Source organism: Dreissena polymorpha, chromosome 16, assembly GCF_020536995.1.
Source record: "Dreissena polymorpha isolate Duluth1 chromosome 16, UMN_Dpol_1.0, whole genome shotgun sequence".
Classification (NCBI taxonomy): Eukaryota; Metazoa; Mollusca; class Bivalvia; order Myida; family Dreissenidae; genus Dreissena; species Dreissena polymorpha.
The window spans coordinates 21,998,655-22,242,096 of NC_068370.1; the positions used below are offsets into that span (position 1 = coordinate 21,998,655).

The 243,442-nt window shown below is 36.2% G+C and overlaps 6 protein-coding genes and 3 long non-coding RNA genes across 30 annotated transcripts; 3 read left to right on the forward strand and 6 right to left on the reverse strand.

The window, feature by feature from the left end:
• Window positions 1-11,988: 11,988 nt before the first annotated feature.
• Window positions 11,989-40,486, reverse strand: LOC127862335 (uncharacterized). The gene is made up of 4 exons (XR_008040550.1): window positions 40,369-40,486; window positions 25,652-26,076; window positions 24,906-25,202; window positions 11,989-24,553 (listed from the first exon to the last, which is right to left on the reverse strand). It is a non-coding gene; the product is annotated as an uncharacterized LOC127862335 (long non-coding RNA).
• Window positions 40,487-43,821: 3,335 nt separating this feature from the next.
• On the reverse strand, window positions 43,822-101,124 carry LOC127862219 (uncharacterized). 13 transcript variants are annotated; one of them, XR_008040500.1, is made up of 5 exons: window positions 58,997-59,121; window positions 57,146-57,569; window positions 56,183-56,344; window positions 53,218-53,506; window positions 43,822-48,621 (listed from the first exon to the last, which is right to left on the reverse strand). XR_008040500.1 is itself a non-coding variant. In XM_052401240.1 (5 exons), exon 5 carries the CDS (start codon window positions 53,287-53,289, stop codon window positions 52,291-52,293), a length of 999 nt encoding a protein of 332 aa, XP_052257200.1. In that variant the 5' UTR covers window positions 53,290-53,506; window positions 55,794-55,929; window positions 56,183-56,344; window positions 57,146-57,569; window positions 58,997-59,312; the 3' UTR covers window positions 49,835-52,290. The 13 variants fall into 13 exon arrangements, 10 of the variants coding, with proteins under 10 accessions (XP_052257203.1, XP_052257200.1, XP_052257198.1 ...); XM_052401240.1 differs by lacking the exon at window positions 43,822-48,621 and adding an exon at window positions 55,794-55,929 and having other exon boundaries at window positions 49,835-53,506; window positions 58,997-59,312; XM_052401238.1 differs by lacking the exon at window positions 43,822-48,621 and adding an exon at window positions 58,507-58,624 and having other exon boundaries at window positions 49,835-53,506; window positions 58,997-59,112.
• LOC127862217 (uncharacterized) lies at window positions 78,757-97,065 on the reverse strand. Of its 4 annotated transcripts, none has more exons than XM_052401231.1 (14): window positions 96,746-97,065; window positions 87,872-88,165; window positions 87,359-87,565; window positions 86,986-87,099; window positions 86,164-86,261; window positions 84,718-84,829; window positions 83,936-84,169; window positions 82,931-83,194; window positions 82,525-82,749; window positions 81,732-81,823; window positions 81,072-81,285; window positions 80,584-80,781; window positions 79,840-79,922; window positions 78,757-79,321 (listed from the first exon to the last, which is right to left on the reverse strand). In XM_052401231.1, the coding sequence occupies exons 1-14, from the start codon at window positions 96,762-96,764 to the stop codon at window positions 79,292-79,294; spliced, it is 2,184 nt and encodes a 727-aa protein (XP_052257191.1). In that variant the 5' UTR covers window positions 96,765-97,065; the 3' UTR covers window positions 78,757-79,291. The 4 variants fall into 4 exon arrangements, with proteins under 4 accessions (XP_052257191.1, XP_052257190.1, XP_052257192.1 ...); XM_052401230.1 differs by having other exon boundaries at window positions 96,658-97,065; XM_052401232.1 differs by having other exon boundaries at window positions 96,625-97,064.
• A 22-nt stretch (window positions 101,125-101,146) lies between the features above and the next one.
• Window positions 101,147-152,775, reverse strand: LOC127862221 (jouberin-like). 4 transcript variants are annotated; one of them, XM_052401247.1, is made up of 34 exons: window positions 152,757-152,775; window positions 151,108-151,176; window positions 150,826-150,892; window positions 149,111-149,162; window positions 148,252-148,378; window positions 147,740-147,839; window positions 146,274-146,399; window positions 144,872-145,092; window positions 143,744-144,102; window positions 142,302-142,371; window positions 140,466-140,661; window positions 138,928-139,023; window positions 137,678-137,771; window positions 136,620-136,743; window positions 134,724-134,923; window positions 131,867-131,925; window positions 130,658-130,847; window positions 130,113-130,228; window positions 128,713-128,881; window positions 126,440-126,581; window positions 125,447-125,499; window positions 124,988-125,082; window positions 123,433-123,566; window positions 122,291-122,431; window positions 119,078-119,147; window positions 117,837-117,951; window positions 116,419-116,448; window positions 111,577-111,699; window positions 110,178-110,307; window positions 107,477-107,544; window positions 107,152-107,217; window positions 106,681-106,849; window positions 105,316-105,466; window positions 101,147-102,899 (listed from the first exon to the last, which is right to left on the reverse strand). In XM_052401247.1, exons 1-34 carry the CDS (start codon window positions 152,767-152,769, stop codon window positions 102,752-102,754), a joined length of 4,083 nt encoding a protein of 1,360 aa, XP_052257207.1. In that variant the 5' UTR covers window positions 152,770-152,775; the 3' UTR covers window positions 101,147-102,751. The 4 variants fall into 4 exon arrangements, with proteins under 4 accessions (XP_052257207.1, XP_052257208.1, XP_052257210.1 ...); XM_052401248.1 differs by having other exon boundaries at window positions 151,108-151,173; window positions 152,757-152,773; XM_052401250.1 differs by having other exon boundaries at window positions 151,108-151,170; window positions 152,757-152,768.
• A 6,127-nt stretch (window positions 152,776-158,902) lies between these two features.
• LOC127862223 (uncharacterized) lies at window positions 158,903-220,302 on the reverse strand. Its single transcript, XM_052401252.1, has 12 exons — window positions 220,191-220,302; window positions 216,052-217,526; window positions 195,821-195,926; window positions 181,182-181,351; window positions 178,383-178,434; window positions 177,301-177,385; window positions 176,818-176,886; window positions 168,792-168,851; window positions 168,177-168,344; window positions 165,904-166,005; window positions 164,976-165,088; window positions 158,903-163,103 (listed from the first exon to the last, which is right to left on the reverse strand). The coding sequence occupies exons 2-12, from the start codon at window positions 217,508-217,510 to the stop codon at window positions 162,899-162,901; spliced, it is 2,589 nt and encodes an 862-aa protein (XP_052257212.1). The 5' UTR covers window positions 217,511-217,526; window positions 220,191-220,302; the 3' UTR covers window positions 158,903-162,898.
• LOC127862227 (uncharacterized) lies at window positions 169,577-184,188 on the forward strand. The gene is made up of 3 exons (XR_008040506.1): window positions 169,577-170,289; window positions 171,315-171,615; window positions 183,433-184,188. It is a non-coding gene; the product is annotated as an uncharacterized LOC127862227 (long non-coding RNA).
• On the forward strand, window positions 176,815-179,775 carry LOC127862229 (uncharacterized). Its single transcript, XR_008040509.1, has 3 exons — window positions 176,815-176,900; window positions 178,407-178,464; window positions 179,445-179,775. It is a non-coding gene; the product is annotated as an uncharacterized LOC127862229 (long non-coding RNA).
• On the reverse strand, window positions 197,829-201,927 carry LOC127862225 (uncharacterized). 3 transcript variants are annotated; one of them, XR_008040505.1, is made up of 5 exons: window positions 201,888-201,927; window positions 199,854-201,225; window positions 199,428-199,575; window positions 199,127-199,273; window positions 197,829-198,832 (listed from the first exon to the last, which is right to left on the reverse strand). XR_008040505.1 is itself a non-coding variant. In XM_052401256.1 (4 exons), the coding sequence occupies exons 2-4, from the start codon at window positions 199,526-199,528 to the stop codon at window positions 198,583-198,585; spliced, it is 498 nt and encodes a 165-aa protein (XP_052257216.1). In that variant the 5' UTR covers window positions 199,529-199,575; window positions 199,854-201,393; the 3' UTR covers window positions 197,829-198,582. The 3 variants fall into 3 exon arrangements, 1 of the variants encoding a protein (XP_052257216.1); XR_008040504.1 differs by lacking the exon at window positions 201,888-201,927 and having other exon boundaries at window positions 199,854-201,411; XM_052401256.1 differs by lacking the exon at window positions 201,888-201,927 and having other exon boundaries at window positions 199,854-201,393.
• A 5,234-nt stretch (window positions 220,303-225,536) lies between the features above and the next one.
• Window positions 225,537-241,353, forward strand: LOC127862224 (uncharacterized). 2 transcript variants are annotated; one of them, XM_052401254.1, is made up of 5 exons: window positions 225,537-227,308; window positions 234,576-234,593; window positions 236,271-236,505; window positions 238,249-238,419; window positions 239,041-241,353. In XM_052401254.1, the coding sequence occupies exons 1-5, from the start codon at window positions 225,935-225,937 to the stop codon at window positions 239,547-239,549; spliced, it is 2,307 nt and encodes a 768-aa protein (XP_052257214.1). In that variant the 5' UTR covers window positions 225,537-225,934; the 3' UTR covers window positions 239,550-241,353. The 2 variants fall into 2 exon arrangements, with proteins under 2 accessions (XP_052257214.1, XP_052257215.1); XM_052401255.1 differs by lacking the exon at window positions 234,576-234,593 and having other exon boundaries at window positions 225,539-227,308.
• Window positions 241,354-243,442: the final 2,089 nt, after the last annotated feature.

A 243,442-nucleotide genomic window follows, 5' to 3' on the forward strand; every position in this document is an offset into this window, starting at 1 on the left:
CAATTATTCATTTACACTTTATAAGGTGGTATCGACTTTGAAACCCTGATCTATTGCATAACTACTCATTACAACAAGCTTGATTCCTAATTCATAATATGATTGATTGATCTTGTCTTCAACATTCACAATAAATCTTCCACAAAAGACTGTCTTTAGGTGCATATCAGTTACCCTGTATATATTCCACAATAACTATATGCTAAGGCCATAAACATTTGTTTTATGTTATTTAATGTTTAGTGTCCCCGGGCAGGTAAGTTTTTCAGGAGCAACAACAAAGAAACATTTTATGACAAAAAATCGATTTCAAAATTGTAGAAAACAAGTTGTTCAGAACGAATCGATTTTTTTTATTTACAAGGGCTGTTTGTAAACACGCATGCCCCCAAAATGGGCTGTCAGTTGTAGTGGCAGCCATTGTGTGAATATGTCAAAATCCATTTTACTGCTTCACCGTGACCATGACCTTTGATCTAGTGACCTGAAAATCAATATGGGTCATCTGCCAGTCATGATCAATGTACCTATGAAGTTTCATGATCCTAGGCCTAAGCATTCTTTAGTACTCATCCGGAAACCATTTTACTGTTTAGAGTCACTGTGACCTTGACCTTTGATCTAGTGACCTGAAAATCAATAGGGGTCATCTGCCAGTCATGATCAATATACCTATGAAGTTTCATAATCCTAGGCCTAAGCGTTCTTGTGCTATCATCCGGAAACCATTTGGTGGACAGACCGCCCGACCGACCAACATATGCAAAACAATATACCCCCTCATCTTCGAAGGGGGGGGGGGGGCATAAATATGTATTTTATAATGTTGCTGTTATTTGATATGCCAATTAGTCATACTTTATCATCAAAATACGTCGAGGACGTTATATATTCGGAAAGTGGATATATGTCTAAGTACATACAAACCTTCGTAAAAATTAACAATAAAACATTGTTTACAATAAAAATGGTATATTTTATTGTTATGCCATCCTTTTGAATAATATAATAAACAATTTAGTTATGTAATTTTATTTGTAAAGATAGGTAAGTGGTATATGTTCAGTTACGGAGTATCTATAATTTTAGACTGAGAACTTTCCAATTGACAACATATACTTGTCCTTATTGACAACGACAAACAACAACTGATATCACTCAGATTCGACCCCCAAATTACTGATTATGATCACACAACCATTTCCATTTCCATAGTTTGATTGGAATGTGATGCATGTAGCTTTATTTTATGTCTTCCGATGGTTTATAGAGAAATATCAGTGAATGAAAACTGATACAAGTATTTCTCTATTTCAAACAGTGGCTGCGCCACTCGTGAATATATCATTTTCTATGATCACTTGTGAATTCAAATCGATATTCCACCAAATTCAACATATATCCTCTATATATATTCCTTAAACAGATATGTTAATATTATTTTCTATTATTTTGTACTTTTTTATTTATTGAATTTATACATTGCACTGAATTGTATTTATTATTTCTGTTTGCATCTATATTTAAAATAATAATTGTTCACTATCCGTCAGTTGTTATGTTTATTGTTATAGGTATTTTATAAGACATTCGATATTTGGAATAAGGAACATTTCTTTATTAATATGTCATATCTGTTAAATATTTCAGGCAATCATTACTAGTCTGTGTCATGTATATCACGGAAGACGGTGTCCTACATCCGTATTAATTTCTCGTCTGCTAAAATGTCGTCTGCTTAATTTCTAAAATAAGCATTTTCTTCGATTTTTTTCCAAGAATACTATCAGAATAGCAAACAGTTTGGATCCTGATGAGGCGCCATGTTCTGTGGCGTCTCATCCGGATCCAAACTGTTTGCAATATTCGGTTCCATCACTGAAAGAGTTTATAACCAATTAAAATAGACAACACAAACATTTAATGGACAAATAGGATGATAATAGGCATGCATCTTTGCCGCACAACCCTTGCCAGTTTATTATTACACTCAAGACATAAATGCATGCGATATGAGGTATAATAATACAAATAAAAATACAAGAAAGGCTGCGGATATACACAATTATTTTTATGTGTGTGTATATTTATCATATACACATTCTAACATACACAATGATATGAGCATATTAAGACGATTCTAGTGCGATCATACGACTAACAAAAAAAAAAAAAAAACACAGGCAATAACTTGTTGTTATTGCATTCAATAACTTGCCTAGATTCAAGTGTACATGTTTATTATTTTCGTTCAGTAAGTCGTCAAAACGTAATCAATTGCTGTTTCTGTATATTTTTTAGGTATAGTTTTTCGTAATTCGTTAAATACAGTACATTAAAAAAGATAATGATATCAGTCACCAATTTCGCGAGCGTTACATACCACGAATACTTTATAACAACGTTCTGTGTTGGACCCTCTAAGTTTTCCCATTTGAAGTTGGTTGTTTCATATTCTAAAACAAACAATGGTTTTTAAAAGGCGTGGGGGTCTGTTATTAAGGGGATACTAGTACTTATTTTAGTTTTTATATATGCGATAATTCAGACATTTGATTGATTCAAAGGTACTTCTATGCCAATTTAGCATATACTGGTCTCTAAGGCATGTTTATATCTTAAGTAAACGTGATTCTCTAGAGTACAAATATTCCTGGTTAAGCCACAAATGATTCATCAAGGATAATGTTCACATGGCGCAACCAGTTATATTCTCTCCCGTTTTTGGAAAAGTCAACATACATAGTTTATACATCATAGTTGATATATTGGATTGGATATTTACCTGCAACAAAAAACAATCATTTTCTTTTTAAAAGCTATACATATTGGGTATCTACCAAGGTCTCCGTAAAGCATAATAAGTGGGGTACGACGTTTGAACTTTAGTGTGTGTTTTATAAAATCAGTATGAACTTTTTCTAGAACATTAACACCTGAATAGCAACAACTTCACACCCGTATGTTAAAATTGACAAAATTGTAGAATAAAAAAGTTTCAGTTGATATTCAATTGACAAGTCCAAATATCTAACATGTTTATATTGGCAAAATAATCCTTTTCTAGCTTGTTCTACAATAGGCTTTTTAGCTGTTGCAATGTGTCTGGGTTAAACACATTTTTTAATGTATCAACAACTTCAATCTGGTGATGGTGAACTACGATATTTCGATTTCTACGGAATCGATCACGAAATTCCATGACCTTAGTTTTATCAAAATGTATGTCTATATGTCTAATTTCCACAATTAGCAACAAACGTTTGTAATACAGATATGAGATCTTCCTCTGAGTTTGAAAATACAACAGGACCATATGCGTACAATATGACAATTAATTTTAAATACATATCTAAGTGTTTTCACAACCCTTCCCTATGTTCCAATCGTAAAGCTTTAGTTTTTACTTTTAAAAATCACACTACATTAAATTGGCATCCACCTCTAATACGGAAGTAACACTCAGAAATTCAAAAGAAGTGATGCGATGCAATGTTCGGAAAAAAATGCTTGTTCTTATCTCACAGCAGGAAGATTGTATTGATATTTCGTAGGTGTAATGTATTTACGGATAAAGAAAGAACTAAACGGCGATAGGCGCGTCTAAATCGAAGCTTGAAGAAAGAAGAAAACTCTGTATTAAGGCGTTTCTTACAAGTTCAATAACTTGTAAACGAAAATCTTCCATGGCTTCTCTCAAACCATGTTTCAACACTCGAGAACATAACGAATTATTAATCGAATCAATGAAATTTCGAATTGCAAAATACATAATTTGAAATTTAATCTTACAATGTAAGCACAAGAATTTTGAGAGTGTTGATATTAAGTAAACCATCAATTTGAAAATTCACAAAATCTGAATATTTATCAGTTTACTTAAGATCTTAGTTGTTTAAATATAAATCAGTTAGCAAAATGAATTCTAGTCCACATAAATATATTAAATGTTAACCAACACTATGAACAAAAAATATCTTATTATAGTTTTCGATATCAGTTTAAATATTTAAAAAATCAAAAGAAAAATCATAATACAATTCAGTTAGAATAAATGCTTAAATATTGAATAAAGGTACAGCATGTAAAATGAAATCCAAACCAGTTTGAAATTTGGTAAAAATCAAGTGATATTTTTTTGAACAAATTTCTTAGAATATGTTTTCTTTTATACATTATTCATTATATGAAGCACTTATCATCAGCAAACATTGGTGTCAAACATTTACACAGCCTCTATTTTGGTAAGTTATTAATTGTTCAAACCTTGTAATTGTTCAACACAACATATATAACCTCACGACACAAGTCGACACTTAATTTCATTGATTGTGATAGTAGATATTTTCGGAGAAAAAACTATATTGATTGCCTGTCATTCATAACCATATTATATATACGCTAATAAATGTTTCGTTCTATTTTATCGCTTACTTACAATCAATATACAAGATATTCTATTTTTGTTTCTTTTATTTAGATTACCGTCGTTCGACAATATCCGTCAATTTACCGAGTGAAAACGACACGTTAGCAACAAAGTCTGTACACTCCGACATTAGTCTGCTGCTGCCTACAGACACTAAAAGGGATACATTCAACATATAATAAACAATATGGCACGAATAAAAAATGATACAATGATGAGAAAAGCTGCTTTTTCCTGATAAAACGTTTGAAAAAAACGGCAATGGTCTTATAATTATTTTGATAATTTGAATCGTGTATTTCTTTAAAAAAAATTTTTACAACTAATTTTAAGATAAGAATTTTGAAGGCAATACAGATTTACACAATAAAGTTATTAATTGATTAAAACTAATTCTCAACGTAATTACAAAATACCCTCGAATAGGGTCAAACGATACAAACATTCAAAGAATAAAATTACCAGAAAATACGGTAAAATTATAACCTTCAACATACTAAACTCAAAGGCAGAGTTTTTATGTTTAAAGTAAACAATATGAATACGGTTGTTAGAAAATACCAAAATGTCATACAGTCATGTATTTAAGTGAAATATAACATATTTTGCCTAATCTACGCGTTTAATTTATTATGGTGGTAATTTATGATCGTGTTGAACTTCGAAAACAACATCATCCAGATAATCAACCAGTTAAAGTTAAAAACATACCCTTAACCCATTTATGCCTAACGTCTAGAAAAAAGGCCTTGACAAACAGCGTAGACCCAGATGAGACGCCGCATGATGCGGCGTCTCATCAGGGTCTGCGCTGTTTGCTTAAAGGAATTTCTGTAAGAAATATTCTAAATATAGAAATAAATATACTAGACATCCTTAATTTTGGAAATAAATTATTCCAATTTAGAAGGATGGGAGAGTCCACTAGGCATAAATGGGTTAAATGATTAGTATAATTACTATTTAGGCATTCGTTCAATACAACACAACATCAAACGCGCGTGAAAAATACTATGCAAAAGAAAAGCACATGATATGTTCAAGGACAGACGCGCGCGAAACATTGTAGTGAAGTAATGAGAACATAGAGTTAGTATCAACTATACAAGTAAACTGTTCAAGAGACTAGGTGAAGAGAATGTGCATTCATGTGAAAATTATTCGCCAATACGTATACACATAGGTGGATTGATTTTTCATAAACTAACGATTACGGTAGTTTATCCCTTTTCATAATTTAATGATCAATTTTGCGATTTAAAAAATTCAAGAACATACATTAATAAACATTTGGATGGTGCCCATATATTGTTTAAATGAATATTATTTAATCATATCTTCCCAAAACAATAAAACATAAAGTAAAGTTTGGTAATAAACTATGACTTAACGATTGCATAAATGATGACGTATAACGATTGCTTTCACTCGACAAAAATAGTAAATGATGATGTTAACTTTGTGATTATATATCAGTCACACAAATTAACATATTTAAATTTTAATTTGTTATATAACGAAGAACGCACTTCACATGTTTATTTGAAATACAAGTAAGTAAATCATAGTGTTTGTCACCTCTGTTTCACCGTTATTAACATTGTGCGCACATACTCAATATAACACGAAACGGGTTTTTATACATGTTCAATGTTTTTATTGATGTCCTTTATCTCCTTTTCAACAATATCAAACACAAGAGTGTTCCTTTGCAGAAAACCCTGTATTGCCGCCCATGCCTCGACGAACCCGAGAACAGGTACGATCAAGTGAGAAAGGAGACAGATTGCTAACTTCTGGTACATCGGCATCCGTCTGCTTCTCATAGACATATAGTTGCCGAAAGCGGTCAGGAAAAGCACGTTTGCAGAAAGCAGAACGAAGAGGAGAAAATTAGCTTTACTGAGAGGAACCGGAAACAAGATCGAACAGATGAAGTTAAGAACATTGACCCAGAGAAACAATGTCCCGACATGCATCTGCAGATAGGCGAACTTCACATAAAGCGGAAGAGTGTTTCCCCAGACGATGTGAAAATTTCCCATCAGCCACCGTTTCCGTTGTTTGATCAAATCAGACACTGAGAATGGACTTTTCTCCATCATGCAGCCATCGATGAAACCGAATTTGTATCCTTTATTCCACGCCGTGAGAGCGAAACGTGTGTCTTCCGTGATGCTTTCCTTTGGTCCATAGTCGAACCCTATGTCTTCCTCGACGGTTGTCTTGACGACAATAAAGGACCCTTTCAGACCAAATAAAGGGCGATTGAATAGTTGGTAAGCCAGTCTATGCAAACCGTAGTCCTTAGCTGTCCTGATGCCATCCATTAACGTCGTGACCCAGTTTTCGACTTCATGTCCGGCATATGTTATGACCCCTTGGCCAATGTCAGCTTTTGCATTTGTGATAAATTTAACCATACCGTGAATAGCGTCCTCTGTCATTTTGGTTTCTTCGTCTAAATGAACAATCCAGTCATCGGCCGAAAGTGTATTTAAGTGTGGGATTAGGCAATAATTCAGCGCACGTGCTTTGAAAAGCGAACCATGTTTTGTTTTATATTCAGCTGGTACGACAGTCTGTTGGATTTTTGGATGAATGTCCAAATGAAGCGAACGATCGGTTACTATTTGGAAAATAAAATTTTCTAGTCCTGCTTTGGTACACAATTTAACATTATCAGCGGTGACACTTTGAACAAGTTTTGGGAAAAGTCCCCGTGTCACAACGCGAAAACAGAGAAACGGTGTCGATCTTGAGATTGGCACCACTTTTTTCACACGATACAGTGGGTTGAACAATGTTAATCCAATAACATTTAATAAGTTAAACGGAACGGCGAGATAAATTCCAAATTTAATTGCGTACAGAAACAAAGTAAACGGCGTTCCGTATTTGATGATAGCGTCTTCGAAACGGTCGCCATTTTCATCATAGCTACCATTAGCCACGAGAAATCCAAGGTAAATGTAAGTTACCATTACCACAAGGAAAGCAAGATGTTTGATCGCGTCTACCATGTTAACGTTCATGATCACGTCTACAGAATGAAAGAGGTGCGCACCATACTAAATTTTCATTAATGATATATGTCTTATCTTTATACATGTGTAGATTAAAGGGGCATTTTCACGTTTCGGTAAATTGACAAGATTAAAAAACAATGTTTTACATTCGCAAATTTTCGTTGTAATTATGATATTTGTAAAGAAATAGTAATACTGAACATTTACCATGCTATAAAATATCCATTATATTCATTTTTGACGATTTAAAAACCTAAAAATAATCAAGCGTTGCAACGCGAAACGATCGAATAAGAGAGTTATGTTGTTGTAGTTATTTGTTGTGATACTACGAAAATTGCTTATATATAGTAGTAAATTCATCACTTATTGTATGAGCGCGGATGGCCGAGTGGTCTAAGCGATAAACTTTTACTCCAGGGGCAGTGGTTCGAGCCCAGTTGAGGGTTACTTTTTTCGTTCTTTAATTGTACGCTTGTTTTTTTACTGGGGCTTTTAGATCCAATGTTTACATTTATCAATATAAAGCATATGATGACAAACTTCAATACATGCCAAAATCTGTGAAAAGGCCCTTTTAAGAATCCTGTCGAGAACCATTATTCTAATGAGGAAACTGGATTGCATCGCATGAGCTACTTTGTTATTCTGCAGGCTAGGAATAAATAATAATTAATTACTTAAACCAAGCGCTTTATCTTGGGCTATATTTATTTGCCTGTAATGTTCCGCCAATTAATAAGCGTCTATATTAAAGCTTTTCTACGCTGATTAAACACAGCGTGTACTGACTTCTGATGACAAATCTAAAACACACATGGAATTACGTTAGACCCGTCAAAGCAAGTAAGAGAAAAAAACTCCGTCTAAACATCGTTATTGATCATAACTTCCATAAATAAATATACCATGAGTCTTAATCTCAAAACAGGTGTCCATGGAAGACTTTAACATTTAATACCAATATTTGTAAAGGTTGGTACGTAAAGGTAATGATTTTATGTTTATCTTAGATGGTCTGTTTAATTTTGAAGTGGCTTCTTTAAGATGTGGAGAAATTGAAGAATAAATATTCTCGTTTTCAATTTCCGAATGATTTATTTGCATAGTATAAGGGCCTGACCAAGATTTAAAAATTGTTCCTCTTAAAACATTTCAGGCGAGTTTATTCACTATTTGACAATTTACAATAATATTGATTTGTTTGATGTATGATTTGGCTTTGAAAGAACAATGTTTATATTAGTTGTGATTTTTTTTAATCTGGATATCACTTAACGCCGATGATTGGTGAAACACTTTTGGTAGCACATTCCCAATATGTCATGATAGCATATATCTTACCAAAATATTACCATAATAAAAATTCATGGTATACTAATATGTTGTTATTGCATAATAACAATACAAATGTATTAAATTTTGTTCTATTTTAGTTTCGGTGATATAAATTGTGACCTCTCTTTAACACGAAAGGTCTTACACAATCCCCATGTGACACTAAGTACGTATACATATTTTGTAATATCAACATAAGTATTTTGTGATGCTTTTACCATTATTTCAGTGTTAAGGATGGGACAAACAAACGGAGCAATTGGAAAAGTGACAGACAGACACATGGGAAAGCTATAGCAGCATTTGTATTCCAGGTTTCACAATGATCTCTTAGCTTGTGCTGTTTGAGTAATAACATTCGTAAAAATTGTAAGAGTTTTAGTTACATTGACCTTTTCTTTGACCTGTGGAAAAAAGGGGTCGTGTATATCCCCGATATTGCCTTTTATAGTTGTACCAAGTTTATCATTATCATCCAATTAATTTTAATACTTTTTCAAAAATCACAACCAAATGAAGAAAGTTCGGGCGTTTCCTTCATTAATCGAATCACAAACACCTTCAAATCAAGGTTATGCACTAAAAACATATCAATTGTTGAGCATACAGGTACTCCCACTCTGTATTTAAATGTTATTCACTATCAATAGTAATTGAGGCTTTGACCTTATTTTGGAAACAAATATTCGTAGTTAGAAACAGTGCTGCCAATTTCAAGACGGGAAGCAATTCGTTTGCATACGTGGAAAGCACAGAGAAAATCGGATGCATCCGAAAACCCGTTGCATTGTTGTAGTTTCCTTCTATACCTACGACTGCACGTTTAGTTTAAGTATATAAGTTCAGGAACGATCATTGTCATTAGTAATGCTGACATGACAATATGACTTTATTCGTTAATAATAAGTTCTGATCTGTTTTGTCACCATGGGCTGGTGAGACAGATCACGCTGGGTCACATTGTAATATTAAAAAAGAGTTTGTGAATATTCTTAAGTCCACATTTATTTCGTTTCTTGAAACGTTGTAGAACATCTTTTTAAATCATATTTCTGAAACATTCGAAACTGGGTATGGTGGGGTCAAAAACTAGGTCACTCGGTAAAATTAAAGAAAATGCTTGTGAACAATATAGAAGTCAAATCTTGTTTTAAATCATCATGCTACTTGGTTGGAACATTTGCTCTTGTGACTTCTCCGTCAAGTGGTTCCGGTCCATCGGAAAACATGGCTACCATGAGGTGTGGCAATTTTTCTTACGTGGCTGAAGTCAAACAATTTGAACAGTTCTGACGTCTAATTCTACCTAATCATCAGAATACTCGAACAGAAGATTATTGTTAAGATATATAGACTGATTTTGAAAATGATTTTTTTTTCAAAAACATGTTTTCCATGTATTGGGGAAGTTTTCCTTTAAGTCTTTAGGGGACCTTTCGAACTTTTCCTTCGAAGAACTGTTAAGAACATTTTTGTCTCTGATTAGAACATTATGCCGCGTGGTCATTCTGTTTCGATATGTAAGGAATTTTGAAAGAAAGTTGAAATTTAGGGACATCCGTGTACACATAGCATGCTACATATATTTGTTATTTAGGCTGGTGCTCTGTATAGGTGTGTTATGCTGTTTATTTGTTGTTTTGACTGGTGCTCTGCACGGGTTTATCATGCTGTATATTTGTTCTTTTGAATGGTGCTCCGTATAGGTTTATCATGCTGTATATTTGTTATTTAGACTTGTGCTCCGTACAGGTTTATCATGCTTTATATTTGTTATTTAGACTGGTGCTCCGTACAGGTTTATCATGCTGTATATTTGTTATTTAGACTGGTGCTCCGTACAGGTTTATCATGCTTTATATTTGTTATTTAGACTTGTGCTTTGTACAGGTTTATCATGCTGCATTTTTGTTATTTAGACTGATGCTTCGTACAGGTTTATCATGCTGTATATTTGTTATTTAAACTGGTGTTCTGTACAGGTTTATCATGCTGTATATTTGTTATTTAGACTGGTGCTCCGTACAGGTCAGGTTATCATGCTGTATATTTGTTATTTAGAATGGAGCTCCGTACAGGTTTATCATGCTGTATATTTGTCATTTAGACTGGTGCTACGTACAGGTTTATCATGCTATATATTTGTCATTTAGACTGCTGCTCCGTACAGGTTTATCATGCTGAATATTTGTTATTTAGACTGGTGTTCCGTACAGGTTTATCATGCTGTACATTTTTTATTTAGACTGATGCTCCGTACAGGTTTATCATGCTGTATATTTGTTATTTAGACTGGTGCTCCGTACAGGTTAATCATGCTTTATATTTGTTATTTAGACTTGTGCTACGTACAGGTTTATCATGCTGTATATTTGTTATTTAGAATGGTGATCCGTACAAGTTTATCATGCTGTGTATTTGTTATTTAGACTGGTGTTTCGTACAGGTTTATCATCCTGTATATTTGTTATTTAGAATGGTGCTCCGTACAGGTTTATTATGCTGTATATTTGTTCTTTAGAATGGGGCTCCGTATAGGTTTATCATGCTGTATATTTGTTATTTAAACTGGTGCTCCGTACAGGTTTATCATGCTGTATATTTGTTATTTAGACTGGTGCTCCGTACAGGTTTATCATGCTGTATATTTGTTATTTAGAATGGATGGCGCTCCGTACAGGTTTTTTATGCTGTATATTTGTTCTTTTGAATGGTGCTCCGTATAGGTTTATCATGCTGTATATTTGTTATTTAGACTAGTGCTCCGTATAGGTTTATCATGCTGCATATTTGTTATTTAGACTGGTGCTCCGTACAGGTTTATCATGCTGTATATTTGTTATTTAGACTGGTGCTCCGTACAGGTTTATCATGCTGCATATTTGTTATTTAGACTGGTGCTCCGTACAGGTTTATCGTGCTGTATATTTGTCATTTAGACTTATGCTCCCGTACAGGGTTTTTTTCTGGGGCAAAGCAGTGATGTGAGTCTGCTTAAGTTTGCCTGTAATACATGTTATATGCTTATTGACTGCGGTTATTAAAATCGGAGGAATTAATAAGCAAAAGCATCGTTCTTAAATAACAAAACCGATTTATTGAACTAAAAGAAATAAAAACATGCATCAAACATACTATTTATGATCTAATTTATTTCAGTCTTACAAAGTAATTATGACTAAACACATAATGAGCATAACAACACATACAAGTTAATTATCTGACTTATTCAAAGCTTAATCAAAGTTACCAGCAAACTAATAACTAGTTAACGTATCCTCTTAACTAACTTCTTATAAAACAGTAACCATGAAAACCTTAAATGCACGTGGATAATAAGAAATGGATAACTTCTTCATGCACAATCAAGATAAGTATTTGACATTTGTTTATATGGTTAAGATGTGATTCGTGTGCGTGGCAATTATACTCTGTATGCATATAGAAGGCATTGCGTGGACAAGATTATGGACAGAACGACGACCAAATTTATTTGAATATAATCAACTGTCTAATAAAGGATTTCGAATTAACTACGCAATTATAAGATAAAGATAATATTCAAATTGTCTACTGATTTCTAAAGATATTGACTGAAAGGCACAGGTAAGTCGGACGTACCGGTATTCACGAACTTCAATAAAACAATCTTACATTAATAAATTTTGAAATCAAAGTACTGAAAGTACTGGTTTGACGATGCTTTTGAAGAGGATGGATATATAGAGGATATTTGTTGATTCGGTGGAATATCGATTTTCCCAGAAAAACAGCGAAAAATATCGGTATTTTCACCGTTATTTTTCACTGTTTAAAACAGTGAAATACCAGTTTATTTCACTGATATTTCTGTATAAATCACCGGAAAGCATAAAATAAATAAGCATCCATTTAAGTTAATCTACATCACCGCAATTGTGTAATTTTTATTGCTTGTCATTTATCCGCAGGTCAATAGTTAATGGTTGTTGTGCAATCGTTTTCGTTCTTGGACACTGCAATCTCTTCCATGATATTTATTTACCTAAATATCTCATATTTGAACTTACAATTCTTTTGGGAGTAAAGGGCCAGGCAACTGGATAAAACAGCAACAATATGCTAACCCATTATTTTTCGAGGAACATAATTGAGAATTCCTGTGCTAGCCCCCAATCACAGTATGTTGGGGTATAATAATAGTCAAATTTTGTTTTTCTCTCAAAAGATTGTCGTAGATTATAAGTTGAGGAATATATCATCAAAGACTATAACTTTTAGAAAGCCATTTTTTTCATTTATTTTTATTGATAAACAAGGTTTTGTAACAATCTATACTATACATAGATAGCTTTAACAGCACAATGTGGCTCACCTGAAATTGATTGTTTCCTAGTGGTGTTAACTAATTTTTCATGAAGATCTAGAAAAAAGGCATTGTGAGTATGAATAAACTATTTGCGTCTATCCGATCTAGTTGGGCCTTGTTACCGAGGTTCTACTTTTATTTATTTGAACATTCTGATCAACTGCCATGACGATTAGGTAAACAATGTAAATGTTAACATAGATTTTAATGATTTTAGTTATTGATCAAATGCTTGGAAGCACATGACCCACTTTGGAACGTGACCTGTTAATCACTGAGACTAGACCTTGTGACCTAAATGTTGAATACTTGTATGCTACTTTCAAGCTTGACTTTGAAATCATTTAAAATAATGTTCTAACCAATTTACAAGTGGATCAGTGAGAGAGAATGTGACCACTAAAGTATTAACAGACCTTTTCTTATATTTGACATAGTGCCCTAATTTTTGATAGAATATGAAACCCAAAATGACATAGAGGTGACTAGTTTCATAAGAATCTGGCAAAGAGGTGACACCCAAATTTAAACATTGTAAAATGATATCTTATGTGTCCACAATAAACTGTGGATAAAATACAACAATAATAACAAAATGATAACAAAAGCTCACATTGTCACATCATAACAAGTGAGCAAAATAACCAAAACTATGACATCATATAATTGCTCAGGTACTTCCAATAACAATAAAATGTTACTTTTGCAACAAATACAATACCTTCCCTGTCTTACTACAGGCTGTTCTAAAACAAGATAGCCCTGTATCACTCACCCAAAACTCCTTTTATTGTGTCAAAAACTTGTGTATGATTTGAGTAAGTTGTAACCTAGCTTAAGCCTGCACATGACCAACTTGCAAATTCCGCTTTTGATTTGATTAAGATGGATATTGTAAGCTATTTTTATGAAAATCAGGAAGATAATGTGACCTGTAGAAAGGTAAAGGAATTTTTCTATATTTTGACCTAATGACCTAGTTTTTGACAAACTACCAACTTTCAAAATGAAACTTTATTTCATCGAGATAATATTCTGTCCAATTTCATGAAGATCTGGAAGAAAATGTGACCTCTGGAGTGTTCACTAACCTTTTCTGTGATTTGGTTTGTTGACCTAGTTTGGACCACATATGACCTACTTTCAAACTTAACCTAGAATTGACCGAGATGAACATTTACCAACATAAGACAAACAAGGGCTGTTTGTAAAACATGCATGCCCTCCATATGGGCTGTCAGTTGTAGTGGTAGCCATTGTGTGAATACATTTTTTGTCACTGTGACCTTGACCTTTCACCTAGTGACCTGAAAATCAATAGGGATCACCTGCCAGTCATGATCAATTAACCTATGAAGTTTCATGATCCTAGGCCTTACTATTCTTGAGTTATCATCAGGAAACCTTTTTACTGTTATGAGTCACTGTGACATTGACCTTTGACCAAGTGACCTGAAAATCAATAAGGGTTATATACCAGTCATGATCAATGTACCTATGAAGTTTAATTGTCCTATGCGTAAGCATTTTTGAGTTATCATCCGGATACTAGTTTACTGTTTTGAGTCACTTTGACCTTGACCTTTGACCTAGTGACCTTAACATCAATAGGAGTAATCTGCAAGTCATGATCAATGTACCTATGAAGTTTCATGATCCTAGACGTAAGCATTCTTGAGTTATCATCCGGAAATCATTAAACTGTTTTGACTCACTGTGACCTTGACCTTTGACCTAATGACCTGAACATCAATAGGGGTCATATGCCAGTCATGATCAATGTACCTATGTAGTTTCATGATCCTAGGCCTAAGCATTCTAGTCACTGTGACCTTACCCTTTTATCTAGTGACCTGAAAATCAATAGGGTTCATCTGGCAGTCTTGATCAATGTACCTATGAAGTTTCATGATCCTAGGCCTAATATCATACGAAAACCATCTGGTGGACGGACCGACTGACGGACTGACCGACATGTGCTAAACAATATACCCCCGAACAAGCCACACAATTAATACAGCACAACACATTCTAAAAGTAAAAGACATCTGTGCAATGATATCTTTTATTTAAATGGTAAGATGAACAAACAAGAGGGCCTGAAAGGCCCAAAGTCGTTCACCTGAGATAACAAGATAGTATTGGGACAAATATTGTGACCAAAATTCATGAAGATCGGAAAATAAACGTGACCTCTTGAGTGTTAACAATGTTTTACTATAGCAATATAAGGAAAAATGCCCCACCCCAAGGGCCTGGCAGCCATGTTTTTCAACCAATTGTAACCATTTTCGAACTGATCAAAGATATCATTGAGACTTATATTCTGGCCAAATTTTATGAAGATTGGAATATAAACATGGCATCCACAGAGTTAACAAGGCAAATGTTGACGGCTCACGACGGCCATAAAGCGATCACAAAAGCTCACCATGAGCAGGTTGTGTGATTACATTCAATGCGTTCAAATTTTTCTCACAGGCTTTGCCATTGACCTTTATAGTATGGATGGCTTTGTTATTATTTATTGCTATCATGTACCTGCAATATTGTGTGTATGTTTACAATACACAAAGCATATGACATAACTAGACTAATTGAGCTTATAATAATCTGATTACTATAGCCAGATCAATTTAGAACTTAAAAAAACATTTTTGTTGTCCTGATTTCATGAAGACTTGAGATATTTATGCACATAGAGTTTCAAGATATGGGATTATCCACAAATAAAAAGTATTTTTGATCTGTGTTGTGCAGGCTCTTTTTCCATGACTGTCAAAGTGAAATTTCCATGTGAAAATGATGTCAATTTTTTCATTCAACCATTGTGTATAAAGAACGATTCAGCATATAATTTGCCATTTGATAGGGGATGACCAGGTTGACAGAGAAAAGGATTATGCATTTGAGATCTGGTCAGGACTCCATATAAAAGTGGTTATATTTAAAAATGTTTAATTACCACATGACCACGGACTCTAGATCTCCGTGACATGACTAAGGTTCTAAATTAATCTAGTATGAATATTTTAACTATATCTTTTTAAAACAATTAAAAAATAATATTTGATGTACAAATTTAATCTACCAATGTGTACAGATACTACTTAACATATATTTGACTGTATTGAATGTAGGAACTAGTTAAAATATCCATTAGAAAAAGAGATCAGGATATGAAATATTCAATGCCTGAAGCAAAGACCCTGGAGCTATGTTTATATATCTTTAAAAACACTGATTAAAGAAGTAAAACAAAACATTGATACAACAGAGGTAAAATCATCTCCTCTGAACAATATAATACATAACTAGAAATGGCGCGGCAGAGGCCGACGCATATCCCCACGCCGCATGTTTGACCAAGGATCGCCCCATGGTTGGAAATGGCGCCATGCATAGTTGAGATTGACCGTATTGTCATAAGAGAAGTTCAGTATCAATTAGAAGTGAATCGGTGTAGAAATGAAGAAATTAAAGTAAAAGACAATTTTGGGTGGGTGTGGCCTATTATGGGCGGGGCGCCCCAGGGTTGGTAAAGGGACCATACATAGTTGAGATTGACCTTATTGTCATAAGAGATGTTCAGTATCAATTTGAAGTAAATCGGTGTAGAAATGAAGAAATTATAGTAAAAGGCAATTTTGGATTGGCATGGCCTATGAGGGCGGGGCGCCCCAGGGTTGGTAATGGCGCCATGCATAGTTGAGATTGACTGTATTGTCATAAAAGAGGTTCAGTATCAATTTGAAGTGAATCGGTGTAGAAATGAAGAAATTATAGTAAAAGACAATTTTGGGTGGGTGTAGCCTATTATGGGCGGGGCGCCCCAGGGTTGGTTATGGGGCCTTACATAGTTGAGATTGACTGTATTGTCATAAGAGATGTTCAGTATCAATTTGAAGTAAATCGGTGTAAAAATGAAGAAAGTATAGTAAAAGGCAATTTTTGGTGGGCGTGGCCTATGTGGGCGGGGCACCCCAGGGTTGGTAATGGCGCCATGCACAGTTGAGACTGACCGTATTGTTATAAAAGAGGTTCAGTATCAATTTGAAGTGAATCGGTGTAGAAATAAAGAAATTATAGTAAAAGGCAATTTTGGATTGGCATGGCCTATGAGGGCGGGGCGCCCCAGGGTTGGTAATGGCGCCATGCATAGTTGAGATTGACTGTATTGTCATAAAAGAGGTTCAGTATCAATTTGAAGTGAATCGGTGTAGAAATGAAGAAATTATAGTAAAAGACAATTTTGGGTGGGTGTAGCCTATTATGGGCGGGGCGCCCCAGGGTTGGTTATGGGGCCTTACATAGTTGAGATTGACTGTATTGTCATAAGAGATGTTCAGTATCAATTTGAAGTAAATCGGTGTAAAAATGAAGAAAGTATAGTAAAAGGCAATTTTTGGTGGGCGTGGCCTATGTGGGCGGGGCACCCCAGGGTTGGTAATGGCGCCATGCACAGTTGAGACTGACCGTATTGTTATAAAAGAGGTTCAGTATCAATTTGAAGTGAATCGGTGTAGAAATAAAGAAATTATAGTAAAAGGCAATTTTGGTTGGGCGTGGCCTATGTGGGCGGGGCGCCCCAGGGTTGGTCATGGGCCATGCATAGTTGAGATTAACTGTATTGTCATAAGAGAGGTCCAGTATCAATTTGAAGTGAATCAGTGTAGAAATGAAGAAATTATAGTAAAAGGCAATTTTGGGTGGGCGTGGCCTATGTGGGCGGCGGGGCGCCCAAGGGTTGGTAATGGGGCCTTGCATAGCTGAGATTGACCGTATTGTCATAAGAGAGGTTCAGTATCAATTTGAAGTGAATCGGTGCAGAAATTAAGAAATTATAGTAAAAGGTAATTTTGGGTGGGCGTGGCCTATGTGGCCGGGGCGCCCCAGGGTTGGTTATGGGGCCATGCATAGTTGAGATTGACCTTAGTGTCATAAGAGAGGCTCAGTATCAATTTGAAGTAAATCGGTGAAGAAATGAAGAAGTTAATGAAAATAACATTAAAAAAATGAGTGAAAATCTCTGACCCGGCCCCGCCCCAACCCCCATAACTTTTGAGCCAGGGGTCAGATCAAAATTCCGTAACTGTCACCGTCGCACATATGCTCAAAGCTACCATGTATGTAAGTTTCAAAGTTCTAGTGCTAATAGTGTAGGAGGAGCAGGTGGCCAGGACGGACGGACGGACAGACCCACATCAATACAATATCCCCACTTTTTCATTGAAAAACGTGGGGATAATTATGTATCATATCTTTTTATCTGGATCTGGATAGGTACACAGCAGGATGTTTAGGTGTGCGCGCTGCGGGAGAAATATAGGAGTTACTTATATTTTGGATTTAATTTAGTTAACTGAAATTCATCACTGAAGTTACAGTATGATCTCATTTGATATAGATGTACATGATTGTATCAAGCAAAATATATTAAATAATAATCAGTATTAATTCACTGTCATGATTTCAGTATCATTAAAATGATTTCAGTAAAGTCTATCATTCATATGCATCAATTTTGTAAATATCAATATAAGTATACTACATGAAAATATTTTTGAAACAAGGGCTGTTTGTAAAACATGCATGCCCCCAATTGGGCTGTCATTTGTAGTGGCAGCCATTGTGTGAATACTTTTTTTGGCACTGAGACCTTGACCTTTGACTAAGTGATCTGAAAATCAATAGGGGTCATCTGCGAGTCATGATCAATGTAGCTATGAAGTTTCATGATCATAGGCGTAAGCGTTCTTGAGTTATCAGCCGGAAACCATTTTACTATTGCATGTCACCGTGACCTTGACCTTTGACCTAGTGACCTGAAATTCAATAGGGATCATCTGCGAGTCATGATCAATGTACCTATGAAGTTTCATGATCCTAGGCATAAACGTTGTTGAGTTATCATCCGGAAACTATTTTACTATTTCAGGTCACCGTGACCTTGACCTTTGACCTAGTGACCTGAAATTCAATAGGGATCATCTGCGAGTCATGATCAATGTATCTATGAAGTTTCATGATCCTAGGCATAAGCGTTCTTGAGTTATCATCCGGAAACCATTTATTTATTTCGGGTCACCGTGACCTTGATCTTTGACCTAGTGACCTCAAAAGGGGTCATCTGTGAGTCATGATCAATCTACACATGAAGTTTCATGATCCTAGGCATAAGCGTTCTTGAGTTATCATCAGGAAACCATTTTACTATTTCGGGTCACCGTGACCTTGACCTCTGACCTAGTGACCTGAAAATCAATAGGGTTCATCTGCGAGTCATGTTCAATGAACCTATGAAGTTTCATGATCCTAGGCATAAGCGTTCTTGAGTTATCATCCGGAAACCTTTTTTCTATTTCGGGTCACCGTTGCCTTGACCTTTGACCTAGTGACCTCAAAATCAATAGGGTTCATCTGCAAGTCATGATCAATGAAACTATGAAGTTTTATGAACCTAGGCATAAGCGTTCTTGAGTTATCATCCGGAAACCTTTTTACTATTTCGGGTCACCATAACCTTGACCTTTGACCTAGTGACCTCAAAATCAATAGTGTTCATCTGTGAGTCATGATCAATCTACACATGAAGTTTATGATCCTAGGCATAAGCGTTCTTGAGTTATCATCAGGAAACCATTTTACTATTTCGGGTCACCATAACCTTGACCTTTGACCTAGTGACCTCAAAATCAATAGTGTTCATCTGTGAGTCATGATCAATCTACACATGAAGTTTATGATCCTAGGCATAAGCGTTCTTGAGTTATCATAAGGAAACCATTTTACTATTTCGGGTCACCGTGACCTTGCTCTTTGACCTAGTGACCTCAAAATCAATATGGGTCATCTGCGAGTCATGATCAATGTACCTATGAAGTTTCATGATCCTAGGCATAAGCGTTCTTGAGTTATCATCCGGAAACCGTTTTACTATTTCGGGTCACCATAACCTTGACCTTTGACCTAGTGACCTCAAAATCAACAGTGGTCATCTGTGAGTCATGATCAATCTACACATGAAGTTTCATGATCCTAGGCATAAGCGTTCTTGAGTTATCATCAGGAAACCATTTTACTATTTCGGGTCACCGTGACCTTGCTCTTTGACCTAGTGACCTCAAAATCAATATGGGTCATCTGCGAGTCATGATCAATGTACCTATGAAGTTTCATGAACCTAGGCATAAGCATTCTTGAGTTATCATCCGGAAACCATCTGGTGGACGGACATACGGACCGACATGTGCAAAACAGTATACCCTCTCTTCTTCGAAAGGGGGGGGGCATAATAATACAGTAGCATGAACCAACAAGGGAGGCAACTTGTTATGTCACAATTTGGCAGTGTATAAAATGTGGTACTTAATTATCTCGCTAAACATGGGTCTAAATAACGTTTCAAAGCTATTTTCTGATTGGATGAAACAGTCCGAAATCATCCAATAAATAAAGTCGAGATATTTATCTTGCGGAACATGCAATGCCATGCCGCATGCAAGCTATTTATAAAGTAAATATCGTAAATCAAAAAGTTTGTTATGTTTTTTTTCGTGGTCATTGACAGTGTTCCTGGCTGAAAACGATGCAATATTACTTTTAAATCATTCATGCATTAGTTTTTAGCAAGAAAGAGGTAGAATATTAGTGTAAAACATAATTTTTTTAATTTAAACTTGTGTCTGCTACAATTTAACGAATGGTTTCGGAAATTACCGATTGTACAGATGTATCGACAGACATATGCAAAACGAAAGAATAGCTTGCATATTTCAATTTCAGTCTTGAAATTACCTATTAATCAAATGAGAATCGAAATTATTAAAATATAAACCAATAATGTTCATTACCCCAAAATCCTTGGGCAAAACCATCATATTTTTGGAAACCGTGACGTATTGTTTTTTGGAAACCGACGATCGGTAATTCCATAACCATATGGAAAATTTCATCACTGACAAGTTTTGATTCTAATGTTTTTCTCAAATATTCTACCACACAATTATTGTATACCATTACACAAATGAACGACAAGTAATAATTCCTTGATTTTGGGGAGGGACACTGTCTTTAAATGCTTATAAAAACGCATTAAGGCTAAACTTAAGTGCATAAAATATTGAAAAATAAATCATAATTCAAGTGTAGACAAGTGTTCGTTTTATCTGATATATTCATTCATCCACATTGCTCAGACACTCAATTATATTGGAAATTATTACGAATATCTGATAAAACTTGCATTATTTAATTTTATCTTTAAACTTCCATTTCATGAAGGTTTTTTTTTATAAACGTCGTCAATTTTTAACTGTATATAGATTTTTCTATAGTTTCATTAGTTTGAAATCATTTAGGCAAATATTTCTCATGTAAGATAAAATGCAAATAATTAATAAAATATTCCCTTTTAATCAGTATGTTGGTTTATCGGTCAATAACAATATCACTTTGAACATTGAATTATTTAAAAGTTATAAAAAACATTAAAGGTTCTCAGAACAAATGATTCATAACACATATAACAGATTGATAGGAAGATAGGAACAAATCAAGGTTGCTAGGTTGCCCGCCCAGAATGGTCCTGTTAGTATGGAAGTACTTGATATATACATTTATTAGCCTGTCGGTGTCGTAAAGACATAAAATAATTTATGAATGTCTCAAAGTATAGAATTATTTTGCATTTAGTATAAGAAAGGCAACATATAACCCTGAAGTGGCTGACAAGAACGTGTGGCTAAATACAACTAAAAAGAGGCATTATGCTTCTTGAAAATAAAAGTAAACATCATTATATATGAATTTTCTGATCAAAAGTGTTATTTTTAGTGAATAGGGGAAATACATTTTCAAGAATAAACAATATAATTATAAATGTTTTGGCGAAGTGCATCATAGTATTATCATAGTACCAGTTTTGGTCTAAAAATCAAGTAACATTTTTTTTTTTCATAACCCCTGGTTGCAAAAAAAAATCATGAAAAATAGAATTTTCAGAGAAACGTATTAAAATAAAATAAAAAATGCTTTATTAGACCCTAGATATTATTTTTGCAATCATTTTTTATCAATTACAAATGTTTAAAAAAATTATTGTTTCATGCTACTCATGGTACCAGTTTTTTGTCAGAAAATTTATTACCTTTTTTAAAAATGCGTTACCCCTTGTTGCCAAAAAATTCATAAAAATATAATTTTCAAAGATATCCTTTAAAACAAAAAGAAAATTCCTTTTTAAACCTTAAATATTATTCCTTCAAGCATTTTACATCAATTATTTATGTTTGAAAAAATCAACCGAAACACCTGGTGTGCCAAGGCACAAGCCGAAGTCAAATGCCTTCTGACTTAGTGCAGTTTACTATTTATATTTGTATGCATTTGTATGTGTTTGAAAAAATGTATTATCTTAAATGACATCTTCTGACCATGCATGTCCTAGATTTCAAAATCCAGGCCCTGGTCTGACACATTGGTAACATTAACGTTAAACTGTTACCAGCAGGCTTCTGAATTTAATTAGCCAGGTCACAGGAAAAGGGCAATCTAATCAGTATCCAATTAAACTATGTGTCATTGTACCGCTCTTAAGCAAACAGCTTTCAAGCAGCTGCAGGCTGAACTAGATCTAAAATGGCCACAATCGCCTTAATGTCTCTTTGACTGGGATACAGTTAATTTAACTTTAAAGGGATCTTTTCACGTTTTGGTAAATTGACAAAAAATTAAAAAAGTTGTATAGGATTCGCAAATTTTCGTTTTAGTTATGTTATTTTTAGGAAACAGTATTACTGAACATTTACCATGGTCCAATATAGCCATTATATGCATCTTTTAACGATTTAAAAATTATAAAGCGTTGCAACGTGAAACGATTGAATAATTTGGAGAGTTATGTTGTTGTTGTTTAATTGTGTGAAACTACGAAGATTGCTTATATAAGGTATAAAATACGTCAACCATTTATACTTGGCAAAATAGTCGAGCAGGCTAATGTGTTTTTACTCCAGGACTAAGGGGGTCACTGGTTCGAGCCCTGCTGCGGACTACTTGTTAAAAGAATTTTATTCTGGATTTTCAACTGGAGCTTTTAAGATCCAATGTTTACATTTATCAATATAAAGCATTTAATGACTAACTTCAAAACATGTCAAAATCTGTGAAAAGGCCCCTTTAACATAATATCTACTCCTATAAATATGAGGTCGATATACATGGACTAAACGGTATATTACGTCTAATTATTTGGACTATAATGATATCAACTATGTGTACTTAAATAGAAAGAAGAAAGCATTCATACAAACCAGTAATTTGAGTAAAGAGTTTGTAATCAATGTTGTATTTCAGGACAGCTTGGTGATATGCAAATCCCATATGACATGTTGATATCGGGTATCATAGCAATGCAATAAGTCGCAAAATGCTCGAACAAAATTTATAAAGCACCAATTTGACTTAAATTGATAACTTAAAATACCAATATCATCAGTATGCCAGTTTTGCCTTGTCAAGCTGTCGAGATCAAGAAAGTGCTTCATTCACATTGAATATATCCTTTGAATTCCATTTATTGTTGCATTACTAAATAGCGAAACAAGCCGATTTAAGCTGTAAGAAAGTTTTGACACGAGTGTTATCAAGTCTCTCATGGGCGAAGCCATTGTTGTAGAAAGTGATCCATTCACATCGTATCCTTCGAATTCCGTCCATTGTTGCCATTAGCGGAAATTTAGTGAATAAATAATTCATATATAATAAATGACAGCTTCTAAATAGCGAAACAAGCCAATTTAAGCAGTAAGAAAGTTTTGACTCGAGACTCTCATGGGGGCGGCCATTGTTGAATGTTGAAACACGAACGACAACTCTGCTAGGAGAATGTTATCTATGAAAATGAACGAGGTCGAGGTATTTCGATTAGAAAAATCGAGTTATCTCAATCGGACTGGCTCGGTCTTTTACATAGGTCGCCATTGTGAAGAATTTGTTTATGCTTATCATACCTTAGACGATGCTGTTCCAGCATCGTCAAAAAGTCTCTGCTCAAAGACTAATCGTACCTTTTCATTTTTTTTATAACTGATTATTTACTTATTATAATATCATTTTGGTTTATTTTCTCAAATATTATAATATATCGAAGTCGGAATGAGAGTCGTGAATACCGAATGATGCCGACAGATGCAGTGCGCATTCGCCGCCCTCTAAGGGTCCGGCCTCCTCCACGTGTAACACGTGGCGGGCCTGACAGGGGTCTGATCCTCTTTCTATCGCCACATGTAGGGGTCCCGGCCCAAAGTGGTTGACCTCCTCTGTTCACACCTGTAGTCCTCTCTCTCTGCCAAACGTAGGGGTTAGACCTCCAGTGAAAGGGGTCAATCTGAATGCCGCGGACACGAGCTGAAATTTACGACAGTTTGACATATTTAACGTTTTAATACTAACATTAATCATGATATATATACACACCATTCATCTAATTCTTTTTTACAAGCATATTGTATTTTTAAAGACGATTTTACAGACACTTTTTGATTGAATTAAAATATGAAACTCGTTTAATTGTATGTTATGATTATAACGCATACACAAGAAAATTAAGTACACGTATAACATAATAAAAAAAATAATTATCTAACTCAGAATAAAAATCAGAATTAAAAACATTTTTTATAACAGAACCGTTTTTTTAACATGTGTACTTAATGCAAAGCAGCTTTTTTCTTGATTTTATGTTACAGAATAATTGTACCTAAAAAGTGACCTCATTATCCATTGCACGGTAATTGTTACGTTTCAAGAAAATTCACGGTCTGTAATCTCTTGCACCATCTAAAGAAAGTGGAGCCAGAGATAATCCAGGTCTAACGTATGGAAGATTCCACCTGAAAAAAACGAGAACACTCCTGGAGGCGGGCCCGCTTGGCAGGAGGTTCGTCTGCGGTGTTTACAACTACTTCAGGTGCTCCGTCGTCAGAGAAAACGCTGCTGCAGCGCTTCCGCCAAATCCTCCTCGGAGCGAGAACAGGTTCCTCCTTCAACGCTTCTTCTGTGAGGTGCACATTAAACAAAGTTGGAAATCGTGGACAATAAATCAGGGAAATTGTGTACATTTAGAGATATTGAAATATACTTTCAGCAAAATAATCGAACGCGACCTAGTCATTAAAACAAAAAAACATTAGTTGCAAGCTTTATTACAAATGTTTTTAAGATAAAATTATTCGTTTTGGTAAAATGACATGAAAACGACGTATAGTGTGTGATAAAAATATTTATTACACATCTTTATTTAGAACAAGGAACATAAAAATAAAACAAAAATATGTATGTATTGCTTAATTATCACAAAATATATTTCATGCACACATTCACATTACGAAAGTGTTTCAATTAAGACTGTGTATTAAAAGTAACACAACAGTACAACGTTCAGCACTTAAAAGAAGCAAAATAAACAGTAACATGATGTGAAAGGTTAAGCAAAGAGGTAAGCACCTGAGAAACGCGTGGGAGCAGTTGGTGCCATGACGTCACGAGACAGATCGGAAGCAGGCACCAGAGATGGCAGATAGGACAGAATGGAGGAGCCATTTTCTAACCCCACACCGCCCAGCTGCAGGCTCAGCTGGTAATATGAGGCTAGTTGCAAAAACCTGATGATGTTTGACTGAGACTTTGGCTGCGTGCGCATCGCGTTTAGACCCTGGCGCAGATCTCCAGTCTTATCAACGCAACAGCCAGTCGTGGAGCTAAGAGTCGCCTCTCCAAGGGAGCTTCCGGTCCGCGCGCGCCTCTTATTGAGGACGTCGCGGAGGTCTCCGCTGGGCTTTGTGCGGACCACCCTGGTGTCGCCACCCGCTTGTGACGTCTGCACCACTTTCCGACTACAGTCGTCAGAGACTGAGATCTGGAGAGTCAGACTGCAGGGAAAAGAAAGGATATAGCAGGTAGGAGATAAAGAAAAATATAGGTATACATAGGTAATGAGATATGAGGGTCAGTTTTGAGTGAAGAAATACGATTGAGAATCAAGAAGATTTATAACTGCAAATTAGATATATTTTTAAATAAACACTGGTTTATATATGTAAAAAACTATGCGTTTCATAATAAAGTTCAGTATATAGTGAACGATTGGTTATGTCGCAAATTGGAAATGTGTACGCATATTAAAATGGTTATACAACATAATTGGACAGACAGGTAAAATACAGACAGGAAATACTGACACGCGGCCAGAAGGCTTAACGGACGGCCATACAGGAAGACATACGTAAACGTGTATATGAGGATAAGACTTCTTAAAGACATAACAAGATATATGGCACTGCTGTGTATTTGTTAACATTATTTTGTTAATATGTTTATTGTTATTTGAGTTGCTTTCCGATTAGGCTTAGTTCAAATAATTGTCGGTAAGTTTGATAAATAATGCCACTCGCATCCAAACAATATTCGAACATCTAGGCAAGTCATTGGAGAAATTTAATGCGAATTATGTCGTTATTAAGTTACACGTATTGCAATTTTATAAGATATGGGGATTTTCATTCGTTCAAAATCGGATATTATATATAAATGTATTTGCAAAACATGTTTTTTCTAATAATTGTTATTTAAGATGAATTTAGTACGCGTTTGTTGTTTGTTTCTTAGCGTCTTTGTGTTTGTTATTTTCGGCGTACGGTGTCTGGTTTCTGTTATTTATGTCTCTCTATCCGTCAAACTGCAAGACCGCACGCTCGCCCGCCGTCCGTAAGTTCTACCGTTAGTCCGTCTGACTGTCTCGATAATTGTTTTCAACAATATGTTGGTAAATTCAAGGCGGGCATTTACCTGCATAAACTTCTCTTGGGGAAAACAAAGTTCACTACCGAAGGTACGCTTCTTTAACATTTGATTTTAAAGATGTTCTCATTTATAATAAAACGAGACCTTTATTATTATTTTTATTATTATTAATATACCGGATTTATATAGCGCCCTTTTCATGCAAGAGTGCACGTTCAAAGACGCTTTACATAAGAACATTTGTCGTATCGCAGATACGAATACATTTTGCAACACTGTTTCAAAAGAAAACGATCAAAACTACTCAATTATACTATAAAACTACTCTATTATACTATTAGTACTACGTAAAAACATGAACAGTAACCATAGATTAGAAAGATCAACAAGACACTATAAAACTACCCTATGTGTATAGCTATAAGACAATTAATGAAACAATAAAATCTTAAACTAAAACAATAAGTACTACTTAAAAAAACAAAAACATGCACAGTAACCATAGATTTGAAAGATCGGCAAGACAAACCAGAGACAAAACAGAGATACCATTACCACGAGTCCACAAACCCCCAAAGGAATAATAATGCTTCCTTTAAAAGGGTAAATTCAAGTTCATGCAGATTGAGTTCTTTAAGTTCTAAAAGCAAAATGCCACGAAAAACAACATGTAAATGCGATTCACACATATTTCACATTTTCAGAATATTGTTTAACTAGCTTTTTCAAAGTAGTTTGTACGGTATAACTAAAGAAACATTCCCGCTTAAGATGTTGTATAATTTAAGAAGTTCTGGGTACCGCTTTAACGAAAACTTATCACACAAAACGACAAAAATGAACAATGACATCCCGTCGTCAAGGAAAACTTCACCCCACCCACAAATGCAAATAGCTAAGATTTAAAAATAGACAACACAAACGCATTTGTCCTGCAATTTTTGCGCTAAATGTTAAGTAAAATATGTAACGTTCTTTTGTATATCTTTCTTGAGCCATAGGGGATACAATTCGCGTTATTTTCTGTATTTTTTCACGGAGCTCAAAACTGGTCGTTTGTTAACTTTAGCAATAAACATATGACATTAAAGACGTCGTCTGAACGTTACGTCATAAGTTCGTGACATCCGGGTACGTTTTGGCGCGTATAAAACGCCATATACTATAACCCAATAGTAGCTACTTAACAGTGGAATATTGGAGTTGAGCATGTTCGCACACTGCTTTTTAGTATCACGTCAGGGTCTCATGCGTTTATCAAACGGCGTATGTGGGACTTTAAATTGTCGTGTTCACGGCGATGGTATGGAATACCATCACGGCGTTCCAAATGAAGAACTATCCCGCTTTAATAGACTTTGGTTGAAATTCATACCGGAACAAACAGCAACTACATCCGTTTATATGTAAATGCAAAATCAATTTACTCATAAGTTTAGGATTTAAACACATATTCTCAATTGTATAGTATTTCCCAAAGTATTCAAGTGGATTTGATTTTCCCATTCGGGACGACCCCATTCTCAAAATGATGAAAACAATGCAAATACTTTTATTTCTTCATTTCCTGGACACGAAAAGATTAACCATGCACCAAGACTCGAGTTTTCTAAGCCTTGCTTACCCTTTTTATCTGTATTAAAAAGATAAAGAATAAACAACAGATACACGTTATAGAGGAGAGTAGATTAGTGTTTATCTTATTTTTGTTTCCTATAGGGGGATATGGTTGCTGGTTGACACCCATAACCATTCGTATTCGTTCTCACGTGCTCTGTCTTCCGCTGGTGCTGCTCATTATCTGTAGTATATTGAGACCATCATCCGCAGTGAGTACCATCCTAATATACCGACATTATGAGATATCATGATCCTAGATAATATCATCATAAGAAGATGCAATGATTCATAAATACTACCATCTGTACATAAGATTATCCGTATAAACCAATACCCATAGATAACAACCTCCGTAGATATAATCATCCCCATATGTCACCATCCTTAAATAACAACATCAGTCGAAACAATCATCCGTGGATAGCATCTTCGGTAGGTATCATCATTCGTAGATAACATCATCCGCAGATAACATCATCCGTAGATAAGATCTACCATAGACAAAATCATCCGCATATACTATCTTCCGTTGCTAACATCTTCCGTCAATATCATCGTCGGTAGATACTTTTATCAGTAGACAACATCATCCGTAGATATCATCATCCGTAGATACCATTAACCTTAGATGCCGTCATCCGTAGATAACATCATCCAGAGATGCAATCATCCGTATAAGCCATCATCCGTATAAGCCATCATCCGTATATACCATCATCCGTAGATACCATAACACGTAAACACCATCATCCGTATATGACATGATCCTTAGATACTATAATCCGTACGTACCGTCATCCTTACAAACTATCTTCAGTAGATATCAAAACCCGTAGATGACATCGTCCTTAGATACAATAGTGCATACCATCGTTCTACCACGAACAATGGATGCAATAGTCCGTAAACCCTATGATTCGCACATACCATCATCCGTATATATTTTCATCCATACATACCATCCACCTTACTTACCATCATCCGTACTGACCATCATCCGTAGGTATAATCATCCGTAGATACCATCATCCGTTGATACCATCATCCGTTGATAATATCATCCGTAAATACCACGATCCGTAGATACCATGATCCGTAAATACCATGATTCCGTACATACCATCATCCGTAGTTGATCCGTAATCAGTAGATACCATCATCTTTGAGATACCATCAACATTATATACAAAGATTGGTAGATACCATCCGTTGATACCATAATCCTTATATATCATTATTCTAAGATAACATCATCTGAAGGCACCATCGACCGTAAAAACCATGATCAATTGATACCATGATCCGTGAAATACCGTTATTCGTTGAAACCATCTTCCGTAGATTAGATACTCTGTAGATGTCATCCTCCGTGCATACCTCCATCCGTGCATACCGCCATCCGTACATACCGCCATCCGTACATACCATCTTCCGAAGATACCATCATCCGTAGAAACCATGTTCCGTATATTCCATCATCCGTAAATACCACTGTCCGTACAAACAATCATCCGTAGATACCATCATCTGTATATGCCATCATCCGCGGATACCATGATCCCTACATACTATGATCCGTAGATGAACAAAAATATAATGTATTGTGTGCATTGCTGTATGTGTATATGTATTTCCAGAAAAATCAATGTGCTATTTGTTATCATATTTTAAAGGCATGTGATCTGAATTTAGTATTATTAAGCTTAACTTTACAAAATGACTAGTGTTCTGAAAATTGTCTCTTTAAATCATAACTTTATGGTACCTTGATATTAAGTGTTATACTAATAATACATAACAATATACTATCTGATATACAATGCCATAGACACATAGTGTAGTGAGTTAGTTCCTTTTTAACGAGGTAACTAAGAACTTTTACAGATATGGAAAATTATTGTTTGTGTGTTTGATTTTTTTCCCTAAATCTCTGGATTGTAATACTGAGAGGTTAAATATAACTTACACCGGCTTTGTGTTCTCAAACTCTACCCAGAAATTTGCATACTAAATGACATACTTATTAACAACTTATTGATTAAATACAGGAGTATCATTCGTAAGCATATTGGCTTGTGCTTTTTATTCACATGTTATGTTGTATGATTATATACATGTGTTTTATGCATAACCTCATTGGCTTTTGCTTCTCTCCAAATGGTATGTTGTACAGTTATATACATGAGTATTATTTATAAACTCATTGACTAGTGCTTTTTTGTTCACATGTTATGTTGTATAGTTATATACATGAGAATCATTCATAAGCTCATAAGCTCATTGGCTTGTGTTTTTTGGTGTGCACAATTTGTGTTGTATAATTATATACATGAGTATTATGCATAAACACATTGGCTTGTATTTTTGTTCACATGTTGCTTTTTATGGTTGTTCATATGTTTTATTTTATTTTATTTTTTTCTATGTCTCTACTAGGGACACGTCTTTTATTGTGTTTTTCTCTTACTTGTGTGATTATCTCTTTTTACTTCTTCAAGTCTATGGAATATTTATCTTTTTGTATTCTTAATTTTTGTTTTCTATTTTTGTTTGTATGTATGGACATCTTATGTCCTATAAGAGAAACCAACTGGACACATTTTAAAATAAAAATTTACTGGACAAGCACATACAAATTACGATTCACACCACCCTCCACCTACTTAAATGATTAAATTATGTACTTTAAATGTTAAAGGATTAAACAATAAAGACAAACGCATAAAAATCTTCAAATGGTTAGACGAAAAAAAAAATAGTATATGCCTTTTACAAGAATGTCATTTGACACCTACTTTAGCACAAACCTTAAAAGATGAATGGGACGGAGAAATCTATCTCAGTGGAGAACATACTAATAAACAAGGCATTGCCTTTCTGATAAAAAATAATATAGGTGTCACAGTCGATAATTTTAAGGAAATAATAATTGGCAGACAAGCAAGTATAGATATCAAAATACACGAAACACAAATAACATTAATCAACGTCTACGGCCCTAACATAGACGATTCCACATTTTACGAAACATTACAATCCTTTATAATAAATAACCAAGATAAAAACATTATAATCGGTGGTGTTTTCAATACGGTCCTGAACCCATTAATAGATAAAAAGAATGGAAACCTTTATACTCATACTAAAAATAGAAACATTTTAAACAACATAATTGAAAACTACAATATGATAGATATCTGGCGTACAGTATACCCAAACGAGAGCAAATTCACCTGGCATTCAAACACAAAACCAACAATATTTTGTAGATAAGACTATTTTTTAATATCTGAATCTCTTTGCAACATTATTGACACATGTAAAATAAAACCAGGATTTATGACTGACCACTCTCTAGTTGAACTTAAACTGCACAATATACAACCTGAAAGAGGCCCAGGATACTTTAAAATTAACAACAGCATCTTATTAGATACACAATATCAAACACAAATAAAACAGGAAATATTAAATACACTTCAAAATAATAAAGATGCAAACCCAAACACCTTATGGGAAGTAATTAAAGGAAATATACGTAACACAACAATTAGATACACATCATTTAAACAAAAAGAAACACACAAACTTGAAACTGAAACCATCAAAACCAGTGAAACACTTGAAAAACTATTGCATCAAACAAACACAAATGACACCACCGACATTGAAAATGAAATAACATTAAAAAAACAAATATTAGATGGAATCTATCATACACATCTCAATGGAATAATACTAAGAGCGCGGGCACAGCATGTTGAACACAATGAAAAGAATACAAAATATTTCGCAAACATTGAAAAACGTAGAAGTGAACAAAAAACTGTACACAAATTAGTAGTCAATGGCAAAGATATAACAAACAGAACTCAAATACTAGAAGAACAACGTTTGTTTTTCGAAACCCTCTATAAACGAAAAAATGTTGAAAATAACACTCTTTTTAAAAATACACATCATGCTTTAAACCAGGAAGAAAAAGAACTGTGCGACGGATTGCTTAATGAATATGAATGTGGATTAGCCCTAAAAGAAATGCAAAATAACAAAAGCCCAGGATCTGATGGCATCACAATCGAATTTTATAAAATATTCTGGAATGATATAAAAACACATCTAATTAATTCACTTAACTATTCATTTAACAACGAAAACTTAACTACGCTACAAAAACAAGGTATTATTTCACTTATTCCAAAACCTGGAAAAAACTTATAATCCTTATCAAACTGGCGCCCGCTTAGTTTACTAAACAATGATTACAAAATTGCAACTAAAAGTATAGCAAACAGATTTAAAAAAAAATTTACCATCAATCATTTCAAAATCTCAATCTGGTTTCATAAAAGGACGTTACATTAGTGAAAACGTTCGTCTTATCCAAGAATGCATAAACTATTTCAACAATTCAAATAATCCTGGTCTAATATTCTTTGCAGACTTTGAAAAGGCATTCGATTCGCTTGATCATTCTCTTGCTTAGAAAATATAAACTTTGGTGAAAGTCTCATTCAATAGGTCAAACTATTCTATACCGATATTAACAGTATAATCATCAACAATGGCTTCTTTTCAAACAGTTTTAACATCGAACGAGGGGTTCGACAAGGATGTCCACTCTCATCATCGCTTTTTATTATTTGCATAGAGTATCTATCACATCACATCCAATCAAATGAACACATAAAAGGCATATCACTAGAACCTGACGAAGAAATCAAACAATCCCTATTTGCTGATGATGCAACTTATTTTTAAATAACAATTACGATTCTTTCCATAACCTTATAGAGTCGCTAACCCTTTACGGAATGACATCGGGTCTTAAACTAAACAAAAGTAAATGTACTGTGCTACGAGTAGGTAAATTAAAACAAAGTAATGTTCAATATAAAAAAGAAATGAAATTTAATTGGACATCCGATGAAGCCACAACGTTAGGAATTCCATTCACAAATAATGAAAAGGATACAGTTCTTAAAAACATAATACCTAAATTACAGAATTTTAAAAACTGCTTAAAATCATGGCATCATCGTAAACTTACACTAATCGGAAAAAACACAGTATTGAAAACGTTTGCACTACCTAAATTAATATATGTATAAACAGTTCTCCCAAATCCACCAAGTGATGTTATTAACGATATAAAATCAGCAATATTCAATTTCATATGGGACGGTAAGCCTGATAAAATAAAAAGAACTCAGTTAATTCAATCTGTAGAAAATGGAGGTATCCAATTAACGAACATTGAATCATTCTTGAATGCAATCAAATGCAGCTGGGTTAAACGATACCTAGATAATACCAATACGAGTAAATGGAAATTATTCTACCAGAAAATCCTAAAAAAATATGGTGACTCCTTACTCTTTGAATGTAACATCAGCAATAATATCTTACATGAAATTGCAAACGAAAACATATTTCTGTCTGATGTTCTATCAGCGTGGAGTGATGTCACTCATAACTTAGAGACCCAAACCAGCAGTAAAACAATTTTATGGAACAATAAAGACATAACTTCAAACAATAAGACGTTTTTCTATAAAGACTGGTTTGAACGAAGCATTAAATATGTCGACCAATTATATGACTACAGAATTAAGGATTTCTACTCTTTTGATAATATATGCTACATATACGGAATACCTTCAAATAATTTTTTGAAGTACTACACACTAATCAAAAGCATACCCATACATATTAAATCGGAAACCAATACAAATAATACACCATGTACTCAAACAACATTTGTAGAAAACATACTTGGACGAAAAAACAAAACAAATAAAATATTTTACACACAAATTAAAAACCCTGCAGAAAACTCCAAAATCCAAAATAAATGGCAAGTTCTTTTTGGAGAAAATGAACTTAATTGAAAACACATATTTACCATGCCATATAAAGCAACTATTGAAAGCACACTGAGAAATTTTCAATATAAATACATCCATAGAATTATAGCTACAAATAAATATCTCTTTAAATGTAAATTATCTAACTCAAATCTGTGTGACTTCTGCAGTGAAAACATTGAAACTATAGAACATCTTTTTTGGGAGTGCAAACACATCCAGCCTATTTGGAATCAATTAATATCTTTTCTTGAACAACATCAACTAAACGTTAAACTATCTCTTTAAAATGTAAGTTTCGGAATTAACTCATTGAAATCAATAGACTGTAATAATATTGTGAATTTTATGGTTATATTAATGAAATATTTTATCTTAAACATGAAGTACAAAAAACAAGTACCAAATTTTAATTGTTTTGTCCATAGTCTTAAACTTAAAATTCAAATTGAGAAAGAAATAGCCCTCAGTAATGACACATTACACATCTTTGAACAAAAATGGAATCGGATTAAATTCTCATAATGTTTTGTCCACTTATATACATTTCACTCTAATGTTAGTCTATCTCTCTAAAATAGTTTTGTTTATTTTTTTATTCTTATTTTTTCAATCAGACAAGATCATTGTGAATATACAACAAAACACACAAGTCCAGTATCTTTTCTTTCAACTTTATACAATTCATCATATTTCATAACTATTCCTCTGTTGTTCTTTTCTTTTCTCTCAAAAAAAAATAAATATATATTAGCATATCTTGTATAACATGTCTGAACTACATTGCTTTGTACAATCACTATGTTGTATGATCATATACATGTTTACATTGTATGTATGATATTGAATTAAAAAAAAATGATCCGTAGATGCCTTGATCTATAGATACTATGATCAGTATATACAATGGTTCATAGATACCGTGATCCGCAGATACCATGATCCGTAGTTACAATCATCTGTTGATACAATCATCCATAGACAACACCATCCTTAGTTATCATCCTCCATATATAACATAATCCTAACATTCCAGCATACGTAGGTACGATGATCCGTAGATGCCATGATCTGTAAATACTGTTATCCGCACATACCATCATCCGTAGATACCATCATCCGTATATACCATTGTTTTAAATATCATCATCCGTTGATATCATCATCGGTAGATAACATCCTCCGCATATACCTTCAACTGCAAATACCACAATTTGAATTACCATGGTCTATCAATAACATCATCTGTAGATATCATAATCCGGAGATGCCATGAGCAATATATATCATCATCCGTAGATAACATCAGCTGAGATACCTTCATACGTAGAGACCATTTTCCGTTGACACCATCATGCGTTGATACCGTAATAAGTAGATACCTTCATCCTCTAGAAACCATAGACATTATATACCATGATAAATAGATTCCCTTTTCCATAGGTAGGTACCATCAATCGTAGAAACCATGATTCATATATACCATGATCCGTAGATACTAGGATCAGTTCATACCATGATCCATAGAAGCCATCATTCGTTTAAGCCATTAGTCGTGAAACCATCATCCTTACATAACCCCTTCCGTACATGTCATCATCCGTAAAAAATGTCATCATCCGTACATACTATGATCCGTTGATACCATGATCCGTAGATACCATGATCCGTAGATACCATGATCCGTAGATACCATGATCCGTAGATGCCATCATCTGTATATACTATCATCCGTAGATACCATCATCCGTAGATTTCATCATCCGTAGATATCCGTAGATATCTTGATCCGTATATTCCATGATCAGTTGATATCATCACACGTAAACACCATCATCCGTAGATACCATGATCCGTTCATAACATGATCCGTAGATACCATGATCCGTAAATTCCATGATCCGTAGATACCATGATCCGTAGATTCCATGATCCGTAAATTCCATGATCCGTAGATGCCATCATCCGTATATACCATCATCCGTAGATATCATCATCCGTAGATGTCATAATCCGTAGATGCAATCATTTGTAGATACCATGATCCGTAAATCAGTAGATATCATCACACGTAAACACCATTATCCATAGATTTCATGATTCGTAGATATCATAATCCGTACGTAACATCATCGTTATACACCATCATCAGTAAATATCAACACCCGTAGATAACATCGTCCTTAGATACCATGGTTAGGACATATCATCATTCTACCACGATCAATGGATACTATAGTCCGTATACCCTTTGATTCGCACATACGATCATCCGTATATACCATCATACAAACATACCATCATCCTTACTTACCATCATCCATAGATATTACAATCCGTAAATAAAATCATCCGTAGATACCATGATCCGTAAATGCCATGATGCCGTACATACAATCATCCGTAGATACCGTAATTAGTAGATACCATCATCCTCGGGATACCATCAAAGGTAGATATCATGATCCGTAGATACCACGATCAATAGATACAATAGTCCGTATACCCTATGATTCGCACATACGAGCCAACCTATATACCATCATCCATACATACCATCATCCTAACATACCATCATCCGTACTTACCATCATCCGTAGATACAATCATCCGTTATTACAATCATCCGTATATACCATGATCCATAAACGCCATGATTCCGTACATACCGTAGATACCGTAATTAGTAGATACCACCATCCTCGAGATACCATCAACATCATATACCATGATAGGTAGATATTATTATCCGTAGATACCATTTTCCATAGATATGATTATTCGTAGATACATGTAACATCATCTGTAAATACCATCAACCGTAGAAACCATTACACCATGATCCGTAGATACCATCATCTGTTAAAACCATTATTCGTAGAAACCATCTTTCGTAAAACAGATCTTCTGTAGATGTCATCCTCCGTAAATACCGTCATCCGTATATACCACCATTCGTAGTTACCATCATCCGTAGAAGCCATGCTCCGTAGATTCCACAATCCGTATATACCACCATCCGTACATACCATCATACGTAGATACCATTATCTATAGATGCAATCATCCGTGAATACCATGGCCTGTACATCTCATGATCCATGGAAACTATGATCCGTAGATGTCATCATGCATCGATGCCATACTACCATGATCCGCGAATATCAAGATCGGTAGATGCCATCATCCATTGATACCATGATGCGTAGATACCATGATATATAGATACCGTGATCCGCAGATTCATTGATCCGTAAGTACCATCATCCTAAGATACAATCATCCGTAGACAACATCATCCTTAATTATCATGCTTCATATATAGCATTAACCTAACATACCATCATCCACACATTCCGTCATCCGTAGATACAATCATCCCTAGATAGCATCGATTGTAGATGACATCATGCGTTGATATTATCATCCGTAAATACGATCATCCGTAGATAGCATCGTTCTTAAATAACATTATTCGTAAATATCATCATCCGTAGATAACCATCATGAGTTTATACCATCCTCCGCATATACCTTCATCTGGAATACCATCATTGGAAGGTATGATCTATAAATATCATCATCCGTAGATACCATGATCCGGACACCATGATCCATAGATACCATCAGCCGTAGATAACATCATCTGAGATACCTTCATACGTAGATACCATGAGATACCTTCATACGTAGATACCATGATCCTTAGATAACATTATCTGAGATACCTTCATGCGTAGATACCATGTTCCGTACATAACATTATCTGAGATACCTTCATGCGTAAAAACCATGATCCGTAGATAACATTATATGAGATACATGCATGCGTCAGCACCATGATCCGTAGACACCATCATGCGTTGACATGTAATTACTAGATACCTTCATCCTCTTGATTCTATCAACATTATGTACCATGATCAGTAGATACATTAATTCATAGATATAACTATTCATAGATAAAATCATATGTAGATACCATCAATCGTAGAAACCGTGATCCGTAGATACCCTGGTCCGCAGATACCATCATCCGTACATACCATCCGTTTAAACCATTATTCGTGCAGCCATTATTCGTGCAGCCATCATCCATAGATAACATCTTCCGTAGATACCATGATCCGTACATACCATCATTCATAGATACCATGATTAGTAGATACCATCATCCGTAGATGCCATCATCCCGTTATACCATCATGGATACATTCATCCACATACAACATCATCCGTAGTTATCATCCTCCACACATAACATAATCCTTACAAACCATGATCCGTAAATACCATGATCTGTAGATACTATCATCCGTAGATGACATCATCTGAGATACCTTCATCCGTAGATACCATCATCCATTAAAACGATTATTTGTAGACACCATCTTCCGTAGATAACAACATCCTCTGTAGATACCACCATCCGTACATATCACCCTACGTAGATACCAACATACGTAGATACCATCCTCCGTACATACCACCATTCGTAGATACCACCATACGTAGATACCATCCTCCGTACATACCATCATACGTAGATACCATCCTCCGCACATACCACCATACGTAGATACCGTCCTCCGTACATACCATCATCCGTAGACACCATTCTCCGTACATACCATTATACGTAGATACCATCCTCCGTACATACCATCATCTGTAGATACCATCCTCCGTAGAAAGCATCACCCGTAGAAACCATGGTCTTTAGATTCTTTCCTCCGTATGTATACCACCATCAGTATATACCATCATCCTAGGATACCATGACCCGTAAATAATATTATCCGTAGATGCCATCATGCATGGATGCCATCATACTATGGTTCTTGAATATTAAGATCTTTACCTGCAATCATCCATACCGTACCATGATCCTTAGATACCATAATATATAGATAGTTTTTAGATAGATACCATAGTCCGCAGAAACCATCATCCATAGATACCATCATCCATAGATACAATCATCCGTAGACAACATCAATCGTTGTTATAATCCTCCATAGATAGCATGCTTTTCTAACATACCATCCACCATAGATATCATGATTCGTAATGTCATCCTCCATACATGCCATCATCCGTAGATACCATGATCCATAGGTACAATCATCCGTAGATACCATCATCCTTAGATGCCATGATCTATAGATACCATCATCTGAGATTCCGCACTTGTCATGTTTCCCATTGAGCTACATGGAGCAATGTCATTTGACCACATTGTCGTCATTTTAACAATTAATGCAGTTGGCAGGATATAACGCACAAATGATGCCACATATCTTTAACTCGCAATTTAAAGTATGATCGAATCTAGGACATCTTGCTATCAGACGATCGTTTTTAAAGCTATCACATATAGCATGGCATAATGACTGTACACATGTACATGATACTTCATATAAACAATACTCAGGCGCGATGATTACGTATTTTTACAAATACTCATTATTTGAGCACAACAGGCAGAGTTTTTGCAATGTTTTTAAGATGACACAGAGCAAATGACATTTATTAAGGCTTTTCCGAGAATTCGATTATTTTTAATTTGCAGTTTACAAAGCACTATCACTACAACTGATATAATAGTAATAAAATGTCGGCTGTTTCCGACTTTTCGGGATTACCGGTATTTAACAACTTGACTTCCAAGGCTATTGTTGCTTTTCTGTTTAAAAGCGGCGAAACATGTTAACGCATATACCAACATTTGTTATACTTACTGTCCGCCTTTAATCCCATAGTTAGATTTGCGTTAACAGCTTCAAACAGAAGGACTTGTGTAACATGCCACATTGTAATCAAGCAAAATAAAATACCCCGCCCACCAATGCAACTTTAAAAATAAAACTCAGACGAATTGTATTCTCTTTTGTTCAAAAATTTTTAACATTATTTGGTAAATTAACTAATTACCTGCTAGTTTTGTAGCTTTCCGACGCTATATGTTTTAATAATCTCATTCTTTCCGTTGATTTTAACAGAGCTTGTAACTGTTGCTATTATCGCTAAGAATGGCGCTTTTGTTTGTGACGTCACGTACGTTACCACGACGTCGCGTCATAATTTACTTCTTTCCGGTCATGGTTTGATGCGCAAGAATATTTTTGCGTACTGTATGCTTTAGTCAGAGCAATAAAGAAGTTATAGTTATATTTTATAAAGATTTTTTGATTTTTTTATAAAAATATAGTGTCTAAAGGTTGTTTTAGTCTTAGAAATGTGTGTAGGCTTTGTGTTACTTTGCCTTTACACGTTACTTGTATTCGGTGTACCTTATTATACAATATCAACTACTTTAAACGAGTTTATTTTCTGAAAAAAAATCTTCGGAAAACACAATACTTGCAAACAAGAAGGTGTACAATTATAAAACACGAAAAACAAAATGTTCGAACTCAATACCAGTGCACAAGTCTATGTGTACTAGTAATCGTTGCTGGTACCAGACATATGCCTGACCCCTTTTGACAGACATGATGATTTCCGACAGATGATTATTGTACTCATTTACAAGGGTGCGTCTGACCATTCACAATCCTGAAAATACACATTTAGACAGTAAAACTATACAACTTTTTTGTGAATGATGAACAATTTTGGCCTTTTTTTATCGATTCTGATATTTTCGAATTTTGTATTGATTTTGACATGTTAGGTACGTTTATATCGATTCTGGCATGTTATGTACGTTTTTTATCGATTCTGACAATTCGATTCTTTTTTCATCGATTTTGACATGTTAGGTACTTTTTTTATCGATTCTGACATGTTAGTTACTTTTTTTATCGATTCTGACATATTCGATTATTTTTTCATCGATTTTTACATGTATGGTACTTTTTTATTGATTCTGACATGTTAGGTACTTTTTATCGATTCTTACATATTCGATCATTTTTCATCGATTCTGACATGTTAGGTACTTTTTTTTATCGATTCTGACAAATTCGTTCCTCTTTTTTTTATCGATTTGACAAGTTCGGGACACTCGGAATTTATCATCGACAACGATTTACTACATATGTATCTTTGATGCGCAATCAGTTGATGTGAGTGTTGTTTGTTTGTTTTGACTTTCTTATTCTTCGTGCAAACCGTTTGCGGATGTGCTTATGTTCTTGGCTTTTAGTCGTTAAGTGGTATAAGCAAAATTACACTCTTGATAGTCATGAAATTGACATTTCTCGTCTAGCGATGCCTCCACTGTTCTCGTTCCTCTCGTCTAGCGATACCTCCATTGCTCTCGTTCCTCTCGTCTAGCGATACCTCCACTGCTCTCGTTCCTCTCGTCTAGCGATACCTCCACTGCTCTCGTTCCTCTCGTCTAGCGATACCTCCACTGCTCTCGTTCCTCTCGTCTAGCGATACCTCCACTGCTCTCGTTCCTCTCGTCTAGCGATACCTCCACTGCTCTCGTTCCTCTCGTCTAGCGATACCTCCACTGCTCTAGTCTAGCGATACCTCCACTGCTCTCGTCTAGCGATACCTCCACTGCTCTCGTTCCTCTCGTCTAGCGATACCTCCACTGCTCTCGTTCCTCTCGTCTAGCGATACCTCCACTGCTCTCGTTCCTCTCGTCTAGCGATACCTCCACTGCTCTCGTTCCTCATGTCTAGCGATACCTCCACTGCTCTCGTCTAGCGATACCTCCACTGCTCTCGTCTAGCGATACCTCCACTGCTCTCGTTCCTCTCGTCTAGCGATACCTCCACTGCTCTCGTCTAGCGATACCTACACTGCTCTCGTTCCTCTGTCTCGTCTAGCGATACCTCCACTGCTCTCGTTCCTCTGGTTAGCATGCTGTGTGCTATGTTTACTTTATCACGCGTTGTTTAGTATGGCATTTCAAAAACTTTTTTTGATATATTATTTATTTAAAAGAAACGATCAAGATTATAATTTGTAATTAATTTGTAATGATTCCTGAGCTTTGACCCAACAAAATGTCACATGCCCTTGGGTCGTTATATCGGAAGCAAATGTCCGGCCCAGCTCTTCCGTTTGTCATTTTCTAAATACATTATTGGTCGAATTTACTTTTCTACATCTGTTGATATTATTCATTTATGTGTATTTCATATTAATGAACAATTAACCATTACATTAAAACACGATTTTGTTTGTTTTAACTCTCAAGTGAAACTGGAATATAGGTGTCATCAATTGGAGTACTTTTTCGTAAGCAGACTACCTTACCTTACACCTAACAGTGTAAGCAGACTACCTTACCTTACATCAAACAGTGTAAGCATACTACCTTACCTTACACTAAACAGCACCGTGAACGCTATCGAGATACGGGTCGTCTTGTTTATTTAAAAGATCGCGTGACTTCAAATCTATGGTGTACAGATAGGTCCAAAAGTCTAAACCGTTTGATACGATCGTATCAGACGGTTTTGACTTTTGGACCGATTGTACGCTTAACTGTTTGATGCGAAACCGCAAAACCGTATTATAATCATTCGTAAAAGATCGCAAAAATGCACTAGTTCGTACGTGCACATAGACTATTAATTTATGGTCTGTTTCGTTGCAGCAACCAAGTAGCTACCAACCCTTCTGATGAAAAGGTTCCGGGTCGAAGACTGAAGTCTCTTATCTGTGGAAGTTGTCAGGGTTGACCATGTCCTTGACCATCTGGGACCGGGCAACGGGCTTTGCTGTACCCACGCCACGGTCAGACACATGTTACTCGAACACGAGAACCAGGGCATTGTTCGGATTAAACGTTTTGTGTGAGAATAGAAAATGATTTAGATTTAATTACTGATTATTTACTTTAAATACCTACACTGAACTAATATAAGTATAAGATAATCGTCAAAATTGAGTTGGCAGTTTAACTCAGCAAATAGTCGTTTCAATTTTGAAATCTGTGGTTTATTTACCGTTGTTTGAGTATTTTGCTTTGGAATATATATATATATATATATATATATATATATATATATATATATATATATATATATATATATATATATATATATATATATATATATATATATATATATTGTGGCAAGTTAGATTAAGGCATATTCGGTCTAACGTCGATCCTACGTATCTACGTTTGGTTCATATCATACATTGGAGCGTAAATTAAAACTCTGTAGTGTGTAATGCAGACGCAATTGACCAGTCGCCAACTCCGCCCACATTTTGTCGATCAGCCAATCAGATATCGACTTTTCACACACCCCTCAGCAACGCTTATCTGGCCGCCATTTTGTCCGACAAACAAAGCGTGTTGTACATATGGAATGGACGCAATTTTTAAGAGTTTACACAGATTTTATATCAAATGCACGATCATTACTGTTCGATCATTATTAAAAATTGTAGGTGCTATACATACTTTATAAAAGGTTATTATTTTATCTTTATTTCTTGAACATATGAACGAGTAATGAGAAAACAAACACAATAAGTAGTTTAACCACACCAGGTGTGTGTTCTATAAAACGTGTTATACCGTTTGATGCACAATATTATTAAGCAGTTTGGGCAACATAATAATTGCCACACGTGCTTATTAATCTCAGCGTAATTGTCGATGATTAATAAATAACAGTATGTTGCGTGGATCTCAGAATGAAGGAACATTAAGGCATTGTTAGGTACTGTACACAAGAAAAGAAAACTATTTAATTACTTAAATGATTTCCAATTATATATTTATTTTCTGTGGATCATAAACAAGGGAAATCATTATAAATTGTTAACTTAAATATTGGTTTAACTAAAGTAAAAACAACAAAAAGGTGATTTCAACGCGGCTTAGCCAGCTTAAAGCGACTTCAAGTGTAAAATGTATGGCTTATATTACAACAACAACATTTCTAATACAACATATATTGATACGGGGAGAAATGTGAAAATTGCAATTAACATATAAGGGCCATCTTGTTATAAATAAGCAAATGCAAATGTAACAGGTTCGCATTAAACATAAATGTAATAAAATGCATATTAGACTATCTGTTAATGAAACCACGAAATCAGGACTGTATTAAATTATGGTTACAATAAAAATTTAATTTATATCTAAATGAAAAAATCGGTGTCTTTTTAAAAATAACACAATAAAACAAAGATCTAAACATTTTTAATCAACAAAAAACCCATCATGATATGGATATGTCATTTGAATTTAATAAAAATATTTTCAAAATTATATATGAATAGCCACCGGGTTTACTGTCAGACGGTTGAATACAAGTTCAAAATCAATATGAAATAAATGCTCATTTTTACAACGGATTTTTCACCACCTCCCTATATAATATGTATAAGAAACGTTTCTGATAGTCTGTCTGCCGTTAACTCATTTATTTTGATTACGCCATTTCTCTCTAAAGTTTTTATGATTGTATTAACGTTTTACAAAGCAGTTTAGTTTAGTGTGCGGCTTTAATAATTTATTTTATAGAAAAGAGCATAATACATCATTACAAATATAGAATTTCCCTCACGTAATCCACTATAATTGCGATCTGCTTGTCGGCGTTTTCTAATCACTAGACCACGTGGCTATGTGGGCGGAGCGATCGATAATTTGGCGACTGGTCAATTTAGCAAATCAATATGAGCTTAGCTTCGATAGGAACCGTAACCCGTGACTGCCAGTGTGGATAACTGCAGTAAAATAAAGCAGACGACTGCTAAAAGCGTCTGCTCTAACCACCGCATCTGCCTGTTCTCACGGGTACGGTACTTTCGAAATGATTGTTCGTCGTATAAAAATTGCATTTCTAAGCATTAAGGAACTTATTGTGGCGAATGCACATTAATCGTTAATTACAAGTAGTAGACTTAATCTGACAGGTGTCCCCGCCTGGTACAAAATGTATTTCGCCATGCTGTTTTATGTTAGGTGACATTACCTGCATACTAGAGCAACCAATACTGTTCGCTGTTCTTTCCGTTCAAGGCGGTACATACTGGCACACCTAATTTACAACACGGACATACGTCGACATCATTGATCATAACGTGAATTAATGTTTTGATTCTTAAAAAGTTTAATGATATTTCTGGCAAATAAATAGATATCAAAGCACGGAAAGAGTTACTAGATGGCGTATGCAATAACGATGGACATTTTGTTTTCAAGTTTCAAAGTAAATTAAGTGTATCTATTAAACTCGATGCATTCTTCGTTGTGGGTAGAGCTTAGTCTCGGGACAACGGATGCGCTCTTGAATGTGTCACTTCTGGCGGAAACGCCTGCTGTGGCTTAGCAGACCTATGCGGGAATGGCAGTCACACACACAAAGGGGCTTGCAGTCGAAGAAAGGCGGCACGCGCTTTTCCTAGGCTTCTATATCTAGTTGCACGCTCGGATCTGCTTGCCTCAGCTTTTGTTATGCCTCTTTGCATTGAATGTCACAAGGCGGTGCAATCTTCGGCCAGAATCCCCCAGGTGTCTGTAACGATGCCGCACTGTGCCACTTGATCTTCACACTGCGCTTTAGGCACCGTATTCGAAAGGTTTTGAGGCGGCCTTCACGAAGGTCGTCCAGGATTCACTACCATACAGCAGGGTTTTGGGGATACAGACCTGATATACCCGGATTACGGTCCTCTGTTACAACCTCATTCTTCGAGACTCTCTTTGCCAATCTGACAATGGTAGCTGAAGCCTTTCCGATGATATTGATTTGGAAATGTGAAATAATGTATTATTTTAATTTAAACGCTGCATATAAAAATAAGGTTATGTCGACAAACACATATTATACCTGTTACTAGTCTACCACAATAAACATGACACGCACTTGAAGAATTGTTATAAAATCAAAGATGGTAACGCTCAGCGATATTTTATGATGTATTTACACACGAGTACGTTTACTTTATAAGAACACATGGAATCAACAACGCTCTGTTTAGAATAATGTGACGATTCTGACGTTTTTCTACAATGTCGCAAATCTATAAAGTATCATATAATCATATAATAATGTCAACTGTCGTTAGGTATAATTTTGCATGAAGACTTACCTTTGTCTTTATTACTTAATTGTGCGATGTATCTAGTGTATTAGAGGTTTAGGAAATTTGTAACCCAAGAATGAGAAAGTGCACAATTGACATGTGTTAAGACACATCTGCGTTATAACAAACATATTGAAAAATAATTTACTTTAAATGAATGTTTTCGCCTGCAAATATCAGTGAATATCATATTCAGATACGTGAAGTATTAGAATTGACGTTCCCAAATGGACAATAAACGATATTTGAAAACCTGTATATATGCCAAACCTATAAATGTTAAAATGTTCGTACTGGAATTGATGATGTATATCCAATAAAGGGTCATAAATATCAGTAATTAATTACATAAAAAGCATCTTATATGTTTATAAGAAAGATGCCCTAATATTGTTCTGAACGTTAGCCTATTGTCGACGAACTATGCATACTTCGGGTGATGCGCCTTTCTACGCACTGTCTAATTAACATGTTGACTGACTATGCATACTTCGGGTGATGCGCCTTTCTACGCACTGTCTAATTAACATGTTGACTGACTATGCATACTTCGGGTGATGCGCCTTTCTACGCGCTGTCTAATTAACATGTTGACTGACTATCCATACTTCGGGTGATGCGCCTTTCTACGCACTGTCTAATTAACATTCTGCTTATGGAGACGTCTCTCAAACGATAAACAATTGTCTCTGATGAAAAATTTCTTAATAAAATTAACAATTGAACAAGTTAATGTGTGGCTTTTGCGCATTCTGTAGCTTTATTCATTTCGCGAACGTAATGAAAAACATTATCAAAGAGTTTGGCGTTTTAATCTAGTATAGATCCTGTTGTCATCCAGTATTTAAACAGCGCGGTATGTTATTTTTTAACCATTGCAAAGACACGATTATTGGGAAAATGTAAGTTTATTTTGTAAATATTCTTTGATAATTGTTTATATCTGCGTTATTCTAAAGCAGAGGTGGTTAGCGAATGGCTATGATATTAATTAGTGAAAATATCATTTTGAATGATAAATAATCATATAATGACGAAAAATCAACTTTTCTGGAAAAACAATTCACTATAAAATATATATATATATATAAATAACAAGGTATGCAACTCAAAATCACCCCAAAACGGTCTGCATCGCTTTGAACTGCCATATCTTCATCAATTGTGCAGCGATTTTCGCGATCTCGGTCTTATTCAACGCAGAAATGAATTTCCTTTCTGGAAATGTATATGTCTTGCAATATTTTTACACGTGATGGGTCAACTTTTAAGAAATAACACAATACACAACTCGTATGACACTGATCAGACAGTATTTATGAATGAAATCTCCAGTTGTAAAAACACACCTCCGCATTTGACCAATGAAATCACTCGTGTGTTTAAAATGTCAGTTAGTTGAAATGTATGTAAACAAAGGTTTCAAACGGCGCTGGACAGTTAGTTTTGATGTAAAATGTAACGGCAAGCACGGTAATAATGATTTTTCATACGTTTTATTGAATTATGGTATCGAGGTTCATGAACTTTGCAGGGAAAATGCCCTTTACTCCGTGAAGATTTCAGTCATGAACATTCCTAGAGGGTACGTTATCGACTTTCGAAGCAAGGTCTGGCCTGGGATATTCATCAAACCATCATTACACTTAAGAATACAGGATGGATTTAGAATAGTAAAATGCTTTAATTGCTATATACTTGCTATTAATGTTTCTTATGCCATAAATAATTTGTTCTAAATGAAGAACTCTATATTAAGTTTTCTTGTACATTTTTTTCAACATCCATGTCTACAAAACTAACGAATATGTGCATCTGACATTTATTAAAAGTGTTCATTACTGAAGGGGGTATCTGATTAAACAAAGCTAATGAACATAGGATTTGAATATTTAGACTTGTCTTCCACTAATTCTTTTGGTTAAAACATAAATAATATATTACGACATGGTGATCTGGTCGGCGAAAAACCCGTGTCTGGTGATGGTTGAACTCACTGTTCCTTGGGAGTCGCGCTGTGATGAGGCGATGGAGAGTAAAACGGCGAAATATGCTGAGCTGCAGAGGGAAAGCAGGGAGAAGGGGTGGCACACGTGGCTATTCCCAGTTGAGGTCGGCGACCGAGGCTTTCCGGCAAAGTCTCTCTGGAGACACTTCACTGCACTTGGCCTGACGGGAAGAGACAGAAAGCGAGCGGTCAACAGACTTGGGGATGCAGCAGAGTGAGCATCCAGATGGCTTTGGCTAAGGAGAGAAGAGAGGAGCTACTGACACGTAGGGGATTGATCAACCCCTGTGGACCCACCACCAGGAGAATGGTTCGTGATTAAAGGGTCGAAACATTCAGTGACCGGTGGCTCTCGACTGAGGATGTCAGTAGTCCAGCTGTTTAACGACTGTTTACATCTCATTACAGTAACTTACTAGAGAACCATTTAAAATGATCTGATAGTGTCTATAGGAAGGCCTTTGGGCAGAGGAGCAACCACTACATGTACATACTAAGCATACTGCTACCCGGGGGGGGGGGGGGTAGACATGTTTCTAAATTGCGCTACCATCCATAACGGTTCACATATTAGGTCACAAAGTACGATTAAAAAATGAGAATGCGAACACGATGCAGTCCACATTTATTTCTTGAAATTTGTCAGAACATTTGCCCTGACGATATCTCTGCAACATTCAAAACGGGGTCAATGGGGATTAACAAGAAGGTTACTGTGACAATTTAAATAAAAAAAGCTTGTAGACACTCTAGAAGTTACATTTGTTGGCGCAATTTTTATAAAACTTTATTAGAGCACTTGTTCTCATTATTTTTCCGTCGAGGCGGGTCATCTTTTTTATGTGGCCATGGTAAAACCAATGAACACAAGTGACGTCACACGCATCCAAAATCTTTGAACAGATCCTGACAAGATGGTGTTGTTATGATATCTCAGCTTTTATCGGATATAATTATGGTTTGTTCTAAAAGTGCAGCCAGGTACGCGGACAGTTTAACCTATAGGTCTGTAATGTAACCTTTCCTACAGTTCTTTCCAATAGCGGTTTAGTTTCTGTGGTTCTCAGATAAGCGCCTTCTTTCCTATTGTTTCGATTTAAAAGGGGTTTTTTTTTAAGTGCAATTTTTTAGCAACCGTTACCTATATACACATGTCTTTTTGCATAAGTTTTTTTAACGAGTGCTCCGAACATGTGTGTTTTTTTCTTGGCCACAATGAGTGCAATAGATCTGCTGAAGTTTGCATATAAAACAAGTTTTATGCTTATTAACTGTGGTTTTTAAAATCGGCAGAGGAAAGGAGCAAAATCATCGTTTTGAAATAACAAAACCGATTTATTGAAATAGAATAAATAAAAACATGGATACGGCATACTAGTTATCGAACCAATTTATTGCAATCATAATAAGTATTCACTACTCAATTTAAGAACTAACAAAATAATTTACATACACTATAAATACGAGCTAACTTATGTGTCTTCTTAAGGTTAGTCAGACTTTCTAGCCAACTAACAACTACTTAATTATCATTCTAACTTATTTTAAAGTTAACCTAACTAAAAATATCATGACAATTGACTTTTACCCCCACACACTGCTTTTAAACTAAAGTTTACCATGGCCTTTCCCTAATGTTTACCAATTAATTAGAAAATATATTCAGGAAAAAGTTAATCCCATAAATTTATTTGCTTTTATACTGTTTGACTTTATAGTGTGACATTAAACTTGAACGAGCAAGCGTAGGCCATGTACTTGACCTTTGACGTTTACTTAGGGGATAATCGCGTGACAAACAAGATGGCGATGTACATGCAGCAGTTTTTGCCGTTTTAAATAAATTGTTACTTTTATTAATTGTTTAAATGCGGCTTACTTTCCAGCAATATCAGCAAGAAAGTAATAAGCGCATATTTCGTATCAACATTCGCCCTATCGCTGGGCTTTACTCGCTATGAATTTTCTTAGCGTTATTGTGTAACCCGCTATGAAAATAAGCCGGCTTTAAAAAATATATATAACAGTAATAAAGGGTATAAAACGGTGAACAATACCTGTCTCGACACGGACGTCGCCATCTTTATGTCAATGATTGCCCCCTCTGATTTAGCAGTGACCATGTATTGATGAATTGTCTAGTTATAAAAATACTTATCAGAAGTCAAAATAAAACCGTTCTATGTATCTTGAAACGACACTTTCTTTCTGAATTGAATTTTGACCTTCACCTTTGACAGACAAGCATGGGTCGTGTATGCAAACCATCGACTCTTTAAGGAAAATAATAATCTGCAGATATTTAATTATTAATTTTACAATTTGAATTTTCACATTTGACCTTAAAACGTAACATAGAGCTTTGACAGACAAGCATCAGACACCTAAACGCCCATATCAACAAGTCATAGGGGATGACAATCTAATGTAGCAAACAAATTATTCCAGAAAATAGCTTTGTGCTGCATACAAAATACAAGTATTTGACATTCGACCATGAAGTATGACACTCTTGATGCGAAAATACAACTCGTATACACGACCACTCTCTATGCACGGGAAATAATAATTTGGATCAAGTGATGTTTAAGTTCTTGAATTTAATAAACATAATACGGCAACCAAAATACTTCACAGACGTAGGGACGAACAGGCGCGATCCGAATATTGAATTCACTCTAGGACATGCGTGTGCTTGCCAACAAATATATATGAACGACTTAGCCATAAACGGATAAACGAGCGACTCTATTAATGTTAAATACTCTTTCATACCGCCTTGATTTAGACAGAGAATAATAAGGTGATTTAATATAACCTTTGACCTAAAACATGACATAAACCCTGGTAATACAGCCACCTAGTGCACGCAAAACACTGCCTCATATAAGTGTACATATATGCCATCGTGATACAAGTGCAGAAATGCGTGTTCACACAATTTAGTGGTGTAGTTTGACCTCGAGTGAAGACTTTGACTTTAAAGTTACTCTTGGGACTCTTGCGCACAGTTCAACTTCCTCAATTGGTCCGCCGATACTGTGAACTCGTTCCCTACTTTGGTGTTAAAAGTAAATAAACATGCGCGTTGCCATTGCGGTAGTTATTTTTCATTAACTCATAGTTGTTTCTTAACAAATGAGGTAGTCATAAAGCGGACGTGCATTATTTGGACAAGTTTTAGGTTTGAATTTCTTCTATTGCGGGACAACCTTGACCAAGAAGGTTGCCGTTTATTTCTTGTACATGGGCATATGCTTGAACACTTGGTGATAAAGTACCGACCAATCTGGAAATCTTTAAATGCGCGTTGATGTTAAAGAGAACGGACAAACCAATTATTCTCAATCACATTTTATAGGTGACCTTATGATCGAGATGTGATTATTGTACGTGACTCTTGTTATATGTATGCAGTTAAATGTTACAAGTGGACAAGAGTATGGACACAACGACGGACAAAGTGGTCCCTATAAAGCCTACCCACTATCTACGGATATACAATTTACTACACATTATTGATAAATAAAATACAATATTTTCTACAGATTTCTAAAGGTATTTACTGACATGAAAAAAGTACATCGGATGTATCGGTATTCCCGAATCTCAATTACACAATCTTACATAAATTAAATTCTAACAAATGTTTTGTCCAAAAGACTAATCGTTCCTTATCGCTCTTAGATAATTGATCATTTACTGATATATAATTTGTAAATTAACCTATCAATTTAATTATTTTGCTTCGTTCTGGGAGATCGGGGCTTAATGCATGTGCATAAAGTGCATTTCCGCGTGTATGGTATTTGTTTGTGTAAAGAAGTGTCTCAACCGAATGATGCCGACATGTGCAGTGCGGTGAGATTCGTGAGTACCGAATGATGCCGACATGTGCAGTGCGGTGAGATTCGTGAGTACCGAATGATGCCGACATGTGCAGTGCGGTGAGATTCGTGAGTACCGAATGATGCCGACATGTGCAGTGCGGTGAGATTCGTGAGTACCGAATGATGCCGACATGTGCAGTGCGGTGAGATTCGTGAGTACCGAATGATGACGACATGTGCAGTGCGGTGAGATTCGTGAGTACCGAATGATGCCGACATGTGCAGTGCGGTGAGATTCGTGAGTACCGAATGATGCCGACATGTGCAGTGCGGTGAGATTCGTGAGTACCGAATGATGCCGACATGTGCAGCGCGGTGAGATTCGTGAGTACCGAATGATGCCGACATGTGCAGTGCGGTGAGATTCGTGAGTACCGAATGATGCCGACATGTGCAGTGCGGTGAGATTCGTGAGTACCGAATGATGCCGACATGTGCAGTGCGGTGAGATTCGTGAGTACCGAATGATGCCGACATGTGCAGTGCGGTGAGATTCGTGAGTACCGAATGATGCCGACATGTGCAGTGCGGTGAGATTCGTGAGTACCGAATGATGCCGACATGTGCAGTGCGATGAGATTCGTGAGTACCGAATGATGCCGACATGTGCAGTGCGTTGAGGTGAGATTCGTTAGTACCGAATGATGCCGACATGTGCAGTGCGGTGAGATTCGTGAGTACCGAATGATGCCGACATGTGCAGTGCGGTGAGATTCTCGAGTACCGAATGATGCCGACATGTGCAGTGCGGTGAGATTCGTGAGTACCGAATGATGCCGACATGTGCAGTGCGGTGAGATTCGTGAATACCGAATGATGCCGAAATGTGCAGTGCGGTGAGATTCGTGAGTACCGAATGATGCCTACATGTGCAGTGCGGCGAATGATGCCGACATGTGCAGTGCGGTGAGATTCGTGAGTACCGAATGATGCCGACATGTACAGTGCGCATTCGCCGCCCTCTACGGGGCCGGCCTCTTCCACGTGTAACACGAGGCGGGCCTGATAGTGGTCTGATCCTCTTCCTTCCGCCACGTTTAGGGGTCCCGGCCCCACGTGGTTGACTTCCTCTGTTCACACCTGTAGACCTCTCTCTGCCAAACGTAGGGGTTAGACCTCCAGTTAAAGGGGTCAATCTGAATGCCGCGGGCAACATCTGAAATGTACGACAATTTGACATTCGTTAGCGGTTTAATACTAATTGTAGTATTTCTCGTGTAATAAGAAACATACATCGACAGCTAAGTTTATAAGCCTATTGGTATATTTACAGAGGTTTTTTCTTGCTTGATTTTAAATACTGCACTGGTTCAATTGTATGTAGGTAACTCGCACTTAAGTCGATTTTGCCCTTGAGTCGGACATCTTTATTTGTGTAGTTTTCAAAGATCAGTTTTGTTTAGCATGATTTGTGACATAATAACGAACAATGTACCCTTCATACTCAAATAAATGCAATTTTGAAATGAAATGTTATCAAATATTATCTGACGATGAATTTGAATTCGTTAAGTTTAAATTACTTCTGGTGACGGAAAATTCAGAATTTGCATTTACTGATTATCTTTATACCATCGGCATTTTGGTCACATACGTTTGACAGCATTCAAAAATGACTTTATATTGATAACATAAGCTTATTCTATAATAATGAAAGGTAATTTTCAGTGGTTTGCTCTATTGTATAGGTATTATTGTAAAAAATCAATTACAACTCAATTAACCCTTGAGGCGAACGCAATTCGCCCTTATGGCGAACATGAGTTTATTTAATGGCAGAGGCATACGGATGAGAATTAACCAAATATTCATTCCAATTAACATTACTCCAATCTATAAAGAATCCCATAGCTCACACATAACAAGAATCACACAATGTTTTATATGTGTATGTCTGTAATTTTCTTTGTCACCCTCAGTGCTACAAATGGTTCCGCTGTTGTAAAGGTCGGATAGACACTACAAGTGGTCATGTCATTTTTCCTCTTTTTATAACTTATTTTCGTCAACATGTTGACAAAAGGATAAACTTATCAAATCAACACATGGCTGTTACTGTGCAATTTGCATTTTTATAAATATAAGGAATAGATAACCAAATTAATGCTAAATACAAATCTGTGTCCGTGTTAAGGGCGAATGTGTCCGACTCATAGGCGAATTCAGTGGGTATTGTTATCCAACTATTTTTTAACGAACATAAGCTGAGGATCAAATAATTATTTGTAAAATATATCCATATGATATGATAGTTAAAGGCCTGCACAAGCTTAATCCCGGCATTGATCACAAAGCTTTTTATGATAGACTTATACCGCTAACCCGTCCGCCTCAAGGGCGAGTTACCCTTAACGTTATTATTCATGAGAAGAAAATTGAGTTCTTTTATAACACAATTAAGAAATAAATCGGTAATGTTGCACAAGGGCGACTAGGCTTCGGATGCGTCACCCGTTCGCAGTGGAGCAAAGCCAGTGCAAAAGACCGACGCACCCAAGTGCAGGAAGAGATTCGCCAAATGGAGGAAGAATCTAGGCTCACCAGAGCTGTTACCCTACGGAAACAGGGAAAATGGCTGAACTGGAAGGGAGTACCCCAGAGAAAGCTTACATGGAATGCGATCTGGACCATGGAAAGCGACAGACTTAGTTTCTTGCTCAAGTATGTCTACGACGTGCTGCCAAGTCCAACAAACCTGGTGACTTGGGGTCTTGCCGAAAAGCCAGATTGCAAGCTCTGTGGAAGACCAGCGAATCTGTAACATGTCCTGAGCTCATTCAGGACAGCCCTGTCTGATGGTCGATACAGATGGCGTCACGACAGGGTTCTTGCTTCAATCGCCGATCATCTAGATCAAGCGCGAAAAGCGAAGAAGACGACCAACAAAGGCCCCTCATTCATTTCCTTTGTCAGAGCCGGAGAAGAAGGGGCAAAGGCCAAACGCGCATGTGGGATTCTTGGAACGGCAACAGATTGGAGAATGGAAGCAGACTTGAAGAAACAGCTCAAGTTTCCACAAGAGATCACCGTGACAAACCAGAGACCCGACATAGTACTGTGGTCAGCTGCATCTAAACAGGTTGTGATGGTGGAGCTCACAGTACCATGGGAGGAGCGGATTGAAGAGAGCTTCGAACGGAAGCGCGAAAAGTACCAGGCCCTCACAGATACCTGCACAGAGAAAGGCTGGAAGGCGTGGTGTTTTCCAGTGGAGGTGGGCTGCAGAGGTTTCCCAGCGCAATCACTGTGGCGCACTTTCAGCAGACTGGGGGTTACAGGACAGGTCCGGAAACGGGCCATATCGGTTGTTGCACGTGAAACGTAGTCTGCTTCCGTGTGGCTATGGCGGAAGAGAGAGGAGAAGTGAATAGGGTGACACAGGGCTATCGACTAGAGACTGGCCACTGAGACCTGGCAGATGAGGAAGTGTAGCGGAGGCTTACTATCTCCTGGCCGGAAATTGATCACTTCCTGTCGGCACACCATAGGAGGACGTAGTGGGACAGTGCCGAAACGTCCGATGAATATGGACCCACCTGATGAAGGAGATAGTAGCAGCATCACGGCTGTATCTGACAACTAAATATAAAACTCATGTAAACATAATACATTGTATTTATAACAGAATAGTTTTAACCAAGTAATTTACTTGATTTTATGTTACATGCAAATTTTACCATAAAAAAGACGTAATTTTGTGTTACACGAAAAGGAAGCCAGTTTCAAGCAAATTCACGATATGTAATCTCTTGCTACACATCAAAGATATGGAGCCGTAGATAACCTGTCGTAAACAAAACTAGTGCAGGGTCTTTCTATGAAAGAGTCCCACCTGAAATGTGTGGCCGCTCCCGGAGGCGGGCTTGCTTGGCAGGAGGTTCGTCTGCGGTGTCTACCACTACTTCAGCTGCTCCGTCGTCAGAGAGGGCCATGCTTCGGCGTTTCCGCCAAACCCGACTGTGAGCGACAGCAGGCTTCTCCTTCGACACGTCTCCTGTTAGGTGAACAAAAATAAGCGTTTAGCATATTGGAAAGTAACTATCATACATGTAATGAATTAAGGGTGCCTTAAAACGTTATATTTTATTGCATCCGAATAATTCTTGATTAAAATATTTTGATTTATTTGTATTTGGGAAAATTAAGACCTTAAGGACAAAATACGAATGTTGCTTTATGATTACAGGGACTAATACATTTAAAATCCGTGGATTAATATAAATTTAAGATTTGACAGGAGTTCTTGTTTCATAATACAAATCATTATATTAATAAGCGAGTTCACTAACTAATTCTAAGAGAAGTTTGACAAAAATAAGGTATGAAATGATCTGTTATACTTTATTAAATTAGCGAACAAAATCAATCAATATTCAAGAAACAGTTCTGGTAAATTCTGAAAGTTGTGTGGATTGAGTAACGTCAATTAACGCTGTCACTTCATTTCAGCAAAAAAAAAAAGAACTAACGCGGCTTGGTCAGTCAAACACAAAGTAGCCAAATGACAGCATATTTCAAATCATGCAAATGATAACAATACAATTTTCCTTATGATAAAATAACATGGAAAACGCATTAGAAAAACAAAACGTGAAAAGGGAAAGATACGAATGGTTTTCTACAAAACTGTTTAAACATCGTGACATATGTTAATACTTCAGTACTCTTTAGACTTACACATTTTTTTTTGTAAAGATTATGTATGAAGAGTAACACAAAAGTAAAAAGTTCAGCACACAAAGGAAGAAAGATCAAAAGTAACATGATATGGAAGTTTAAGCAGAAAGGTAAGCACCTGAGAAACACGTGGAAGCAGTGGTTGTCCTGACGTCACGTGACAGAGCGGAAGCTCGCACCAGAGAAGGCAGATAGGACAGAATTGATGAGCCATTTCCTAACCCCACACCGCCCAGCTGCAGTCTCAGCTGGTAATATGAGGCAAGTTGCAAAAACCGGATGTTGGTTGACTGAGGCTTTGACTGCGCGCGCATCGTATTAAGACTCTGGCGCAGATTCCCACTCTGACCAACGCAACATCCAGTCTTAGAGCAAATAGTGGCTTCTCCCAGAGAGCTTGCGGTCCGCGCGCGCCTCTCATTGAGGACGTGGCGGAGGTCTCCACTGTGTTTGTGCGCACCACCCTGGTGTCGCCACCCGCTTGTGACGTCTTCACCACTCGCCGACAACAGTCGTCAGAGACTGAGATCTGGAGAGTCAGACTGGAGGGAAAAGAAAGACTATAGCAGATAGATTATATAGAAATATATAGGTGTACATAGGTACTAAGATTGGCGAGGTAATCTTGAAAGAAGAAATAGCGTTTAGAAAATAGAGGATATAGAACTACATAATATGTTTTATGTATTCGTGTGTATCAAAACTGAAATCTGGAGATTAGGGCTGCTAAGAAAGTAAATGATATAGAAGATAGAAGATATAGAACTACCGGTATAAATTAATATGGAGAGAGAAAGTAGTGTATTAATGAGCATGGTACAGCGTAGCTTTTATGTAAATAAAAACTTATATATGTATAAAAACAACGTGTCGTGTTAACTAATGAATATAATTATGTAGTTGATGATTGGTAAACTAAAATAAGTTGAACATGTACACGCATATTAAAACGGTTATAAAACATACTGGACAGACAAGTAAACATACAGACAATACAGACTGGACAGACTGACACACGACCAGAAGGTGTGACGGACGGTAATACAGACAGTCATATACGTCGACGGAGACGTGTTAGAAGATAATAACAACATATATGACATTCTTGTGTATTTGTAAACATTGATTTTGTTTGATGGCGTATTATTATCGTTGTTGTTGTTGTTATATGTTTTGCTTCCCGATTAGGTTTAGTTCAATTAATTGCGTATGCGTTTTATCTATGATACTCCCAAAATATTCGCACATTCAGCGAGTCATTTGCTTTTGGGAAAATAATTCGTATTAATCCCGTATAAATTTACAATTTATTATAAAACAGATTGCATTTTGATTAGGGATGAGCAATTTCATTAGTTGCCAATCGCATATTATATCGAAATGTATTCGCAAGATATTTATTGTTAGAATTGTTGCTATTGTTTCATATAAATTTATTGTTTATTTGTATAATTGATTTGTCTGTCTGTCTGCGCCTACCGGTCCTTACGTCCCTCCGTCTCTCTGTCTGGATTTGTTCGTTGTTTACAACAGTATTTCAGTCAAGGCAGCCAGTTGACTCAAATTCTCCTGGGGAAGTTCACTATCGTGTGCTACGCTACTTAAATATTACATGCAAAATATTTGTATTTGAATTCTAAAAGCAAAATGCCACGGTAAATTGATCAATACAATTCACACATAATTCACAATAACAGCATATGGTATTTTGCAGTGTTACTAGCTCTATCAAGTATTTAAACTGTACAAAAAATACGAAACAATCCCGCTTTAGCGCGTAATTATATTAAGAATTTTTGGGTACCGCTTTAATGTAAACTTTCCAAAAAACGACAAGACTGATATCCCGTCGTCAAAGAAAACTTCACCTCACCCACCAATGCAAATAGCTAAGATAAATATATATATAAATATACATGAACTATTTTTTCTTGCAATTTTTGGGCTAAATGGCAATTAAAATATGTACCGTTCGGTTTTATATCCTTCTATATTCATACTCGATACGCTTTCGCTTTGAATTCTGTATTTTTTCATTGAGCTCAAAGCTGTGCTGTTTTCTGTTAGCGTTAGCTATAAACATGTGACGTCACAGACGTCGTCTAGACGTTACGTCATAGGCTCATGACATCCGGGTACGTTTTGGCGCGTTGAAAACGTTACATACAGAATAATAATAAAAGCGAAATATTGATTGGATTATGTTTGCATACATCTATCAGGATTGAAGCATGTTTGCATACTTCTATCAGGATTCATTAAATACGGGGTTTATGCGCTCATAACTCTGGCGTATACGGGACTAGAGCCGTGTATATCGCGTTCCAAATTAAGCTCTGTACCGATGTAATAGACTTTGGTTGACTTGTGCATGCCGGTACTAACCGTAACCACATCCGTTTGCTTTAAATGAATATGCACAATAGATTTAATATGTTAGAAAAAATATAACATTAAGAACATTTATTCTCAATTTAAATATATTTGCCGATGTAGTCAAGGAATGACATTTTCTCCAATCAAATGCTTGGGAAATCCTTTCCAAAATGATGAAAAACCACTGCAAATAATATAGTTTTTTTTCATTTCCTGGATACAAAACATCAACTATGCAATAATGCTCAGGTTTCCAAGCCATTCATATTTATAGTTTGTTGTTTTCTTTTTTCTTTTAATCTTATAGTTTATTATATTTTTTGATGGGGCAAGGGGTTGGTAGCCGGTTGAAATCCATACTAAAATTGCATTCATTTTCACTTTCTCTGTCTTTTGCTGGTACTGCTAAGTATCTCGATAATATCATCATCCGTAATTATCAACATCCGTATAAACTATGCTCCACAGATATCATATGTCGTAGATATCATCATACGTATATACCATCACCCGTAGAAAACGACATCTGTAGATACTATCATCCATGGATACCGCCATCCGTAGATACCATATTCCGTAGATATCATCACTCATAGATACTGTCAACCGTAGATACCGTCACACGTGGATTTCCTCACCCGCAGATACCATCATCCGGATATACCATGATCCGTACATGCCATGATTCGTAGATGAAACGATCCATATATTCCATCATCCGTAGATAGCATCATACGTAGAAACCATCATCCTTAGATATCATGATCCGTATGTACCATGATCAGTATATACCATCATCCGTAGATATCACGACACCGTCTATGCCGTGATTCTTAGATTAAATTATCACATTATTAAATTGTATCAACGGATGATTTAATTCATGTATGGTGGTATAAACGGATTAGGATATCTACGTGTTACGTCATCTACGGATGATGGTATCTACGTGTGACGGTATCTACGGATGACGGAATCTACTAATGATGATCATCCATAATCGATTGAAAAGTAAGGGCAAGAAACTGCTGGCCTAAGAGCAGGCTGGATTCAAAGCTGGGCGGTGGACATTGGAACAGACCTTCAACTGCAGAAAAACTATTGATAAACACCTGCAACACAAACGCGAGCTCTTCCATAACTTTATTGACTTAAAGAAAGCTTTCGACCGCGTGTGGCGTGATGGCCTATAGCATGTTTTGAGAGGATTCAACATTGACCAACGACTGGTGCAAGTCATTTAAGAACTATACGGAAACGCCAGCACCAGAAGCGCAGAACGTCTCAACAGACAGCAAAGGGGCCGCTTCAGGGCATCAGTGGGCGTCAGTCAGGTATGCTCTCTCCTGTAATGTTCAATCTTTTCCTTGAGAAGATAATGTAGGAGACTCTCCATGATCGCCTCATCTCTATTTGCAACGGTGGAAGACCCCTCTCCAACTTGATTCGCTGATGACATTGACTGCATGGGTGGCACCAGCAGTGAACTTCAAGATCTCACCAACAGACCAGTAGCAAACGGGATGGAGTTCAGCACGGAGAAGTCAAAGATCATGGTGAACAGCACGACCAACACCAGTGCAGTCATCACTATGAATGGAAAGAAGGTATTAGGGCGCAACCCTGTCCAAGAATGGTACAAGTACCGCTGGGGTCCAAATAAGAATTACCATGTCAGCGATTACTGAGCAGGTTGTGGACAAGCATTCCACCAGATTCCCCACCAATTACAGGCTCTACAAGTCCCTCGTAATCTCCATCCTACTTTACGGCTGCGAGACCTGGGCGCTTTACTCGGGCACAGAACGCAGGATATACGCAATTGTACTTCTACGCATCTCCTACACGGAGAACAAGACTAACGAGTACGTCCGGAACATGACTGCAACACTTGTTGGTCCACAAGAGCCCCTACTGGTGACCGTCAAACGATGAAAGCTGGCTTGGTTTGGAAACGTCACCAGGCACGACTCTCTGTGTAAGTCTGTTCTCCAGGGCACGCTAGAGGAAGGCCGAAGCCAAGGTCGTCAGACGAAAACCTGAATGGACAATGTAAAAGAGTGTTCATCCTTCCCCATGGATGAATTACTCTAAGCACACAACATACCTGACTGGAGGAGGATTTCTCTATCGTCGTCCCTCATTCCCCCTCAAAGCAGTCAAGGGATTGATGATGATGATGATGATGATGATGATGATGATGATGATGATGATGATGATCATCATCATCATCATCATCATCATCATCATCATCATCATCATGATCATCATGAGGATGATAATGATGACGACGACGACGATGATGATGCTCATGATGATATACCATCATCCGTAGATACCATCATCCGTAGATACCATCATCCGTAGATACCATCATCCGTGCATACAATTATCCGTAAATACAATCATCCGTAAATACCATAATCCGTAGATAACATCTTCTGGAGATACCATTTATTGTAAATACCATGACCCGTACATATCATGATCCGTAAATACCATGATCCGTAGATACTATGATCTGTAGAAACAATCATCCGGAGATATCCTGATCCTTAAGCATCATCCGTAGAAATCATGATCATTAGATAAAAAATTCTTAGATACGATGAGCCGTAGATACCATCATCTGTAGATATCATCATCGATACATACCGTCATCCTTCGATACCATCATTCGAAGATTACATCATCATTATGATCCTTAGATGACATCATCATACGCATTATTATATGGCACATACCATGATCCGTAGATACTATCCTCCGAAGATACCATCATACGTAGATACCCTCATCAGTGCATAACATCATACGTAGATACAATCACCCGTGCATAACACCATATCTAGTTATTATCATACGAATATATAATGAACATTAGATACCATGATCCGTAGAAACCATGTTTCGTAAACCTCATCCATACATACCATGATCCGTATATACCATGGTCCGTATATACCATGATCCGCATATAATATGATTCGCAGATACCATGATCCGTTAACCTCATCCGCAGAAACCATGATCCTTAGATAAAATGATTCTTAGTCTACATCATCCGAAGATATTTACATCGTAGAAACTGAGATCTCTTTACATTATAATCTTTAGATAACATCAATACACACCATTTTTACGCATATACCATGATGCGTAGATACCATCATCCGTAAATACCATCATACATAGATACCATGAGTCGTAGATACTGTGACCTGTAAAAACAATTTTCCGTAGATACCATCATCCTTAAACTGCATTAGTAGGAAACATGATCCTTGGATAAAAATATCATTATCATTTGATACCATCATATTTAAAACATCGATACATGCCATCATCCTTAGATACCATTATCAGAAGACAACACAATTCATGAACTCCATCATCCGTAGATATATCACCGTAGAAACCGAAATCCCTATATATTATAATCCTTAGATAACATCAATGCACACCATTATCCGTACATACCCTAATCCGTAGATACCATCATCCGTAGATACCATCATACGTCGATACTATCATCCGTAAACGTTATATGTCGTAGATACCACGATCCTTAGGAAAATTGACTTTTAGATACTATGATCCGTACATGCCATCATCTGAAGATATCATCATCCGTTTATAACATAGTCTGTATAGATCATGATCCGTATATACATGTATCATGATCCGCATATATCATGATTCGCAGATACCGTGATCCATAAACCTCATCCGCAAAAAAAAACATGATCCTTAGATACAATTAATCTTAGATACCATAGTCCGTGGATACCATCATCTGTAGATATAATCGTACGAAGATACCATCATCCGTATATACTATGGCATGTATACGTCGAAATAATCATCCGTAGATGTCATTATCCGTAATTTCCATGATGCATAGATGCCATGACCCGAAGATACAAGGATCCGTACACCTCATCCATAGATACCATGATCCGTAGATTCATATATATATATATATATATATATATAACGATCCGTTGAAAAAAATGATCCATAGATACCGTGATCCGTACAAACCATGATCCGTAAAAATCATCTTCCGTGTATGCATTCATCCATAGATAACATCATCCGTTCGCACATCATCTGTGAGTACCATCATCCGTAGATACCATCATCCGTAGATACCATCATCCGTAGATACCATCATCCGTGCATACAATTATCCGTAAATACAATCATCCGTAAATACCATAATCCGTAGATAACATCTTCTGGAGATACCATTTATTGTAAATACCATGACCCGTACATATCATGATCCGTAAATACCATGATCCGTAGATACTATGATCTGTAGAAACAATCATCCGGAGATATCCTGATCCTTAAGCATCATCCGTAGAAATCATGATCATTAGATAAAAAATTCTTAGATACGATGAGCCGTAGATACCATCATCTGTAGATATCATCATCGATACATACCGTCATCCTTCGATACCATCATTCGAAGATTACATCATCATTATGATCCTTAGATGACATCATCATACGCATTATTATATGGCACATACCATGATCCGTAGATACTATCCTCCGAAGATACCATCATACGTAGATACCCTCATCAGTGCATAACATCATACGTAGATACAATCACCCGTGCATAACACCATATCTAGTTATTATCATACGAATATATAATGAACATTAGATACCATGATCCGTAGAAACCATGTTTCGTAAACCTCATCCATACATACCATGATCCGTATATACCATGGTCCGTATATACCATGATCCGCATATAATATGATTCGCAGATACCATGATCCGTTAACCTCATCCGCAGAAACCATGATCCTTAGATAAAATGATTCTTAGGTACGATGGTTCGTGGACACCATCATTTGTAAACATCATCGTACCACGTTCCGTAAACCTCATCCGTAGATACCAAGATCCTTTGATAAAATTATTCTTAGATATCATGATCCGTAAATACCATCATGTGTAGATACCATCATCCGTAGATACCATCATTCGTGCATATAATCATCCGTATTTTCCATGATCCGATGATAATGGGATCTGTACTGCTCATCCATATATGGATTGATCCGTAGATACCATGTTCCGAAGATTCCATCGTCGATAATATCATCCGTTGACACCATGATCCGTAGATACCATCCTCCATAGAAACCATCATCCGTTCACTCCATCATACGTACATACCACCATCACTGGATACATTCATATGTATGTATCATGATCCTTAGATACCACGATCCCTAGCTTCCATCAGACGTAGATACCGTCATCTGTATATACTATTATCCGTAAATACCACGTTCCGTAAACCTCATCCGTAGATACCAAGATCCTTTGATAAAATTATTCTTAGATATCATGATCCGTAAATACCATCATGTGTAGATATCATCATCCGTATTTACCATAGTCCGTAGATATCATGATCGGTATATACCACCATCCGAATTATAATTCATAGATACCATGATCCGTAAACGTCATCCGCAGATACCATGATCCTTGGATAAAATTATTCTTAGATACCATCATCTGTAGATATCATCATACGTAGATACCATCATACGTAGATAGATTATACCTAAAACAATACTCGTAGATATCATCATCCGTAGATTCCATGATCCATATATACAATGAGCAGGAGATACCAGGATCCGTACACCATATCCGTAGATATTCCATGATCCATATATACAATGAGCAGGAGATACCAGGATCCGTACACCATATCCGTAGATACCATGATCCACAAATGCCATAATCAGTCAATGATCCACAGACACCATGGTCCGTAGATACCGTGATCCATATATACCATCATCCGTAGTTATTATCTATCTTAAAAACCATGTTCCGTGGATAATATCATCCGTTGACACCATGATCATTTGATACCATGATCTATAGTTAACATGGTCCTTTGATACCATGATCCGTCATTAACACGACCCTTAGATGCCATGATCCGTAGATAGTATGATTAGTAGATATCCTGATCCAAAGATATCACGATCCGTTGATACAATGATCCGCAGATACCGTGATCAGTACATACCATGATCGTAGATCTCATCATCCGTATATGCTATCCTCAGTATATAACAACATCCGTTCACTCAATATCTATAAATACCATTATCCTTTGATACTATGATTCGTACATAAAACCAACCGTAGATTCAACCATCCGCAGATACCATAATCAGAAGATATCATCATACGTAGGTACCATCATCAGTGCTTATCATCATATGTACAAACCATCCTCCGTACTTACAATAATCCAAATATATCATCATCCGTAGATGCCACTAAACTTAGATATCATCATCCGTATATACCATTATCCATAAAAAATACAATCCATACCATGATATCATGATACGTAGACACTGTGATATTTATAAACAATGATCCGTAGATATCATGATCCTAAAACATCATCCGTAAAAACCATAATCCGTAGAAACCATAATATGTAGATACCATCATACGTAAATACCATGATCCGCAGATACCATTATTCGTAGACACTATGATGCGTAGACACTATGATCCGTAGACATTATGATTTGTAGAAACAATGATCCGCAGATGTCATGATCCTTAAACATCATCAGTAAAATCTATAACCCATAGAAACCTTAATCTATAGATACCATCATATGTAGATACCATGATCCGTAGATACCATGATCAGTAGACACTATGATCCGTATACAATATGATATGTAGAAACAATGATCCGAAGATATCTTGATCCTTGAACATTATCCGTAGAAACCATAACCCGTATAAATCATAATCCGTGGATACCATCATACGTATATACCATGAGTCGTAGATACTATTATTTGTATAAACAATTTTCCGTAGATACCATGATCCTTAAACAGCATCGGTTGAAAACATCATCCTTAGATAAAAAGATATTTAAATACTTTTATCATTTGATACTATCATCTTTAAATAGCATCATCGATAATACCATCATCCTTAGATACCACCATCAGAAGACAACATAAACAGTAGTCTACATCATCCGAAGATATTTACATCGTAGAAACTGAGATCTCTTTACATTATAATCTTTAGATAACATCAATACACACCATTTTTACGCATATACCATGATGCGTAGATACCATCATCCGTAAATACCATCATACATAGATACCATGAGTCGTAGATACTGTGACCTGTAAAAACAACTTTCCGTAGATACCATCATCCTTAAACTGCATTAGTAGGAAACATGATCCTTGGATAAAAATATCATTATCATTTGATACCATCATATTAAAAACATCGATACATGCCATCATCCTTAGATACCATTATCAGAAGACAACACAATTCATGAACTCCATCATCCGTAGATATATCACCGTAGAAACCGAAATCCCTATATATTATAATCCTTAGATAACATCAATGCACACCATTATCCGTACATACCCTAATCCGTAGATACCATCATCCGTAGATACCATCATACGTCGATACTATCATCCGTAAACGTTATATGTCGTAGATACCACGATCCTTAGGAAAATTGACTTTTAGATACTATGATCCGTACATGCCATCATCTGAAGATATCATCATCCGTTTATAACATAGTCTGTATAGATCATGATCCGTATATACATGTATCATGATCCGCATATATTATGATTCGCAGATACCGTGATCCATAAACCTCATCCGCAAAAAAAACATGATCCTTAGATACAATTAATCTTAGATACCATAGTCCGTGGATACCATCATCTGTAGATATAATCGTACGAAGATACCATCATCCGTAGATACTATGACATGTATACGTCGAAATAATCATCCGTAGATGCCATTATCCGTAATTTCCGTGATGCATAGATGCCATGACCCGAAGATACAAGGATCCGTACACCTCATCCATAGATACCATGATCCGTAGATTCATATATATATATATATATATATATATATATATATATAACGATCCGTTGAAAAAAATGATCCATAGATACCGTGATCCGTACAAACCATGATCCGTAAAAATCATCTTCCGTGTAAGCATTCATCCATAGATAACATCATCCGTTCGCACATCATCTGTGAGTACCATTATCCGTTGATACCATGATCCGTACATAAAACCAAAGATTTCGCCGTCCGTAGATACTATAGTAATTAGATACCATCATTCGTAGATTCCATCATCTGTTCATATCAACGTCTTTACAAACCATCATCCGTACTTACAATTATCAAATATATCATTATCCGTAGATGCCCCCATACAGGGCTTGACACTTACTTTTTTACCTACTGACCCAAAGGACCACAAGCTTTCAGAAATTACTGGTCCTCCAAGATTTTAAGTGGTCCGACAATATCTATGTTATTTTACCTAAATTTCAATTAACTTTCCGGACTATCCACAATGTATTGTGCATTTATAAAAAGAAAACTATACTATCTACTGAACTATCACTCATCCTTTTCATATTTGCTGTACTTCAAGCTTCTCTTCATTAGTTTTAGGGTTTTTAGGCGGAGGTAACAGGTTAAACCACCCCCGCAATGAAATTCCACATCGTGAAAACTTGTTATTTTGAAATACGCACGTTTATTCTCCGGAAATCTCAAAACATTATTCGGCGCTCTCCAGTGTAAATTCGCACGGTAAACAAAGTATATTCTGATGGTACTAAGATCGATAAAATGCTGATTATTGCTGCTTTTTCAAAATAATAAATACCATTTTGTTAATTTCTCAATCCAAACGCTTCGAATTTTATGTAAATTTGTGTATCGATCACGGCGAAGTCCAGAGACATTTGCGGAATGCAAATCGATTTTTTGATCCGACAACAGGTTTTTGTCATCCGGGCATCTAGAAAAATTGGAATTTCCAATATGTTGCTATTTTTCATCCCGGTCTCGAGTCGGCCCATAAAATAATGATGAAATTATCGGTTTATTATGAACATATAAAGTTGTTTTATTGATGAAAACGGCTTTCCACCAGTATTTCACAATAAGCAGGCCAGGATTTTTAACTGGTCCGACGGATCAACCAATTTTCTAGTTTCACTGGTTCTCCCTATTTTTTACCGACCCCGGGTCAACGGACCACCGTAAGTGTCGAGTCCTGCCATATGTAGATATCATCATCCGTATATACCATAATCCATAGAGGATAAAATCCATACATAACATCATCCATAGATTCCAGCATTCGTAGTTATCATCATCCGTATATACCATTATCCATAGTGAAAATAGTCAATAACTTAATTTATTTAATGCTTTCCGGTGGTTTATAGAGAAATATTAGTGAATTAAAACTGATAATTTCACTGTTTCAAACAGTGAAAATTATCAGTGAGAATTATCGATAATTTTCATTGTTTACTGTGAAGTGACGTCATTTTTTTAACGAAATGACGTCATTATCCCAGCAAAAGTCTTTAGTTAAACTCTTAAACAATGTATATAAACTGTAAAAAATGCGTTTAATAAAAAGAAAATTTGTTGGATTCGGTGGATTATCGATTTTAATTCACTCGTGATCATAGAAAATATATTTTTTCACTCGTGGCTACGCCACGCCACTCGTGAAAATATATATTTTCTATGATCACTCGTGAATTAAAATCGATAATCCACCGGATCCAACAAATATCCTCTATATCATCCGTAAAAACTACCATACGTAGATCTCATCACATGTAAAACCATAATCCGCCGATAACATTATCTGTAGAAACCATGATCCTTAAAAACCATGATCCGAAGATACTATGATATGTAGAAACAATGATCCTAAGATATCATGATCCTAAAACATCATCCGTAGAAACCATGATCATTAGATACCATGATCCGTGGATAATTTGATCTGTAGAAACAATGATCCGTAGATGTAAGATCCTTAAACATCATCCATAGAAACCATGATCCTCAGATACGATAAACCGTAGATACTTTGATCTGTCGAACAATGATCCATACATATCATTATCCTCAAACATCATCCGTAGAAACTCTGATCCTTAGATACAATTATCCATAGAAAATATGAGCCGTAGATACCATTATCTGTAGATATCATCATCAATACATACCGTCATCCTAAAATACCAACATTCGAAGATTCCATCATCCGTACAGACGATAATACTTAGAAACTATCATCCGTAGATATTATCCTTGTGTTCCACATACATAATGATCCTTAGATAACATCAACATATCCATTATTAGCCGTGCATACGATGATCCGTAGATACCATCATACGTAGATACCATCATATGCACATACCATCATACGTAGGTATCACCATACGTGCATAACACCATCTCTAGATAAAATTGTAAGTATGTTATGAGTCTATGATCCGTAAAATCCACCATCCGTAAAACTCATCCGTATATACCAAGATCCTTTGATAAAATCCTTCTTAGATACCATGATGCGTAAATACCGTCATGTGTATATATCATCGCCCGTATATAATATAATCCGTAGATACCATGATCCGTATATACGAGCATCCGTATATATTATATTAACGTCATCCGCAGATATCATGATCCTTAGATAAAATGATTCTTAGATACCATGATCCGTAGATGCCATCACCTGTAGATATCATCGTACGTACATACCATCATCCGTAGATAAAATTATCCGAAGAAACAATACTCCGTAGATATATCATCCATAGATTCCATGATCCATAGATACCATGACCTGGAGTTACCAGGATCCGTACACTTAAACCGTAGATACCATGATCCGCAAATACCATGTTCCGTCAATGATCCAAAGATACCATGATCCGTAAATACCGTGATCCATATATACCCTCATCCGTATACTACCTTCCGTAAATACCATCTTTCGAACATTATATCATCCGCTGACACTATGATCGGTAGATGCCATGATCCGTAGTTAACAAACCATCATCCTTACTTACAATAATCCAAAGGCCGCCGTGGTGTAATGGATATGGTGTCCGCCTAGCGACCGGGAGGTCACGGGTTCGATCCCCACAGTGGGAGCGTTTTTTAGATCTCCCCCAAAGACACCAAAAACTGGTTCTAGGCCCAGGAAACGGACTCGAAAGCATTTATATAAGCCTTAACACGGTGCCTATACCACGTGACTTTTTAAGATCTGTGTGGGGAGTTAAATGTCAACAAAAGCACGACAAAGGTAACATTTCTAAGGATAACTTTTTCGGCGTAAGCTGCATAAGCCAGCTTTTCACCCTGACTTGACCTTTGTAAGTGTCCAATAAAATTCAAATAAAATTTCCCGCGGCTAGGTACGAATGAATACACTTCATTTATTCCATTGGCTGATTTGAGTATACCACCAGAACATTGGAAACATATCCGCGTCTTTGAACCACTGTTTTACTGTTTGAAACAATTTTATCTCTAATGAAAAGGGTTAATAGATAGAACAGTTTTACACTCAATTCTCGACATCAATACAGTTTGTGCGTACACCTTTTATTTTCAGAGTATTACCAGCGCAAAAGCGTTTATACTTAAAAGGCTGTGTTCTCATATTTAGTACTTACTTCCATATTCCTGTCAACATGTTAACATGTAAAAGTATAAAGAGCAGTGGAAGCGTGGCCTCACTTTAAAGAATTGCATTTCAACCCGCGAGGTTTCGGGTCAAGTCGCGGACATTCAGAGTTTATATACAGGTAAACCGGAGTTCGCGGTCAGTAAAATAATCGTTATATAATAAAGACGCTATCCGTGAACTAGGTTACCTGGAATTTTCTTTAGACCAGAAATATGTTAAAAGAAGATATTCAGCAATATAATTATGGTATGTCAATAATAGATTCTTAATGTGTTTTCAACAATACAATGATAAATATTATTTTTAATAAATTTAACAATAATTATTCCACCATATTGCCTAATGTACTAAAGTGATATTATGAGCATGTAACAGTTTATAGGTGTCTATCGCAACCGTTGATTATTTTTGATGTTTCTACTTCATATACACTTATAGTAATTAATGCAGCATCAACATACTAAAACAATATACCAGAAAGAGAAAAATAATGCATTTGAATATTAACCGTACTTTCGTTTGACAACTGATCATGCGTTTACGAGTTGAACCTAAATTTAGTTTTAGTGCAGATTTGTTCATACGACACAAAGACACAATATTGTTTTACGGATCATTTCGGCTTACAGGACTGGGTGGGTCACGTAAGAATATCGAATATAAAATATATTTTTATAAACAACTGGTAGCAAGGTGAGTTGCAGATAATTGATCAGTAACCACATTTTAACTTAACTATTTTGACCTGTTAATTCTTTTCAGCTCAATTCAACAGTGCAAAATGCCCATAATATCACTTTAAGCATGAGCACGATGATTCTCGATACTGTTAATCATCGAATCAAATAGCAATGCCCGACAGACCACTAAAACAGGTTTGTTCTCGTGTGGCCGGTTGACTCATATGTTTAAATTTCACTTCCATTCTTCTTTTGGTTTTCTGTTTTGCATCTATAGGTTTATGACCAGCAATATGTTATAATGTAAAATAAGCCGCGAAAACTCCCCTTAACATCCCGTACTGCGTGTGATGCAGCTAAGAACTGCACAGAAAAAGACATTCGCTATCCTTGATCTCATTCATTAAACTATTTACGCCGTATATCTTTTTTAAAGATATTTCTTGTTTAATATGTCATCATTTTCAATGGGATAAAGTGGAGAGCCCGCTCATTCATGAGAGTTTTCTATATGTATCATGATTTTGTAAAACAAATCAATATTTTTTCAGTAAAGTGCAACCGCGCGTTTGAACGGTTAGAAAAAGGTAGGATCAGTGTGGGGATATTATTTTATTATGACACAGAAACATCACCTCTCGTGAAATGAAGCAATAAACTTTATGGGCGGAGCTTACACTATGTCATTTTGCATTCATTTTTCAGGTTTCTTTCATATATTCATGAAAACAAAATCAAGAAAAATATGCTAACAGAAATATGATCTGTGTGGTATACGTGTTTAGAAGGATCTGTGTGGTATCCGTGTTTCTACAATTTACGGATAAATTGAGATAATAACGACAATATATATATTTTTTTTAATTAATTTCAATTATTCCAATACAACAATTACTACTACTACTACTACTACTACTATTACTACTACAAGTAGTAGTAGTAGTAATAGTAGTAGTAGTATATCTATTATTATTATTTAAAAATTCATTCATTTCAGTAATCACCTATTTGGCACTAGTGAGCGGACAAGGGTTAAGGGAAGAAAAAATAGAGAAAACAGTTTCACGAGACAGGAATGCTATACAGAAGGGGACACTAGGAGTAAGGTGGGAGCGGGCGAGACGAAACGATAGCAAACTGTTGCCAACAATAAGAATGCGGATAGACGAACACAATGGACATTTTAATTCTGACACAAATTCTGCAATAGAAATTGTGTCAAATATTACACAGGTTGACAAAAAGCAAAGGCATGTTCTTTCCTGAGTAATACGTATGTTTTAAAATCAAATTTGGAATACAAACTTATAAAACAGAATCCACCAGACGTATTGGCTTGTCTGTTTGTTGTTATTTAAAGTTTAAGGTAAACGGTATGTTTATTAAAAACAAAATACTGGTCATAGTAGAAACATATATATATATATGTGTGTATTTGTGTGTTTTATTTCATATATGGAATTTATATTATTGCATTAGTTTATTACATAGTATAGATATTGACAATCATTTGCCATGTGTTGGTGATAATGTCATGTTATAAATTATGTCGTTGTATTCAGTGTAACAAGTGTATGCTTATCTTTAGCGTTAATTATTTTGAAGAGAATATAAAAAGTAAATGAATAAATATTATATTATATATGTACGATTCTCCTCTTGTGTTGTGGATGGATGCAGCTCTGAAGAATGTCAAGACGTATTTCGAATTAAGGAGTATTGTATTGTAAAAACAACCACATTGCATACATTGTTTACTGTCAATTACCACGGCCTAGAGTAATTATAAGCAGGCAGTTAATTATGTAAAGCAATCGTGAAAATCCCTAGTATTAGAAACCCTGGCTGCTTATGATTATCGAACTATCTCGTGACAGCGGTATTTAAAATTGAAACCAACGAAAAAACATCGCACAACTTTAATCAAGTTATAATTAAAAAAGTTTCACAGATTCGATAATACAAATCACAGATGCGATATATTAATGAATAACGTAAATCCAAATTATTGCACAATTATTTGAGAATGATTTCAAACACACAAACGAATTAAACGAAACCTAAAAATTAATCAAATTCGGATATCTTTAGAATCAGTTTGAAAAGTAAAGGAAAAGTAAAACAACGAATAAAATAACGTAAAACGATAATGAAGTTACACAGACAAACTGTAAACTATAATGATTTTTAATCAGTATTCACGGATTTATGTGAAGTCCTCACGTATCGAGAAAGGTTTGTTCTGCGTTTGTACGTTTTGAAACACTCCTCACTACTGTAACACTTGTCATGCATGTGGGTATTGACGTGCTCTCTGAGGTCATTCTCACTCCTAACTTCCAACCCACACTGGTAACATTTCACCAATCCCTCTTTTTTTGCACTTTTCTCTCTAGCCACGAGTAGGTACTTGTCCGCAAAGCTCCTGCCGCACTGTACACACTCGTGACTTTGGGGTCCTTTGTTCGTTGAAGCCTTCTAAGATTGTAGGCATCCTGAGAAAAAAACAACACATTTTATTCACGTGACATTTCAATGCGTAAACACGCTATTTCAAAAATGTTAGTATCTGAGGACACGCGTTCGTTAGTTTTAAATTACAAACGATTTGACGATTATTGAGTTATTTCAAAATATATGATAACCTGAGAAATGAGATATATTGTATATTTGTGTTGTTTCAAGAAAATCCGTTCATCTGATTGTTAGCATAACTGTATAAAAAATGTAACTATTTTTAAGGTATTTAATCTTACCTGAAATGCTTTCCCACAGCAGTTATAGTTTCCAGAGTTAGCGTGTCCCCTAATGTGGCGCAATAATCCAGCTCTGGTCTTCGACATTTTTCCGCATTTGGAGCATTGAGCCATACCTTAAAGCAAATATAATATCAAAAATAATATACGATACATTACTTCACCTGACAGTAGTGTTTGGCGCCAAAATAAAAATGGAATTTGATACAATAACATAAAGTGTACACTTATTTAAGGTAAGCATGGACTTGTCATCGATTTAAGATGCTCCAGTGTAAGATTTTAATATTATAATAGGGATTGTACAGCATGCCTGTAAATCATAATTATGTATTAGTTCAACAAGCGGTGAAGCGTAGTGTATAGCCATTATGTGTTTTACATGCTAGCGCATTTAAAAATCCCGTTTCAAATACATTGTTGACAAGCATTTTCTAAAACCACTAAATAGAACTGAAAAACTTAAAAACAGTATACCACACAGATCCGTTGAAAAACGTATACCACACAGATCATATTACTGTAAGTATAGTTTTCTTGAATTTTGTTTCGTAAATAAATAACAGAAACCTGAAAATGGATGCAAAATGATATAGTGTAAGCTCCGCCCATAAAATTTATTTCTTAATTGCACCAGAGGTGATGTTTTTGTGTAAACAAAAAATAATGTCCCCACACTGATCCTACCCTTTTCTTACCGTTCAAACGCGCGGTTGCACTTTACTGAAAAAATACTTATTTGTTTTATAAAATCATGATACCTATAGAAAACTCTCACGAATGAGCGGGCTCTCCACTTTATCCCATTAAAAATGGTGACATATTAAAAAAGTTATCCTTAAAAATCTTACGTTCGTCGCGCTTTTGTTGATATTTTACTCCCCACACAGATCTTAAAAAGTCACGTGGTATAGGCACCGTGTTAAGCTTTCGATGCAATCGAGCAAAAATAAATAGGTTTAAACTTATAATCCAAAGGTATCAGCATCCGTATATGCCACTATACGTAGATATCATCATCCGTATATACCATTATTCATAGATAAAACAAGCCATGCATAACATCATCCATAGATAACATGATCCGTGATTACCATCAACGTATATACACTCATACGTATATACAATTTATTCGTAGATGCCATTTACCGTAGATATCATCATAATTAGGTTTCATCATCATCCGCAGATACCATCATTAGAAGATCCCATCATCAGTAGAAACCATCATCAGAAGGTACCAACATCCATAAATAACATCATCCATATATACCAGCATCAGACGATACATGTATCATCATTCGTAGATACCATCATCCGCAGATACTACCATACGCAGATACCATCATCCGTAGAAACCATAATCCGAAGATACTATTATCCGTAGATACCATCATACATAGATACAATGACCCGTAGATACCATGATTCGAAGATACTATGATCCGTAGATACCATCATACATAGAAACAATGATCTGTAGATACCATGATCCTCAAACATCGTCGTACAAACCATAATCCTTAGATAAAATGACCTTTGGATACCATAATCCGTTGATACCATCATTTGAAGATATCATCATCGATACATACCATTATCCTTAGATACCATCATTCCCAGATATCATCATCAGTAGACTCCATAATTCGTAGACACCATCATCGGTAGATATTACCTTCGTAGAAACCGAGATCCCTATATATTAGAATCCATTGATGACATAATCATACACCAATATCCGTACATACCATGATCTGTAGATACCAACCTCCGAAAATACCATCATACGTAGATACCATCATCCGTAAATATATATTCGTAGATACCACGATCCTTAGGTAAAATGACTCTTATATACAATGATCCGTAAATACCATCATCCGAAGATATCATCATCCGTGTATAACATAGTCTGTAGATATCATGATCCGTATATACCATCATCCGCATATATTATGATTCGTAGATACCTTGATCCGTAAACATTATCCGCAGATGCCACGATCCTTAGATAAAATTGTTCTTAGATACCATCATCTGTAGATATCATCGTACGAAGATGCAATCATCCGTAGATACCATCATCCGTAGATTCCGTCATGCATAGACGCCATTATCCGAAGATACCAGGATCCGTTCAACTCATCCATAAATACCATGATCCGTAGATACCATGTTACGTAGATATCATGATCCGTAGATATCATGATCTGTAGATATCATGATCCGTAGATATCATGATCCGTAGATTCCATGATACAATTGTACGTAGACACCGTATTCCATATCTGTATTATCATCCGTAGATACCATCTTCTGTAGAAAGTATCATCCATAGAAACCATGGTCCGTATAAATCATGATCCGTGAATACTATGATAAGTAGAAATCCTGAGACATATACTACGATCCGTTGAAAAATGGTCCGCAGATACCGTGGTCCGTATTTACCATGATCCGTAGATCTCATCATCCGTACGACTATCCGTTGATACCATGATCCGTACATAAATCGTCCATAGATTGTACCGTCCTTAGATACCATAGTCATTAGATTCCATCATCCGTAGATATCTTACATATCATCATCTGTACATACCATCATCCGTATTTACAATAATCAAAATATATTATTGTCCGTAGAAGCCTCTATACGTGGATAATATGATCCGTGTATACCATCACCCGTATATACAATCATCTGCTATTAAAAAGCTTAAAGAAAAATGTTTTTGTTTCGTTGTTTCAAGTTATTTGTTGTTGTTTTTTGCGTGTTCGGTAGGTTTGGAAAATAAGGTAGACTGTAGACATAATCTTTTTTTTTTTTTAGGCTTTTTATACAATGTTATTGGTCTGTTATAGTTGCAATTTTTAGCCTTTATATATTTGAAAAAAGAGCTTCAATTTTGGTTGGTCTTTTCCTGAGGTGGGAAGGCGGATTTCCAAGAGTTAACCCCACATGTCCGGTATGGTAACCACCAACAAAACTCAAGTGTTCCGGGCGCGGGATTTGAACCCGGGTCGCAGTGGGTAAAAGCGCGTGTACCATGCAATCATTGCACTTACTGCACTTGCTATTGTATGCAATTATGTTTATTAGCAATATTTATGACAGATATATATTTTCTTTATCTCATTCATAATATTATAATTGGTTACTTACTTACACAAACATAATATTCCCACAAACAGGCAAAGGGTAAAAAATAAATTTTCATATGTTTTTCTTGTTAACATGTCCAAACAAATCAAGTAAAGAAGGTTGGCTTAGCATTTTTTTTACATGACGTGCATATATCTGCACATTCTCCATTCAACAGTACTAATTTAGTTGTTTTAATTTAGTTTTGGGTTAATTCCGCAAGTATTGATGAATTTGACAATAATACTATAATCCTACACTAAATAGTTTAAAAGTAGTGTAGAATTAAGCGACGTTGATTTAAATATCAACCTCGAACAAACTAAAGCTTAGGGTCGGATCGGTCGGGTTAATATTGGAAACTTACTATTTGTATAAGCGTTGCGAAAATTGACGGTATCAGCAAAGGTTTCTGAACTTGAATTACCTCTAATCACCAGTAAGATTTTTATTCAAAATCTTACAAGTAAGAACCACTAGCAAAAGTTTTGATTAAAGTCCAAGTAAACTATATTTCTTTTAAAGGAGGTGCTCATTTATCAAAGAGCTTTAAGATTCAAACAGAATTTTTTTTGTTTAACGCCACATTGTAACCAAGCAAAAAAAAAATACCCCGCCCACCAATGCAAATTTAAAAAATAAAAAATAGATTTATTCTATGTAATTTTCTTTAAAGATTTTAATTTGTATTGATCAATAAATTAATTACCTGCTATTTGTATAGCCATACGAGGTTTGACTCTTCAATAGACTCATGATTTCCGCTAATTTTAGCAGAGCTTGTAAGTGTTGATGTTATCGCTAACAATGGCGCGTTTGTTTATGACGTCATAACCACGACGTCACGTCATTATATTCTTCCTTCCGGTAATGGTTTGGCGCGCAAGATTTTTTTGAGTACAGTATGCTTAAAGTCAGACCAAAATAGAGAAGTTTAACATTTTTTAATTTTAATTTTATGAAGAATGTATTTAATAAACAATGCGCCTACATGTTTATCTAAGCTAAATAATGTTTATGGGCTTTGTGTAAGCGCAAAAGTATTTGCCTTTACCCGTTACTTTTATTCAACCATGTATAAGTTTTGCCTTATGACAAACTATCACATGTTTTTATATGAGAAACTAGATCTAGTCTATCACATGTTTTTTAGGAGTTTATTTATATAAGAAAAAAATGTAAGTCAATACAACATACCGGTAGATCTACTTGCAATAAAGAATGTACATAATTATTAGAAAAAAGAAATATGATTCGATACCATATAAAGTGCTTAAATACTAATACAAAGTTGATATAAACCGAACATAATTACAGCGTGATTGTATTAATTAGTATCAGAATTGATATCAAAATAGTGATATATACGGATATATATACTTCAAAACAAAATGTATAAATACACATCAACAAATTATGGAAATATGTAATTGGCGTTGTCTCAAACGTTAACAACAATGCCCACGAATAACTTCAGTTGTTATTTTTACATTTGCTCAGCAATATTTAACAGTTATTCTTCTTGAACTCAATACCAGTATACACGTCTATTTGTTCTAGCGAACAATAATCCGTGCGATGTCTCTTCTGTGGCTTTCCGGTCTACACCGCTACCATGCATATTTCAGACCATTTTTACACACGTGATCATTTCCGACACAATGATACTGGTACTCATTTACAGATGTGCCTCTGCCCATTCGAAATCCTGAAAAAAAATATTTTGACAGAAAATTCAAACAACATTTTTTTATGAACTATCAACAATTCAGGTAATTTTGTCGATTATGTCATGCGCTTAGCAAACGCAGAAGTCATCCTCGCGACCTATTTACTATATCGTTTATGCCACAGGTGGTTAGCGTGTGGCTATGATATTAATTAGTGAAAGCATCATTATGAATGAAAAATAATCATATTATAACGAAAAATCAACTTTTCTAAAAAAATCACTTTCAAATATATATATTTCGTTATAATATGATTATTTATCATTCAAAATGATTATTTCTATAATTATTATCATAGCCACACATTAACCACCTGTGGTTTATGCACAATCAGTTGCTGTGGTTGTTTTATGTTTTTATTGTCTTATTCTTTTTTCAAAAGCATTTGCTGATGTGCTCATTTTCTTCGTTATTATACGCAAAATGGTTTCGGTAAATTACACTTTTGATGACCTTTGATAAACTTACATCAATTCGTCCCAATATGGTTTCGTACCTGATCATTTTCGAAGAGAAGGGACACCACGTTAGTGACTTCGCCGTCCAACGTGTACAGGAAGAAGCGAACGAGGCCACAAGCTGGAGAATAAAGAAACATTGAACATGAATAACACAAGTTCATAGACTAGAGAATAGCGGAACGATTAACATGTATAGCGTTCTTTCAATTTATAGAAACGATTTAGTCATATATATGCGTTCACTCGATCAGCATACTTAATAGCAAAGAGTCTCCAGCAGCAGTTACAAAAACGATTCTCCCTTAAAGCTAATAATTATAAAGCGTGCATTCTTCAACACAGAATTACTAGTAATAGCGGTTCATTGCGTTAACTTCTTGACTAGAGATAACAAATCTCGAGATTCATTACTTCATCATAGGTATCTAATAGCAGAGATTCATTGCTTCATCACAAGTAATATTGTTAATCTAGGTCCATCACTACTCATATTTGAGATCAATAGCTTTATCACAATTTAGAACAGAGATCCACTAATATATTTGAGGAAGTGACAGAGATTCGGTTCTAAATCTCAATTAATCACTGATATTCCTTACTTTATATCTGATAGTTGCAAACATTCTTCCAAACACAAGTACATAACTATTACAACTGCAAATTTCGCTAATTACAGAAAAAAAGAAAAATACCTAAAAGGGCTACTTTCGTGTCAACTGAAGAAAATACTTATTACTGATTTGCATATTGCTTGACGTAAATGTTGATAAGTTACCTACCCTTATGAGGACAAGGTTCCTCATCATAGACAGAAGTCTCCACCCTGTGGAAGCTGTCCGGGTTGAGCATGTTCTTGACCTTCGAGGACCGGGCCACGGGTTTGAACCCACGGGGTATGCTGTACCCGCCCCAAGGATCAGAACCGCGTGACTCGAACACGTGACCCAGGGCATCGTTCAGATTGAGCGTGGTGCGTACTTATGGGAGAATACAGAATAAATAGTGTTATGATGTTGTTATTGATGACGTTTAATTAGAATTCCATTAAAAAATGCTGTTTCGCAAAAGAAACGTAAATGACATAAATGACGTATACACATAGAAACGCCGCCGCATTAGTACATGATCCAAAGTTCCTATACGAAGCTTAAAATATAGCTTTTCTTGTTAAACGCGGCTTCATTTCATATAACCAAAATGATAACAACGGATTTTGTTGTCGCCGGTAGAAAAACAAACACAATTCTATAATAACCATAATACTGACCTTTGTTATCGAGCGAGACCTCCGCGGCCCTGGTTACCATCATCTTAACATCCGGAGCCCGGCCGAGCGTTCCATTCACGGTCACCAACATCCGCTTGCCCAGCTCGTAGTCCCTAACGTGGTACATGTAAGAGCGCACCTGACCTGCCGCTAGAGCCTTGGTGTAACTGTTACGGCCGTCCATCACAGTGACGTAGACCGTCATGTTGGAGCCCTGCATAATGTTTATAAACCATAAAATTGTCAGTAAATAGAATTGTATTGCGGATTTTTTCCCATATAAAATATCAGAATCTACTCAAAATGACAATTTTTTTATAAGCGCCTCTCAGAAATGTGAACGAGGTTCAAATACTAGTTCAAGGTAAAGGCGCATGCTTGTTTGGTTGTTGACTCTGTAATTGGATTGTGGATTTACTTTGAATGTTCTGACTGACTACTCCACCGCTACCCCATAGAAATCAAAGAAAAAACCGCAACTAAAATTGTAAAACAGAAAAATGGCAATGTATGACCTAAATATAAAGTCAGCCAGTAATTGAATGGTTCATTAAACACACAGCTATTTAAGGCTGCATCTCTTTAGACCAAGTCACGTTGCCTCAGCATGGAAGTATGTGACTACACAAATACTGACACTGGCAAAGTTATTCTACTCACGCGCTCAATTAGTCCCTCCGACCCTTCCGGTACCTTCCACTGGACAAGGATGGCACCCGGTCCCACCTGACGCACGTATAGGACTCCAAGAACTGAAGCAGGGCAATTGCCATTATAGCAATCAATATCATTGTTATTATGTTTTACTGTAATTATCATACAAGTTAGTATTGTATTTTTTCTATGTTTTCATGGAAAGTAAAGATTTACATTTTTTATTCTATTTTTATTTCCTTAATTATCAATTTAAAATGACCGCATGGTATAATAAAGTTGCTTAAACGGGCAGCAAAAGGTTCACTGTGTGTAGATTTGAAGATTCATCAACTTAATAAGTCATTCTGAATATATTCCTACCATACATTTACCTTTAAGCATATATAGCTTTTAAATGGATGCTGTCAAACGAAGAATTTATTAAAGCAATAAACAAAAACATATCGAATTATAAATTTATAGAAATAAAAAAAATAATATTAGCAAAATGAAATGTCTTACGGTCGAGGTCGTTAACCCATTTATGCCTAGCGTCTAGAAAAAAGGCCTTGGCAAACAGCGTAGACCCAGATGAGATTGAGACTCCGCATGATGCGGCGTCTCATCAGGGTCTGCGCTGTTTGCTTAAAGGAATTTATGTAAGAAATATTGTAAATATAGAAATCAATATACTAGACATCCCTATTTTTGGAAATAAATTGATCCAATTTAGAAGGATATGAGAGTCCACTAGGCTTAAATGGGTTAAAGAGCATGGAGAGATAAAAGAACCTTAATGCATGTTGAATTCCTTTACCGATAGCAATCTCCTCACTCATAAGAGTATCGAGGCACTCATACTGGCAACACTTTCCGGGTACGCGCGTCTGGTTTTGGCACTGCATGTTTGATGGCGCGCAGGCGATACTGCGACAGAAAGCCGCTCGACCGTCCTCGCAGATGCACGTGAGGCACGGGTCCGCCCCAGGCTGATAGTTGTCGCCTTCTCGTACCTTCTGTCCCCCGAAACCCACGCATAGGTCTGTAAAAAATGGCGTGTGATTATTAACAGGCAGTTGTTGCTTGGGTTTTTTATTAGACACTACGACATTTAAGATGGTGGATGAAGATAATGATTATGATGAAAGTAAAATATGGCCAGATATAAACCAGTAGTCTCTTTGAAAATGGATTCAAATACATAAGATATGGTCAAAACCTACCATCCAAATCATCGACATCGACCGTCTTCACCCGACCGATGTCGTCGTTATCATCAGTTTTATCATCGTCTAGACACTCATATCCACAGCATGTTTCCGGTAGGCGTCGGTAACGGGCACATGGCGGCTCATCGCAGACGGCCTCGGTGCACCTTTCCGCTACACCGCCGCGGCACACGCACGCCTCACATGGCCGCTTCCCGTCCGGCTGGAAGATGTCGCCTTCTCGAACTGTGAACCGGCCATCCTTGTCTTTGCAGAGTCCTGCGAATACGAACGACATCACATGATTAACAAAAAGTGATTTATTTTGGGACTTTTGTTTCTAAAAGACATATTTCCGTCCGGAATAATAATCAACACACCTGTGTAAATGTTGTTTTTGTGCAGATCATGCATTTGCAGGTTTTGAGAAATGTCAATATTGATTATTTAACGAAATCGTTCCACATAGATTATTTTATTTATTGCACTATACTTTGCACGGTAATTTGGATTACTGAGCAGTCTGGTTAAGTGTACAATAGTCATATCTTATTTCCGAAAATATAAAGGTTGTAATCAAAGGTTAAGAAGGCAAATTGTGAAACGACTTCCGTGAATATAAAGCCCAAATGGGCGGGGGAGGAAAGAATTGAGATCGATTGAAGGGGCAAACAGGGACAGCCGGAGACAAAAACAGGGTCAAACAGTAGCACTCTAGAAGCATGTTATTTGATTGCGTTACGCTTGATCTTTACTAACTGTAATGACCTGTGACTGCCGCTCTAATAGTTTGTATTGTTAAACGACAGCCAACGTGGATGGAGTTCAAAGGTATAGCGATTGCTTTGCTGGTGAGAGGCCCGCAAAGTTCTTGCCCAAGCATCCCCATTTTATTTGGCTGATTTACAAACATTCTGACAAATTTAACGACATATATATTATCAAGACAGATATTAGGGAAAAATATACCGTACCACCTATTCAAAAGTAACGCTTTAAAACATTTCTCATTCTACTAACCTTCCGGAACGCAATCCCCGTCGCAGCACTTTCCTTCCAACTTCCGGAACACCTGACCTAACGGGCACCTCTTTGGAACGCAGCCCACGGCGCGGCACTGAAGACCGGAAGTGCGGAAACACGTACACGAGACGCAAGGGTCAGCAGACGGCAAGGTGACTCCGTAGGGGATCAAACTTCCGTTTTCCGCTCTGCAACCTTCCTCTTGTCTCGAGATGGTTGGCTTGGGGATAACTGAACGAAAAATAACAATGTGAAATATCGAGTTGAAAAGCTTACCTATGATATTCAAAGTTAAAAAAAGAAAAAGAAAGAAGACGTTTCCGGCTGATACATGTATTTGTTATATAGATGCGAAACGCGTCAATGATTTTTCTTCGATACACGTTTGGTTAAAAACAAACAAATATGGGGACGCTTAATATTAAATTTTAAAAAAGAGAGAGAAAACACCTTTACCTTCAGGCGAGCATAAATCATGAAGACGTTAAACGTATACATGTAATCAAATCTGAGCAGCCTTAACAATTGTATGCCATCATCGGCACAAATCATCGGGGAAATATACATTGTAAAAAGAATTTTAAAAATTGGACTGAAATGCAAAATACGGTTTAGCATGGGGACACTCACATTTTTGAGACACAAAACATGTCATTAAATGTTGCCACAAATCATTAGGATACTAAATAAAAATGTGCTTTGCCTAAACACTAATTTTCCTTCAAGGCCTAAAGCATTGGGATATTAAACCTCAAATCAAATGGTCTTAATGCGTGTACCCTTGGGTCGACACTCTCCATCGCAGCACGTAACATTTGACGGATGGAACTCTTGCCCCTCGGGACACCGTTGGGGCCGACAGCCGACGGACCGGCAGCGAAGCACCGCCCCCTGAAGGGTAGAAACCAAGGTCCTGTCTTTTCATAGATGTTAATACTATTTTTTTTACAAACAGAATGTTCCGAAAAAGGTAAATGTGGTTAAAATATGGGAGTAAAATAATTTGATGACCCACAAAAGTTGTTTGTAGACATGTTTTGATCCGAGAAAGGATATATTTGCAATAAAAATTCTCAATTTGTAAAAGAAAACGTAAAACGTTATCATGCACGTTACTTTCCAATCTGAACACTTCGGACAGTGGGCTACACCACACCGTCTAGACGATCGCCCATATGGCGGAATTGTCCGAGGATTCCCGATTGGTTACTTTCATAAAATTGAAATCCGTGCCACCAAGTATCAAAACCTGCACGTGCGATTTTCTAATTACGTATTTAACCAAAGACACTATAACAGAGCTGCCAGTAGACACCCCTCCACTTATATGTGTAAAAAGAAACCGTCGGAGATGGGTGATGCTCCCCAAAGTTTTTTTTGGTCACAATATTGCACTATATATTCAGATAAAAGGAAACGTCTTAAGGGGCATAACTTTAGACAAAATAATACGATGGATGGTTTAGCAACTTAAAAATTTCAAAGGGCCATAACTCTCTAACTAAATCATCTAACCAGAACCCACAAATAACATGCGCATCTCCTCAAGGTAGTTAAGCTTCCCATAAAGCTTCATTGAATTCCAGTCAGCAGTTTGGGAGAAATAGCCCGGGCAAGAATTGCACTATATGTACAGTTAATAGAAAATGTCAAAGGGCCATAGCTCTGTGAAAAATCATCCGACCATAACCGGCTGATAATATGCACATCTCCTGTTGGTAGTGAAGCTTCCCATAAAGTTTCATTGAATTCCCGTAATAAGTTGCTGAGAAATAGCTCGGACAAGAATTGAACTATATGTAAAATGGGTAATTTCAAAGGGCCATAACTCTGTGAAAAATCATCCGACGAGAACCGACTGATCATATGCACATCTCCTCTTGGTAGTGAAGCTTCCCATAAAGTTTCATTGAATTCCAGTCAATAGTTGCTGAGAAATAGCCCGGACAAGAATTGCACTATATGTAAAGTTAATGGAAAATTTCAAAGGGCCATAACTCTGTCAAAAATCATCCGACCAGAACCGGCTGATAATATGCACATTTCCTCTTGGTAGTGAAGCTTCCCATAAAGTTTCATTGAATTCCGGTCATTAGTTGCTGAGAAATAGCCCGGACAAAAATTGTGCACGGACGGACGGACACACGCACGGACAGACGAAGCGGCGATTATATGCTCCCCCCAAAAAATTTGGGGGACCATAAAAAAATATACTTCTGTCTAACCTCTAGGCACATGCACGTCATGCACGGGTCACCGGCGCTCTGTCGCGTCTCTCCGATTTGGTAAGTCTCGCCATCAAGTTTGCATTGTTGGGGTTTTTCTGCAGTTTGAATAATTTTACGTTATTAAGATGATCAGCTAATTAGAACGCGTTCATCTCATAAGAATTTATTTCTAAGTTGCCGTATATCTATGCCCCCCTCCTTGGTTCTCTAAACTGAAGTCATAGTATATAAGGGAAATATTTTAAACATTATTATTGTAGTTTTAATGTGTGCACATATTTAACTAAAAAAAATAATTAATCATTGTTATTCATGTTATGGAAAAATAAAAGGATATGTTATTGAAAAATAAAGAGATATGTTATGGAAAAATAAAAAGAATTTCGATGTTATGGAAAAATAAAAAGATATGTTATGGAAAAATAAAATAATTTCGCTTTACTACCTCAAACACTGTCTTTAGTAAAACAACAAACAAGCAATAAACTCGCTGTATTGAGGTTGAACTCTTAAAACGGCCATAATTAATTTCACGCTTTTGATATGTGAATTATAAACGCATATCGTTTTGTTTTTTTCGTCGACGCGTGCCCTCGTGTCAAAAGTGCGTAAAGACGTGTATAATTGCGAAAATACTATTCGAGATCGCGAGATTAATCTCTGTTCAGATTTGAACTTTTCCGACCTTTGGATAAACAAGGGGAACGGAGTGAACACAGAATGCGAGGGCGCGCAATTTCGATGCTATATCGCAATATTATTTTCACGATCTCGCAACACTCGAAACTGCGAATTAACGAGTGACCTACCAATACTTACCTATCTGTATGTTGATGGTAGCCGAGGGACCATAGGCGTTCCCTCGGCTGTTGTCTGCGACGCACACGTATGTTCCGCTGTCACCGGTCTCCGCGGGACTGATCCGCAAAATACCTTAAAACGTAAGTGTATATAGGTGAAATGTTCAGCACAAACTTCCAAATACGTCGATTCAAATATCTGTACAGGTTTTTCTCCGATTCTGAATAAGCATTTTGTTTTCACAATTTCAAACCATTTAAACAGAGTTTAAAAATCAATAATAATGTATCATATAAAAGTGCATATACAAGAACACGTCAAAATTAGTAAAACTAAACATTCGGAATGTTCATCCGACTTCTGAAAGCGTGCATGCGTGACAATCACGTACCATCATCCTCGTCAATACGTTCCGAATCATCATCTAGAACTGTAGTCACGTTGTCACTTCCTGTCTTAATCCAGCGCCAATCCACACCCTCTTCCGGGGTTTCGAGCGCACATCGAAGCTCCACTGTTGCCGGTCCCTCTTGTGGTACGCCGCTCAAGCCGGAATTCCCCATTTGAGGTCTCACAAGCGGGAACCCCGATGGGAGCCCTAAAAACGAATGAATATTATTTCATCGGACTTTATAACAAAGTGTGTTTTAATAGTAAAAAAGTTTCTAAAGTAATACAGTAATCCATGTCAAAATTGGTGTAGACAAAGAAGTCAGATGAAACATGATAACACGTCTATAATATTCAGTTATTTTAGAAAGTAATAATAATCAGTTTGAGAATTTCCAACTGCCCTGACAAATATGTATCCATTTTAAACCCAGCGCATAATAAATTATTGTCAGTAAGACCGGTGTGTACACAATTCCGCGCCACCTCAACTTAAAACGATTTCAATACGTACTGTTCGGATTGACAAAGTCCAGTTTCGTTCTCTTCTCCTCCCGTTTCCCATTGCCGTACTGCACGACGCACGAGAACGCACCTTTGTGGCGCCTCGCGTCTGCTCGTGCGATCACGAGCACCGACTCATCGGCGCTGACCTGTCGCGCCTGAATCCCGTCCACCGCCGGTACGAGCGCCTTCCCTTGTCGGAGCCACGAGTGTGTGCCCGGTGCATCTGATTCGCAGGAGAAGACCACCGTGCTGCCCGCCACAACAATCTGGCTGCTCGGTTCGATCTCCACCTTGCATATCGCTGTTGCGAAAAAAAAATGTGTATGTAGTACTTTAATTAGAGGGTTAGAACCACACAATTACTAGCGCAGGTCTACTAAACAGCATCATCCTCGATAAAGTAACAGACTGAAATGCTAACTGTGCTATTGCGAATCTTCACACACACACAAACATCAGTTTTATATAATTATTTCGCGCAGTCAAAATCGGTGACACAGCCACTATAATAATTATTTGCTTTTCAGTAATGTAGGTGAGTTTACTTGTTATATTGAAAACAACATTAGTGATAAGGTAGCATATGTTGAAAGTCTTACTAATTTTGCATTGGTAATAATGATACCATTTTTTACGTAAAGCAACAATTAAAAAAATACGTACAAATAAAATTCGTTATGGAATAACGAACAAGTTAACCTAAAATATTGAATAACAATTACCTCCACGTAAAACGAAAAACACACAAACGAGAGGAGTCCATGCTTTTATTGCTAGCGCCATCTTTCCTTTGAAATATCTCTGATTTAAAATGTATATGCACAATGGCTTTGTTTACAGCAGAAACTAACGCAGCGTAAATACGAACATAAATGGTACCGCTGTAAACACCTTTGACGCTGCTTGAACCCTAAATGCTCTCTTATCAAGTGTAAACACTTAAGCTGTGGTCAAACAGAGCCGGATGGCGCACTCGAAGCTTGTCAAAAACACGCAAACAAGTCAATGTTGAACAATCGCAAGCGATTCTCTGGGTCTCTGTAGGGGTCAGACGTTGTTTGCAAAGCTCTCCGCGGGAGTGTTTATTTATGAAAGGGACAAACACACCGAAGAGGATTAAAAGGGGCAGCCGTATATTTATAGATAAGGTCATTTACGAGTCCACAGGGTTTTTGCCACTTCTTTAAAAGAATAATCACTGTGTATGTTAACAGCCCCGTATAAAGCTTCGGCAAATGTGCACATGTGGTGTATAGCTCTGACACGGCAACTTGCTGTGTGACATGAATACGAGGAAAAAATGAGGTTCGCATGCAAAAGTTATACACATTTGACCTTCAACTGTGACCTTGATCTTTGCCATTTAAGTAATTGGCATTCATGTCAAATGTATGCTTGTAAAGTTTAAAAAATAAGTATTGTTACCCCCCCCCCCCATGCTTTTCTATATTATGAAGTGGAACAAAATACAAAAATCTGACGTTTGTAGACATAGATATTATCGGCCGTTCTCGAGTATGTTTGTTTGAACTCAATATTTGTTCACAGCTAAAAACAAATAAAAAGCGCAATTAAGTAACGTCGAACTATATTGGTGAAGAAATGTTCATGTTAAAAGTTTAATAGCCGGTCGTGACATTCACTAAGCGACGAAGGGACCTTAGCCCGTTAGATGTCGGCAGACATTGCCATTGCCATATCAAAGCGCTGAAGGCACTAAAGATGTTCGCTATTGCATAATTTAACACGCAATTCATTTTTGAAAATCAATCGCAAGTTTGAAATGAACACACGCCTTTCAAATTTATAAAGTGTGTGTCATAGCGCACGGGTCGAGTTTTGTGTGCACTTTTTATCATCCTTATTATTTCATAGAAATAACTAAGACAAAATAAAAACAACATGCTTTTTGGAAGTTCTGAAAGCATATAAAGTATGATGAAAATGGTAATGATAACTTAATATAAAGAAAATGTGCAGTCACCATCATATTAACAAGTTTGCTATTTTTAATTCAATTTTGTATCAAAAAGCATTGTTTTTAAATGTGGCATTTTCAATTCGCAATGAGATTTGTAATGACCCTCGTCATGCGAAAATGGGTCTTATTCCATATGCGCCCATCATATAAATAGCCCACTCAGCTATCCTACCTTCTGGTAAGGAGAAACATAACATATTGAGTGATTTTAAAGCGAACAGCATCGCCTATGGCCTGACTGCGCAAAAGCACATGTTGGGTTTAACAAACGCTTGCCGAAACGCATAAGACCCATTTTCGCATGACGGCGCTATTGACGTGTGATTTAAATGTGTCGAAAGAAAACTGCGTTTAAATCAAATATAAACATACGATATATTTCGATAGTGAAGAAAGATACTCATAACAAGGCATATGAGGACACATATGAAGTGCTCTCCCGTAGTATATTTTTTATTTACTCACACTAATGTGTGGTTTGACAATGCTAACACACATTTCATGCGGTGATATGCATCTTACAAGTGAAAAACACAACACAATAGTTTAACTTTTGTTTAATTGTATTTAATTATTTAGATAAGTAAATTGCTAACTTTATTTCAAAGTCAGCGTATACGCCGACTACATTTTTAAAAGACATTTATTGTTATAAATATATTTAATATAATATATTAAGTTGTTTTCGGTTTTAGCGATTAAAAAGCATTTTCGATGTTGCCTATAGTATGCCTGTAGTAATTGATGAACTCATATCCAACTGTCTATGTATTGAGAACTGTGAATATAAACAAGCTTAACCTTCTACTAACCTTCTACTATTGCATTCGTATTATTATTATAAATTGTTTGTTATATTCGGGTTTAGCAATTATGAAACTTTTTTTGTCTATCGTATCGCTGAAGTTATTGTTGAACTTATGTTCAACGTTTTATAAATTGAGAATATAAATAAGCGTCAACTCTTCCCCGAATCTCTCAATTTACGACCTGTACTACGTCATTGACACTCTGGATCAGCAGACGATTTATTTCATAAATCAATCTCTGGGTTAATGGTCGCCATTTTTCGAACTACTTTCAAAAGAACAACAACAACAATAACAGTAGAAGACAAGTTTAATTGCGAAAAGTTGAAAAATTTAGTACATGTGTCACGGTTGTTGAGTGAAATAGTGTTATTTTCAACTGTGTATGAAGCATGTGAACTGGTAGTGGAATAACCGAATTGTTGGTGGGAATGGAATTTAGAAATATATCTAATAATTCATCATCGTGTAGAATTATCATCAGCATCATTTCTGTGGAACATTGCACTATTCAAAATACAAGTGTTTCATAGATATGGTGCTTTTGACATAGTTCACTAACTATCAAGACTGAAATGATTCATGCATACAGGTAAAGTACATAATTGAATTTGTGCAGAATGTTTATTTTTTACAAATTATTATTTAATTTGACCAATTTATTTAAGATTGAGTGCACTGAAACTCAAAGTCTAAAGCTTAGTAAGACACTTAAGCCAGTTTTCTGAGAAGAAACAATACTTGTTCAGAGTATAGCAGGCTCATGCGGCCTCTGGTTTATTTATTTTGCCTCGGCCTTTAACCTGGGTCGCTTTGATTTCAGTTGTTTAGCCCCCATATCAACAAGGCTCTTGACCCTATATGTAGTTATTCATATTGTTTAAAGATTTTGAGAACCCTCACTCGGTGCCAGTGGGGATAAAACAGGGACCTTCTTATAGCTAGATGAATGCATCAAATATGCCAGCAACACTTTATAATCAATAACTTTATAATTGATGATTCTGCTCATTTAACTACATTACTAATTTACCAAAACAATGTGAAACACATTTTTATGCCCCCAAAGGAGGGCATATAGTGATCGCACTGTCCGTATGCATGTGTATATGGACAAGGCCTTCCCATACACACACAAATTTTGACCCCTTTGACCTTGAACTTAGGGTCGGCGTTTAGGTTTTGAAAAATGCTCATAACTTCTATTAAAGCGTTTATCGGGGGCGTATGTCATCCTACGGAGACAGCTCTTGTTTTTGCTACTGTCCTCTGCACAAACCATGATATATCTGCATATATGCATCCAACCAAATCAGTAAAACTATTTGTCACTTAATTACAGTAAACTTATTGCATGTTAACTTTTCAACAATATATATATACATGTATATATTATTATATATAACAGATCTTGAAAAAAACACACATCAAACTTCAAATTGATTAAGTAAATTATAGGCTTTACTTGGTATTGTGACATTGACACCACTCATGCATGCGACTATACAATTATACAACTATGGAACACATTATTTATGAGAAATTCCAATACATCAACATATCGTCTCAGATTTAAGGCAGATAATCTAGTGCTTTTTTGCTGCCATTTTTACTATTACACATATTTTCATTTTATGTTATGATGCATTGATCTTGTTTCTAAATTAACCAAGCAATCATGTTAAACTTTTGAAGAAAGATGTTGTCTGATAAATATAGAAAATATAATCACTACAAAGTGAACAAAATTCAGTTGACTACTGTGACCAACAAAGATTTGCCAAAGAGCAATTCAGATCATGATTTAAATTAAATACAAGTAATATGAAAGTCTGCCTATTGGATCCCAGTTAAGACTTATTTGTCAAATCTGAACATTAATTTTCCCTTAGCCATGTAGAATTGGGGACTAAATACCATTAAGTCATGTAAAAAGGAGCAGGGTATAGCACGCTGCTATTGATCTCTTGAGCTTTCACATGAATTTTACGGGCAATTTTCATACAACAAATGATATTATATAGTGTAATGATAAAGCATTATGAGCACAAATTATATCTCTTACTAGTGGTGCAAAAATCTATTAAGTGTCATATTTCAAAAGAAAATTTATATAAAAAGGTATTATTAATTGTTAAAACGTTATAAAAGGTTAGTTCAATTCACTAAAGCATTTAATTACAAGAACAAGTGCATTTTATGTCCATTACAATACATGTAACAGTATTGGCATTGTATTTATCTGCATTTGATGTATTTAATACACTTAAAAATGCAGACAAGACACACTTCTAACAGAAACAAATGTATTTTTTTCTGCATTTTTCCAGCATTAATACTCTTCAAGTGTATTTTTTATCATCCCAAATACACTTTACCAGGAAAAAGGTATGTTAAAATGCATTTTTAGTTTGTTTTAAGTATATTTTCAAATGCATTAAGACACTCTTTTCTTTTGCAAAAAATGTTGAACAAAAACTTGAAAATATTTAATATACTAAAGTGTTGTAATAATTAAAGTTTTGTATGAGCATCAAAAACAATGTCAAATTCATACCAGTGCCTATTTAGTAGCAGTAGGCCTTATATGGTCTACTTGTGGTAGAAATAATGCATTTTGTATAATACAACATACATAAATTAAAAAATATAGCTGCCCATACAGTTCAATACAATGTTCAATTAACTACACTATGCAAAGTTGAAATATGACATCAAGCTTGGAATAATCTTTTCAATAATGAATAATATGCTGTTTTAATTTATAAGTGAAATAGACACTTGCATATAAAAACTGATTTTACATCAAAACTAAATGTTTAATTTGATTTTTAGCTCCACTGGCCAAAGGTCATGTGTCCTTCGTGCATCCATGCATAAACTTTTCCTTTAAACATCTTCTCCTAAACTACTGGTCCAATTCTGATGAAATTTCTTAGGAATGTTCCTGGGGTGAACCTCTTTCAAATTTGTTCAAATTATGCCCCTGGGGTCAAATTTGACTCTGCCCTGGGGGTCACAAAATTGAAAATTTGCTTACATAAGGCCTATTTTGTGAAAACTTTCAAAATCTCCCGTCCATAACCATTGGGCCTAGGGCTATCAAATTTGGTATGTAGAGACATCTAATAGTCCTCTACCAAATTTGTTCAAATTATACCCCTGGGGTCAAATTTGACCCTGCCCCGGGGGTCACAAAATTGAACATATGCTTATATAGGGTATATTTTGTGAAAACTTTACAAATCTTCTCGTCCATAACCATTGGGCCTAGGGCTACCAAATTTGGTATGTAGTGGCATCTTATAATCCTCTACCAAGTTTGTTCTAATTATGCCCCTGGGGTCAAGTTTGACCCTGCCCCGAGGGTCACAAAATTGAACATATGCTTATATAAGGCCTATTTTGTGAAAACTTCAAAAAAATTCTTGTCCATAACAATCCGGCCTAGGGCTATCAAATTTGGTATATAGTGACATCTAATAGTCCTCTACCAAATTTGTTCAAAATTAATCCCTAGGGTCAAATTTTACCCTGCCCCGGGGGTCACAAAATTGAACATATGCTTATATAATACCTATTTTGTGATAACTTAAAAAAAATCTTGTCCATAACCATTAGGCCTAGGGCTACACAATTTGGTATGTAGAGACATTGTATAGTCCTCTACTTAGTTTGTTCAAATTATGCCCCAGGGGTCAAATTTGACCCTGCCCCGGGGGCCACAAAATCAATTATATGCTTATATAGTGCCTATTTTGTGAACATTTTAAAACTCTTCTTGTCCTTAAAGGGGCCTTTTCACAGATTTTGGCATATTTTGAAGTTTGTCATTAAATGCTTTATATTGATAAATGTAAACATTGGATCTTAAAAGCTTCAGTAAAAAATTAAGAATAAAATTAAAAAAAGGGAAAAAGTAGCCAGTACCAGGGCTCGAACCCGTGACCCCCGGAGTCCTGGAGTAAGTCTGAAGTAAAAACGCATTAGCCTCTCGGCTATTCCGCCGAGAATACACAGTTGAAGTATTTTATACCTTATATAAGCAATCTTCATAGTTTCGTAAATTCAAACGACAACAACAGAACTCTCCAAATTATTCAATCGTTTCGCGTTGCAACGCTTTATAATTTTTAGGTTTTCAAATCGTCAAAAGATACATATAATGGCTATATTGGACTATGTTAAATGTTCAGTAATACTGTTTCCTCACAAATATCATAGCTAAAACGAAAATTTGCGAATCTGAAACAACTTTTTTCAATTTTGTCAATTTACCAAACCGTGAAAAGATCCCTTTAACCATAAGGCATAGGGCTACCAAATTTGGTATGTAGTGACATGTTATAGTTCTCTACCAAGTTTGTTCAAATTATGCCCCTTGGGTCAAATTTGACCCTGCCCGGGGTCACAAAACTGAACATACACTTATATGGGGCCTATTTTGTGAAAACTTTAAAAATCTTGTTGTCCATAACCATTGGGCCTAGGGCTACCAAATTTGGTATGTAGTGACATCTAATAAACCTCTACCAAATTTGTTCAAATAATGCCTCTGGGGTCAACTTTGACCCTGCCCCGGGGGTGGGGGGGGGGTCACAAAATTGAATAAACGCTTTTAAAGTGCCTATTTTGTGAAATCTTTAAAATCTTCTTGTCGAAAACCATTTGGACTATGGCTACCAAATTTGGTATGCAGTAACATCTTATAGTCCTCTACCAAGTTTGTTCAAATTATGCCTTTTGAGTCAAATTTGATCATGAACCGCATGTCACAAAATTGAACATTATATACGCTTATATCTTGCTTATTTTGTGAAAACTTAAAAAATATTCTTGTCCTTAACTCTAGGACCTAGGGCTACCACATTTTGTATGTAGTGAGATATAGTAGTCCTCTACAAAGTTTTCTCAAATTATGCCCCTGGGGTTAAATTTGACCCAGCCCAGAAGGTCACAAAAGTGTACATGTGCTTAAATAGGGCCTATATTTAAGTATTTGCACATGCAGAGAAATTTGTTTCAACCTTTTTTCAGCAGTGGAGCGATACAGGGCCATCATGGCCCTCTTGTTTAAATACTCAAAAAATGAAACCAGTTTCATGCTTGCATGAACACAGTTTATAAATGCTGTCAGAATTATAAAATATGTAAGTACTATAAATACAAATGCCAGGGAAAAGTGCTTTTTGTACTAAAAAATTTGAATGAATATTACAATAATACATTCTGAATACTTTAGAATGTAATAAACAGTTTTGTCTGAGAAAATCACTAAATTTTATATATTTATTCAAATTCACATTAATTATTTTTCAAAAAAACATAATTACTTCAAATCCTTTCACACAATACTGAAAAAAATGCACAGTTTCTGATTGTTATTGATTCTTTATTAATTTATACATGTACCTTTTTTTTAATCTTGATGCATCCTCAATTGCATAATGCTCTGGAGGTCACTGGTGTGATCCCCAGTGTGGGAGCATTCTTAAGAAATCTCCAAGAGACACCTAAGTACTGGTTCTAGGCCCAGGAAACGAACACAAGAGCATTTTACATACATGTACATAGTTAGTACTTTAAATTTAATCGAACTAAAAATGGGTTAAAACTAACAACTGAAACTCTTATTAATACATTTTATTTTGAATCAAGCAAATGTGCAAATTCATTAAAAATAATGAGTAAAATTTAAAAATTCTACTTTAAAGTAATCATGATATTTAATGATGATAATGATACAATTATATATTCCCTAAATGATAAAAATAAAACATGTAATGTTAATTTATGAAAAAAACGTTTTAATTTTATCAATATCATGGTAATTACAACTAGATACAGGCAATTAGATCAGAAACGTGCTTTAATTATATTAATGAACAACCCAGATATTTGTAGTGATTTATGGTCACTATTTGATTAACGTTCTATACATGACCTGTCATAAAACGTTCTATACATGACCTGTCATAAAAGGTATTTTTTAGCCAGTATTACAATCGGCAATGATAGTCTGTATTGCATACATATTCCAACGTCTATTATCGATTCGCTTCCTCAAACTGAACAAATATTTAATGTTTACATCGCGAAACGTAATGCATCCAGTTTCACTTTCGGTTTGGTTGGTTTTGTAAACACCGTAATTTCATCTTAAAAATTGGATGATAGGGTGATTAAATAATAATGGAAAAGTAAATCGCTTGGATAATAGGTCAAAATGCAACACAAATGAACGTTAATAGTGCTTTTAATATCAAAGTTTCGGTAAAAAGTTTGGCGCTAGTTCAACGCGCATCGTATATAGCCTCATAACAATAGACTGACAACCTTTTGGGTAGTAAAGTAGTAATACAAGGCAATATGGCGACCGTTAGCCACGAGGCCTATCTTACGGAGGAATCCGAGATAGCCGATGTATCACGATTGCGTCATTGAGTTGTATGCGAGAGCGTAACCTATTGCGTTGTTATAACCAGTAAACTTTCCTTTGTTTATCGACAGGCGCATCTATTAATAGCCTCATATCATGAATGCCAAAACACCCGCGAAAAAGAACTACGTGACCAAATAGGACGCAAAACGCAAATACCATGCGACTACGACTTTTATTATGTAAGAACGCTCCGCAATTTCTTTGAAGCCGGAGCCTTGTGATTGCTATTACGTAAATAATTGACCTCTAACTGAAGTAAGCAAAGGAAACGCAGCACCTAATTGACCCATTCCTTCTATGTGCGAAGGCAGATTGAATTTTACTAATGTATGGTTTGCCTATTATAACACACATTATAATGCGGTAAAAATGCGACTAACAAGTAAAAAACACTAAAATTAAACTTTTGTTTTGAATTAAGTTATTTAGAAAACAAAATTCCAAACCTTATTTCAAAACAGCAAGACTACATTTTTTAGAGAATATTATTGTTATATTTAAATGTTTTTTAAACAGTTTCAGCGATAATGAAACATTTTTTTTATGTTGTCTATCGTATCCCTGTAATAATTGTTGAACTCGTGGTCAACGTATTATTAATTGAGACCTGTGAATATAAACAAGCGTAACCTTATACTATTGCGTTATTCTCACACGGACTCCCCTTTGTTTATCGCCAGCCTCAGATTTATGAATGAGCTGAGCGAAAATACTACGTCACGCACACGCAGCAGAAAGTGGACTATTTTAATCATTCATAAACAATCTCCTCCGCGACACGTACAATACGATCATTGTTTATTGATTCTTTTCTATAAAACACCGTTCGAAAATATTGAATGTAACACGATATAAATATAATGTTTCCATTTGTGAATACACATAATTGGAGTACTCAAACCTCTTGCATAAATTATACAACTCTTTCTTGCGCGGATACGCAAGCGGGTATTGGGTTAATCATACCTAGGCCGTATCGACCTGAATTTCACACTAAGCACTTTAGACGGTCGCTAAAGCGACCATCTAAAAACCAGTTCAGTCGTCAACACAATCGTAATTGGCACATAACATTACATTCATTGAAAATTGTTTGTACATCGAGGGCATGCATTTTGAAAACTATTTTCGAATAATCGCATGATTGATAATAACTTCTTTGTAACTTATAGTTTTACAATATACTGATTTTTTTTGTATTTAGTACTTTAGTCGTCAGGGTATTGAACTGTTTGCAGCTTATAGAACTATATCAGCAGTGTATTGATATAAGTCACCAAGGCTCTTAACAAAATGTGAAAGGCAGTCCAAGAGACAGCTATATATTCATTGGTAGATTTTAACCTTGAAGTGATGACCTTGATTTTTACCCAGTTTTTCTGACATATGCCTTCTGCATATTGTCTCAATGACTTAAATAGAATGGGCAAGTGTAATGATAATGCTTAAATGACTTAAGAACATATGGTTGGAAAAAAAGCTAAAACTTCTGACTTTGACCTTGAGCCACAATGACCGACTCATACCTTCTGCATGGACTCAACGACCTAAAGATTGAAGCAAAGTGTCTTAAAAACCGTTCAATAAATAAACAAGATATGGACCAAACACAAAAATAGACTAAAACCTTTGACCTTGATGTACAACATTGAACTTGAGCTGGCATTACTGACCTATGCCTTCTGCACATTGTCTCAATGACCATATACTTTGATGAAACTTTCATAAAAAATCCTTTAAAAAGTCCAAGAGATAGGGAGCGAACACAAAAATTGAGGCTCAAACCTTCTTATTGAGGTATGACCTTGCGCTTGCGCCAGCAAGACTGACTCATGCCTTTTGCACATCGTCTGCATCTTTACATTTGAGCCAAATTTCAAAGAATATCCTTTGAAGGGTAAAAGCAATCTGGAGCTTACATAAATATGGAGGCTCAAACCTTTTACCTTTAATACAACCTTAACCTTCAGCCGGCTAGACTGACTTGCCCTTTGCATTATGTTTCATTGCCCAAAAGATTTCAGGCACGTTTCATGTAAATGGGTATGAAGTAGACTTAAGTGTGCCCTACTACTGATGGGCTAATTGACTGTTGGAGGAAGGGCATTCTTTTAATCTCTTAACCGCTTTGCTGTGGCGGGTTAAAAGAAGATAGCATAGTACATTAATGTAAAGATGGCAAGGCAAGCAACATGTACCATTCACCCATTTATGCCTAGTGGACTCTCTCATTCTTCTAAATTGGATCAATTCATTTCCAAAATTAGGGATATCTAGTATATTTATTTCTATATTTAGAATATTTCTTACAGATATTATTTTAGCAAACAGCACAGACCCTGATGAGACACCGCATGCGGCGTCTCATCTGGGTCTAAGCTGTTTGCCAAGGCCTTTTTTCTAGACGCTTGGCATAAATGGGTTAAATACTTGACCAAGAGACACAAGTAATTAATGGTAAGCAATTAAAAAACAGAGATATTGCACTAGGAAACCAGGAAATACAACACTGTACAACACAACATATACACATATATATTTTAATATAAATTCATTTATATTTACAAAGTCAATAAATAATAATTTTTTACATCGGTTTTTATATACATAAATTGTATGCGTAAATTTCTGCACATCTATATCAAGGAATTATTTCTCAATTTTTCAATGCTAACATATATTTTGTTGGAAACATCAATTATTACCTTTTTAATAATGCCAAAATCTGCTTAAACAAGAATTTAAACGGTCCAGCCTTAACCACAATGTGCATACTTTGCTGTAAACAAATGATATAAAGCGATAACATTGGACGGATTTTCTATTGCATTAAAGCTGCTGGTCACAGATGATGAAAACTACAACCATTTTGGGTTGAATTGAATGAAAACATATTACTACTGAGTACATCTGACTTAAAGAGCATCACTTACAGAAAATCCAAAGTTCCAAACTCCATTGTTTAGTACATTCTGTGCATTCTTTAATGTAAATTTAAAGACTCTTTAGAAGCTCTCCAGTAATTCATACTGAATCTGTTGCTGTTGTAAAACTATCACGTATACAAAACTTACCAGCTCATGCTTACAACTGATTGGTTCAAAATTAAAAGCTATTGAAGCTGTGAATGTTTTTTTCGCACTATCAAAGATACTCCTCAGACATTTGTCAATGATAATCAATTATTGTCAATATATATACATACAAAATGAAAATAAAGTAGTTCCAACATTAAAAATTAAACACTGATTTGAATAAGTTACAGAAATTAAACATGGCATAGATCCAAAAAAATATACATAAACACAACACAAATTTGCAAAACTTTTTCCATGAGGGCTGTCCAAAAAACGCCATTTAGTCCACATTTATAGGTATTTTTATGAAACTACTAAATAATTGTTTAATTGACTGAATTTTATGAGTATCATAATTCAGAGATTGCCCACAGGATTTTGGGCATCTATTATGTTTGCCTCACCATCTGTGATGAAGCAGCTTTAATGCTCAAAATACTACCTGATAACCATTATATCTGAAATGCCTGAACATGTGTTTACATGTAAATGTTTGATAATAGAGATTCTCTACAATTCACGACCAATAATCAAATTTGCTAAATAAAAATAATTGGAAATAGCAGAAAAATCAATTATTTCAATACAACCACAAATCTCCCTGAATCAACATACATTGGGTGCCTGTGCAGACACAAGATGATCAGAAATTCAAATAGAAAGATATCTTTGGCACATCACCATACAAGTGCATGTATTTACATGTACCAGCAAAATTTATTTACTCAAACCACTAAAATCACAAACGACTTTAAAGCTTCAAAGTTAAGCTTTATGTACTAGCCTCATTGACAAACATTGACAGATCCATAAATTAATGTAAACAAATGTCATGATGTACATATTCTAAAATCACAGGCAAATTCCATATTGAAATTGTTAACAGGGAACCTAAAAATGGCATGCCAAAACAGCAATTTTTTTTGCATATTAATGATTGCCCGGGGAAGGGGGGGGGGGGGGGGGTGGGGGGGGTGGGGAGGGGCAAATCACAATCATCATTGTTTATATGTAAATAAACAACATATTTTTGTTCTGATGACGTCTCATGGTTAACTTTGTCAGAATTTAAATTTGCTGATAATTAACAAATGAATGATGATTAGGCAAAATATTTGAGTCTGGCTCTGGGAAAATTGGACTCAATGCATGTGTGTAAAGTGTAGTCACGGCTCAGCCTGTGCAGTCCACACAGGCTAGTAAGGGACAACACTTTCTGCCTTAACTGGATTTTCTCTCTGAAGCAACTTCTTTTAAACAAAAAATACCATAAAAGCAGAATGTGTTGTCCCTGACAATAATGTGTTGTCCATTGTTGACTGGCATATCAATTTACGTGCATGCATACCCCCCTTTGTTTCTACCGAAAGCGGCTCATTTGTCTAAATCAGCTAGTCAATCCTGTCAAGATAAATACATGTCATACCCAATAGTCATACAACTTTAATTACTTAACCATGGAAACAAAACACACATGACAGACAATTAAAAATATGAAACAATATCACAGAATTGCTTAAAATCTTGGTAAGATAATCAGAGAATAAAAAATAAGTTTAAGCTGGACAGATTCAAACTCCCTACTTCAAATTACCCATGTCTAAACATACAAGCGCATTTTTAACTTCAGCCCTATCAAAAATAATAATTGAATTTTATTGTTAAGGAATCTTTAAAGGGCTTATCCTCAAATTTCCATATTAAACACTTTACATAGATACATAAACATGTTTTTTAAATAGATTTTAAAAAATCATATTACTAAAAAATGGGTAAGATCTTATGGTTAAACAGTTGATATCTGTTGTAAACTAGCATGCCTAAGCCTATTTGTTTTATAATAAAACTACAAACAAACTTACTAATATCATTCTACAAACTTCCAAGAGGTCCTAAGAGAATTTATTTCCCAAACAAAAATTGTAAATTGTAATTTTCTGAGAAAATTATCTACCGCATGAAGAAATTTATAAGCCTTAGAAAAACATTTTCATCTGATAGTTTTAAAGTCTCTATAACGCTCAAAATCAACAAAATTTTGTAAAGTATTTCGTAAAAAAAAGTTTACACCTAAACAATCAGTGTGTCATATAGCTATAGCCACAATTTCAACACTAGATGTGGTATGATTACATAGATTTTTGTAGATACAAAATGCTCATTTTTATTTATTTGTGACCACAATTAATTTCATTTGAATTTCCTGCGAATATATCTATTCAAACGACACACAAACACCATGTTAGTGTTCATGTGTCTAATGACTAGATATCGTTGCGGAAAATTAAAATGGAAAAACAACGAGCATTTTGTATCTGCAAACATCTATTTGACCAGACCACATCTGGCTTGAAATTTCGGCAATTGCCATAAGGAACACTGGTTTTTAATTGGTTATGTTTATTTTAAGAAATATTGTACGAAATTGTCGTTGATTTTGAGTAGTAATGTTACTTAAAATAATTAAGCTTGAATGCATCATGTTCTCATCTCCTCTCAACACATTTTACTGTGCTTTAGAATAAAACATTTCCTCTTTTAAAAATCTTCAGTTTTTCTCTTTGTCCAACACTGTTTACTAGGCTTTAGATTCAGTATTTTCATCTTCGTTGATTCGAACCTTCTGTGCCGCTTTTCGTGGAGGTTTCTTGGTTGTTCCTGTGGTGCCACTCAAACTTGCCCCAGACGCGGCACTATCCTGGGAATTACGCTTTTTCCGTCTTCGACTGAAAAGTAAATGTTGTTCCATGTGGAATTTAATGCAATATGGAAGTTATTCGTAACTTTGGGTTATATTTGTTAAACTACCAAATACTTACCTTTTCATCCTTAGAGAACACATTAAATGTTGTGTTTGATATTTGTCTGCTATTTATTTCCCCAATGTCAAAGAGAATTTTTACATATGATTTTCATCAAAATTTGGTTCCAGCACTGAAAGAGTTAAATGTTGTGTTTGATATATGTCTGCTATTTATTTCCCCAATGTCAAAGAGAATTTTTACATATGATTTTCATCCTCCTTAACTCATTTATGCCTAGTGGACTCTCCCATCCTTTTAAATTGGATCAATTTATTTCCAAAATTAGGGATGTCTAGTATATTTATTTCTATACTTAGAATATTTCTACAGAAATTCCTTTAAGCAAACAGCGCAGACCTTGATGAGATGCCGCATCATGCAGTGTCTCATCTGGGTCTACGCTGTTTGCCACAGCCTTTTTTCTAGACGCTTGGCATAAATGGGTTAAATTTAGCTTTGGTTTTATAAGCAAATTATACGTATATATAATATCCTATGCAAGTAATAAACTTAGCTTATGAATATGCAAATTAAAAAAATGTTCAATTTGGGCAATAACATAACATTTTACTTAAAAAGTTAAATAAATGTAAAGTAGGGAAAAATGTCAGTAACATTATTTTAAAAATCGTTATAAAACCGTCTTTAGGGCACAGTAGTTGGGGGGACAATAATTTTTTTATAGAAAATTTCAAAGGGCCATAACTCTGTGAAAAATCATCCAACCAGAACCCGCTGATAATATGCAAATCTCCTCTTGGTAGTGAAGCTTCCCATAAAGTTTCATTAAATTCTGGTCATTAGTTGCTGTGAAATAGCCCGGACAAAAATTGTGCACGGACGGACACACGGACAGACGAAGTGGAGACTATATGCTCCCCCCAAAATAAATTTTGGGGGAGCATAATAAACTGACTATCAGCATTCTACCCTGCTCATTTCCCAAGCCCCTTCCCCCTGGTATAATTAATATTAAAATATCAACTAATTAATATAGAAATTAACAAGATGCGTTTGTGAAACACAATGTCCCCCTATATGACGTTTGACCTTGAAGGATGGCCTTGACCTTGACCCTTCACCACTCAAAATGTGCAGCTCCATGAGATACACCTGCATTTCAAATATAAAATTGCTAGCTTCAATATTGAAGAAGTGAAATTACATGAGCAATTTTGACCCATATATTTGACCTTGAAGGATGACCTTGACCTTTCACCACTCAAAATGTGCAGCTCCATGAGATACACATGCATGCCAAATATCAAGTTGCTATCTTCAATATTGCAAAAGTATTCATAAAATAAGCGATTTGGGCCACATATATTTGACCTCTGACCTTGAAGGATGACCTTTACCTTGACCTTTCACCAATAAAAATGTGCAGCTCCATGAGATACACATGCATGCCAAATATCAAGTTGCTATCTTCAATATTATAAAAGTATTCATAAAATAAGCGATTTGGGTCACATATATTTGACCTCTGACCTTGAAGGATGACCTTGACCTTGGCCTTTCACCACTCAAAATGTGCAGCTCCATGAGATACACATGCATGCCAAATATCAAGTATCTATCTTCAATATTGCAAAAGTATTCATAAAATGAGCGATTTTGGCCACATATATTTGACCTCTGACCTTGAAGGATGACCTTGACCTTTCACCACTCAAAATGTGCAGCTCCATGAGATACACATGCATGCCAAATATCAAGTTGCTATATTCAATATAGCAAAAGTTATTGCAAAATGTTAAAGTTGGCGCAAACAGACCAACCAACAGACCAACCAACAGACCAACCAACCAACCAACAGACAGGGCAAAAACAATATGTCCCCCACTACTATAGTGGGGGACATAAAAAATGTTTTTAAACATTAAGTAGCAAATGAAAAGAATATGCTTAAAAACCTAATAATAACTGTTAACCGTTCACAATTCCCATTTTAGCAGCACGTTGTACAATTTTGTTATTCTTGATAATTTTCTCAGCTCTGTGAAAAAGGGGTTTAATGCATAACGCAGTCTGCACAGGCTCAGCAGGGACGACACTTTCCGCCTAAACTTGATTTTTGCTAAACAGAGACTTTCTGAAAATGAACAATACCATTAAAGTGGAAAGTGTCGTCCCTGATTAACCTGTGCAGACTACACAGGCTTATCTGGGACAACACTTTATGCACATGAATTAAACCGCTTTTTCACAGAGCAAGGCTCATATAATCATGATTTTCTTTACTGCACAACCCCTTTAAAGCAGAACCCTATTAGTTTTCTTGTACTTCTATATCTCTCCCTAGACCACACATGTCCCCAGATTTCTGCTGACTCACCTTCTGCTGGACTCCAGCAAGTCGTCCTCCGATTCCTCGTTCCCGGACACAAACTTGAGCTCCCCGGACTTGGTGCGGACTGCAGTCAACTGCTTGGTGTCCGTATCAGAATCATCCGGAGTCATCTGTCTCCTGCCAACCTCCTGCAGCTCTGCAGTCAAAACAAAATCCCTGATGCAAACATTTTGTTTATGAACATTTACATATCAACATAGTAAATCTCCTCATATAATCTGTTTTATGGGGTTTTATGGTGAAAATGTTGTTGCCAAATAAAGTTTAAACAGCCAAATGAACTCATTGGTAGCCATTTGCTTACTTGTTGAATGGCAGAGTAAGGCCTGATAGTAACAATCTGAACTCATAGTTACTGGTCATGTTGGTCTCAAAATGTAGTACTAATATGTATTTTAACCCTTTATCACTTAGATACGTATTTTGCTACACTTGTAGTCCCTTAGAAAGTTATATTTAATTTAAAACCTTTTTTACTAGATTAAAGTTTTTAAGGCTTCATTTCCAACTCTTAGATACTGATGAGCAGCAAACAGCATAAAACCTGAACAGACAGTGTGTTACTCGCAGGCTGTTCTGGTTTATGCTGTTTGCACATAGCCATTTTCACTTTGCATCTACATGGGAAAGGGTTAAAACATATTTTACAACTTCATTACAAGTGTAGCAAGAGTGATTTTGTATGTCTGCTTTACTATTGACTTTTTTTATTTGATTTCAGGTTGTTTCAGATTTTTTTTTTCTATCACAGTTTGTTGTTGACAGTAAGGGTCAGGAGTAACGATGCATAGGAATAAAATTGCAAGTTCGAAGCACAATTGATTTAATAACATACAAACTTTTTTTTCAAAAATCCAGTTCAGGCAAAAACTGATTAGCCTGGTCAGAATTCACAGGCTAATCTGGGATGACACTTTAGGCACACCAAATAAGCCCAGTTTCCCAAGAACAAGGATCATAAGGTTATCAAATTTCAGAGAAAACAAGAAATGTGTTTGTCAGAAACACTATGTCCCCTTCTGCGCCGCTTTGATTTATTTTTATTATTTTGTTACCATTTGGCAGGTTCAGATAATTATCTCACTTTAAAGCTTATTACTTCCCTTATATTTGTTTTTTGACCTTTGAATTTGAAGGATTACCTTGACCTTTCACCACTAAAAATGAGCAGCTGCATGAGATACATCTGCATGCCAATTATGAAGTTGCTATCTTCAATATTGCAAAAGTTATGGCAAAATGTTACAGTTTTGGCAAACAAACCAACCAACCAACCAACCAACAGACAGGGCAAAAACAATATGTCCCCCACTATAGTGGTTGGGACATAAAAACAACTCTGCAGCTTACCCTCTCCCTCTGGTATGACATAGTTTGCTGGGAAGTATCCCTGGTCGCCATTGGCCAGCTCCCCCATCCACCAGTGCTCCGTGTCCTTGTGGAGGATCGTGACCTCATCTCCAGCAAACAGGTCCAGCTCGTCAGAACGCTGAGCCTTGTAGTCGTAGATGACCACGTACTGCAGAGAGAAATTATGGGTTAATATTGTATGAAGGGCTCATCTTAAGTGACTAGAGGATGTTTGTTGGCTTGGGTATTTTATCAATGTGAATGTATATCAGAGGCATCAATTTTAATTTGTAATTCATGAAGAACATTGAAAATTATCAAAGAAGGTAACTGGCTTTTTCAGTGTTTGAAAGTAGGAATTACTAGTTAAGAAGTTACCCTGCATGTCTATGCTAACAATGATATATTTTAAACTGCTACAAGCATGTTTTGGACTTTTAAACGTAAGAATTGAATCTAAAACAATGGTACCTTTTCTTTGAGCTGTCCTGATTTACCTGGAGCTGCTTCAAAATTGAACTGTGCTTTCCCTTGGGCCTGCAAACAAGCAGTTATCAGTATAAGTAACATCAATCATCATCATCATCATCATCATCATCATCATCATCATCATCATCATCATCATCATCAACATAATATTTTTTCATAAAATAACTGTTGTGAAAATCATAGTTAAAAATATGGTGCTCAAGTAAATCATAGTTATAAATCTCAAATATTGTATTGAAAACTTTGCTACAGAATAAATTGAAAATCGTGACAAATAATGCTAATGGATGGATCAATTTGTACATACGGAGCCCGTGAGATTCATCTGTGGACCTCTACCAAACACAGGACTGGTGCTACGTCCATGACGTCCCACTGTAAACAAAAACATAGAAACATGTTAGTTTGGCTTTACTTCATGAAGAACAAGCATAAACAAAGTGTAACCAACATTATGTGAGAACTCGCTTAGAACAATGTTCTAAGTAATTCTCTTTTCTATGGCTACCCCATGTGTAGTGCAGTGTGTATTTTTTCTAGATAAGATTGCCAAAATATGAATCTGATCCATTTGATTTTACTATTTGGGTGATACAGCCAAACTCTTGGAATGGTCAGAAACACTTAAATGGCTTTTAAATATTTAAGTTTCTAAATACAGAGCTTTCAGTTTGAAATATTTAAGTTTCTAAATAAAGAGCTTTTAGAAGCAATAAGGCCAAATGTTCATTATTTTGAACAAGAACTATAATATTGAACCAAAGACAAACATGTTGGAATATGTGTTTTGATGTTTGCAATAAGTGACATTCTCAGTCATGACTCTATATACATGTATACCACAGGTATCAAAACGTCAATACAAACAGATCAAAATTAGTATGAACATTGTCTTGGGACAGAAAACCATTTCAAAATACATGGAAATTCAAGTTAAACACTTAAACAACCGTATTAGTTTACTTTAGAGACTGTTAAGAATCTTAACCTTGGACTTCAACAAGTTCAAGATAACAATATAATAATATAAAATAATAATTAATAAGTTACGCTGTAGGCAATTAACTACAACTGAATGCAACTGATATTCAACTTCCATTTTGATTGCATCATATTTATAAAAACAAGGGACAAAATTGTCACAAAACCAGGTTGTCAGTTGAAAAAAGTCTGATAAAGGGAGACAATTCAAAATGTGTATCGTCAACCCCCTTGTGTAAAATTGACCTTGATTTCAATCAGAAAACAAGGGCTGTTTATAAAACATGCATGCCCTCCATATGGGCAGTCAGTTTTAGTGGAATCCATTGTGTGGATACATTTTTTGTCACTGTGACCTTGACCTTTGACCTAGTGACCTGAAAATCAATAGGGGTCATCTGCCACTCATGATCAAAGTTCCTATTAAGTTTCATGATCCTAGCTGTAAGCATTCTTGAGTTATTATCTGGAAACCATTTTACTGTTTTGAGTCACTGTGACCTTGATCTTTAACCTAGTGACCTGAAAATCAATAGGGGTCATCTGCCAGTCATGATTAATGTACCTATGAAGTTTCATGATCCTAGGCGTAAGCATTCTTGAGTTATCATCCGGAAACCATTTTACTATTTCAAGTCACTGTGACCTTGACCTTTGACCTAGTGACCTGAAAATACATTGGGGGTCATCTGCCAGTCATGATCAATGTACCTATGAAGTTTCATGATCCTAGGCCTAAGCGTTCTTGAGTTATCATTTGGAAACCATTTTACTATTTCAAGTCACTGTGACCTTGACCTTTGACCTAGTGACCTGAAAATCAATAGGGGTCATCTGCCAGTCATGATCAATGTACCTATGAAGTTGCATGATCCTAAGCTTTAGCGTTCTTGAGTTATCATCCGGAAACCATCTGGTGGACGGACCGACCGACATGTGCAAAACAATATACCCCCTCTACTTTGAAGGGGGGCATAAAAAAAGTCTGATAAAGAAAGACAACTCAAAATCAAAATGTGCATTGTTACTGATTGTTCATAATTACATAGTTGTTTCAAAATCAATCTATTTTTAGTTGTGGCGACCTTGACCTTGGAGATATTGACGTAATTCTTTCGTGCGACACACCGTCCAATAATGGTGAACAAATGTGCCAAATGATTTTAAAATGTCACAATGCATGACATAATTATGGCCCAGACAAGCTCATTTATGGCCATTTTTGACCTTCAAACTCAAATTGTGACCTTGACCTTGGAGATATCGATGTGATTCTTTCACGCGACACAACGTCTAATGATGATGAACAAATGTGCCAAATGATTTTAAAATCTCACAATGAATCACAAAGTAATGGCCCGGACAAGCTCATTTATGGCCATTTTTGACCTTCAAACTCAAATTGTGACCTTGACCTTGGAGATATCGACGTAATTTTTTAGCACGACACACCGCCTAATGATGGTGAACAAATGTGCCAAATGATTTTAAAATCTGACGATGATCAACAAAGTTATGGCCCGGACAAGCTCATTTATTGCCATTTTTGACCTTCAAACTCAAATTGTGACCTTGACCTTGGAGATATCGACGTAATTCTTTCGCGCAACACACCTTCTAATGATGGTGAACAAATGTGCCAAATGATTTAAAAATCTGACAATGAACGACAAAGTTATGGCGCGGACAAGCTCATTTATGGCCATTTTTGACCTTCAAACTCAAATTGTGACCTTGGAGATATCGACGTAATTCTTTCGCGCGACACACGATCTAATGATGGTGAACAAATGTGCCAAATGATTTAAAAATCTGACAATAAACGACAAAGTTATGGCCCGGACAAGCTTGTTCCGCCCGCCAGCCCACCAGCCCGCCCGCCAGCCGACATTCGCCAATCTAATAACCAGTTTTTTCTTCGAAAAACCTGGTTAAAAATCATATAAACAATTACATTTCTCACTATCAATATTTTATTTTAAAAATGTCCATCATGAATTTTCCAAGTAAGGCCCCTGATAACAGACCTTCGCTGAACTTGGGTCTCCAGGAGTCAGCCCCCTTCATGTACATGTTCTGTGCTGCAAAATGTTGGTGTCTCTTTGTGGCCTCCATGGACCGACTGGCGTGAGGACTAAACATCGTTGGGCTGCCAGTCTGAGTAATAACACAGCAAATATCTGTCTTGTTGTTTTGTTTGAAAGGAAATTTCTACCATATTTATATAAAATAATAACTATTATTTCAGTTATATAGTTTGGCTGACTTTTTTAATATAAATAATGCTTTAAGTTTTAAATTACCCTAAATGACCTTCATTGGACATAGAACATAATCATAACCATTAAAATATCCAAAAAACAATCTAAAATAAAAGCCAATAGGCAATTTCAACAAATCCTCATAAATAAGTTATGGTTGTGACCGTTTATATTGCAGTTTCAATAATTTATTGAAACACAAAATACTACGCTGCGAGCATCCTACCTGGCTTATGAGTGACAACTCACAAGAGCTTATTGAAAGAATGACTTGATCGAGAGTACATAAAAGTTAAATAAGCTTTTGTTTCTATTACATTAATATTTCTCCAATACTGTTAAACTCAAAATATTGTTCACATAATCGTTTTTATCTACCAATAAGCAACTGGTTGTTCTGCAGGGATTAAATTCCCACGCATCAGAACTCCTCATCATTGTTTATTGGCCTATACACATCTAGACAGCATGACAATGAAATATTTGAAGTTTTAATATTATCCCAAAAAATGTTGAAATAGTTTGCTTCCGAAACTTTTATGACAGAGTAACTTCAATATTTTCCTTCCTTGCTGGAAAGGCATGGGATAAATGAGGGAGATCTTTAATCTCTAGCAAAAAGTGTTTTCTATTTCAGAGGTCTAGTGACAAGGATATGTTCAATCAGGACTCAGATTACCAAACATTTAACAGAAAGATATAACAACAATAAATAGTTAACAAGACTATTGCCAATAAGCAATAAAAGTCCCAAACTCCAGCATTTTCAGATTATTTTTTTATATATATATTTGTTGCCATAGCAACCAGAATTCTTGACGTAGGAACAAAATGAAATGACGTGCATAATCTCCATATTGCCATCTGTTTCAAGTTTCATGAAAAGATATGAAGAACTTTTAAAGTTATCACAGGATCCAGAAAAGTGTGACAGACTGACAGACAGACTAACACACAGAGTGCAAACTATAAGTCCCCTCCGGTTTCACAGGAAGGTGACTAACAAGCACATTTGTTGAATTGATGTCCCCCACCAAATTAAAAAAAGTTTGTGACAGATTGACGGACATGTGGAAGGACAGACTGATTAACACTTCCAAAATTTTAGCCCTCCACCTTTGGCGGGGGATTAAAAACAAAAAAACAACAACTTTTATATTCCTACCATTGATCTGGGTGTAGTTCCGTACATATCATATCCATGGGAGCCCAGGGTCATCATGGTGCTGCGTGGGCTCATGACTGCAGTTCCAGGTAGGTCCAGGGTGGGGGTCATGGTCATCTGAGCCTGTGTGGGAATCAGCAAGTGTGAGCTTACAAAGTGGGGAAAATGTGGGCAAAACAACGTGGGACAAATGTTGGTGAAATGTTGGTGAAATGTTGGTGAAATGTGGGAGATCAAAAATCTGTGTCAAAGTTCAAGAAGAGTTTTCTTATTTCAAGGTCTGATGAAAAGAATTTGTTCAATCAGGTACCTGTTGGTAAAAATTTAAACTGTTTTTTTAATCCCATTTGATAAAATTTTACCAAAAAGTTCTCTTTCTAAACCTGCATAAACTGTGGCATGAAGGCTCAAACCTGTTGAAATGATTACCCGGTAATACTTTACAGTAACAAAATAAACAAGATAATATTATCTATGTTTGCTCGAAAATTGTCGATTTATATTTTTAATTATAACTTCATGAACAAAATTGGCTTTTACTAAAAAATTCCTTTTTAGCTTCCGTAGACCAAATATAATTCTCTCAAATGACAGCATTAAATGTTGAGTACTGCTAGATCAAAAACATCCTTTATAATTCTCTTCTCAAGTCCAACGAATCAATGTGGAAATAGTGTACTCTTATGAATAGGCCTGCCTTTTTCACATGGTTCATGCCAAGCAAAGAAACTTATGTTAATGTAAACACTTTGTAGATTCATTAAATACTCTTTAAGTCATTCAATGATGTGATGGCTTAGTTTAAATGACCAACAAAACTATGATTCTTACAAAATCCAATTGAGATCACAAAGAGTTACAAGATATTTAATACTCTGAAACCAATATTATTTGTTAAACACATATTTTCATGGATTGTCTTGGATAAACTCAACCAGGAATTTTCAAATGTTCAACAAACATTTATGTCTATAGTCTTTTGTAAGACAAGAAAATTTAATAATTTAAGATCCAACTCATAATGCCAATTGTACATATCCAGAAAATATCATTTCAATGAAATAAAACGAATGAACAGTTCGACATGTTTATTCACACAGCATGGAATATGGTTAAGTTGGTGCCCCTGAATGTTATTTCAACAGTGTCTGTATGACGTTGGTATATAAAAAATCAAAACAAACAAAACACAAATCACATATATGTGATTTACATGTGACACACATGTTATTATATATCCCATTATATTAGACACAATTTGAATATCTATTTCACAAAGCTCCTTGAGGACAAGATTATACAATTCATAAAATAAAACACCTACATGTATAAAGTCTCTGGCTATTATACCTTTTTACCGATTTAGAAAATGTAATTAAACTAAAAACAATTCATGTTTGAAAGAGGTAAGAAGAAGGCACAAAGACATTTGTATTGGCTATTCCAACTGAATACCAGATTTCCTGTAGGAGCTTTCAAAATACTGACCCAAGGCCATAACTTGGTAAAGGAGCTTTGAGAATACTGACCCAAGGCCATTACTTGGTATCGGAGCTTTGAGAATACTGACCCAGGCCATTACTTGGAATAGGGGCTTTGAGAATACTGACACAAGGCCATTACTTGGTATAGGAGCTTTGAGAATACTGACCCAAGGCCAATACTTGGTATAGGAGCTTTGAGAATACTGACCCAAGGTCATTATTTGGTATAGAAGCTCTGAGAATACTGACCCAAGGCCATTTCTTGGCATAGGAGCTTTGAGAATACAGACCCAAGGCCATGTCTTGGTATAAAAGCTCTGAGAATACTGACCCAATGCCATTACTTGGTATAGAAGCTTTCAGAATACTGACCTAAGGCCATTACTTGGTATAGGAGCTTTGAGAATACTTACCCAAGGCCATTACTTGGTATAGGAGCTTTGAGAATACTGACCCAAGGCAATTACTTGGTATAGGAGCTTTGAGAATACTGACCCTAGGTCATTACTTGGTATAGGAGCTTTCAGAATACTGACCCAAGGCCGTTACTTGGTATAGGAGCTTTGAGAATACTGACCCAAGGCCATTACTTGATATAGAAGCTTTGAGAATACTGACCCAGGCCATTACTTGGTATAGAAGCTTTGAGAATACTGACCCAAGGCCATTACTTGGTATAGGAGCTTTGAGAATACTGACCCTAGGTCATTTCTTGGTATAGGAGCTATGAAAATACTGACCCAAGGCCATTACTTGGTAAAGAAGCTTTGAGAATACTGACCCAGGCAATTACTTGGTAACAGAGCTTTGAGAATACAGACCCAAGGCCACTACTTGGTAACAGAGCTTTGAGAATACTTACCCAAGGCCATTACTTGGTATAGTGGCTTTGAGAATACTGACCCAAGGAAGTTACTTGGTATAGGAGTGTTTTAGAATACTGACCCAAGGCCATTACTTGGTATAGGAGCTTTCAGAATACTGACCCAAGGCCTCTACTTAGTAAAGGAGCTTTCAGAATACTGACCCGAGGCCATTACTTGGTACAGGAGCTTTCAGAATACTGACCCAAGGCCTCTACTTGGTAAAGGATTTTCAGAATACTGACCCAAAGCCATTACTTTGTATAGGAGCTTTAAGAATACTGACTCAAGGCCATTACTTGGTATAGAAGCTTTGTGAATACTAACACAAAGCCATAACTTGGTATAGGAGCTTTCAGAATACTGACCCATGACCATTACTTGGTATAGGAGCTTTGAGAATACTGACCCAAGGACTTTACTTGGTAATGGAGCTTTCAGAATACTGACCCAAGGCCATAACTTGGTAAAGGAGCTTTGAGAATACTGACCCAAGGCCATTACTTGGTATCGGAGCTTTGAGAATACTGACCCAAGGCCATTACTTGGTATAGGAGCTTTGAGAATACTGACCCAAGGACGTAACTTGGTATTGGAGCTTTGAGAATACTGACCAAAGAACATTACTTGATATAGGAGCTTTGAGAATACTGACCCAATGCCATTACTTGGTATAGGAGCTTTGAGAACACTGACCCAAGGCCATAACTTGGTATAGGAGCTTTGAGAATACTGACCCAAGGCCATTACTTGGTATAGAAGCTTTAAGAATACTGACCCAATGACGTTACTTGGTATAGGAGCTTTGAGAATACTGACCCAAGGCCATGTCTTGGTATTGGAGCTTTCAGAATAATGACCCAAGGACGTTACTTGGCATTGGAGCTTTGAGAATACTGACCCAAGGCTATTACTTGGTATAGGAGCTTTCAGAATACTGACCCAAGGCCATTACTTGGTATAGGAGCTTTCAGAATACTGACCCAAGGCCATTACTTGGTATAGGAGCTTTGAGAATACTGACCCAAGGATGTTACTTGGTATCAGAGCTTTGAGAATACTGACCCAAGGCCATTACTTGGTATAGGAGCTTTCAGAAGACTGACCCAAGGCCATTACTTGGTATAGGAGCTTTGAGAATAGTGACCCAAGGCATTACTTGGTATAGGAGCTTTGAGAATACTGACCTTAGGCCATTACTTGGTATAGGAGCTTTGAGAATACTGACTCAAGGCCATTACTTCGTATAGGAGCTTTGAGAATACTGACCCAAGGACGTTACTTGGTATAAGAGCTTTCAGAATACTGACCCAAGGCCATTACTTGGTATAGGAGCTTTGAGAATACTGACCCAAGGATGTTACTTGGTATAGAAGCTTTGAGAATATTGACCCAAGGATGTTCTTGGTATAAGAGCTTTGAGAATACTGACCCAAGGCCATTACTTGGTATCGGAGCTTTGAAAATACTGACCCAAGGACGTTACTTGGTATAGGAGCTTTCAGAATACTGACCCAAGGCCATTTCTTGGTATCGGAGCTTTAAGAATACTGACCCAAGGCAATTACTTGGTATAGGAGCTTTCAGAATACTGACCCTAGGTCATTACACAATGCCATTACTTGGTATAGGAGCTTTGAGAATACTGACCCAAGGCCATTACTAGGTAAAGGAGCTTTGAGAATACTTACCCAAGGACATTACTTGGTATAGGAGCTTTAAGAATACTGACCCAAGGCCATTACTTAGTATTTGAATGTTAACAACTTTCCAAAATTAAATAAATAACAAAAATACCGGTACTGTTAAAACAAGTGAGAAAACAAGTACTGACCCAATGCCATTACTTAGTAAAGAAGCTTTGTGAATACTGACACAAGGCCATTACTTGGTATAGGAGCTTTCAGAATACTGACTCAAGGCCATTACTTGGTATAGGAGCTTTGAGAATACTGACCCAAGGACGTTACTTGGTATAGGAGCTTTCAGAATACTGACCCAAGGCCATTTCTTGGTATCGGAGCTTTAAGAATACTGACCCAAGGCCATTACTTGGTATAGGAGCTTTGAGAATACTGACCCAAGGATGTTACTTGGTAAAGAAGCTTTGAGAATACTGACCCAAGGCCATTACTTGGTATAGGAGCTTTGAGAATACTGACCCAAGGCCATTACTTGGTATGGGAGCTTTCAGAATACAAACCCTAGGTCATTACACAATGCCATTACTTGGTATAGGACCTTTGAGAATACTGACCCAAGGCCATTACTTGGTATAGGATTTTGAGAATACTGACCCAAGGACGTTACTTGGTATAGGAGCTTTGAGAATACTGACCCAAGGCCATTACTTAGTATTTGAATGTTAACAACTTTCCAAAATTAAATAAATAACAAAAATACCGGTACTGTTAAAATAAGTGAGAGAAACAAGTAACAACAAAACAACAACAACTTTGTGAGCAAAGACACATTAATATCGTTAACATAATTACCATGGTCATATGATGTTGCATATGCATCATCTGAAGTTGTATCCATATATATATATATAAATATTGCTGATTTTGATATCAAACACAAGCATAAATGCAATTGTAACAAGCAAATGTTTTGAATTGATACCCCTCGCAATTTTTTTAATGGATGGGTGCAGTACTTAAAGAAACAAAGGGCAATAATTCTTATATAAGTAAGTGTAGGGTTATGGTTCTTGTGCATGGCACTTCTCCTCATTGATATCTATACATGTATTAAGTTTCATGTTGAAATCTTCTGTAGTATCTCAGGTAAAGCCCTGAAAAAATGCATCATTCAAAAACAACAAACGGCAATAACTCTTATATAAGAAAGTGTAGGGTTATGGATCTTGTGCATGGAATTTCTTCTCATTGATATCAATACATCCATGAAATTTCAAATTTTTAAAATCCTGTATTGTATCCGAGATATAGCCCTGAAAAGTTACATCTTTCAAAAACAACAATGGGCAATAACTCTTATTTCAGAAAGTGTAGCATAATAGTTTTGTGCATGGCTCTGCTCCTCATTAATATCTATACACCCTTAAAGTTTCATGATGATATCTTATATATTTACTGAGATATAGCCCTGAAAAGATTTTTGACAGACTGACTGACAAACTGACGGACAATGCCAATTCTATATTCATCCCTCTTTGGTTAAAAGGATAAAAATTATTGTATTCAAGATGACGTAAACCTTGTATATATATATTTACTTTATAAATGATAATTTTATTGTGTGTTGGAGATGAATTTTTGAAAGTTAGGTATTCAATTCAAAATTTGAAAATGAAGGCATAAAAGCATTTGGTTCCTGACCATACAAGCAAACGTTTTCAATTATCTACCATGCAAATACACAAGTCCTCAAGTAGATATAAAGACATGGAAAACTAACAGTGATAAGGCAATGTCAAGTAGCCAAAATCACATTGCCAAGTTAAATGACCAACTGAACTTCACATGACTTTGAACTTCACATATCAAAAGTCAAAGTCACTGGACCAAGTAGCATTGTAAAGTCAAAAGGCCCAATCAGCTGGCAAATACACATGATCAAGTCAAGTTGAAAAGTCACATATTTATGGTAAAAGTAAATGTCCCACAGCTAAATCACAAAGCAAATGCAAATGGTCAAATCACCAAGCCAAGTCACATAGCCCATTCACCTGGCTATGATTGCCTGGTTGAAACTCCTGCGTAACACCACAATTTGCTATAACCAACAAACTTAGATCACCTTTCTTATATTCATGGCTCAGACATGTTTGAAATAAGGAAAATCACATGGCTATGACAACCTGGCTTAAACAACCTCAATTATATCCCATGGCTAAGACAATATGTTTGAGATAAGTCTAAATCACTTCATCCCACTGAGTACTTACCGTGACCTTGTTGAGCGTCTTCATGACCTTGTCAAAGCGCTGCGCAGTGTGGATGTCAAACTCCTCCTTGGACAAGACACCCTTGCTGGCTAACTCTTCAGCTAGCTTGGGTGTGCTGAATAGAAAGTATTTGGTGTCACAATATACCTTACAATTGTGTTTGTCTGTTTTATATTTATTTATATGCTAACGCAGTGTAATTGTTAACAGGGATTCACTTAAATTTTTTCCCGTTATCAGAAAGTCCAGGGAAAGCATGTTTTTTACATGCTGCGTTTGACGCAATAAAACATTTCTGTGTACATGTATCGTATTGCATTCAATCTAAATTTAAATTCGCTCGTCCAATGAAAGCTGTGTCCCATTATGCACTGTACTATTTTTCTGAAAAATGGCGTAGGCATATGGATTTGTTTATGAAATTCGGAAACATATTTCTCGTCATAATGTTTAAGGTTATTTTTTCGTAAGTGATGTTGTAATTATATTGGATTATCGGATAAATGTGCACATAAGAAAAGCGGTATGTACTGTATACTGTTATAGTTCGATTCGGTTTATATGCATGTATTTGCGGATGACAACACAGCATGACAATACACAGAACCTATTTTATAGGCTATACTATACCTGTATTTATAGCCCCCTTAAATAAATAAGCTCAAAACTTATAACGCTGTCCGTTTATAACGCTGTTGCGTGGCTTGGATCCCGTCATCCGCGTTATATTGGAGTTACAGTGTATTTCTGTAAATTTATAGTGGTCAGCTTACCAACTCACACGTTTCAGTACTAAGAGCACATTCTCATTCCGATAACTGACAAGTGCTTTTCTTAAATTAGAGGTGAGGAGAGAATGGTCATAGAATTAATCAAATTACAAATCCTCACACAAAGTAAGTATCTGGTAAGGCTAAGAATTAAGCAAGCTGTCCTTGGATTTGTTGTCAAGTGCTATACCTACCGATCTACCTAGCATGGTTAAAAAACAAATTTCCTTGAATTTCTCAACTTCAGGTTGTGCATGTATTTGTTTTTTCTTAATTTTCTATTTAATAAATCCAGAATCATACTACAATAATCTATGTGAATTTCATGAAGTTGCTTTCATAATTTTGTAACTTTTCTTAATCGTATAAAATATGAAACATCAAATAGTTTAACAAAGAAATAAACAACACATTTATCACTGTCGCAAACTTTTGGAAGCATAATGCTTCAACCGTACAAATGGTGCTTACCCCAGTGTTGCCTCTTCCGCTGGGGAAGGGGAGATAACTCTTGGGGACAATCCCGCCTCATACTGGGCAACTGAAATATACAGAGGGGGAAAATAAGCAGCACTCTGAGAAAGAGGACTTAATACATGTGTGTAAAGTGTTGTCCTTGATTAGTCTGTGCAGTCCACTCAGGCTAATCAGGGACGACACTTTCCACTATAAAGAAAAATTGATTTAAAGGAAGCCTTTTGTAAACAAATTTAAAGTCTCGGCGGAAAGTGTTGTCTCAGATTAGCCTGTTCGTAATGCAAAGGCTAATCTGGGATGACACTTTAGGCACATGCATTAAGCCAGGCTAATCTGGGATGACACTTTAGGCACATGCATTAAGCCAGGCTAATCTGGGATGACACTTTAGGCACATGCATTAAGCCAGGCTAATCTAGGATGACACTTTAGGCCCATGCATTAAGCCAGGCTAATCTGGGATGACACTTAAGGCACATGCATTAAGCCAGGCTAATCTAGGATGACACTTTAGGCACATGCATTAAGCCAGGCTAATCTGGGATGACACTTTAGGCACATGCATTAAGCCAGGCTAATCTGGGATGACACTTTAGGCACATGCATTAAGCCAGGCTAATCTGGGATGACACTTTAGGCACATGCATTAAGCCAGGCTAATCTAGGATGACACTTTAGGCACATGCATTAAGCCAGGCTAATCTGGGATGACACTTAAGGCACATGCATTAAGCCAGGCTAATCTAGGATGACACTTTAGGCACATGCATTAAGCCAGGCTAATCTGGGATGACACTTTAGGCACATGCATTAAGCCAGGCTAATCTGGGATGACACTTTAGGCACATGCATTAAGCCAGGCTAATCTGGGATGACACTTTAGGCACATGCATTAAGCCAGGCTAATCTGGGATGACACTTTAGGCACATGCATTAAGCCCCATTTTCCCATTATACAGGTCATACAAATGTTGGAAATGCTTTTCCTAAATTTTGATTTTGAACCAAAGATTGCTTAAATTGTCACGTTTTAGCATTTTTAACAATATATATATATATATATATATATATATATATATATATATATATATATATATATATATATATATATATATATAGAGGATATTTGTTGGATTCGGTGGAATATCGAATTTATTTCACGAGTGATCATAGAAAACAATATTTTCACGAGTGGCGAAGCCACGAGTGAAAATATATATTTTCTATGATTACGAGTGAAATAAAATCGATATTCCATCGAATCCAACAAATTTTCTTTTTATTTTATGCTTTTTTGACCGTTTATTTACATTGTAAATGAGTTTAACTGGATAATTTCGCTGGATTAATGACGTCATTTCGTCGAAAAAATGACGTCATTTCACAGTAAAACAGTGAAAAATATCGATATTTGTCACTGTTATTTTTCACTGTTTAAAACAGTGGAATACCAATTTTATTTCACTGATATTTCTCTATAAACCACCGGAAAGCATTAAATAATATATATATATATATATATATATATATATATATATATATATATATATATATATATATATATATATATATATATATATATATATATATACATATATATATATATATATATATATTAGCAAAAGGATATTTGGACTACATCGATTATCAATTTTAATGTAATGGTTCTTAAAGAAGTTAAAATGTATATGATCTGTTACATTTACAGTAATCATTCAGGAACCACATACAAGCTGTTACACTGAGAATCATACAGTTATCAATATTTTTCAATGTTTGTTGAAACAGCTTAAATCACTGGAAACCATTGGAAAGTATATATTAAGAACATAAAAGCTGTGTCATGCAAAAATGGGGATTATGCTACACTTCAACACCGTTATTTTGAACGCCGATAATCCAAAGTCACCGTTATTTCAAAGTATTTTTCGGGTCCCAATTTTGGTCCTTCTTTGATTAATGTACAAATTCATTAACCCGAAGAAATAGTTAATTCGAAGTGATTCTGTCGGTCCCAACACTATAATTCACACCTTATTATCATTCTTTTAACCGAAACTTCAAAACACTGAGCGCAAGTTCACACCTTTGTCGTCTGCGCGTGGCCGGTCAAAAGCCGATAATTACATATTTGTCGTCTGCGCGTAACGTGTTAATTTTGTAATGTCGTCAAAACGACGACGACGAGGCTAACAACACAAGAACGAACATGATATTCAATCAACGTGTGACCACATGCATCAACGACGTCAGGCAGTTCTGCGAGCAAAACACAGGCGGAAGCGAGTTCTTCAATGTCCATGACAAATGGGAGAAATATGTTACACGCGTCCAGTTTAGTGCTGCTAACGCCGGTGTTCAGAGAGACATCGCGTCTTGTTTAAAAAATGTTAATTCATTTCCGAAAATGTATTCATATGAATTTACATGTATGTTTATTTGTGCTATTCGTTATATTTTATATGTTCTGATAATTTGTGCTATTCATTATATTGTATATGTTCTGTAATAAGAGAAAAATAAAAAGAAGAAAAAGAATCGTTTTATTCCTCCATTTGTTACAAGTAGAAATCTATTGCTATCTGACTGGTTTACGTGTTTAAGTAAAACAATTATTAATAGTAGCATGTAACCGAACAATGCGGATTCAACGTTTTATTTTACAAAATCAAAGAAGTCTTTTGTCAAATGTTTATTTCGAATTATCGTTAATCCGAAGCTTTTTTAATGGTCCCGACGACTTCGAAATAACAGTGTTGAAGTATATGTAGCTACAGAACATGGCCGAACATGACAAAAAGACCCATTTTTGCATGATGCTGATAATTTATCACCTAAAATATACTTCTAAGAGAAACTTTGAAACCTTCCAAATAATACTGATGAGCTTAACCCTTTCCCCAATTAGAAGAAAATTAAAAATGGCTTTGCAAACAGCATAAAACCAGAACAGCCTGTGAATAACTCACAGTCTGTTCAGGTTTTATGCTGTTTGCTGCTAATCAGTATCTAAGGTTTGGAGATGAAGCCTTAACAACTTGAATCTAGTAAAAAAGGTCTTAAATTAAATATAACTTTCTAAGGGACTACAAAAGGTGTAAAAATACGTTTCTAAGTGGTATAGGGTTAATAACTAAATACATTTTATAAACGCCACATGTTTTATAATATTTGCCCAGACATTGACACTGCATACAAAACACATACCGCCCACATCGTAGCTGTATACGAGTACAGGGTGGTTTTCTCCCAGGGAGCAGAAGGCCACCATGTGATCTCTCGGGTGATAATGCACGTCCGTGACAGGGTTCTGGAAGTTAAGCTCTGAATACATGATCACCTGATCACCTGCAGAAAGAAATCAAACAGATTGAGAGCAAATCATAGGGTATTTTGTTGCAGATTCTAGGTTACCGAATACATCATTAAATGCAAGAGTACAAATAGGCCTAGCTAACAAATTCTTTATTTAAAACAAGATGCTGTGTTCAATAAACCCTGATGCCATTGGTGGAAGCCTATTCAGTATGGATTCACTCTCCCATTTTAATAAGTCTTAGTCCAAATTTCAGTAAATATAAAGGCAACAATGAGGTCAGATGAAGTGAGAGTGCTGAGTGCTGGATGAAAGTATCAATCAATGGTTTTTAGTAAGTATTAGTGATGCTAATCAAATGGTCAATTTGGGTGTACCAAGACCTTCTAAATTAGTGTAAGCACAGGACATGGTCAAAGTCTGGGTCAAATGAGGTCAGGGGATGTGGATGCATTAACAATGTTCAAAGATCTCATCCATGCAAGTATTAAAGCTTTGCTGGAGGCATAAATGAAGTAAGACATGTTGTATCATTTTGATGAAGAGGGAAATATCAAAGACAAAATGAGGTCAGGAATACATGAATGTGTTAATAGTGTTCATAGATAACATCAATTTATGTATCAAAGCTTTGTAGCATGCAGCATTTAGGTTCTACAACACACTAGATTTAGGGATAACGTTGTACGGAGACGAAAGAACTGACAGGCAATCACTATAATCTCCTTGGCAACAGTAGATGTATGGGTCATAAAAAAAAGCTGATAATATTAGAGACTTTATAGCCGCCCAATACACATAGGGCAAGGTCTGACAGTCATTTAACTAGGCTCAATACAACATAAAAGCAGTTTTCAAATAAAATGTTTCAATCTACTAGCCAGACCTAAAATGCGATCATAAAAATCTGATGAAGGTTCTACAAATCAGACATTGTTTTACTGAATGTATATAAGTCCACCTTCATTTATATAGCCTGCCCTCTCCATCCAGCTGTAAGCAATAAGACAAAACAAGGGGGACTACTCTGTACCTGTGTCTGTGTTCCAGGCATAGGCGAAGTTATCCTCGCTGCCTGAGAAAACGAAGGATCCGCATGGAGAAACTGTACTGCGTATCTGCTCTCGAAAGTTCAATGCACCTATGTATTTCTGCATCACTCGCTCACTGAAGTTAGGAACAAAAATGCTTGCATTTACTTTTGCAAAGTCTGAATTACCTGATTTGTGAAGTTTTGCTTATAATATCTGAAAGTTGAATACATCAGTGCATAACATCCTTGGCGTTACCAAATTGTACCGTTTATAGCCGAGGTTTAACTTCAGTAGTTTTTCAATAAGAGTTTAAATGCCAGAAACATATTAAGGAAAAAATCAAATTCATTCAATTTATTTCCCCTCCAAATAATTACTGGGTGCAAAACTAAAAGAAAAGGTTATTTAATGGTTTTGATTTTTCTCACTTATATGTACCTGTGATATTTTGCAGCAGACAACAAAATGAAGATAAAATGAAAGTAGAATCTGCTGAATGAAGAATGAATCAATTAACATAAAGAATGACATAGAAAAACAAAGAGCAATAAAGTGTACGGTTATGAATCTTGTGCATGGCACTGCCACTCATAAATATCCATACACCCATGAAGTTTCCTGATAAAATCTTTATAGTATCTATGATGATGCTCTGAAAAGTTACAGCATACAAAAAGGAAAAAAGAGCAATTACTCTTTATAAGGGAGGCGTAGTGTTTTGGATCTTGTGCTTAGCAGTTCTTCAAATTAATATATATACACCCATGAAGTTTCATGTTGAAATCTTTCTTTACAAATGGACAGAGGGACAGACAGACAGAAGGACAGACAGGACAGAAAATGACTGACAACTCCAAAACTATATCCCTTAACTTTGGTGGGGAATATAAATTAGATAGATCTTTATTATGCAAGGTACAAACATGTCAGCGCTAGACAAGCCTTGCACTCGTCTGTTCCAATGCCTCCCACAATAAAACTTCTTTATCCAACAACCATATCCAGGATATTTGTTGGATCTGGTTGAATATCGATTTTATTCACGAGTGATCATAGAAAATATATTTTAATTCACAAGTGAATTAAAATCAATATTCCACCAAATCCAACATATTTTCTTGTTATTTAATGCTTACAAATGATTATTTTTGTATTTTGCCATCCCGGACAATATAATTCCATGTTGGGCACCCCCATGTAATTTAAAAGAAAGCTAATCGGTATATTTCTATCAATGCGGAGTAGTCTCCCTTGGTAAAAATTGCCTTTAATTGGGGGTCACAATGGGAAAACCAAAGATGTCTAAATATAGTTCCGTTTAAACAATGAAAATTATGGATAATTTTCACTGTTATTTTTCACTGTTTGAAACAGTAAAATATCAGTTTTAATTCACTGATATTTCTCTATAAACCATCGGAAAGCATAAAATAAATAATATTATATATAAAATAAGAAGCAACAACCAATGAATCACGCAGAATATCAACCTCTCATCTCACCAATATTTCAGTTCTCAAAAAGTAATTAAGTTTCCTTGAATAGACAGCTTACATTCTTAGGTCAAACATTCTGATGACATTGTCTCGACAGTGCACCAGCAACCTTCGCTCGCGTGGGTGAAGCGTTATGAAGTTTATCACTGTACCCTGAAAACAATTTGTACATGATCTGAATCATTTAATAATTACATGAACTTAATTTAAAGAAAAAGGTTCAACAATTTACCTTTAATTGAATCTCTGTCACAAAGGTGACTAATTGTACAGCTTTGTAAGTTATGATCAAAGGCAAATAATTCAGGAATGTGTGCATCATTAGGCACATGCACACTTCATGTTAACAAAAAGTTTTAAGTTTGAATTCAATTGGTTGAGAAATGTGGAAGTGAATCATTCCACGAACTTAAGATTATATGCAGAATGACCTACCAGCCAATTAACAGAGTGACTCCAAAATACACACTCTAAAAATTTGTTTTCAAGGCAATAAAGTAAAAGCAGATTTTCTTACCTTGATATCAGGATCCTCAATTGTCTTAAACTTGGTCCAATCTCTAGCTACACCTGAACATAAAAAGATGATTATTCAATCCACTACCTGTCCAAAAATTTAATATCTCGGCTTTAATCTTACTTTTTTTAATCATAACATCATTTGATTCTGTGAAAAAAAGTGGATACGAGCCTATCTGAAAATACACTTTTGCATGAAGTGTTTTTCCACAATGAAATGAGTCATGAATGAGCTTAACAGTTCATGAGAAAATGTTTCATAGATATATATAAACAAATAATTGATGACAGTGAGCACTAAATGCTCATACTGAAAACAGTGGAAAAAACATGTGAAACAATATTTTGAAAGTGTATTACTTATATAAAAAATACACTTGCATTTGTATGATGTCTAGCAAATAAATGCCTCTGGAAAAATGCTATACCTCTTATTAGGTTCACTAAAACTGTTTTAAATAGAACTTTTACATTCAAGCGGATGAAATCATCTGAAACGAGATTAAATTACAGCCATGATAACATTATTATTATAATACAGTAAACACTCTTGCACACCACATTGAAGAGTGATTTTTAAGAGACTCGGTCTAACCAATGTTTCAAAAGACTATGATTAAAACAGCCAAAATATGATCAAGACAAACCAACTAAGATTAAGACAAACCAACTATGATTCGGACAAATCAGCTATGATTAGGACAAACCAACTATGATTAACACATACCAACTATGATTAGGACTAACCAACTATGATAAGGACTAACCAACTATGATAATGACTAACCAACTATGATTAAGACTAACCAACTATAATTAAGACAAACCAACTATGAATAAGACAAACCAACTATGATTAAGACAAACCATTTATGATTAAGACAAACCAACTATGATTAAGACAAAACTACAATGATTAAGACAAACCAACTTTGATCAATTCAAACCAGCTATGAGTAAGACAGCCCAACTATGATCAAGACAGACTTACCTTTTTTTGTTGGCTGTTCTGTGAAGAAAGAGTTCCAAATGATGATCACTCCCGTGCTGTCAGCACTGTACATCTTCTGTCCGTCCTCAGAGAAACAGATCGAGTTCACCAGGCCTGGATGATCATCCAGCTCCTGCCGCAACTGAAGGTTAAACCGGTCACGATAGTTAATGTGAGTCTCACTCTCGGAAAACACGGCTTTATGCATGAGCCTAAAGTGATGTCCCAGATTAGCCTGTGCAGTCTGCAGGGCTTTATGCATGAGCCTAAAGTGATGTCCCAGATTAGCCTGTGCAGTCTGCAGGGCTTTATGCATGAGCCTAAAGTGATGTCCCAGATTAGCCTGTGCAGTCTGCAGGGCTTTATGCATGAGCCTAAAGTGATGTCCCAGATTAGCCTGTGCAGTCTGCAGGGCTTTATGCATGAGCCTAAAGTGATATCCCAGATTAGCCTGTGCAGTCTGCAGGGCTTTATGCATGAGCCTAAAGTGATGTCCCAGATTAGCCTGTGCAGTCTGCAGGGCTTTATGCATGAGCCTAAAGTGATGTCCCAGATTAGCCTGTGCAGTCTGCAGGGCTTTATGCATGAGCCTAAAGTGATGTCCCAGATTAGCCTGTGCAGTCTGCAGGGCTTTATGCATGAGCCTAAAGTGATGTCCCAGATTAGCCTGTGCAGTCTGCAGGGCTTTATGCATGAGCCTAAAGTGATGTCCCAGATTAGCCTGTGCAGTCTGCAGGGCTTTATGCATGAGCCTAAAGTGATGTCCCAGATTAGCCTGTGCAGTCTGCAGGGCTTTATGCATGAGCCTAAAGTGATGTCCCAGATTAGCCTGTGCAGTCTGCAGGGCTTTATGCATGAGCCTAAAGTGATGTCCCAGATTAGCCTGTGCAGTCTGCAGGGCTTTATGCATGAGCCTAAAGTGATGTCCCAGATTAGCCTGTGCAGTCTGCAGGGCTTTATGCATGCGCAGAAAGTGATGTCACAGATTAGCCTGTGCAGTCTGCACAGGGGGCTTTATGCATGAGCCTAAAGTGATGTCCCAGATTAGCCTGTGCAGTCTGCACAGGCTATTAAGGGATGAAGCTTTCAACTTTTATGGGGTATTTTTTGTTAAAAGAAAGTTTCTTCGCAGCGTTAGAAAAAATGCAGTTTGGGCTGAAAGTGTCATCCCTGATTATTTTTTGCAGACTGCACAGGCTAACCTTGGAGGACACTTTACAAACATGCATTAGACATTGTTTTCACAGAACAAGTCTTATGTATCAAACGTGTCATGATAATTACAGATTTAAACTGCTCAATATAATTATTCAGTAAAAGCACTCAAGATAAGAAACCAGTCACAGTAATGAATTTGCAGTTATTTTTACTACTTATATTGGCTTTCATTACATAAAACGGGTTGGATGATGCAGACAAAAAAGTGGGCTAAAAGAAGAAAATTTAGAGCACATAGTGAAGAAAATAAAAAAGGAGCATAAGGGACTTTCTCAAAAGTATTAAGATGGATTGAATAAAAGAAACAATTAAAACATTTTACACAAGAAAATTAAAAAAATATCTCACAGGCAAAAGGGAGAGCTACAAACATATTTTAACTATTTGCTCTTTACAAAAAGTTACTACAAATCCTTGCTTAAATCTGGTCTGTAAAGGAAATCTCATAATAACAACCCACAAAAAGAACACTAAACAAGGGCTGTTTGTAAAACATGCATGCCCCCCATATGGGCTGTCCGTTGTAGTGGCAGCCATTGTGTGAATACGTTTTTTGTCACTGTGACCTTGACCTTTGACCTAGTGACCTGAAAATCAATAGGGGTCATCTGCCAGTCATGATCAATGTACCTACGAAGTTTCATGATCCTAGGCCTAATAATTATTGATTTATCATCAGGAAACCATTTTACTATTTAGAGTCACTGTGACCTTGACCTTTGACCTATTGACCTGAAAATCAATATGGGTCATCTGCCAGTCATGATCAATGTACCTATTAAGTTTCATGATCCTAGGCGTAAGCATTCTTGAGTTATCATCCGGAAACCATTTTACTATTTTGAGTCACTGTGACCTTGACCTTTGACCTAGTGACCTGAAAATCAATAGGGGTCATCTGCCAGTCATGATCAATGTACCTATGAAGTTTCATGATCCTAGGCCTAAGCGTTCTTGAGTTATCATTCGGAAACCATCTGGTGGACGGACGGACCGACGTGCAAAACAATATACCCCCTCTTCATCCAAGGGGGGGGCATAAAAAGCAAACTTACACGAAACGTATCGCCCTCCTCCTCAACATCCCATACTCTGATGACCTGATCAAAACACCCGGTGACAGCGATATTGTCGACCCTGGGGTGAAACTGGGAGCAGTAGACGAACGATGGGTGGGGTAATAACTTCTGCTGCTGCTCACCAAACTCTTCCACGTTCCATATCCTGCAGTGACATTGCAAGTATCATTAGTATGTACAACAGCAAAAGCATCTTTGGCCATTGTATTTTATATAATATTAATTTGCCCTGCACAGGTAAAAAATCAGAAAATGTATACAGCTGAAGAATTGCTTTTCATTAAAGTTTTGTGATTGTATACTAAAGAAATAATATTTTTCTATCATGGTTTGTTGTCGAATAACCCACAGAAACGAGTATAGATGCGAAGGAATTAAATCACGAGTGCGAAGCACGAGTGCTTTGATAACACGAATCTATAGTCCTTACTGTTGGTTATTCGACAACAAACCATCATAGAAAAATATTATTTCGATTCTAACACGATTCTGATTGATTTGGTTCAAGCTTTTGGACGTGAACTATATTTTTAAATACTCCGCCCTTCTTAGTATAAAGTTCACTATTGAGTGACGTCATTGAATTGTACAAACATATGACGTCGCTTTCATTCATAAATATTTTGCAAATGACGTCACTTTTATTGAGAACAACAATCGTAGAAACTAAATAATGTCACGTCTATTGCTGCTACTGAAAAGCTGAGATGCTATAAATATTTTCTACATGACGTATTTGAACAAATAACATTTTTTGCAGGCGTGGTTATGCCACTTATCACCAAATATACAATTTGTTGTTTCATTACATTCATATGCATGCTACATTTATTACATTTCTTTTAAATCGGGTTTTAGCACGTTCATTTTACTGCAATATTTTCTTTATTTATTCGGAACTATTTTTCGAAACATTAAGCTCCGCCCATAATTTATTGCAGAATAACCCACACTTGATTTTCTTCTTTGTCTATAGAAAACAAGTCGCGTGCCGTGTTAGAATGTTGATTTATAAATAGAAGTATATGTTTATTCCTTTATTTTCTAAAACAAACCGGTGTGTAAATTTTAGGGTTATTACGTTTCTTGCAATATTTTGATGAAAATATAAACAATAGAACAATATTTCTTTAAGTATTATATTTTGAAAGGAGTGATTGAATATGACAAAACTAAACATGTGAATTTTTATTAATAGCACTTGTTTTTGAATCTCGGGTCACGTATTTCAATAGCACTAATAAACACCTAATGTCTCACAATAATAATACATGAGGGCAGAAACAATACTTAATTCAATATTCCAAAAATAGTTCTCCAAAACTCACTATTTCCAAGCAGTAACAACCATAACTATACAATATCCTTATAAATACCTCGCAGTTCCATCTGACGAAGCTGTGAGCAACTGCTTGTCTGTCTTTGACCAGCTCATGTCATACACAATACCGAAATGTCCACTGAACTTCCCTCTTAGGCGCCCAGAGGGCATCTGTGAATTTATCCAAAAGAAACAGATTAATTGATTGTGGCAACCATTGAAATATGGAGGTGATTAAACAGGAAATACCTCATAAATAAACAAGGAGATCATAAATTTAAAGAGATAGTCTTTGCGTTGTGGATATGGTTTCAACCTAGAAATCCTAAGGTACTGATTCAATACCCAATCTGGGAGCCGTCTCTTAAGACAACAACTACTGGTTCTACCCAGGTATCCATATCAATAAGCCTTAAGTTAACAATAAAATCAAGCTAAAGTCAATAGGTTAAAATGAAATATTTATGTGCTTAGTAAAACAGGACCTCACACCATTTTGAGTCAGTCATGAGTTTATCACAGACAACCATGATACATAATATCTAGCAACAATAAACCCAACAAAACTTTGTGTAAGGTTAATCAGGTGTGTACACGTACCTCATAGACGAGAATGGGAAATCCTTCAGTTCCCTGGCAAGCACAGGCTAGACTCCGCCCGTCGTGTGAGAAGCGTACAATGTAGCAGCCTTTCTTGGCCGTAGGCAGTGAGTGGGACAGCTGATTGGGGATACGGCACAGCTGACCGGCCAAACGCGACCAGGAGGTCAGGTTCTTCTTTGGTACTTGTCTGGTGAGAAATTGGTTATTTTAAGCAACTATTACTATGGATTCATTTGATTTGTTGGCATGGATTGGTAAAACGGGGCTTATAAGTTGGTTGTTTAATACATGGATTTTTGTTTAGTCTGTATAAAACTTGGGACGAAAGAATGTTCTGATGTTGAAAAATTCATTTTGTGATTCAGCCTACCGAGGTTGATCAAAACAAATATAATGAATAATATTGGTTTCTAAAAATAACTTAGTCATGGTGAGCACTGTATAAGTAAAGTTTTTGTCTCTAACAGTGCAATCATTTGCCTCTCCAGTGTTAGCCAGTTTTGACTGAGACAGGCTCACTGCTGAACATTATAGCACAAAAGCATTAGAATATTAATGGTTCAATTATATTTTGCACTTGCCTGGCATCAAACTGATTTTTGTCAGCAAATGAGCAAAGTTGTTTTCTTAGCAACAGAGATATTTATTTACTGGCATATTAGGGAGAAAACAAGGAAATGAGAATTATATATCCTTTTTTTCATACATGCATACAAGACCCATTATATTCTATTAGCACTTGTATTTCGACACAAAAGTATACACAAGCAATCGATGTAGTTTATTCTTATAGCACATAAACGCATTATTACTTCATGATCCTTATCTTTAGAGATATTTTGTGTTTTAGTTGTGATCATCCCTTGACAACTAATTTTTTTAGCCCTAACAAATATTGATCTTTTTGTATTGATATAAAATTTAAAGATCATATTATAAATTTGTTTTGATACAGACCTCAACTTGACAGGTTTTAAACTGAACAAGAGCTGTCCCTAGACATTTCACTCAACTATTCTTCAGCTTTGACTGAGTAGAATAATGTACATTTGCTGTCAAACTCCTGATATATGACTATGAAGGCAAATGTTTGTGCAATGCCTGAAAACAACATCAAGTTATAACTCTTGTTTCTAAAATAAGGAGGTGGCTTAATCTATAGAAATGGATAAAACTATAGGAAAAAAGGAATGAAAACATGCATACTTTCTCCCAGTCCAGTTCACAGTCTTCTTAAGATCTTCATATGTCATTCTGCCGCGTTCCTGCAAAGAACAGTAGTACACTTGTGTTTGTAGACATTATATTGTCCAAAAAGCAAGAAGGTCCTATCAGCTGTTATTGCACAAAATTATGACTAACCTTACAATGGATTACAAATTAACATAATTTGTGACATTACACTTTTTACATTTTTTGAAAAAGCATAGTTTTTTTTTGCTCCAATATACATTAGTACATTAGGTCACAGCAAATTTATAAGATAATCTTCCTTTTTTCTGCACACAAAATTGCAAAATTAATCATTTGCAAAATTATTCAAAATTATTAACTTTTTTATTACATCTACATGGTCTTAATTATCCCACATACAAATTTTTTTTCTATTCATGTTGTTTAATTGACATGCTTTACGACTAAATTGTTAATAAGGAGTCCCAACCTGCAGCATTCAATAAACTGAATGAGCTTGGCAGAAATGTTCAACAAATATGTGCACAATAACTTGTATTATTTTGTTCCTTGCCTTTGTCTCTTAACTATATCGAAAATAGAAAAAAAATAATTTAATTTTTATTGCAAAGCCTCAGTCGAAAAGTTTTGAGGCTATTGTTAACTTATTCAATTCATTATTTTTGGTATCTTTCACATTCCCACCTTTAACTGATCATCTATTTTTGTAGCCACAAACTTTAGTGTTAAGTTAAACATATAATATATTTAGATCTTTTAAATGACAAAGCCCTGACTTTCAAATCAATTTAATGATGTTTTTCGATAGCTTGAGAAAACTACATAAGGTCAATTACCACAATTAAGATTTTCAAGTACAAAGTTTTCACGTACATATCTACGAAATAAGATTTTCTTGTAAATATGTATATTCTGGTCAGTATTGGATTAGTAGATAATACATGAGACATAAATACATATTTGTAATGGCATTTTACTAAAATCAATTAAATGAAAACTTGCTAAACAAGGAAATTCGTTGAATCGATATCCCCCGCCTTCTCGTCATTAATATTTATACACCTATGAAGTTTTATCTTGACATCTTATATAGTTTCTGAGATATAGCCCTCAAAATTTTGTGACAGACAGACGGACAGACTGATGAACTGACAAACGGACACACTAAAACTTTATCCCTCCACATTTTATTTGCAATTTTCAATCAGACATATAAAGATAGCACATCTTACATAAAAAGCATTCAATAACTTTGGAAATGTTTCACTTATGCCTCCAAAATACAAGTTTGTACACAGTCAAAACCACGATATTTTACGCTGAAAAAAAAGACAAACACAGCCATAATTCAGCCAAAACTGGTCAGAGTCAAAACTCCTTTCTTAACAAATATCTACACATTCCACAATCATTCCAAGGTGAAAGTTTAAGTGATTCTCCTAGTACTTAAAAATGAGTTAAAAACACAACAATTTTGGCACCATGATCTAAAGCACAAACACATACAAAAGGAATAATTTTTTACAAAACTTATCACAGCCTTAATTCCTTACAATCTTTACAATCATCTTCGCACTTATATAATTCAACTTTGAAAGTAACAAGGAATCAAAAACATAACCTTAAGGAAGTGAACAACCGACCAACAGCCAAAATTCTACCATAACTCAATAATACCCTGCATCTAGCAAAACATATGAAACTGTCAACAAATAAGTCTCTCCTTCTGGGCTGTTCTTTTTAACATAAACACTTTAATCACATACACAATACCATAACAACTTTAATTTGTTTATTCATGCAACATGTATATTGCATGGTTAATTGATGTCTAATGCAATATTAATTTAGGGCACAAATATTCAGAACCTTTCACCATGACAAGAACCCTGGTAAAGATAAACCAAGGAGCGTTGTAGCTCCTATATCTTTCCCTAGCCTCTTACCTCCTGCGTAGTGAACAGTTAAACCATAAAGCGTTGTAGCTCCCAGATCTTTCCCTAGCCTCTTACCTCCTGCGTAGCGAACAGATAAACCATGGAGCGTTGTAGCTCCTATATCTTTCCCTAGCCTCTTACCTCCCGCGTAGCGAACAGTTAAACCATAAAGCATTGTAGCTCCTATATCTTTCCCTAGCCCTTACCTCCTGCGTAGCGAACAGATAAACCATGGAGCGTTGTAGCTCCTATATCTTTCCCTAGCCTCTTACCTCCTGCGTAGCGAACAGTTAAACCATAAAGCGTTGTAGCTCCTATATCTTTCCCTAGCCTCTCACCTCCTGCTTAGCGAACAGATAAACCATGGAGCGTTGTAGCTCCTATATCTTTCCCTAGCCTCTTACCCTCTGCGTAGCGAACAGTTAAACCATGGAGCGTTGTAGCTCCTATATCTTTCCCTAGCCTTTTACCTCCTGGGTAGCGAACAGATAAACCATGGAGCGTTGTAGCTCCTATATCTTTCCCTAGCCTCTTACCTCCTGCGTAGCGAACAGATAAACCATGGAGCGTTGTAGCTCCTATATCTTTCCCTAGCCTCTTACCTCCTGGGTAGCGAACAGATAAACCATGGAGCCTTATAGCTCCCAGATCTTTCCCTAGCCTCTTACCTCCTGCGTAGCGAACAGATAAACCATGGAGCGTTGTAGCTCCCAGATCTTTCCCTAGCCACTTACCTCCTGCGTAGCGAACAGATAAACCATGGAGCGTTGTAGCTCCCAGATCTTTCCCTAGCCTCTTACCTCCTGCGTAGCGAACAGATAAACCATGGAGCGTTGTAGCTCCCAGATCTTTCCCTAGCCTCTTACCTCCTGCGTAGCGAACAGATAAACCATGGAGCGTTGTAGCTCCTATATCTTTCCCTAGCCTCTTACCTCCTGGGTAGCGAACAGTGACCTCTCTGCTGGCTCCACCTGGCTGGGTGGAGTGATGCCCTTGAGGGTGAGGTAGAGGGTGGAGGGGTAGGGCTTGCGTGGGCAGTTCTTCCACCACAGGAAGTGCTCCTCCTCGGTCTCGCCACGCCGACGCACGCTGCCCTCTGGCGGCTCAAACAGCTGCAGCCGAACCTTGGAGCCTGGAGGAGATAGAGTGGAACACATGTATATGAGCCTGGAGGAGATAGAGCAGAATACATGTATATGAGCCATGCCCTGGGAAAACAGGCTTAATGTGTTGTCCCAGATTAGCCCTTGCAGTGTGCACAGGCTATTCAGGGACTAATCTTTCGACTAAAATACATTTTCTTCACAAGGAAACTTCCTTAAACATACAATCATTGAAAGCAGAAAGTGTTGTCCCAGATTAACATGTTCAGTCTGCACATACATTAAGCCTGGTGTTTCAAGACTAAGACTCAAAAACGTTAATTGTTTGACATTTTAATAATAAATCATGCAAGGGGATAAATTAAAGGGAGACCACTAGCCCATGACCCCTGAAAATCTATGGTGGGCCCCTGGATTTATATTGATGACAAAATGCTTGATGTATTATGAGAAGTAATCAAAGACCAAAAGGTGGGCTACAGTGAGCAAATAGTTAGTTTAATATCCCTTATCAATAAAAGTTGTATTTTATGTTGATTTCAATATCTAAAAAGATCAAAAACCTATAAAATAATCGCTTGTGGTTTTGAATAAATATAAACTTGTTGACACTCTCAATTTTTATCAAGTCATGTACAATTATAAAGAAGCATTCATCTTAAAAACTAGAACTCTTCAAGTTATAAGTGTTGCTTGATTGGTCATTGTCGGCTTGGGTACTGTTTACATGTACCACGGGTACTCTTAAGTATATACTTACATGTACCCCTAGTACGGTAAATATACTTAATCATACCTGGTCGATATTAGACTGTACCCAAGTAGTATTCCTGTCCAATATCTGATGTCGTTAAACTCCCTACCCATTATCTTAAACAAACTTCTCTTTTAAAAAAACTGCATCAACATGCTTTTTGAGTACAAGTTCCGATAATATAGAGGCCATTTTACAGAAAATTAGGGAACAATGAAGGGGGCATTCTTGCGACTGCTGCAAAAAGTAACATCTGTATTATTTAACCTGATAATCCAACATACTTAAACATACATCCCAGAAAAACTAAACTAAACAAGAAACCGTCGGAGACAGGTGATGCTCCCCGAAGTTTTTTTTTGTCACAATATTGCACTATATATTCAGATAATAGGAAACGTCTTGAGGGCACAGTAGTTGGGGGGACAAGAATTTTTTTATATAAAATTTCAAAGGGTCATAACTCTGTGAAAAATCATCCGACCAAAACCCGCTGATAATATGCACATTTCCTCTTGGTAGTGAAGCTTCCCATAAAGTTTCATTGAATTCTGGTCATTAGTTGCTGAGAAATAGCCCGGACAAGAATTGCACTATATGTACAGTTAATGGAAAATTTCAAAGGGCCATAACTCTGTGAAAAATCATCCGACCAGAACCCGCTGATAATATGCACATCTCCTCTTGGTAGTGAAGCTTCCCATAAAGTTTCATTGAATTCCGGTCATTAGTTGCTGAGAAATAGCCCGGACAAGAATTGTGCACGGACGGACACAAGGACGGACGGAAAGACGAAGCGGCGACTTATTTTTTGGAGGAGCATAAAAAGAACAAAGCTCATAATTTTAGCAGAAAAATTCCAAGCAAAGTTAACTTTATTTGTTCATCTGGTTATAATAACAAACATACACATGTTTATGGGTTTAGGGAACTGGGAAAATAAAAAATTAAATAAAGATGAGATCCAATACCAGTGTTAATCTTTTTGTTGTTGCCCACAATTTTCAGGAAGGCCCAGGCAATCCTATGCAGCCCCTTGTCAACTCTGTCGTTCGACTGCTGGTTGGTGCGGTTCATACTCACAAAATCAACCAACTGAAAAAACAATTGTATCTATAACACTTCCAATGCTGGTTAAAATTTCAAATTAAAAAAAAAAAAAATTCTCAAGAAAATAAGATTTTCAATACACTTAAGTGTGTATGATAGTAACGCAGAAGCAATATATTGAGCAAAAAAACTGCTGAATCAATCAAAAACTACTTTCTTAAATAAATCAAAGCTTTCACACTAGACTTAGATATAAGCTTCACTTCAGAAAATATTTTACAAATCAACAAGGAATTACTATATTAAATAGTGTAGTAAATGAAGATTTTTATATCATTATTAAGTAGAATTGAAACTTTAAATTTGTGAAATCTGACATTATCTTGGATCAATACCGGTATGCTTTTAAACATAATCATGCTTTCTTATAAGAAGATATATTGGAATTTGGATGAATAGACTTCAACCTTAAGGCTGTTAGCTCTTTAGTTTTAAGAGCGATACATCAAAACTCAATGGAACTGTTTATTGACCATCAAATTATGAAACTGCATAAATTCTTAAATTATCAAAAATAACTCACTTAATTCGTTTAAACATATTTTATTTCCAAATTGACAATTACAAATGAATTACAATTCACACACAAAATCACTTAATTGATATGAAAATTGTATAGTACTATGGTGTGGTTAAGATCAGCACTTTTAATTGGTTGGTATGTTGGATGGTTTAAACATCAATGTCAAGGTGTTACACCAGATTAAAAAAAAGTCCAAGATTTAAAGATCAAACAAAAACAGTTTATAAATCCACAGAATTTCATGTATTCACAAACAAGCTGAGCCTTGTTCTGAGAAAACTGGGCATATTGAATGTGCGTAAAGTGTCGTCCCAGATTAGCCTGTGCAGTCCACACACACGCATTAAGCCCAGTTTTCTCAGAACGTGACTTAATTTATTACTAGTATATCCATACCTCAAACAGGAGCATCACTTTGGGTTTGTCCTGTATGAAATAGTTGTAGTTCTCATTGAACACCAGTAATTCCTCCCATACCGGAAGCACCGACCTGTGAACACAGGACGGAACATGAAATTAAACAAGAGCTTACTTAAAACCTATTTTTATTTTAGCTTAAGTGGGTTTCCTGGGTAGATTTTAAGAAAGTGCAGGAGTGGGAAAACCCAAAAATATCCTGAATGCTATGTGGACAACATATCTACAACTCCAGCAGAATCGCTTACAATTAGAGCTTTTCATCAAAGTGATGAATGCCTGATGCAGAAAGTTGTGAAAATAAAATACAGGTCATCATTTGTTTTTAAGGGTAATAACTTGTGTTATCTTTTATGCTTGATGACATTTCAAACATACACAACTTCATGTCATAAGGAACCATGCATGCAACTTTGAATGATATATGTTGGAAAGTGAAAAATAACTACATGTACTTCTGAAAAGTGTGTGTGTATACAGACAGACAGATGGACAGATGGACGGGACATACAGGCCTCCATGGTTATTCCAGTATACCATCTTATTTTGTTTCAAGGAAGGAATTAAATATTGTTAACATCTCCCTAAAGGCAGGAAGTTAAAAAAAATATTGCATCTGCATTAATGTGATTTTGTGGTAATTTTTAATTGTGTTCCGAAGTTACTTTTTTTCATCAAATGATTTACAAACTTTCTGTTTGTTACTACTGAAAGTGGATGGTTAAGAGTCCTTTTAGATAAAAGAATGCATCCAAACACACCTAATAACACAAAATTTTGGTGTATTTTTAATGTTTCCTACACCCAATTGACAAATTCAAAACGTTTTTCCTTGTCTACAAATTTCTTGGTTCACAGCGATTTTGTTGGATATGTTTCTGCAGTTTTTACTGATGCATTTAAAGAGGAGGGCAGCTGGCCAAACATATGCGCAGCTGGAGACACTCGCCCAGAACCGAGACGCATGGAGAAAGCTGGTTGGCGGCCTATGTCCCAGATGGGACCACAGGCGAAGATGAGATGAGATGATTTAAAGATGAGATGAAACATTTCTTGAAAAAAGTATAGGCTTTTCAATTCAGAAACTTGAGAGTTTACAACATTTGGGTATATTTATTAGAAAAAAATAATGTGAACACAACCAATCAAGACTTTGAGGGTATAGTACAAATGGCAAAATATGAGTGTATTTGGAACAACAAAACTAAATACAAAATACTAGTACATACTTGTTAAGCTTGAAATCAAAAGGTTTGGTCATGATAGGAAGTATGTGTGTGACTTTGTCATTCTTTGTCTCATAATAGGCTGTCACTGCTCTGTCCCTAAAAACAGAAACAACACATGCATACATTCAGATGCAACACAATTCTTCTATACCTAAAGTCATGCTAGATTTAGAGTTAAAAATACATGTATACATGGGTAAGAAAACGTACAAAGTGGTGCTCAAAAAGGTAGGGGGAGGTTAACTTTATCAATTTTGATTTTTTTTTTCAATTTAATCTTCCAGTGATTTTAGGGCGAATTTGAGGTCAGAAAACCTCATCTCAAAAGGTTAATATATTTTCTATAAAGAGCTAAAAATTCCACTCTTAATGTACTCTTCATTTTCAAATAAAAAGATAACTAAATCTGACAAAAAATAACTGTGTTAGAGTCATTTTTGTCAATAATCCCAGCTATTCCCATCAAACCAAGTAGAATCATAATCTAATGAAGCATTTGTGGCAAACATAACAAAGTAGAACATAAATACAAAATGTATGTCATCATACTAGTCTCAAAAAATAATTCCACTTTTGTCATAAAATGGTAAAACCAAGGGCCAGGCCACCTTTCCAACAAATGTGAAAACCCGCACTGTTTCTCATTATGGAAAAGAACCATAAGGGAGTGGAACTAATCTTAAAAAGTATTATTGATCATCATGAGTAAATGTTTAGATTCCTAATGTACCATTCTTGATTGAATTTTAAGCAAAAACGGTTCACATTAATATATAAATTGTGCTATTGTTAACACAAAGAGAAGGTAAAGTGTTAACTGCTTGACTTAACTAATTTGTTAAGTTTAGTTTAACATATTTATTTAAGCATGTTTGCATTGAAAAACATAAGTTTATTGAGACACTTAAACATTTCTTACTTGTTTGTATTAGAATTTTTTTAATCATTTCTCAAGTGTATTATATGTGTAGACTACATGTATATACCGGTACATGTGTATGCATAATGATTTTTTGTATTGATATTAAATAAAAAACATTATGAAAATGAACAAACTTCTTTGGGGTGGAACCAACACTTGGTGCCTTTGAAAAGATCTTAAGAATGCTCCTAGAGACCTGGGACCCTCTGATTACTAGGCAGACACCATATCCACCTCGTGGCCACCATCTCTGTTTTGTGTATGGAATTAGATTATGACATCGTTTACTGTCATTTATACAGGACCTTAACATCCAATATTTGAGTCTCGTATGTGGAAATGGGGCCTAATGCATGTGCGTTTAGTGTCATCCAAGATTAGCAAGTGCAGTCCAAACGGGCTAATCAGGGACGACACTTTCCACCTCAACTGGATTATGCTATAAAAGAGACTTCCTATAAACAAAAAATACAATAAAAGGGGAAAGTGGCATAATTGATTAGCCTGTGCAAACTGCACAGGCTTATCTGGCATTACATTTTATGCACATGCATTAAGCCCCATTTTCCTACAGTGAGGATCATTCATAATGTTAGCATGGCTAAGTCTAACTCACTTGTGCTGTTTCGGTAGGTAATGTCCCGTGAGCTCATCAAAGACATGCACCCGGACCATGGGATGCATGATGTAGAAGTCGTTCTTCAGTTTGTCCGTGCGGTGGACCGTGACCGCCAGTATACGCCCATCGTCTTCTGCATCCATCCCATCTGGAGGCACCTCTTCGTCCTCTGTTGCTGTGGCTTCTTCATCAGCTTCAGATATGAGTTGTGTTCTGAGAAAACTGGGCATAATGCATGTGCGTAAAGTGTCGTCCCAGATTAGCCTGTGCAAACTGCACAGGCTAATCTGGGATGACACTTTACGCACATGCATTAAGCCCAGTTTTCTCAGAACACGGCTTATATAGAATACTAAACTAGCATGGTGTTCCAAGAACTTTCATCTTACAAGTTGGTTATTTAAAGTAGCACAATTCAACTTAATTCAACAGATAAGACTGATACAAAGTTTCAGAAACCATACTATCGTCAAGTTCCACTTGTTCTATTTTTTTTTTGATACATCATTTTTAAAACTTAAACAATCTTTTTTTTGTCAAGCAATTGATTTTTGTGTAATGGTGATAAGTGCCCATGCTGTTCCAGTGTTTGTGTTGAAATAAAAAGTAGCTGGGCTTCTATTGTTAAATGGAAACAGAAGAAGCTAAAAGGGAATATGGTCTGGTATTGTATTGTTTAATACAATGTGTAATGTTTGTAGAAAAACATCAATATATTAAAAATGTGTATATATAATGTACCATGATATCATTATTCAGTTTTCGCATTTCAAAAAAGGTCACAGATTCCTTGGGATTCAGTGCATCCAAAAATGTAGGGTCCCAAATGTAGGGTCCCAAATGTAGGGTCCCAAATGTAGGGTCCCAAATGTAGGGTCCCAAATGTAGGGTCCCAAATGTAGGGTCCCAAATGTAGGGTCCCAAATGTAGGGTCCCAAACATAAATGGGTGAGTCTTAGTATTTACATCCAGTTGAAAACATCAATTTTTGTTATTTAGTAGTATAGGAACTTTCTTACTAACTTTATATTATTCCTATTGTTATTAGTAATTGTGAAAAAAAATAATGCTGAAGTCTACATGTAACACTTGTTCTTTGAAATGCATCTGCCTTTTTTTACATAATAGACTATTTTGCAATTATTTTGCATGAATTAATCTTTGATTGATAAATTTACAAAAGCAATCTAAATGTAATAATTTGTATGCCAGCTTAAAATAGTGATAAATCATCAGAAGCCATTATGCATGTAGCAATTATATAGGCTACCTTTCACATATGAATGTAATCAGAAAATCTCAGAAAATTATTATAGCAAATCCAGTAACGTACTTCATGTTATAAAAATGTGTCTTCGTGTTACAAATAACCATGCTTAATCACTTGATATTGGAAAAAACAATGCTAAATCACACGGTATTGGAAATAACAATGCTAAATCACACGGTATTGGTAATAATAATGCCAAATCACACGGCATTGAAATAACAATGCTAAATCACAAATTTTTTAAGGTATTGGGCTTACAGTAAGTTACGGCTATGAAGGCTATAGTATACATGGATATTGTTCAGTTACTTTTGGTTTTGATATTTCCACTGGTGCCAATGGACGCAACAGTCTATTGCATACTCAAATAAGATTACACCATAAACACAAACACTGCAGACAGCAGTATGTTTACAGTCTGCAATCATAAGTTGTTAAAGTCTAAACTTACTAACAGAAATACTAGAAAAAATTGAAAGACAAAAGTGTGGTGAGCATTAAAGTTAAGGTTACAAGGGCATAACTCTGTTGATATGTATTGATTAAAAAAAAAAATCTCTTACCTTTCTTTGTTTTCTTTTTTCTTTCTTTGGGTTTTGGAGCCTCCGTCTCTTCCTCATCTTTCTCCTCAGTCTTAAATAGAATAACATAGTAAACTGAGTGACTGAATGTTCCAAGTCTTACCATGAGAACATTTTGGAAAGGTTGAAACTCCTCTTTTTTATTTCACTCTGATGGGTATTACATCAAACAACTTGGGCAAATGTGGTTAAAGCCACACAGCTTATTTGGCATAGTTAATTTAAGTAAAAACAATAAACATATTTTATCTGTGCCAATTAGAATACATCTGGAGGTTACAAGGTAGAAATCCATATTTTTTGCGCTTTAAAACTTAAAAATAATCGTGTTTGTCAAAATGGACGTATACGTCTAGAAATCCTACTTTCGGTTTTAAAAGCGGTACTGTTTGAAAAATAATAAATAAATTACTTGCTAACTAGGCTATAGATTTAATGACAATTTTGCACACTTTCAAATCTATATGTATTGATTAACATGTATTTCATTTCAAGGTGTGTGGCTTTAATCTAGAACTATTATTGATGTGCCTGAAATACCCCCGCATGCAGAATTGTCAGAGGTCTTTGGAAGTTCAGTTTAAGAACTGGTCTGCAAAAAATGCGAGCATCCAACATATAAAGTTTTATCATGAAAATTCATGACGGCAATTCATGCAATATTGTGAAAGCAAGAGTAATGTTCTTCACATTCCTTCGTTGAGATCTAACTACCTACGATATTTTAAGTTGATACCTCATTAACTTTGCTATATGTGCCTCCATATAAATTAAAATGTGCAAAATTAACAAAGGGAAATAACCATCAAAATATGGCAGCATTAGTCATTACTCTTGTGTTCTATACATCCCCTTAATGAGACTTATCAACATAATACCGGTAAGTTTCTAGTTGATACTTATTATAGTTTTCAAGTTGTGCTCTGGACAAAGTTTTAGTATATTAAAAGGTAACAAAGGGCAATAACTGCACACACATAAAAGCAAAAGTTATGACTCTTGAGCACTGCATATAACCCACATGAGATCATTCTGCCTAAGAATTTTCAAGTTGATATCACCTATTATATTATTTCTATCCAAAAAATCTACATTATAAGACCATTTAAAAATTGCCTAAAGAAACATACATGTAAAACACAGAATCAAGCAATCTTTTCAATGCAAATGAACTACCTCATATCTTCAGAATCAAGGTGTTGAAATGATGGTTCTATAAACATCACGACTCCACAAGCTCAATTTTTTTATAGCCATAATTATCACATAAAATACACATTTTCAAGTTGGCTGTTTTTATAGACTTTTACAAAGACAAAAGTGTAGCCAAATTCAACCTTGCTAGTAGGTTAATTGGGACAAAACAGCAGAGTAAGCACTAAACATGTTTGAAGTTTGTTTTTTTGGCATTATGCATAAAATACCTCCTCATCCTTTACGGTTTTCTTCTTTTTCTTCTTCGTCTTTTTCTCTCCACCAGGGGCCTCCTCAGAAGGCGACAAACCTTCCTCATCTGTCAACGCCTGACCTTTCTTGACCTTTGCCCCTTTCTTAACAACCTGAGTGCCCTCCCCCGATGAACCTGCTTCCTCTGTTTCCCCTTCTGCTCCCTTCTTCTTCTTCCCTTTCTTCCCTTTAGGGGACATAGGTTCTTCTGATGGTGACAATGCTGATTCATCTTCCGTCTCACCTTCCGTTTTCTTTTTCTTCCCCTTTTTGCCTTTTGGTGACTTTACTGGCTCCTCCTCGGGTGAAAGAACACCTTCATCTTCTGTTGCACCACCTATCGAACAATGATTAATTGTTTGTTTGGTGATTTTGCTACTTTTAGTCACCTGACCACAGTTAGTTTACCTGCTCAAACTTTTCCTAAGGAATCAAAATAATTAACCAGTACTCAGTGCAAGTTATAGAAAAGGGGAGTGTGACCACACAAATTATTTTGCAATCAATCACCAAACAAGATATGCTGCCAGTCCAGGATTCAAACACCTTTAAACCAGACTTACACAGCACAATAATACGTTATTTATCAAGGTCCAAAATCCCATGCTTTTTTTTGTCAGGATATAAACCATTAAATGCAAAATGTGTATCTTAACAGTAAACTATACTAATTTACACACTTAATCAGTCACCACATTATGCTATATAAAATACGGGGGACCCACACAAAGCTGTGCTTTAAGAAGTCTGCATGACAAAGGGCTGAAAAAGGACTTTGTCCTTACATACGAACCCAAAACCATCCTAAAGGTATCCTACATGTATTTGTATTAAAATAATCAGTTAAGCCTACATGTATGCTCAGAATTTAAATAATTAGTAATTCAAATTTCCATCATTTAAAAAAAAAGGTTTAATATTGCAAATAATCACTTATGGATACAGACCTCTTCGAGAAATGAAATTATCACTTCAAAAATAAACATATAATGTTAGGTAACAAATAATATTGGATTATTTATGAAAACACAATATGAGAACATTCTTTGTAATGACATGGTTTGCGATAAACCAAAAGCAATATTGAAAAAAAAACCAAAAAAAACCTTTGGCCTTCTTTTTCTTTGATTTTGTAGGCGTGGCAGTTTCATCTTCAATCTGTACAGTGGAGGTATCAGGGGATTTGGCCTTCTTCTTCTTTGTAGGGGTAAGCACCCTTTCTGGGGTCAGCGCCCCATCAGGGGTTCTAGCCCCATCTTCCCTGGGGGTCGGCTTCTTACGGGGCTTCTTTTTAGGGGATGTCACACTGCTAGGCTCCTCTTCTGACCTGTGACATGTGAGGGCCACCAAAACATGTTAATTAAAAGCTATGAACTATTTGTTACATGGCTTCTTAGAGACCCCATATGTGTGATACAAGTCTGGCATTAACGTTATACCCCATATGGTGTGATACAAGTCTGGCATTAACGTTATACCCCATATGTGTGATACAAGTCTGGCATTAACGTTATACCCCATATGGTGTGATACAAGTCTGGCATTAACGTTATACCCCATATGTGTGATACAAGTCTGGCATTAACGTTATACCCCATATGTGTGATACAAGTCTGGCATTAACGTTATACCCCATATGGTGTGATACAAGTCTGGTATTAACGTTATACCCCATATGGTGTGATACAAGTCCGGTATTAATATTGGGTGAGCATAGCTCTTGCATAATATCAATTTACAACCATGTATGTCAGCGAGGTCAGTAAGAAATCCTGTAATGTTTTTATCTGAGTACCATTCATTCTCAAGCATCACCTAAGAACATTAATTTTTTTTAGTATTCTTATATACTGCATGCTGTCATTTACCTTTACAAACATAATATGAAAAGCTACTGACATACTATGGAAAAATATGTGGTAGATATGGAAAATACAGTCAGTCTGTGGCCTGGCTTAGCAAATCAAACAGCTATTATTCTGTACATGGTAAGATAAATGTCTGTGTATTTGAACAGTCATCTGCATAACCATGACTGCATGACCACAAGCTTGTTAGCCATGCACTGTCAATGTTTTAATACATGGTCCCTGGCCCCACAACTACAAACATTTATGAGTTCAATCTAAGATTTACTCTCATATATTTAACCAACACAAAATAAATACTGAGAATCAACAAGCATGGTCATTGGGCAATATTTTGAGTTCATAATTTGTTTAAGAGTCAGTTATAAGTAATAAAAGTTATAAAGCCAGAACCAATTGTTGTTGTTGGTTTTTTACACCGATGCCAGGGCGTCCTCTTTTCTTTAGCTTCAGCTTAATAAAGGCTACAACCGATCAGAAATTTCCTTTACAAGTCATAGTATTTCCCTTAAATGAAATTTAAGCGTGAAAATGTAATTCCCCTATCAGTAGCATCAAGTGAAAGAAATTGCAAAACATTGTTTTCACACTCTATTTTTTCTCCTATTTGAAGGCTATGGCCCCTTCCAGGGGAGCTCACCTTGCACTTGTCACTGGCTGAGCCTCCTCCTGTGCCTCCTTTTTCTTCTTCTTCTTCTTCCCTGTGGCCACAGAGGCATCCAACTCAGCCATGGTCATCGTCTTGTCTTGCACATGGGACTCCTCCCTGATAAATCACAATTTATAAGTATATATGAGTTGACCTGTGCGAAAACAGGGTTAATGCATGAAAGTAAAGTGTAGCCCCAGATAAGCCAGTGCAGAGAATAATCAGGGACTCCACTTTGCCCCTAAACTGAATTTTCATGTTGAAGAGACTATTTTTAAACAAAAAATGCTACGTAAGCAGAAAGTGTCATCCAAGATTAGCCTGTGCAGACTGCACAGGCTAGTCTAGAATGATACTTTACCCAATGGCATCTGTTTTCACAGAACTAGGCTCAATTTCAAATTATATTGCATTATATGATTGTGTCCCAGTCACATAACATTCTGACTAATAAACATACTTCAGGCTTGAACGTTTGGACAAATTTGGAATCATAGCTGCAATTTGAAGCTTTTAAAGGATATTCAATTCTGATGCGGTCTTGTTTTGTGGGGAGAAACAAGAGTACTGTGAGGAACATCCCTGTCTGAAATGGAAACCACCAAACAAATTCACCTGTGGCAGGTTTGGGAATTGAACTCTGGTTGAATAGGTGAGAAGTGTGTGTATTAACCACTGCAATAACCGGAAACACAGCTCCAATAGGAGTTTCAGTTTAATGCTGGTGATTATGAAAGAAATTCATCGCATTTGGCATCTTAATTTCCAGTGAAAGGAATGCTTATCCAATGAAACATATTTTTCATGAAGAAATGTCATTTTTGCAGTCAGGACAGTGTTTCCATTTCGAGATCATATTAAACCAACCATTATAAAGAATTGGATAATGACAATAGTACAGACAATTAAGAAATCAAATGTCAATTAATTGAAATAAAGCAATATGTTTTGTCCATGCAAATTTACTTACTAAAAAACTTTTCATGACTGGTGATAATTTGTAAATTGTTGTGTCTTTTTTTATTAAAGGAATGATGATTTGGATTTTCATCTAAATAAGACATTATTAAAGTCGTACAAAGAAATGATATGTCAACTTTCTTTCACTGTTAGAAATACAGTCCTAACTAAAAGATGAACAAATCAACATGGTGTTATTATTAACAGAGTAACATTTGTCTCTTTTATCAATGTTTGAAATGATGTAAGTTGAAGCTTTGTTTAGATTCTAAAATGTATTTAGTTCCTTTTCTTTGCAATTTTTCAGAAATTAAATCTTGTAGTTTAAGTGTTATCTACATTAAATATTGCTTACATGTAGCTTCTTTTTTTACATTTGTGTTATAGAATGAATGGGTAAACAAAATTGTATCTAAAATTGCAGTTTTGTGAATAACAGTTCTCTGGATGGCTAGTTTATTTTCAAATAGATTTTTTTTATCATAGCGAGCACTTACACATTTTCTATTAGTTCATCCTGTCCTTTCCCTTTCTTTTTCTTTTTTGTTTTTCCTTTTGTTTCATCCACAATGTTGAGTTCATTTTGTCTATTTTTATCTGAAACATTTAAAATATACAAGTATGAAGTAGGCAAATATTTATAAGTCACATATGTTACCTCTGCCTTTTATCACCTACAAACAAACATTTACTAACATATGTTGTCCTTGCATTATCTTTAAAAGAAATTACCCATCACCAAGAAATTGTTTTATAAAAAAAAACATTACAAAAATAAAAAATTTGTGTTTAAAAAACATGTTCACAGTCACAAATACTATAACATGACTTCGAGAAACTCCTGTTAAATATAGAATCTTAGCACATGTAACATTGAAACAATTAAAATATATAAAGGAAGCATTTGAAGCTTTTCTAAATGTAAAATATGTAAAGAGAGTATAAGGGCAAAGTATTTGAAATGGGTCTTATTGCAAAATATTTTAAATTGATAATAATTGCAACTTACCATCTAAAATCTTTTGTTTCCGTTTATTGCTTTTTTCGAACTTTGTATCATCTGGATCATACATGTTTGCCAGCTGGGTTTCATCCACATCTTTCTGCAACCCTTCACCCTTTCGCAAGGATTCCAACTAAAATGCAAGTCAGTGAAATAACTCCCCAGCAACAAACTTTTTACCCTATATTGCTTTCATTCCCATGATATAATTTTTTCCAGCAATGCCTTTTTTCCAAAGAATTATGCAAAACAGGCCAAAAAGGTGAAAACACCTGCCTGAGTTTAAAATCTTGGCAATGCAACCTTAAACTTAAGCAAGCAACAGGCCTTAAATTTAAGTTACGATTTGAGTGATTAATTACTGAAATTTAATGATTAATATTTATTACACTTAGTTTTTGTTCTTAAAGAAGGTTGGATATCAATACCATATCTACCTTGTCATCTGAAAATCATGATTGTATAAGGAGCAATGATATTCCCCAAACAAGAGATGTGTTTGTCAGAAACACAATGCCCCCTACTGCGCCGCTTTGAAGCCATATATTTGACATTTGACCTTGAAGGATGACCTTGACCTTTCATCACTCAAAATGTGCAGCTCCATGAGATACACATGCATGCCAAATAACAAGTTGCTATCTTCAATATTGCAAAAGTTACGACCAAGGTTAAAGTTTTTGGACAGACACACACAATGACAGACAAGCCAAAAACAATATACCCCCGATCATTCCATCCGGGGGCATAAAAACATGAATATGCTGGTGGTGGCAAATTAGCTAATGGACATATTTAAATCACGTAAACTGAAATATGGTTAAGCTTTTAGATGGAGCTTGATACAAACAAAGGTAGTATTTACCACAGACGTGTCTCCTTTGTTTTTCTTCTTTTTCTTTTCCTTTCTTGCCTCACTAGAAGAACAAATAAGACCATTGTGTGTACATACAGGCTGTAAACACTTGATCAGTGTTTGAACAGTGAAGATTTATTGTATCTTGATCGGTTAATTACATTATTTATTTACCTTATGAGGTTAGTCTATTTTAATTGGTAACATCCTTAGATAGATGAATTTACACAATGACATTCAAAATATACATGTACATGTTAAAGATAAGATGCTGTATATTCTTTCACATTTATTTATATTCATTGATAAAATATTCTTAACGTACAGCTTAAAAGTAATTTATGACTAGATCATATGTTTCCAAAATAAATTTATATGAGAACAATAATTAAAATTATATATACAATAATCAAAATAATAAAGAACAATTCTGTGAACATTTAATCAGTGTTATTTTAATAACTTTAGAATTGGGCATCATACCCATAAGACAATGTTCATGGTGAAAATCATTGTATTGTTAAAATACACTGAAAATTTAGTTCACTAATCAACTGATTTTAAAAATATGATAAATGAAAAACTCTATATTTAAGTTTCTGTAAAACATATAAGCTGTGTTATGTTTAATGTTCCATATAAGAATATTTTTAATGATCTTAAATAACAACACACCTTGATTTAAAAAAATAAATCATCATTAAAAAAACAAATTGATTTCTATGACTATATAAGCATTGGCATTTGCAATTGTGTTGTTTAATGAGAGTAATAATCCATCATTTATAATAATAAGCTGTCAAACTTGACTGTCCTGACTAGTCTGAATCCAAATTCTAAATGTCTTCATTCATTGTTCAACATTATTACGTAGTGTTTTGTGCTAAGACAAGACCCATTACATTTTGTTTTCTTTTCTTTTATCTATTTTGGTGGGGGGGAATGGGTTGGGTGGTGGATTGGGGTGGTCTCAAAAGGAGTTAAAGAATTTTTAGAGCAAAAATGAAAAGCATGTAATAAATAATTTATTTCACGGTTCTCATTTTTAAAGAATTATCAATTATCAAATCAGGTAATTGTGAATAGTATATTCTATAATAACTTCATATATTAATTTAAATAAACGAATTAAAGCCAGCATCTGAAAATGAACAACTAAAAAATGTTTATAAAATTTTCTTTTCTTTCATTTTAATATGAATAAATTTGATTTGAAAAATTGAAAGTGAAAAAATGTCATATAAATTTACAATTACATTTTACAAATGTTGAGTATTCTTAAGTATTCGTTTTACTAGTTTGTCATAGAAAGAAAGGAAACCAGCTGCTCAAAGTAAGACAAAACTCACCCCAAATACATGTTATTGGGACTCGTTTTGATATCCAGTTTTGGAAAAATACATTCTGGGGCAAAGTTCATTTTTTTAGCATCAATATAAACATCCTGTCAGTTGCTTCAAATTTGTAAATGAGTCTTGCTCTGGGAAAAGGGGTTTAATGCATTTGAATCTAATGGTTCCGAAGATAAGTCTGAGAACTGGCTAATCAGGGACAACGCTTTTGGATTTGATGGACGTTTTTCATTTAAAGCAAGTCTCTTTTTAGCATTTAGCAAGAATTGTTGTTTGTGCCAACTAGACAGGCTTATCATGGACGATACTTTATACACATGCATTAAGCCCTGATTTCCCAGAAATGGGCTCAAATCTAAGATATATCCCTACCTCAAACTCTGGTCCACTGCCTGCTGCAACAACATCTCAAACTTGCTACCAGACTTGTCAAATGTAGCTGTAATTAATGAACACAAACGTGCAACCAGGACAGCAAAACAGAAACTTGTATAGATTTCTGAACATATTCCAAACTTCTAGGACAAGTAAGATAATTGTATAAATAATGTAAATACGATATTTAACATACATGTGGTTTACAGGTAAGTGCAACATCAAAATGTTGGTTAATGAAGTATATAAATATTGAAATTGACTTAAAATATATCTTACACATTGGTATGTCTTCCATGGCTTTTTTTGGAGTCCGTTTTGTCTTCTTTGGCTTTTCTGTAACTGCTCCTTACAAAAAATATACATAGTGGATTAACATTTGATATTGCGTGTTATGGGTCGCTGCTGTGACTGATATGATGCCTAACTTAGTAAGGAAATGCCTGTTCAATAGACTGAATCTTTTGAATCTGACCAATTGAATCAAGGCACATCTCTAAACATACTCACTGTTAGGTAGTGTCCGATAAAAGGTTTAATTCTAACAGTCTATCAAGACTTTAACTGCACACACTGTTGGTTTGAGTTGTCAATGCAAACAAAAACATGTTATTTTTAAACATTTACAAACCATTAAATAACATTATAGTATGCACATTTTAACAAAACCTATCAGTGCTACACAAGTTTACTGGGCGCTTGAAAGCAGTACGTAAATCTTGATCACTGCAATATGAGTAATGGCAGGGCCCTCAATCTATCAAATCTGCAGCCGAATTTCGGATTTTTTTTTATATTAAGATGTGTCTCATGATTATTTTATCTCAATTCTATTTCAATTTAATCTTGTCAAACATACTAAATAATGAAGAAAGAAATGAATATAGTGCAAACATGTACACATGTTATAATGAGAGAGTAAGTAAAAAAATCCCCCCAAAAGGGAAACGCCGCGAAAATTACCCCTCATGAGGGTAGCGACCTGCTTCCCCTAAAATGGATTGAGGGCCCTGAATGGAAGAAAATTATTCCACCATCGATTTGATTATTTGGCTCTTGAGACATATAAGTCAATAATAGAGTCTACCAGAGCCCTTCTTGATCTGCCAGTCTGTTAACTAACTCAAACTTTTCCTGAGTTGGCTGGTTAACCAGAACCAATTGCACATACATATGCCAGTAGCTACAAAGTGCTCTACTTTAATGAGAGAAAAAATTATTTCATTACCTTTTCCCCCAAAAGTAATGTACAAAATCCTGAGCATTAACAGGGCATTCAAAAGCGACGTGTGGTAGGTGTACACTCTAACCATGTCGCTAAAGAATTCCAAAGAGCAATCCACTACACAAGTGGGATCAACATGGATCTCCTCAAAACCATTACTTTATAGACCCATTCACAGTTCGTATTTACCTCATAAACATTAAAGTGAAAAATCCTGAGAATTATTGAGGATTGAACATGCAACCTCCAGAGTGGTGGTAAGACACACTAACAACTTCTCTAAAGAGCTAGTCAAACAGCAGGGCTGTTGGAAGTGACCTTATTTCACTACAAAAGTTACCGGGATCAAACCAAAAATCCTCGGATTTGTAGTTGTGTGCCCTGTCAACTGATTTAGCCAGCTATTGTAAAATTTCGGGCCATACTTAAAAGTTATCAGATGACATATTAGTTAAGCCACGTCTTCTCTAGGTTGACAAACTCATAACTGCCAAACTGTTTGGCAAAAATTCTGTCAGGTCAGGTTTAATCATGTTCTGAGATATAAATGTACAATTTTAAAGAAAACGGCTGTAATGGAGTCAAGGCACTATCACTGTATTTAATATGATATAATTTTACAGCATTGTGCCAAAATACAAGTACCAAATCGTTGTTACTGTTCTGAATATTCCTTTTGAACTAAATTACATTTTTCACATACCTTCGTCCGCCATGATTGTTTACAGTTAGCACCGGGCAAAATAAAACGGACTCTCTGATTGGTCGATATTGGGTTACAATACACTTAATCTTTTTGACGTTGTCACGCTCAGTTATGTGTCCACAATCATATTGCGTTGCGGGTGCTTGAACAAATGTGAGTTTGGTTACGTGGTCGCAGTAGGTGGTAAATAAACTGTACTGATGGCTTGAGTTTTCACTGGACTCGTATGTTAACAACACAAACACCTTTCCCACAACACGATAAAACACTAACAAAACAAATAAACTGGTAAACTTAATCGAAATTACAGCTAAAATTCAAATACAATGCCCAAACATTTCATACATCTGACGGAAAATTGCAAAAGGGTCGTTATGTACATTAATTAATATGGCTAAATAAAACTTACGAGAAGTGGGGCCGCATAAACATTGAAACGTATCTATTGGGGGGGGGATGTTTCTGACACCAGTACGACCTGCTCACCGTTACTCGTATCAAACATTCTCAACGCCAATGAAAGCGGAATTCTCAATATCTCAGATTTTATTTTACCAAATTCTGTAAAACATTATTGAAAAAGAAAACACCATTATCCTGAGTGGAATGCATCACACAATGGGATCGTGTGAAAGCGTGTAACAAATGCCCTGCGTTTGAACTGGAACCTTTGGACATCAAAGACACAATGACTATGTATCAGGCTTCATTTGCACTTAACCAATGATTGATTGATTTTATTTGGTAAACATATGAACATTACATAGTTACTACATAATGCAGACAATATAAAATATACTATCACAACAATATACATAGCAAACCATGGAATGCACACACAATACCAAGGATAACACAAAAAAGAGAAAAATGATTTTCACTTATTTCCATTGTGGTCCTTGTTATTGGTGGCAGTAACCATGAAACAGTCATGTATTAGATTATAATAATGTATATGTATCAAATATGTACTGTTTAATAAAGTATATTACTGATTAAGAATGAATAAATATAATCACATGTTCATTATTATCACAGAAGTTGCATAAGAAAGTTACACACTGCATAGGTAGTTAATAAACACACTTTGTAGCATACTATAAGTTAAAGAATAATTATGAGATCCTTGCATCTTATTGATCATAAGACTTAAAAATGTATCACAGGATTTTAACAGAACATAAAATTCATAATAAAAATTATACTATAAAAAGCTATAAAGACTCTAAAAACTGTTTCTTGATGGCACCCTTGAAATTGTTAGGTTTAGGTACATCCCTGATGTTTTGAGGAAGATTGTTCCATAAACAGATACCATTATATGTAAATGTTTTAGAACCAAAACTTCCTACTCTTGGTTTGGAAAAACGACCAGAGTCTTCAAATGTAAAATTTTCAGCAAAATGATCAGATTCTGGCTGAGCTACCATATTAGACCTAGTACAACGATTATGTACGCCAGACACTGGCTTAAAATTCTCACCCATATACCCATCAGTATTTAAAGCGTGTCATGTCCATGTGACTCACTTTCGAACTTGGCAGATGTACTGTAGTGAGAAGAGTGCTGACCAAGTTTCATACAGATTGCACAATAAATGCGTTTTTTTGAGTGTTCAAACGTTTTATCTGTAATTTCAAATGTTTTCACTCGATATGGCCGAGATGTCATTTGTAAAACAGCTGACCTAGTTTTAATTAATGCGACCTCTAGTGTTTGCAAGCTTTTCATTTATATGATGGCGTGGTTTAGATTTTGACCACATACAAACATGATGAAATTAGCAGAACTAACATGGGGGCAAACTTTCTGAGCAAATTAAATGAATATTTGGCGATTAATGTGACCTACAGTATTTACTGAAGATTTTACTATAGTCATGAAAGGAATACCTCCCCACCCTCTGATAATCATATTTTGCAATGGACCAAAACATTGTCCTAAAATCGGCAGAGGTATCATAAGAACGAATATTCCGATCAAGTTTCATGATATTAAAAAAAAAAGTGAAATAAGGGTGTAAAAAGGTGTCACTATAATAGTTGAATACAATCGTACACCCACCATATGCATTGGCGAGGTCGAGCCAGACAACTGTTACTGACTCTTACTTGCATTTGCTTCTCGTATCAGTTGAGCGATCGCACTGGTGTGGTCTACACAGCCTGAAAAACCGGGAACGCCTCCCTTTTGTACAGAGGTGTTGATATACTTGTAGGCTGTGAGGTAGGTGGTAAGTCTCCTGACTTGTAAAGTCTTCCCTTCCACGTTTAAAGGTGAAATGGTCCGGCACTGGTCGATATTCTTGGAGTTCTTTTCCTTGGGTGTGAAAATTCTTTCTGCTTCCTACCAGGCTGCTGGTACTTCGCTTTTCCTCCATAGCACATTCAGGAGTCTTCATAACCTTTTTTTACATACGAGGGCACATCCTGTACATTTTTGATGGAGGTCCAGGAGCAGAACCAAATCTTGCCTTCTTGATGACGTCCTTTACTACCCCCAGTGATGGCTCTGGTATAATGAGTTCAGCCTCCGGTACTGCTGCTGGTACAATGCGATCACAGCTTCCTAAAGTGTCGTTTCTATTGGAGTCGGAATGCGTCTTGTGGAGGTATCTTTTTACCTTTTCCACAGGCGTTTCGATTACTCCTGACTGCTACTTGGCTAGAAACTTAAGAGCACACTTGAACGGGTAAGCTGTGAATGCCAACCTCTTCTTGGTCAGCTCCCTTGCCTTCCACCTCGTATTTTTCGCTCTCCACAGATATTTCAGCTGAGTGTGTACTGTGTCCCTTAGTTGAGATATGCCGCGACGTTCCTGCGATGAACTCTCTGTATGGTAGCTTTAACTGAGAGTTCTCGTCTCAGTTTGTCAATGCGGGTTTGCCCTCTGGAGGGTGTCGGAAGCTTATTGCGTGCCTTTGCTTCCTCTAGCCGTTCCTTTGCTACCCAGTAGACTATGGTGGTAAGGGTTTGAAGCTTCTGGTCCGCTGGTCCTTGCATTGATGCTTCTAGGATATGTTCCAGGTCCTCGTCTAGCAGCTGTCATAATTTGTTTCTGATGAATTGGGCCACTTGATCCTTGCATTCTTGTGTCTAGAAGCCAGGTCTAGGCGTGGTCTATCCTGAACAGCTTCCTGTATTGTTTCCTGACTGGTCGAGCTCAAGTAGCTCTAGAAGGGGGTCCACTTCATCCACCTCTGGTTTCCGGAAGACATCATGTGTTGTCTCAAAGAGGGAGAGTTCCTCAGTACTCTGGGTTGCCTCCTGACTGGGGTACTCCTGCGTCTCACTAATCAAAGCAACTAAGTGCTGCCTTTGCGGCTTCACGCGTTGACATCCCGGTCTTCCTTGGTGTATTCACAGACCGTGTATTTTCTTGCAGACCTTTCCACATGATCAGGTCACTGTTCCTGATTTTGCATTTGTAGTCTATTGGGCAGTCCTTGTCGATTCCATAAAGTCCGTCCAAATGATGGTAGACGGTAGACTCTGGGGGTATCTTTCTGTGCCATATTCTGTAGCTGGGTGGTGGATGTCCTATCACCAGGACTGCATGTCGGGCTGCTGACCCTAATTCCCCGATGCCAGTCTGTACCTGGTGGTGATCTGTCTCTTCAGCGTCACCAATCTATTCTTGGTTGTCATCCAGTTTTTACCTAGAAGTCACTGGTAATTCAGTCGTCAAAATAGTTTAATACAATCGCACACACAAGAGAATCTCCTGTAGACTCCACTATGATTGTTATGGATTTCAGACTGATATTCACCATCAGCATGGAGTCCCTCCGTCAGTCAATGTTTCGCCACTGAATCATGGACATCTCGGGAGGGTGTGGCCACCGTAGCTGCAGGTTTAAATGCCAATAGCTCTACTTTTTCCACATTTTCTTTTCTTGCCTCAGCCAGAACCAGCTGGAAGGACCGCTCGGCAGCTTGCTGAAGTTTCTGGATAGTTCGCCGTTTATCCCTGTCAGTAGACCAGACTGCTGACATCTGGCTGATTGTGCGTAAAACCCTCTAGCGCCTACTTCTATGGGGAACAACCAAGTACGCCAGCCTTTTTGGTTGCACGCTTCTAGCAGCTCTGTTTACTTGGCTTTAAAATATCTTGTCGGCCTCCTCACATCTAGTTTTCCAAGGTACGTTCAACTCAATCACGTTTAGTTGTTTCCTGTCTGTGACCACATCACGATGTCGGGCCTGGATTTGTTTGTACTACATGTATACTTGGGAAGACCAGCAGTTTGTCAAGGTCAACATTCATGCTCGATCCAGTTGCGCTGTTGAGTATTGAGGTTATCTGTGTCGGCTGACTCTGTGCAGTTTCACCTGGCTTCAAGAAGTTGATTAAACGTTGTCGCTGGGTACTACTGCGTTCCCCTTTTCCTTTCTGTTTCAAGCCAGTCAGCCACCTCTCAGAGGATGTTGTCGTGACGCCATCTGTATCTTCCTTGTGACAGAGCTTTTAAAGGAAAACTTCCACCCCTGGTGGCCATATTTTTTGTTAAATGTTTCAGTTTTAGCAAGTTTCATGAATTTTCATGGGCAAAAATGTTAAATCTAGAGTGCTTACAAGGGTTGCCGTATCTGGAAAAGTGCCCTATCCTCTAGGGGCCATGTTTTTCAAAAGACCTTAACTATATTTGAACTCAGCAGATGTATAATTTGAATGAATGTTCTGAGTAAGTTTCATTATAATTGGGCATGATATGCAACTTCTAGTGTTCACAAGCTTTTTCTGTAAGTTAACATAGTGACCCAATTATTAACCTCAGGTGACCCCGTTGCAAAGTTGACAGAAATATCACTGGGAAAAAAAAGCAGATTGGGCAATAAATGTGCCTTCAAGAGCGTTCACAAGGTTAATGCTGACAATGAAAGAATGACAAAAAAGGTTGGGCTCAGGTGAGCTAAAAAGCCAGTCGGTAATAAATGATAAAAATAATTACCCGTCCAGGATTTGCAACTGGTAAATACAATTTATACTTAAAAAGCCCCTCCTCACTAATATCTATGTTTTTGAGGAATCTAAATGCTATGTAGAAATTAGGTAAAGACAAAATTATCATGTTTAAATCCTTTAAAATTATTAATACATGGCACAAGAAGGGGTGTCTGAGAAAACTGCTTGTATAATATTGTCTTTTTGTTGCGAGGACTACCTGTGTGTTGTTATTACTTACAGACTGTGGTAATTGGTTTGGATCATTTGCCAACTTCTATGGGATTTATTGTAACAACTGCGCAAGTTAATCGATGAAACAGAAGATAAAGCATGGTAAAACAGAGTGTAGTTACTAGATTCAAGGTTAACTTAGTATCCATGAACTCCATGAACTAGCTTAGGATCATGTTTCTTCGCACGACACTTGGGGGCGCAATACTCATCAATAATGCCACTTTTTCATTAATGCTGGACAAAAAAGTTATGCTTAGTACAACGTGTAACGAACAATTATACAGTAAATAGTAGGATAATAGATCACTAGTGTTACAGGTTGATTTAAATATGTTGGACCTTGAACTGTCATCTTGTACCAGGCTCTTTGCACTTCAAACGCAATCTTGTGATGTTCTTACAAGTTTTTATAAAATCCCTCTATGCTCGACAAATATACCCTGAACAAAGTCTCCAATGTCCAGTTTTTTTTAAATGCAAGAAGTCCAATCTGAAACACTCTTCACCATTCCTAAAGCATCATTCAAGATGACATAATACGTGTTGAAACTTTTATTTGATATATATGCAAAACATCTACATTATGCCAAACATTAGCAACACGATAATAATGACAACAGCAACTTTACTGAATGAACAATACATCCATGACACCTTTTTCTAGAAATAATGAATGTTTGTAAAACAATGTAACCCAAAACCATTGCTAAAATTTAATACAAGGGCTGTTTGTAAAACATGCATGCCCCCCATATGGGCTGTCAGTTGTAGTGGCAGTCATTGTGTGAATACGTTTTTTGTCACTGTGACCTTGACCTTTGACCTAGTGACCTGAAAATCAATAGGGGTCATCTGCAAGTCATGATAAATGTACCTATGAAGTTTCATGAACCTAGGCCTAAGTATTCTTGAGTTATCACCCGGAAACCATTTTACTGTTTCGAGTCACTGTGACCTTGACCTATGAAGTTCCATGATCCGAGGCAGGTTTTTTTTTTGGCTCGCAAAAAGTATCGTTTTTCTTAACCAAATTTTCAATTTTCTAAGTATAAAAAGGGCACATAACTCTGTGAAAACGCACGCCAGAGTTATCTTACTTTGCCTGCCCATTTCCCTCATGATAGTAAGTGTACCAAGTTTGAATGCAATAGCTTTGATACTTTATGAGAAAAGTGGACCTAAACACAAAACTTAACCGGACACCGACGCCAAGGTGATGACAATAGCTCATAACTTTTTTTTCAAATGACCTTGACCTTTGACCTAGTGGCCTGAAAATCAATAGGGGTCATCTGCTAGTCATGATCAATGTACCTATGAAATTTCATGATCCTATGCATAAGCGTTCTTGAGTTATCATCCGGCAACCATTAAATATTTCGGGTCACCCTGACCTTGACCTTTAACCTAGTGACCTGAAAATCAATAGAGGTCACCTGAGAGTCACAATCAATATACCTATGAAGTTTCATGATCCTAGGCATAAGCGTTCTTGAGTTATCATCCGGAAACCATTTTACTATTTCGGGTCACCGTGACCTTGACCTTTGACCTAGTGACCTGAAAATCAATAGGGGTCAACTGCGAGTCATGATCAATGTACCTATGAAGTTTCATGATCCTAGGCATAAGCGTTCTTAAATTATCATCCGGAAACCATTTTACTATTTCGGGTCACCATGACATTGACCTATGACCTTGTGACCTCAAAATCAATAGGGGTCATCTGCGAGTCATGATCAATGTACCTATGAAGTTTCATGATCCTAGGCCTAAGCGTTCTTGAGTTATCATCCGGAAACCATCTGATGGACGGACCGACTGACAGACCGACATGTGCAAAACAATATGCCCCCTCTTCTTCGAAGAGGGGCATAATAAAGATGACAGCTTGTTAATGATGGACTAAGTTGGCTTATGTACTTTTGAATAACCTTGTCATGTTCAATAATGTCATGTAACGTCTATACCTACTACATGTATGAATAAGAATTTTCCCTCGCATAACCAGTAATCTGAATCTTTACACAACTATCAAATATACCAATGAAAGAATAAAAAGTTGTAAGGGCGTCAGCATTAAAACAACCTGCATAACTTAATCAAACAAATAGTGACTACTTGAAGCTCCCAAAATAACTTTTGCGTCATTTCCAGGAAATATCTCAATGTTTTCATTGAGTCATCATTTTTGGAACAATTTATTATTATTTGTATTGATACACAAACACAAACATTTGTTCACTGACAATATATAGCACATTTAAAGCAAAAATACAACAACAAAAAGTTTTACTACAGAAGAAAAGTATGTTCAACATATTCATGTAGGGACTGTAAGAAATATCTTTGCTTTCTAAGGCAAAAAAAATCAAAATCGAAGATATGTTCAGTGTATTTTCTATTAAGACTATTTAATAGTACAGAGTATAATAACTGTTCTTAGAACAACATTAAAACTGTAGAAGCATAAGTTTACCCTTAAATTATAATCACTATTTAGTTGGTGAATGTTTTTAAACACTTGCCATACGAATGTTTTATGAAAATGTAATTTTTCATGAATTCAAATAAGGGTCATGTCAAATGACTTACTCCTGAATATTGTTTTGAATATTTTATTTAAAAAAACCTCATGTAGGTACAAACAAAGTGGACACATTTAAGACTTTCAAAATAACATACTTATTCATCTGTAAGAATCTGCATACCACTGGCCTTGGTGGATAAAAGAGTGAGTGTTGTTTGTACCTACAGATACGACGGTTTTTACCCAGTTGTCACTATCTGTTAAACACCTATTTGACAAAAGCAACATATTAATTGCCAGAAATGGTTTCAAAGAAACACACACACACAAATTTGCACATTATCAGACGAACATTTAAGTGGGAAACAATAAATGGCAAACATAGCCAAAGTCTGATCTAACATCGATAAATCGAAAGCGAATACAATGGTAGTTTATACTAAAGCTAGTCAAATTAATAATAAGCAAGTACGACTACAGTGAAAGATGAACTGTATGGATTAGTGTCTATAATGACAAAAGTAAAGTAGACAGACGTTGACCATTTACCATTCAACTGCATACATTCCTAAATGTCAGGCTTATATATAGAAAAATATCCAGTCTATTTATGCATTTTATATCAAGATTATTTAGATAATTGGGACATCAAAACGACACAACATTATGATTACTCCAGTGATAAAAAACATATTGAAATACAGTATTGCATTGATTACAACAACTCTTCATCACGAGCCAAAATTCTTGAGTGATTGATTTAGTATATTAACATGTAATGAATATAACAATCTGCCCATATGAAAGTTTTTTTTGCCATAACCAAAATAATATTTGAGAAAATATGACACAACCATGAATAAGAATACACAAAAGAATTAACAGACCAATAATATTGGCTAATTACATCTGAACAAGCAATGTCCATTAATTATTTGGCTAATCAGAATAATACATATTGTATAATGATGATTATGATGAAGTCAATCATTTCATGATTGTAAGCAGTCATAAATTTTGTTATTTCAGAGAGCCAGATTAACTCAAGCGTAAATAATATCGGTACAATGCCATGCCAGTTAATTTAACAAATAGGCCCAAGGGCCTCACATGAAACATATAGGAACTGTTGTTTTGTTAATGTTCTTTGTTTTTGATGTTGTGTTGTTGTGGTGTTTTTTTTATTTGGAAGGGGTATTGTTTTCAATTGTATTTAGTCATATCAAAGCAGTCAGTTTACCAACTCACATCTTTCCAGTACTAAGTGCAAATACATATGAGCCATGTTCTGAGAAAACTGGGCTTAAAACATGTGCGTAAAGTGTCGTCCCAGATAAGCCTGCGCAGTCTGCACAGGCTAATCAGGGACGACACTTTCCACTTTTATGGTATTTTTAGTTTCAAGGATACAGAATTCTTTAGTAAGAATGAGCAGAAAACTGAGACTCTAACCTCTCAATTATAACAATGATATTAAAAATACTCACGCTGTGCAAACTGCACAGGCTAATCTGGGATGACACTTTACGCACATGCATTATGCCCAGTTTTCTCAGAACAAGGCCCATATGTCAGTAACTGACAACTGCCCTTCTTGAATCATGTGAATCTCAAATACGTGGTCATTGTTAACCCATTTGGCATTGATTTGCACAAACTTACTAGAGGACCGCTAGAAGAAGTTACATACAAAATAAGAAACTCCTGACCCTTGTGGTTTCAGAGAAGAAATTTTGATATGTTTTAATTTTGTAAATCTATTTTTGCTCTATTTTTACTTACATATGCAACAGACCTGAAACATTTGAACAACTTTAAAAGAGGGTCAACAAATGTTCATTCCTAATGAGTTTTGTTAAAATTGGGCTAAGGCATTCAGGAGGGGAAGTTGTTTGAAGACAAAGTTTATGCATGCACTAACAACAGTTACTGACTGACCAAGAGCATAACGATATCCTTAAAGCTCCCTATGAGCACTTTGTGCTCAGATGAGCTAAAAAGTAGGTATTTACATCCAGTATCAGTATTTCTTTAGCAATGGCCAATATCAGAATGAATTGCCATTATGCTATAGGGACTGACCATCAAACTGAGCCTACACCAATTACACTGAGCCCAAAATACGTATCACCTCATTCGTGATATTTATACAGAATTCTTTAGTAAGAATGAGCAGAAAACTGAGACTCTAACCTCTAAATTATAACAATGATATTAAAAAAACTCATATTAAATTAGACTCCAAAACATTATTACTTTCATTTCTTAAAGAGTAAATAAGTAAAATCAGTTCTTACAGTTATCCACATCAAATTAGCTTTTTGAAAAATTTAACGTCACATAAAATGATCAGCAAGTGGTAATTTACACAAAGCGCTCATTTCTAGGTCCAGAAGTAAAAAGAGGGCAGCTAATATCATGGAGAATCAGTGCTTTCGTTTTTTCTTGCGCCGTTTCCCAGCAGTGTCAGAGGTTTGAGTCTGTGAGGGCCAGGGTCGGGAACTGTTAGGCTGCGAGGGCTGCCAGGACTGGGTACCAGGGGCTGCCCCAGGGCCACTTCCTGCCCCGCCCCCCTCGTTCATGGCCTGGTGGAACAAGTGACTGATGAAGTCCTCTAGATCTGCCTCCGAGCTAAACAAGAAGAAACATCTCAATATCAGGGAACATAGCACCATTTTTCAAGAAGGAAATTAATGTTTCTTTATGCTTTTCTGTGTTTTTTCTGTGATTTAAAACTCTTAACCCTTTACCACTTAGTTATGTATTTTGACTTATTTGTAGTCCCTTAGAAGGTTACATTTAATGAGAGGCCTTTTTCTTACTAGATTCAAATATAAAGGTTTCAGTTCCAACCCTTAGATACTGATGAGCAGCAAACAGCATAAAACCTGAACAGACTGCAAGTTTCTCGAAGCCTGTTCTGGTTTTGTGCTGTTTGCACATAGCCATTTTCACTTTTCTTCTAAGTGGGAAAGGGTCAATTCACTTTTTCAAACATCACTGAAATGACCTCCACTTGTGATCCAAGACAAATATAAAAGCTGCCAATGAAAATAGTAATTTCTCTGATCACTATGAATTTAAATTAGGGATGCAACAGGTTACTAAAAACATTGAGTTAACCATTTACTGTAACCGGTTATTAACCAGTTAACCTTAAAAAATGAAAATGTTCAAGTGTACATTAAAAAATGGCATACATGTATTGCTTGAACATGTTATCTCTATAGAAAAAAGTATTTAAAGTTCATTTGCATAGATTACATAAGCAGCCATATCAGTTTCTTAATAATAAAAATGTATTATTACGTTTATTTTAACATGAGTAAAATGTTATAAGACAAACTAATATTTTCTGTAGCATTTTGATTAAATTGAATCTTTTATCTATTAACTATATAAGGAAATCGGACAGGACTGGCAACCTTTAAGTTTCTTGTATTATCCCAATTTGTTGATCCACCGAAATTAGTTTTATTGGGTTTCGACTGTATGCCTGAATAGATTTTTACTGAACAAGATATGTGTTCGTCAGAAACAATGCCCCCTACTGCGCCGCTTTGAAATAAAATTTCCCTTTAAAGCTTATTACTTCCCTTGGATTTTGTCAGATCCAACGGGGGGGGGGGGGGGGGGGCAAGCAGGGCCTGTGGTTTATCAAAGAGATCATAGCCAGAGTTCATCATGTATCTATGGACATAATTCCACAGGTATGTAATGAACCCTACCATTCACAAATTAGAACAGGAAAGAAATGATAATTATATCATTTAAAAAAAAACTTTGACAAATCAATCATTTGAGTTATAAATAATCAAAATAAAAAAAATCCGTACAGTAAATGTGAAAAGAACTTAAATTCTTGATAAGGAAATATATAATCCGAGATTTATAATTATATACATTACTTCCCTTGAAAATAATTGTCTCTAACAAATCTCTATTTTCAGTAGCAAATAATTAAAAGCCACTACCGTGACTGTAGATTCATCACTCACAATTTGCAGCTCCATGAGATACAAATGCATGCCACACATATTGCTATGTTCAATATTGAATAATTATCTCCCTTTAAAGCTTATTACTTCCCTTGGATTTGTATTTTTGGCCTATGACCTTGAAGGATGACCTTGACCTTTTACCAAAATGTGTTTGTCAGAAACACAATGCCGCCTTCTGCGCTGCTTTGATTTATTTAACAAAAATATATCATTTGGCAGGTCAGATAATTATGTCCATTTAAAGCTTATTACTTCCCATGGATTAGTTTTTTCGACCCCGTGACCCAGTTTTTGACCCGGCATGACCCATATTCGAACTTGACCTAGATATTGTCTAGATACAACTTCTGACCAAGTTTCGTAAAGATCGGATGAAAACTATTTGAATGAGAGAGCGGACACGAAAAGTGTGACAGACAGACTTACAAACGGACAGCGCGACAACTATATACCCCCTTTTCTTCGAAAGGGGGCATAAAAAAAAGACACAGTAGGTACATACTTTGCATTGTTGCCACTATTTCTGTTGGTATGGTGACCACCGCGGTTTCCCTCAGTAGCGATTCGGTAAAATACGTGATGAGCATTGGCCTGCATGTGCTTAAAGAAGTCCCTCTACAGAAAAAACAACAGAAAAACACATAACATTCAGATTTTCCAACTTCCGATGTTTCATGCAAGCTTAATATTGAGTTATTGAACAATAATCAAAGACTAAAAATATCCAATCTTAACAAAAGCCAAAAGCTGATGTGATGTCACACATTCAAATCATTTGACAGTGATATCCCAATTGGGATAAACACTCCTCATTGAGCCATCCTCTGATACTGAATTCCACAAAGGCAGGTAGGCAAAAATGTCTGAAACTTCGACAACCTATTTCTATTTTGATGACAAAAGAAAACAAGTTGGCCAAAGGCCCTAGGTTGCTCATCTGAGATCCAAAGCTACTCTACTGTTCTGAGACGCTTTTGTCATGTTTAGAGTACTATTTTAAGATTCTGCTGAGATATTACATGTAAGGACAATTTCCCCAAACACCTGACGACCATGCCATTTAATGGACAGAAAACATTTTAAAACTTAGCTGAAAAATGATAAGAACAAACATTCTGAGCAGGTTTCATGATCAAATAAGGAAATCTTAAATGCCCCCTTGCAGCCATGTTTTTTAATGGACCAGAACATTTTTCACACTTATACAATAATATTTTGACCCAAACATGACGAAGTTTCTAACTTGGCAGAGATTAAATTGGGAAAAATTTTCTGACGATATTTCATGAAGATTAGGCAATAACTGTGGCCTGTAAAGTGTTCAAAAGATAAATGTTGACAACTGACGCCACAGTAAAGGGACATACAATAGAACAAAGATGAACACAAAAGCTCTTATGTGAGCTTTCAACATCGCTACACCAGCTTACCTTACAGGCGACCCACTCTGTGATATCGTATACTTTTCCTTCCATGCAGGCGTAATAATGCCAAAGAAAGCCCAGCATAGAGGTTTCAGCCCACACATCACCCTGTCAATATACATCGTAACATGTATCACTTTTATAAATGCAATATAGTGTGATTAAATACAACAGAACGGCCATGATGGCCCTCGATTGCTGACCTGAATTAACATTGTGATACTAGAGTGATCTTAACTGGGTTTCGAAAAAGTAAAAATTATGTACGATGGCAAACAAGTTTCAGCAGGGTGGTGCAAATTTTGATCGATCAAGATTTGAATAAATTTGGTTGAAATCCCATGATATGATATTACTGACGAAATACCAAACCTTTGTGTTTTCACTAACATGAATTTAAAGCCATTTTTCTATACATCTATATGAACCCATCGCGGGTTGACAGTTATGAACCCAGGGGAATGATTTGAACAAACTTAGTAGGCTGTACAACCATATGATACTTAATATAACAAGAGATGTGTTCATCAGAAACACAATGCCCCCTATTGCGCTGCTTTGAAATAAAATTTCAATATATCATTTGGCAGGTTTAGAAATTATCTCCCTTTTAAAGCTTATTACTTCCCCTGGATTGTATTTTTTTTAAACTTTTGACCTTGAAGGATGACCTTCACCTTTCACCACTCAAAACGTGCAGCTCCATGAGATACACATGCATGCCAAATATCAAGTTGCCATCTTCAATATTGCAAAAGTTGTGGCCAATGCAGACCTGTTTACCCTACCGATTGCGTCTCAGTAGTATGGAGGGCATCTCTCAGTAGTTTGGGGCTATTGTCAGTAGTTTTGAACTTTTCAATCATTTTGAGCATTAAAACACCATGACTGGGTCACATATCAGTTTAACGGTACATAAAGCATTAGATGAATTAACTTGCTATAATAAAATCTGTTAAGTGATTTTTTTTTGCTTTGCTTTGTTACAGCCTGTGCCATTTGGATTGGGAAAATTAGCGCGATAAACCATGAAATAGGAAAAAATAGCGCGATAAACCATGAAATTGGGAGACATTAAGCATTATACATATGATTATAAGTAACAGAATTAGAATTGTTTTTAAGTGCATGTTTGACAGCATTTTATATTATAAAGTGCTGCTTTAATGTCTTCTTACAATTGACAATATTTAGTTAATATCCATCCACATGCATATTAAACTTGCAATAATCTATAGATTCTTAAATACACCATTTGATCATAAGCTCTTTAAGAGTAGCTATTAATTTAATTCAGTACTTTTTTAAATTAAATATCATAAGGGGAAAACATAAACAAATATTTACAAACATTCTTTAGTGTTCTTGTTGTGTTAATGATGTATTAAATGGAGTTAAAATAAGATCCACTAACACATAAATCAAATCATGTTTGTCCCTTTCCATTTTCGAACGATACTCATCTTATTATAATAAATGCTTTAACTGTGTGAGTAGACTAAACTCCAGTTTTCCAACACTCGTTTCCGTGACGCACATTCACTGAGCAGATTTCTGATAAATATTTGTTTTTTTGTTTTTTTTATCTCAAACGTAGTATGTTGCGTTAATTGACACACGCATTACATTATTCCCTAATGACCAAATGATATCCGTTGTTAATGTGAATGGTATTTATTATTTTCGCCGTTAATCGCAATTTCTCGTCTGCTTGCCGCCATCTTGGACATGTGTAAAAACAGGCTGCTCAATCCCGATACATTGACTATCGTCGGTATTCTCCGCAATAGAGAGATGTGTATACTGGATAGCAACGTAAAATCGTATATATTCGGCTAAATTTGCAAACCAATACGCAAGTCAGTTGTCGTTCGGTGACGACACGACAAGCTCGATCAGCACTCGTTCCCCGGGAGGCTTGAATTTCAACGTTTTTTACTGCACAAGTGCCAAAATGATTATGATTGATGAATTACCCGTTAAGACCGAAAATAAGCGAAAGTAAGATTAAAAACTGAAATTTGACCATTTTGATCGATGGATCCGTAGTTTTTCAGAACAAATCTGTAGTGTGTAGTTTATCCAGATACGTAAGAACTACGGCGAATCCGTGGAAGTAAACAGGTCTGCCAATGTTAAAGTTTTTGGAAGGACTGACGGACGGACAGACAGTTCAAATGCTATATACCACCCTACCGGGGGCATAAAAATACCAAATTTTAAACAGGGTTCATACAGAAATTTCCTTGCAAAATGTAAGCACTTATTAAGCACCTTACCTCTTTAGCAGAATGCCTGATGGAACAGCGGTTGCAGTAGCGGGCGCTGTACCACGGCCTCTCCACAGGAACCCTCTTGTGCTTGCCACCACAGTTGTCACACCGCATCATGTTACTGGCCTGGAACAGCTTCTCCTGCAGCTTTGTCAGTAGGTCGTTAAACTCGTGCTGGAAAGGGAGGCAAATCAGGGCTAAGTCTGCTATTTGTAAAATTAGCAGATGACTGAACATTTGAAGATATGGCTTAGAGAACTCTATTTGGCGTCAAGGTTACTCTATAAAACCCTATAAAGAAGTAGTTATTTGGCTTAAACAAGATGTTGCATTCAATAAAAGGATATGCTCCCTGTGGAGGCCTTAACTGTATTGATTCATTAGCCCAATAAGTTTAAGTCTTAAAACTAATTCAACAAGAAATACACTTGAAACAAATAAAGCTTAAGATAATTTAGTTAAAACGGAATGCCATATGTACATTAAATCAGGTTTTGTAATGTATTGTGACTGCATGATGTGATTTGAGAAAGTATTGGAACAAATAATCACACTATTTATGAAGACACTTTACAACCATTTTGCTCACTTAAAGGTAAAGGTTATTAATCAAAGAGTTACCATGGCAGCCTCAGCTTCTTTGGCCTCCTGTAGTTGTCTGTTATATGCCTGGCGTTTACTCTGAAATAACAAAATGAAAAGATTAAAATAATAGATGTGTTGACGTGAGAATGAATACCCCCCTGACAATGCTTGACGTAAAATATAGCATGATGTAATATATTTAAAAAAAATTATGTTATCAAATAAACAATTAAAAAGGGTAATGACTTTTGTTAATTTTACCAAAAAATGATACAAGGGGTGTCAGCGGATGTCAGCATTGAGTAAGGTATTAGGTAACAAGAGTTCCGCGGTCGGAGATGACCGCATTGAAGCCGGATTTTTGATTTAAATGACAGGAAAGTACCTTTCGTGTTTTTGTCAATGCAATACTTAAACAAGAGTTCCGCGGTCGGAGATGACCGCATTGAAGCCGGATTTTTGATTTAAATGACAGGAAAGTACCTTTCGTGTTTTTGTCAATGCAATACTTAAATTACTGAAATATTGTTCAAAGGTCAAAATGAAATGTAAGTACTTTTCAAGGCATGAGCAAAGTTTGAGATTCTAGGTCCAAGCATACCAAAGTTACAACAATTTTAACATTTTAACATTTAAGTTCACAGTGACCTTGACCTTCAAATGAATGACATTGAAATGAATGACCTTGAAATGACCAGTGGTCATCTAAGTGTGCTTGCAAACCTTTACGTCAAGTTTGAGATTCTAGGTCCAAGCATACCAAAGTTATAACAATTTTAACATTGAAGGTCACAGTGACCTTGACCTTCAAGTGAATGACATTGAAATGACCAGTGGTCATCTTCTAGTACTGGCCAATCTTTATTTCAAGTTTGAAGACTCTAGGTACAAGCATACCAAAGTTATAACATGAAATAAGAACTTTAACATTTTTACATTCAAGGTCACAGTGACCTTGACCTTCAAATGAATGACCTTGAAATGTCCAGTGGTTACTTACTAGTTCTGGCCAACCTTCATGTCAAGTTTCAAGACTCTAGGTCCAAGCATACCAAAGTTATAACAACTTTAACATTTTTACATTCAAGGTCACAGTGACCTTGACCTTCAAATGAATGACCTTGAAATGTCCAGTGGTTACTTACTAGTTCTGGCCAACCTTCATGTCAAGTTTCAAGACTCTAGGTCCAAGCATACCAAAGTTATAACAACTTTAACATTTTTATATTGAAGGTCACAGTGACCTTCACCTTCAAATGAATGACCTTGAAATGACCAGTGGTCATCTGTTAATCCTGGCCAACCTTCATGTCAAGTTTGAAGACTCTAGGTCCAAGCATACCAAAGTTATACCATGAAATAAGAACTTTAACATTTTTACATTCAAGGTCACAGTGACCTTGACCTTCAAATGAATGACCTTGAAATGACCAGTGGTTACTAACTAGTTATGGCCAACCTTCATGTCAAGTTTCAAGACTCTAGGTCCAAGCATACCAAAGTTATAAGAACTTTAACATTTTTTATATTGAAGGTCACAGTGACCTTGACCTTCAAATGAATGACCTTGAAATGACCAGTGGTCATCTGTTAATCCTGGCCAACCTTCATGTCAAGTTTGAAGACTCTAGGTCCAAGCATACCAAAGTTATACCATGAAATAAGAACTTTAACATTTTCGAGCACGCCGCCACCCCGCCCGCCCGCCCGCCCGCCCGCCCCCCCGCCCGCCCGACAACATCAATCTATAAGCCGAGATTTTTTCGAAAAAAATCCGGCTAATTACTGAAATATTGTTCAAAGGTCAAAATGAAATGTAAGTACTTTTCAAGGCATGAGCAAACCTTGTGTTATGTTTTGAATGCATGCATATACATGAACAACAATAACATTTAAGGTCACAAATATGAACTTGAATTGACATTTAACATTTTTACCTACCAAAATTATAAGAACTTTAACATTTTTACATTCAAGGTCACAGTGACCTTGACCTTAGAATGAATGACCTTGAAATGACCAGTGGTCATCTAAGTGTGCTTGCAAACCTTCATGTCAAGTTTGAAGACTCTATGTCCAAGCATACCAAAGTTATAACAATTTTAACATTTAAGGTCACAGTGACCTTGACCTTCAAATTAATGACATTGAAATGACCAGTGGTCATCTTCTAGTACTGGCCAATCTTTATTTCAAGTTTGAAGACTCTAGGTACAAGCATACCAAAGTTATAACATGAAATAAGAACTTTGACATTTTTACATTCAAGGTCACAGTGACCTTGACCTTCAAATGAACGACCTTGAAATGTCCAGTGGTTACTTACTAGTTCTGGCCAACCTTCATGTCAAGTTTCAAGACTCTAGGTCCAAGCATACCAAAGTTATAACAACTTTAACATTTTTACATTCAAGGTCACAGTGACCTTGACCTTCAAATGAATGACCTTGAAATGTCCAGTGGTTACTTACTAGTTCTGGCCAACCTTCATGTCAAGTTTCAAGACTCTAGGTCCAAGCATACCAAAGTTAAAACAACTTTAACATTTTTATATTGAAGGTCACAGTGACCTTCACCTTCAAATGAATGACCTTGAAATGACCAGTGGTCATCTGTTAATCCTGGCCAACCTTCATGTCAAGTTTGAAGACTCTAGGTCCAAGCATACCAAAGTTATACCATGAAATAAGAACTTTAACATTTTTACATTCAAGGTCACAGTGACCTTGACCTTCAAATGAATGACCTTGAAATGACCAGTGGTTACTAACTAGTTATGGCCAACCTTCATGTCAAGTTTCAAGACTCTAGGTCCAAGCATACCAAAGTTATAAGAACTTTAACATTTTTTATATTGAAGGTCACAGTGACCTTGACCTTCAAATGAATGACCTTGAAATGACCAGTGGTCATCTGTTAATCCTGGCCAACCTTCATGTCAAGTTTGAAGACTCTAGGTCCAAGCATACCAAAGTTATACCATGAAATAAGAACTTTAACATTTTCGAGCACGCCGCCACCCCGCCCGCCCGCCCCCCCCCGCCCGCCCGACAACATCAATCTATAAGCCGAGATTTTTTCGAAAAAAATCCGGCTAATAAGGTATTATAACTGTATATGCAAAATCAGCATATGCATATAAACGAGCAAATTCGTTGAATTGATATCCCCCGCCAATATGCTTCTGGACACAAAAGTGTTATATTTGACACTCAGCTCAAAAATATTTTTTAAGATACAAAGGGCCATAACTCCATTATTAACAGATGGTGTACAATGCCATTTTGCGTGCATCATCCTCTTATCCATATATATACTCATACCAAGTTTCAATGAAATCCGCCAAAGCATTTCCAAGACATGGCTCTGGACACAAAAGTGCCAGACGGACGGACAACGCCAAAACAATATCCCTCCGCCTATGGCGAAGGATAACAACACAGCATGTATTGTGTTTGTATCAGTTGTAATTAAATTCCTAAAAGCAGAAATAGTGTATAAAAAATAATAAAGCAATTAATAATTGTGTATGCATAAAATGCCATTAAGCATGTCAATTAAATTACTTTCAATTACCCATGTAACAAGGGACAAAATTGTCACAAAACCAGGTTTTCATTGTGAAAAAAAATCTGATAAAGGGAGAAAACTCAAACTGAACTTTTGAAATGAACAAACAAAATTAACCCCCTTAGTAAGTTTTTTTTTCTATTTTTAGTCGTGGCAACCTTGACATTGGAGATATTGACGTGATTCTTTCGTGCGACACACCATCCCATGATGGTGAACAAATGTGCCAAATGATTTTAAAATCTCACAATGAATGACATAGTTATGGCCAGGACAAGCTCCTTTATGGCCATTTTTGACCTTTGAACTCAAAGTGTGACCTTGACCTTGGAGATATCGACGTAATTATTTCGCGCGACACACCGTCCAATGATGGTGAACAAATGTGCCAAATGATTTTAAAATCTGACAATGAACGACATAGTTATGGCCCGGACAAGCTTGTTCCGCCCGCCCGCCAGCCAGCCAGCCAGCCAGCATTCGCCAATCTAATAACCAGTTTTTTCCTTCGGAAAACCTGGTTAAAAACCTGGTTAATAAGTTGTGTGTGCCTCATGTACTCTGTGGGAAACCCGTACACTGCATCAGTTACATAAAGGTATAAACAAAGACAAGGACATCATGTACTCTGTCACAGTCTCTATGGGAAACCCGTACACTGCATCAGTTACATAAAGGTATAAACAAAGACAAGGACATCATGTACTCTGTCACAGTCTCTGTGGGAAACCCGTACACTGCATCATTTACATAAAGGTATAAACAAAGACAAGGACATCATGTACTCTGTCAGTCTCTATGGGAAACCCGTACACTGCATCAGTTACATAAAGGTATAAACAAAGACAAGGACATCATGTACTCTGTCACAGTCTCTGTGGGAAACCCGTACACTGCATCAGTTACATAAAGGTATAAACAAAGACAAGGACATCATGTACTCTGTCAGTCTCTATGAGAAACCCGTACACTGCATCAGTTACATAAAGGTATAAACAAAGACAAGGACATCATGTACTCTGTCACAGTCTCTGTGGGAAACCCGTACACTGCATCAGTTACATAAAGGTATAAACAAAGACAAGGTTATCATGTACTCTGTCACAGTCTCTATAGGAAACCCGTACACTGCATCAGTTACATAAAGGTATAAACAATGACAATGACATCATGTACTCTGTCACAGTCTCTGTGGGAAACCTGTACACTGCATCAGTTACATAAAGGTATAAACAAAGACAAGGACATCATGTACTCTGTCACAGTCTCTATGGGAAACCCATACACTGCATCAGTTACATAAAGGTATAAACAAAGACAAGGACATCATGTACTTTGTCACAGTCTCTGTGGGAAACCCGTACACTACATCAGTTACATAAAGGTATAAACAAAGACAAAGACATCATATATTTAATTTGTGTGTAATATGTGTATGGTAAAAGTTTTTTTCTAATAATAATATGTTCAACATTCAAACATGGTAAATAATTTATTTGTCTTGGAACATCAATAATAGACATTGTAAATTGCTAGAGAACCAAAAATTATATATAAGAATGCATCTTAATTTTAATTGTGACATATTGCTTTGTTTTATAGATCTATCAAGAAAACTTAGGTGTGACAGCACCATTTATTACCTGATGTCTTATATAAATGATAATTAATTATTTTTTGCTATTTCCTCGTCGAAAAAGAAATTTGCAATGTTTTAAACTGTTACCGGTGAATATCGAACTGTTGACCGGTCAACAGTTTGAACTGTTGCCCGCTGGAATAATGACGTCATTTCGTCGAAAAAATGACGTCATTTTACAGTTAAACAGTCAAAATTATTCATTTTATCTATTACTGTTGTGTGTAAATAAAAATTTAGTTTGCTGTTATTTCTATGTTGGAAATTTGATCAGGTAATAAAACACTTATTTCATGGATGCTTGGTGAACAGTCAAAACTGTTGTCCCTCGGTATCAGGGCTGACATTTGGAACTGTTGCCCCAGGCCTACAGTACCAAAGTCATCCCTGATACCTTGGGAAACAGTTTTGACTGTTCACCGCGCATCCATGAAATAAGTGTATACTGTTGTTAATCTGTTAATCGCATATAAATTGAGCATATTTAATTGAATGGAGACTGCCTGAATGGCTTATAGCCTGTTCGAATTTCAGATAATCAATTACTATCATAATGCTATCACATTATCCAGTCATCAGGATGTACAAATACGTGATGACCTCACCAGATGATACAAATAGAACATGCACAACTGCATATGATAAAAAACAATATGAGAAAGTTTAAATGTTCTATGCTGAAAAGTGCAGAAGAACCCCTGCTGACAATGTTGTGTCTACATATGGACTGACAAACTAACAGATACTAGACATTCATGTTGATTCCAGTATAGCCTTCTTTACTTTGCTATGGGGATATAAATATAACATAACACTGCCTCCATATTTTACATTACCATAGTAACTTTATGGAGATGAAAAAATGGTGAAATCTTTTACTGCCATGCTATGATTTATTTGCACTTCTTCTCTATATGAACACAGAGTTTGCAAATGGTTTAATATACTCTAGTATTTACACCAGATGGCATAATTCACTTGAGGAAATATTTACATTCCAGATTAACAAGAAGGGAATAAGGGTCGATTCAGAAATATAAGGGAATATGAGTTGAGAAAGAAAGATAAGGCTACAAACCCAGAATAGTTCTTTGATAGAATGAAAGTTACATGAAACAGATATATCATTCTTCTTGTTGTTGAAGCAACAACACCCCAATAAACACAAGAGCACCTCATAATGGGTGCCAACGCTCGGATGAGGGTGCAGTTTTGAATAACTGAAAGCTTATAAAAACAAGAGATGTGTTCGTCAGAAACACAATGCCCCCTATTGGGCCACTTTGAAATAATTTTTATTTATTTATTTTTACCTTTGACCTTGAAGGATGACCTTGACCGTGAACGTCCACCACTCAAAATGTGCAGCTTCATGAGAACACCGCTTTGAATTTTATTTATTTTTTTATCTTTGACCTTGAAGGATGACCTTGGCCTTGAAGGATGACCTTGACCTTCCACCACTAAAAATGTGCAGCTTCATGAGAACGCTGCATTGAATTTTTTTATTTTATTTTTTACCTTGAAGGATGACCTTGACCTTAAATGTCCACCACTCAAAATGTGCAGCTTCACGAGATACACATGCATGCCAAATATCAAGTTGCTATCTTCAATATTGAAAAAGTAATGGCCAATGTTAAAGTTTTTGGATGGACAGACACCATATATTTGACATTTGACCTTGAAGGATGACCTTGACCTTCACCTTTGACCACTCAAAATGTTAAGCTCCATGAGATACACATGCATGCCAAATATCAAGTTGCTTTCTTCAATAGTGAAAAAGTTATGGCCAATGTTAAAGTTAAAGGACGGACAGACTGACACACACATACTGACATACACACATATTGACATACTGACTGATGGACAGTTCAACTGCTATATGCCACCCTACCAGGGGCATAAAAAAAATAATTTAAGGTCACAGTGACTTTGACCTTTGACCTAGTTACCCAAAAATGGGTGTGGCATGTAGAACTCATCAAGGTGCATCTACATATGAAGTTTCAAAGTTGAAGGTGGAAGCACTTTGATTTTAGAGCCAATGTTAAGGTTTTAGCACGACTCCTTCGGCAGACAGCAGACGACAATCTGGCTATGACAATACCTTGGTTCGCTCTGAAAACAGCCGAGCTAAAAATTAGAATAACAAGGGCTGTTTGCAAAACATGCATGCCCCCCTATATGGGCCATAAGTTGTAGTAGCAGCCATTGTGTGAATACGTTTTTTGTCACTGTGAACAACAGTGGTGGTGGTGGTGGTGGTGGTGGTGGTGGTGGTGGTAGTTGTAGTGGTAGTGGTAGTGGTAGTAGTAGTAGTAGTAGTAGTAGTAGTAGTAGTAGTAGTAGTAGTAGTAGTAGTAGTAGTAGTAGTAGTAGTAGTAGTAGTAGTAGCATTACAATAACAATATTTAAGAATGATCAAATGGGAAAAGGTAACCTAGCACTGGCAGTAAATATGGGGCTCATTTACAGGTCTGATTTGGAATCTCTGCTGTAAAATGAGATTTTAAATGAATTTAAGGGAGGCAAATGCTGTAATAAAAAGAACATGCATAAACGGTAGTTGTTTCCCTTAAAATGCCTATTTCCAGTAACTGTGACTTTCACCTGTGACCTTGACCTTTGACCTAGTGACCTCAAAATCAATAGGGGTCATCTGCGAGTCATGATCAATGTACCTATGAAGTTTCATGATCCTAGCCCCAAGCGTTCTTGAGTTATCATCCGGAAACCACCTGGTGGACGGACCGACCGACCTACCGACCGACCGACATGAGCAAAGCAATATACCCCCTCTTCTTCGAAGGGGGGCATAATAACTAATAATTTCTAATTATTTCTTACAGCATCTCCAATGAGGTCGAAGGCGTGGCCTAGAATCTTGAAAGCTTCTTCCGCACCGGCTTGTTGGTTCTAAAAACAAAATGGTATTAAAACTGTTAAAGCTTAAAATAAACAAACTTCCATTATAAATTTATTTTTTTATTGCTTCACAGTTTCTATTCTGTATGCTGCTAAACAGACATTGTACTTAGATAACTCCCAAACATGATCTGTTAAGAACACTTGAGAATCTTTTTATATGACACGTTAGTAAGTAATCTTGAGTAAGATCTACATGTAAGCAGCTAACACAAAATTTTAGGGCAATACCTCCATCCAAACAAAAGTCATTGAGCTGCAACTTTTTTTTCTTTTGTTAGTATGTGACTTTGACCGTAACCTAACTGGCCCATATGCAATCCCAAGCCAGGTCTGTTGGTAAGCTACACACACGCTTTAATTGAAATACTATTTGATGCAGATATTTCCCTCATGAGTACATACCTTATCTGGATGAACAAGTACAGCCTGACGTCTGTAATACTTTTTAATATCATCATCAGTGGCAGTGGCTTTAAGGCCTAGTATACTGGAATTGGAGAAACACAAAAACTGACAAATGTGGAAGTGACTTTAAGGTTCGGTTACTGATATAAGCAAGACAAGAACTGACAAATGTGGCAGTTGCTTTAAACTTTCAAGCCATGTATTCTCAAATATCAGAATATTGCATACTCTAATGTCTATGCATTAAGTATGCAACCATGTACCATAATTACTCAAGTTTTTGGACACTCAATTTTTGGACACCCCTGTATTTAGTCCAAATATTTTTTTTTTATGATTCTAAATTTTCGGACATACAACTTTTTGTCTATAATTAATTACTCTAAATTTTCAGACATATGACTTTTTGCCTATAATTAATTACTCTAAATTTTCGGACAGTTTGTTTCACAAAGCTTCTTTACCAGAATTCTGACCTGTTGGTTATCTGATGACACCACTATCATGTGTTTTTGCAACTGGATTGAGGTAATGAACCCTTGAAGAGGAACACCCTAAGGCAATGGACCATTACATTTGCTTTATTGAGTAAATAACTATGTACATGTACACCAATAACAGACAATGGTTTCACCAAACATGAAACATATGTTACATTATTTTATACTTTACGTGTTATTTTACAAGCATTTGCTATTATTTGTTGGAATTTTTAACGCTATACACATTGCATACCTGTTACGAATCATTCATGCAATATTTTTAGAGTGTCTACCTTTAAATTTTGTCTCACCTGTATTTTTATAATATTTTTTATAGCATTTTTTGTATCTAAATTTTTTGACAAGGAAAAAAATTTTTTTTGTAAGTGTCCCAAAACTTAAGAGTAATTACAGTAACTTTACGTTTTACACTTGAAAGAGGTTTATATTATATTTGTTAAATATATCAAATCAACACATTTTTTGAAAACTTTTTTATCATTTTACCGGGTCTGTTATTTGATACACAATAAACAGTGTTCAATCACAAATGGCTTCAATAAATACAATATTTATACAAAATGATTATACCCTTACCTATAAGGGTCCTTTCCTTTACAGGCAAGAAGTCGCTGCATGGCTTCATCACCTGTAGAGCAATGATTTATTAGAACTTCAGGTAAGGTACATAAACATTATTAGATGAGGCATAACAAGGGTTAGGAGTTATATAAGCCAGAATTTCTCTTATGCATGTTAGTGCACTCATCCCCCAATAAAAAAGGTACTGTGCTTTACAAGTGGTGTGCTTGATACTGAATACAGGATCAGGATTACAAAACTTATTAATTTATTATAACCAATTATTAAGAGCGCTCTTAAATGATTGTACAGCGATTTTTTGCCCTATTGGAAAAAACCAGTACCCGCCCAATTGGGAACAAGAGGGCCATGATAGCCCTGAATCGCTCACCTGACTAACCTTGCTACATCAACTTAAATTCTATCAGACCCATATACAATCCCAAGCCAGATTTCATTAATTAATACATTGACAAAATTTCATTAAGACATGATGAAAACTGTGACCTCTTTCATCTACACAAGGTTTTACCAGAATTGGCCCGGTGACCTAATTTTTCAACCCAGATGTCCCATATACGATCCAAAATCAGATATTATCAAGATAAACATTCTGACAATATTTCATTTATTGTTTGATTATATTGCGTGAAGTTTTTTCAACTTTATGAGGGCAATTTCGTCTTTTTTTGTTGTGAATGTAACGTAATGTTATTTGCCGCACTTAAGTGTAGAACGTCCTAGACGTCACGTTATATTTGTTGTTTATATATGTCATTGATTATATTTGAATCAGAAGTAAAAGGAAGAACCTGAACACACAACGCTTTGTACCTTTATTATCCCATACGTTGCCATATTTTTATTGATATTCTTTATGGAATAATGTCCACGTCTTTTTTCCAATTCTGCAATTTTGCACTTAGCTAAGTTGATGTTCTTGTTTAGTCTATTTAAATTCTTGTTTTGCTTAGCACACAAATACTCTGTCATTTTATAACATTTTGTATTGTCCGAATCATCATCACACTTGAAATTTGTTTGACAAGACACTGACTGTTTTTTTTCTTGATTTAGGGATGTTTCAGATGAACTACTACTACTAGGCGGTGGGGGAGTAGACCACGAAATTTCAGTCACTGCGTGGCACACAGTCAAATCAACGTTTTCATTGGAAACATTACTGCATGTTTTGGCAGGCACCATTTGTTCAAAATGTTTACTGTCTGTGAATTCTTGTTTCAACAACTCTGGCAGAGTTTTTGCACATTTTATTTTTTTTATGTTGCAGTTTCTTTTTGTTTACAGACAGACGCTGACTTTTCATAGTAACTGAATGTTCCTTACAGTTTACTCAAGGGGCCTTTTCACAGATGTTGGCATGTTTTGAAGTTTGTCATTAAATGCTTTATATTGATAAATGTAAACATTTGATCTAAAAAGCTCCAGTAAAACATCAAGAATAAACTTAAAACAGAGGGCCATGATGGCCCTGAATCGCTCACCTTACAAACCAAATTCAATCCCAACCCAGATTTCATCAAGATAAACATTCTGACTAAATTTCATAAAGATTAGATGAAAACCGTGACCTCTATTGTCTACACAAGGTTTTTCTATTATTTGACCTTGTGACCTAGTTTTTGACCCCAGATGACCCAAATACAATCCCAACCCAGATTTCATCAAGATAAACATTCTGACCAAATTTCATAAAGATTGGATGAAAACTGTGACCTCTTTTGTCTACACAAGGTTTTTACAAGGTTTTTCTATTATTTGACCTTGTGACCTAGTTTTATACCCCAGATGACCCAAATACAATCCCAACCCAGATTTCATCAAGATAAACATTCTGACCAAATTTCATAAAGATTGGATGAAAACTGTGACCTCTATTGTCTACACAGGGTTTTTCTATTATTTGACCTAATGACCTAGATTTTGACCCCATATGACCCAAATACAATCCCAACCCAGATTTCATCAAGATAAACATTCTGACCAAATTTCATAAAGATTGGATGAAAACTGTGACCTCGACTGTCTACACAAACAAACTGTTGACGGACGCACACACTCACGCACAACGGGTGCCGGACATCACACGGTCACATAAGCTCACCATGTCACTTCTTGACAGGTGAGCTAAAAATTAACGCGAAAAACCTGAAATTGGGAAAATTCGTGCTGTGAAGTCTGCAGATGGGTGTATATGGTAACAAATACTTAACAAGAGCACCGCATAACGGGTTCCAAGGCTCGGCTGTGGGTGACCTTGACATTTTACCTAGTGACCCAAAAATGGGTGTGGCGTGTAGAACTTATCAAGGTGCATCTACGTATGAAGTTTCAAAAATGTAGGTGGAAGCACTTAAATTTTAGAGCCAATGTTAAGGTTTTAGCACGACGCGGATGACGGACGACGAGCTGGCTATGACAATACCTAAGGTTTTCTCCAAAAACAGCCGAGATCAAAATTGATAACTAAGTGTTGTCAATATTATATTTTCTGCATAGCGAAATTAACTAAATAATGCATTATATAAAAAAATAATATTTTTGGGGAACATTTAATTGGATTTTTTTGGACAGCAAATAGGATTTTTTTACTTTTTTTTCCCTATTGGGAAAGTGCCGTTTTCTGGTACTTTATATAAAGAAGGCACAAAATCACTGTTTTAATTAACTAAGAAAACACGTGTAAAGCAAAACCAACAAAAACCTTCCACAAAAGAATTTGTTCATTATATAGATAAAGGAACTTTGAGAATACCTACTTTAAATAGTCTAAAGTTCCCACAAAAAACTAACCAGTTGAAGGCAGTGCTATATTTTCCTCGAGCCCGACCTTTCTCATGGGCTCAGGCTGCCCCTTGCCCCAGCCGTGTGCCCCGAACATCTTGCCCTTGAACACACGCTTCTCAAGGAAAGTCCACAGCTTCACCCACAACCAGCTGCAGATGTGGATGGTTCCCGACACCCTGGGGTGGAATGTTGGCTTTACACATTATGTTGCACAAATATTTAATAATTATTGCAGGGTTTATAAACCAGCAAAAATTCACATGTGCTGGGCTTATGCATTTACGAAAAAAAAAAATGTCTTTTATATAAATACTTAAAGGACCAGTTTAGTCTACTCAGGGCAAAGTGTTAGACAAAATTGGTTTATTGATTTTTATCCCACTTTTACAGCGAAATCGGTTGATTAAAGCCCCGTTGATTAAATTTCATCTATAATCAACGGCAAGGCTATAATCAATAGCACGAAATGACGTCATCAACTGTCGAACCGGGACTACTTTTTCCCACGCACCTCGTCACCTGTATTTACCAAGTGCATCAATAATAAAAACAATCTCAAATGTTTGTCAATCTTAATGACCTTAAAACAAAGGAAAGTAGCAAAAAACGAGTTTTTTGTCATTTATTGTCATTAAAACCTAGTATTAGGTAAATTTAACACTATGCAAATAGGTTCTGTTGTTGTTGCTCCCCTTTGAAGAAGTCAGTTCGAGTTGCTCCCCTTTGACCGTAGAAAACAATCGTCTGGACCAAGAAATCCTGTGTTCATTTACAAGATGTACTCGGATATGCGTCCATCTGATTTTTCTTTAAAGCATCTTTTCTACCTGGCAATACGCACAAATGACACTGCATCCCGGTGATTCTTGCGTCAACAATTGGGTGTCAACAAGTTAGGTCAGATGCTGAAGGCCATGGCAAAAGACGCCGGCTTTCTCAAGCACAAGAGAATAACGAACCACTCAGTTCGCAAATTCCTGGTCCAAAAACTTCGAAATGCAAACATTCCACCCACTGAAACCATGGCCATAACAGGGCACAAAAATGTCCAGTCCATAACCAATTATTCCAACATATCTGTTGAACAGCAGCAAAAGTGTTCATTCTTGCTCAGTCCAGTAAATGTAACAATCCAACAGATTCCTCTTGTTCACCTTCACGCACTGAAACTATGGCCGAAATGCAGCCTAGACAACCGATGTCTACCGTCGAACAAGTTGATCTTGATGTTCGCCCCACCCAGTCACTTCACTTGCAAATGTCTTTCTCTAGTTCGAACAACTTTGCCTCACAATTCTTTGGTGCCACTTTCAACATTCAAAATGTTAATGTATATAATAAGCTTAAATCCAAGTAATCTTTGTTATTTTGTCACGAAATAACCACATATTATAACAAAGAAGGAAATATTGTGCACCTCGTGATCGACTCGATAGTTTGATATCGAAAGTGAATTGTGTGTGGTGTTAGGCTACGTTGTAAACAAATGTAGTTCCTTGTGTATAACAACTTAATGCCATATTGATATCATAAAACTTAAAGATTTGCAATTCAATATGATTAAAATTGTAATAAATAACGCTCGACACTTTGTTACAGAACGATATTCTGATTAAAAAACAAGAGTTCCGCGGTCGGAGATGACCACATTGAAGCCGGATTTTTGATTTAAATGACAGGAAAGTACCTTTCGTGTTTTTGTCAATGCAATACTTAAATTACTGAAATATTGTTCAAAGGTCAAAATGAAATGTAAGTACTTTTCAAGGCATGAGCAAACCTTGTGTTATGTTTTGAATGCATGCATATACATGAACAACAATAACATTTAAGGTCACAAATATGAACTTGAATTGACAATTAGGAAAGTTTGATCTCAATTTTTTTATTAGCAAATTAGTAAGATATTGTTTGAAGTTTCCATCAATTTCATTATCAAATGTAAGAAAATAAACTTAGATGAAATAATACTATTTATTGTTTTGCTTTCACATACCTACACAGAAATCCAGACAGCCTTATGATCACTCTGGCCAACCTTCATGTCAAGTTTCAAGACTCTAGGTCCAAGCATACCAAAGTTATAACAACTTTAACATTTTTACATTCAAGGTCACAGTGACCTTGACCTTCAAATGAATGACCTTGAAATGTCCAGTGGTTACTTACTAGTTCTGGCCAACCTTCATGTCAAGTTTCAAGACTCTAGGTCCAAGCATACCAAAGTTATAACAACTTTAACATTTTTATATTGAAGGTCACAGTGACCTTCACCTTCAAATGAATGACCTTGAAATGACCAGTGGTCATCTGTTAATCCTGGCCAACCTTCATGTCAAGTTTGAAGACTCTAGGTCCAAGCATACCAAAGTTATACCATGAAATAAGAACTTTAACATTTTTACATTCAAGGTCACAGTGACCTTGACCTTCAAATGAATGACCTTGAAATGACCAGTGGTTACTTACTAGTTCTGGCCAACCTTCATGTCAAGTTTCAAGACTCTAGGTCCAAGCATACCAAAGTTATAAGAACTTTAACATTTTTTATATTGAAGGTCACAGTGACCTTCACCTTCAAATGAATGACCTTGAAATGACCAGTGGTCATCTGTTAATCCTGGCCAACCTTCATGTCAAGTTTGAAGACTCTAGGTCCAAGCATACCAAAGTTATACCATGAAATAAGAACTTTAACATTTTTACATTCAAGGTCACAGTGACCTTGACCTTCAAATGAATGACCTTGAAATGACCAGTGGTTACTAACTAGTTATGGCCAACCTTCATGTCAAGTTTCAAGACTCTAGGTCCAAGCATACCAAAGTTATAAGAACTTTAACATTTTTTATATTGAAGGTCACAGTGACCTTGACCTTCAAATGAATGACCTTGAAATGACCAGTGGTCATCTGTTAATCCTGGCCAACCTTCATGTCAAGTTTGAAGACTCTAGGTCCAAGCATACCAAAGTTATACCATGAAATAAGAACTTTAACATTTTCGAGCACGCCGCCACCCCGCCCGCCCGCCCGCCCCCCCCGCCCGCCCGCCCCCCCGCCCGCCCGACAACATCAATCTATAAGCCGAGATTTTTTCGAAAAAAATCCGGCTAAAAATGATTATTTGATCAGCGGTTATTTTTGGAACGCGGAGTAATACACTGACCTTGGTTACACTACAGTCATTATCAAAGTACGACAAACACTCATGAAAACTTATTTTGTTTAAATAAAAATAGTTTACTGAATAAAAAGTGGGATAAATAGAATAATAGGTTAGTGTTGATTATAGATCAGGTTTATCATGCTCGGCACGAAAACGAAAAAGCACTCGCCAAGGCTCGTGCTTTTTGTTTTCTAAGCCTCGCATGATAAACCTGATCTATAATCAACACTAACCTATTATTCTCTATATATTACTGTTTTTTTATGCCTGTTGTTTGTTTTGGTATTAGATAAAAAATAAATATATGTTTTGTTGATTTCATTTAGTTTTTAGTGAATTATTATTTCATAAATAATATGAAATATATGAAATAAAAAATATTTCTCATTCTGAGGGGGATGTTAAACAGTAAAATCCATTGGAAAGACCCCAATATGTATGTAAAAATACTGCTATGATTAAACCTTGTGTAAAATAAGTATTGTAATGACCCACCCCCACACCCATTATATGCTTAAATGCTTTATTGTTTACTGTTATACTTACGTGGAATGCAGTTTCCAAAGTTATACTACTAATGATTATGATGATGATGATGATAATTGCACTTACCTTGTTATTCGTGTAAGGCTTGCAATGTCCATTGTTTACATCCTTTTAACACAATAATCCATTTCATTTCCATGACTTATTCCGTAATACCACGAATTATTAACTGCACTAACAGAACTATTAGTATTATGTGTATTGTTTCCATTTCGATCCTGTTGTTTATTGACAAGCCATATTTATGCATTATTATATAAATGTTATGCATAAATCTGACCTGTCATGGCCGCTATGACACAGAATTTGCCAGCATCATTGTGGATTCTGACAGCTCAGGCTGACGGATTCTGATTGGATGATTCCCGAGCTGTCAGAATCCTATTGGTTTATTGTTATTATGCTGGCAGGCTGTCATATGGTCATTGGTCAGTTAAGGTCACGTGGGCACTTTCCAGAAAGTATATAAGTGCGCTAGAATTTGAATTTGACAGCACAACTTCCATCTTGGTAGCTCCACTTGTCTGGGCAGTAAAGTGAGTAAAAACATCTTGGGTAACTAAAAATAACTTGTAACGTATTTCCGAGAAAGTGTCCACCAAACTTGTCTAATTTTGCAATAACATATTAAACCTACTAAATAAATATATTATTTAAACTGCCGCCAGTCTTGTTGTAAGAATATAACTCACAAAGAAAACCAATAAACCCATCCTGACGGACACCACAATTGGTGTCAGAAGTGGGATCGTTCAGTGCCGAAGGACGATTTTACAAACCCGCCTAAAGTTATAGTAAATTCCAATGTGATGACGTCATTGAATGAATATATGACGCAGTATTTACTTAGCGCTCGTTGAAGTGGTTTAAAGGGGCATATCCCTCGATAATTTAAAATATTTTATCCGTGATTCGCGAATCGCAATATAGATCTAATATATATTATATAAAATATATTGTGTGTTATTTTTGCATAACTAACATATTGTGTTTATTTAAAAGGCCCGTGTACAAGGAACATTTAATAAATATTGTGGTTAATATAAATCTATAAATCTTTGACTATTCCTATAAAATAAGTGCAAATTAAAAAATATGGCTAGCGAAAGTTCGGATTCCGAGGTTGTGTTAAATTTGAGAAATTTAGAAAATAGTGAATTCGAAATTAGGAGTGAAGCTTCAGTAACTTCTTCCATGTCTACTGGTCGCCATCGTCGACGTCAGCGAGCAACACCTGTTCCGCCGTGTACGTCGGAAAGTGATTCCGAGGCTGGGTCCAGTCCCGTGCGCCGACATGGCCGAGCGCAAAATCTCAATTTCAACAACGTAGGTGTTGACCGTTGTAACAACTGGAGGGCATCCGAACATGTCCCCCATCTCAAGCCAGAGCCATACAGCGGCGAAGAGCCTTGGGAGAGTTATATTTCCCATTTTGAGGATTGCGCCAAGCTTGGTGTTTGGAGCCAGAGGAGCCGTTCTTTATTCCTAGCATCCAGTCTTCGAGGAAAGGCGAGGCAGTTTTATATGAGCCTGGACGAGTACGAGCGCCGCGATTATTGTACGTTGGTAAAACGTATGAAACAACGATTCGGCAGCAGTGTACATGAATCGAAGTACCTTGGGATGTTGGAGAATAGACAGCGCCGGCCCGGAGAAAGCATCATCTCTCTTTGTGACGACATAAGACAACTCACAAAGAAAGCGTACAGTCAATTGAACACACAATCACAGGACATTATTGCTTTAAATCAACTGTATAAAATAATTTCACCCGAAATGAAGTGTCGCTGTATCGACAACAACTGTTCCAGTATTCACGAGGCCGCTGCAGTGATCGATAAGTATGAGTCGATCCTCGGGTATGATCAACAAAGATCCAGCCGTGTTCGACCCGTAGACACCAACGGCATAGACCGGAAGTTGTCAGGTCTCATTAAGGGTCTCGACTCCCGCCTGGAGCGTCTTGAAAGCGTGTCTCTGGCAAGATCAACGCAACAGTCACCCAAAACAAAGAGCGAGTCGCGCAAGTGCTTCAAGTGCCGCTCGGAAGCGCATCTCTTCCGGGACTGTCCTCAGCGTGAACGTCAATCGTTTGGCGAAGTTTCTCGAAACGTTCCTGCACATTTGTCTCAGGGAAACGGATCACGGTCGACCCAGTAGGTCATGTGTCGACTGAATCCAATCAAAATCGGCCTGCTGGAAATGTAATTCGCACCGGTAGTTTTTCTGATAAAGTTTGGGACAATGGTTTTTACGTGTCAGGCAAACTTGATGTTCAAGAAGTAGAATTTTTAATTGATTCCGGTGCAACATGCTCCATTTTATCAAGTACCGTTTATCAAAATATGCCTAAGCTTTCAAAATACTTATTAACTCCATTTGCAACCCCTGTATTCGATGCCGGTTCAAATCAAATTAACTGTCATGGCCAAACTGCTTTAGAAGTTACATTAAATGGTTGTAATTTCAACATCGAGGTCTTAGTTTGTGACATTTCGCAAGATGGCATAATAGGCCAGGATTTTCTCTTGAAATATGTTGAAATTATTGATTACAAAAGCGGTAAACTTGTCACCCATTGTAATGAGATCCCGTGCTCTGTGGGCTCTGAAAAATCTTTTTCATGTCGCGTTATTGTGCGCAGGACAATTGTAATTCCTGCCAATTCCGCAGCTTTTGTATCCGTCGGCATTTCTAATAAAGATAAACTGACAAAGTACTCGCTGGCGGAACCTATCGGCTCTGCAAATCCTCACTGTCTTATGTTGCCTGGTGTGTTAACTACAAACGATAGTGACCTTAAAATTAATTATGTAAACTGTTCCGACAGCTCTGTAACTTTACACGAAAACCAATCAGTTGGCACTTGTGAACCATACATTGATCAAGAAATTTTTAATAAAGTTCAAGTACGATCAGTGACACCAACTAGTGAAAATAAAATTGTAAACCCCAGTAGAACTGATTTGCCTGAGCATTTAAAAGATCTTTATGATAGAAGCTCGAAATTTCTAGCTAAAGAAGAGTGTCATCAGTTAGCATTATTATTATTAAAATACAGTTCTGTTTTTGCAAAACATTCTAGTGACTTTGGAAAATGTAACCGGGTACAACATCGTATTAATACTGGTCAAGCGCTACCAATTAAACAACCGTTGCGTCGATTACCATTGGCAAAACAGGAAGCTGAGCGAAATGAAGTCAAGAAAATGCTCGAACAGGATGTCATTGAAGCCTCCAAAAGTCCTTGGGCCTCTCCTGTTGTCATTGTAACAAAGAAGGACTCTACCGTTAGGTTTTGCTGTGACTACAGGCAACTTAATGATGTTACCGTTAAGGACGCGTACCTTCTTCCTAGAACAGATGCCTGTTTGGATTCATTAGCCGGTGCGACCTGGTTCAGCCAAATGGACTTGTGTTCCGGTTTCTGGCAGATTGAAATGGCACCAGAGGACCGTGAAAAGACGGCCTTTGCCACATCACTGGGATTGTACCAGTGGGTATGTATGCCGTTCGGCCTCGCGAATTCTCCATCAACCTTTCAACGTTGCATGGAGGATGTTCTACGCGGTTTGCAGTGGGTAGAACTAGTCCTCTACATGGATGATATAACCTCGCCAGCAAACACCATCTCTGAAGGCCTGGAGCGTTTGTCCCGTATTTTTGACAGACTCGTTGATGCCAATCTAAAGTTAAAGCCTTCCAAATGTGCTTTCTTTCAAAAGAAAATAACTTTCTTAGGCCACATAGTGTCTGAGGAAGGAGTTTCCACTGACCCGGAAAAGATAAAGCTGTCCATAGTTGGCCAGTGCCAACGTCAGTCAAAAAAATGCGAAGTTTTCTTGGTCTTGCCTCATATTATCGACGTTTTGTGGAAGGTTTTGCTAAAATAGCTCGACCTCTCCACAAGTTATGTGAAAAAGGTATTAAATTTTGTTGGAATGAGGACGCAAATAGTGCATTTGAAACATTAAAACAGGCGCTAACGTCAGCACCCATATTAGCTTATCCAATAACGGGATTATCATACATAATAGATTGTGATGCTAGTGACTTAGCAGTTGGGGGTGTATTATCCCAGGTGCAAAACGGTCATGAACGTGTAATTGCTTACATGAGCAAAGGTCTTAGTAAATGCGAGAAAAATTATTGTGCAACAAGAAAGAACTTTTGGCCGCCGTAATGGCTTCAAGAACTTTTCACCCCTACATATATGGTCAGAAAACATTGCTTAGAACTGATAACGCAGCTGTAAGTTGGATCAAAAAGCTGAAAACCCCGTCAGGTCAAATGGCAAGATGGTTACAGGAACTATAAACATATGACCTTGATGTTGTTCATCGGCCTGGGCTCAAACATACAAATGCTGACGCTTTAAGTAGACGACCATGTAAAGTTTGTGAAAGACAAGAGAATTTAAATAATGAAGATACTGACAGTGATTGTGATAATAATTTAATCATAAACCAAAATAACAGTGTAACTATACGAGCAATACAACAAGACGCACAAATAGTTATAAATGGCTGGACCCCTGATGACCTTTTAGTTGCCCAATTAAATGACCCAAATATTAGTCCTATTCTTAATGCTAAGACAAACCAATTAGATAGGCCTTCATGGGATCAAATATCAGATGGTACTTCTTATCTTAAAACACTTTGGCGCATGTGGGATAGACTTAAAGTAATTAACCAAATATTGTATTGTATTTTCATAGACACGGAAACTGGCTTCGAACAAAATTTACTTATTGTACCGTTAACGAAACGAGATGAAATTATTAAGTATTCGCATGACATTCCGTCTGCTGGACACTTGGGTTTAGAAAAGTCCTTACATAGGCTTAAACAATCGTTCTATTGGCCAGGTATGAAAGAGGATGTTAATAAGTATATCACTAAATGCGATAAATGTGCATGTCGTAAGTCTAATACAGCTCCTAAAGCCCCAATGAGAAATTATATCAATGGTGAACCAATGGAGAGAATTTCCATTGACGTGTTAGGTCCTTTAAGTACAACACTGAAAGGCAACAAATATATTTTAGTAGTAGTGGACAATTTTACAAAATGGACTGAGGCTTATCCCCTGCCTAACCAAGAAGCAAAAACTATTGCTGATGTTTTAGTAAATAATTTCATTTGTCGGTTTGGTTGTCCTCAACAAATTTTAAGTGATAAAGGGACAAATTTCACTTCACAGCTTTTTCAAGATATTTGTGATTTTCTTCACATCGACAAAGTAACAACAAGTTCGCTTCGACCCCAAAGTAATGGTTGTCCAGAACGATTCAACAGAACTCTTCAATCCATGTTGGCCATTTATTGTGAAGATGACCAACAGAGATGGGATGAGTACCTTCCACAGCTAACCATGGCTTATCGTGCTTCCGTGCACAGCAGTACTGGTGTAACTCCCAACAAAATGGTGTTTGGGCGTGATGTAACCCTACCAGTAGAGGCATTTATCGGGTCACCAAATTCTTCAATTGAGGCACGTGATCCAGAGTCATATTGTAGCCAGTTACAGACGGTCCTGGTGAGCTGTCATACAATTGCGAGGAAGTCTCTTCGTAAGAACACAGCATATCAGAAGCGTCATTATGACATCAAGGCGAAAAAGAGGTCTTTTTCGGTCGGCCAAGCTGTTTGGTTGTATAACCCGATTCGACGTATTGGAGTCTGTTCGAAATTGACCTGCAAATGGAAAGGTCCATATGTAATAACAAGGAAATTAGACGACATAACCTATTTAGTAAAGAGTGGACTAAAGTTAAAGCCAAAAGTGTATCACATAGACAGATTAATTCCCTACAAAGGAAACCATATTCCATCTTGGTTTGCTCAATTCTGCAATTAGTCAAGTGCAGATTTCGAATAAATAAATGAATTAAGTAAATATGACTTAATTTTTATATCACTATATTGTGTGTCGGTTTGATCCAAATATATAGTTTATGAGCTGCTGCAAAAGCTGGGGAGAATCAGCTAAGTTGCTCATGAAGTTGTGGTGACCGTGTTAAAGGCACCATAGTATGTGATATGGGCTATATATCACATGTTTTGATAATTGAATTGGCCTGCGCAACCATATTCGTTATCGGTTATTCTTTCATATTTAAATAAATATGATGTTTTATATATTTGGAGCAGACGTTTCAAAATAGTGCTATTAAAAGTAATTAGTCGTTTTTAGAGTAATGTGTGATACCTTTGAGTACTTGTGTTGCCTTTTTATTAGGATGGTGGACACTTTTCGTTGATACCTGAAACAAATAAACTTGCTTTTTGCATATAACATTTTGATTTGGTGAACTATATCTATGTGTACAATAACATGCAATTTGAACAGAACATTATTGGCTTGCTGTTTAAACATTCAGACATTTGTAAAATTCTTAAAGTGTAAAACACATATATTTGAGTTAATGGAGTGTTATGTATAAATGACTCATATAACTTTTTTTATGAAGATGAAAATAAGTAAGCGAGAACATATAAAGTAGCAAATTTCAAACTTATAAACTGTTATACCTTTTTGTAAATTTACAGAATGAAACACCAAAATTGTTGGTTGTGCCATGCCACATTGGCAACTCAACGTCAATTTGAGAGACATGTCGAGACTGTACATCAGCTCTTGGGAGTGGAGTGTCCATTTTGCCATGTAACCATTAAACGCGCAGCTGATATGAAACGCCACATCCTTACGGTTCACCCAGATACGAAGGTTCCGGAGACGGCCTTCCATGTCAGGGAGATGGCTTGCTTAGCAATTTTCCAGGATGATTTCGTTAGGGTTTATGGACAATCACGTTCAACAGACCACAGCTTTTGGCAAACTATTTCTTCAGGGTCAAAGAACACTTTCAGCACCCTGTCGGTCTCTTATATTTCCATTAAACATGGATCTTCTACTGTTGAAGGACAATTTGACAATCAGTCATTTTCTTTAAAATTGTCTGATGACATATTTAACCATCCTCTAATCCTGAGACGTTTGGCCAAAAGGCTAGCTCAGCTGCCACTCTCAAACAGTCCCTTTGACGAGTTTACCTGTCCTGTGGATGCGGATGGAGACACCAAGGAGAAAGTCGCTCGAGGAATCGGAGTTGGGGTTGAGCACATTACTTCAATCAAATTCAACCATGTCCCATCTTTCGTCTTGGTATCGGATGATTTGTCAGGTGGCTCAACTCCACTTTTAGATGAAGTTGAGATCACAGCTACTTCTACGTTTGAAGACAGTATGGGCTACCCCGGACAGCTTCTAATTCAGGCCGACTATTTGGAGACCGCCTTTGCAGACGATTATCTCGCCGGCCACTCCGTCGTGCCTGTTGCAACTTCGTCTTCGTCCGTGTCTTCGGTGCCACACATTTCGAGTATAACATCACAACCTGCAGCCTGCGTTGAGGTTTCAAGGTCGATTAAGACCCCCATAAAGGCCATCATTCATCATTCAAGACCAACTGAGATTATTTCAAGTGAGAACTCAGAATTTCTGGTGCCAAGTCTTCCCCCAACACCATCAAACCAAATGAGAGCCAAGAAACTGCTAGCCATGGGCGCAATGCCTTTGTTTCCTCCAGCCCGGCAAGAGTGGGACCAGGATGAGGCAGTTACCTTCCTGGAACCGAAATTCAAATGGCCTCCCCGTGGCTGGAAGGGAATGTCAGCAGATCTGCGATTAATGCTCACAGAGTTTCAGGCAATGTCAATCTTGCAGGCTAGGGGATGTAATTTCAAGTTTGAACGTGTGGAACTACTGAATGCCTTCAATTTTCTGGTTTTGCCTGGAAGTTTGAGCCCGAGGGCACCAGTCGATACAAATGTACATTCGTGTCATGCTATTTATGTGAGACTGAGGGAAATTGCCCTAGGGAAAGAGGACATGAAATGGTTGCGCATGATCGAATCTGCATCCATGATGCGTGACACTGCAAATGATAAATTAATAGCAGCGTGCAAGGAAATTCCATTACGTTTGAAAAAGAAATAACTGATGTCTTCTGCTTCGTGTATTGTTCTTTATCCATGATGTGCTCCCCTGATGTCGATCCATGATTGTCTCCCCTGATGTCGATCCATGACGTGCTCTCCTGATGTCGATCCATTACGTGCTCCCCTGATGTCTTCGTCGTATATTGTACTATATTCGACTGATGAAATTGGTCTTGATTTTACTCTTCAGACTTTGATGTCTCAAATCTGTAACAATATATGTGTAACTAAGTTATCAAGACAAATAATTGCTGAGCGTGTGAACGATTGCCAAGTTTATCTTGATCCAAACATTATTAACAATTCCTTTAATTTAAAACTAATAAATGTGTGAAGCATCAGCAAAGAAACTCGATAAATGATAGTTAAATAGACAGCTTGACAATAAAGGTATACTTTACCACGAACGGCGAGGTTCACTTGGATGACAAACTAACCCTCAAACATGTGGTTGTTATTTGCGAACAATCGTTTTCCATACATTGATTTCGTGACTCAATTTCCGGTGTTGAAGGCTACACCTAACTAACATGCAAACTATTTTACGGCGTCATTCAGTCTGGACATTGACTGATAATTTATTATTATTATTGTCGTTTTGATTCACACATGTGTTGCATTTGATTGTTTATTGACTGATGTATTGTATTGTCGTTTTGATTCACAAATATGTTGCATTTTATTGTTTATTGACTGAACTAAGTGTTTTTTTATTAAGTTCATTATGTCATTATTCTAAATTACACCTGAAACAGAGGGGTAACTTAAATTGTGTGATTACGCGTTAAGTTTAAAATTTGATAATAGTTACTGTATTATCGATAATTGGTAAACGTATTCACGAATTATAACGAATTTAAATTTATTATGTTCAGTATTGTTATCTGATATTATTGTTGCTGTTCAAGTTAAAATCAATAGTTTGATTGTCTGTGCACACCAACCTTCTAGGGATTTGCGATATGAATGTACCGCTATTACGTTACTGTGTGGGTAATTATTTCATAATGATTGTGTAGTGTACAACCATTGAATGCAAAACAAGAACCTTTGTAAGATTGAAAATATCTTAGTGTGACTTATTACCCCGAGTGAATAAGTACGGCGTAATGGTATTTGGTGGAAGTTCTATGCACTGGATAACAACTACTTACCAACTGTTTCTAATGTTCATGTTCGTTTGTTAATTAATGTTAGTCTTATAATAAGTTTCGATTGCAGTATATTTTATGTGATAACTACCACATGACGTTTGCTTTTGAGCTATCAAAATTCAGGAGAATTTTAATTTTAGAAAGGTGGGGCGATTGTAATGACCCACCCCCACACCCATTATATGCTTAAATGCTTTATTGTTTACTGTTATACTTACGTGGAATGCAGTTTCCAAAGTTATACTACTAATGATTATGATGATGATGATGATAATTGCACTTACCTTGTTATTCGTGTAAGGCTTGCAATGTCCATTGTTTACATCCTTTTAACACAATAATCCATTTCATTTCCATGACTTATTCCGTAATACCACGAATTATTAACTGCACTAACAGAACTATTAGTATTATGTGTATTGTTTCCATTTCGATCCTGTTGTTTATTGACAAGCCATATTTATGCATTATTATGTAAATGTTATGCATAAATCTGACCTGTCATGGCCGCTATGACACAGAATTTGCCAGCATCATTGTGGATTCTGACAGCTCAGGCTGACGGATTCTGATTGGATGATTCCCGAGCTGTCAGAATCCTATTGGTTTATTGTTATTATGCTGGCAGGCTGTCATATGGTCATTGGTCAGTTAAGGTCACGTGGGCACTTTCCAGAAAGTATATAAGTGCGCTAGAATTTGAATTTGACAGCACAACTTCCATCTTGGTAGCTCCACTTGTCTGGGCAGTAAAGTGAGTAAAAACATCTTGGGTAACTAAAAATAACTTGTAACGTATTTCCGAGAAAGTGTCCACCAAACTTGTCTAATTTTGCAATAACATATTAAACCTACTAAATAAATATATTATTTAAACTGCCGCCAGTCTTGTTGTAAGAATATAACTCACAAAGAAAACCAATAAACCCATCCTGACGGACACCACAGTATGCATATTTAAAAGTCACTGATTCTGATAAAATATCATTTTACAAATAGTTATTACACTAAAACGTTTATATGACATTACCTTAATTTGAAGACGTAACTTATTCATTTGTTTTTATCTTTATGAAGAAATGATTTGACATACATCAGATTTTCAGAGATGACTTCCATTCATGCACAATGATATTACTTGAATGCTCAATGTAAATTCTGTGAAGTTTCCCACCCTCATAAGGGCATAGAACTCTGTTCCTGATACATGTAGGTGAAAAAGCCCTGAATGAAGGCATATTTGGACTTTGGCCAAAGTTGCTTCAGATCAGCATCAAATGACTTCAAATCAGCAACCTTTGCTAAAGAGAATCCCATATGGCTATACAATTTCTTTATTTCACCTCATAAATAATATAATAGGAGAATAATTTTAAGTACAATTGTAATTTTAGCTATGGAACAATTTGGGCCAAGCGGTGCAATACTGATAGTACATTGACACCAGCATACTCACTGAAAGTATTTCTTATGATCAGGGATTTCAACTGAAGCAGTTTTTGTATGCAAGAATGGCAAAAAAATCACTTTAAACTCCTTCAAATTATCTGCCTTATATCATTTTGATGTAAATATGATGAAAAACTCTCTTGAATATATTTTAAAGCATACATCTTTTGTTGTTTGCAAATTATCGCAATCAATTTTATACAAAGCAAAATATGCAAAGTATTAAACAAATAAGCAGAAACGAAATAATTCTTGACTTCAGTATTTTGACACATGACAATTTCAAGCACGGGGGACTCCTATTAAAAATCCGTGTACTTACAGGTATACTACGATGCTGAAGAGCAGCAGTACGACCATCAACAGCAGAGTCCATAGCTGGTTCAGGCACAGCTTGCCCTTCTCATACAGAGAGCTCACCCATTCATCTGAAATATGGAAACAAAATGAACTGCATCGTGCAAAATGAGCATGGGGCCAGCATAGTTCTAGAGTAGCCAGCACATTTGCACATTCAGTTTAAATATGTCCTAAGACCTATTTTTGAATGACGCAGGTTAAATGTAACGTTAACCAATACTACCATCATGATCATTCAATAGTAATGAAAATATAATGTATATACATATTACAAGGTCAGCACGTTTTCAAACAGGAAACTTTCCCTCTCAACTTAAAATAGACCACAATACCTTTAGTTATGGAAAAAATATATATTCTCCCCAATCGGACTGTATAATTCCCTTTTTTTTAAATTAAATCACGCAATTTAGGTTACCTCCCATCGAGCTATACTTATTAAAGATGAATCTTAGTATATATAATATTAAAACACATTTACATTCAAGTATTTGTTAGCATAAAAACAACAAATATCAAGTCAAAACAAAGCAGTTTTTCCCAATCCAAATGGACCCTGCCCCATTCCGAAAATGGCAGAAAATACTGTAATGTACTTAGTGAGCTTATGTACAATGATATATATATTTCAATGCATTATGATAAATATAATTTTGAAAATCAATACATGTAGTAACATGTGTTTTGTAGTACATGTACATGTATGTGTCTATTTTGAGATTTAATAATGATGATATTCTCTTTTCACACCACTATACACTATTAGAATAGTTGAATACACTATTAGAATAGTTGAAAACACTATTAGAATAGTTGAAAACACTATTAGAATAGTTGAATACACTATTAGAATAGTTAAATACAATTTCTTGCTATGTGCATGTATTAAGAATTTTTTCGTTTACATTTTGAAATTTTGTACCTAGTTCTTTTTTCTTAGATTCAGAAATAAAAGCACACTCCATGAAATACTCCAGAAGAATGTTTTTAAACACACAATGCTTTATAGAACACCTGAATTCATCGTCCATTTACATCTACATGTACATGTATGTCCGTTGTAGGTTACATGCTTTCAGTTTCATGCTCTTAACAGACTCTGTGTTAACTCAAAAATACTAATATCAGCAAAATTAGATTTACATGTATATCATTATGTTCACATTTACATAATTATCACCCATGTTTATGATGTACATTTTATATGATCATCCTCTTGCAATCATGTACATAAAGTATTATATCGGAACACATGCACTCATAGGTTAAATTAACAGTCTACTATTCTTTAGTCAACTGTTTTTACAACATCAATAATCCAGGCTATAATTGCAGATTTATTTCATTCATACATTCATCATTTCGTTAAAGTCATGCAGCTAGCATACTGTTTCATGGCTATCTACAACATGACCTCAACTAGTAGTTGAACTGTCCAGCCTTGCAAGTGCTGATATCATGACATTTCTTCTTCAGATAATGACTATCTTGTACAAATAAAATTACCTTGAAGATCAGTCAAACACACTGCATAATATTCATTTTTTAGTGGAGCATAAACTGATTAAAGATAATAAACATACGACTTTAGTCAGACATAAACCTGGAAGAGGCCTAATAAGGGCAGGGTGACATTTGTAAAAAATCATCAGTAAACTGTGTACATTGTTAGCGACTTAAATGTCTGTTTCTTTATATATATATATATATATATATATATATATATATATATATATATATATATATATATATATATATATATATATATATATATATATATATGGGCCGTGTCGCGGCAAAACCTGTATTCGTGACAAAGTTTGACATTTTTTGTTTTCTATGGATTGATAAAGACTGTTCTGTGCTTGTTATTATGATACCAAATTTATAGATATAGCCCCATTACTTACAGAGAAATTTTTATTTTAGTAACAGCACTGCAGAGGTGTTTTGACGTTAACAACGTTAACAACGTTTTCAAGTAAACCGCATTCAGATGTATGTTACATCAAAATCCACACTTATAAACAAGACATGATATAACATTTAAGAACACATTTATTTTGTTAAAAATATATTATCAGGTATCTATTTGTTCTAAAAATAGTTGTGATTAACATTAAACTGTAAACTAACATACGTTGCTTAGCAACAAAGTCCACTTATATCTACATCGACCAGCAAACCATACAGTTTAAATCATTTTTTTCTAAACTAATCTCACATATTTTCACAACATATCATTTAGTTTTTCATAGGAATGCACGCATCAAAACAAACATTATCAATTACACCATTAATACATAAACCAACAATATCCAATAATAAAAATAATAAAATAATTTCATTGTGTTGAAATGTTAGATTTTTATTTCCCAAAAGTGCTGTTTCTAAAAATTAAGAGTCGAGTAATCTTTAATAATTTTTATAATTATTCTTAGCATGTTCACAATTTATTTATCGTACAGCTTATATTGTATGCATAATTCTTCGTTTGCCATGAATTCTATAGAAACGAGCAGAAGTGAATACAAATATTTCATTTGATATAAAAAAGTGTTATTTAAATGTGTTATAAATACACCAATGTATTCAAACAGACATTGAAGGATATTCAAAAAGAACTGAAGAATAAGTTTCAAGGTATTTGTCATTCGCCTGTAAATATTGACATTATAATGTGTGTAATATTTCGCCGTAGATGCGATAGATGCGACGACATAACTATAGTGATGTTTCTGGGCATGGGCAAGTAGCATCCTTGTTAGCATCGCTGAGATATGGCCTGACAACTTTGTACAAGTACTCCTGTCTGTTTCGGCTGAGTCCTTTGGCCTCTACAATCTGCAGTTGTTGGTATGGAATATGGACGCCATCCATAGTCACTGTAACCTTGACCTCTGGACATCCGACTCTCGTGCGCATTGTGACCACACCTGGCTCTTCCGTCGTCATGCGGAAGTACTGATATTGTCTGAAAATAAAAATAAATACTATTTTGGCAAACATTTTAATACGTTTGGATATGACACAAAATTATGATGCGTTTGCGAATAATATTCATTTGCATTGGTAACTATAATTGAAGACAATGTGCATGGTTATGTCCGAGTTTTGTTTTTCTTTTGCTTTGCATTGCACTTTAGGAATTTTACACTTTTCGTTAAACATCAGTATAAAACCGTTATACAGAAAAAAAAAATTAACAATTCTACTCAGTGGTGTGAACATTTTCAACCAATTATCATAGGCCTACGTTAGTAAATACCTTATCGCTGGTACAGGACAAAACAGTCGGGACAAAAACCCTTTCCAATCCCGCCAGTTCCATGCCGGATACCTCACTGCTTCATTGGATGCTGAGGACATATTCACCATCTGGGTCAATGAGTCTATTGTCTCAATGTTCGACCTCCTGAATTTCAATGATCAGATTGCTAGTATTGTCAGGAGAAGAAATGTAAACTCGATCTTATTCTACATGCTAAATAAATAAAACACTCCATGCAAGGAAAATTTACCTTTTTTTTTAAATTCTTACACATACAACAAAGGCGGCTTTTAGGTACCTGTAAAGTTTCTTTAAATGCCCAAATCCACTGTCAACCAGACACCTGGCATGTCCTGGTATTTGCATGTGGTATTCTATCACGTCATGTCTGCCGGTCATCACACGCCATGTGAAATAGCCAATGAGGTAGCGGTTCTTGTTCTGACCTGTAAAATATTGCAGACCATATGTTTACATTCTAAAAAAACATACTAAAACGTTTCTATATTTTTTTCTTGGTTATTAAGGTAACGTTACACATTTTGTTACGCCTACTTTAAAAGAAAAATCAAACAATTATTACCATATACTATATAGTCATAGATATAAATAATGTTTAATTGTTATGAACTCAATATTTACTCATATGTTTGAAATATTTATTCAAATATAACTAAATGAATCATATGATTGATTACCACTGGATAATTTTACAAAATAATACCTGGACAATTATCCGCATGGATGGAGCATGTCGATTCACCACGCCGTGGGTGTCTAGCACCATATCCAGCATAGAGATGCCAGCATTGGGTCCGTGTGTTTGGGTACCATCTATGCCCATAGTTTCACTTTCATCAATAAAAAAATTGAGCTGTTTAGGCAGTCCATCTATCCGTACACCAAAAATCTGTACTTTGCGAAGGGACATGAAATAAATTGGCCCCATTTGCCGCGAGAAGTGAGGAATGGATACATTTTGACTAAAATCAAAAGTATAGTGGTTTGTTCTTTTATCAGAACTTAATATGCATGTTTCCTTGGCACGCTTTACACAGTCATTATAAAGTTCTCTTTCTTTTTGGGCATTTATCACATGTTGTTTGAAGTTTTCGGCAGCCTCTAACTTTTCACTCTCTTCTATTGCCTTCATAATGTTCTTTCTATGGCCTTCACATGTTGCGCATACATCATCCCTAGGCGAAGCTATTCTAATGTGACACAGACAGCTTTTCCAAATTTCACAGAAAGCAGTTCGCTGCAAAGATCTAACCCCAGCCTCGCGACACCTTTCTATATACTCTTTATGAATGGTTAGTTTTGTTTTGCCACTGTCAAGATAAATTGGAGGAGTATTGTCGCTTCCTCTGGGAGCTGCTGGTTGGGGGATACCATACGTGTCCGCATAATTTTGCAAAAATTCAACCACGCGTTTTACATCATCATAAATGACGGCTTGTGATGGTTTCTTTCCTACGTTTCCATGCTTTCTTGGCAATGGACCATTCTGCTTATAATGGTCTACAAGATTTTCTAAAGCTGATCTACCAATGTCATTAACCAGCATAAACGTTTTCTTGCAAACTGGCTTTTGGAATGCATTGTATGAAACCATCGAACGTTTCCTTGGCTTCCCTCGTTTTGTAGTCAGGCCATTTCCACACTTAAGATCACTCATGACAATAATATCCTTCTCTTCCTTTGTCAATTCTCTCATGTTCAATATATGATGGTATACCTGGCCAATTTCAAAATTAACAGTACACTTACTCTTGCAACCACATCCGATCTCGAGAAACTGCCTGACAGTTGCATAGTCAGCGTCCATGTCACCACTGGCGCATGCACCACTGACAATGTATGTATCGTTCACATCACTTTCATACGAGTTCATTACTGTTGTTACATGCAATGTCATGTTGGTGAATGAAATTTCTGGCTCTACAATCAACACTATTTGCTGCTGAACTGTTTTCGTCCTCACTAAATGAATGATCATTTGGGGAATTTATATAAGTCCCATCATCGGAATTTGAGCTCACCTGAGATGCCGATGGAGTTCGCCCAAAGTGGTCGGACAATAAATTGTCCAGTTCCTGGAAACGTATATAGTCTATGCCAATTATTCATACATTAAATAATCGATACGTGTTTCTATACGCGAAATTACAGAAATTTGTTTTTGCACTCATTAAATAAAAGTAGACAATGTAGATCTAATCATCTATATGTGCGATATGCAAGCTATTTCCTACCGAAACAAGGATAATAAGTGACAAAAATATTCCAAACTTCTATGCAATATTCTTTCCTGCATATTAATCTATTTAAATCTATTAAGAAGTTGGATAAATAATAATTTAGAGACTATGGTCGAGTTTATAATAAAAATCGAAAACAAAAACTAACAAATATCAAATACTATTTTGCTTTGAATTATAAAAACTGTTTAGCCTTCAGGATCGGCACAACAAATTAGAATCGATCGGGTTCAATATTGGAAAAAAAAATGTGTAGTAACCCCATGGTTCCAATAAAAGGTTGGGATAAACTCTTACAACGATTCATGTACAAATAAAAATAACAAACTTTTAGTCTGATAAGTTATACCGTAAATAAATTTTCGTTCACTGAATATCTTAACAACGTTTAAACTGGTGGTTAATTTGTAAACACGTCTAGTTCGCTATATTTTATTAAATATTTAGATCAAACCAATTTTGCAAAATAGCAAATTATAATAAAATATACTACTTACTTCTATTTCATTATCCATATCACATCATTTCATATTTAACACTAGAAATGGCGCGGCAGAGGCCGACGCGTATCCCCACGCCGAATGTTTGACCTAGGTGTGCCCCAGGGTTGGTAATGGGGCCATGCATAGCTGAGATTGACCGTATTGTCATAAGAGAAGTTCATCATCAATTAGAAGTGAATTGGTGTAGAAATGAAGAAGTTATAGTAAAAGGCAATTTTGGGTGGGTGTGACATATGTGGGCAGGGCGCCCCAGGGTTGGTAATTGTGCCATGCATAGTTGAGATTGACCGTATTGTCATAAGAGAGGTTCAGTATCAATTTGAAGTGAATCGGTGTAGAAATGAAGAAATTATAGTAAAAGGCAATTTTGGGTGGGTGTGGTCTATGTGGGCGGGGCGCCCCAGGGTTGGTAATGGGGCCATGCATAGTTGAGATTGACTGTATTGTCATAAGAGAAGTTCAATATCAATTTGAAGTGAATCGGTGTAGAAATGAAGAAATTATAGTAAAGGCAATTTTGGGTGGGTGTGGTCTATGTGGGCGGGGCCCCAGGGTTGGTTATGGGGCCATGCATAGTTGAGATTGACCCTAATGTCATAAGAGAAGTTCAGTATCAATTTGAAGTGAATCCGTGTAGAAATGAAAAAATTATAGTAAATGGAATTTTTTGGTGGGTGTGGCCTATGTGGGCGGGCGCCCCAGGGTTGGGATTGGGGCCATGCATAGTTGAGATTGACCCTAATGTCATAACAAAAGTTCAGTATCAATTTGAAGTGAATCCGTGTAGAAATGAAAAAATTATAGTAAATGGAAATTTTTGGTGGGTGTGGCCTATGTGGGCGGGGCGCCCCAGGGTTGGGAATGGGGCCATGCATGGTTGAGATTGACCGTATTGTCATAGGTGAGGTCCAGTATCAATTTGAAGTGAATCGGTGTAGAAATAAAGAAGTAAATGTAAAATAACCTAAAAAAATGAGTGATAATTTCTGACGCGGCCCCACCCCAACCCCTATAACTTTTGACCCAGGGGTCAGATCAAAATTCCAAATAGTGCAGGGTCGCACATATGCTCATAGCTACCATGTGTGTAAATTTCAAGGTTCTAGTGCTTTTAGTGTAGGAGGAGATAGTGGCCAGGACGGACGGACAGACGGACGGACGGACGGACGGACGGCGGAGATCACCACAATATCCCCACCTTTTTTTCAAAAAGCGTGGGGATAACAAATATAAAACTGTCCAAAACAGCTACACAGATCCACATGTTGCAGTGATGACGAAATCGCGCAAATTAAATAAAATGTTGACGTCACTTTACAGAGAATTTACCAACGTCATAACTGATGTCACGAATACAGGTTTTGCCGCGACACGGCCCATATATATATATATATATATATATATATATATACAGTCCAACCTGCACGAGCGACCGCCTGTTAATAGCGACCAACAGTCAATAACGACAACACCGATTTCCTCCCGAACGATTTCACTATATATTGAACCTGCGAATAAAGCCCACCTGTGAACAAAGACAAACGACCACCCTTTTACATTCCAAAATCTCCATTTTGATGGCCTACAACGATTAATGCAATCATAAAAATCAACGATTTCGCAACTTTCAAAAAACAAAATGGCCGCCAGGACGCTGCGTAGTCACGTGATACACATCTTACCAGTGTACTCGTCGGTCGCTATGGAAATATTGGCAAGTGACAGTTTATTGCACTCGATAGCAGTTGTTTGTTTATTTAACATGCATTGCTAATCGACATGACGCCTTATCTATGATCGCTCCGACCACTTAATCACGTGACTTAGCGGTTCTCAAACCTAGACAAGCTAACACCAAAATGGCTTCTTTGCCTATAGACTGCATATAGATTTACGCGATATCGGATGATTTTATGGACTTTTTTAACACCATATTACACTTGTAAAGCGGTTGATGCCATTTAGTTATTCTGCAAATGCAAAAAATATACGATTAAAGAGAACATCAGCTATTTATTACGGGTAAATCGGTACATTAAACACGCTCTCAAACGCTTGCGCGCTTACCGAAATCGAACCCGTTATTATGTAATGGTGGTATTTGCAATAAATTAACACTTTACTGGTATTTACCCGTGTTATTAACAAAATTACTTTTACTGAAACATTCCCCCTACCCGTGTATTTGACACGAAATAGCGCTTTATAACAGGGAATTCGGTGAAGTTTTACGCGCTTTCTGACGCCGGGTGGGTACCTCAATCCCACATGTTATTACGTATAAAAGTGATATTAATCATATTAAACATTGCTTATGGGACATTTATCAATCACTATAATTTAAAGCGCAAAAACATCACAATAAGTTTGGACATTGTCTGATATAAATTAGCGTTGTACGAAATGGAATATGGTCAGGCTATTATAAATTAATAAGGCTACCAATATCAGACGCTCGTGCAGGTACCGACTTCCCCGAAGTTACCGCATTTATTGGTTAACTCATATCAGTAATAATAACTTTTTTACAATAGCATTTATCGAAACATCTTTATTAAAATAATAACAAAAAGGTTTTCACTTGTTTCTGACACACACAGAAACGCGATTTTTAACGGGGATTTCGTAAAGTTACACGAAGTGGGTACCAAAATTCTCAATTATTTTACATGCACACGTGACATAATACATACTAAATAATGCTTAGTTATTGCTTGTATGACATTTCAAGTTTTTGAAATAAATTAATGTTCTATAAAGGGGATCTCGGTAATTCTTGAAGCTTCCACTTGCTCTTGTCAAGACCGCATTGCCGCGTTGGAAATGATATAAATTTAATTCATCTAACTAATCTTTCTGGATACCAAATGTCAGAGTTGCATTAACCCTATTAAAACCGTTTTTGCCATATTTCATTTCTGTTTTTTATCCGAACAAAAATAAACAAAACTCGTTTAAAAAATGAGATCTAGGCTATCAAGCTCCTAGTGTGTATTAAAAGCGTTTATTGGTGACACCACATGACTGCAAAAGTGTTGATACCGTTAATAAGATCAGACATCACATGTCACCTTCAAATAACATGTATGATGTCAATTAAGTGCATTACTATCAGAGTAATAAAACACAGCATGAATTAGGGGACGACCGCATGCCTTTACCCATCTCTTACACTTCTCAAGATCTTTTTTTCGGCTTTGGAAACGAAATAAATTCAATGCCACCAACTAATCTGTCAGGATATCGATTGTCCGAGTTACATAATCCCCATTGACACCGTTTAACCATTTTTAATCGTTTTTTTAAAGAGGAAAACAAAAGATACTCGTTGGAATAAAAGTGAACATAGACATGTAGCTTGTCTAGGAAAATGGCGGACAGGTCGTTGCTAACGCCCGATTAATCTATCGCTGATTGGTGGATCAATTCTAAGATAAGGATTTGATTGACAGGCGGCGTCATGTCAATTGGTAGTCGCCTGCTTCTTTTATGCATTTGACAGTTTGTCAAAAGTGTAAAAATTTGCCTTTGTATTAAAGTGACTCGCGATTAATGTAATAATTGCCGAAAATATCAAAGACAAATTTGGGGCTTTCATAAACTCATTTAGGAAATTAACGGTTTCATATCATTTACGATGCCTATTAAAGACAAACATTTTGATAGTCATTCTCTTCTTAAATTTCTCTGTAATAAGACGTTCATAGATTATAGAAAAGTAAATTGTCAGTTCAAGTTTGCCATCATGGCTTCCAAGCGTAAGTTCTTGACGTTGGAAGAACGCGTTAAGGTCATTAGTTTGTTAGGTAAAGGACACAGTTGTAGACGAGTGGCTAGTGATCTTGGTGTAGGAAAAACTCAAATTCAGAGCATTTTAAAGCGTAAACATGAGATTATGGACGAATTCGAGGAGAACGTAAACTGTGAAAGTAAATGCAGTTTGCAGTTCTAAAAAATGACTGCTTGCTGAACTCAATCATGGATGTGTTTATCAAATATAGGATGGACTCTAGTGTCAAGCAGAGTAAAATAAGTGATTTTTTTAAGTGAGTGTTTTGATTTTGTGTGTGCCTTGAGTGGAGGGGACGGGGGTCGTAGTGCTTATTGTGTTTTGTTCGTTCTACTGGTACGTTGAGTATCTGTCTGGAATCTTATTCTTGGATGTTTTCAGTCTTATATAAATATCAGATGTCATTTATTGTCCATTATTGTCAACTTTACTGGTTGTGTAGTAGTGATTCATGTATTTCATGTATAAATGTTTGCTATGGTATGTGTATTTTGTACTTTGTTCTTTGTAGAATTACATGTACATGTACGTATACATGTTTGTCAATAGTTATTTATACCGTATATGATAAATTAAATAAATAATAAAACATAAGGGAATAGAAATACAACATGTAACACAAAACTGTGTTTTCAATCCTTTATTTCATTTTACATGCATAAGTATTCAAACATTTAAACAATAGAGCACATACATAGATAAGGTACCTGTTAAAAAACTACAAGCATATTTTGAAAAGTTACGATCGACCCTGCGAATAAGGACCACCTGTGAACAAAGACCACAACGACCAAATCCCTTGAGTGGTCTTTATTGACAGGTTGGACTGTATATACATATATTCAATCATCCATTCAGCATATACAAAATGTATTCCATATATATCCTTTGAGATATGTTCTTTAGTAACAAGAGCACCGCATAACGGGTGCCAACGCTCGGCTGCGGGTGCATTTTTTAATAAATGAAAGCTTGTCAGATTTTTTTTAGAGGTCACAGTGACCATGACCTTTGACCTAGCGACCCAAAAATGGGTGTGGCGTGTAGAACTCATCAAGGTGCATCTACATATAAAGTTTCAAAGTTGTAGGTGGAAGCACTTTTTTTTACTTTTCGCAATTCCAAAACAGCCTCGTGTTAGTTACAGGCAATAATTTTGGGCAAAAATAATTATTGACACTATTTTTTAGCTTCATCCCATCCAAAATTCAGCCCTTTTTTCCATTTTGAGTTGCAGTAACCCTACATGAACTCTCATGCTAGGTCTGCACATAAGCATACTGCTTTCAAAATGTCAATGAACTACCCTTTTTCTAATTTCCTAACTAAAGTTAATGAAATTATGCAAATTTTCTTTTTTAAAAAAACAGTGACATTTACCTTTACCCAATACAGGGCTTTTTTCAGCTTTTTGGGAAGATAGCCCATGGCTTTGAAATTGGGAATTTTATCAGCATTTTCAAGAAATTGGGAAAATAAATTGGGACTTGAAACTACATGAATGAGTTCAGCATCTTTAATCACAAACACCACCATGATCAACAGTTTTCCACATAATAAGCTCACACAAAGTCTTCCGTCACATCAGGCATCATGCTATTAGGACTAGGAGGCCCTTATTCTTCCTCTGAAGAACTACTGCTTTCAACCTGTTGAACATCAATCAGCACTTTGCTTTCGGAAATCAACGATGACGATGAGTCACTTGTTATTAAATTACTATCATTAACAATGGAAGGAGTTTCAATGGGAAGACTTGTACTTTTTGACCATGTTTGTTTATTTAATGACACTTGCTTAACCAGAGCTCCAGATAAGGGCCGTACAGCCGTAAATACGCCTTTTTCATGAAGATTTACGCATTTATTTTTATAAACTGGACGTACAATTACGACATTAATATCCATTTTAATCATTTACGAAAAAAATCTGGCCGTACCGATATGCAGGCTTTTTCCGCTCCATTTTGGGAAAATGCCACACTGGAATTTTGGGAATTTCGCGTCGTGAAAACCCCCATTTTGGGAAAAAAATTAATCGCAAAATTGGCTCAATTGGGAAAAATTATCGCATGTAAATTATTTAAAACAGTGTTTCTTATATTTCAAAAAAGCCGTTAACTGGTAAATAACGACTATTTTGATAACTTATTATTAAAATTTTACAAAATATTATGAACTAGTGTGATTAGTGCAGGTTTTTTAATCTGAATTTGGGGAAAAGGCTTGGCCTTTTTGAGGTGAAAAACATCGCGGGAAGCGCCGGATTTTGAGGAAAAAAAGGAAAGTCTTAAATAATCATTAACATATTTTACAGTTCTTAAAACAAATTCAAGGCAACAGATAATTTAATTATGCAATACTTTCTATTTTCTACACCAGATCAGGTCAAGTTATATATTTAAAGGGTAAAAAAAAAATAAAAAAAATAAAAAAAAATTTATTTTTTTTTGAATTGGGCATTTTTTTTTTCAATTGGGAAAAAAACAACCAGATTTGCATTGGGAATGGGGCCGAATTTCAGACCCGTGGCATAGGGCGGAAAAAGCCTGATACATCTGCGTCAGCGCGGCGTGATTTGTTGGTCTCTAACCTAACGGCGCTTTTCGTTAATTTAAATTACCGCACCTTGTAGACTGGGTTCATATATTATTGTCTATTCTGTCACGTCATGTCCTGTAACTTGTAAATCCTTCAAAAACGAAATGTCTGCGCGCAATTGAATGCCGGCTTAACCAAAAGCGGCTCAAAACAACACTTTGTTGTCATGTAATGACTACATACGGTTGCTTCAAACCATCCTGACATTAAATCTGTAAACCCAGAAAAAGACATTTTCGCCCCGATATTAAACGATTTGATTGCGTCGGTGGCGTAAAACATTAGAATACACGATGGGAAACGGATGAGACAGTGAAATAGGTGTTCATTTACTTAGCTTACTAGTTGGCTTGTGTTTTCTTGTCAAGAAAAATGAAGAAATAGTATAAGTCATGAGTTTTTATGTGTAGTTGTATTAGCATCATAATTCAGAATGGAAAACCTAATACAGTAACTGTTTAAGAAGCTACATAAATTTATTATAATTGCTGCAAATGTTTCTGTAAAGTCAGTTATACACCCTTCAATATCCAAGAACACAATAGTACAGTACTACCTTTTTTTTCGATATGGTAGTCATGTATTAATTGATTTTAAGCGTTACTCCTTTTCTTTCTGTCAGTGGCAGTACCGTTACTAATTTCACAAATCCTTATCTGGAGCTCTGCTTAACAAAATCAACGGTTTTCTTTTTAACGCAAGGGTTTTTCTTAGTAATCTTTTTCATGTTACATATTTCGAATTGCGCGACATATTTGTTTTCCATGCAGCCAAATCACAAAACGCCTGTGCCTGAACAACGCGTAGAATATCGTGCACACGAATAATGCAAACATTATCCAAATCGAGGTATACTGGTAGGCTAAAACCCATACGAGACCGGATCGGACTACACTTTGTTAAAAACCGAAACAGCAGATGTCATTGGTGGTTTTTTCCCCAAATTTTTAACAAATTTTGGGAAAAAAGTATACTTTTTGTGATTGGGAATATAGCCGAATTTTGGCTATAAAATCGGGCCAAAAAAGCCCTGCAATACCCCCAAATACTATCCCATAATAGGTCTCTATAGAAGCTTGCTATATCCTAAGTTTCATTGAGATTGTTAAAATCAAACGCATGTTATTAAACAGATATCTTCAGTTTCTTTCCTATTTTGGTATCAGTCTCCTTTACATTAACCCCAAATGCACCAAAAGCAAATTCAACTTCTGTCTTCATATAACCTACCTGCACATACAACTTCAGTGCAATATCTCCGACCCTCCTCACTCAAGTTGTAGATTGACACTACAATCATGTACTTTTCTATGTCTAAAAACAGTGACCTTGATGTGATACTACCGGTATCTCAAGCTAGATCTTCATGCAAGCTTGCTACACTTAAAGTTTCCTCAAGATTAGTCAATACAAACTTTTAGAAGAAATTGAACAAAATCCAACTGTTTGATGCTACATGCCTGCCATACCATACCCATGAAAACCTTGTTAAAAGCTATGAGGCAATGTCCATTAAAGGCAGTGATTTTTTTTTTGCTTTATATTTTATAGCCTGTGCCATTTGGATAGGGAAAAAGAACGATAGTCCATGCAATTGGGAAAAAATAACATTATTAAGATGATTATAAATTACAGTAGACCAATTGTTTACAAATGCATGCTTTCTAAAATGTATAATATAAAGTGCCAGGAAATTAAATTGCTGTATAATAAACTCAATAAATCAATTATTGAGTTTATTTGAAAAGTTTGGCCTATTTTTGGGAATTTTTTTGTCAGATTTTTGGGGAAAATGCTACTTTTTGCCATTCGGAAACAGCCTTTTTCTACTTTTTGCAATCAGAAAACAGCCTGTAAGAGTTGTAATTTTGGGAAAAAAAATCACTGAAACGTCATTGAATGGTTCATGTTGTTTATGTGACTGTGATTTTTATGTTTAAATTTTAATTAACACTGCAGGCCTTTTCCGCCCTATGCCAAGGGTCCGAATATCGGCCCCATTCCCAATCATGACCCAATGCAAATCTGATTTTTTTTCCCAATTGAAAAAAAAAACAAGGGACAAAATTGTCACAAAACCAGATTTTCATTGTGAAAAAAAATCTGATTAAGGGAGACAACTCAAACTGAACTTTTGAAATGAGCAAACAAAATTAACCCCCTTTGTAAGTTTGTTTCAAAATAAATCTATTTTAAGTTGTGGTGACCTTGACATTGGAGATATTGACGTGATTCTTTCGTGCGACACACCGTCCCATGATGGTGAACAAATGTGCCAAATAATTGTAAAATCTCACAATGAATGACATAGTTATGGCCCAGAAAAGCTCATTTATTGCCAATTTTGACCTTTGAACTCAAAGTGTGACCTTGACCTTGGAGATATCGACGTAATTATTTCGCGCGACACACCGTCAAATGATGGTGAACAAATGTACCAAATGATTTTAAAATATGACAATGAACAACATAGTTATGGCCCGGACAAGCTTGTTCCGCCCGCCCGCCAGCCAGCCAGCCAGCCCGCCCGCATTCGCCAATCTAATAACCAGTGTTTTCCTTCGAAAACCTGGTTAAAAACCAATTACAAAAAAAAACAAGAGATGTGTTTGTCAGAAACACAATGCCCCCTACTGCGCCGCTTTGAAATAAAATTTCTATTTATCGTTTGGCAGGTATAGAAATCATCTCCCTTTAAAGCTTATTACTTCCCTGGGATTTTGTCCAATCCAACCAGGGGGGGGGTCTGTAGACAGCCAAAATGAACAAGTCAGACATCACTGACAACCAAGGCCTGTGGTTTATTAAAGATATCATAGCCAGAGTTCATCATGTACCTATAGACATACGTCCAGAGGTATGTAATTCACCTACTATTCACAAATTAGTACAGTAAAGAAATGATAATTATATCATTAAAAAAAAAACTTTGACAAATCATTCAGTTGAGTTATAAATCATCAAAAAAAATCTGTACAGAAACTGTGAAAAGAAGTTAAATTCTTGGTAAGGAAATATATAATATGAGATTTATAATTATATAAATTACTTCCCTTGAAAATAATTGTCTCTTACAAATCTCTATTTTCAGTAGCAAATAATTAAAAGCCACTGTCTATTTTTAGTGGAAAATAATTAAAAGCCACTACTGTGACTGTAGATTCACCCCTCAATGTGCAGCTCCTTGAGATACACATGCATGCCAAATATCAAGTTGCTATGTTCAATATTGAATAATTATCTCCCTTTAAAGCTTATTACATCCCTTTGATTTGTATTTTTGACCTTAGACCTTGAAGGATGACCTTGACCTTTTACCACGGTTTGTTTGTCAGAAACACAATTCCGCCTACTGCATCGCTTTGATTGATTTAACAAAAATATATATGTTGACAGGTCAGATAATTATGTCCATTTAAAGCTTATTACTTCCCTTGGATTTGTTTTTTCGACCCTAGACCTAGAAGGATGATGTTCACCTTGAAATTTTAGCACTCAAAATGCGCAGCTCCATGAGATACACATGCGTGCCAAATATCAAGTTGCTTTCTTCAATAGTGAAAAAGTTATGGCCCATGTTTAAGTTTTTTTCGGACGGACGGACAGACTGACTGACGGACAGTTCAACTGCTATATGCCACCCTACCGGGGGCATAATTTTTTTTTTTAAATATATAAGTAAACCTGATCCAGTGTAGAAAATAGAAAAATATTGCATAATTAAATTATCTAAATTATTTGAATAAATCAATTTTTTTAAAAACAGTAAAATATGTTAAATCGATTATTTAAGACTTTCCTCATTTTCCTCAAAATCCCGCATTTCGTGCGATTTTTCCCCCTCAATAAAGGCCAGACCCTTCCCCAAAAATCAGAAAAAAAACCTGCACTTATCACACATGTTCATAAGATTTTGTAAAATTTTAATAATATGTTATCAAAATAGTCGTTATTTGCCAGTTAACGGCTTCTTTGAAATATTAGAAACACTATTAACATGCTATTATTTTTCCCAATTGAGCCAGTTTTGCGATTATTTTTCCCCAAAATGGGATTTTTCACAACGCGAAATTCCCAAATTTCCAGTGTTGCGCAGGGATTTCAATAGATTTTAGAAACCAGGAGTCAATGACCCCTGGATTGAAATTTTGAGGAGTCAAATTGAAAAATGCTGGGGTCAATATTGAAGCGCGTTAATTGTGTTTTTGTCTGTATTATTCAATTTTTTTTAGATAAAAAGATGCTCTAAGAGTTACACAATATCTTAAAAAGTTATACTGCTTTAATTATGAAATAACAATACTATGATACATAACACATCATATTTCAATGAATTGGTACACAAAGATAAGGACAAAATATAAATAATTTTTGCGAACAATATCGACTAAGTTTTTCAAAAACAAAACATGTTCCTTTCCCAACTTTTATTATTTCTATCACTATGCTATGTTTATTTGTAAAATCAATAAATGCTCATTAAAATCTACTTCATCATAACACATTTAAGTCTTTTAACACATTTAAGTAATTTAATATATGTACCGGTAGCACCTTTTCATCACATATATATCATCATAACATGTATATTATCATCATCCATATGATAGCTTTTGTAACAAAACACAATCTAACTGCATGGAACATCTAGTATATAGATTACTGTTTATCCGAATACTATACATGTCCGAAATATGTACTCTTAAGAATGCCTTACCTGTAGTAGTTTAACTTTAATAAACCAAATTTTCCTTGTTGTTATCTGGTTTAACAAACCTAATCAAATGTTTGTTAAATCCAGTTAATGCTTTCTCCATTATTGAATAACCATTACTTTGAATCTGTTGTTGTTGAATCGCCAGCTTTGAATTGAACGCGGGTTGAATGTAATTTACAATACGTCCGGTATTTACAATGTCGAAGGTCATGACGTAGCAATTTAATTCTACTCGGATAATTTATATCTAATCCAGGAAATGTGTTTTCTCAATGTTTCTGTGTAGTATTATGACCTGATAGTATAAAAAAATGAACTGTGATTCCAGTTTATATAAGATGGGTGTTACTCGTAATTATCGGTGGATTAACAAACTGACAAAACTCGCTGGACGTACTAGTGGATCAGTGATTTTTTTTGCTTTAATTTGTTACAGCCTGTGCCATTTGAATTGGGAAAATTAGCGCGATAAACCGTGAAATTGGGAAAAATAGCGCGATAAACCATGAAATTGGGAAAAATTAAGCATTATAAATAGGATTATAAGTAACAGAAGAGATATTGTTTTTAAGTGCATGTTCAGGGAGTTTTCTAGAAAAGGAGTCTGGTCAAATTGGGATTTTTTTTAATCAATAAAAGTGGCAAGTTTGGGAATGATTTATGGGCAAAAATGATGACTAAATTCAAGTTATATATTTTGTAAGATGTTTAAAAAATAAAGTTGAGACCTAGATTTAAGAAATCATAATTAAGTTATATGAGACTTCTTTCTAAAAAAAAAAAAAAAAAAAAAAAAAAATTTTTTTTTTGGAAGTTGGGCCTTTTTTGGGAAATTTTGGTCAGATTTTTGGGAAAAATGTGTATTTTTGCGATTGGGAAGCAGCCGAAAATCGGCTGTAAATTTGAACAAAAATAATCACTGTGGATCTACGTAATTAATGGACCTTTGATCAATTTTGTTTTTTCTTTTATTATTTTTGCCGACTTTCTTTAACCGTGCCGTCTGCGAAGCAGGCTTTTTCCGCTCCATTTTGGGAATACGCCACACTGGAATTTTGGGAATTTCCCGTCTTGAAAACCCCCATTTCGGGAAAAAAATTATTTGCAAAATTGGCTCAATTGGGAAAAATTATCGCATGTAAATAGTGTTTCTTATATTTCAAAGAAGCCGTTAACTGGTAAATAACGACTATTTTGATAACTTATCATTAAAATTTTACAAAGTATTATGAACATGTGAGATAAGTGCAGGTTTTTTTATCTGAATTTGGAGAAAAGGCCTGGCCTTTTTTGAGGTGAAAAAAATCGTGCAAAGCCCCGGATTTTGAGGAAAATAAGGAGGTGTCTTAAATAATCATTGACATATTTTACAGTTTTTAAAACAAATTCAAGGCAACAGATAATTTAATTATGCAACACTTTCTATTTTCTACACCGGATCAGGTTAACTTATATATTTTAATGTAAAAAAAAATATAAAAAAAATCATTTTTTTGGGGGGAAATTGGGAATTTTTTTTTCAATTGGGAAAAAAACAACCAGATTTGCATTGGGAATGGGGCCGAATTTCGGACCCGTGGCATAGGGCGGAAAAAGCCTGCAAAGTCTGCAGGATTGTAAATCAATTATCACGTAATCACTGCTGCTAATTACCCAGTTAGTGTGCATGCACTATTTAGACGGTGACATGTGTACTGAAGAGATGAGATAAGATAAACAACGCCCGGGGTATTATATAATCCTTCGATTATAGACCAAGTTTCAAATACTGAAACATTAATGTCAATTAGGAGCACAACGGGATTTATTACCATGGAACTCGAGATGTTAACTGACTGATGCACAGGTCAAATTTTCTATGCGTCAAAATGACGCACGGCAGAAAAAAGGGTTGCGTCAAAAGCGAGTCGTTTTTAATTTGCTCGCGTCAAAACGCAGGATTCTGCATCTATTGAAATCCCTGGTTGAGTTTTCCCAAAATGGAGCGGAAAAGGCCTGCACTGGGAGAAATAAACGTATGTTTTATATTTTGTATCTTACACAGTTGCACTTGAAGTCATGAAGAGCAGAAATGTCAGAACTTGTATATGACTTTAGAGTGCATGACACTTATAACACTTAATATTTATAAGTGCCTCTTCTTATCAAACTTTCACAACTTCCTGAAGACCTTTTATAATTGTTTGCCCTTCACCTATATCTCTTGTGCAGTGCAGAATGATATGAACATTACTATGACTTGTTCCCTGACTGTGCATATAAAAATCAATATTATTTCTGCAATGCAATGGAAAGATTAAAATATTGAAGATAACAAAATGGGTCAAAGACATAATGGATTGCAGTGAATCAACAACCAACTACAGTTTATATGCCTCTGTTTTTTATCATTCAAAATTGCGAAAGGTAATCGGCCCCATTCCCTAAGGAAACAAGAGATGTGTTTGTCAGAAACACAATGCCCCCTGATGCGCCGCTTTGAAATTATTTTTTTTGACCTTTGACCTTAAAGGATGACCTTGACCTTTCACCACTCCAAATGTGCAGCTCCATGAGATATGCATGCATGCCAAATATCAAGTTGCTTTCATCAATATTGCAAAAGTTATGACCAAGGTTAAAGTTTTGGGACAAACAGACACATACAATGACAGACAGACAGGCCAAAAACAATATACCCCAGATCATTCGATCCAGGGGCATGAAAAGTATATATTTTTTCCCAAATGAGAGCTAAAAATTCCCAATGGAAATATATAAAAAAATGTGAAGCATTTTTTAGAAAAACAACTGATTTCCCAATTTTAGTCAAAACACCATAAATTTTCCCAATCCAAAGGGACCTGGCCCTATTCCCAAAATGGTGAAAAAAAACACCGTGCCTGTTAGGCAACTTACAGTGTATGGGCTCACGTCTATAAAACCTGAACTGCTACATGTAGATTTTAAACCAGACTTGCTTGGATTACTTGGTACAATGTTCATAGCTGAGTGTGTAAAAATTTCACAGTTGCTTGGCAAATACAACTGTTTTCTATGACTGTAACATACCTATCAACTCATGGTCAAAGTTTGTCTGCAATGGCATGTCCGACTTTGCGGCAGATTCCCTCACTTTCGAGGACCCTGTTCTTGATTTTGTCGATTTTTCACTCTTCCCAGATGGCTCTGGATACAAACTCTCAGGTCGTGTTTCCTTGCAGTCAGATGATGGGTTCTGATTCGTTTTCTTGTGCGAATCCCGCAGGTTGTTATTGATGTAGTGTGTAGACTTCTTGTGTGTCAAATTTGCCGACCACTCTGAAACAGAGGGCTTGCCGTTATTCAACAATGGTGGACTATCTTCATCAGCAACTTTTTTCTGACTTTGCTGTCTTTTGTTAGTATCTTTTGTCTCAAATATCCTTTTAGCATCGAAGAACGGCTTGGGCGATTCAGTTTTCATGTCATTTTTCGCCTTTTCGTCTCTTTCCTTCTCCTTGTTACTTATCTTTTCAAACTTGGGAATTTCACTGTCACAGATATTGTTGCTGTTATTTGACATTAGATGAATTTCCTCAATACCGCTTGTTCCACTGCTAAGACTGCTTGTGCTGTTTTTTCTTGTAAGATGAATCCCAGTCAATCCAGCAGTAAATTCTTCCTTCTCAGCCCTTTTACCAACATCTCCAAAGTCATCCAATCCATATTTAGAATCTGGTGAAATGGATGGTCGTACATCGCCAGGGACACTGTTGTTCCGGCCTCTAACAGGCCTTGGCACAAACTTTTTGGTTCCTTTAAAAGACCTTGAAGCGTGACTCTCAGACGATCCACGCACTGATGACCCAGTTTCTTCTTTACCTTTGTCTGAGGCTGGGCTACTCTTTAAAATCTTAGCTACCTCGGAATAGCTTGGCTTTGTGCTATTGTTTCCAGTATCTTCCAGTATCAATTCTTTCGGAGAAGGGCTAAGAGTAGGAGATGGATCAAAAGGTTCTGTGTCGCAAAATTGATCGTAGGAATCGTACGAGGAACTTAAAGCTAGCTTCTTCAAAGCTTCTGCATAAATTTCATATCCATCTTGGCTCACACTACCAAAGTCCATCTGAGTTTGTCCAGTTATCAATGGAGCTGACATTGGTCCCATCATAGAAGATTGAGCGCTCAATGCTTCAAACAAGGACTGAGCCAGAGGTGTGCTGGCAAGTTTCTCTGTGTCATCGGCGCAAGAATCAAAATTAGTATTGTTTGGTTTCCCGATTGACGACATCATCTTTTCAAACTCTGCAAAGTAATTAGCACTGTTTATTTCTGGGGAAAAGGTGGCTGGTGAGGTAGGAGGTGTGACGAACGAATCCCACCCATAGGCATCGTTACTTGGAGGAGGGTGAGACAGTCCGCTGAAGGGTGTCCAATCTGAGTAGCTGGGATACGAGTTTGAAGGGCCATCCATTGGCTGAAAAACACCGAAATCAGCATCTCTGCTACTAAACTGTCTGTCAACACCACGTCTTTTCTTCTCGTCCATTGTGCTGTATCGCTCTCTGCAAAGACATGATTCAATATAATGAATGGTACATCAAATCACATTATATATGTTGAAATATCAAAATTATTTAGCAATATGGGTACTAATGAATTTATATTCCAATGAAACAAGAGTTCCTGGACAGCCATGGCTGCTCACCAACTAATATGAAACTAGGAATTTGAAACTAAAACTTTTAGGTATAAATTGAACCTTGATTTGTTACACATTTTTAATTTGCTCATGGGTTCAGATGTGTAACTTATGTTTAAAACAAGATGCGTTTGTGAAACGCAATGTCCCCCTATATGACGTTTGACCTTGAAGGATGACCTTGACCCTTCACCACTCAAAATGTGCAGCTCCATGAGATACACATGCATTTCAAATATAAAATTGATAGCTTCAATATTGCAGAAGTGACATTACATGAGCAATTTTGACCCATATATTTGACCTTGAAGGATGACCTTGACCTTTCACCACTCAAAATGTGCAGCTCCATGAGATACACATGCATGCCAAATATCAAGTTGCTATCTTCAATATTGCAAAAGTATTCATAAAATAAGTGATTTGGGCCACATATATTTGACCTCTGACCTTGAAGGATGACCTTGACCTTTCACCACTCAAATTGTGCAGCTCCATTAAATACACATGCATGCCAACAGTGATTTTTTTTGCCCAAAATTACAGCCAATATTCGGCTGCTTCCCAATTGCAAAAAATGCCATTTTTTCCCAAAAAATTGATTAAAATTTCCCCAAAAAAGACAACATTTTCCCAATAAAGCCAATAAGATTACAATGTAATTTAGCAATAATTTCGAACTAGTGCCGATCGAGCTTGTCGAGTCGTCCCCGAACGACAACTGACTTACGTATTGTTGGCGAATTTAGCCGAATACGATTTTACGTTGCTATCCACATCTCTCTCTATATTGCGGAGGATACCGACGATAGTCGATGTATCCCGATTGTAAACGCATGTTTTTACACATGTCCAAGATGGCGGCAAGCAGACGAGAAATTTGCGATGAGCAGCGAAAATGATAAATAACATTCAAATTAACAACGGATATCATACGGTTATTACGGAATAATTTAATGCGTGTGTCAATTAACGCAAAATACAATGTTTGAGATAAACACAACAAATATTTATTAGAAATCTTCACAGTGAATGTGCATCACGGAAATCAGTGTTGGGAAATAGGAGTTAGTCTACCGGTACTCACAAAGTTAATGCATTTAAGATGAGTATCGTTCGAAAATGGAAAGAGACAAACATGATATGATTTATATGTTAGTGGATCTGTGTATGTAATCAGATTCATATGCATATTCTGTTTTTTCTATGTTTGTCACACTTTACAGTTTACTGAAATAGCATTGAACGGAGGATGTCAAGTGCAAGATGTTGAAAGGTAAAGAAATGAAATAAATTATTTTAACTCCATTTAATACATTATTGACATAGCAAGACCACTAAAGTGTTTTTTTAAATGTGGTAATGTTTTTACCATATGATATTTAATTTAAAAAAATACTGAATTAAATTCTTACTGTTAAAGAGGTTATGATTAAATGGTATATTTAAGAATCTATATAGATTATTGCAAGTTCAATATGCATGTGGAAGGATATTAACTTAACATTGTCTTCATTGTAAGAACTCATTAAATTAGCACTTTATAATATAAAAATGCTGTCAAACATACTTTAATAATTTTAATTCTGTTCTTATAATGATATTTATGATGTTTTCCCAATTTCATGGTTTATCGCGCTATTTTTCCCAATTTCATGGTTTATCGCGCTAATTTTCCCAATCCAAATGCCACAGGCTGTAACAAAAAAAGCAAAAAAAATCACTGGCCAAATATCAAGTTGCTATCTTCAATATTTCAAAAGTATTCATAAAATAAGCGATTTGTGCCACATATATTTGACCTCTGACCTTGAAAGATGATCTTGACCTTTCACCACTCAAAATGTGCAGCTCCATGAGATACACATGCATGCCAAATATCAAGTTGCTATCTTCAATATTGCAAAAGTTTCATAAAATGAGCCATTTTGGCCACATATATTTGACCTCTGACCTTGACCTTTCACCACTCAAAATGTGCAGCTCCATGAGATACACATGCATGCCAAATATCAAGTTGCTATATTCAATATAGCAAAAGTTATTGCAAAATGTTAAAGTTGGCGCAAACCAACCAACCAACAGACCAACCAACAGACCAACCAACCAACAGACAGGGCAAAGACAATATGTCGATAGTAGTGGGGGACATAAAAATATTTCATTTTATAATGAGACCTAGTAACCATGTTGACACAGGAAGGATATCAAGTTTACTTTTTTCTAAAGACTAAAGTTTAAACATTAAAACGAAATACATCAAATATATCATACATGCACATTTGATGTCAGGTTTTACATCGTTTTAACATGCATTAAGATTTTATGATAACGAAACTTCTACTAAATTGTTTTGGATCTGGATCTATCAATGAGTGTAAATAATAAACGAAACCAAAAACGCCAAAATGAAGAAATATTAAACAAACAAAAAGATGGCAAACGAAGCTGCATCTTAAATTAACATGCATACTGAACATGTACATGTTACTGCATCAATAATAAAGATGTAGCCCATTTAATATACCTTAAGTGCTTCTCATGATGATCTTACTCAACTGTCAGTGTTACAAAATTGAAAATATATGTTGGAAACCTACTTAAATGCAGTCACGTGACATAATGCGAGATTTAAAAACAGCCCTATATAGAAACTACGGCAAAGTGAAGGTTACATGCAACTATACTTTTAATGTAAGATGAACATCATGAGTCAAATAACAAGACGTTACATTGCCTATACAAAATAATACATCAGAAAAAGACAATCACATGGTTTGGTTCGTAGTGGTGCAGTATGAGGTGATGATGAGGGGGTAAGTACGCGTTTTTTGCAGTATGTCTAAGAGGTGATAGTGAGGGATAGGTGTAGTATGAGGCAGGGACCTATACAAACAACGTTTGTTTGTATAGGTCTCTGCATGAGGTGATGGTGAGGGTGTAAGTATATGTTGTTGTTTTTTGCAGTAAGTCTAAGAGGTGATAGTGAGGGTGGTGGTTCAGTATGAGTTGATGGTGATCATGTAAGTACGTGTGTTTGCAGTAAGTCTAAGAGGTGAAAGTGCGGGTGGTGGTGCAGTATGAGGTGATGGTGATGGTGTAAGTACGTGTGTTTGCAGTAAGTCTCCGAGGTGATAGTGAGGGTGGTGGTGATGTATGAAGTAATGGTGAGGGTGTAAGTACGTGTGTTTGCAGTAAGTCTACGAGATGATAGTGAGGGCGGTGGTGCAGTATGAGGTGATGGTGAGGGTGTAAGTACGTGTGTTTGCAGTAAGTCTACGAGGTGATAGTGAGGGTGGTGGTGATGTATGAAGTAATGGTGAGGGTGTAAGTACGTGTGTTTGCAGTAAGTCTACGAGGTGATAGTGAGGGTGGTGGTGCAGTATGAGGTGATGGTGATGGTGTAAGTACGTGTGTTTGCAGTAAGTCTACGAGGTGATAGTGAGGGTGGTGGTGATGTATGAAGTAATGGTGAGGGTGTAAGTACGTGTGTTTGCAGTAAGTCTACGAGGTGATAGTGAGGGTGGTGGTGCAGTATGAGTTGATGGTAAGGGTGTAAGTACGTGTGTTTGCAGTAAGTCTACGAGGTGATAGTTAGGGTGGTGGTGATGCATGAGTTGATGGTGAGGGTGTAAGTACGTGTGTTTGCAGTACGTTTACGAGGTGATAGTGAGGGTGGTGGTGATGCATGAAGTAATGGTGAGGGTGTAAGTACGTGTGTTCGCAGTAAATCTACGATCTCGAGGTGATAGTGAGGGTGGTGGTGCAGTATCAGTTGATGGTGAGGGTGTAAGTACCGGTAAGTGTGTTTGCAGTAAGTCTACGAGGTGATAGTGAGGGTGGTGGTGCAGTATGAGTTGATGGTGAGGGTGTAAGTACGTGTGTTTGCAGTAAGTCTACGAGGTGATAGTTAGGGTGGTGGTGATGTATGAGGTAATGGTGAGGGTGTAAGCACGTGTGTTTGCAGTAAGTCTAAAAGGTGATAGTGAGGGTGGTGGTGCAGTATGAGGTGAGGGTGTAAGTACGTGTTTTTGCAGTAAGTTTAAGATGTGATAGTGGGGGTGGGGGTGCAGTATGAGGTGATGGTTAGGGTGTTAGTACGTGTGTTTGTAGTAAGTCTAAAAGGTGATAGTGATGGTGGTGGTGATATATGTGGTGATTGTGAGGGTGAAGGTACGTAGAGGTGTAAGGATGAAGATTTGAGCAGTAATTATTTGGCTACATATTAAAGCAAACGTGCGGTGTGTGGTTCAAATGCGATGTGAGTGATGGTGAACATACATGGTCCTGTTAGTTCTTGTGGTGAAGATGCGGAGTAATGGCGGATACGCTCATGGAGATGAGGATGAAGGTTCGTGGCTGTGCAATTTTTTTGGTGAGGATGTGGATCAACGAACGTCATGGTGGTCTATGTGCGATCAAGTAACATTGGACTGGTTTTCAGTTCGATTGTGATGACGTTTCGGCTATGGAGGAGAGGGTGAATGTATGTAGTGGTATTATGGAACGTGAAAGTACTTGGAACGCACACACAGGGCCATTCAACTTATTTTCATTTTCGGACGATTTTGGTGAAACTTATGAGCTTGCTGATTATAAAAAGGGACATTACCAAAAACATTTATATAGCTTTATATCCATCAATGCATTAAATAAGTACCTTTGCCGATACAACTTTTGATAATGAATAATAGACAAAAGCTTTTTCTGAAAATTCGCAGTACATTGTACTTAGCATTTATTCCATAACTGTACCGAAACCTTGCGTTTCTTGACGTGAACGACAAGCAAGGAAGTTTTAATTTAAGGTTTCATTATATGATTTAAACGTTAGTATATTTACTTACGTTTGAAGTCAATACCTTTTTGAGCATACTTTTATATTGCTTGTCAGATTAAATATCTGAGCATAAAATCTGTTCATTTCAAAAGCTGTCAACTATATATTGTTTCCCGCTGCTCATTTCCCACAAATCGTAGAGAAATATTAGACGTCGGGCTATTTTATTGTTTCTAGGTTGATGTGAAGCACCAGTGCTATTTTACCATGGTCTCATATGACAAGTAGACACTGGATCTTTGTGCCGTAGTATGGACCTATTATTTGGTACTTCCCTCTTAATACATAAAAAATACAACATTATTTATAACGAACTACAGAGGCGTATTTAGGTGGGGGGCTAGGGGGCAAAAGCCCCCCCCCCCAGCTGGCTGGCTAGACACGATTTTTAATAAAAATGAGCCCCTTACAGTTTCAATCCACTTGTGTATTTCCTGTCATATGTCCCTTATAAAGCCATAAACAGCTGTCGTTTTGTGTGATTAGCCCCCAGGCATGTGTACAGACGATCTAACCTTCGTCAGCTAAGGTGAACGCTTCATTGACTGTTAGTAATAAACTGCGCTATTTGATTGGCTGAAGAAGATACATTCAACTAATGAAATTCATCCATACATTTAGCTATAGATAAATGCTTACAAATGGCTGCCGCACAATACTTGTGAAAAACAATATTTCAATTTGTAGCAATTAAAGAGTTTAGACGAACACAATGGACAATCATTATTTTTCGGAAATTTCTTTGATGAATTTAGTTGGTATTAGCTCTTTAGAGTGATAATCCTTTTGAGTAACAAGTTATTGCCAGTGAAATTAAACTGCACACTCAAAGCGGGTATATACGATTTTGTCAAATATTTATGAATTTATATAAAATGTGTAAAAAAACTTATTATATATATATTTCAATATAAATTAAAATAAAAGTTAAGAAGAACATGTGTCGATGTGAATCTAAACTTAGTTTAACGGTTTATTTGAGTTCCTGCAAAGATATCTATTCATACGACACACGAACACTAACTCCAATCCTAATACAAAGACGAATGCTTCGGTTATTGTAGGAAAATATGTACGTCACAATCGGCTCGGGGCGCTAATTTGTCTTTGCTGCATTTTATGAAATTCGGCTTTAATGTATAATTTTTCTTGCCTATTTTGTGTTATTGTAACATATTTTATAAATATATTACAATTAAACACATATAAAAGATCGTATATACCTGCTGAATGGCATTTTTTTTTTGATTTGGTTATTTTACAAATCGGGCTAACTGCTTTGATGTTCATCCATAGTTTTTAAAATTAAAAAAGACTCAAAAATGAAGAATTACTTTGCTATATGAAACTAAATCATTTTCTTAAAGCGTGACAACATCGAGGCAGCAACACCCGAATTAAACTTCACAAGAAACCTAACGACTCCCTTTGTTGACACTTTTGTGAACGAAATGGACACCCAATTCAGTGATTTGCAGACTAAGGCAGCCATGGGATTGAAGTTTATACCTGAACAAATGTGCTCCTCACCCGTCAGTGCAGGTGACCTTGAATGGTTCAATGATGATCTCCCTTCCCCTCAGTCCCTCCCTGCCGAGTTCCACTTTATAGGGAAAGGTGTACCCAACCCACCTACTTCCCTTCAGGGCTCTGTTGCACATTGTGATTCCCAGCTGTACCCCACCATTTACACTGTTTTGTCCATATCATGTGTGTTCCCTGTCACATCATGCGAGTGTGAAAGGAGTATCAGTGCCCAAGGACTTGTTAAGACAAAACTAAGATCATCAATGGGTCAGGACAGGTTGTCCGCTGTGTGCCTGCTTTCCATTCATAGGGACATGGACATAAACATTTTAATGTTGTACCTAAGTTGACCTAGTAGGATATCCAACAAGGTTAAATAGGAGGTCCACCCATCTAACTCCGTTAAAAAAGTTATTGATAAAGATAATGTCTCCCACCACTTTAGTGGTTTGAGAGACATTTGATTTACCCCTGTGTGTCTGTCTGTCCGTGTGTCTGTCACACTTGGTGTGAACTCAAGTTTTTATTTGTTTCACATGCACTTTTATCATGCAAAATGCGGATTAGATAGCAGGAAATCGCATCATTTCAAGGTGCCATCTCAAAAAAAAATTCGACGACGGAAGGGGACACCCCTCCCGCACCCTCCCCTGTTCAGCCCCCCCTCTGAAAATTTTCTGGATACGCCTCTGAACTATATGACGTAATCGATGCTTGTAATTTTAACACACACACAATAATTAAGAGAACTAAATGGGTTGTCAACAATCATGAACACTCGTCAAGTCCGTGTATAAGTTAGACCAGCATTGTTGGGCATGATAGTGCGACAAACATCTCAAATACCGGGCGAAACATTCGTCGAGTTGACAGGTCAATCAGACGTGTATCACAATCCAATAACAGAATGATTAGTAACCAGAAAACTGAATTGTGCATTATCGCTAGAACGATTTGTTCACTGAAAGCACGTCATAATGACGAACTTTCATAATGTGTATAACACTTGCCCATGTTCGTATGAAACAATTTGATAATATACTGTTTTAACATAATCATGCACAGCGCATTTTAATTTTATTAAGTTTGAATATACACATTTAAACACACCGAAGCGCGTATTGTATGTATGAAAATGGAAATGAATGGAACTCTCGTTTTCTGTCTTGTTGTTCCGTTAGTTACTAGTAAGTGAGCTCTGGCCTTTTTACTCGCGCATAGTTTTATTTTTGTTCAGGACAAACGACTCTTTGTAACTACATTGCGATCTTAACATTAAAGAGAATCTTTACGCAGGATATTGATATAAGATTGCATAAAAGTTAACATAATTTATTAAACGGAATAGAAAATATGAACAAAGAGAAGACTGAGTGAAAACTGTCGCTTTTAAATTATATTGCATTATCGACAAACATACTTCATCATGCACATAACGTTAAATATACCATTCACAAGCGAAACCCGGGTAGTAACATAGATAAATCGTGGTAAGCGACTTATATCTAATTGTTTTCGTGTATGCTTAATCGGAGCTTATATACCGCGATACTGCACTTTAATACGGCGTTTGTCAAACCGTTTAAACATTGCTGTGATCTAAACAATTATGCTTGATTTTTTCGTTTTCCACCGATTTTCATTATCACAATCACGGATTGTAGGTATTATTAGGGCTGATCGATATGTCATAACGCAAAATATTCAGCCTATTCAAGAGTGCTATAAACATTAATGAACGAAATATTGAATACATAAGCGGCCGAGTGTTTGGTATCCATGTGCGACTATTGAACGCGTTCAGGTTGAATAGACTTGTAGTAAAGTGGCAGCGATAAAAACACGACACTTTAAAACACGGTGTCGTTGGAACGTATAAATATGGACTAGCACAGGAGAAAAATATGATAGAGTCAGAGGAAACCATGGTTGCCCCTAGCGGACCCGAGAGTGGGGAACATGTGATAAGTGCGGACCCTAATAGGGGACAGGCGGTTATGGAAACGATAGTGAACAGCGAAGACGTGAATAATAATAAAAACGACAACGAAATACTGGATAGTGGAATAGAAGCTAACGAGACGGAAAATTTCGATGGGGGTGAAGGAGAGGATACAGGTATGAACAATGATGACAATCAAGAATATGCAAATGACACTGATGAAGTAAATAACGCGAACGCACAAGTTCGTACTCAGGAAACTAAAGTCACGCCAAGAGTAGCCATTGGCGAGAAAGAGCCGGAAGAGATCGACCAGTTCGATTCCGTCTCGAACACTGTCTCTCAGCATGAGCGACCGAAAGAACTTCCGCCGAAAGCGACCGTTCCCGTGGTTGTTCCGAAACCGGAAACCATAACGACAGAGCCGCCGGTGCCCAGTGGGAAGGCCAAGAAAATAAAGAAGGGAGTATTTGTATCGTATTCCCCGGACGCCGGTTACATGGAACGTAAATTTGTGGTCGAGACTATCAAGCAGTTAAAGGAGAACAATTTAGCGGAAGACCTTTGGTTCGATAAAGACGAAGACAACACCGGAAGTCCTTGCTGGTTCTCCTTGCGGATGGAAGCGGTGGAGAAATGCCGAGCGGCGATTCTGTTCCTCTCTGACAGCTACTTCATGTGCCCAGTGTCAGTGTACGAAGGTAAAACATTGATCGAGAGGACGAAAACTGGTCCCCATACCGTTGCAATATTCCCCATTCTGGTTTCCCAGATCGAGAAGTCCGAGCCTCACAAGGATTTCTACCCGGTGATGAATCAGGCGGTTGACCTGACGACCGCAGACAGGTCCAAGCTCAGTCTGGCCGAGAAAACGTCGGTCGTCATAGGCACCATGATGGAAAGCTTAGAAAAGTATGCTTGCATGAATTTACCTCTCCAAATAGCTACCCCGCCGATTGAGTACACCGGAAATTACAAAAAGAAGAAAATTTGTCAATGGGATACGTGGGACCTGCAGGAATGGTTATTCAAACTTGGAATAAAAGAGTTTTACCGACAAAGCATAGCAGAAAACATGGTGGACGGTTTTCTACTGATGTCAATGACGGACCAGGACATGATCAGCCAGCTCGGCATTGACAGCAGGGTGGTTCGGAAAAAAATCATGCAGAATATCTTGGTGACACTGGACAAGGAACACAAGTTGACGGATAATTGGCACCTGCGGGCGCGGTCGCAGCGCGCCAAACCGGATGTTGTGTACATGATTTACGATCCGGCGGATGTTCGGCTCGCGCAGAATATGAAAATTGATCTTAAGAAAAAGAATTTACAGGTAAGTGACATAATTAATTTTACTTTGTACTGGTGTTTGGTGTATTCATATTAGAGCATTATGGCACACGGGACTTTATAAGCAAACAATTGAAGAGTGCAAGTCCTTATAATAATCACTTTGTAAAATAATACTACATAATATTAAGTGTTTGTTGTATCGTTCGTCAAAAAGGTATTTCAACATCACCGAGGGGTGAACAGAAAATTACTTGAATTGCCATAGTCGTTCTAAGGGATGGAGTAGGTGATGGAAGCGGGTGCTAGCTTTAAAAGTCATGTCAAAGTGACATTACGCTCACTTTAAACGTTAAAATGCAGAAAAACGTGCATCTATGATACGGAAAAATATTTCCAGACTGGAAACATAACCAAGTTCAACATAAGTAGTATTAACGGATAGTCAGCAAACTTAAACTCCCTACTCATATATCACAGAGCTGATTAGCACAGTTCACGCCAAAGATCGATTGAGTTCAATAATTGTAATTTAAACAACGCTTTTCGCGAGTCCCGTGTTGGCAAACACCCCGACATATTTCGTTGTTTAAAATGCAATTGATTGTCCGATCATGAATGTATAATGCGTATTCAACACCCTCTTGATCTTTTTTAATGAAGCGTATGTCGAAGACAATGGCCCGTGTGCAGTTGTTTAAAAGTATTATGATTCGTCAAATTTGAATCATGATGGCTACATGTTTTAAAATTGTGCTTGCTTTTCTGCAAAATATCATCGATATGACATCGTATCTTTAATACTCTACGTCATTTAAATGTCTAATTCAGTGGCAGATTTCAGGAGCTGAACATTGAGCAGCTAGTTACACACGAAATATAAGAATTGCAATCCCAATTCAGTTGAATGAACATTCTGAATACTGATACACGATCCAGGGCCATAAACCCCTTCTTCGCATGGGGCCTCTTTTTCTTCCCCTCCGTCAGAGAGAGCGCGTCTGATAGAGTGAATTACCTAATTACGATAGTCACGGTATTTCCTATATAAATGTAATTTAAATGCATTTTTGAAAAGTTTCCAGTCGATTTTTGAGTATCAAAATTAGATTAGAGTAAATAAATACCAATCGATTGCTTACGCTGAAGATTGTAAGGTTGCAAATTATTACTTAATGTAATGGCATTATTTGCCACAAACTTAAACATATTGCAATTGTAATCAGGAATTTTGCTTCAATTATTGCAATCAGCTAAGATTACCAATTGAAAGATTATGAAAGCCCAGCTACCTTTCTTACAAGCAGTTGAAACAGTCCATAGGCTGCAAAATCGCGTAGTATGACAAAATACATTGAAATAGGATAAATAATTCAGAGCTAACCAAAACATATTATTTGAGTCGCGTTCTGATAAAACTTGGCATAATACATGTGCGTAAAGTGTCGTCCCAGATTAGCCTGTGCAGTTCGCACAGGCGAATCAGGGACGACACTTTCCGCTTTTATGGTATTTTTAGTTTCAAGAAAGTCCCTCCTTACCGAAAATAAAGTTTAGGCGGACAGTGTCGTCCCTGATTAGCCTGTGCGGACTGCACAGGCTGATCTGGGATGACACTTTACGCGCATGCATTATGCCCAGTTTTCTCAGAACACGGCTCATTTAGTTCTATTACGGTTCGACCTTAGGTCTAAAATGACCCACGTTAAAGGGAACTTTTCACGCTTTGGTAAATTGACAAAATTGAAAAAAGCTGTTTCCGATCCGTAAGTTTTCGTTTTAGTTATGATATTTGTGAGGAAACAGTAATACTGAACATTAACCATGCTTTAATATAGCCATTATATGCATCTTTTGACGATTTTAAAACCTAAAAATTATAAAGCGTTGCAACGCGAAACGATTGAATAATTTGGAGAGTTCTGTTTTTGTCGTTAAATTTTGTGAAACTACGAAGATTGCTTATATAAGGTATAAAATACGTCACGAATGTGTTCTCGGCGGAATAGCTCAGTAGGCTAAAGCGTTTTTACTTCAGGACTCTGGCAGGACTCCAGGGGTCACTGGTTCGAAACCTGCTCCGGGCAATGTTCTTTTCCCTTTTTTAATTTTTTTCTTGATTTTTTACTGGAGCTTTTATGATCCAATGTTTACATTTATCAATATATAGCATTTAATGAATAAGTTAAAAAAATGCCAAAATCTGTGAAAAGGCCCCTTTAACATAATAAAACAACGGCATGCCATATTTTATTGGAATCTTACAGTTACACTAGAAGAAAGCTATAACGTTACAAAGAATATGGTTGTATTTTCAGTATTCCTTAATAAAGAAAACACATGTATTTCTATAGGATTCATATAAAAAGGGATATATTTATTTAAACGAGTGAGAATTTCGTCTCTAAATGTCAGATGTAGTCGAAATCTAAGTATGCATACCTTCGTTGGAAACGAATTTTGAATTTCGCGATTTTTACAACACGCAAATACAAAATACACATTCAATTGAAATTCTTAACTTAAAAATACCGAGACCGTTATATTTAAGAACACAACAGAGTGTTACTGCGTCAAAAATATAGAAAGACAAAATAATATTTGTGTTTGTTTTTCAATTTAATCAGGTACATTAAAGATTATGAAGATTATACAACCAAACGGGATTTAAAATGATAACACTCGCATTTTGTTGTGTTGTATTTAACCCGCAGTAAAATATAAAAAACGTTGAAATTAAATAGATGTTAAATTTCCTGATAGATTTGTAAGAGAACATTGGTTTCTATCAATGCGTTTGTTAGCATTTAAATAATGATTTATGCGTAACATACAAAGACCCCCTTTTTCATTAAAATATAGAAAAAGAAAGTGTCAGATCATTGATGTTGACATAACCTCAATGTATTATTATTTTTTAATGACGATGTCGACGGTTTTATTCGAAATTGGAAGAATGCTTATTGATGAGCCTAGATATCAAATAATTTTCGAATGGAACACTTATCGTTGAGATTAGCATGCTATTGACGGTGGATCAAAACCGCCATGTTCAAGATACTTGTTCTTTACTATCTTATCATCTTGATAAAAAGACGACAAGTCTTTGACATTTGCATTTCAGTGTATCATCGAGGAAAAATCGAATAATTAAATCCACATTCAATGTGCTCAATTTTGCAAGGTGAAAATAACAAACTGTGAGAAAAAAATGCTATAATTCAAAATAAAGTTAAATATGCAAAATTAAAGTATACATGCTGAAAATCAATATGTTTTTGTAGTAGGAAAGATGTTTACGCTTTCTGGTCATTTATAAGAATAAGATTTCAACTGTTTGTTTTTCGTCTTCACGTTGATGTTTTGTCGTCATTTTGGACTCAAACGTTTTAATAAAATGTTGATCCAATTACTATAACTTTGTTTACGATGAGCTAATTGCTTTACAAAGTAAATAATTTAAAAAAAATTATTACCAAGCAGAGTTGTTATAAATGTGTTTGGCAACATGACGTCAATATCCGTAATTAAGCTTGCGCTTGCGAGCCAATTGGTTGCTTTTAATATCAAACCGATCAGTAAGTCCCCGACACAAAACTTTACATTCAGATTGAACGGAAATTTTAGATTGCTTTAAAGCGATATTATAAGATTTTGTAATTTTTTTATTTTTATGAATTTACAGAACATGTGTAAAAAACTATTATATATATATATTTCAATATAAATTAAAATAAAAGTTAAGAAGAACATGTGTCGAAAAATGCGCAATAAGCCAGATATTTAATTCTGAAATCGAAAATGTCTGAACAGTCGAATTCGCCAGCATGTATATCATGTATGTACGATGTGAATCTAAATTTAGTTTAACGGTTATTTTAAATTCCTGCTACGATATATATTCATACGACACCATTCTATACATAGATGGTGACGTCACTACGTTATTGTCAGTAAGACCAGTGTGTACACAATGCATACGACACACGAACACTTACTCTGATCCCAATAAAAAGACGAATGCATCGGTCATTGTAGGAAAATATGTACGAAATATCTTCGTCACAATCGGCTCGGGCGCTAATTTGTCTTTGCTGCATTTTATGAAATTCGTCTTCAGTGTATAATTTGCCTTGCCTATTTTGTGTTATTGTAACATATTTTATCAATACATTACAATTTAACACATATAAAAATCGTATAATCTCGCTTTAAATGAAACTAGATTTTAATGTCATTGATTTAATATCGTTTGTTATCAAGACGTTGTCACTATGTGGGCACCAATTTTTATTGTTTATATTGATATTTGTTTGTGAACACTGAATTTAAAAGATAAATTACAACAAAAATCAATGTAGAATGCAAATGAAAAAAATCGATGTAAGAATGTTTTGTTAACACTGTACTTGGTTTGAAATTAGTTCAATATACTCATACACGTTTCTCAACGTTTATCAATTAAATTTTATAAACTTCAGATAATAAATATAATGCCATTGCAAAGATTAGCTTTTTGAGTAATATGATTGATTTCTGTGAGCTTAAAGAGTGCTTTTTGTTCCCAAAGTTATCTAAATGTATGACTCTGTGAGCATATTATGTACCCGACAACGCAATCCAAAATGTAATCCGCTTAGTGCAAGTGATTAATTTAGTCATTAATATACTTAATCTCATTGTGAGAAGTATTTCTATTGATGTTCATGTAAAATAGTATACACTTTCATTCAAGTTTAAATGGAAAATACCGGTAGATCTACACTTAGATAGTTTAATATCAATACAAATAATATTTTAGGATAAGTTAATTTTAGTTCAACTTTACCATATAAGTGTCTTTGATGTGACGACTGCAGAAAGAACAACGTGAACTACTCAATAACACACAACACCGACAGAATACGTGTCTTGTTCTGAGAAAACTGGTAATAATGCATGTGCGTAAAGTGTCGTCCCAGTTTAGCCTGTGCAATCCGCACAGGCTAATCAGGGACGACACTTTCCGCTTTGATGGTATTTTTAGTTTCAAGGAAGTCCCTCCTCACCGAAAATCTAGTTTAGGCGGAAAGTGTCGTCCCTGATTAGCCTGTGCGGACTGCACAGGCTGATCTGGGACGACACTTTACGCACATGCATTATGACCAGTTTTCTCAGAACGCGTCTCATACATATACGTGTTTATGAGATACTACTACTTTTCAATACATTTATTGGTGAAGTTTTCGATTGTCTGATAGGCAATATTAGATTCCTTTTTCTTCAAACAGCTCGTCATTACTTTGTACGAATAAATGCGGGTCTTAAGAGATACAATGTTATCAGAAACTCCAACTTGCTTTTTATCTACTCAGGATTATATTAAGAACACTTTATATAGAATACAAATATTATGACGTGCACACGAGTGCTAGATAAAGTTATAATATGGACTTAAATTTTCAATGGTCTGCATAATAAACAGTGAATTCCAATCGTGTGTTTAAGAAACACCGTAGGGAGCACAATATCGTATCCGATGACGAAACCTGGATATAAATCCCTTTGGATTATTCACATTCATTATCCCCTTCTAAACAATTATGGTCAATGGTTAACTTCGTAATTATATGAACTGATTTTACTAGTGGTATAAATAACAATTTATTTTTTTAGATAAATTACCGGTAAATCATATATTCCATGCAAACTTTTTGCATGTGTTACACTACCCATCACATTAAAGGTATACAATCATAAAATGCTTACACAATGCTTATTTGTTCGTATATTGCATGTACTAGTACGTACGTACTCATAAAAGCTCAAAGCGTTCAAGACGAACTAGTAATATGTTTATACGTGTTTACTAAATTCGAACCAGAAGGCCAGCTTTAATACGAGCCGAATACATCTCAACTATGGTGTAATCTAGGTTTGTCGACAGCTTGAAGTTTTCGCAATTGCAACTTGAACCTCAATCGATGTATTATATTGATCTTAAGTCAACATATCCGTGATTTATTCTTCTGCTCCGAGCGTGTAAATAGTGGCTTTAAACATGTGACAATCACATTATACGGCCTCTATTAACATGTCATGTAACCGACTGAATTATAGATTCAATGCATTTAGCGCTTATTTAAGAAGTGTCAGGTTTCAAAGAGTACACACTACATGCTTATCAACTGTATACTTAGATGTTTGAACTATATGTTCTTGTAAGTAAGGTTCGATTGGTCATTTTCGGCTCAGGGACTATTTAAAAGTACCCAGTATACTACAGAGTAGCCGGGGTACGGACAATACTTGTATACTAAAAAGTACCCCGGAGTATTGTCATGTGCGTTAAAGCATATTTTCCGTACCCGGAGTATTATACTCACTGTATTATAACGAAGAGCACCCGATGTACTTTTAACTTTAAAGCAATATCTGAGGCGACAACGACCAATTGATCGTTCACAATGCGCAGTGGCTCAACACTCGATTTTCACATGAGCGGCCCGTGTTCGATCCCCACTTGGTGCAGGTGAGTTTGGTTAGCCAGGCAACCGTAACGGAGATGTGTGATTTCCGCCGGGCAATCCGGTGTCCCATGGCACAGCACAAAATTTAACAGATTTTAGTTCAACAAATAGCAATTTCGATGAGTGTAAATGCCACATCAGTGGTCGAAGTTTCGGCGCGGAATGACCTCCGACTACAAAATGCACATATTTCACTTTTTTATTTCGAATACTGTGTTATTTATAGTTTTAAATACGCGTACATTGTGTCTGTCATTCTTAAAGCGACACTGAGAATTGTTAATAACCTGTACATGTATGCATAACAATATATGGATATGAGCCGCGCTCTGTGAAAATAGGGTTTAATGCATGTGCGTAAAGTGTCTTCCCATATTAGCCTGTGCAGTCTTAACAGGCTAATCAAGGATGACACTGTCCGTCTTTACTGGATTTTTGCTAAAAATATACTTTCTTTAAACGAAAAATATCATAAAAGCGCAAAGCGTTGTCCATGATTAGCCTGTGCGAACTGCACAACACTTTACGCACATGCACTAAACCCCCTTTTATACATATTATGTTGTTATCGGCATGACAGTCCAAGGGTTGGGTGAGAAACGGTAGTATCTGCTGAACGGTTCTAGATCGGATTCTATAGCTTCACGCCATACTCTCATAGAAAAGGATTGTAATTTAGTACATTGTGGACGGCGTTGCAGAATTTAAGCATTTTGCTTTAGCATGTATATTGTTAGACGCGTTTTATATGTTATTAATGTACGCATGTACAATCGTAAGATTTTGCATTTTTTTCAACAGTTTCCGAAGGAAGGAAAGGTATATTGAGTACCGGTAGCTTAAAATTCTTCACTAAAGAAAACCTAATTCCCTACCTTTGTAGATTCAGGAATAGAAAATACTGCCTGTCTCTATTTCTTTCTTTTTATGTTAGACTCATTATAACCATCATCAAAAGATCATCAACATTATAATCATCGTCATTGCCAACTATCATCGCCCCCCCCCCCCCCAAATCTTGATTTTTAAAGAAGCATCGTCATATGCAATCATTATTTCTGTAGTGTAGAACATAGTTTGGTGATGGTAAAGCTTTATCTCTCTTCGCTGCAATTGTTATTAACTTGACAATATATCAAACGAATATTCAATCTGACATACGATCTATGCTCATCAACTCTTTCTGACGCTCGCCCAGAGACAGCCTTCGTGCTGAATGGCACTGATAAACGTGCTATAACTTCATCGTACCTAAATGTACTGAATGTGTATAATATATAACACGCAAAGTGTTATTCACGTTTTACAAATAGTTTTTTTCGCTTGCCTTACAGTTGACCACTGTACATGCATGATGTAAACTCTATAATATTATAACTTTTATTTAAGTTGTGACATTTTTTAGATTTAATTCCTAGTTCAAAAATGTATGCAATTATCAGGGGCATGAGCATACACGTGCTGACTTTATTTAAGTAGGGTTGGTTGTAACTGAGTGAAAAAGAGGCGCCGTTTTCTGGAGTAATGTTAGAAGACGACGTTATTTTATATGTCTAAAGAGGTCAGTATCAAAAAGGGGATTAAGCCGTTTTTCCGGCAATTTTAATATACTCAGTTATTAACCGGTATAACATTTTTGTCCTCTGCTAACATAAATCCCCGTATACGCATGACGCCTGAATATAGCGTTCCTAATATTTACTTATAATGTTTAAACCGTCCTAGTACAAGTCGCACACGACGATTCTTTTGAAACGAAAATCTTTTCCTCGCTGTGTATTACCTTTAAAAGTGACACACTACGATTCTTTTAATACAGATATTTCTTTTTACTGAGACACCGCCTCTAAAAAGGTCATTCACCATGATTATATTTTTAAATATATGTATTTACAATTGTGACACCGTCGATTTTAAATGTAGTTTACAACGTTTTTAGTGATATAAAAAGATAACTCTTACGCTGCCCCGTTAAAGGTGATATATGCCTACCAATATTATATTTTCATATAAATATATTTTCAACTGAGACATATTTCATTTAAATTTGATACACCACTATTTTCTTTCTTAAGAAATGTATTTCTAACTAAGACACTGACCTAAACTTTAAAGTTAATACACCGCGATCACATATAAAGAGAATCTATGTTTAACTATGAAACCGTCGCTTTATAAGGTAATTCGTTAGGCTTGTCTGTTGTACGAGAAGTCTGTTTTTAATGGTCACACCTTCTATTTGAAAGTCATACATCCCGGATATATTTTTATAAATTATATTTCTTGTCTTTGACACATGTTAATTTTTTCACCCGCCACCTATTCTATTTGAAAGAGCAATCTATTTCTGTGATAGATTCTCTTTTAAAGGCCGTATATCACGATTCTATTCAAAGAGTAGTCTATTGTTAACTGTGAAACCGTCCCTTTTAAAGGCCACCGGATACACTCTATCCTTGGAAAATTCTATTTATAACTGTGGCACTTCATTCACAGGTCATTCACCATGACAGTCACAAGCTCGGCCGCTCCAAGGAAGACTTTCTTGAGATCAACGGACCGCAGATGGCGACCGCTGCCCATGTGATTGTGCTCGTGACGGAAGCGGCGGCAGCCTCCCCTTTCGTTTTCCACGAAATTCTCTTCGCGGACTGGTTGGGAAAAAAGCTCGTGTCCGTCGTCTTCAAGAACATATGGATCCATATGCGCCCGACGCTTAAGGCAGTTTTAGGTATATATAATTATATACCATTATATTTTGGAGGCCAAATGATGTAATACTATACCAATATAACTCGCTCTTGAGTTAACGATCCACTTCTTTATTCATTGTTTAAAGCGGAGACTCAGAAGTTTCGTGCTTTTAGTATAATATTTAATTATTATATTTTTCGAAATAACTGTTTGGTTAACTTAACAGCTTAATTTTAAAAATATTTGATTCTCCATACTCACTGAATTCGCTCATGAACCGAACACATGCGCTCTTAAGACGTACAGACGTTCGTCCCTTGCGCTGATTGGGTTATCCGATCCCAATTACTTTGTCAACATAAATATTTTTCTTTACCGACGTTGCGTAAAAATCACCTTAGATGCACGGACAAACACCGATACATTATAACGTGTGTTCGACATTTTCTTCGCTTCCATACGTTTTCTAAGCATTGTAAGTTTCAGTCTACTTTTATATTGTTATAATATAGTGTATTGTAAAAGCGCATGGCCAAGTGCAAATAGACCAGTATGCGACTGTATAAATGACATATTTAACTGGACTATCATATAGTTATAGCAGAAAGAAATCAAAGCGCTGAAGGCACTGAAGTTGTTCGCTAATGCCTAATCTTAGATGCAACTTTGAAATGAACACAACCCATTCTTTATAAAGAGTGTGTCTTAAAGCACAGGTCGAGATGTGTGTGCACTGTTTATCCTCATATTTATGTTATAGAGATAACTAAGACACAATAACAACAATATGTCTCTTTTTTTCACATTTGGTTGCTGCACTGACAACCATCTTTAGAATTGTGGTTGCCTTGCTAAAGAATAACAAGCCTATAATCATGCACATGTTGTGTTATGCTTATCTAATACTTTATCTATTTTCTTTAATTTTTTTAGCAACAATTTTGCCAACATGACAGACTTTTAATGCAGCATTAAGCCCCGTTTTTCCTGAAAGCAGCCAATATGTACAGATTTCAATGATTAACTGGCCAATGTCGGCGCACAAGCTGTTATAAATACTAGACTGTCCATTATCTTCGCACAAACTCTTAAACCAATTGTTTACATACAGGCTGTCTGCTGCAGTGTACCAGTGAAGTATAAACAAGCAGTGGTTATCGTTCGTAGCGTAGTTAACTTGCAGTTACCGTTCCTAGCGTAGCTAAAGCAGACTGACTTGCAAAACTGCCTCTCTAGATTAGTTGTGAGCTAACGCTCACAACTAAAAACTAGAACAAATAAAGTCAAACTTTAATATTTTTCCGAACAAATTTAGTTTTGGCTTAATAACGTCTTTGATTGTTTACAACGTAAGACCAAAAAGCACAAAAAGGGTCGGGTCCCTCCAAATAAAAATCCAGTAAGCAAGAAAGATTGTTCTCTCATAATAATTATGTACAGTTTCTAAATCGTCGCAATGTCAACCTCCCGTGTGGATAAATTTGCAACAAACTATGCTCTGTCAAATATTTTCTCGGTGGTTAACCCATTTATGCCTAGCGTCTAGAAAAAAAGGCCTTGGCAAACAGCGTAGACCCAGATGAGACGCCGCGTGATGCGGCGTCTCATCAGGGTCTGCGCCGTTTGCTTAAATGAATTTCTGTGAGAAATATTCTAAATATAAAAATAAATAAAACAGATATCCCTAATGTTGGAAATAAATTGATCCAATTCAGAAGGACGGGAGAGTCCACTAGGCATAAATGGGTTAAAGTGAGATGTATTGCATTGTGTCCCCCAGGCGAGTGTCCGGCGATCGACTTCGAGACGAAGATGTACACGGAGAGCCTGGACGTTCTGGAGCATCACATCAAGCCCCTGAGGCGCGTCCCGGGGGTCATTCTGGAACAGGCATACCTCAACAAGATGGCAGACGGGCTGAAACCCCTCGAGGCCCTCGGCCAGTCGAGCAGTAAGTGAGCAGTGATGGTTATAGATTAACCTATTCAATGTAGTGCCATTACATCGCAAGCCTCACGCTTATTAAGACACTCAAGTGTCCGTTGCTTGGGTTTAGCCAGTTCTTTGCGTCTTTGGTCTTCTTGAAAACGCTCTTGCAGTAGGAATCTTACCCGAGCTCCTGATCGCTAGAGCGACACCACATGACCTACACCACATTGACTACGAACTAGGCAATGATTAAATAAGTTGTGGCATCGACTTCGCGCCTATTCGTTTTTATGAAGCGTTTTTATGCTTCCTTCAATTCTGTTAGTCGAACACTAAGTGGACAGTATTTTATGATTATAGCCTTTACTGTCTTGCTTGTATGTCTTAAATTGTGCAGAATATCTCTCTGCTCATTTGACGAAAAAAGGAACTTGTACGTCGTATTAAAAATAAATGCAATCATTTACAACGTCTTAATCTACAGCTCCGACATTGTATAGTAATGTTGGAAATTAAAGCTCTGCTCTGTTAGCAGTCGATTAGACATTGAACAAATAACTGCTCATACAAAAATAATACATGTTTATGAAAATTATTTGTTACGTTATCGTTACTATATAAGACACGTTCGCTATCCTTTCAGACGGGACGCAGATGCTGTCTCTAGGTGATGGTGACCCGCACGTGTTCATCAGCTACCAGTGGGACATGCAGGCCAAGGTGGAGGACATTAGACAGGTACTCGAGGCCTCGGGGCTCAACTGCTGGGCGGACATCAACATGGCGCCGCAGCCGAACCGCACACACAGCAGCAAGAGCGGCCGCGGGAGCGTCTCCACGCACGACGGAGGCTCCGACACGCTGCAGTCGCTCATTCAGCGGAACATGAAGGCGTCATCGGTGGTTTTGACTTGTATCACGCCGAAGTATCTGCAAAGTGATAACTGTAAAAAGGACATGATGTTGGCCGAGACGTTTAACAAGCCGATTATTCCTGTGCTTTTGCGGTTTTCGCCCTTCGAGAGCGCTCCGGATCCGATTCGAAAGATCCTGGCGCGTCTGAGCTACATTGATCTAAGCAACGAGCGCTTGTATAAGCAGAACATTTCATTGGTTGTGGAGAAAATTAAGAAACATATGACTCAGACATAGGATTATGCATGCGTTTGTTAATAAAACGCCGTTGTGTTGCGCATGCGCTGACAATGTTAGATGCGGTTTCCTGTCATGCACAGAACACGAGTCCGTGACAGAAAGTGGCCCTGGAAGGTACACTTAGGAGACAAAGAATAGCTCCCGAAAATATGGATGTAAGAGTGTTTACTGAATACTGCTCATGAGATTCATTGGTTCTCGTTTTCTGTGATAAAAGTTTTGTTTGTTGCATAAACGATTGAAGTATATGCCACATTGATTGAAAAGTGATGTGACGTGTTTATGATGTGATATGAGTCGGCAAAAACGTATTTTGAAATAACTGTTTGTTAACCTTTAAAACATTATAATGCGGTTTTTGCATTAAATATACAGATAATCAGATATTACTTATTTGTCGGATGGATTTTAACACACAATTTATGTGCACCGGTTCATATTGCATGCTCACAAAACACAACGTTGATACGTTCATTCGCAGACAAAATGTGAAAAGCATTCATTTACGCGTAATTTTCTAATCCCAATGTCTTGTGAAATAAGGACGATGATTGTTCAGTGAGTAATCTGTAATTTTTTCTTACCAGACATTTCTCGTTTGTGTCTGTACTAATTTATTTTCATAGTGTTTTATTTGTTTGGTGCTCTTTTTGTGTTCTGTGTCCTATGTCAATGTCATCTTTTAAACGTAACGATACATGTGCTTCCCTTGCCTTAGCCTAGTGCAAATACCCTATGGAGGTCAGCCCCCACCCACCACACCCACCTCACTCATGTGAATAACTACACATTTTAGAAGTACATGTATTAATGTTTTGTCAAATTGAAAAAAATGTCATAGATTCAAAACCATGTTTTATGTATATACATGTAAACACTAGATTCAAACAAGCGAAATATATTGTATGGACATCTTTTAGTTTAGGAATGGCCATCAATCGAAATAGATAAAATATTAAAACATTTGAAACGCGGTTGCACTGGCGTAGTGGATTTTTGTTTCGTTTTGTGGTTTGTAGGTCGCTGGTACGATTCCTTCTCCGGTATCCGGTACTCATATTTCCCGAAGTACACAATGCTTGACTTTACCGAGAAAATGGAATCGATGTTAATACCACCAGCTTCATACTTCTTTATATGCAACCGATTTTAAATAAATAGTTTTACACTTAATACGAACGTTCACAATATACATACCCGGCGCTTTAATTCATTGGAAATCTACAGACACTTTTGTGGCAGCTGAACACGTGCTTTTGTAACTATTTAACAGGTACTTGTGTTACTGTCAAGCACGTACTTTGGTACCCAACTAGCATGTTTTTGGCAATATATATTTAAGATGTATCGCTTTCATACGATAAGTTATTACTAAAACAAGGGCACACTGAAACAGAACTGTACGTGAGTAACAATACGCTCAATGTATTCATGAAAGCTCGTGTGTCGTTCATGAAAATTGCCAGTAAATTATTACGTGTGTTTTTTTTTTTAAATCTCGTTTATGCAATTTATCGGTTTTATTGCAGAATCATGTGCATTTGGTCCCCTATTTCAATGCTAAACCATTACTTTAAACAAGGACTTCGTTGAGAAAACGAAAGGCCTATTAGAGCTATCATTATTACAAAGGCACCCACACCACACCAAGCTGCAGTGCATAGATATTTATTGATTTTAAATACATTGTTTGGTTAAATTTTCTTTCTAATATATTCAATATATGTGTATTATTTATACATACATGTCTGCATTTTGAATATGTTCGATCCTGTGTGAGAATAAAAAAGAAAACAGCGTAGTTTTGGTGTGTTGTTTTACATTCTAACACGGCACGTGACTTGTTTTCTATAGACAAGAAGGAAATCAAGCGTGGGTTATTCTGCAATAACTTATGGGCGGAGCTTAATGTTTCGAAAATAGTTCCGAATAAATAAAGAAAATATTGCAGTAAAATGCACGTGCTAAAACCCGCTCTAAAAGAAAGAAATAAATGAAGCATGTATATAAGTGTAATGCAACAACTAATTGTATATTTGGTGATTATTGGCATAACCACGCCTACAAAGAATGTTATTTGTTAGGAAACGTAATTCAGAAAACATTTATAGCATGTCAGCTTTTCAGTAGCATCAATAAACGTGACGTCATTAAGTTTCTACGATTGTTGTTTTCAATGAAAGTGACGTCATTTGCAAAATATTTGTAAATGAAAACGACGTCATATGTTTGTACAATTCAATGTCGTCACAAAATAGTGAACTTTGTACTAAGAAGGGCGGAGTATTGAAAAATATAGTTCACGTCCTAAAACTTGAACCAAATCAATAAGAATCGTGTTTGAATCGAAATAATATTTTTCTATGATGATTAGTTGTCGAATAACCCACAGTAAGTTGTATAGATGCGTGTTATCAAATCACTCGTGCTTCGCACTCGTGATTTAATTCCTACGCATCTTTACTCCTTACTGTGGGTTATTCGACAACAAGCCATGATAGAAAAATATTATTTCTTAAATAAACCATTGGAAGTAAACGTAACGAGCGTTTGATTTGATCAAGCGGCTGTGCATCTTGAACATAAACATCCTGGCTATAAACCATTTAGGTCAACATAATCTGTCCTGCTACGTATCGTTATTACCTTTGACATGCAACGTGAATGTCAAATTGACATCCCATTGTAAATGACATTAATGTCAGAATGAGCTCGATTGTTATGCAACATAAAGGTCAAAGTGACATCCCATTGTAAATGGCATTAATGTCAGAATGATCTCGATTGCTATGCCACATAAATGTCAAATTGATCTCAAATAATAAGCAATATTGATGTCATATTTACATCCCTTGAATACTCGTATGTAACATGAAAGTCAAAGGGATATCCACTTATATACAACATTGATTATCTCCCTGTTTCGCAGCATCAATGGAATCTTATCAGATATGCATCAATAATGTCAAATGCTATAAAACATTACTGTCTAAGATTTTCTGATCTAAAACAGTAATATTCCAGTGATATTCTATCTTATTCAACTTTAGTCTCAAAGAGATCTCACCCTGATATGCAATATTTATGTCAAAAACGTATCCCCTGATGTCCACCATAAATCTATAAAGGAATTCCTCTCATGTATAACAATACAATTTCTTCACCTGCTTTACAAATTAAATTTCGATATGATCTCCCCTATTGTTAATGTAAAATTGATAGATCAGTACGTATGTACACGATTAATGTCAAAATGATATCCACGTACAGTGTCCGACAAATGTCTTATTTTTCAGGTAGCCCACTGGGCTACCAATAAAAATATTTGGTAGCCCATAAAATTTTCCTACAAAATGATAAGAGGCAGGTTTTCATCTTTATTTTATTTCTTCATTTACATATAAATAATATGCATACATACATATACATAAAACAGCAAGTAGTCTGATGTACACAGTCAATATCGTTAATTAATGTTACAGTACAGGCACCGTGTACTTAAATGTAAATGTACCAAAGAAAATCATATACTACATGTAGATATTACATGTATGTGCACATGTATGCGTACTTAAATTCGGACAGTACGTAAAGTCGGAAACGTAAATAAAGCGTTTAGATGATCAATACTATTGACTATTATGGTGTTAATCATTGCATTTGTCCTTTTTAACGACAAATACCGAGTTTCAAAGAAATCAAGAGAGTATTAAATCATTTATTTACTTGTGTCCGACTTTAAGTACTGTCCAAACTTACGTATTGCATCCGTATGTTACGACACTTGTGTGCAGTCAGTATACAATATATAATTGTTTCAATAATGAAGGAACTAATACAGCGTAACGGTAATGATACAGCGTGTTTACATTATATTTTATTTAGAGGAA

Excerpts from the sequence above, each read along its gene's own strand:
- LOC127862219 (XM_052401239.1), bottom strand. The coding sequence starts at position 53,289 with ATGTCGGCATCATTCGGTACTCACGAATCTCACCGCACTGCACATGTC.
- LOC127862217 (XM_052401229.1), bottom strand. The coding sequence starts at position 88,647 with ATGGCGCTAGCAATAAAAGCATGGACTCCTCTCGTTTGTGTGTTTTTC. Across the intron at positions 88,166-88,586 it reads GTTTTTCGTTTTACGTGGAG|CGATATGCAAGGTGGAGATC; the intron begins GTAATTGTTATT and ends TTTTCGCAACAG. Across the intron at positions 81,824-82,524 it reads GAGTGAGGAGATTGCTATCG|TTCTTGGAGTCCTATACGTG; the intron begins GTAAAGGAATTC and ends GCCCTGCTTCAG.
- LOC127862221 (XM_052401247.1), bottom strand. Across the intron at positions 147,840-148,251 it reads GAAACAAAAGATTTTAGATG|ATAAAAATAGACAAAATGAA; the intron begins GTAAGTTGCAAT and ends TAAATGTTTCAG. Across the intron at positions 128,882-130,112 it reads TCGTCAGATGGAACTGCGAG|GATATGGAACGTGGAAGAGT; the intron begins GTATTTATAAGG and ends ATGTCACTGCAG.
- LOC127862225 (XM_052401256.1), bottom strand. The coding sequence starts at position 199,528 with ATGACCGGCAGACATGACGTGATAGAATACCACATGCAAATACCAGGA. Across the intron at positions 199,274-199,427 it reads CATTTAAAGAAACTTTACAG|GAGGTCGAACATTGAGACAA; the intron begins GTACCTAAAAGC and ends ATTGAAATTCAG. Across the intron at positions 198,833-199,126 it reads TGTCCTGTACCAGCGATAAG|ACAATATCAGTACTTCCGCA; the intron begins GTATTTACTAAC and ends TTTTATTTTCAG.
- LOC127862223 (XM_052401252.1), bottom strand. The coding sequence starts at position 217,510 with ATGGACGAGAAGAAAAGACGTGGTGTTGACAGACAGTTTAGTAGCAGA. Across the intron at positions 178,435-181,181 it reads TATAGCACTGCCTTCAACTG|GTGATGAAGCCATGCAGCGA; the intron begins GTTAGTTTTTTG and ends ATTGCTCTACAG. Across the intron at positions 165,089-165,903 it reads CAGAGTGGGTCGCCTGTAAG|AGGGACTTCTTTAAGCACAT; the intron begins GTAAGCTGGTGT and ends TTTTTTCTGTAG.
- LOC127862224 (XM_052401254.1), top strand. The coding sequence starts at position 225,935 with ATGATAGAGTCAGAGGAAACCATGGTTGCCCCTAGCGGACCCGAGAGT. Across the intron at positions 236,506-238,248 it reads GACGCTTAAGGCAGTTTTAG|GCGAGTGTCCGGCGATCGAC; the intron begins GTATATATAATT and ends TGTGTCCCCCAG. Across the intron at positions 238,420-239,040 it reads GGCCCTCGGCCAGTCGAGCA|ACGGGACGCAGATGCTGTCT; the intron begins GTAAGTGAGCAG and ends CTATCCTTTCAG.